At 41.1% G+C, this 288,358-nt stretch overlaps 5 protein-coding genes across 16 annotated transcripts in view; 3 read left to right on the top strand and 2 right to left on the bottom strand.

Annotated features, from left to right (window-relative positions):
• Positions 1 to 9,323, top strand: part of LOC124717211 (pyruvate carboxylase, mitochondrial) — a 371,895-nt gene extending 362,572 nt beyond the window's left edge. For all 6 annotated transcript variants that reach the window (XM_047243993.1, XM_047243997.1, XM_047243992.1 and 3 more), the window contains 2 exons: positions 3,889 to 4,178; positions 8,304 to 9,323. In XM_047243993.1, the coding sequence (XP_047099949.1) occupies positions 3,889 to 4,137 (249 nt within the window). In that variant the 3' untranslated portion in view covers positions 4,138 to 4,178; positions 8,304 to 9,323. The remainder of the gene's footprint in view (positions 1 to 3,888; positions 4,179 to 8,303) is intronic.
• Positions 9,324 to 42,677: 33,354 nt separating this feature from the next.
• LOC124717188 (WD repeat domain-containing protein 83) lies at positions 42,678 to 94,085 on the top strand. The gene is made up of 6 exons (XM_047243964.1): positions 42,678 to 42,903; positions 59,264 to 59,399; positions 66,899 to 67,046; positions 75,355 to 75,544; positions 85,943 to 86,051; positions 93,757 to 94,085. Exons 1-6 carry the CDS (start codon positions 42,795 to 42,797, stop codon positions 94,034 to 94,036), a joined length of 972 nt encoding a protein of 323 aa, XP_047099920.1. The 5' UTR covers positions 42,678 to 42,794; the 3' UTR covers positions 94,037 to 94,085.
• Positions 94,086 to 125,778: 31,693 nt separating this feature from the next.
• Positions 125,779 to 153,714, bottom strand: LOC124716934 (protein Dr1). Its single transcript, XM_047243512.1, has 4 exons — positions 153,558 to 153,714; positions 143,384 to 143,626; positions 128,490 to 128,653; positions 125,779 to 126,626 (listed from the first exon to the last, which is right to left on the bottom strand). The coding sequence occupies exons 2-4, from the start codon at positions 143,616 to 143,618 to the stop codon at positions 126,510 to 126,512; spliced, it is 516 nt and encodes a 171-aa protein (XP_047099468.1). The 5' UTR covers positions 143,619 to 143,626; positions 153,558 to 153,714; the 3' UTR covers positions 125,779 to 126,509.
• Positions 153,715 to 153,764: 50 nt separating this feature from the next.
• LOC124716933 (WD repeat-containing protein 36) lies at positions 153,765 to 264,501 on the top strand. Its single transcript, XM_047243511.1, has 13 exons — positions 153,765 to 153,895; positions 182,423 to 182,704; positions 195,227 to 195,454; positions 197,909 to 198,112; positions 207,303 to 207,527; positions 209,284 to 209,496; positions 213,141 to 213,331; positions 223,362 to 223,630; positions 232,587 to 232,864; positions 239,683 to 240,036; positions 247,831 to 247,960; positions 250,236 to 250,417; positions 260,259 to 264,501. Exons 2-13 carry the CDS (start codon positions 182,426 to 182,428, stop codon positions 260,499 to 260,501), a joined length of 2,796 nt encoding a protein of 931 aa, XP_047099467.1. The 5' UTR covers positions 153,765 to 153,895; positions 182,423 to 182,425; the 3' UTR covers positions 260,502 to 264,501.
• Positions 264,502 to 285,546: 21,045 nt separating this feature from the next.
• The window catches only part of LOC124717040, an 859,980-nt gene continuing 857,168 nt past the window's right edge, over positions 285,547 to 288,358 (bottom strand). For 6 of the 7 annotated variants that reach the window (XM_047243697.1, XM_047243698.1, XM_047243700.1 and 3 more), the window contains 2 exons: positions 288,068 to 288,281; positions 285,547 to 285,986 (listed from right to left, as the gene is read on the bottom strand). In XM_047243697.1, coding sequence (XP_047099653.1) covers positions 288,072 to 288,281 — 210 coding nt within the window. In that variant the 3' untranslated portion in view covers positions 285,547 to 285,986; positions 288,068 to 288,071. Of the gene's footprint in view, positions 285,987 to 288,067; positions 288,282 to 288,358 lie in introns of those variants that run through there. The other variant, XM_047243699.1, reaches the window with a different exon arrangement.

Here is a 288,358-nt window from a genome sequence, read left to right as displayed (position 1 = left end):
GTAAGTCAACTACCCTGGCCAGCAAGATCTCCGGATCTGTCCCCCATTGAGCATGTTTGGGACTGGATGAAGCGTCATCTCACGCGGTCTGCACGTCCAGCACGAACGCTGGTCCAACTGAGGCGCCAGGTGGAAATGGCATGGCAAGCCGTTCCACAGGACTACATCCAGCATCTCTACGATCGTCTCCATGGGAGAACAGCAGCCTGCATTGCTGCGAAAGGTGGATATACACTGTACTAGTGCCGACATTATGCATGCTCTGTTGCCTGTGTCTATGTGCCTGTGGTTCTGTCAGTGTGATCATGTGATGTATCTGACCCCAGGAATGTGTCAATTAAGTTTCCCCTTCCTGGGACAATGAATTCACGGTGTTCTTATTTCAATTTCCAGGAGTGTAGAAAAATTAGAGCTGCAGAATGATGATGCTAGAATTTTGAAAGGTTTCCAGTATAAATTTGAGTGATTACACAACAACATTTTTCAGTAGTAATATTTTCTGAATTAAAAAATTTAAAAAGGGAGATGGTTTTCTGTATGTAGAAAAGAAGTAAGGCTTCAGATGAAGTATATCAACCCTAAACAATCAGATGTTAGTGAGGTTAGATATTGAAGTGCGTGTTGATTCTCTAGTCTTAAGTGTCTAATGTTTTGTTAAATAAATGTTTCCACACACAATAATTACACTGTTGTCATCAGTCAAATGCAAATTATACTCTGAACAACTCAATTTTCAAAAATTGACCTTGTAAAAGATTTTGCTGTTTCATGAATGTATGGTTTATGTATTAGGTACAAGAAAACAAAGATGAAAAAGTAGTACTTGTGTTAGAAACAATTTCAAAGGAAGTGTAGCTATTCAATGTCACTGTGTTTCTAAATGGTTAAAAACTAAGAAACTAAAGGAGGCTAACAAAACATGCATTATCTATGTATCTTCTTCTGCCTATACATAAACAGTCTGGAAAGCTTCTAAGACTGTTGCAGGGCAGGTTGTGCTGAGAAATAAGTGTTCAGAAAATAATTTGATTCGGAGTTAGCCAATTGGGCTGTTGCGTGCGCAAAGCCAAGTGGCCTACCAGATAAAATTGATGTTAGTTGCTCTCATAGCATAAATAATAGCACACGAAACAGCTCAGCCTTTGCCTTGGGTTTGATCCTTACTACTGTCCAGTGCCAAATCACACTCTTGTTTGGTTTTAGGAAATCAATTGGAACACTTATTTCTTAGCACAACCTATCCTGCAACACCTTTACAAGCTTTTCAGACTGTTTCTGACCACTCTGTATAAAGTCCCTCAGTGAAATTTCTGTTTGTATGTTTGCGCTAATCGCAGGAACTACTATACATATTTTGATACAGTTGTCACTAATAGACTGATTCATGAGGAAGGTTTCTGTATAATTTATAAATATTTCGTGTGAAATTGGCTGTACTGTGATAAACTGGAGTCCCCCACCACTGTGAAATTGATGACATTGCAACATAGCAGTGAATACCGTACCAACTCGGAATAGCGTGAGGCCTCCGTAAATGCAGTGTCAGGCAAGTGTGAACTATCACCGTGGGAGGCTGGTGTGAACTACCGACAATTTGCTAATTGACCTGCGATGCAGGATGTATCGGATAATAATCGGGTGGACTGCACAGTTCTGGTGCTGCATTTAGGCTGACAGTGTGATGTTGTAGCTAGCAGTTCCCATCATTGCCATGAGGTGTCACTTCAAATGCTGATTAAATATGGAGCACATAGCATTTATGCCTGCTGAGGAGATTCTTGTGTGCACTGCTTAAATCGTGTTAGCTGTATGACAGTGATGACATTCAATTACCTGATGTTGTTCTGTGAATTTTAATTCTAACTCTGCAAAGTGTCCTGTAAACAAAATTGTCACTATGCTAGACGAGTAATCTGTCATAGATGCTTAGTGCTCTTCGCATGAAGCTAGGGTGGGTCACTAACATTAACATAAAATTATCATGTTGTTTTCTTACAAGCAAGATGTAAATGGTGATTTGTTTCTAGTGCTTGTAGGGAGACTCTGAACCTACCAGCTACTTATGTCCTTCTGGAGGCGCACACAACGTATGTAAAATAAATTCAGTTGTTAATATCGTTTGTACACTATGGTTGCCTATAAATTTATCTTGTAGAGCTGGTCTTGCTAGTCAGTCACAGATAATTATCTTATTTGTTGTGCTCTGATCCTCTTATCTGAAGATTTCCTGAATCAAATGGAAAAAGCGTTCATTTCTCCTTCATAGCTACATAAATCGTTCATAACCAGAATTCCTCACTTTAAACCATTTATTGTAAAAACAATGTGTGATACGGTGCACATTACAATAAGCACTAAGCTCCTTCTCCCTGTTCCATACACAAAAGAGTGAATCAATTTGGTTTCATTTTATGTCACATTTATTGCTGATATAGCATCTTCGGTTATTCCTTGGCAGACCACCATAACACCTTCAATCGTGGGCTGCACGGAAAAACATGTCCACCACAGAAGGTGGAGACGCCCATTCACCACGTGCGCCCACGGGAGGTGCAACTCCTGCATGTATTCTCACCTCTGCATAGACAGAGGCGTAGTGGCAATGTTTTGCTTCACTCTAGGGCACTTCAGTTAAAAACAAGACTCTTTCTCTCTCTATTCACATGAATATCTTCATTTCTCAAGAAACCTAACAGTGTACCTTGGTGTTTCCTGATGAAATGTCATGTTACATTACTGTGGTTTCTCCTGACAAATTATGTTTCATAACTTTGTCTGTAATTGTGTATGGTGAAATCATACACAATACAAAGCTGTTGAAGTAATAAGCTACTGAAAATGGATCAGTCAAATGAACACTAATCATACAGTTACACAAACAAAACTGTAATGCTTATCGATTTTTTTAACAAGAAATCTGTGCTATGTTGCTGCTGCTGCTGTCATTAATCAGCGAATATGTTCATCATTGTATTGCTCCCACTGGCCTTCAGCCTCTAAAAGTTCATTTGTGAATGCTTCATCTCCGTAACTCTGTGGTCGTCATGTCTGGCTGCTGTGCAAAAGATCCGGATTCAGTTTTCGGCACTGCCAGGGATTTTTGGTGGGAGGAGTGGAACAGCGTGCACTTGAGCCCAGCAATGCCAACTGAGGAGCTACTAGAGTGAAAAGTGCTGGCTCCAAGGCTTAGAAAGCCAACAATAGCCAGGAGAGCAGTACTCTGTCCACAGACTTCCCTGTACTGTATCCAAATGACCCCGTTGGCAGAGGATGACACGGTGGTTGTTCGTCCTGGCTGGCCCCTCTGAACCAGAAAGTGGAGCTTTGCTCATTCGCATTTTTCATTAAGTGGCCCTGAGATTGTACCGAACCTATGTTTTTACACTGGCTGCTTTCATATATATATATATATATATATATATATATATATATATATATATATATATATATATATATATATATATATATATATATATATATATATATATATATATATATATATAAAAATCTCTCTCTCCCTCCCCCCCCCCCTCCCCCCTCCCTCCCTTTCTCTCTCTCCTATTCACCTTTTTAACTTACACAACAAGCAGTAGACAAGACAAGCAAGCAGCACTTTGGCTTTATAAATAAATTAATCCTTCTTGTATTTACCTCTTGCTTGCATAGGGTTTCCACTAAATAATGAAATACCAAAGTAACTACATAAATGTTCCCAAACATGTTTCTGAAATGTTGGCATTTTAGGACACCTACACCACCTGAAAATAAAGAGCATTGTGCCAGTTTTTATGGAAACATTGGAAACATTTTCATTCACAATATAGAATTTGCACAAAAATGTTTTTCCATTAAAATGATTTTCAACTTACATGTGTTCTCTATGAACAGGAGCTGCACATCCATCCAAAGGCAGACAAGTCTGTGAAGGGACAGGTGGGAGCGCCCATGCCGGGCAGCGTCATAGACATTAGGGTGAAGGTCGGCGACCGTGTGGAGAAAGGTGCGGCGCTAGTGGTTCTGTCAGCCATGAAGATGGAGATGGTGGTCCAGGCACCCATATCAGGTGTCGTCAAGAAGCTGGACATCGAACCTAACATGAAGCTCGAGGGAGATGACCTCCTTATGACGATAGAGTAAGCTCGCTGCCATTGTGTGCCAAATGGACAGACCCACTACAGGTGAGAGGGACGTTTAGCCTCTGTTAATCAGAACATTTGAAAAACTGGCTGTTCGTAATTACAGTAGAGTATCATCAGGAATTGGAAACAATTGGTAATGTGGCATGTTTGCAGTTTATGCATTCATAGGAATGTGAAAGAAACACATGCTGAATTATTGATAAATGTGTACATACTTATTTTGTGTCACACATCTTACAAATAACATGGAAAAACAAGAGAACTGATTGCATATGTGAAAAGTTCTTAATTACCTGTGAATTGGGCCCATGAGCTTAGAAAAAGAAGTCAGACTTGGTTTATCTTCAGAGAAGATTATAGAATCAGCCCTAGTCCATTTGGGTACAAATTGGCTGTGTGGTGCATCCATAGTTGCTGTGATAAACTCATCTGAAGGAAGGAACTCATTCCAGGCTTTTTCTATTGTAATCTCCTTGGCAGTATCTCCCACCTTCCTGTTAAAATGTTTGAAGCTTTCAGTGATTCCCTGGGCCTTAGAGTGGAGGTTTGAAGTAATGGGGGAGGCATAAAAAAGTTAAGGTTCCCATTTTGTCTTTCAAATTAAAGGTTCAAAGGCTTACTCATTGCCGTTAACAACAAAAATCATTTCCAGAATTTCCAGATGCAAACAGATGGTTTTTGACATTGGGTCTCATTCAGCATCATACCATCTAGTAAAAATGGTAGTCTCCATCCATGAATTCTTTTCGGTTTTGCCAATGACTGTCAGTTATTTTAATCCCTTATAACATTGCATACTTGTCGATTTTGCTACGATTGGTAAAGGTACTGTGCGTACCAGTGCCAGTGGAATGTCTATATGACGTTCACAAATTTTGCTGACTGGAGTACTTTGACTGACCAATGTTTTGATTGATTGCTGTTTGGATAAATGATTACTGTATCTACAGTGGCGTTCTTGCAGAGGAAAGCTGTATGCCTGTACAGTAAATTATTTGCATTGTCACAAAGTATAAGTTTGTTTCTCGCTTATTTGAACATCACTGCTACTTTTGAGCAGAGGATGTGCACTTTTTCTTGGCTAATCATCTCCCTAGTTATCAGTCCGCAGTTGTATACTTCATTCACTAGGTATGTGTCCAGTCACAGCTGATTGGGGATGGGCTAAACTGATTACCACGTATGAATTACTTGATAAATAGGAGGAGGAAATGTGATAGCTTGGAGGTCAGTGTCCAGGAGGGTGGCATACATCAGTCTGAGGAGGACCAGGGGAAGCAAATGGGAAAAAAAAAATCTTAACCTGTGGAGGAAGAAGCGTAGGGTGCCTTGGCCCTGGGTCCAAATCTCTTACGATCCTGCTTCTCCGATTATGGGGTTTCAAATGATTTTGAAATATGTGAATACAGTTGCGGGAACTAAGTGACATTGTGGTATTTTCATTACATGTTAGAATTAGATATTGACCATTGTTACATCACAGAACAACACATTAGGGCTTGTTCTTATGGCTCTTAAGTCTTGTGGATGTTAATCTTCACTATTTTTATCCAGCTAATTAAGGTTTTTTCAAAAGTAAATGGTGATTTTTTTTTTTACATCACACCACAGCCTTAACCATATTGATGATCAGCTTTTAGTTAGCGACTTTGACAATTATATCACACAAGTCAGCAACTCAAAATTTCATAAGTGTCAACACAGACAACTAACATAATAACTGTGCCCATTAAATGCTATGTGAGACCTGAATAAATAAATGGATACATTAAACAACAGAAATTCCAGGTTGGAATATCAACAATAAAGATGACACCTTAAGTTGTAGACACGCACAACAAAAGGGCTGTTAAACATTGAGCTTTTGGCGAAAGCCTCCTTCTGAAAGCAAGGCGTCTTTGACGAGAAGCTCAATGTGCAACACTTCTTTTGTTTTGCCCAACTGCAGCTCAGTGTGTCATATCAGCGGTAGTAATGCTCTATCTTTTCTTGATGTTGCTGAATGAATGCATTGATCAACTTAGAGTTGGTACTGATTAAAGTTTGCTTCTAACTGACCAACACAAATGTTTACGTTTTGATTACTGGCTGATGACTGCGGCTTATTGTGCAATACACATAATACAGAAATCACAAAATGGTAAATATGAGGCTATTACATTTTAGATATTGAAGTAAAAAATTTGGGGGGGGGGGGGGGGGGGTGCGAAATTATCATAATTAAGCTTTATTATCAAAAGAAGTAGGTACTATTTTATAAGTTTTAATATACTCTGCAATTTCTGAAACTCGCCAGGACTTTTGTGGAAAGTTAAATTTTCTGATTTGAATATTTTATGAACTAACATTCTTTGCAGGAAAGTTGGTGGAATTTTGATAAGCCTTTTTTTTTTTTTTTTTTTTTTTTTCCCCAAGATTTGAACATTCCTAAATAAGATAATTTTGAACACACACTTTATTTGTTGCAAAGTGGAAAAAAAGGGATTTCAATTAATATATACCAGTCCTAGAATAGTTAATTACTGTCAGGATCGAATTTAGAAGACCATATGGTTTTTGTGGATCGTATATTTAGAATTTTTCATGGAAAAAAATATATATATATATATATATATATCTATGAATACTAAATTACACTGTTATCATCAGTTGTCTGAAAATGATACATTGAATAATAAAGTTTAGCTTACAGCAATTATACGTTTATAACAATATCAAGTACTTGTGGTGTATGCACTATGTTTAGAATAGAAAATTATTTAAAAGTTGGGTTGTAGTAAATTATTCTATTCCATCTTGGTGTACATTTCTTTTCTGTGTCCTGTAGATATTCTACACGTATTCTGAAACTCTGGATTTATGAATAATATACTACCTGATTTGAGGTATCTGGACACCTGTTAGTAGACATTAATATGGAATTTGCTCATCCTTCACCTTTGTGACTGCTTGAACTCTTCTGAAGGCAGTGAGGTGTCTGAATATCTGTCGATGAATTGCAGCCCTTTCTTCCCCGAGAGCTGAAACCGGAGAAGGTAGTGTGGTTGGACACTGGAGTCTGGAGTTGAGTAATCGTTCAAAGTTGTGCCAAAGGTGTGCCACTGAGTTCGCGTCAGGATTCTGGGCCAGCCAGTCCATTTCAGGAATGTTATTGTTGACAAATCAAAGCCTCACATATACTATTTTATCGTAGTAAGCGTCGTCGTGCTAATACAATCAAGCATCATTTCTGAACTGTTCCACTACTGTAAATAGTGTGTAATGTTGTAATAATGAGTTCATTTCTTTGTGCTTGTAGCAGTAAGTGGATCACACCCTAATTGTGAAAAACACCATGATACTGTAACACCTCCTCCTCTATACTTCATTGTTGATACTACATATGATTATCCACGCATTCACCACTCTCGTACCTTTCCATCAGATTGGAAATGAGTGATTTGGAGTGATGAAAAATGCTATACCCTGCGACAGTCATCCACTGTCCAGCGCTTGTCACTCCTTACATCGTGTCAAGTGTCACTTAGCACAGACTGCAGAAATATGTGGCCCGTGAAGAGCTGCCAACCATCGTACCTCATTATTTTTAACTCCGTGTGCAGTCATTGTGTTAGCTGTACTGCTAGTAACACTTTGGAACTCTCACGTGATTCCTTTCAATGATATCGTGTTAATTTTTGCAATGTTAGACAGTCCCAGTCTGTGAGTATGTGAGGGCTCCCTGATCTCGATTTAACTGTGCTCATTCCTTCACGTCGATACTTCACTATCGCATCAACGGCAGCTGACTTGGGCAGCTTTAGAAGGGTTGAAATACCCCTGATGGATTTATTACACAGCTGACATCCAATGACGAGTCCAGATTCAAACTCACCGAGCTATCCTGGCTGACCCATTCAGCTGTCACTGCTTCTCTACTGATAACACAAAACTCCCCACCTCCTTTTATGCTGGCAGCTCCACCATGTACGACATTTAGAGGTCAATTCTCCATCGAGCAAGGGTGTCCAGATACTTTTCATCAGATAGAGTATACTTTAAAAAACTGTAATTGTAAAAGCAGAGATAGTAAAGATTTTCACAATTTCCAACCCATGATCACTTGTCAAGTTATTTTCTAGTTAAATTATTCAGATTCTAATGTATACTAATTGTGTGTTTCAGGGCTTACTGACAAACATCTTAAGCTAAGACTTGCAACAGGAAACATCTGTCTGAAGACTAGAATTGCTGTCGTAGTGGTGGTGTGTCAAAAAACTTACCGTATCACAGAATGATTCCCATTTGTGGTATCTGCAGCCAGAAGACTCCTTGTAGAAACTTACTCAGACCTTAGGGCTGTTTCATTTTTAAATCCGCCGAGGTACCTCGTTAAGCAGTTTGGTCTGCAGGTCATGTAAATGTATATAACAATTCTTACGGCTATATTTGCGATGCTTCCATTGAAAGTCTTTCAAAGTTCTCTCTGTTGGTGAAAATAGCATATAGAGTTATAAGATGTTGAAATGGTTGATGTGGTTCATAGGGCTCTAGTAAAATTTTACGACTGTTAGGTGTTTATATGCGAGAGTTTGTAGCTGGTTACCATAAGTGCAAATAAATGGTGTGTATACTTGAGATAAAATGTGCTGGTAACTCTTACTGTCAAGTGTTAGTGAGTGAAACTGTAGCTGGAAGAATATGCTGCTTGACTGTGTGTGTGATAATTTTGTGGGCCTAGCATTTTTATTTTTATTTATTTTTTTATGCTGCCATGTAACTGAATAGTGACTATTTATTGTTGTGAAAAATGGGTGTAATTTTCATGTATGTTTCTTTGGTCCTTTTTGATAAATATTTTTACATATATAAGAAAAGATATATAGTATAGTATTTTTCCCCTTAAAATCTGAATTTTCATATTACAGGCTAGTGTCTGGGAAGTACAATTGTTACTGTTGTGAGTCTTACATTTTGTACTGTACCAAGCCCTTACTTCAGAAAAATATGGGGAAGTCAGAATGTCAGTGGCTGTCTCATTTTAAGTTCGTTTGTAAAGAAAAGGGACTGTCATACTATGATACTGCTGCCGTTTTTGTGTTCTCTAAAGTAATTGGTAACAATTTTTGGAAAATCTCGAGCACTCACACCGCTCCCCATATCTGTGTGTGTGTGTGTGTGTGTGTGTGTGTGTGTGTGTGTGTGTGTGTGAAAAAAAAAAAAAACCTCCACTTCATGGTACAAACTGGAAGTTACAGGAAAAACATGTGAAGTTATTTACAACAGGTAAATGGGAAAATGAATAATCATCAGAAAGATGAGCTGTAAGAAATGAACCTTTTACAGTTACAGAATGCCAAACAGCAAGTCAACAGTTTCAGAAACCAGGGCCACCACAATTTCTTCTGTTGTGAGATTGCTATAATTTTAGAAAGATGCTTCGTGTCAAATTGTAACACATCTCTGTAAACAAAAAAATTGGTTCTAATGTACCATTGGTTAATTTTGGGTTGAATGTAACTGAAGCTGTGATACATAAGTAAAAATGAATAACATTCACAAGGCTGATGAACAGATAAGTCTGTTGAAATAAATGTTGGATGATGTTACAATCTTTATCTCATTGTTATGAATTCTGAATTTTACATTTGAAATGTTACTTCATTCTTAAATTATTTTTCACTGTATATACTTCATTCATTTACTGTAACCTTCACTTTTTGAACACCTGAACTTATAAATTGTCCATTCAGAATTAATTATGGAACTGTATAGTGTTCTGTTTAAAATTTGAAAAATAAAAATAAATCTATTTATATTAAGTGTTTTTCTTCTTTTTATCATCAGCATGTTTTAAATTTGTTGCTTATGTTTTATATATTCTGCTTACCTGTAGTTTGTTGTTGCACTTAGTTTTGAAGCATTGTGAAGTCTCCTATCTAGTCAAATTGAAATGAAGTCCTCAAAACTGATGTGACACAGGGTAGATCCAGGTACATGTAGATGTTGTAGACTGGACATGAAATAAGTTTTATAGGTGGCTCCTCCCAGTATATTTGCACTATACCCTAGTTGGTGGTTCTCGTTTCACACTTCAGTCCATACAGGTAAATGAAAGTACATCATCTCCCTTTTTAGCATGTGAGTAAGGAGAATTACCTGACTGTTAAGCAGCCTCATAGGTTTAGTTAAAGTTCACAGTGTCAGAATATATATAATGACAGAAACATGACTATAACAGTGCACACAAAACAGCTCAAAATATTATCACCATAATTTACAATACTGACATGTAATTAACATTTGCAGATCTTCAGTTCTTTTAAATTGAGTATTTACTGCTTTGACAGAGATTTTAAGACCTCAAGGTATTTCATATTCCTCACACACACACACACACACACACACACACACACACACACACACACACACACACACACACTCACTGCGCTTATGACATTGAGGTGCAGAATTTCACCTGAACCGACACATTGTGAGCATCAGTCTAACCAGATTCAGACTTTCACATGAATTAATATGCTGGTCACAAATTTTTAATATGGACTGACATATTTGTTACCTGTGTATCAGTCTAATGTGATCCGACATGTAGACGTTTGCAATGTGCTTGTCGGGTACAGATTTTTTTTTTCCTTAGTGGCTGAGGTGTTACCTGAATGCTTGCAAGCCACTAGCTGACTACTTTGTGTTACGGTTGACAATTTAAAGACAAGTGTAAGAACATGTTGTGAATTCTGAAACATTATGTAGTTTTGAAATTCGGCAAGGTTAGACTATACTGTTTTGCATGGATTCCATGACCATACTATTGTTCGGTTTCTGTAAAATGTTTCAGGTTAGTAATTCACAACAGTTCATGAAACATTATTATTACCCGGTTTTTGGAATCCCATAGTTATGAGTATGACATCCATCTTGAAATAAATACTTAGATTCTAAAGTACTCTACTCAAAATCTTAGTTACTGACTGGATTAATTAATGAGAGGTGGTGTCTGATTCAGAAAAATTACAGCAATAAAATTGTTATCAAATTTCAGAATCTAGCAATCATTAAGGCAACATAGGCGACTGAAATTTGGAGGGCTGTAACTTTTAATGTGAATTATTTCACAAGTTAGTTAATTTCAGATAATTCCAAATATGTTCTTGGAAAGTTGGGAGTGCTGGCTTCCCAATGAGTGGTAACATTAACTCCTCTGCTGATTACTCACTCTGTGTTTTTCCATTATATGACATTGTCATAAATAAAATTACCTATACTTTTTAATTACTCTGCCTTTAAATAAACAAAGTGCGTCATTGTAATCAAGAAGATAAATATAAACAGAGCTGTACGTTTAAATGAGTGTTTGTAAAAACAAAAATTTCACATATTCCTGTTCATGTGGTATATGAGATGTGCACCTGTATTAGATACAGAATGAAAAAAGTGAAAAATTTAAGTCATTCACCTTGTTACATCTCACAGCTTTGAAGCTACTGCAGGACACACTTCACGTTTTCATTGTTATTAACCACAGCACATTTAGAAATTAAACTGTTTTGTTAATTTTTACTTAGCTTGCTGCAAAGATCCAGAAAACAAGAATCACTTCATTTCTTTCTAAACGACGACGATGATAAGGAGAGAATAAGAGAGATAGTGGGGGACAGAAAAGCAGCAAGGAAGTATCAGAGTACTAAATGTACACTTACGGAAATGGAATGTTTTACAGATGAACACCACCTCTGAGAACTGTCAGACTTGTCACACAACATGTTACGAATGCTTTGAGGAACACCACATGTTGTGACAAGCACATGTGCAGCGGTGCAAGGCCAGAAATAAAGGATGAAGTAATTATTGAATATGAAACCAGGTGAGAGATTTGGGACATTTTTATTATGAACAAACTGTTGCTGTATCCATAATTTGTGTATTTTTATTTCGAAGTGCCAAAAAAATTCAACTGCGAATTAAATATCAAACTAATTACAGAAAGGTAAGAAACCATATATTAATGATTCTGTAAACGCAGAACTACTAAAATCCATAAACAGATTTCAATTGCCATCATTTTGTGAGAAATTAATAATTTATTCAATACGGTGGTGGCCATTAAAAAGATTAAAGTTTAAATGGACCATCTTCTCGATCTGAAGACACACACAATACAGAAATGCCCGTTGTTCCCCAGTTGCTTGACCACCCAGCAAGTAGACACGAGAACTTTTTTCAGCCATAGGCACACTAGTTTGGGATGTTGGCCAGCTAACAAAACCCAGGACCACCACTAATCCAGCCAATTATGCAACATCATTTTGGAAGGATGACCAGTTGCTGTATTGTATTGCCTATGACCACGTCCTGGCCATAGGCACACTCCACCATGCTGCAGTAAAGTTTAAGTGTTCGTTACTCAGTGCAAAGTTTCGCTTAGATTCAACGACAGATTTGATTCTTTGGCGATCGTGAGTACTTCGCAATACAACAGGAGAATGGCAGCAATAGCTGTATGGTGAGGTTCACCAAAGTCAGCCGACTCCCCAGTTTGGCGCCTAAACCTAGTTCTTAATGTTTCATAATTTCTCTCAGAAGTGTTCTCAGGTAAGCCTGTGTAGGTACTGGTCAATTCTCTTTCTGTGTATCATTTTGTCAGTGTTTTTATGTCAGGGGAGGCTGCTCTTGGTTAAGAGTGCCTTGTTCTGTATCCTATTTCACAACATATAATCTTTTTTAATCTCATAAATCTTTTATTTATTAGTTTTGTAATTTCTACTGCCATTCCCCACTATCCATTCAAATATCAGGGGTTCCCTGCAAGTAGGGTCATTAGTCCATGCCTTCCCACAATCTGGGTTGAATATTAATGAGATCCCGATGGTCCATCGATATTTATCTCTTCCATTACCAGGGGGCAAGCTCTTGTCATTTATGCCACCAAGAATACGAATACTGTGCCACACAGTTCAGGTGAGGTACTGCAATTCCAGTATTCAAAGCCTTTGAGATATGTTGATCAAAATTTCATGCTTTTGTGAGCCAGTTTCCAGTATATATAAAAAAAAGGGGGGGGGGGGGTCAGTCCTACAGATAGTGTGAGTACTTTTACTTGATTGTTATTGGGTGTGCCTAATGTCACTGGAACTTATGAGGTGGAATTTCATGCGATGCGAGCATGCCCAGAGTATGTGCACATGCAGCTTATTGTCATCTTACTGACCTTGAGACATATCAAATCTTTGGTGTGTGGGACACGGAGGTATCATACCAATATATTGCACAGACAGTTGGCTCTAGTGCAGTGACTGAACAATGAGTAGTGATCAGATAGACTTTGTGTGACACTGTTGCAAGGAAAGTATGCACGGATCCTTCCAGAAGTACTGCACCACAAGAAGATTGTAGGATTGTTTGACTGGATCTGGTGAATAGACACATTACAACAGCTGAAATGCCAACAGAGGTTACAGGCAGTGTGTATGCCCAGTATTGTCAGGGACAGACTACTGGTAGGTGGGTTGACGTCAAGAGTTGTTTGCTGTCGATACTATGCCATAGAAAATTGAGACTTGCACAGTACAGAACCAGAGTCAGCTGCAAAGTCGATTGGTATTCAGTGACTAATCTCACTTCTGTTACTGGTGATCAGACTGATGTCACTCTGTCTATAGACAACTTTGTGAAAGGTCACAGGAAGTGGCGATTCTTGAGACCTGTACCTCCTAGAGTACTATAAATGTGGCGTGGGGCGCTACTGCATGCAGCAACAGGACTGACTTCATAATTTTGGAAGGGCAGCTGAATGCTCGCTAGTGTGGGACGAGAATGATAAAACATTGTTATTGTCGTGCAGATCCTTAACTGGACTCTCTGGTCTTCTTGTTTGTCACTTGTAGAGCATGTCTGGGATGTGATGGGAAGACATATACAAGCTGTGATAAAAAAAGTAATGGAAATTTTTGTTTTTCTTAAAGAATCTTTACTCATCAACAACATAAACTTTGTTCTCTTTGAATCCTTTCACATTTGTTTGTGCCAAAAAAGTTTCAGACACACTGGCTACAACTGCGTACGTTAATTTTTATAGTGTATCAGCTGCAACAGAAATATTTATTTTCAATGGAAACCTCATGTACACTTCTGTGAATGTTCAAACTTTTTTTTCGTACAAAAGTGCTCCCACATGTTTGGGCATTACTGTAAAAGTAAAAATATCAGCAAGTGCATGTAGCAGTGTGCAACAGTTTGAGACCACCAGAATTCATGGAAGTGGTTGTTAGTTACATCCCACAGTACAGTTTATTATTATTATTATTATTATTATTATTATTATTATTATTATTATTATTATTATATGGCCCAAACTCTTTGCCTTTGAATATGTCTGCTTGTGTCTGTATATGTGTGGATGGATATGTGTGTGTGTGAGAGTGTATACCCATCCTTTTTTCCCCCTAAGGTGAGTCTTTCCGCTCCCGGGATTGGAATGACTCCTTACCCTCTCCCTTAAAACCCACATCCTTTTGTTTTTCCCTCTCCGTCCCTCTTTCCTGACGAAGCAACCATTGGTTGCGAAAGCTTGAATTTTGTGTGTACATTTGTGTTTGTTTGTGTGTCTATCGACCTGCCAGCACTTTCTTTTGGTAAGTCACATCATCTTTGCTTTTAGATATATTATTATTATTATTATTATTATTATTATCATCATTAGACATCATGATGATCTCTCAATTGACAAAAGATTGCAGAATAGTCCCCGATCTGGATCTCCATGAGGGGACTACCAAGGGGGAGGTGACCATGAGAGAAAGACTGAATAACTAACAGTAGGATAACATTCTACAAGTCAGGTCTGGAAATGTCAGAAGTTTGAATGTGGTAGGAAAGCTAGAAAATCTGAAAAAGGAAAATGTTGGTGCAGTCTAGATCTAGTGAGGACAGTGATGTGAAATGGAATGAAGACAAGGATTTCTGGTCAGATGAGTATAGGTTAATATCAACTGCATCAGAAAATGGTATAATGGGAGTAGGATTTGTTATTAATAGGAGTGTAGTGCAGAGAGTGTGTTACTGTGAACATTTCAGTGATACACTTGTTCTCCTCAGAATCAACAGCAACAGCAATAGTTTAGGTGTACATGCTGACTCCACAAGCAGAAGATGGAGAGAGAGAGAGAGAGAGAGAGAGAGAGAGAGAGAGAGAGAGAGAGTATATAAGGATACTGAATGTGTAATTGAGTATGTAAAGGGAGACAAAAATCTAATAGTCATGGAGGACTGGCATGCAGTTGTAGAGGAAGCAGTAGAAGAAAGGGTTACTGGAGAATATGGGTGTGCTTACTGACTGACTCCATGGCACTACGGTCCTCTGAGGATCTTGGCCTCTTCAATCACGGACTTCCAGTTGCCACCACCTCACTCCCACTGCTCTCAGGTCAGCTTCCAGCCATCTCACATGTGGTTACTCTCCTCCTCCTCCTACCAGCATTATGTCCCATTATCAGCTTCTTCGGAAGCCTTACTTCTATCAACTGCAGGACACGTCCAAACCATCTTAGCCTTCTCCTTTTGAATGAGGTTACCAAATCAGGTGTTTTGTACAGAGTCCTTATTTCTTCATTAGTGCTACTTCTCCATTCCTCTCCTCCTTTTACAGGACCAAAAAGTCTTTTTCAGCACTTTTCTTTCCTAGATATTTAGCTTCTTCTCCAGAGCCTCTGTCAGTACCCATGTCTAACTGCCATACATAAAAAATGGTTTGATCATTGTTCTGTAATGTGTCAGCTTTAATTTCCTACTTAAGTTCTTACTTTTGAGCATGGAGTATAGTGCTCTGTATGATCTGTTGGCAGCCTTAATTCAGTTTACTTTATCTGCCTCCACTTTGCTTTCTGATGTTATTACTGAGCCAAGATATATATGAGCTTAGAACAAGAAATGAGATAGGAGAAAGATATAGTCTGCAATAAATTTCACCTAGTAATAGCCAATAACCTGTTCAAGAGTCACAAGAAGCAAGAGGTATACTTGGAAAAGGCTGGTAAATACAGAAAGATTTCAGTTAGATTACACCATGGTCAGGCGGAGATTCCAAAATCAGATACCAGATTGTAAGGCATTCCCAAGAGCAGATATAGGCTCAGATCATAATTTAGTAGTGATGAAGAATAGGCTGAAGTTTAAGAGACTAGTCGGGAAGAATCAATGTGCAAAGCTGCGGGATAGAGGAGTACTAAGGAATGAAGAGGTACATGTGAAGTTCACTAAGGCTGTAGATACTGAATAGGGATGTGGAAGTGGACATGGATTAATAATTGCTTGAATAATTGGAAAAATTGATTGGAAAGAATAGTTGAGAAAATATTGAAAGTAATTTATGAACCTGTGCACCATTTTGGATGAACTTGAACTGAGACCAATATCAATAGACCTTGAACATCATTACATTTGTCCGGCCCCGGTAGCTGAGTGGTCAGTGTGACGGAATGTCAATCCTAAGGTCCCGGGTTCGATTCCCAGCTGGGTCGGAGATTTTCTCCGTTCAGGGACTGGGTGTTGTTTTGTCCTAATCATCGTCATTTCATCCCCATCGACACGCAGGTTGCCGAAGTGGCGTCAAACCGAAAGACCTGCACCAGGCGAACGGTCTACCCGACGGGAGGCCTTAGCCACACAACATTTCATTTCATTTCGTCATTACATTTGAGGCCAATAAACATAATTTGCATTACATACTGCTGCTTCCAGTTCTGTGCAGTACCAAATAATCACCGCACACCATTGAAATTGTTGATTTGTCTATAAATTCTTAAACAGACGAAGCACAATAATTTTAGTAAGTAAATAAAGTTCAATAGGTGCCTGTCAAGTCTGAGTCATTACCTTAACATTAATTCCATTGTATTTAGTCTTGAGTTTGATGATGTCAGTGCAGGAACACTTTTCCAGATATGGCATTAATTATTATTGTCTGCACCCATGTGAATAAGTAATCCTTCTCTAATAACTTTTTATAATACTTTTACTGAACAGTTACAATACACATTTTTAACAATTCTGGTACGACGGATCCAAGCATACATCTGTATGCTCCCACTTCCTGAAACAAAAGGGTGAAGATATATGAATTAATAAACTGAAGAGCATATTTCTTACTTTGTTTCATACAGATATTTAATGATGTATCAAAACATTATCCTTGCCACGAAACAAGTCATTAATTTACTTTTGGCTGTGTCTTTGGTTTATAGCACATTCATTTTACATATAGCTTTCATATAAGAAAAGAAAAGAATGAGAAAATAAAATGATTCAATACAATTCCCCCCCCCCCCCCACTGTGCACTGATATCATACAGAGGTGCACAGTGGCTGAGCTTATTTCTGTTTTTGAGGTTTGATAATCCTGGCCAGTGTGGGCATAGCCTTTATTTTCAGCCACAGTGGCCTGAGGAATTTATTTCACCTCATCACTCTCACTTGCTTAGTGGGGCGACCAACAGTACTTCCAACATCCGTTGACATTGTTGAGCACAGAAAATTCATGTTACACGAAGTACTGCCACTTTTAGCTGACCATGCGCACACCCGCATATTGTTTTAACAAGCGTACACTTAATGCTTCACAGCCATGTTTTGTATGTTTTTGCACTTCGTTTTTTGAGTGTGTTTCATACAGTTGCATTACATAAAGATTCTGTAGTGTTCTTTCGACATACTGTACATATAACATAATAAAATACAAGTACAATTACAAAATATACGTACCCTATTCATTTGCTGGCATGCCATTATCATTGCTCATATAGAGCACTTGCCTGCGGAAGGCAGAGGTCCCGAGTTCAAGTCTCAGTCTGGCACACAGTTTTAATCTGCCAGGAAGTTTCATCGCTCATATACATTATAGTCTGTAACATATTCTCTCCCCTTTTCAAATATAGGGTCATTGCTTGTCATTTGGTTTTAGTACAATTTGTCAGATTTCATTTTCATTAAATTATTTGATTCCAATTATATGAGTACACATTTTACTTTCATTTGGCTATACAAGCTTCATATAACATTCATACAATAATACATTTTGTTTTCATTTATAGAATAAATTGACATACATTACATTTCAATTTACAGTAACTTCTTGTTGGAGTGTATTTATCAATTCAAAAAGAATCAAAGAAGTAAACAATAGTCACTACAATAGATAATACGTGCCACTCAGATAACTACACATGGCCTCACCTCTAGCATTCTCCAGGAAGGATCTACACACTACAGGGTTGTGGAAATTCCACAGAAATGCATTTATTTGCTCAGTTATGTCTAGGTAATAGACTTAACTGTGACCCAAGAACAAAACAGTTTGTTGTTTCTAAGCACAACTCAAATCGGATGATACCAATCGCATCAAATACTTATTCAGATTTTAAAAGTGCAGCTCAGTATTTACTTATGTTCATCGTATGAAGGATAACCATTTCATGTGCTGAGGTTTACAGAGGCGTATAATCAATACATTACAATACATTACATATAATGAACACAAAACAATGTTTACAAAAGTAACAAATGTGCATAACAATTTCAATGTAATTCAGGTGTTAGAGCTTTCATGGTTAGTGCTCACAGTAGTTAGGTTTTGACCCTGAAGGATTTTTTCTCGGGTTATCAGCCAAGTGGTGGCATCGTCTTGTCGCAACGTTTCAATGAGTTTCGTACCCATCATCTTCTGGCGAAGTGGCTTTGCGACAAGTTGACGCCACCACTCGGCTGATAACCTGAGAAGAACTCATCAGTGGAATACGCCAAGAGAGACTGTGATCGCAGGTTTTGATCCCTTGATTCTTCAGTAGTACTCAACCTTAGTTCAGCATTGTAAACTGTTCTCTTCTTCACATACTTTCACACTATCACATTCGTATGTATCATAAACGTACAACTATATTTATTTGCAGTGTGGTCCTTTCTTATGTTTATATGGAACCTAACACTCTACAAGCATATATATTTTTGCACTTTAGGACGTGCTGATGCATCGTTCCCTGGAAGAAAAAGAACTTAACCCTATTCCATTAAGTTTCGGGTGTGCAGCCGCAAGAAATCTCCTTCTTCTTCTACCATTTCGGCTGTAAAACGTTCAGCCATCTTCAGAGTGAGCCACAAGACTACCGCTCCAGTGCTTGCTTCGTCCCTTTATACTGTTGTACCGCACGACTGCGCATGCAGCCACAGATGCAAATGCGCCAGAGCCGTTGGTCGGCGGCAGAGATGTGCACAATGCGCGTGTTGTATCTATGACTCCGCAGTTGATCTTTGTTGGCATATCGATATATCATTGTGAGCTGCACTGTGACGACATCTTTGCGAGTTTATTACAGCAAGGGCAGGATTCCAGGATTTATCAAGATTGAAACCACTGTCTCTATTAATTAAGTTCGTGGTCAAGCGAATTTCAATTGCCTCCTTTACTATCGAGTCCCAAAATGACGATGTAGTTGCCAAAATTTCGATATTGTCATACAACATACTGTGACAATTATCAATACAGTGCTCTGCCACGGCTGACTTGTTAGGTTGGAAAAGTCGTGTGTACCTCTGGTGTTCTGTACATCTTTCTTGGACAGTACGAGTTGTTTGTCCGATGTAAGAAAGGCCACATTAACAGTGAATTTTGTAAACTCCAGATTTTCGGAGCAGCAAATCATCTTTGACGGAGCCCACGAGTGCAGCTGTCTTAGGTGGAGGACGAAAAATAACTTTTATTTTGTGTCTGCCGAGAATGCGTCCTATTTTTGATGAGAGGCTACCCACATATGGCAGGAAGGCCATCGATTTAAAGGTTTCTTCATCTTCTTCTGCTTTCTTTGTGGCCTCTTTCGGTTTCATTTTCAGTGCCCTCTGTATTTGTTGTGGAGAGTACCCATTGTCTTCAAACACTCTTTGTAAGTGGGAAAGTTCATCTTGCAGACTGCTTTCGTCAGAAATAATATGCGCTCTGTGAGTCAAAGTTCAGAGAACACTCATTGTCTGGGCAGGATGGTGGCAGCTATTTGCACAGAAAATACAGATCGGTGTGTGTCGGCTTCCTATACACTTCGTGTCCCAAAGTGCCATCCTCTCTGCGGCGAACCATAACATTCAAGAATGGAAAGTTCACAATGGAAATTGAAAAGGAGGGATGCCTTCCATTCTTGGATGTTCTGGTTCGCCGCAGAGAGGATGGCACTTTGGGACATGAAGTGTATAGGAAGCCGACACATACCGATCTGTATTTACGTGCAAATAGCTGCCACCATCCTGCCCAGACAATGAGTGTTCTCCGAACTTTGACTCACAGAGCGCATATTATTTCTGACGAAAGCAGTCTGCAAGATGAACTTTCCCACTTACAAAGAGTGTTTGAAGACAATGGGTACTCTCCACAACAAATACAGAGGGCACTGAAAATGAAACCGAAAGAGGCCACAAAGAAAGCAGAAGAAGATGAAGAAACCTTTAAATCGATGGCCTTCCTGCCATATGTGGGTAGCCTCTCATCAAAAATAGGACGCATTCTCGGCAGACACAAAATAAAAGTTATTTTTCGTCCTCCACCTAAGACAGCTGCACTCGTGGGCTCTGTCTAAGATGATTTGCTGCTCCAAAAATCTGGAGTTTACAAAATTCACTGTGAATGTGTCCTTTCTTACATCGGACAAACAACTCGTACTGTCCAAGAAAGATGTACAGAAGACCAGAGGTATACACGACTTTTACAACCTAACAAGTCAGCTGTGGCAGAGCACTGTATTGATAATTGTCACAGTATGGTTGTATGACAACGTCAAAATTTTGGCAACTACATCGTCATTTTGGGACTCGATAGTAAAGGAGGCAATTGAAATTCGCTTGACCACGAACTTAATTAATAGAGACAGTGGTTTCAATCTTGATAAATCCTGGAATCCGGCACTTGCTGTAATAAACTTGCAAAGACGTCGTCACAGTGCAGCTCACAATGATATATCGATATGCCAACAAAGATCAACTGCGGAGTCATAGATACAACTCGCGCATTATGCACGTCTCTGCCGCCGACCAACGGCTCTGGCGCATTTGCATCTGTGGCCGCATGCGCAGTCGCGCGGTACAACAGTATAAAGGGACGAAGCAAGCACTGGAGCGGCTCCCCCCCCCCAGTCCTTTTGTATTCCCCTCCTCTGCCTACCCCACTCCCTGTCGCATCTGCCCCCCACCCCTCTTATGGGTCCTCATCCTCCTTCAGCTCCTTTCCCGGCTCCCCCCTTCGCTTTTGCTCTCCTTTCCCCCCCTTTTTCGTTTTCCCATCTTCTGTCCAGTTTCCCCCCACCTGCTCTCGACTGTGGTGTCACATTAGCCAACTTTTTAGTGCAGTGTTCCAGTGACTATTCAGTGTTGTTTGTCTTTCTCGTGTTGCGAACAGAAACCATGCTGTCGCTCGGTGTGAATTTTATTTCCTTTGCGAACAGAATCCAGACTGTCGCCATGTTTTTTAATTGTCTATTGTTTTCCCTGTCTACTTCGTATGTATTTTTATTAGCGTCATCATCCCTGTGTTGTTGTTTTAAGTTCCACGATTTCTTTTCGCCTTGTTACTCTATAAGTCTCCGATTTTATCGCCTGTTGTTTTTATTATTTGTTCTCTTGCTCTTTGTCACAAAATCTGTCGGCTGAAGAGTGGCGTACTAAGCTGCTGCCAGCCCGCCCCCTTCGGGGGGAATTGAAATTCAATAAATGAAAAAAAAAAAAAAAAAAAAAAATGGAGCGGCAGTCTTGCAGCTCACTCTGAAGATGGCTGAACGTTTTACAGCCGAAATATTAGAAGAAGAAGGAGATTTCTTGCGGCTGCACACCCGCCAAAGCCTGAAGATTCACAACTTAACACTAATTTAAAATTAAATCTTCATAGATAAATGTATAGTGGCTCAATGGTTATTAATTCAATCTTCACGTATTCAACCATGCATTCATTCACTTCAGTGTGCAGTTATGCTATCACTAAATTTATTTAATGTCATTTGTGCTTCTCTACCTACCTTATAAATCTGCCAGATGAAGTGTATTAGAGGCATGGCGCAACCTGATTCAGTTTGCCACTTATTCTGGGCTCGCTTGTTTACCTGCAGCAAGGCTTTTCTGGTCTATCAAGTATGATTAGACCATGTGCTTTCAATATTTAAATTTGTAAATATTGCACAGATACAGGTATAATGTATATAGTAGCCTAGCTTAGGAAAATATCTCGTAGTTTAGCATTCATTTCCTGTGTATATAGTCCCTTAGCTAATCTGTGTGTGTGTGTGTGTGTGTGTGTGTGTGTGTGTGTGTGTGTGTGTGTGTGTGTGTGTTCTGTAGACAGTTGTAGGAGTTGGTAAAGACTATCTCTTAATTTTCTATGTCTGTTTATTTGATAACCTTTACAAATGCTAGTATGTGCTGTAGCTCATCAGGTTTGTTTGTTTTGGGTGCGCCAACACTTCCAGCTGTGCCTGTCTGGTGTGCACCCGCATGTGATTTTTTGACTAGCTTGCTGCCCAATGCGCATGTGCTGTGTCGCTCTGATACCACTGGTGTCGCGGTGAGTTGTGTATTGCATTGCACACCACCATGCATTTTAAGAGTTCATTTATTTAGTTACAACTGGGCTGCATGCAAGGTGAAGTGTTGTATTTAGAGTTTTGTCATCTCTAGAGACATAAAAGCAAAATTCTTCTTTGTTCCAACCACTCATCTTATTTTTTACACATTTGACAAGCAAGAAAAAATACAAACAATAATTTTCCTTAACAACTAACAACATAAATTCTGTTAAGTGACTTTCCAGCAGCCTAAATCAAATATTATTATACATACATACAGTGTAGAGGGTATACAGCCCTTCTTTCAATTTATAAACATTCTCACGTCTTTTTGTGGGTAAATGCCCTTGTCATTACCTGTGTTCATGTGTACCAATCTGTATGCTCCTGGGCAGGGAAGTTTAGTAATTATGTATGGTTCGGTGTATAGTAGTTTCCGCTTATGGTTCAGTTTTCCAATTTTTGTGTGTCGGAGATGTATTCTAAGTAATACGTTTTGTCCTATATAAAATTGTGTTGTACGTTTCAGCTTTCTCTCATAAATTCCTTACCTGTATTTAGCCCAGGTTTCAAGGTTGTTTACTGCTTGTTGTATTCTATCATCTAATGATAATTCCTGTATCAGTATCTTGGGCAAAGGTTTCTCCCACTCGTCTACTTGTTTGCTATTGAACATCAGCTCATTTGGCGTAAGTCTACTTGGTGTATGGGGAAGGTTGTTAACAACTTGTAAGAAGGGAGTGACATATTCAATCCACTTGGTATGTTTATGAGGTATACAGGTTCTTAGAAACCTATTGAATTCCTTAAACACACTTTCTGTGGGACTGCTTTGGGATGAAATTTGGATACTAAAATGTGTTTGATTTGTTTATAGTCTACAAACTCTTTCCATTTGCATCCAACAAAATATGAAGCATTATCTGTTAACATGACTTCTGGTTTTCCTATTCTTACAAAAGTCCTCTTTGATTCATCATATAATTGAACTGCCCATAATGTTTTGTACAGCATACAATTTTATGTATTTGGGAAAGTGTCTTACAAATCTACTATATATTTTACACCATCCTTACCACTGGGATAGGGTCCAGCCACAGCCAAAGGTATTTTCTAGAAGTCTTTTAGCCACAATGAGATGTAGTTCAATGTGTTTGGAGATGTTAGAATGTTTTGTCAGACAACATAGTTTCTTACCCCCTGTAGTACTCTTCATCTAAGGTAGGGGAATTAACAATATTTACCTATTTTGTCAGTGCATTTTGTAGTGGCATGATGGCCCCAAGTATTGTGTGTATACAAGATAAAATCTTCCACATATTCCTCTGGCAAACACACGAACCATTTTTCTGGTTCAGGATGGTTCCTGTGGAACAGAACACCTTCGTGAATAGTGAAAAACCTTTTTAACTTTTCATCACCGTTTTGCATAAGTTTCACTCTTACCCTACTCCAGCGTGTGTCTTCCTGCTGCACTTGCTCCATGTGTTTCCACATGGGGACATAGTACGGTCAGTGTGTGTTGTCTTCCATCAACATAGCCCTTATTTCACCTTCCCGCTCCAAAAAATCGTTAAATTCCTCTAAGCCTTGTGGTAATCAAGAAAGAGAATCAGCTATTATGTTCTGGTTTCCTTTTATGTACACCATTTTAGAGTAGAATTCTTGTAGATACATACACCACCTGGCTATCTGTTGGAGTAGCAATTTACAAGTTAACAAAAACGATAGGGACTGATGGTCACAGTATACTTTTGTGTATTTACCCCAAAGGAAATATTCAAACTTTTTAAAGGACCAAAGTATAGCCAAACCCTCCAACTCCATTACTGAATAAGAACGTTCAGCTTTGGATAAAGTGCAGCTGCTGAAGCTAATTACTTTAGGGATGAATTTTCTCTCTTCTTCTACCATTTGAAAAAGGCATGCACCCAAACCTTGAGAAGACGTGTCGAAGCATAAGCAAAAATCCTTCTTCATGTCCAGCTGAGATAAAATATTAGCATTTAATAAGGCTTGTTTGATGTTCTTGAAATCGGGTTGACATTGCTTGTCCCAAAACCAAGGTCTGTTTTTCCGGATAATATTGAACAAAGCATCACTGTTCATAAGTTGGTTAGGGATGAATTTCCTGAAAAATGAGACTAGGCTTAAGTATGCCTTTAATTGCACCTTGTTTTGAGGAATGGGACAGTTCCTAATGGCATCAAGTGTTTTAGGATCTGGCAGTATGCCTTCCGAAGATTATGTGTCCTAAAAATTTTACCTTTTCTTGTCTGAAATTAGATTTCTTGAGATTTGCTCTCACTCCATGTCCAGAAAAGCATTTCAATACTTCTTCAGTTAATCTTAAGTGTTCTACTCAAGTGGGTGTGGTGACTAAAAGGTTGTCTATGTATACTGTTACCTTACTCAAAAGTTTGGGTCCTAGTACTTTGTCCAGAGCAGAGATAAATACACCTGCACTTACATTCAATCCAAACAGTAATACTTGAAATTTTAAGCTCCTGCTCCCACATACAAAGATGATATACTTCCGACTGCCTTCATGTAGTTTAATTTGCCAATAAGAGGACTAGAGATTGATTATAGTAAGAAATTTAGCATCAGAGGACTAGAGATTGATTATAGTAAGAAATTTAGCATCATGGAATTTCATAAGCTGTTCCTCTAAATTGACTGGACGTGTTGGTACTGGTACAATGATTTTATCAATGTTAAGTGCATCAAGGACCAAGGGCACCTTGCCATCTGGCTCACTCACGGCCAAAATAGGATTATAGTAATAGGAAAATGATGGTTACATTATGCCATATTCAATCTTCCTGTTAATCTCTTTTCTTACTGCTTCCCTCTTTGCCAATGGTATAGGGTATGAAGTAGAACAAAAAGTTTCATGAGGATATACTTGTACACAAAATCCTTAATGATGCCTGGTCTTTTTTCAAATACATGTATATAAGCAAGTATCAGTTCCCTAAGTTCCATTTGCTGTTCTTGAGACAATCACTTTAATTCACTTACCTTCACATTTATTGTGTCGACGTTTACTTATTCTGTACCGACTGATCATTGTTGTATGTGTGGGATTTATGAATTGAACCTCAAAGTCTTTAGTAACTTCAGTTTTATGTCTGTCAGTACTTTCCCTGATTAGGTCAATTGCAAATAATTGGTTACTTACTGTGAAATGATATTGGCTGTTGCCTATATCAATTTGCACTTGGTATGTCCTGAATGTATCCATACTGATTAAGCAGTCAATTATTAACTTCTCTACTACCAAAAAATTGCATCATATAGAAAACTGTCCTAATTGGATGGGAATTAAAGTTTGTATTTGTATTTTGACTGCCTTTGATTTCTGACCAGTCACAGCCTGTACCTTGCAATTTTGTATTGGCAGTGTGTGTGAACGCCCACATTCTTCAGTTCTTGAAAGAATCCATGTGACATCAAATTAGTCATAGCACGTGCGTCAAGCACAATGGGTACGTTAAGATAAAATACTTTGGCTTAATAATAGCTTGTACCTTGCCCTCTGTCAAGGTTTCCTGTGTATCCTCACTACTTTGATACAGATCATCTTTCACATTGCTACCTTGATCGTATGTGATGAAGCAAGTGTCGATCAAGCTCATGCCCCCACTCTCCTCCCAGGTCACAGAACTGGGGCCTGCTGTGACTGGTTCATGTTTTCTGGCGTTGCGGTGGCATCGGTCTTTGGGTTAGGAGTAACTTCTAGTATATGGACTGTTGGTGTTTGATTTCGCCAGTTAGTATCCTGTGAGGTTCTCAACTCAAATTCTCTTTTCCTTTGCGTGTTATTCGGCATATGTGCGTTATTTTGCTGGCTGAATTCTGCTGTCTATGGATCATTTGGCTGCCTGGTATTGTTTTGTGTTTGCGAAGCTATTGGCTGATTATTGCCGTTATCTAGTGTCTGTACATATTGTACAGGCTGGTCATATGCTGCTTGTCCATTGTAATTGTTTTTGTTAAATTTTTGACCATTTCTTTTGTATTCATCCTTGAATTTACAGCTTTTGCCTTTGCCATTGCCATTGTGATTACCGTTGCTGTTACCATAGGCCTGTGGGTTTAAGTTGCCATCCGCGTTGTACTATGAATCTGTTGTTCACTTGTTGGTCCACAAATCCCTGTGCCACTCTCTGCATATTAACAGGCTTGAGTTGTATTGATTGCTCTGCATATATCAAATCTATTGAGTCCAGTACAGATACAAAGTATTCAGTATCGTGTTATGGAATAGATAATGAGTTTTTCCCTAATGTGGGCAGGTAGACAGCTCTTTGAAATTTTCAGCACATCTATGTGAGATACGGGGTTTGTCCAGTATCTTGTTTTATTCAAATATTTTTCAAAAAAGCCCCTTAAGCTCCCATGTTTGCTATTGAATGGAGCTGGGTTGAATACTTCATGTCTGAGCCTTTCTTGTATGAGCTCAGACCAATATTTATCCAGAAAGGCTCTCTCAAATTGTTCATATTAGTGGCAATGTTCCGCCATGTCCGTAGCCCATAGCAGAATGTCAACCTGTGTGAATCCAACTACAAACCTAATTTTCTGGGCTTTGGTCTTGGTACAAGGTAAAGCATTTTGAAACACTCTGATAAAGACCGCAGGGTTTGTTCTTTTCCCTTCAGAGGTAAATACCAGAAATTGCCAATCCATAAGTAATCCTTCATCTGCAGGTAATTTTGACACACACACCGCACTGTCAGTGAGGTGTGTTTATGTTCATTTGTGGCATAGCGCACGGCAACTGCACTTGCTCGACAGGTACAGCTGCTGGCAAGTGTTGTTGCATTCTGAAACCATCGTTATTTTCCTTTGACAGACTAGCCATGTACTATATTGTGGGTAACCAGTGAAAGTATCCGATTTCTCTAAAATCATGTATTATTCATTAAGATTCAATGTACAGTACAGTGACTGTAAAATATTAATAATAATGAGTTGATTTTTGCAGTGTAGAGAAGATCTTAACTCCATTTCATAAATGATCTCAGAGTGTAATAGAATAAAAGAAATGAATTACTTTCAAGATGAAATTTTGCTTATTTCGGCAATGTGTTCTACAAACAGAATGAAGTTATTAATGTTACAACACAGTATGGACTAACACTACCATTTGCACTATTAATAAATGCTTATGCTTTGCTGAAAAGCCTATATCTAATTAAACTTAGATGAAATCGTAAGCAAAGTTTGGCTTGTCCCCTCGGGGAAGAAAAAAAAAAAAAAAAAGAAGAAGAAGGAAATGCCATGAATCTATGGTGTTTACCATTTCTTGTCTGGCTCCTCTTCTGTAAACAGGAATAATTACAGCAAAAAAGTCCTGGTTTGATGGAATTACTACCCTTCTCTTTAGACAGTTTACAATATGACTATATTTCCAAAGTTACTTATTTCTGCAACAAGACAATCACTGTTTTTGAAAATAAGAATAAGTTCTCACTTGTTCTATGTGATCTAGGTAAAGCTTTTGATTTTGTTCCTTAAGAAATATTGTTTGAGAAGCCTGGAGTACATAATCTGTGATATACATAGAGTGAATGTGTGTATTATGTATGTAAGTAAGTCTGTGAACACCTCCAAAACCCTTGGATCCATTTCAACCAAATTTGGCACAGAAACGGTAGGCATCATGAATCTCAGGAGCTTATAACCTCCTAGCTCCAACAGGAGAGGAGATAGGGGCAAGAACATAATTTTCTGTCTCTTTCATATAGGCTACAATGCACGACACGCATGCTGTGTGGGAACAGTATCGACTTGCCAAATCAACCTGCTTCGCAGGGCAGCCTTCATGTCAGAGGAAAGAAATGGTTTTCTGGTCCCCAACATGTAGGCTGCACTGCTTGACAGGCGTGTTGTGGGAGTAGTATTGGCCTGCATTATTGAACTGTATTGCAGGAGTAACACATGCCACTGAACATAGCTGGGGACAGGTTGAGATGGACAGAGTAGGGGATGGATAGAGCAAGGGGGTGGAGGAAATAGGAAATGGACAGAGAGCGAGGAGGAGGGAGAGATGCATGAGGCAGGTGGAAATTGCAGAGGGTTAGTGGGCAGGTGGAAAAGGAAGAGGACAAGGCAGAGATGGAAAGAGAGAGGATAAGGAGGATGTGGTCAGAGGGAGAGGGGAGGAAGATAACAGTCAGGGATGGAGGAAATGGACAAGGACAAGGGGAGGAGGAGATGAAGAGGCAGAGAAAGGGGGAGGAGGGGATAGGAAGATAGAGTGGGAAGGATGAGGTAGACAGAGGGATAAGAGGTAGACACACAAAGGGGGAGGAGAAAGTATGTTATATATACTTGTGTTGAATGCATAAGTGGGCAATGCTGTAGGGAAAAGGCTAGTAAGTCACTAGAAGTAATAGCTTCATACTTAAGTAACAGAAAACAATATGTCTCAGTGAGAATTATAATTCTCTGATGAAAATTGTTGAGACAGGGGTACAAGAGGGATCAATTCTTGGAGCATTCTTTTACATGATTGCGGTCAGTGATTCACCACATCATTTTCCCTGAGCTATGATCTGCTATGGTAATGATACAATGATAATTGAAAATCATCAAGACAGCTCACTATTACTAGAAATGTCATTGGAGTTACTTGATGCTGCCGTGAAATGATTCTACTCTGTCAAAATTCTGTTTAACCCCTGAAAAGAACCATCATTTTCTGTTAGAACTATTGAATGATATAGAAAATAGCATGATTAAACTTCTAGGATTCCATATTGACTCCAAACTGACCCGGGGAGAACATATCAGTTATATCTGCAAAAAAAAATTCAAGGGTAACATACCAGATATGGAAACTGAGAGATTTAGTTGCTTCAGAATATATAAGACTGACTTATTCTGGACTGTTCCAGTCTCACATTTATTATGGACTGCTCACGTGGGAGCACTGTACACATATAGGTGATATATTGAAGATAAAAAAGAAAAAACTCATAGGAGAAACGTATAGGGTTGGACAAAGAGATCATTGTTGACCTATACACCAGCACAGCACAAAGGGAAAAATTAAAATGGGTATTCCAAGAGACAGACTGGTAAAAGTGAGGGAAGCACCAGCTCCTGAATAACAAGTGATTTGTATTTTGTTGTGTTATGGACAGCAGATGCACATTAGCCTTTACCGTTTTGACAGGTCCATAATAAAAATATGTTGAATTCAGAACTGTTGCTTCATTGCATCAATAAAGTAGGGTGTAATGGAAAATACTGACAAATTGGTGATCCTGAAAATAATAAATAGTACAAAGTCCTGGGATACTATACAAGGAAATATGGTGACTACACATCAAGATGACAGACGAATTCAGATGGAAATGCAGCTGGTACGTCTGCAAGATGATTTGCAGAAACAAGTATATAATTAAGCACCATGAGTGACAAAACACACCATAGATTTGGCAAACAATAGACAATAGGATGAGATAAATCTTAGTCCAAGGATGAAGCTACAATTTCTGAAATTCCTTCTGGGGGGGGGGGGGGGGGGGGGAGGAGGGGTTGAAAGGCAGTTATGGTTCATTGCGTGGGATTTAGCATTTGTGCATAACAGTAACAGTGTTGCCTTATTGCCTTAATGATCACACACAGTTTGCGATAACAGTGAAGTTTCATGCCCAGGCAGGCCCAATAGCCACAGATACTATATTGAAGTCTTCTGAAGAATGGCAGTATCTATACTTGAGAGCAGTGCTAATCAGCCAGTTGCACAAATCACTGGAACAACACATATGACATGCACTGATCCGTAGTGAATGTACTGGGGATAGAACTCCTTCAGTGGGTAGGAAATGTCTGACAGTATTACGGTGTATGTAGTTGGTGCAATTCCCTATCGCAGTGAAGATGGCTGTAGTGATGTGTGAGAACACTGGCATTAATTATTTAATCATACTAACAAACATGGTGTATTCACCAATAGACCAAGCAAGTGGATCGATGGCGATGAAGATTGCCAATGAAATTGACTCACAGGAGGCAGCTGCTATTCAGAAGAAGCAACAAATAGACATTAGTAAGTAGCTTATCTGTTTGAAAATCCAAAGAGGTGCACTGTAAGACCAGGTGTTGGTAATGAAAGTGGACAAGAGGACACCCTCCCCTGCTGGAGTGAAGAATATAGGAAGAGAATGTTTCAGAAAAATCAAGCAGGTGAGCAAAGGAAACTAGAGTGGCAACAAAATACAGTATGTTGTTATCACAGACGTGGTGAGCAGACCAAAAGGGGTACACCCATACATACCTGCACGAATAGTCTCAGTGACAGGCTGCAAAACTCTGGAAAAGTACCAAGTTAAAAAGTAGAAAGTGACATGAGTCCTGAAAAAGTCAACAATCATTCGAACAAAGTTCAACAGACAACATCAAAATTAGTCCAGTAATCAATGACGACTCACCCATATCCACAAAGAGCCAGTCAAGCCTACTTATGTTGTTGTGACAGCTGTATGTAAGATACAGAAAAGCAAGCCATTGCTACCTAGTCGACTCGGGTCAGATGTGAGCATGTTACCAGTTGACCAAGATAAGAATGCAATGACTGCCACAGCCACTCATCATAAAGCAGCCAACAGAGTATCCATAATGTCATGTGGAAATTGTGAAGTGGAAGTGGACCTGGGCTTTGGCACGAAGTGGCTAAGTACTAATTAATTGTTTGTGTATATTGGTTTATTTAGGAACTTTAGTAGTCTTCAACCGGTGTTCTTGGTGTTTTCTGGTGAAATAATTTCAGAAGAACCTTTTGGGAACTGTTTTCAGCTTCATTACTGTGCCATTAGACGTTTGATTCTCTTTCTGTATTAGTCTTTTGTTATATTCACATTTGTTGTTTATTAATACTGTTAATAATAGTAGTTACTTCCCTTGTAGAGTATGTTTGTGATTATTGTAGTCAGGTTTTTAACATCTTCTTATTGTAGTAGCGGAACTTAGAAAAAGTAAAATTTTACCATGAGTGAGAAGTGTGGGCTTTGCCGTAGGTTCATGAGTAGTGGATTGTGGTGTGAGACTTGTTCGAAGTATTTTCACTGTGGGGAATGCAGTGGGGAAGTCAGTGGGCATTCTGGTGAGATCCTCTCTTGGAACTGCAGGTTATGTAGCAAGAGTAAGTTGATAGAGGAGCAGGAGCGTAAGATCTGTGCCCTTCAGGTGCAGTTGAAAAACGCACAGGAGGAGCTATGTGCCCTTCAGGTGCAGTTGAAAAACGCACAGGAGGAGCTAGATAGGATGAGGAGGGAGAAGGGGGTTGGGGAATGGGAGCTGGCTGTTGGCAAGAGATCTGCTAGGAGAAGAAGATTTTCAGATAGTTTTACTATTGGTGTTTACAATAGATATGACCAACTGTCAGAGTCTAGTGGAGAGGAATCTCTAGTAGCTGTAGATGTAGGAAGTATGCAGCAGACCTCAGTAGTTACTGTGCCTAGAACAGTTGCAAAGTCGAAGAGCAAGAAGAAGGTTCTGCTGTTAGGTAGTTCTCATGGCAGAGGTGTAGGCCAGCAGTTGCAGGAAGTGCTGGGGAGTGAGTACCAGGTCACCAGCATGGTGAAGCCTAATGCAGGGTTGGCTCAGGTGACTGTTAACATAGGGGGGTTATGTAGGGATTTTACTAAAGAGGATCAGGTAGTGATTGTGGGTGGGGCTGGTAATAGTATTGATAGGGATGGGGAGTATAACATAGATGGTGATCTGGAAAAGATAGCCACTCAGACTGGCAACACGAATGTGCATTTCGTGGAACTGTTTCAGCATCACGATCAGCCTCAACTTAATACAGCCATCAGGCGTAATAACATGAGACTTGGGGGTGCGCTGATGACAGAAAGCATGGGTCACATTTCAGTGGTGTCGGTGGAGTCTATCAGCAGGGCAGGTTTCACTAGACATGGCCTGCACCTCAACAGGTATGGGAAGGGGAGGTTGGCAAAGCTTATAGGTGACAGCATAGGTGGGGTTGGTGGGATCACTCAGGGGAAAATTCCTGCAGTAGTGGGTGTTAGAGCAGCACCTTTTTTAGATTGAAGTCAGCTGATAGGTATTCCTGCTTAAGGGAAGTCTCTCTAACAAGGGAATCATTTTTGACAAAGCTTAGGCATCCGAGTAATGAGGGAATTAGTATATTTCATCAAAATATACAAGGTATTAGAGATAAAGTTAGTGAACTGCTTATAGATGTTGACTCTGAAATTATTGGTATATCTGAACACTTCTTAAATAAGGAGATAATTCAGAGGCTTCCTTTACCAGGATACAGGTTGGCTGGCAGCTTTTCGAGGAGCTCTTTGCGGTGTGGGGGAGTAGCCATGTATGTGAAAAACGGCATCCCATTTGAGTCAATTGATGTTTCAAAGTACTGCACTGAAAAGGTGGTTGAATGTTGTGCAGGTGTGGTTAAATTTTAACGGAGCTAAACTTCTAACTGTTGTTATTTATAGATCCCCAGACTCCGATTTCACAACATTTTTGCTAAAGCTAGAGGAGGTTCTTGGTTCACTTGATAGGAAATACAAAAAGTTAGTTATATGTGGTGACTTCAATATTAATTGTATAAGTGATTGTGCAAGGAAGAGGATGCTGGTAGACCTCTTTAATTCATATAATCTTATGCAAACCGTATTCTTTCCAACGAGAGTGCAAGGGAACAGTAGAACAACCATAGACAACATTTTTGTTCATTCCTCATTACTAGATGGGCATTCTGTTAGCAAAAAGGTGAATGGCCTTTCAGATCATGATGCACAAATTTTAACTTTAAAAGATTTTTGTGCTGCAACACGTGTTAAATATAGTCATCAGCTGTTCAGGAAAGCTGATCCAGTTGCTAAGCTGATCCAGTTGCTGTAGAGACCTTTGTAAACCTTATAAAGGAACAAGAGTGGCAAGATGTTTATAGCACTGATACAGTAGACGATAAATATAATGCTTTTCTCATGCTCTTCGAAAGTTGCTTTCCGTTAGAACGTTTAAAACAGGGTACTAGCACAAACAGGCAGCCTGGGTGGCTGACTAGAGGGATAAGAATATCTTGTAGAACAAAGTGGCAATTATATCAAAACGTTAGAAAAAGTCAAAATCTAAATGCAGCAGCCCATTACAAACAGTATTGTAAGGTGCTTAAAAATGTTATTAGGAAGGCAAAAAGTATGTGGTATGCAGATAGAATACGATAAAATTAAAACCATATGGTCAGTCGTAAAGGAAGTTGCTGGTCTGCAGAGACAGGTCGAGGATATAGAATCAGTGCGTAGTGGGAATGTCCGTGTTACTGATAAGTCGCATATATGTACAGTATTTAATAATCACTTTCTGAATATCGCAGGTGAACTAAATAGAAACCTAGTCCCAACAGGGAATCATATAGCGCTCTTAGAAAAAAGTGTTCCGTGACTGTTACCTGAAATGCTCCTCCATGATACAGACAAGAGGGAGATTGAGTTAATAATTAAATCACTAAAGACCAAGAACTCTCATGGATATGACGGGGTATCTAGCAGAATACTGAAGTATTGTTCTATGTATGTTAGCCCAGTTCTCAGCCATATCTGTAACTTTTCCTTTAGGAGTGGTCGGTTTCCTGACCGAGTAAAGTACTCAGTAGTGAAGCCACTTTACAAAAAGGGAGACATTGATAATGTTGACAATTTTAGACCTATTTCTATGCCATCGATGTTTGCTAAAGTTATCAAGAAGGTTGTATATACAAGGTTACTGGAGCATTTAAATTCACATAATTTGCTGTCAAATGTTCAGTTTGGTTTTAGAAATGGTTTAGCAACTGAAAATGCTATATTCTCTTTTCTCTGTGAGCTTTTGGACGGATTAAATAAAAGGTTGCGAACGCTAGGTGTTTTCTTTGATTTAACGAAGGCTTTTGACTGTGTTGACCACAAAATATTACTGCAGAAGTTGGACCATTATGGAGTAAGGGGAGTAGCTTACAATTGGTTCGCCTCTTACTTTAAGAACAGAAAGCAGAGGGTAATTCTCCGCAATATTGAGAGTGGTAGTGATGTTCAGTCCCAATGGGGCACTGTTAAGTGGGGCGTTCCCCAAGGGTCGGTGCTTGTGCCACTGCTGTTTCTTATTTATATAAATGATATGCCTTCTAGTATTACAGGTGATTCAAAAATATTTCTGTTTGCTGATGACACCAGCTTGATAGTGAAGAATCTTGTGTGTAATATTGAAACAGTAACAAATAATGTAGTTCATGAAATAAGTTCATGGCTTGTAGAAAATAATTTGATGCTAAATCACAGTAAGACTCAGTTTTTACAGTTTCTAACTCACAATTCAACAAGAACCGATATTTTGATCAGACAGAATAGGCATATTATAAGCGAGACGGAACAGTTCAAGTTCCTAGGCGTTCGGATAGATAGTAAGCTGTTGTGGAAAGCCCATGTCCAGGATCTTGTTCAGAAGCTAAATGCTGCTTTATTTACCATTAGAACAGTATCTGAAATAAGTGACACTTCAACACGAAAAGTAGTCTACTTCGCATATTTTCATACGCTTATGTGGTGTGGTATTATTTTTTGGGGTAATTCTTCTGATTCAAAAAGGGTATTTTTGGCTCAAAAACGGCTGTTCGAGCTATATGTGGTGTACGTTCGAGAACCTCTTGTTGACTTCTATTCAAAAATCTGTGAATTCTGACATTGCCCTCACAGTATATATTTTCTTTAATGTCGTTTGTTGTTAGCAATATTAGCCTATTCCCAAGAGTTAGCAACTTTCACTCAGTTAATACTAGGCAGAAATCAAATCTGCATGTAGAATGCACTTCCTTGACTCTTGTGCAGAAAGGAGTGCAGTATTCTGCTGCATCCATTTTCAATAAGCTACCACAAGAACTCAAAACTCTTACCAGTAGCCCAAACTCTATTAAGTCTAAACTGAAGTGTTTCCTCATGGCTCACTCCTTCTATTCTGTCGAGGAGCTCCTGGAAGAGGTAAAAAATTAAGCAAATTCCAGTGTTACATTGTTGATTTTCTTCATTTAAACTTACGACTTATCACCTGAATATGTTTTTTTTATATTTCATTTTATCTGTTTCTAATATCGTGTTATAATTTCATGTATTGACTCGTTCCATGACCATGGAGACTTCTTCTTGATTTGGTCCCACGGAACAATAAATAAATAAATAAAATAAAATAAAATAAAATAAATCAGTGTTCGCAGCCCGCAGCCGTGGTAGAACCTGTATTAGATGCAGAATTCATAAGTCAGCAACAACTAGAGATAAATCTCAGCAAGGTGCAAATTAAAATGGATGAGGAAGTCCTAAGGGGTTCTGTAGATTAAGGCGCCATGTAAAACACGTGAGATGAGATCAAAAAGTAAGGGGAATTTTTGCAGGATCTATACATCTTATTTTAGTTTTGCCTTGTTGGTACACATGTTCCTGATGCATGTGAGACGCCCCTGGCATAAAGTGACATATCTTTGGACTCGATCATATTTGATTCATCTTTGTCTATGTTCTCTTGGCGCACTGCGTTTGTACTGCCATGTTGTATTTGCTTACTTCTGTGCTAAATAAATGTGTATTAGGTGTCTTAAGTGTGTTATTACCGCACTATGACACCTAATACCCACAGTGGTGTCCCAAACATTATTGTTGTGTGTTCATGAATTATTTTGTGTTTCTTTTCATCATTAATGGACTTTGTGTACCAGTCCACATTGTCTTCGGGACAATGGATCTACCAATGTCTTTCTGTGCTAGTACCTCACACCCTATTAACTGTGCTTGCATATTTACAGGTGTACCTAATGTGCATTTGGTTAAAAGTGAACAACTACCTATGCCCAGTCATGACAACGTCCACTTAACCGTAACTGGCACAACATGGCCACCATCAAGTGCAACTATGCAGCAATGGCTGCTAAATGGAGGGTGCACTCTCCTTAGTGACATTGTGGATGATAATCGAGTGAAGGACATTGTGGTTCATCCCTCAGCTACGCAGTCTACTTCGGTTTGGTTTGATGTGCCGACTAAGTTCAAGAACTGTAATTCGGACATTCCAATGCATGGAGTCTCACATTCTTATATTCCTAACTCCGCAACGCTCCACTCGAACGCCATCTCCGTGATGCCGGTTGCCTCGACTGGTTTCCATGTCCATCACTCCATGATCACACCAAAATCGTCTTCCACCTGCTTTCGTAACAGCACCGAACATTCTGTCCACGCCAGTTACTGGATCAGACCCTCATGGCTGCACTGTGACTTCCTTTTGCCTGCTGTTGCAATGGCACTGGCTCTTACACACACACACACACACACGCCGTGATCACTATTGGGCCTGCAGTGGGGAGAAATTGTGCCATTGACTGCATCGGCTCACTTCACATCCTGTGCTGCTTGCGGCTGCCCTCCAATGCAGACCTCGTGGGATGCACCATCCACTGCTACTGTACTCCCGGTGTCGGGGCTTCCTGCCCCCTTCACACAGATCTTCATCTATCAGTGTGCTGCATTAACATGTGTTACCTGGCAGGTTTCTTAAACTGCCTGCTTTGCAAAAGTACAATCCTAAGACTTGGTTCGAATTGGTGGATCACCTACTGGATATCCATGGCATTTTGGATGACGACGCACATTTCATCCGCCTGGTGAGCCACCTCCATGCTCATCTGGACCTCATCAGTGATCTGCTCCTCTCACCACCTGCCTTGCCCAAATATTTAACGGTGAAGGCATTGCTCATCAAATGCCTTTCTCACCCGCCAGTGGAGGCTATCCACTACATTATTCATGACGAGCACCTCAACGACCTCACACATTTGCAACTTTGGTGGCACCTTCGTGCATTAATTGATGATCAAGCACTACCAGACATCGTGCTTTGGGCTTTGTGGATGGTCAAACTGCCGTCGGACCTACAACTTCACCTGCTACTCACATCGCTGACCCTCTCAAGGTTCGCCTACGCATGGCCGACCACGCGTGCGCTATCATTCATCACTGACACTGCCTGTCACGGACGACATCTCCATTGCCATCAGTTGGCATGCCTGCATCTTCGGTTCCGCGTTCTGCCGCCAGACGCCAGAGCGCTCGCCTCAGCACCTCAGCGGCCTGTCAGGAGCTGCCACCTAGCAGCCTACAGGAGGTACTGCCTGCAGCCTCCCGACAACAGCTGACCCTGCTTGAGCAGGACTCCAAGCGATCTCAAGCTCTGTGGTGCCTCTGACGTAAAGCGCGGTATCTTTGTGGACTCGATCGTCTTTGATTTATCTTTGTCTATGTTCTCTCGGCGCGCTACGTTTGTACTGCCGTGTTGTATTCTGTTACTTCTGTGCTAAATAAATGTTTATTCGACGTCTAAAGTGTGTTATTACCACTCTACGACACGTAATAGCCACATATATTTGCATTTTAAGCTGTTTTGAATATTTGGTTTATTGTTGAGAGTCGGAAAGGTTATATGTGTTTTCGACTACTTCGCGAATTTTTACTTTCGAAAAAGATGGATCAAAGAATTTACATTAAATTTTGCTTGAAAAATGGAATAAAGTACAACACTACATTCGAAGCGTTGACTGGCTTTTGGTGAAACTACTATGAGTAGGTTAACAGTTTACGAGTAGTATAACTATTTCAAAGAAGTTGAGAACGAAGACCGGCCTGGACACCGCAGCGGCACAGCACATCAATTTCTGATGACAGTGTGGAAGAAGTGAAAATAATTGTTCTGCAAAATCACCAAATTACCATTAGAGTGGCTGCCGATAATGTTAACAAACTCTTTAGTTCATGCCAACCAATTTTTTCATATGATTTGGTCTTTAAATGTGTAGCAGCGAAGTTCGTTCCGAAATAGTTGAAATACGACGAATAACGACGTCATATATATATATATATATATATATATATATATATATATATATATATATATATATATATATATATATATATACCACTCAGGACTTAGCTGATAACGATCCAGAACTTCTAAAGAAAGTTATAACGGGTGACAAAACATAAGCATACGGATATAATAACGAAACAGAGGCCCAACTGCAACTGCCTGAAGAGCCAAGACTGAAAAAATTCAATAAGTTCTATATTATCATTTTTTTCTTCAAGTGCAATATGATAGTACATCATGAGTTCATGCCTTATGATTGTACAGTCAATAAGGAATACTGTCTGGAAGTTACATGTCATTTGCATGAAGCAATCGAAAGAAAATGAACAGAACTGTAGCAAACGCACCCGCGTAAATTGTGTCACGATAATGCTCCTGCTCACACCACAGTGCTTATTCGTGATTTTTTTGGCAAAAAAAAAACCGTTATGTCATCTCAGCCACTGCAACATGGCCCTCTGTGACTTTTTCTATTTCCAAGACTGAAGAGAACCACGAAAGGACGTCGTTTTCCGACCACTGGTGAGATAAAAACAGAATTGCTGTAGTAGCTGAACACCATAACGAATAGTGAGTTCCAGAAGTGCTCCCAAGATGGAAAACGCTCTCACAGAAGTGTATTATACCTGAGAGGGATTGCTTTGAAGCAGACAAAGGTGATGTTGATGAATAAATAAAGATTCTATAAGAAAAACGGGAATTCCTGATACTTTTTGATCATTCCTCATACATACATACTGCGGTTCACTTATGCGGGAGAACATACAAGTAGGCAGCGGGTAAGTATGAAAACTGTTGCACAACACAGTCCATCATATTAACATGTCACCTGCCCATCCAGTCTTTCAGTAGCTGAGGAGACTAGCAGCTGATCGTATCCATGCAGCAAAATCAGAGTTTGAAGAGAAGCTGCAAGCAGGGAGTATACACAGTGCAGACAGCCTGTGGGCAACACCACTGCATCTGGTCAGGAAGAAAACTGGCACCTGGAGGTCCTGTGGACATTACCACGTGTTAATGACACATATTATTACAGGCTGCTATCCTGTACAGCATAAAAGGAATTTCACAAATTTACTGGTGGATGCCACAGTCTTTAGCGTGACAGGTTGTAAGAAAGCCTACAATCAGATACCACCAGCGGAAGAAGACATATCCAAGACTGTGATCGTAGCTCCATTTGGTGTTTTTGAACATTTGTGTATGCCATTCAATTTTAAGAGCGCATGACAATCATTTGTAGATGATTTGTGTATTTCGTTGATATTCTGCCATTTTTCTAGACAATGGCACTGCATGAGGAACACCTCTGAACAGTGTTTAATAGAATAAGCAAATGCAGTACAACAGTACAAGAACCAAAGTGTGGTCTGTGACAAAAGCTAGTGCCATTCCCCAGGCACCAGTTTTGGCAGTAGGGATTTGTCTGTCAAAAGGCAAGATCACATCATTAAAGACATATCACGCTCAATGGATTATCAACAATTAAAAAGATTTCTGGGAGTCGTGAGCTTTTTGCTGTTGACATCTACTGTGAGCATCAGAAATTCAAGCACCACTGACAGCAACTCTGTCAAGTAATGAAGCAATGAGCCAATGCTCTCTGCCATGGACACTGGAAATGCTATGAGCCTTCGAAATGGTAGAAGCTATCCACCAAAAAACACTTTTCTTGGTCCATCAAGTTCATGATGCACTGAAAACGTTGGTAGCCCCTTGGGTATTTTCTCTCATAAACTAATGGAGGCGTAAGCCATGTGGAGTGCATACAATAGGGAGTTATTAGTCATTTATGAAGCCATGCTACACGTTTGCCTATGCATCGAGGTCAGGCCTTTTATAATCTTTACAGACCATAAATCTATCACATTTGCCTTTACGATATTTTCCCATGACAGTTATCCCAGGTCGAGTTCATCCACCAGTTCGCCACAGGCATAAGGCACATGAAAGGGGCAGAGAATGTAGTAGCTGATTTCTTTTCACAAATCGAAGCTATCTTATGCACAGTTGATTACAAGCAATTCACCACAGCACGGACTACTGATAGTTGCAGGAATATTAACAAAGTGTATCAACAGAGCTACAGCTGAAACAGATGCAGCTATTAGGGGCTAAAAATATGATTTGGTTTGATGTTTCCAAAACCAGACTAAAGTCTGTTGTGCCAGAGAGGTTAAGCAAAGTGGTTTTCGATACTATTCATAACCTAGCCCACCCATATCATGTATAGCATGTCAGCAATTTAGAGGTGGGCAGACATGTGCACAAGCTTGTGGGAGAGTTTCCGGAGGTAACAAGCAGGTACAGTACATATAAATATTGTGGGTATACTGCATTCATCAGAAGGCTGTCGCTACATCTTTTCTGCAATACACAGATACACTCAGTGGGCAGAGGCAGACCAATCAGCGACATATGGACAGAGACAGTAGCAAGAACTAACACGTATGTCATGTCATTTGTTGCATGTTACTACAGATCAGGGGCGACTGTTTGAATCGACTCTATTCCTGGAGCTGTCCAAGTTGTGTGTGTTCCTGTGCTATCACACAACCAGCTACCACCTGGCAAATAACGGAATGATAGAGCACTGACACAGGACTCTGAAAATTGTGCTTATGTACCACAAAGACTGTTGAACATCCGTTCTGACACTAGTGTAATTGGGTCTCCACATTGCATGTAGGCTATATGTAGGAGTGTTGATGGTGGAGATGGTGTATGGTGAGACTTTATGCCTACAACCAGAGTTTTTTTTGCAGCAAGTATCGATGCTGACACAGCTGCTATATTTACTGCACTAATAAAGGCCCAGGTATCCAAGCTACACCCTTCACTGGTATCACGCCAATGGAGAACATAAGACTTTCTTAACCAGAGATCTGAAAAAGTGCTCACATGTGGTGATAAAGATGGAAGCGGTGCACCCACCATTACAAGCCCCATACTCAGGCCCATTCAAGTTTATAAAACGTGACAAACATGCAATACAGATACAATATAACATTGAAGCCACAAATTGTGTCACTAGAGTAAAGTAAGCCATCATATCTGCTGATATTGGACACCACCATAGCTAGTGTAGAAAATGAGAAAGCTGCTACTGCGATGTCGAAGTAAAACAGTGGACAGACTGGGCAAGCAACCATGGCTCTGAGAAAAAAGTCAGAAGAAATGATGAAGGCACCAACAACATATACTGGGTTGGGCTGATGGGTGTGGTACAAGTACTCGCTCATTCCGCTCTATGTAGGCTGTGTGGGAAGCACCGACTCCAAAATAATGTGTATTTGGTTGGTCTTTGGACAGCAGGCACATTAACAAATATTATTTACTCTTATAGTAAACTGAGTAGTTTTGACAGTTCCATGGTTTGTCGCTGCTGAGTTGCTGTCAGTTAGTCATGCTTAACAAAACTACATTGAATTGGGAATCTTTGCTTCACTGCTTCAGCGTAAAGTGTAGCGGAAAATACTTTCAAAAGCAACCCGTTCCCCCAGCGTCAGCTCTCTAAAAAATCTTTAACAAATTACCAGCCTCAGCATGGCCCATGTCTTGTAAATTATTATTTTGTTAAGGTATAATCTGTTGACTGAAAATCCATTTTTAATGTAAAAGAATTTTGTGAAAATATGTTAAAATTTGAAATGTGTTATAAGTTTCTGTAATTGTTATGTAATTAAGTGTATGACATTATGTATGGGAGATGAAGTCTATTCCGTTATATATATGATCAACGACAAATATGAACAATGTCCTCATGTTAGAACGTAAAACAAAAATATTTAGATAGCTTAAAAATTGTTGTCTGAAGGTGCAGTGTATTTCAAATTGAGTATTATGTATTCACATACCTGCGCTCTTACAGTTTGAAAGTCCAGAGGCGTCACAGGACTCTTGTTTCCACAAGCAACTTCAATGGCGCCACTCAACGAGCGCCATTTTAGTTGCATGTGTAATGTTCGATATAGGAAATAGAAGTGGTATATCTTCGATCTAGGAACTGTGAGTTTGTATACAAAACCTGATGTGATTGTTTACATAGTGTTGTGGCATTTTGAAGCATTTGCTACGTATTGTTATGATGTGAAGGTTACCTGTTAATAAAGCAAGTCTGTGTTGGGACGTCGTGAAGATGGATAAGACGTCAGATAAGAAAGAAGACAGTTCTGTCAAGTTGAATTATGTCTGTAGGAACATTGTCGACTGCAAACAGGGAACGGTGAGAGCTGTGCGTTTCAATGGTAATGAAAATTCCTTCTTGTATTAGTACACAACTACTGCAGTACAATTCTGAAGTACCACTAAGTGGGATCAAGTGAAGCTACAGTTCTGTAGGAGGACTTCTTGAATTTCTGGCTTTCAATGTCTTATTACGTTTGTGTGGCAATGGAGATATACTGACATTAAGGGAAATGCCCGTTCTGTGTTTTAGTACCACTTTTCGTTCACGTAATATCTACTTCTGTAAAACTCTTATGTCATTTCCGGGACTGCAAGGTAACTTTAGTAGCTGATACAGTAGGTTCTGAAGGCCTTGAATCTGAGCCTACAATATTCGAAGTAAAGACATTTACTAGAGAATCAGTTCACAAACATTAACCGTCTCTGACTAAACAGTGACCATTGATTTCCAATCGGAATACTATGGAAGATAAAAGTTATTAAAAACCTTTGATTATTTACATATTACATCACATTTTTATTGGTCCTTTTGCTCATTTGTTGTACAAGGTATACAATATGATATTGGACAAGTCATTGTGACTTACAGTACACACTTTTAAATCATACAAGAATATTTACGTTGATTTAGGGTTAATATTATCACAACTGAAGGTTCAGATTCCAGGGTGTTTTCCCCGATAGACTGAAATATGCCATTGTAAAACCATTGCATAAAAAGGGGGACACGCCGGATGTCAACAACTACCGCCCAATCTCTCTTCTGACAGCTCTATCAAAAATTTTTGAGAAAGTAATATATTCAAGAGTAGCCTCCCATATTTGTAAAAATAAAGTACTAACAAAATGTCAGTTTGGTTTTCAGAAAGGCTTTTCAACAGAAAAGCTATATACGCTTTCACTGATCAAATATTAAATGCTCTGAATAACCGGACATCACCCATTGGTATTTTTTGTGATCTCTCAAAGGCCTTTGATTGTGTAAATCATGGAATTCTTTTAGATAAGCTAAATCATTATGGTTTGAGTGCGGCAGTGTGCAAATGGTTTAATTCATACTTAACTGGAAGAATCCAGAAAGTTGAAATAAGTGGTTCATGTAATGTTAAAACAACATCTGATTTCTCAAACTGGGGGGCTATCAAGTACGGGGTCCCACAGGGTTCGGTCTTAGGTCCTTTGCTGTTCTTGATATACATGAATGGCTTACCATTCCACATTGATGAAGATGCAAAGTTAGTTCTTTTTGCTGATGATACAAGTATAGTAATAACATCCAAGAACCAAGTGATGTAATTGTAAATGATGTTTTTCTCAAAATTATTAAGTGTTTCTCAGCAAACGGACTCTCTTTAAATTTTGATAAAACACAGTATATACAGTTCCGTACAATAAATGGCACAACTCCAGTAATAAATATAGACTTTGAACAGAAGTCTGTAGCTAAGGTAGAATTTTCAAAATTTTTAGGTGTGTCCATTGATGAGAGGTTAAACTGGACGCAACATATTAATGATCTGCTGAAACGTCTAAGTTCAGCTACGTATGCTATTAGGGTTATTGCAAATTTTGATGATAAGAATCTCAGTAAATTAGCTTACTATGCCTACTTTCATTCACTGCTTTCATATGGCATCATATTCTGGGGTAATTCATCATTGAGTAGAAAAGTATTCTTTGCTCAAAAACGTGTAATCAGAATAATTTTTGGAGCCCACCCACGGTCATCCTGCAGACATCTATTTAAGGATCTAGGGATCCTCACAGTATATATATTCACTTATGAAATTGGTTGTTAATAATCCAACCCAGTTTAAAAGTAATAGCAGTGTGCATAGCTATAACACCAGGAGGAAGGATGATCTTCACTGTGCAAGGTTAAATCTGACTTTGGCGCAGAAAGGGGTAAATTATGCTGCCACAAAAGTCTTTGGTCACCTACCAAACAGCATCAAAAGCCTGACAGATAGCCAACTAACATTTAAAAATAAATTAAAAGAATTTCTAGATGACAACTCCGTCTACTCATTGGCTGAATTTTTAGATATAAATTAAGGGGAAAAAAACAACGTAAACATTAGTGTCATGCAATAGTTTGTGTAATGTAATATCTTGTACAGACATCTTTTATTAACCTGACACGTTCCACATCATTACGAAGTGTAGTATTCATGATCTATGGAACAAGTATTAATCCTGTCTAATCTAATGCATTATATTTCACCTAAGTAATTCAATGTTGTTTTTTTTTAGTATTTGGCAATAATTTTTTATATTTCAAGATATTCATCTATACTATAATAACATATTTGCAATAAATATTTATGGACAGCAGTTTAAAATTTTGAACTGTCTTTTATTTTTTTAATGTTTGTAGGTAGCTTATTGTATAGTCTGTTTCCTGTTTGCAGTGGTCCATTCTGTTTTAGTGTTGTGTGTGCATGTTGAACATGTATGGCCTGCTTTCTCCTTGTGTTATACAGGTGGTACTCTAGTTAGTTGACACAAGATTCTTGCTATTTTCTAAGATTTTCCTTACAAATATGATTACTTGTAAAATGTACAGACATGGTAGTTGAAAGATATGCAGTTTCTTGAATAAGGGCTTGCATGAACTTCTTGATGCAGTATTTTCTATGGCTCTTACAATTCTCTTTTGGCATATAAAACAACTTTTGCCAGCAGATGCATTTCCTCAAAAGATTATGCCGTATTGCGGTAAGGATTCTGCCTGGGTGCTGTAGGCTACACATCTTTTAGTGTCTCTTTCAATGTGCAATCAGAAAGAATTTTGATAGTATAGCAAATGATATTTAATTTATTTGTAATGTATTTTGTATGTTGGACCCCCCATGTTAGATCATCTTGGATCCATATCCCAAGAGATTTTGTAGAGCTTACATTTTCTAGGGTTCTAGTAAACAACTCTACATCTCGTGCTAGTGGATATTTATTTCTCTCTGTGTGTGTATGCATTGTCACTGTTTTTCTGTGTTTATTACTAAGTTGTTTCCAGAGAACCAGTCTGTAGTGTGGATGGTGCAATTTTTAATCTCATGTAGTAATTTTTCTTTGGTCCTTCCTTTTATTATCACATTTGTGCCATCTGCAAATTTTACGTAATTATGGCATGGGCTAGTTGGTTCCAAGTCATTTACAAAGAGTACAAACAGAACTGGTCCTAGAAAGGAGCCTTGTGGTACACCATACACATGATCTGCTTTTCTATGCAGTAGGATTTTATCTTGTTCCCTTCTTGGATAGTATGCTCAACTAATTTCTCTCTGTTTTGGAGATATGATTTTATCCATTCGTAGGCCGGGCCCCTAATACCTACATATTCAAGTTTCTGAAGGAATATGTTGTGATTGATAACATCGAATGCGTGAGGTCTAGAAATATGGCTGAGATATGTGCTTTATTGTCTATTGCATTTAATGCTTCATTTAGGAATGCAAAGATTGCTGTCTCAGTAGATTTAGATTTTCGGAATCCATGTTGAGAATTTGAGAAATAATTATTTTTTTCTGTGAAACTGATTAGTCTTTTATAATAGATTTTTTCAATTATTTTGGAAAACCCAAATAATGGTGAGATAGGCCTGTAGTTTGATACTTCTGTTTTTATCCCTTTCTTGAACAGGGGTTTTATTTTCGCTATCTTCAATTTTTCTGGGAACACCCCTTCTGATAGAGATTAGTTACAGATGTTGAGAATGGCTTGGCTACGAGCGGAGCACATTTCTTCAAGATATAGTCAGGGATATTGTCAGTACCAACAGAGAATTTGGGGTTCAGTTCTTTAATTATATTAAGTATTTCCTTTTCATTGGTGGCCTATAGAAAAATAGATTTGTTATTTATAGTACATCTGGATTGATTTACAGGAGTACACTGTAAATTTCGATTTAAGATCTGATCTCAAATGCTTGGGGACGTGCTACTAAATATGACCTTCGAGTGAGTGATAGCATACTACACTCCTGGAAATTGAAATAAGAACACTGTGAATTCATTGTCCCAGGAAGGGGAAACTTTATTGACACATTCCTGGGGTCAGATACATCACATGATCACACTGACAGAACCACAGGCACATAGACACAGGCAACAGAGCATACACAATGTCGGCACTGGTACAGTGTATATCCACCTTTCGCAGCAATGCAGGCTGCTATTCTCCCATGGAGACGATCGTAGAGATACTGGATGTAGTCCTGTGGAACGGCTTGCCATGCTATATCCACCTGGCGCCTCAGTTGGACCAGCGTTCGTGCTGGACGTGCAGACCGCGTGAGACGACGCTTCATCAAGTCCCAAACATGCTCAATGGGGGACAGATCCGGAGATCTTGCTGGCCAGGGTAGTTGACTTACACCTTCTAGAGCACGTTGGGTGGCACGGGATACATTCGGACGTGCATTGTCCTGTTGGAACAGCAAGTTCCCTTGCCGGTCTAGGAATGGTAGAACGATGGGTTCGATGACGGTTTGGATGTACCGTGCACTATTCAGTGTCCCCTCGACGATCACCAATGGTGTACGGCCAGTGTAGGAGATCGCTCCCCACACCATGATGCCGGGTGTTGGCCCTGTGTGCCTCGGTCGTATGCAGTCCTGATTGTGGCGCTCACCTGCACGGCGCCAAACACGCATACGACCATCATTGGCACCAAGGCAGAAGCGACTCTCATCGCTGAAGACGACACGTCTCCATTCGTCCCTCCATTCACGCCTGTCGCAACACCACTGGAGGCGGGCTGCACGATGTTGGGGCGTGAGCGGAAGACGGCCTAACGGTGTGCGGGACCGTAGCCCAGCTTCATGGAGACGGTTGCGAATGGTCCTCGCCAATACCCCAGGAGCAACAGTGTCCCTAATTTGCTGGGAAGTGGCGGTGCGGTCCCCTACGGCACTGCGTAGGACCCTACGGTCTTGGCGTGCATCCGTGCGCCGCTGCGGTCCGGTCCCAGGTCGACGGGCACGTGCACCTTCCGCCGACCACTGGCGACAACATCGATGTACTGTGGAGACCTCACGCCCCACGTGTTGAGCAATTCGGCGGTACGTTCACCCGGCCTCCCGCATGCCCACTATACGCCCTCGCTCAAAGTCCGTCAACTGCACATACGCTTCACGTCCACGCTGTCGCGGCATGCTACCAGCGTTAAAGACTGCGATGGAGCTCCGTATGCCACGGCAAACTGGCTGACACTGACGGCGGCGGTGCTCAAATGCTGCGCAGCTAGCGCCATTCGACGGCCAACACCGCGGTTCCTGGTGTGTCCGCTGTGCCGTGCGTGTGATCATTGCCTGTACAGCCCTCTCGCAGTGTCCGGAGCAAATATGGTGGGTCTGACACACCGGTGTCAATGTGTTCTTTTTTCCATTTCCAGGAGTGTATTTTTATTTATTGTTACTACAGGTATTAGATGTTATCTAAACTGGTTACAGCTACGACCATTGTTTGTTGGAGAAAGGTTTCAGATAGATCAAAGAGGGGCCTAACATGCAAAATGTATAAGCAGTAAGCTAGATATCACATTTCATAAACATAATTTTTTGCTGCACGGAAAAAAAAATACTGTCAAAAATGTGTACTTTGCTCGGACTGAATTGTTATTGCGATATGGTGTAATTCTGGGGAAAGTCATCTGCCCACAAAACCTGTTTTAGGCCTAATTTCCCAAAAGAAAATAGCAGGAGCCATGGGAAGTGCAACATCCATAAGCGCATGCAGAACTTCATATCCTTTGATTACTTTGCCTACACACCTTGCAAGTAACAGTCATTATCAGGAAAATCTTAAAAAAAATAGCTGTGATCTTTTATCAACAAACCAAACAAATCATTCTTATGACGCATGGAGATAGCAGGAAAAATATAGCAGTGTGTGTGCTGCCCCCCCCCCCCCACACACACACACACGAAACAAAATGAGCCAAATATTTAAAAGGATCAACAGGGGCACAGTAGTGTACAGTACAAATATGCAGCTAGGTTATCATAAGTGAACCATAATGTATGTGACTCTGCAGGTGTATAAAAAGATACTGCTAGTGTACATGATGCAATTGTCATTTATTTTACTGTGACAAAAAATATGAACTGTTTGCAATGACAATGATGGAATACTTTGCTGAGTTATGTGACTTTCTTCCTGTTAGATTTTGCACTGATCACAGGGCAGCAAACCAATTGCCATTTTCATATTCAACAACAAAAAATTATGTACAGACTGCCTCTGCCAACTATGTATCACCAAATGCAGAAATTAGTATGGGTACAGTAACAGCACATGTGAATGCTTGAAGAAACGTTTTTATGACACATGGAGAAAACAGGACATATTTGATCAGTACACACACAGCCTGTAAACAAAATGAGCCATTGCAATAACAAACAAGCTGACAAAAACTGCAGACCAATATCCTTGACATTTGTTTGCTGCAGAATTCTAGAACATATCGTGAGTTTCTAATATAATAAATTTCCTAGAGGCCGAAAAGCTCATGTCTACGAATCAGCACAGTTTTAGAAAGCATTGCTCCTGTGAAATCCAGCTTGCTCTTTTCTCTCGTGATATACTGCAAACTATGAATGAAGGACAACAGGCAGCGTCCATATTTCTAGATTTTCAAAAAGCATTCAACACAGTACCCCATTGCAGACTGTTAATGAAGGTACATGCATACAAATAGGCTTCCATATACTTGACTGGCTCAAAGACATCTTAAGTAATATAGTTCAGTATGTTGTCCTCAACGCCAACTGTTCATTGGAGGCAGGGTAATCAGGAGTGCCCCAGGAAAGTGTGGTAGAACTGTTCCTATTTTCTGTATTCATAAATGATTTGGCAGACAAGGTGGGCAGCAATCTGCAGTTGTTCGCTCATGATGCTGTGGTGTACAGGAAAGTGTCAAAGATAAGTGACTCTACGTTGATAACCTAGACAAAATTTCCATTTGGTTTGATGAATGCCGGGTAGAAAAATGTAATTTGATGCATATAAGTAGGAAAATCCCCTGTCTGACACAGTCATGTTATGAAGTGATATAAAATGGAATGAGGATGTGAAGATTGTGGTAGGGAAGCCAAATGTCGATTTCAGTTTATTGGGAGAATTTTAGGAAAGTATAGTTCACCTGTAAAGGAAACTGCAGATAGGACACTACTGCAACCTATTCTTCAGTACTGCTCAAGTGTTTGGGACCCACACCAGGTCGGATTGAAAGAAGACGTCGAAGCAATTCAGAGGCGATCTGCTATTTCTGTTATTGGTAGGTTCAATCAGTATGCAAGAGTTACGTGTATGCTTCGGGAGCTCAAGTGGGAATCCCTGGAGGAAAGAAGACATTTTATCTTGCAGAGCACTACTGAAAAATTTAGAGAACCAGCCTTTGAAGCTGACTTCAGAACAATCCTACTGCCAACGACATACATTTTGCATAGGGACTATGAAAGATACGAAAAATTAGGGCTCATATAGTCAATTTTCCCGTGCACTATTTGCAAGTGGAACATGAAAAGAAATGACTAATTGTGGTGCAGGGCACCTTCCATCATGCACCATACAGTGGTTTGCGGAGTATGTATGTAGATTTAGATGTACCTGACAACTTCAGAATTATGAAAGATAATTTAGAACTTAAAATAGCAGTCTATAATTACTTGTTACTGTAGTATACATGAATGTTAGAAATCACTAAGATTGACGAATTGCAGTATGTATTGTTTGAGCAGTGGTTGTAGTAAACAATGCAAGCTATCAATATATTCTTCATAGTACAATGGCATATGTTACGTAGATGGCATATGCGATGTTTTGCTTGTAAATTTCATTTGTGTGTTTACAATATATTGTTTAGGGCTTGTGGCATAGATCACGTTCCTTGCATGACCCATAAAGGCCTATTAGAGATGTTGATCCATTGCTGGGGCTATAGCTTCAACTGTGTTATGTACTAGAACCATATAGGTCTCCTGGAGATAGTGAGTTTACTGAAGATCACAGTACGGTCATCAGCACTGGATCAGTTTTTTATTTTCCTACAGTCAACATTATTTGATCAGAATGATTTGCGGTGTAGCAAAAGGTCTTGGTTAGGTTGGAAAGTGATAGTTTGACAAGCAAGTGCTATGACATTTTTTTCTTTTTTAATACCTTGTGTATTCCTTTGTTCATTCATGTCCATGATGGAAACCTCATCTGGTAGTCTCAAGTTTTTATTATAATTGTATAATAATAATAATAACCTCATACATCTAAGCAGACATATTGTGCCAGAGCGACACAAACATCCGGCAGTAGACCCGATTATTCCAGATGTCACCATGAATCCTGCATGGCTGTTCATAAATCCATAAGAGTATGAGGGGGTGGAGATCTCTTCTGAACAGCACATTGCAAGGGATCCCAGATATGCTCAGTAATGTTCATGTCTGGGGAGTGTGGTGGCCAGTGAAAGTGTAAATTCAGAAGATTGTCCCTGGAGCCACTACGTAGCAATTTCGGACTTGGGGCATCGCATTGCTCTGCTGGAATTGCCCATGCCCCACATCATTACAGAACCTCCACCACCTTGAACAGTCCTCTGCTGACATTGAGGTTCCATGGATTCATGAGGTTGTCTCCATACCCGTACACATCCACCCACTCAATACAATTTTAGACAAGACTTGTTCAACTAGGCAACATGTTTCCAGTCATCAACAGTCCAATGTTGATGTTAACAGGCCCAGGCGAGGCGTAAAGCTTTTGTGTCATGTAGTGATCCAGGGTACACAAGTGGGCCTTCAGCTCTGAAAGCCCATATGTTTCATTGAATGGTTCACACGCTGACACTTGTTGATTGCCCAACATTCAAGTCTGCAGCAATTTGTGGTAGGACTGCACTTCTGTCATGTGGGGAGATTTTCTGCAGTAGTCATTGGTCCTATTCTTTGCACGATCTTTTTCCAGCTGCAACAAAGTCAGAGATTTGATGGTTTACTGGATTCCTGATATTCACAGTACACTCGTGAAATGATCATAAAGGAAAATCTTCATTTCATTGCTACCTCGGAGATGCTCTACTCCATAGCTCATGTGCCAACTGCAACACCAAATTCAAACTCACATAAGTATTAATGACCAGTCATTGTAGCAGCAGTAAGCAATCTAACAACTGTGGCAGGCATTTGTTGTCTTACATAGGTGTTGTCAACCGCAGTGCCATATTTTGCCTGTTTACATTTCTCTGTATTTAAATACGCATGCCTATACCAGTTTCTTTAGCACTTCAGTGTATATAAATAGTCTAATAGATAATGTCAAACTCTCCACGAAGCTGTTTGCCGAGAATTTTTTCTATTAGCAAGATTACAATGCCAGAAGACTGTAGCAAAATGCAGGCAGACCTGCAGAAGATCAAGATTGTTGCAAGGAATGGCAATCAATTAAATTAATGTAACATACTGCACATAAATATGCGAAGTGACCCGATACTGTTTGATTATGCTACTGACGATAAACTTCTGGAAACGGTAACAACTGCAAAATACCTGGGAGTAACCTTCCAGTGTGACCTAAAGTAGAATGGCCACATACAACTGTACGAAAGAAAATGTCATGCTGAGGTTCATTGGAAATGTCTTATGGTAATGTAACTCATCCACAAAAGAAGTAGCTTACAAAACACTTTTTTCACCAACACTTTAAGTATTGTTCACCAATCTGTGAACCGTACCAGGTTGGATTAATAGAAGAAATAGAGAAGACTGAATGGAGAGTGGCACATTTCATCTCAGGACCATTCAGTAAGTGCAACAGCATTACAGAGGCATGCGGTGGCCCGGTGTAATGTTTTCGTGGACTTACTTGTTGAAGAATGCTGGTTCTGCTTTCTTGCAGCGCCGATGTCTTCTGCTAGCACCGGATGCTTCTCCGAAGATTTCACTCCTAGGAAGGGGAAATTTTCACTCTCTCTCTTCTTATTTAAAAAATACGCTACTCTTGGAATATCATTCAATGCACCCGAACATATTTATTTCCACTTTGTACACAAAAACAACTAAACTTTATGACGTAAACGCACACATTACCGGGCACCCAAGATCAGTTAATTACACATTTTTGAACACAATTAGTACTTAAGCTTTTATTGTGGCTGACTATCCACGTCCAGTCCACGTACTCTCAAGAGCAGTTCAACGTCTACTAAACAGTCACAACCTCGAGTCACTCCATTTGTTTTTCAACAATACAAAGCTACATTTCTCCTTGCTGCCGGCCACGGAGCTTCCGGGCCGTATGTGTTTATTCTTGGCAGGTCGCGCTGAACATTTGCCAGTGCCAATGAATTTTCTCCCTTCCAGTTTTGCCTGCACAAACAATAAATGGGTGCAGTATCCCATGCTCATCCTTACGCCCTGCTTTAAAATAATGCGTGTTCGAAACGGTTGGAACACAAGTGTCTCCAGACTTTCGTAAAATTCTGGGGGCACTACATATCCCTCCCCTTAGCTCGAACACTCGTTATTTTGCACACAACATATGTTTTAATATTTTTTTTTTGTTAACACTTATCTTGTTACTTTGTACTACATAAAAACATTAGGTACAAAAACTCTCTTCCATCTCTAGTATTTCATTAAGCTGTTGGTAATATCGTTCATAGATATAGTAGTATGATAAACTAATAGTACAACAAGTATTAGCTATTTCCAATAGATTTATCTACTCATGCTTCCAGGATTTGGCCAAAATAAATCCCTCCCCTTAGCCAGTTTCAAAGTTCAGGCGTTATTCTGAGTCGAATCTTTACTTTTTTTTCTTTTTTTTTTTAGAAGCTGTTACAATGATAACCACTGGTTTTCCGGGTCTGAAAAAAATTTGTTGTACTGGGGGTTTTCTCTTTTTTCTATCTCCTCGCGCAGGACTCGTCTTTTCTATTTAAAAAATTTTAGAATTCAAATTTACCAGGCGAAACTTTCCACTACAACCTCAGGTCACTATACCACCCTTCCCTTTGGGTTCCAATCTACGTAAGGGTTGATACTATGAAAACATCTTCTCCCTCATCCTTGGGTAAGTACGCCCCTTCCATTTATACTAAACTATGGTACAGGTCCTACAGGTCCATCCCCTTTTTGGTGCCCCTCTGGGTCTGCCTACCTGCTGCTCTTTCTCTCATTTCATCTATATCAGGTGCGCCCTCCCCATCTTCTCTAACAATGATTCATAGTCTTGCCTCTTTCGTACTCCTCTGCACACTATTTTATTTAAAATTTCCTGGTAAAATTTCTATCTACCTCTCCTTTCCTCCTCCTGAGTCCTTCAGCCTACCTGCTTAAATTCTTCGCTTGTGCTTACAGCTCACTTACATAGCCTTAATAACTAAATATGTTTCGTCCATGGTTATGACTTTATTTCTTTTCTTCGGGCTATTCGGTCTGCACTATCCTATTATTCATCAGAAACTTATTTGACTCTGGCATAATATCTATTTCTTTTTATGTCCATTCATATTACTTTGTACTACTATAGCTATGAATACAGGTGGATATACACTTCGTTCCACCAGCCGGAGTGGCCGTGCGGTTCTGGGCGCTACAGTCTGGAACCGAGCGACCGCTACGGTTGCAGGTTTGAATCCTGCCTTGGGCATGGATGTGCGTGATGTCCTTAGTTTAGTTAGGTTTAATTAGTTCTAAGTTCTAGGCGACTGATGACCTCAGAAGTTGAGTCGCATAGTGCTCAGAGCCATTTGAACCAACACTTCGTTCCCCCCTTGTTCCTTTAGATTATTTGACTCGATACCTCTGGCTTAATATCTATTTCTTTTTATCTCCATTCATATTACTTTGTACTACTATAGCTATGAACACAGGTGGATATACACTTTGTGCCCCCTTGTTCCTTTAGCTTATTTGACTCGATACCTCAGGCTTAATATCTATTACTTTGAGATATGCAACCGTCATTACTTAGCACATGTGCTAGAACCCTTCCTGAGCACTACCTCCCCCCTTATCTGTGACGGTTGTTACATCTCCCTGTGTATTACTTGTCTTCGTCTTTGTATTTAATTGTTTGGGTGTGGAAGTGTGATCGTGCGTCCTGATTCTTCGGCCTACTAAGGCTCTTAGTTGAAGATTTTTAGAAATCACGGAAAAGAGAAGGACTTCAGCGATAGAAGTATATGAATGTGGACAGAGGGAAAGATAGATTGGTACTCTTAAGAGAAGTAAGAAAGAAAATAAAAGAATTGGTTGCTAAGATCGAAGAAAGAAAGAAGACAGCCCCAAAGACAGGAAACCCTTCCCACCCCCCTTCCCCAGGATCACCACTTCACCGGTACTTAAGTGAGAAGCCGGAGGACGTATAATGTTCGGCGTCTCCTGCAGAACGGACATTCTCACCGTCGCCTTTGAAGTCCCCGAAGAAAAGATCTTAGCAACTCCCGTGGAACAGCAAATGATGAAGAACCAGTCACACTTGTTTGCGAGGGTTGTATGAAGGGCGTGGTGTGTAGGTCGTGTCTGTGCCTATGCTACCCACCCCTTTCAAAATTAGATATAAATCCTCCCCAATCACATCACACTTTACAAAAAATATAAAACATTCTATAAAAATAGAAATTATATACACTATAATCAAATAGTTATTCAGGTAGTCACTTCACTTTATATTTCATACACATGTTCAGTTTATGTCATCTAGGTATCATTCTTCCGAAACAGTACCATCATATTATATCTCCTGTTAGAATGTTACCCTGTTAGTTTTATCTCATGCTTAGAGGTTGCTGTTTATTGTGACTCCTTAAATTAGTCATAATCGGTCTCTTTTAATACTAATATGATAGGAGAGCTTAAGGGCTATAAATAGATTACAGGATAGTCGAAGATTTTAAGGGAGTTCGGTGTAGGAAAACTAATGTGGAAGCAACACCGAACCCAACTTGGGAACCGGCAGACGTCAGTCCGCCCGTCAGCATCCCTGGGGGTTTTGTACATATCGTTTTATATCCTTAACATTATACATTCCCTTTTCCTCTCCCATCACAGGATCTACTAAATATAGGGTTTTTTGGTGTACTATTGATTGAATATGATAAGGTCCTACGTATTTCAGAAAAAATTTGTGTTTCTTTTTTCGGTGTTGAACTTCGAAGGTCTGAGATCAACTTCTCTTGTGCACTTGAAGACCAATATTTTTCCTTAAACTTTCTCTGAAAATCTTCCCAGGATGTGAAGTTTTCAATGTTTACTGTGCCCCATTCTGAAGCTTCACCCTCCAAATAACCTACCGCAAATTCTGTTTCTTAGCATCCTCTCAACTTTTAGGTATGGCTTGGTTAAACCGTTTTAAAAAATGGGTGGGGTGTACCTCAGGAGCAGCGCCAGGCGGGCGTGGACTGCGAACGGAACGCTCGACACAGGACGGGCCTCAGAGAGCTGCCACAGATGGTGACCAAGTCGGGTGTGGACATCCGTGAGAGCACCAGGGAAGTGCCAAAACCCCAGGAGCAGCACTAGGCGGGTGCGGACCACGAACGGAACGCCCGACACGGGACGGGCCTCAGAGAGCTGCCACAGATGGCGACCAAGTCGGGCGCAGAGGTCTGAGGGAGCACCGGGGAAGAGACAACACCTTACAAGCAGCGCCAGGCGGGCACGGACGGCAAAGAGAGCACCCAGCGCCCTCTGGGCATAAATACTGGACAAGATCCTCCAAGACGGCAGTCTCAGGTAGCACCTGAAGAAGGCAACGAGTTACATGGACAAAATATTGTGCCAGAGTGACACAAACATCCGACAGTAGACCCGATTATTCCACATGTTAAGATCTTGCTGGGAAAGCCTGAAGAGTTACAGGATTCATGGTGTCAGTTCTCTCCAGCACTACTTCAGACACCCCCTCCAGCACTACTTCAGACATCAGTTGAGTACATGACATGTCATGTTGCGGCACTTCTGCGTGCTCGCCGGGGCCCTACACGATTTTAGGCAGGTGTACCAGTTTCTTTGGCTCTTCAGTGTAGATTTTTAACAGTAATGACCGTGGAAAATGGCCTGTATAGTTGAATGAGATAATTTCTTTTGGGGAATTTAGTTGTAGGCATGGTTTTAATTGTTTGTTGCAGATTTGGCAGTACAGGGCGTTTTATGCATGACTGTTATGAAATAAAAACGAATGTTATCTTAAATATTATGTATGAGGGGGGATCTAAAAATAACCAAACTTTCTGTAAAATATGTAGTTTATTTTAGGAAGCATCTTTTAAATCATCCTCTGCATTACCTGTCAGTGCAGTTGTGACATGGCATTTTACGTTGGCGACGTTGGCAAAATACTTTCCTTGCAGGCCCCTTTTTATCACAGGGTACTGGAAGAAGTATGAGGGCACTAAATCTGGTGAATAGGGCACTTATGTCAAGTAGTTGTCTTCATTGAGACCAAAAACTGACAAACACCTGAGAGCTTGTGTGTGTGTGTGTGTGTGTGTGTGTGTGTGTGTGTGTGAGAGAGAGAGAGAGAGAGAGAGATGTCTCAGTGCAAGCTGCATTAAGGTAAAACTGCAAATGGTAATCAAATCAGTTGTGACTCTTTAGACCTACCCATGCTATTTTGATAACTGTGGTAATTATAGAGTTGGTACATGCAAACAGAGTCCCGACCAGAGATGGGAGGGACTCTCTTTATTTGATCAAAACCAGTCGATCGGCTTGTCCAGTCTGTTTGCTTCCGTGACTGTGAATAACTGGGCTGATTGCACCGTCTCTGTACCAATAACACATCTTTCAGATGTCTGGCTTATCAACTATCAATGGTAGGTTCAGTGCCTATCATAGTTGTATTGGGGAATCAGGGTTCAATTCTGGAGAACGTGCCTGAGAAGTGGCTACTACATCCAAGACAGGCAGCAAGTGCCTAAATTACCCACTCCCGGCACAGGGAGGTAGTGATGAAAAATAACGGTATGAGACTTGTGCGAGGCCCCATAATTGAAATGAGTACACTCTAAATCCTCTGATGAGTCTCTATTGGAAGGCAAGTCAGGTGCCAGCAGCTGCAGTAATTCCAGCTCTAATATCGTGAATTTAAGTTGTTCTGGTTAAAAAACTTTTAGTTGGATTTGTGTCCCACATTGTTAGTTCATTGCCCATAGGTGTTTAACTTGCGTGTATCGTGGGACGTCCTGCCAGTGGGATGAGCCAAAGGCATGCAGTTGCCTCATGCATGCCCGTGTGCCCCGAGGCGGACCCCTTTGAAAACCTAGCACGGTGCTCTTTATTGAGTGTTGAGGTGGGCCGGAACATTTACTTTGAACAAATTAGGGTGGTTAAAGCAATGAGCCCAACTGAATACTTTGTGCATGGAATGATGAAATAGGATCTTGGTTCTATTATACTGACTTTCGGAACCCAAAGTAATGATTTATCGGGACAGGCGGGGTCATTCGTATTGCGACGCTCAGCCTTTCCAAAACCTCCAAATGAAATTGTTACTTTACTGCTTGCTTTTTGGGGATGAAATCATAGCGTATGATGCCTTTGATGTAAGAGAGAGAGAGAGAGAGATCAGCATTAATTTACATTCAGTTTCACCTGATGAGATTCTTTTGGACAAGGCAAGCATGCGACTTTTGTGGACTTGCCTGTTGTTTACTTTCTGTATTGTGACTCGTAGCCTATGACGATTTTGTTGAAACAACTAGGATCACCTTTGAATGGGTCTTACATTTCACGAAAAAGCTTAAATGCACAAATCCCTTTGACCCCCATTGGGAAGCTTGGACACGAACTTAGCTACCACTCTTTGCGTTACCAAATCAACATTCAGTATCTGCTGAATTGTGCTCCAGGATAACCCTGACAAGCCTCTAAGTTCGTTGATCATTCAGCATTGAACTACTGATGAGATTACAGATTTTGCTGAAGTGCTCTTCGATTCAAGCATTTGAATGAAAACTGGAACAGTGCTGATTTCCAATGGCGATTTCCTCCTTTTTAATTAGAAAAAGCTATTTATAGACTTGAGTTTTACTAAGAGTGCATTCTTTGTATGCTTTTTGTACCAATACAGTTTCCGCTGCGTATTTTCCGGGGAAAAAACAAAGCTTCACGATGAGACATTATTTGTGAGAGTCAGTTATTTCTTCATATTGTGAATGCACTGCAGACATACACAAAGAGCTGCCACAAAAACCACACTTGTCATCGGGTGCCATCGCTGGGCAGACTGACTCAGAAGAGGTCCTACAACAGCTCCCAAGCAGTACAACATGGTACTATGAGTAGATCATGTACAGTTTATGATTCTGGTTACTTTTGGGTCCTTCCTCATAATATTGAGCCATTATTGACAATCATGTATGCAGATTAAGTAGAAGTGCTGAATAGTTACTAAATCTTGTGTTTTGGAACTTTTTCAGTTGATGGTTCCTACTGCTTGACATGTGGTGCAGATCGTACTTTAAAACTGTGGAACCCCCACAGGTCACTACTACTGAAGACATATTTGGGACACGGAGGGGAGGTCTATGATGCAGCAGGGTCTTGTGACAACAGGTATTGCTGTGCTGTAAACGACTGCTTAAAATGTAGAAATAGGAATGTATGAGTTGTTTGACTAAGATATCTTTCAAACATCAATGATATATACAGGATGAAATTGTAGTACAGCTGAATGTGCAGTGCCAGTGACTGAAACTTTTGATGAAGAAAATTGTAGAAAAGTGCTGTGAGCTGCTACAACATCATTGATTTACTCATTAATGTAATAAAATAAGCAACAGCTTGTCAACTGGTTTAAATCCTTGTTAATTTGCTCCGTTTTTTTCCAGTGTATTTGTTACATTTTTACTTTTATTGTAATTTATGTTCAGATTAACTTTCATACTTGCTGTATTAAGGTCCTCCATTTATTGTTATTGATTTTTACCTGAACTGGGGACTAACTGTACAATGCTATCAACAAAATCAAGGTGGTTGAGCTATGTTCCATTAACCCACTTTTCTTGTTTGTTTTCCCAGTTTGAGGATCTAAAATCTTCCTCTTGAGCTCTTGAGCATAGTTTTGTCTGGCTCTTCCTGTAATACTGGTGTTCCCACTATTCTGATGATGTCAGTAATGGCTCGGTAACACTCCCTTCATCCCATTGTAATGGCATATTGTGTTACATCTCGTAGAAAGTCATCAATCCATTCACAAATCTGGTCTGTTCTGTGATCAGCAGAATCATCTGGTAGGGAGCTAGAAATGTAGATCAAGAGACTTTGCTAAAGTCTACACAAGAACATAAGCTTAAATTAAGCAATACATTCAGTATCTTATCAATTGCTGATAATACGGATAAAACAAATTAAGGAGTAAAGGCAACAATTCACCTAGTAGTTGAGGTACTGAGTCGTCCTAAACAATATTGATAACATTTCTAGCTTTCAAACAAATACCTTGTCATGTTCCTCTTCCAGCCCACTCCTCTTCATCACTGTGCACTGCACACGACTCCCAGTGGGTGCAGCCGGAGGGAACCACTGGCTCCACATTCCAGTCGCATGTGCCTGCTGTGTCTGACTCCTAGCCATTAGCCACCCTTCTGACCAACCATGTCTCTCACTCCTGCCACCTTTCTCTTCCTCACCGGTCCTCCTGCATATTGTAGTCAACTGGGACAATGTAACCGTGTATGTGTGTACTTGTAGCTCATACGCAAATGATTAGCATTTCAGGACAACCCTGCAATGTTGGTAGATATAACGCCCACTGCATGTGCACTGTCCACAGGTTCATACTTGAAAAGTCACAGAACGAGTAACAGCTGTCAGAGTGGAGGTACTGTCGGAGGTTGGTACACTCGGTATGGACAGATGTATCTATAGAGGCATGCGAGAGGTGGAGAGCGACATCAAGGAAGGTAGCTTGATGAGTTAAGAAGCACCTGGTGAAACGAATTTGGGAATAGCTGTTGGGGTTGTAGAGGAAAGAGCGAAGTTTGTTCATGCCGTGAGTCCAGGTCATGAAAATGCCATCAATGAATCTGAACCAGATGAGAGGTTTTCGGTGTAGATTGGTTAGGAAAGATTCCTCCAGATGGCCCATAAATAAATTGGCATAGCATGGTGCCATGCAAGTAATCAAGACGGTACCATGAATTTGTTTGTGGGTTTGGTCTTCTGCTCTCACCACTCCCCCTCTCAAGTCTCGCCTCTCTCTCTGTCTCGCTCCCCCTCTCCTCCTCTCCCTCCCTCCCTTCCTCTCTCTCCCCCTCCCTTTCCTCCCAATCTCTCCTGTCTTTTCAACCTCTTTCCCTTTTTCCCTTCTCTCTCACTTCCCATTCTATGTCTTCATCTTCACCTTTTTCCTCCTTCCTTCTCCCCCCCCTCCCCCCTCAGTTTTTCCCCTTGAGTCCCACCCCCTCTCCCTGCACCTCTTTTTGCTGTACCTTCTGCACTCTTTTCACCCTGTTGTGCCGCCACAGGGTCACCTGTCCAAAGACCTGCTTTTACCCTCTCCTTGCATCCTCCCCTGCCCCCTCCCCACCTCCATCCGCTAAGCCAACTGCTTTCAATAACTGAGTATCAGTAAATGGTCTTGCTGTGGTCACAGGCGTGTGCATTTGGGCTTCTGTGTGGTTGTGTATGTGAATGTGTGTGCTTTTGCTAGAAAAAGAGCAAGTGCTTGAAAGCTAGTGTGTATGCTGTTTCCTGTTACACATTTCTGTGCTCCATATATTGCTCTGCTGTAGGTGAGTGGTTGCCTTTCCTTCATTTTACATATACTTAATTGCTAGTTGTTTGTAAGACATTCATCATATGCTGTACTGTAGAAGGAGAAATGTCTACCATCCTATGTTGGAATTTGACACCGAGACTGCAGTTCATCATTTTGTAAAATTGCTGCTTGTGTTGATTGCACTGGAATCAGTGGGTTCAGAGGGACGCTATTGAACCCTATGCCAGATCTCATTGGGCCTGTGAAACTATTACCCACGAGGCTAGACATATCGTTAGATTGGCCAGGCAGGTTTGAACACCCACATCACATACCGTGGGTGAGGTAATTGGCTTGTTAGCCAAATGACAACTATCATCATGGACAGTGTGACAACCTCTGATGCACCACAGATTATCAGCATGGTAACCATTGTTCTGACTTCTCTTCTAACAACAGACGAGGTTGACATTGGTGTGGCCAACAGCACTGGCGACGGAGTGTCACCACATCATCCATGCAGACAAGTCCTGGTTCTACATTCAGCATCATGATGGACGTATCTGTGTGTGGAGGCTCCTAGGACAGAGATCAGCAAAACACAGCTTGCGAGCCACATACAGCTGTATGTCCCCGGAAGTGCGGCATCCGAACACTCGCATGCATTTCCAGTAAAATAAAATGTCAGTGCGTATCACCGAGTCGTATCTCTGCCTCATGTACTGTAACAGAATTAAATTTTTATTCATTTAGTTTTGACATTGGTAACTTTGAAATGTCATTGCTGGATTTAAAAAGCAGAGAATTATGGAAGCCATATTTGAACGTCTTTTTGCTGATATAGAAATATTGGAGAAAATCAAATGTGAACTTGGTTCACGGCACAAATGGTCTGCTTTTAAAGACCTGGAGAAGGAAGGTATATTGATTTTTAATGTGATGAGTAGTATTCGCTGCTCATATAATCAGCTGAAAAAAAAAAAAAAAAACAAGCATTTGCGTTTCCTTTCTTATACGGGTCTATATATTCATGTGAACAATCATTTTCAAGTATGAACATCTTCAAGAGTAAATAGAGAAGCCATCTTATTAGTGAGAATGCACAGTCATGCCAAAATTGAGAAGAATCATCATAATGTCCTCCTCGCCGTGTCTGGTGGCAGCGACTCTGTCAATTGTTTAGACCGTATTGTGGCGGGCTCGGATGTGGCTTGCAAAACCAAGCTTTGCTTTGAAGATCTGGTTGTACGAAGTGCAATACAGTTGCCCAGTGGAGTTATACATATAGATGTAATTATGCTTGGGCTTTGATGTGCGGAGATTTTGTTTATCATCCAGGTTCTTTAGGCGGATATGCTCGAATTGTTCCACACACTTGTGTACAGTTGAGCGCCACTCTTGATTGGTGCAGTGCAAGCTCCTCCCAACGTTTGCTCAGAGTGCCACAGGCTGTGAGGTGGCGTTTGACGGTGTCTTTATATTGCAGGTGTTGGCCACCTTGCCGCCGCTTTCCACACGAGAACTCTAAGTAGAACACCGCTTTGGTAAGTCTACTGTCGTCCATGTGTATGATATGGCCACTCCATCTCACTTGGTGTTTCATTAAGAGAGCTGCAATGCCAGGCAGTTTCACGCGACGCAGAATCTCCGTTTTTGGAACACGATCTTCCCATTTCATGTGGAGAACTGATCTCAGACAGCGAAGATGAAAGGTGTCTAGCCCCCTAATGTCAGCTTTATAACAGCACCAGGTTTCTGAGGTGTAAAGTTGGTAATATTATTGCTTTGTAGACCGCAAGAATAACATCCTATTGGAGGAGGCTGGGGCTGGGAGGTGAGGGATAGCAGGGTAGGGGTGGGTGCAGTAAAGCGCTGCTGTGGTAGCATACAGGAATGAGGTGGGGAGAGGGTGGGCAGCTAAGTGCAGTTAGGGAGGTTAGGTGGAGGACAAGGGAGGGGGGGCAGGGGGGTTACAGCAGAAAAGGAGAGAACAGGAAAAAGAATGCATAGGTGGAATAGAGGGGTGTGTGTAGTGCTGGAATGAAAACAGGGAAGAGGACAGATGGATAAATGACAATGACTAATGGAGGTCGAGGCCAGGAGGGTCACAGGAATGCAGGATGTATTGTAGGGAGAGTTCCAACCTGCACAGTTCAGAAAAACTGGTGTTGCTGGGAAAGATCCAGATGGCACTGGCTGCGAAGCAGTCATTGGAATGAAGAATGCCATGTCGGGCACCGTGCTCTATAACTGGGAGGTCCAGCTGTTTCTTGGCCACAGTTTGTTGGTGGCCTTTCATGTGGACAGGGAGCATGTTGCTTGTCATGCCCACATAGAATGCAGAATGGCGGTTGCAGTTTAGTTTATAGATCATATGACTGGTTTCACACATAACCTTGCCTTTGATGGGGTAGGTGATGCTTGTGACTGGACTATAGTACAACATCTGTTGTAGACATACCCAGGATGGAATGTAACAATATTATGAGAAGGAAAGTTGCTACTTATCATATACCAGAGACGCTGAGTCGCAGATAGACACAACAAAAAGACTCTCACAATTAAAGCTTTCGGCCATTAAGGCCTTCGTCAGCAATAGACTAATACACACACACACACACACACACACACACACACACAACTGCAGTCTCAGGCAACTGAAACCACACTGCGAGCAGCAGCACCAGTGCATGATGGGAGTGACGACTGGGTGGGGGTTAAGGAGGAGGCTGGGATGGGGAGGAGAGGGATAGTACTGTGGCTGTGGCAGACAGTGAAGTGCTGCAGGTTAGACAGAGGGCAGGGGATAGGTGGGGAGGGGGGCAAGTAGCGGAAAAGAAGTGGAATAAAAAGACTGGGTGTGCTGTCGGAATGATGCTGGAATGGGAACAGATAAGGGGCTGGTGGGTGAGAACAGTGAGTATCGAAGGTTGAGGCCAGGAGTGCTACAGAAATGTAGGATGTGTTGCAGGGAAAGTTCCCACCTGCGTAATTCAAAAAGCTGGTGTTGGTGGGAAGGATCCATATGGCACAGGCTGTGAAGCAGTCATTGAAATAAAGGGTATTGTGTTTGGCAGTGTGTTCAGCAACTGGGTGGTCCACTTGTTTCTTGGCCACAGTGGCCATTCATGCGGACAGACAGCTTGTTGGTTGTCATGCCTACATAGAATGCAGCACAGTGGTTGCAACTTAGGTTGTAGAACACGACTGGTTTCACAGATAGTCCTGCCTTTGATCAGTTAGGTGATGTTAGTGACTGGACTGGAGTAGGCGGTGGTAGGAGGATGTATGGGACAGGTGTTGAATCTAGGTCTATTACAGAGGTATGAGCCATGAGGTAAGGGATTGGGAGCAGGTGTTGTGTAAGGATGGACAAGTATATTGTGTAGGATCGGTGGACAGTGGAATACCACTGCGGGAGGGCTGAAAAGGATAGTGAGCAGGACATTTCTCGTATCAGAGCATGACGAGAGGTAGTCGAAACCCTGACAGAGAATGTAATTCAGTCCTGGGTGGTACTGAGTTACGAGGGGAATGCTCCTCTGTGGCTGGACGGTGGGACTTTGGAAGGTGGTGGGAGACTGGAAAGACAAGGCACGGGAGATTTGCTTTTGTACAACCTTGGAAGGATAATTACAGTCAGTGAAGACTTCAGTGAGACCCTCAGTATATTTTGAGAGGGACTGCTCATCACTGCAGATGACCACGGGTGGCTAGGATGTGTACAGAAGGGACTTCTTGGTGTGGAATGGGTGGCAGTTGTCAAAGTTGGGGTATTGCTGGTAGTAAGTAGGTTTGATACAGTCGGAGGTACTTATGTAGCCATTTCTGAGGCGGAGGTCAACATCTAGGAAGGTGGCTTGTTGGGTTGGGTAGGACCAGGTGACGCAAATGGGGAAGAAACTGTTGAGGTTGTGGAGGAATGCGGATAGGGTGTCCTCACCTTTGATCCAGATAGCAAAGATTTCATTAATGACTCTGATGCTGATAGTGGTCCTGAAGTGCCAGAGAGGTTACATTTTTCATCATTTCCAAGACACACTCCTGTGGGTCAAACAAGCCTGTGATCGTTCATGCTGCTCTTCTATATACACATTGAGTCTTTGCTTCTCATCCCACCTGGTAAGTGTCCCCAACCTTTGGTTCTGGGCGACTTTCCCTAAATCTGTCCCTTTTCCTAGACCTCTCTAGTTCTTCACCCCTCTTCCTTCCCCTTTAACTCATCTGTCCGAAGAAGGAGCCACTGGCACCAAAAGCTTGCCTAATTGTAACCATCTTTTATGTGTGTGTTCTCCTGCTGTTCAGTGAGTAGATTTTTTATCCATCCAATTAAATTATATATACATTCAATATCTCCCATTAGTTATTTCTTTTGAGTCCTATACACTTAAGCAATAATCAGAGATGAGCCACATGAGTGTTTTGCAGGGCGTTTCCTTTGTAGACTGTCTACATTTTCCGAGTATGCTACCAGTGTACTGAAGTTGGCTGACTGATATGCATACAAATTAGTCTGTGTAGTCATTGCATTTTATATGCCAACAGACTTACACAGTCAGGTATTTGTACGAGTAAAATGATTCCATTTGCTAGATCATTAATGTACAACATGAACAGCGGCATCTCTACTGGCTTCCCTGGGACAGGATTGAAGTTACTTCTACATCTGTAGCTGATGATTTTTGTATTGTGAGCATTAGGCCGTGGTCCAAGACAGAGAATTCTCTGCCTAACAGTTTGATTTCCAATGCTGGAGACATCAGTGGAGTCTATAATGATTCAAAAAGTAATTACAATCTCGAATAAGCTCAAGAAGCCGAACTGTTTATACATATCCAACCAAGGGTCTGTTCATGACGTCATCTTACTGCTGCCTAAGATTGCAAATCTGCGCCAACATGTGTCCTGGAGCCTGTAGGGGGAATAGTTGGTGCTGCTTGCTTTGTTTAGCATTAAGGCGAACAACTTGTCTACTTTAAATCTTTCTTCTATTCTATTAAAGCTATTTTTGTCCTTTTGAATTTAATTGGCCTCTGTTCATCCTAGTATAGTAATGGTTGTATCTAATTCTTGGTAAATCAGTAGCATCAGAGAAGTGAATTTGGTGGTTCCCTGGTCCACTGCATACTTGTCTTGGGAGCTTGCATTGTGTGATTATTTCTATTTGTGTCAATGACTCAACAATGAAGATAATTTGCTGTCCCCCTTCTCTCAGTCAATCCTAAATTCAATCACATTTTTTAATATCCCATATAATTATAATTTCATTGATAAGTGTCGGTGTGATACTGAGTCAAATGCCATTTTCATACTGTCGAAGTAGTTATTCGGAATTCCCTCGTTTTACTTGCAGTCAGCTGTGCTCTGGAGGTGGTGATCGCATCGTGGTGCTGTGGGATGTGGCAACAGGAAGGCCCCTCCGACGTCTCCGTGGACACGCAGGTCGCATCAACTGTATCCGCTTCAATGAGGAATCCAGTATCATCGTCTCTGGATCACAGGTAAGGAAATGTTGCAACTGTGGCCTGCTGATAAGCGCCTTTTCAGAGGTGCAGTGAAATTAATAATTATCAAGACATGATTAAAAAAAAAGTATAAGTTTCAGTTATTGTGGTTATTATGGGTCGTAGTGGCCGTTAACTGAAGGCAGATGCTGACAGGTGTATTACCAATATATCAGTTTAATAACTTCGACCTACCGAGTGTAGACTGGGACGTTCGTGAGTTCATTGCAGGTGGTACTTTTGAACACATTTTATGAAAGCAGTCTTGAGCAGCTAATTTGACAGCCCACACACAATGGAAACAATGTAGACTTTGTAGCTACAAATGGGCCTGACCTTATGGATAGTATCAGTACAGAGATATGGATTAATGATCAGGATCTCATCATAGTGATGATGGTGTCTAAAGTTAATATACCCATCGAGAAGTTTAGGAGAGTACTTTTGCTGGAAAGGGCAGATAAAACAGTTGTTAGCATCCCACTTAGACAATGAATGGACATTGTGTAGTTCTAATATGATGGATGTAGAGGAACTATGTGAAAAGTTTGAACTGATTGTAATCACGGTGTGAAGAAGTATGTGCTGAGTAAGTGGATTAATAATGGGAAGGACCCACTGTAGTTTAATAACAAATTTGAAGAATACTGAAGAAACGAGGATTGTTACACTCTCAGTTCAAAAGAGGGCTCCCAAATTTGCTAGTCTACAAGAAGATTCTATTCCTCATGGAACAGAACAGCTACCACCATCATACCTTAGCAAAAGATCTCACAGAGAACTTGAGGAAGTTTTGGTCCTATGTAAAATTACTTAGCGGGTCAAATCCTTCTATCCCGTCACTCATTGACTAGTCTGGTGTGGCAGTAGAAGATCACAAGAGAAAAGCATAAATTTTAAATTTGATATTGGAGAAAAAAAAAATCATTCACACAGGAGAATCATTTGAGAGTCGCACAGACTCCCACATGTTGGACATGCTAATAGACATCCCTCGCATATACTAGCAACTGAAGGAATGGGAAAAAAAAGTCAACAGGTTTGGATGGAATCCCAGTTCACTTTTACAGAGTAATTTACTGTATTGACCCCTTACTTACCTAGCATTTGTTGCAAATGTGTAGTCCAGCACAAAGTCCCAAGCATCTGGAAAAAAGTGTTGGTGACTATTGTACATAAAGAGGCTAAAAGAATGATCCCCAAAATTACAAACCAATTACCCTGAGACACAAAAACTTCTGTCCACAAATTTGCACGGGTTTAGAAAGCATCACTTTTAGGAAACTTAGCATTTCCTTTTCTCGCATGATGTCCTGCAGACCGTGGATCAAGAGTTCCAGAAAGCATTGACATGGTGTCCCACTGCAGGGTGTTAATGAAAGTGTGAGCATATGGACGACATTCTCATATACGTGAGTGGCTCAGAGGCTTCTTAAGTTGTCCTAGACAGTGAATATTCATCAGAGACAAGGGTACTGTGAGTGTGCGAGGGAAGTGTGATGGAACCTCTTTTATTCTCTATATAAAAAGAGAATGAGTGGAAGGTTATGTAAACTTGTACCGAAACAAAACAGCAAATACGAACTGCATTGTTCACTAAGCAAGCAGTAGGTGAGAGGTGAGTGAGACTGCTCAGAGTGAAAAAAAAAATAAATTAATCACCACTAGTACAGTTTAATAAGTCACAGCTGCAAAATACTAAGACGAATTCTTTACAGACGAATTGAAAAACTGGTAGAAGCTGACCTCGGGGAAGATCAGTTTGGATTCCGTTGAAATGTTGGAACACGTGAGGCAATGCTGACCCTACGACTTATCTTAGAAGAAAGATTAAGGAAAGGCAAACCTACATTTCTATCATTTGTAGACTTAGAGAAAGCTTTTGACAATGTTGACTGGAATACTCTCTTTCAAATTCTGAAGGTGGCAGGGGTAAAATACAGGGAGCGAAAGGCTATTTACAATTTGTACAGAAACCTGATGGCAGTTATAAGAGTCGAGGGACATGAAAGGGAAGCAGTGGTTGGGAAGGGAGTGAGACAGGGTTGTAGCCTCTCCCTGATGCTATTCAATCTGTATATTGAGTAAGCAGTAAAGGAAACAAAAGAAAAGTTCGTAGTAGTTATTAAAATCCATGGAGAAGAAATAAAAACTTTGAGGTTTGCCGATGACATTGTAATTCTGTCAGAGACAGCAAAGGACTTGGAAGAGCAGTTGAACGGAATGGACAGTATCTTGAAAGGAGGGTATAAGATGAACATCACCAAAAGCAAAACAAGGATAATGGAATGTAGTCTAATTAAGTCGGGTGATGCTGAGGGAATTAGATTAGGAAATGAGACACTTAAAGTAGTAAAGGAGTTTTGCTATTTGGGGAGCAAAATAACTGATGATGGTCGAAGTAGAGAGGATATAAAATGTAGACTGGCAATGGCAAGGAAAGCGTTTCTGAAGAAGAGAAATTTGTTAACATCGAGTATTGATTTAAATGTCAGGAAGTTGTTTCTGAAAGTATTTGTATGGAGTGTAGCCATGTATGGAAGTGAAACATGGACGATAAATTGTTTAGACAAGAAGAGAATAGAAGCTTTCGAAATGTGGTGCTACAGAAGAATGCTGAAGATTAGATGGGTGGATCACATAATCAATGAGGAGGTATTGAATAGAATTAGGGAGAAGAGGAGTTTGTGGCAAAACTTGACTAGAAGAAGGGATCGGTTGGTAGGACATGTTCTGAGGCATCAAGGGATCATCAATTTGGTACTGGAGGGCAGTGTGGAGGGTAAAAATCGTAGACGGAGACCAAGAGATGAATACACTAAACAGATTCAGAAGGATGCAAACAGAGATCTTGTGAGTCTCAGCTTGCTCTGTTCATCTGTGAGATCTGGAGCATTCTAGATAAAGCCGTCCAAGTTGATACTGTGTTCTTTGACTTCCGGAAGGCATTCCACACTGTTGTTTAGTAAACAAAACACAAACTTACTTTGTAGCATACCAGATTTGTGCTTGGTTTGTGGACTGGTTCCTTCTAGATAGAGCTAAAGATGTTCATGATGGAACAAAATCAACATGTGTTCAGATAATTTCAGGAGTACCCCAAGATAGTATTTTAGGGCCATTACGGTTGACAAATTACGTTGTTCATTTAATGGATAATATTAGTGACTGCATAAGACTATTTATGGATGATTTTGTTGTCTATTGGAAAATTGCAATGCCAGAAGACTGAAATGAAATGCAAGAAGACCTGCAGAGGATCAATGATTTAGGAGCTGGCAGCTGACTGGGAATGTAAATCAATATTCTGCATTGTGCATATATAGGTGAAGAAATCTGCTGTTCTATTTGCAGTAAATAATCGAAAATAGTAACTGCTAGAATACCGTTTTCAATAGAAATGCACATTCCTGACAGACACCGATAGTGGTCAAACAGGACCCAGCAGATCCAATGACATGTGCCTGCTGAGCCGAGCCTCCAACTGTGAGTGCTGGCTTGATATAGGAGGGCCTGTGGCCGCTACACAGCCCAGCCTCAGTCGCAGTCTTCAACAGTCTTCAGTTGTAGTCAATCTTCGACAGTTCACTCGTGCATTAGTAGCAGGAGCCTCACACTCCACGGCGCTATTTAGTTCGCTTCTTGTAATAACTGCACGTTATCGCTGTTTGTTCTTTTGTAAAGTTTCTTCACAATGCTTGGAGAAAGCTGTTGTTGCTGTTGTGGTCTTCAGTCCTGAGACTGGTTTGATGCAGCTCTCCATACTACTCTATCCTGTGTAAGTTCCTTCATCTCCCAGTACCTACTGCAACCTACATCCTTCTGAATCTGCTTGGTGTATTCATCTCTTGGTCTCCCTCTACGATTTTTACCCTCCACACTTCCCTCCAGTACTAAATTGGTGATCCCTTGATGCCTCAGAGTATGCCCTACCAACCGATCCCTTCTTCTAGTCAAGTTGTGCCACAAACTCCTCTTCTTCCCAATTCTATTCAATACCTCCTCATTGGTAATGTGATCTACCCATATAATCTTCAGCATTCTTCTGTAGCACCACATTTCGAATGCTTCTATTCTCTTCTTGTCTGAACTATTTATTGTCCATGTTTCACTTTCATGCATGGCTACATTCCATACAAATACTTTCAGAAATGACTTCCTGACACTTAAATCAATACTTGATGTTAACAAATTTCTCTTCTTCAGAAACGCTTTCCTTGCCATTGCCAGTCTACATTTTATATCCTCTCTACTTCGACCATCATCAGTTATTTTGCTCCCCAAATAGCAAAACTCCTTTACTACTTTAAGTGCCTCATTTCCTAATCTAATTTCCTCAGCATCACTCGACTTAATTCGACTACATTCCATTATCCTCATTTTGCTTTTGTTGATGTTCATCTTATACCCTCCTTTCAAGACACTGTCCATTCCGTTCAACTGCTCTTGCAAGTCCTTTGCTGTATCTGACAGAATTACAATGTCATTGGCGAACCTCAAAATTTTTATTTCTTCTCCATGGATTTTAATACCTACTCTGAACTTTTCTTTTGTTTCCTTTACTGCTTACTCAATATACAGATTGAATAGCATCGGGGAGAGGCTACAATCCTGTCTTACTCCCTTCCCAACCACTGCTTCCCTTTCATGTCCCTCGACTCTTATAACTGTCATCTGCTTTCAGTATAAATTGTAAATAGCCTTTCGCTCCCTGTATTTTACCCCTGCCACCTTCAGAATTTGAAAGAGAGTATTCCAGTCAACATTGTCAAAAGCTTTCTCTAAGTCTACAAATGCTAGAAATGTAGGTTTTCCTTTCCTTAATCTTTCGTCTATGATAAGTCGTAGGGTCAGTATTACCTCACGTGTTCCAACATTTCTACGAAATCCAAACTGATCTTCCCCGAGGTCAGCTTCTACCAGTTTTTCCATTCGTCTGTAAAGAATTCGTGTTAGTATTTTGCAGCTGTGACTTATTAAACTGATAGTTCATTAATTTTCACATCTGTCAACACCTGCTTTCCTTAGGATTGGAATTATTACATTCTTCTTGAAGTCTGAGGGAATTTCGCTTGTCTTATACAACTTGCTCACCAGATGGTAGAGTTTTGCCAGGACTGGCTCTCCCAAGGCTGTCAGTAGTTGTAATGGAATGTTGTCTACTCCTGGGGCCTTGTTTCAACTTAGGTCTTTCAGTGCTCTGTCAAACTCTTCACGAAGTATCATATCTCCCATTTCATCTTCATCTACATCCTCTTCCATTTCCATAATATTGTCCTCAAGAACATCGCCCATGTATAGACCCTCTATATACTCCTTCCACCTTTCTGCTTTCCCTTCTTTGCTTAGAACTGGGTTTCCATCTGAGCTCTTGATATTCATGCAAGTGGTTCTCTTTTCTCCAAAGGTCTCTTTAATTTTCCTGTAGGCAGTATGTATCATACGCCTCGTGAGATAAGCCTCTACATCCTTACATTTGTCCTCTAGCCATCCCTGCTTAGCCATTTTGCACTTCCTGTTGATCTCATTTTTGAGATGTTTGTGTTCCTTTTTGCCTGCTTCACTTACTGCATTTTTGTATTTTCTCCTATTATCAATTAAATTCAGTATCTCTTCTGTTACCCAACGATTTCTACTAGCCCTCGTCTTTTTACCTACTTGATCCTCTGCTGCTTTCACTACTTCATTCCTCAGAGCTACCCATTCTTCTTCTACTGTATTTCTTTCCCCCATTCCTGTCAATTGTTCCCTTATGCTCCCCCTGAAACTCTGTACAACCTCTGGTTCTTTCAGTTTATCCAGGTCCCATCTCCTTAAATTCCCACCTTTTTGCAGTTTCTTCAGTTTTAATCTACAGTTCATAACCAATAGATTGTGATCAGAGTCCACATCTGCCCCTGGAAATGTCTTACAATTTAAAATCTGATTCCTAAATCTCTGTCTTACCATTATATAATCTAATGGAGAAAGCTATAAGTTAAGTAAAACTTACGTTTACTCTATTTACATGTTCACTGAGCGTTTCTGCTTCTGTATGATGACAACTGCTGCACCACATTGTAGCCTACCTCTCCTTACTGTTGTGCACGAAGTCATACACAACAGTGCAGAACTGTGGTTCACCACTGAACACAATGCTGTGCCTTTTGTTTGCAGTCAAAGTCCCGGTCACGGTACCAGCTGCAGGCACTTGTGTTGTGGTGTTTACGGCACCATATACTGATAGCAAACTTTTTGTTGACCCCTCTGTGATCAGTGGAAGTCAACTGAGTGTGTTGCTCCATAATATTTTATGCTCATTGCCAACCTTAGCTATGTAACAATGTTGTGTGCTGTAACAACACATAGTAGTTGTGGATATAGTGTTGATCCGTGTGCATTGTCATGGATTGTGATTGTTAATATTGTTTGCAGAAATGAGCGAAGAGGCTGTACCTGGGGCTTATAGCGACTCGCCATAAACTTTCACATCCCTTCTGCATTAATTCTTTACCTGTTTGTTTCTCTTATATGCTGTAAGCTGGCTGTTCTGGGGTAGGAGGCAGGGCTTGTCTTGGCAGCCAATGTGCTACAAGCTTATAGCAAGCTTCTGCCCCCTCCATTCTCCGAGCAGGGGCCAAGCAAAAGTGTGCGATTAGTACACAGGATGGTAATTCCCTAATCTGGCTAATGGAGTGGGATCACACAGAATGTTGCAGGTAGCTGTTTATTTGTTCTGGAGTGGCAGGTGTAAATGGCAAGGGATTATGATGTGCTACATGCAGAATATGGCAGTCCCCTCTTGGGTGGTTGGATATGGCCAAGTACAACCTTGATGATGAGTTTACCTGCCCTCATGTTCCCAAACAATCTGACATCAGGCCAGTGCCACATCCGAGCCCCTACAAATCTAGATATTGCATGACTGTTCATATGACCCAGTGTAGACCCACAATGAGGCCCCTTTCAAACATTGTCAGGTGCCGATTACGCTGTCCCACACGAGTTCGTGCCCTTCGCAGTGATCACTCAACGTCTGACACTGTTCGCGCCCCGTATGTGCTCCACCTGCCTGGTATTAACAGTAAACACAGACAACAGTTATGCACTCTCGTGACTGTTCTATGTGCCACAGAGGATTGCATCTCTTAATCATTTACAAAGTCACCAATGGTGTGTACGTGTATGAAGTTCTATTGACACCTGTGTCTTCTGGTTGTTTCACTTTTTATTTCAGGCAGTGTATACTCAAACTGTGCAGCACTGTTTACCAAAAATGTTTGGAAGTAACATCTAGAGCACAGACAATTTTGTTTACTTCTGTTCTGTAGCACAGCCTCCTGTGACCAGATATGGTGAAGGGGTCGTTACACACTAGCCCATATGCAAAAGGTGTAGGCTCAAACCCTAGACCACTCTGATGTGAGATTCCCACAGTAAACTCTGAGATGATTCCATGATTTCCCCCCCCCCCCCCCCCCATCCTCCTGAAATGAACTATCAGGTCATCTCTAATAACACTAACGTTGAAAATGTTAAAACTTTCACTGTTGACCCTGTCAAATGTCTTTTAAATACAAAATCACATATATTGATGGGCTCAGTGGTCTTCATTGTGTTGTGAGGGACGTGTAGCTTCTAAAACAGCTGGAGGATCATGGAAATGCAGTTTCTAAATCAGCTGGTGAGTTATGTTTGTTGTATGGAATCAAGTTGCTGGAGGGCAGCAGCTGTTTGTTTGTTGACAGTCATGTCGAGAATCATAATATCAATGATTTATACAAGACTTTGTGCGTGAAGAACTGTGCCACACTTCAAATGAGTGTTTCTCATTTGAGTTTGTAAAAATGTTTGTTGAAGCAGTTGTTTACATTATTTCTGCAAAGAGTGTGTTTCAGAGGGTATAACACCAAAAAATTATACTGTGTGAAAATAGTATGTAATAATTTATAATTATGGTTTTAGGATGCTGTTTTTCAATTACTGGAAGTAGTAGATTATTAGGAGTAGCAAACTTTTACACATTTTGGAAAACATAACATTAATTAAAAATATTAAGAGAAGAAAACTAAACATCAAAGAAGCTGGAAATATGAAATCTAGGAGAAATAGTTTCAGTCTTTTATAAAGAGGTAGTAACACAGGTAAATGTTGGCTATTGATCTTAATAAAACATATTGAAAATCCACAAAAATGACCGGCACTCTAAGAAATAGAAATGTTTGCATAGCCAGAGTCATCCCTTTTTATCTTTCTGTGTCTCTCAAGACACTTCACTTAGCATTAACACAATGGTCTGATCGAGACTTGGCAATTTCCTTCACAGGACTGCACTGTGCGTTGCTGGGACATCCGTTGCCGGCAGACACGCGACGCGGAGATGGTCTTGGCTGAATCCTCAGATGCTGTGACATCACTGTTCGTCACTGACCACGAGATAGTGACAGGATCACTGGACGGAAGGGTACGGCGGTACGATGTACGAGCCGGCGAACTTGTCACAGACTGTGTTGCCCGTGAGTTGAAGGAAGAAGTGTTTAATTGGCTCTTAATATGTTGTTATGTTGTTATCAGTGCTGTATAACTCCACATTAGAAAATATGATTTCTTATGTGCTGATCTGCATCTACACGTTTCAAATGAGTGTTAAGTGCATGATGGGATGCTTCTCATTTTCTTTTTCTTCTTTAATATGAGTCAAATGCTTTGTGTCTGTCAAGAAATACTGCCTCTACATGAATGTATTCATCCATGGATTTCAGGATGTAAGAAAACCATAGTTTCACATGACCAGTGTTTTTGGAATCCATGTTGATTGGCGTGGCAGTCATTCTGTTCGAGATACCTCATTACATTTCAGTCCAGGATATAAGATTCAGGAACAGATGTATGTATTGGACAGTTGTTTTAGTGTCACTTCTGCTATCTGTATTGTAGACAAATGTGACTTGTGCTTTTTTCCAATAGCTGGACACAGTTTCTTGTTTGTGGGATCTTGTATGATATATTATGTTTTAAACAGGGGCTAATTCAGCTTCAAATTCTGTATAGAATCTTACAATTATGCCATCAGAACCTGCAGATTTATCACTCATCTTTGCAATGGTTCAAAAATTAAACTCCGGGATCTCTTTTTAAAGGAACATTTGAGCAGAGTTAAGCATTTCTGCTTTCTTTTTTTACATCTTTACACTCTTCTTTTGCTTCTATTATACGCTAGTCACTCTTTCTATAGAAATTTCTTTCTTGGGTTCATCCCATCATAAACTGCTTTACTAGGTACACATCTGTGAAGTGCACAGGCAACTTTTCTTTTAAACTTGAGCCACATTCCTTTTACAGACTTCTCTCCAGAGCTAAATGTTTTCAGTTCCTCATTCATGTATGACTCTATTGCCGCCTTGCCTAGTTTACTGAGTATGCAAATCTTTCTACTTGTTTAAGTTACCCTTTGTTCTTTGTGATTCATTGTTGCTACATCCGTCTCATGGTCAGCAATACCTGTTTCAGTGTGAATATCCCCCAAGACAACAGGTCTGTTGTTCCCATTACATCTAATATAGGGTACAGCAAAACATACTCCCTAATTTAAAGTTCAAATAAAAAAACAGATGGATCAAAACAAAGAAATTGTATTAACATGAATGATCTCTATACAGTGGAAATTTTTCATTTTTTGAACAGTATATCATTCACCTGGTGTCATCAACTATCAGTGCATTGTTGAACGCAACTTCGGAAAGACTGCATCACTGTAATAAGCATTTCTTGCCAGATAAGACCAGTTTCTTCCTGTATCACAGTTTTTCGGGCTGGCAAAAGTCCTCGGCTTTTGTGTGAACACCTCAGCCTAAAGATGCCGCCATACATAAAAATTACAGAGCTTAAGGTCCAGTGATAGTGCTGGCCAGGGGATGTCATCATGTGAAGAGATTAAGTGTCTGGTAAACATCTGTCTCAGCACTTGGAGAGAAATCTGAACTGTGTGAGCGGTGGCTCTGTACTGCTGAAGCCATACCTTGTCAATCTGCAGCTCCCTGAATCTTGCTGGGAAAAAAAGAAAGGTGTTGATCACTTGTGTATTATTGAGAGTTGACTGTCGCAGTAGCACCATCCTCTTCAAAAGACTAAGGACCAGTTATCCCAACTCTTCCAAGTTCGCACCATACAGTAATGCGGTTGTTATGTAGTGGTTTTTCTTGAAGTTCACAATGGTTCTGTCCATTCCAATAACAGAAATATTGATGATTAATGAATCCCAATAAATAGAAATATGCTGAATCACCACAAAGGACCACGGCATCTTCAGGTACATTTTCTCGGATGTTTTCGCATGACCTCACATAATTGTCATAATCATGCTCAGACAATTGTTGAACAACAACCATTTTGTTTGGATGAAACCGCAACTCCTGTTGCAAAATTTGATGCACACTTCAGCTGGATAACTGATGAGCTATAGTGTATTTTCAAGCATATCTCTCAGGAAACTGCTGAAATAAGCGCCATACTGCATTAATATTTTCTAGAGTTTGAATGCTGCATAGCCTTCCTCCCTTTTTGGGGTTCCATACCACAACCAGTAAAAAATGATCACTTACAGAATAACTTGTTTGTACATCTTTCTGTCTGCCTGATTGTTCAGAACCTCTTTTCTGAGGAACAAATAGAGGTGTTAAGTTAAAATTTATATCACATGTTAAGGTCTACGGTCCCTTTGCAATTTAAAACAAGTGAAGCTTATAAGTCAAAGCAGTCAAAAGACACTCATTTATGTACCATATCTTGATATTCACAAACTTGCTCATCACAATCTATAGGGTACTTCCTGTTGACCTAGAATCACGATATCTGCCAAGAAGTAAGGTTTCATATTACAACCAAATGAAAAAATCTGAAAACTGTTAATTTGTAAGTAAATCATATGAAGAAAAAAATTTTTTGTTACTTGCTATCACACACTATGTCTGTTGTCCATTTGTTGAGACTCCTTTTTCTCAGGAATAGGTAGACATATCAAGTTGAAATTTATGTCACATACTGAAGTCTTTGGTTTTTTGGTGGTGTAAAAATGTTATGCATCTAAATCAGTGCAATCAAAAAATATGGCTATTTATGTCACATATTTCGATTCTTGCAAACTCACTCATTAAAACCTATAGGGTACTTCCCCTTCACAAAGAATCACAAGAGTTGGTGGGAAAATAACCGTTTACCAAAAATGATTCCAGTGTGTTGCACATTCTTCATGTGTCCAAGGCATGGTTGGGAATTTGTTTCAGATTACAATTTGTACTAATTGACATCAGTTCTATGTATTCATTGTTCTGTTTAGTCCTTGTTGTTGTTGTTTTTATACTGCTGTATCAACCTATTGCTGTGGCAATGCATGTAAATAAAACTTCCCACTCCATAGATATCAGGTGTTATTAATACAGTTTCTGTATTGTGATCCATCGGTCTTTTTTATTTGAACTTTGAATGAGGGAGGATAGTGTGTCGTACCCTTTTTGTTTCCATTATAAGTGGGCTTCTGGACTATCTGTTCTATAATCCGATCAAAATTACTCTAGGACTGACATTGGAGCAGGAGCACGTGGAGGTGTGAAACAGAGTTGTCGTGTCCCGTACATAACACATGCATAATCTTACATTTTATTCAACTCGCACATACTTGCAAACTGTTCAGTTTAAAAATATAATATTGGCTTTGGTGTGTTCTGGAAATGCAGTCTGTATTTTCGTCTTAGTTTGATTTATGGAAACAAATTATTAAGATGGTATACGGACAGTCTGCAAAAATACATTTCTTGACATTGTTATTGATTTCTCTCTCTCTCTCTCTCTCTCTCTCTTTCTCTTTCTCTCTCTTTCTCTCTCTCTCTCTCTCTCTCTCTCTCTCTTTTAGAAACCTTTCTGTTGTTGAGGTTAGGTGAACACATGAGAAGAAACTCTTTGAGTACACCATATTTTCATGTGCTCCAAACTGGAGCTGTGTCTGTGTTTTCTAACTCAAGATAATGTCAGTTAAATGTGACACACAGTGGTCCACTCAAGTACTAAGTTGTCACTCACATGGTTTCATTACAAGAAATGGATTGCTAGATTTATCATTAATCTGTTATTCAGTTTTTTGATCTGCCTACTTATTTCTAACGTAAGGAAAATAAGATTTATGCATGTTTATTGCGACAAGAAAAATTATCTTAAATAGGCCAACCAGTATTGAGAGAAAGATTAAAAGCAAACAAGACACACACAAAAAAAAAAAAAAAAAAAAAAAAAAACAGTGTCTCAGTATTGCAGCAATTATATTACAATCAGTGATATTTACTTTCTTGTTAAAATATCAAAACTGGCCAAGTGAGCGACTTCAAACTTTTCCGCTCACAACTTTCTACGAACTTACTTCTGACATTTTTTAGTACTGTACAACAAATAAAATCGTGACTTCCGGAACTGTAAATGAAAAGATACACTGTCACGTGGTGCAACAGATGCTCGCACAGGACCTTAAGAAGCCTGAGACTGAAGCGTAATGCAGGTGTAAAGTATTGTGGTGATTGGGGTGAAGGCATAGCAAATACCAGTGTTTTCAGTGATTACAGGTCTTGTTGGATTGGCAGAATGCACGCCGCACCTTCTGCGTGGACCTCACCCTACTACTTCCTCCGTAGCTGTCAATCCTAACGTAATTTTGAACAGACTGTAGGTAGTTTTTAGAGAAAGTATTTAGTATTATTTCACAGTCTGTACTGCCGTGCCTACCACTCATAAAACTAGTCGTCCCAATCAACTGTTCGGTGACCTTCAATGTTTTTCTCTAAAGTTTACGGTTACACCTAGGAGTGAGTCTGGTGGTCAGTAGAAGGAACCAGTTAGAAATTTGTGCTGTTTTTTGATACTTAGTCTTGCCCAAACAATCTAGCATGCAACTTCAATTTTTATCTTGGTAGATTTGAGTTTATCCTATCCTTTCTATTTATGGTTTTACCCCAAAATTATCACTGCTGTCAGTTTCAGGTTTTAGCCAGAACACTGTAAGCTCCACTGCTTTCTAGCACTGCTTGAAATGCTGGGACTTTGTTGCGAATGCTTTGGCAGCTGATCATTGGGATTTTAATAGTATTTCCTGGGGGAGGGGGGTGGGTCATTTCTTTAATGATGAGATGCACTTCCACTTAAATCGATTAGTGAATAAACAGAACTGATTTATCTGGGACAGTAAATCATTGCACTGTTGAAGAGAAGGAAATGCATCCACACTGAGTGACAGTTTGGTGTGTCTTTCAGATGGGTGGCATCATCAGCCTTTACTTTTTGGAGATGTGGCAGGACAAGCTGTGGCAGTTACTGGAAACCAATAGTGTTTGATGATAACTGTTTGTGGACTCATTCCAGTGGGACAGATGTTCAAGAACTGTGGTTTCAGTAAGTTGGTACCACTTGTAATCTGTGCAAAATTTTATCTGAGATTATCTTAAATGATTGGTGTGTGTCAGTAAACCCCAAACATCCCCAAGTTAAAAGAGAAAATTTGACATGATGTTGGCAAAATGCAAATGAGTCTTGGCAGACACTCAAAGTGAATTTCGTGGACAGATCTCTTGTATGCCACTGCGAAGGAGGAAGTCATATGACAAATATCATTTTCTGTACCTGCAGTGGGAATGTGTAACGAACATGTTTATGTATTTTGTTAACATCTTTTGAAAAAATAAACAAGTAAAGTTCAGAATTTGATCTATCAAAATTGTTACACCTTTTGAAGGACCCTGTAGTAGCTTGATCTTAATCACAGTGATTAATCGAGAGGCTGAGGATAATTATGCATTCTAGTAAAATATGAAGCTGATGCCTGGGTCATGGTTGCGACTAGAAGCTGTAAAGCAGATGACCATTTTAGTTAGAACAGACAGCACAAGGATAGGATTTATTACAAAGCACTTCAGGTTTGTAAATCTGCAGTCCCTGCACTTATACCCCTCGTGGAATTTTATATGAATAATATGGAGTCAACTCACAGTGAGCTGTCTCATTCAGTCAGTGAATGCAAGATGGGAAAACAATTTGTACTACTTTAACCATTGTACAGAAGGGTGTACACTATTTTGTAAATATCATTTTCAATAGGCTTCCAGCAGAACTGAAAAATTTAAGTGATTAACATGAGATTTTAATATCTGAGTTGAAACACTGTCTCGTGGCACACTCTGAGTGAGATGGTTCAGTGGATTTCCTTCCCTGCTCAGAGCTTCTGATCTGTTTCTAATGACAGTGTCATTTACAGGAAGTTAAACTCTAATCTTCCTTGCGGCTCAGTCTTTTATTTTTCAGGAGTTTCTCACAGTAGTATAGAATCTTGCAGTGTAGTAAGTAGTAGTATATATGTCCTTTTTCACTTCCGTGGTTGGTAAAAGTTTATTCGGTTATACAGTGTTCAACAAAAAAAGTAAAGTGCCCCAAAGGGGAGGAGCAAACAAAATGGAATTTCACAGCTTGAGAAGCTGTGTGATGTTATTTCAGTTATAACAATATCGACTCAAATTTACAAAGGATGTGGGAGTATGGGCCCGTTTGTCATGGTGACGCAAGAGAATCTTTTGAATTGGAGTGGCACTGGACCTGTACTGCACTAAAGTAGCTATTAAGTGTGCTTATAATATGTCCTGGAACACTGTTTCATGTGCATCGATCAAAGGAATACATTGTTGTCGATTCGCTAAAGATTGCCCCATATTTACCACACGGCACCTTCTGCGATACTACTTAGGTTTGTTTAAGCAGCTGCCAGACTGCTACTTTCAAGCACTAAAAACAGCCTTTAGTGCACATGCGCTGCTGTGATGACATAAAAATCCTTGTTTGGTCATTGCACTGCTTAAACGCTTCTCGTCCCATTTCTGGTTAGAATGCTGCGCATAGTGGTGGGTAAACATCTGATTTTCTTACCTTACTATTAACAATGTAGTGTAAACGTGAAATAGCCGAATGCAGGACCTGTCATAGCTTCGAAATGACTGATAATGCGCCACGAACAAAACACGAGTCACATGAACTTTCCCTCCCCCCCCCCCCCCCTGCCTCCTCCTAACAAAGACAGCTATGTGCATGTGCAAATGTGGCACCTTGGCAGCACCAGAAAGATTTTTTTTAAGTAGATTCTGGCTGCTTGCTCTCACTGCTTATACACCAAACAGCCACACTCCAACTAGCCAGAAGCTGACAGGCGCGCTGCTTATACGCGATTTCAGCTCTGCGCATGCACATCTAGCTGTCTGCCAGTTGCTTAAACAAACTTCTAGAAAATACTCATATATTACGACCAGACTGGCATGTCTGTCTGGCTGCAAAGCTGTTACAACAGAAATATAAAGAATTTGTCTGCAATTATTTGCAAATCTCGCTCAGTAAAGTAGACTGATGTTCTTATACAAGGGGGCTTTTCCTTCCTCTTCGAGGAAAGCTTTATTGTTATCTCTCAAGAAAAATTTGCTCTGTCTCCCATAAAGCGTCTTGGCTCTGCATTTTCTTCACAATATATTTCAATTGTGTCTTTAAGGGGAATGGTCTTTGGTTCTTTTAGATGAGTTTTCATTCCATTTCTCTTCCAGACTAATTTGACATGTCTTTTCTTCCCATAATGAAATTTCATAGTTTTCCAAGAGCAGATTTATTTGTTTTTCTTCCTATGAAGAAGTTATTTTATTCATTTACATAAAGAAGTTATTTCGAAGTTCTTTGTGAAGAAGCTCATCTTCTACCACAATGAGTAAGGACAGTTTCTCCTCTTGGGCGTCTGTGTGTGTGTGTGTGTGTGTGTGTGTGTGTGTGTGTGTGTCCATCATCATTTCATCATCATCAATGTGCAAGTCACCGAACTGGCTTCAAGTAAAAAATCTCTACCAGGAAAATCCCCGCCGGTACTTCCATAAGCACTTTTCATTTGTGTTGCACCCCCCTCTACTCTGGATGTGTGCACTGATTCAGTTGGGATGGCTGTTACAAATCCATTGCGTCCTCTCTTTAGGCAAGCTGCCCTACAGCTATTGTAACTGATCCTCAATATCCTGGATACTGGCAGTGTGACGGAGTTAATATCCGAGCTGTTCCCAAACGTTCTATCGACAACAGATGTGGCAGGCTTACTGGCCACATGATTACCTCAGGATTACACAGACTGTTTGCAAAAAAAAAAAAATGTGCCATGTGTGGATGAGCATTGTCCTGTTGAAAAATGACACTACAATACTGTCTCACGAGGATGCAGGATGCCAGTGACGTACTGCTGTAGTGCCAGAGTTCCTGCAATTGCTACCACCCATGACCCAACATAGTACCTGGAACTCCCTGCACCGTGATGCCGGGAGTAGCACAGCTGCACCTCTCTAAAAAATTAGAAAAAATGGGACCTCTGCCCGGATCATTGCCGTAATCCACAGTGACAGTCATCTGGCATGGCACAGAATGGCGATTCGTTGCTGAACACAGTACAACACCATTTGTCAGCAGTACATGCTAGAACTGTTGATATTTTTAAAAATATTGGGAATCCGATATATTGATATTTAAAAAAATGTCATTATCGGCTCTTGATATATTGAAAAAAAGTATTGATTTATCGGCAGAAAAAATATTGACATACCTGCCTATAAAAATATCGGCCACATATTGGAAGTATAGTGCCAGTTTTAGAGCTGTATATTTAAATATTGATTTATATATTATATTATATAAATATTGATTTATTATTAGTTGTTCTGTAAATAAACAAGCAAACAGCCCACCTATCCCCATTAGAGCAAGAATTGAACGGAATATGATGCACAGTCACACTTGGCGATGACCACTTTGCTAACAATGGTAGCTGCATGTAAGTGGCACAATAAAAGGTGTCTGACAGATCCATCGTTCGGTTTTGTCTCATACCAGATTTGTGTGGAACACTTCAAGTTGACTTCTCTGTTTTTCCATTTCTGCAAACACCAGCGACATAGCAGCTGTAGTGTCAAAATTGCACAGTGGAGCTAAATGTTGCAGTTTCTGTCGGTAGCACTGATGACAACAGCATTTCCCCTCAGACATCTCCACCCACCGCAACGACCAACATTGTCATTTAGATTTTTGTTCATTTTCAACAACTGCTTTTGAAGAATATCGACCTGAAGAAACAGCATATATATTAAAAAAGATGCTGTGACTTACCAAACGAAAAAGCGCTGGTAGATAGACACAGTAAAAAACACACACACACACACAAATTTCAAGCTTTCGCAACCCACGGTTGCTTCATCAGGAAAGAGGGAAGGAGAGGGAAAGCTGAAAAAAATGTGGGTTTTAAGGGAAAGGGTAAGGAGTCATTCCAATCCCGGGAGCGGAAAGTCTTACCTTAGGGGGCAGGTATACACTCGCGCGCACACACACACATGTCCATCCGCACATATACAGACACAAGCGGACATATGTGTGTGTCCCTTTTTTCCCCCTAAGGTAAGTCTTTCCGCTCCCGGGATTGGAATGACTCCTTACACCCTCTCCCTTAAAACCCACATCCTTTCGTCTTTCCCTCTCCTTCCCTCTTTCCTGATGAAGCAATCATTGGTTGCGAAAGCTTGAATTTTGTGTGTGTGTTTGTGTTTGTGTTTGTTTGTGTGTCTATCAACATACCAACGCTTTCGTTTGGTAAGTTACATCATCTTTGTTTATATATAAAAACAGGAATTTCCCAGTCCAGCTTCTGCTAGTCTCCGATCAGTGATGCCGGATGACACAGAGTGTTGCAGGGAGTCCCCTACTAGTTCTTGGCTGACAGGAGCAAATGTGATGTGGTTACCATGTGCTTTGAGCACAATACAGCATTCCTCCTTTGTGTTAGTCGGATGTGTTTGACAGGAACTTTGACCCCGAGTCTCCCCAGCCTCACATTCCAGTGCAGCCTGGCATTGAGCCATTGTCATATCCGAATGCCCACAAATCTGGATATTGCACAGACAAATGGGAGGCCCAGAAACTGTCAGGTGCTGGTAGTACTGTCTCACTCGAGATCACTCAGCATCATATGCTTTTAATACCTTACCAACCCTGGTAACAACACTAAATACAAACAGCATTAATGCACTGTGATGGCTGTTCTGCCTGTCACAGAGAATCACCTGCATACCCACCAATTTGGTGTATGTGTACAAGTTATACTGATGTCCAGACATGTCTTGTGGGGGGCTTCATCTTTCGGCAGACAGTGTATTTAATAGTTACATTAAAATGAACATTCCAGAGTAAACATTTAGCAAACTATATATTATATGCAAGATAATATCTTTGTCTTTATTCTCATTTCATTTGTCTTCTTCCTTATGGAGAAGTAGACGACAAACACAAATTTCACTTCTTGACCACCATTAGTACTCATCAGACCAGATCACAGACACCATTGGAATACTGAGAGAAAGGATTCATTTAATTGTAAGAGGAGACACACAAAATAAATGATACTAAGATGACCAAACAATAAAAGATAACCAGATTGGTGCAATGTGAAATTAGTTCATTTGTATTTCTAAATTTGTCCACAGATAATCTTATCAACCTCTGTCTTGGTATTGAGGTTTTAGAATTCCCAATCTCACTAAGTGTTAAAAAAATATTTAAAGAAAAAAGATAAGATAAGAGGAAGTAAGAAAAAGAACTAAAGGGCATAACAATGATATTTGTTGTATATGCCGATGTAAATCATTTTTGTGTTTTTATTTTATTTTGATGGTCTTCTTTTTGTGCTTTTCAAATTGCTGTATCAGCTTTCTGTGAATTTTGTACTGACTTTTTTTTGTTCCTTGGAGAACTGCTACTGGTGCATATGTGCTAATGTCAAGTTTGAAAGCTTCTTTTGACTGAATCAAGTGCTCCCGTTGTTACAGAGCCGGTGACATGTGTCAGTCAAACACGGGACGGACAGTGTGTCGTGGTGAGTGGCGCAGATTCTACGATCAGGTTGCTGGACAGGGACACAGGGGAGCTTCTCGGAGAGTAAGTATTGCATCACAAGTAAATCGAATCAATTACAAAATGTAAGGTTCTGTGACTGGTAGTTTTTGTTTTCATGGAGAAATAGTTACTACTTGGTAAATGGTTGTGAACAGTTATCTTGATGGGTGATTCATACCCATGTAACAACTTTTCTGTAACTTTTTATGGATCATGAAGCAATTTGGGAATCTTGCAAAGAGCTGATTGTTAGAAATGAGAATATTTTTTTGCTGTTAGAAATTTCTACGTTTTGGTGACCTGTGGGATTGATGACATACTTACACTGTCTTATGACATCTGTGCAGCCAGAAAGAGATACAGGCAACTCTTTTTGAAACATTGTACCAGCTTCTTGAAAAGACTACAGGGTGATGATGATGATGTTGTTGTTGATGATGATGATGATGATGATGATGATGATGACATATCACAGCACAAATTGTGGCTTAAAACTGTGATTAAGAGATTCGAAATGGTAGGGAGCTTAGATCTAGAAGTGGTAAGTGCGGAAAAGAAAAAAGAAATCGAAAGCTTTTAATAATATTTATTTGTTTCAACGGCATTTTAACATCAACAAAAAACAAGTCACAGGAGATTTTATAACAGCCACTATAAAATCATGAATAATTCCAAACACGAATATGCCAACATTCACCAAATACTTTAAGCTTCTACATATGACTTTCAGGTATGGTAAAGAGTAAGAGAATCAACATTAACAAGTTCACAAGCTTCAGAAAAATAAGTTACAAAAGAGCTAAAAGCAAATGGTGCATTGATATCAGGCTGCCAACTTGAGCAAGCTCATACATCACTCGGTCCTTTTAAATCTAATGTCTGCAAATTACGCACCAGAAGATCTTACAAGGGTCTTACAACTTGAAATAAACCATACAAATTTGCATACCTCAGCACAACAATCTTGAATTTAAAAACTTACCATAGCAGTTTAAGTGGAACAGATAATAAGAAGCAATCACCAATTTTAAAACATGAGCTTTTGCACAAAAGCACATAATGGGGGGGGGGGGGGGGGGGGAAGCTTATAAATCGATAGGCATAAGACTTACACCAAATAATCAGCATTAAAATACAATTTCTGTTTGCCTTTTTGCAGTAAGCTTAAAATAGCTTGGAGTTAAAGTATTAACACTGAATGCTGATCCAGCTAGAGGTCTACGACAACTGTTATTGTCACTGCCCACAGCTAAACAACATTGTACATGAGATCCCCGACTGAATGTTGCTGATGAACAAGAGATTTCGAGAATGCGAATGGCCCTTTAGTTACACGTAGCAGAAGTATTAAACTTTTCTTGGCATGTCTGTGTGTGGCTGTAAGTAAATGCCAGCAGCAAAGTGAGAAATGTGCTGACTCCGAATATGCAAACCTGTGACCATGAAGGCAGAGGAAAACAAAAATTCTTGAACTGTCATATGCACACCATTTACTTGATATGCCAATCCCAACTGCACGTAAGCCCTGACACCAATTCTGCGACAATCGAGGCAGCCAAAATGAAAAATGTGCTGACTCCGAAGACGCAAGCCCACAGTCGTGAGGGTGGAGGGAACCAATAATTCTTCAAATGGCAGATGCACACTGTTTCCACAGCCACAAACAACATGATAAATCAGTCCTCTGTCCGTGGTGAGAGACCCCACTTTGTCTGTCAAGCAGCAGACAAACATTCAGATTCTGAAGGAGCACACACGTCAGTTAAATGAACTCTGCAAGTGACTGCTCACCTTCTCATGAAACGCCGACCGACCCATCACTTGGAAACAGAAATCAATTGTAACATGCACGTGGCTCAGGATCGTTGAAAGAAAGATCAGTGTGGCAGGCCAAGATACGAGAATATAAGACATATCATCAATGATGCCAGGATGCCATAGGTATGCTGGAATGGAGAGGATAGTTGGTAAAGAATGTATTGGAAAAGTGCACCAAATCAATCTAAAGGTGGATGGCCGTAATGTCTGGAGGCTTACTCTGATGCTGTCTTGTGTAGTTTGTACTTCAATCTTTGTAATATTGATCTTAAGACCAAATGTGGAGTCCAGCTGGGGAGTGCCTTGTCTCCACAGCTGTTAATCATTGTGATGGATGTTGTTATGAGAAAGATACGGGAGAAATAGGACCTGAATAGAAAACAATGTACTGCGTCATCCAAACAAGACACAGCCAGGGCAATAGCACTACAGACACAATGGTGCGAGCTGGTGCCAATGCCATAGGTCCACACCACTTGCCTAAGTGCCATGGCCGGTGCTGAGGATGAAGATATCGACTTGCCTCAGCCAATTGCTGGCCGAATACAATGCCCCAGTGACCGGACAACAAGAGGCAAAAGCCTACTCGGAAGATAGAAGAGCATCTTTTGCCCACTTGGTTATAGATCATTGTCCAGGGCTGACTTAGACAGGGTACGTCATATAGTGAACTCTTAAAAGTGAGCAGACAGTTTTTGTATATTGCATTTGCTATGAACTGTGAAGTTTATGTATGATTATTTGCATTTAGCCATTGAGGACCTTTTTTGTGTAAACATGCAGTATTGCAGAGTTCATTATTCGACAAATCACAAAGATAAGTAAAATTTGTGTGACTTTGTTACTAATTTGTTGGAGTGCTGTAGATCCTTCGTTCCCCTATGCTGTTACTTGACCCTGGGGCATAGCTGTGTAACAGTGGCAGAGAGAAACTGTCTTAGCAGTGCACTGCGCCAGAAGCCATTTCACGAACTCACAAACTTTGCCTACTGTAACAACAGTGCCAGCTTGGCCTTCAAAGCAGTAGTGACGAGGCCTTTACAAAACGGGTGACGAGGGTTTGCAAAACTGGTGATGAGATTTTACAAAAAAAAAAAAAAAAATGGTGTTTGCTGATGATGATCACGAGCTTACTGCAAAAACCCATTATGCAAGGATTTGGTCATTTTTGGGTTACTTATACAGTACATTCTGTAACAGAAGACGAGCATCTTTCATCTAGAGAAACCAGTTGAGTGCAATTCTCACTCTAAGAAGTTGAATAGATGTGGCAGAAATCTGTTTATTGCGTAACTGAATATTCTATATAGCAGGAATGTAAGGCAGACAAGACACTTATGTATTCCTCATTTGATTTACAATCTGTCTTGCAAATACCTTCAAGTGAAATTAGTCAGATGTAAAATCTATACATACAGTTAGTCAGATGTATAATCTGTACATACAGTTAGTCAGATGTATAATCTGTACAAACAGTTTTACTGTCTATGAATTTTCTGAGACAAATGATGCATTCTGCTATGCATGGACTGAGCTAAACTGAAAGAAGGATAGTTCAGAAATAGGCACTTGCATCATGAAGTATAGTAAAGAGATTCATCCAGATGTAAAACATCTTTTATTCTTCTTGACATATGCGGGGGTCAGGACAGGAATCAAAATATAGCTGCAGTATTCTTGTACTTGGTTATAAACTTACAATTATCCACCGGATTGTAAAGAAGTACATACATTTGGGAAAGGACATCCTTTAAATACAACACATATTGACTTACAAGATCTCCATCCTGAGATTCCTTCAATAATTGGAAAGAAAAAGAAGTGACTGATATAGTTGTGCAAAAAGTGAGGCAATCCTGAGGAATTTCATTCTTTGTGTAAGTCTGTTCCTACTTCATCTGCGACCCATGACACAATTCTGAAACTGGTATAGAAGACAGCAGCAGCAGAAATGCAGGTGTATAAAGTACAGAGGAAAAAGTAAGTATTTAGTGGTCTTACAAAACAACAAGTTATAGTGATTGCATTTATATGCTTTTATAAAGTATAAAACTACAAAATCAATTTTCCCAAAACTACTCCCTTTCTCAGGAAAATTCCAGGACAGGTTCTTTTATTTCTGAGTTTACAATACTAAAAAGGAAATGGGATCAACAAGAGCTGTGCAGGGATAGAAAAAGTTGGATGAGGGTCATCACCGGCATCTGGAGAACTGGAGCTGTGACCTGACAATGAAGAATATCATTAATGAAGACCAATAAATTTTGCCTCTAAAATATTGTACATTTATAAGCACAACAGACAAAAAAATTACTCAGCGCCAAGTGACAGCATGCTAATACCGTATAACACTTCAAAGCAGGGATGCCACATCTGGCTGAAACCATTCATTGATGATTTGATCCCACAGAGCATCAAAATTGTGCAGATGTTGATGGCTATGGTCAACCCTTTGATTGCAGTGTACCAGTGAACCTGTCATGGTGCGCTGCTCCCCTGGTGCTGAGGACATGTTTAAACATGTCCCTTAAGCACTATTGACATGTTCAGGCGTCCCTTTTTGCCAACCTCAATACTGCAGACGAGTTACTTCCATATATTTGAGAATATAAAAGTTTTGAGTATTTATCATTCAATATATGTGCCTTTTTGTGTGCTACGATTTTCACAAATCCTTGTTTTGCCATTTATGAAATTGACAGTTGTTATGACCAAATGATTCGTGATGTGCAAGGACAGAAATGGGGTGTTGAGTGTGACCACCCAGCAGATATAAAAACCAATTACTCGAGAACAAAATGAGATATGATTCTGCTCTCAGTATTGCTCAATGTATGAGCTAAAATCGACCCTACACCAAGTTTACAAAATGCGTTTTTACCTCAGCAGAGTCATTAAAATTTCATGCAAAGGTTTACTTCATTTGATGCAACGAAAAGAAATTCAGTCCTTCATTGAGCAAAGATATTAGACTGTAAGATGTGCAAAAATCAAATTTTTTCATCGAATAGTTTTCGTATAATTGGATCAGACGTATTCCATAGCAGTCAGAATGCCATCCTTTGGCAAGGTAGCAGACTTTAGTGAGCAGTACAGTGACAACAAAACAGCGCTCAGCACGGGACACAGAGAGCAGCAAAAGAGTTAATCTGCTTTTCCCAAACCATTTTTATAGGATTAGCAGGCCAGTGGAAGTGATAAAAACCCGAGTGCACGGTGCACGACAAACTGGGACCGAATGTATGTGGCTCATGAACACAGCTGTAGTCATTTTCAGAAGGGTGGGGTGTCCACAGCATAATCACGTGGACGTAGAAGAAAGGACTACAATGGGTTACTGAAACTTTTGAAATAAACTTCCTGGTTCATATGCATGGTAACCTGAATGAGAAGGCCTAAATCACATTATGAGAAACAACACCAAAGGATCACAGAATCATCCCCGACCTGAGCTACCTGCTCTGCACACTGCTCGCTAGAAGCGTATTGAACTGTCGAGGTACTTGACACCTTGTGCGACTTGAAAAGAGGTGAAGTCACAACTCATTGTACAACTCTACATGCCACCAGTTTCTGTGTTATTATGTGCATTGAATACAAACAGCTTTAAGTGCCACTGTAGCTAAGCGTCAATTGTGAACTTGTCATCCTGTACATTACAACATTTTTACAAACTAGGCATGATAGACAGTTTGAATGGATACTTTGACAAATCAGGCAGTTTCATTTGCAGTGTGGTCATGGGCACATCCAAACACAGTAGCTCTTTGATGCCATTTCGTCACGTCTCCACGTCAATCCCTCTTCCTGTGCCATTTCCATACAACCGACAGGCACGTACAAACCTCGTCACTGCCATGACTTATATAACTGGTGGAGGGTCACTAGACTGCCACGTACCAGTTGTACACCATCTACAGCACTTCAAAGAGACCAGTATATCTTTTTAACTACTTCACTGCTACAGACCTGCTCTCTGCATTCTGTGCCTGATGCAGCTTTTATTATGGCTGCTTGCCAAATGCTGCTGCCTCTGCCGAGAGATGGTGTACCGACTGCATTGGAGTACTTGATCATCTGATTTTAAAGAAATTATTAGGTAAAAAAAAATTATTATTGCACATCTTATAGTCTGGTATCTTTGCTTCATAAAGCACCAAATTTCTTTTCATTATTTCTCATAGCTAATGTGCTGCATCAAATTAGTAAACCACTACATGCATTTTTTAAAAAAAATGCAGATTTAATAATCCATTGCGTAAACGTGGCATGTGGTTGATTTAAGTTCTCACATTGTATTGAACAAATTGGAGATAAGATACCAAAATTTCATTTAAAGTTGAGAGCAGAACGGCATCTCATTTCATTTTCAAGTTATTAGGCTCTACATCTGACTGATGATTGCACGTGATGCACCTAGTTCTGTCCGTGTGGACTTGCTGGCTGCTATGAAATACTTATCATCCGATTTTAAGAAAACTACTACGGGTAAAAAATTGAATTTTGCACCTTTTACAATTTGATATCTTTGCTCAATAACGAATTGAATTTATTTTCATTATATGCCGTGGTTACTGCACTTAATCAAATCAAGTAAAATACTATGCAACATTTTTACAGAGTTTTCAGAGGTAAAAACACATTGCGTATAGTTTGCAAGTAGTTGATTTAGCTCATACATTCAGTGAATTTTTTTAAAAATTGAGGGCAGAGCAATATCTCATTTTGTTGTCAAGTTATTGGGTTTTATATCCAACCAACAGTTGTGTGTGAAACACCCATTTATGTCCTTGTGCATTGCAAATTATGTGATCATGATAATCATCCCACAGCTCCTGGGGTATTCTGTAGCAGGACGCATATACAGGGTTATGATTGAAGCGATTTCACAGCTCTACAATAACTTTATTATTTGAGATATTTTCACAATGCTTTGAAACATCCCAACCAAATGAGTCCAAGAGAGCCTTGGTGGTTAAGGCTGTGTGAGAACAGGTGTTGTCACGCAACAAGCACACTCCTCTTGTCAGCATTCCCTCATTTTGTTTTGAATGCTCCTTTTGAGGAATTTTTTTCCCCGTGGGGAGGGGAGGGGGGTGGGGGGCCTTCTACAACATCATTGTGCAGTGTTGGCCTCGCCCTGAAACAAAAATTTGACCAAACACTAGGCCGTAATTTTTCAACCCAAAATTGTCGTTTAGAATTTTTTAGCAGCTGGGGAATTGGTGGCATGCCATTGTGATGACTATATTTTGATCTAAGATGTGTAATGAGCCACCCATGTATCATCTCCAGTCACAGTAGAGCTCAGAAAATCCTCACCTTCCGATTCAGGTTGTTCAAGAGCTAGTGGATCATTTTGACCCAATTTTTCTTGTGCTGCTTTGTCAGGTGTTATGGGGCCCACCTTCCCCACAGACTCTGATAGTCTCTTATAAGAGAGTTCTGGAGTGGTGTAGAAACACTGCAGCAATTTCATCCGCTGTCAATTGATAGTCTTTGCAAACAGTTTCCTCGAATTTTTGCACCAACTCATCAGTTAAAATGGAAGGTCTTCCACTCTTCTGTTCAGCATAAACATTTGTTCTGCCTCCACTAAATTGCTTACTCCACTTAAACATACTTATTCTGTTTATGACACCTTTGCCATACACCGTTTTGATTCAAGACAAAAGTTCCTTTTGCGAGTAGGGAGTGGATCATATCACATGGCTCACACTTGTTAGGATTTCTTACCGACATGTTTCATGCAACTGGACACATCATGGTGAGTTTATATACAACAATGTTTCTGCGATGCTCATCCTGGTCAGGTGTTCCCCACTACCACTCAGTGTTGCCGACTCTCGACAAACAAAAAAATCACAGCTCACGATAGTCACGGTACACTTACGTTCTGAACATGCCCAGTATACTCATTTTGTTGCAGGTACCGTGGCCACAACGTGTCTGGCTTTACGACGGAGAGCTGTGTCGATAATACAGACCGCCACGTGCTGTCCGGGTCAGCCGACGGCCACGTGTACTGCTGGGACTTAGTGCGTGAGAAGCTGACGGAGACACTGGTGCACGGAGAGGCGAAGGGCAGTGCTAGTGTCGTGTCTTCCCTGAGCCCACACCCACTGCGGTCTGGTCTGCTGTCAGCTGCCGGAGGCTCGGTCAAGTTGTGGGGGCCAGAAGAAAGCCCAGACGATGCAGACGAGGTGTGACCCGTTGCGAGGGTTCGACACTTTTGATTAAACAGATTTCTGTTTTAAACTGATTCTGATTAATTACTACCCTGTACATAAATGTTTAATATTTAACTGAGTACCTAGCATCGGGTTTCTCAGTGTCAAAATCAGTGTTGACGGCAGCACTGTACGTGTACAAAACCAAGTTCATTAATATTAAACTCTGAGATTACCAATTAATAAAATAATTTCCACACATTAAAATACTAATGTTGATTTTGTGGAAATGACAAGAATATCCATTTATTTATTGAAAGTGTGACATATTGTGTGAGAACTGAGAACTATAATATGGCACATGGACTGCCCAGTTCTGTCCACTAGCAGTGGGGAGACTTCCGGTGTTGACTGCATTGTCCTTTTTTTTACCCCCCCCCCCTGAGCTGTGCTGCCACTGTCTGTGTGTTGTTGTGCTATTTTTGTGATTTTTTTGGAAAATGATTGAGTTAGTTAGTGGCCTATTGCTGGAGTTACCTTCTACTCAAAGTATGGAAAAGGAAGCCAGTTATCAGGAGCAGTTCTGGAAAATGGTGTTGAAAATGGTGAAGTGCTGTGATGCTGAGAAAACTGAAAAGGAACTGTTACCTCTTACAGTCGTCCCTCAGAGAGATGACTTAGACTTGCAAGAGTCTGCCTAGTGTTGCTATAATTTGTGAGTGTGCAGGATTCACCCAGATGTATCCGCAGGAATTCCTGGCAAGAAGCAGTTAATTTCAGTTGCAGTTCAATTAAAGAGTAATTTGAAACACCTCTGCATATGATCCTAATTACATTAAAATGTGTCGTCTTGTTACTGGCACAGCACTTCATATAGAAAGACAGATGTATATAATGACTAGTAATACATTTTGACGTAAAAGGTAGTGCCCACTATGCATAAATTTCCTGCCGGTTCTTCAACAGAAAATGGACTGGAAATGGAGTACCATCTCCCTTACCCAAGTGTTGGATTGAGAAAGGGTGAAAAAAGATAACTTTGTTATTGGAACATTGAACACTGGCAACCCCAGTTGTTCGTGGAAATGAAAAGCATTAGGAAGGCTGGCACAGAAATGTTTTATTTGGATGAATCCTGGATGGACAATAACCCAATGTGTGGTAAATGCTGACGAAAAGAAAGGTGTGGTTATTACTGTGTGGGGAAGCATCTACAAAAGACTAATAGATGAAAGTGTGGATTCTAAAACAGGATTCATTAGATAAGCACAGCTAAAGTTTTGTGCCAAATCTACCCTGGAAGACTACCAAGGGCAGATGAATTCTGCTCATTTTGAAAAATAGTTAGACGAACTTGTGCCTCCAAATCTTCCTCCCCTATCCATAATAATCATGAACAAAGCTCCTTATCACAACAGTCAAGCCAACAAACCACTCATGAAATATGATAGGAAACTACCAATAAGAGAAGAGAAAAATACAATATGATGAGAACACAACAAGCAAGTGCCACAAAGTAATTTATATGTCGCCATACAATTTTGTCTTAAATGCCGTAGAGCTAGTGTGAATAAAACACAACATACAAGTGAAATGTTTTCTGCAAATCTTTTGAATCCTGCAGGTGGTTGCTTTCACGTTATTACTGAGGAGGACTGCAAAGAGTGTTGCAGAAAGGCATAATAGCTCAAGAAGGAGCACTGGAGGCACGGCGATGTAATGGATGTAGCCTTATTGTCAACATTGTCACTTCAGACACTAGTGACAAGTATGAGAACACACTTATAGGCAAGAATAAAACTGTTAAGTGTACCAGAGCTTCAGAGAACTAGAGTTCTTTGTTCTAGTTTTATTTCTTTGTTCATGTTTTAAGTTAATAATGTTTTGTTAAAATGTGTGATATCCAGTAAATTTCAAAAAACAGTAAGTTGTTTTGATAGTTGTACTTCTATCTGTCACATTTATTTTGACAACTGATACATAATTTTCTTCAATTAATATCTTTCTTTAACATGTCAGTACAAATAGTGATCTCAGTTTCGATAACATGAAGTATTTAACTGATCATTACCTCTTATGTATGTTGCTACTTTTGTGGCAGCTCAAAACACAGGTTTGTGCTGACATACTGCATGCTTACGTTACGTGGCGGCAGAGCTCGTTCCCCACCTGCCACCGCAGCAGACCCTGTGTGCTCTCCCTTCATCCCTGCTCACTACATGCCAAGTACAGTTCACGAGCAGTACACAGATGTAAGCCTCCACACAGAACACTACTGTAACTGCAGGAAAAAGCCAAGTCTAATTACAGTCGTTCTCAGGCAGTATGATGGAAATAATATGTAAACATTAGGTGAGTTAAAATGTAAAGCTCGGCGCCGGGTGTGGCAGAGGGGTCATAAAGAAACAAGACCCAGGTGGATAGCCGAGGCGGAAGTCCTAACTTTCGGGCAGCTGTGAGTGGTAAGAAAGTAAACAGACTCCAAGTTATAAAGAGACAAAAGAAGCTCTGTGTAGGGACCTGTGATAAGCAGTCGATTTGGAGTATCAACAGAGAGCACTTCTGGTTAGAGAGAAAAGTCTGGAAATAGAGAGAGAAAGAAATAGGGCCCTTGGTGGAGACGGCATTACGTCATGAGGAGCCAATGAGGGGCTCAGGACACAGTGCGTGACCATATAGGGAGAGGCACTTCCATCCCTCCACCCAGCTTCTGAAGGAAAGTAATGAAATTAATGCTTAAACAATACCAAACAAGGACAAGTGCACTCGACACTACGTCATGCCAAGCACTGGCAGGGTCGAAGGTGGAAAGCTAACAAAACTCGGGAGCACGCCGCTCTGGGGCTCTTGAGGTTAGGCTCCCGGCAACGACAGTAATCAGTGTGGATAGCAGCGACTTGGGCTGAGGAACAGGCTGTAGGCAGGCAGCCGGAGATAGTCGCTGATGTGCGTTTAGGCAGTGGCCACAGGACTCTGGTGTAGGGTGCTAGTGTGGGCAGCAGTTTCACTGAAGGGCTACTATCAGGCAGTCGGAATGGTGGTAGTTAGCCGCCGTCTCTGTGAAAGACTTGGCCATTCCGTGGGTACAATCACCAACACAGTTAGGGTGATCTGTATTCTTTCTGAATTAACTGGAACTTGTGTAATGTTCAGAAGAGTTTATTTCCACCCACTTCCTAGCCTTGTACCTTCACACCAGGGATTTCAACATCTTAGCCAGATCAAAAGTATCCCTCTCACTAAGGTCAACTGGCTAAATCCCTTTCACGAACCGTGTTGCTCAATCGCCAGCAAACCCCACACTTGGGACGCAACATAAATAAAACTTTTGGTGCCAGGTGTGGGGTACCACAAAGGCACATAGACAGTTAGGAGGTACGAGTCAGTAGATTTTGCTACAGCGACTATGGCATCCTGCAAGAAGTTGTGGCGGCTTGCAACTTTCAGCGTTAGTAGCCCCACTTCGGCAGAGGCCAGAAATGTGGTCCTCACAGGTGCAGGACAGTGGCAGCAAGACACAGACGAGGCACAGGGGTGCCGAAGCAGCCAGCGGTTCAAGACCGAGGGTACGGGCCGAGCAGCGGCACTCAAGGTGAGCGACATGGTCAGCATAGCCCAGCAGAGCTGCAGCCGATGCATCGCAGCAGCGTGGTACAGCGCGGGCACAAAGACAGCGCGGAGCAGTGTGGGACAACGCGGATCAACAGACCAGACAACCCACCACAAGAGAAGTGGTACTTATAAATTTTGTATTAAGAATATTGAAGAATATTGTAGCTTTAAATTTCGAATATAGTTAAGTTGGTAAGATGCCCCAGACTAACGAAGTTCCGTCGTCCCCTAGTAGCAGTAAAATGTCAGTTAAGGAAGCATTGTGTATTGTGTCGAAAGTATTCGAAGGGAATAAAAGGGATCTCAGAGGATGTATTTAGAATGTGGATGTGGCATTTGAGCTTGTAAAGCCAGACCAACCTGAAACATTATTGAAATTTGTTAAAGCAAAGATAACTGGTGAGACTAGATTGAGATTGCAAATGCGTGAATGCACGGATACATGGCAGGAAGTGAAATGTGTTTTAGAAGAAAACTATGCGAGTAAGCATGCCATAGACTATTACACGTGCGAGATTTATCAAGTGAGACAGGGACAGAGAGAACCAATTGCGATGTGGGCAAGTCGAATTGACGAAGTACAGAGAGATTTTAGGGAGGCAGTAAGCAGAGTAACAGCTAGAGATAATTTAAAAGGTGCAATAGAACTGTTCGGCTTGCTTTGAAGAGCCCGCTTTATACAGTGTTTAAGCAGTGATAGAATCCAAACAGCGAGAAGTAGAGGTTATGAAATTATGCTGGCAGCAGCTGTGGAGTTATTCCTGCCAGAGGAAAGTGCAATACTGTCCATGAAAGAGCGGGGACTAGCCCCAAGGGCAATCTTTAACCGTGGAAAGGAAACGGTGAAGAATGCAAGAGTGATTAATGAATTGAAATGTTTCACATGCGGGTTGAGAGGTCCTTTTGCAAGTATGTGCAGAAAGAATAGGCCTGAGGGTAGAGTACGGGCAATGACGGGTAAAGAATTCACAAACTTTTTCTATGGGTGCGACAATCCGGGGCACACAGGCACAGAATATCGGGTGAGGTTAAGGGAGGTTCATCCGATAGATGTAAGAGACTTCAGGGGAAACCATAGAGAAACCGATGGAGGATTACGGGAGTGGAGATGTCCACAATGTATTTTACCAGGGAACTGTGGAGTCCCATGTACAAGGGTGAAAGACATAGCCTGCTTCAGGTGTAAGTGGCAGGGCCACTATGCTGAAGATTGTCATGAAGGGCCCTGGCATGCCTGGAGAAAAGGTAGGGTGCCAGTATCTAGTAAAACTGGCAGGGGAACTAAGAGGCGGCAGTCGGGCCTTGTTGCGATAGGTAAACCAACAGTTAGGGTAATCGACTTTGAAACAGAGAATAATGTTTTAGTATTGTATTGCATGGAGTTAAAGAGGTATTTCAAGTTATTGATAGACACAGGAGCACAGTTGTGTTTGCTCAAGAGAACAGATATCCTGATAAAAAGTGTACTTAGAATTAATGAAGCAGAAAGGCTTCGGCTAAAAGGCCAATGAAGCCATCAGTTCAATAGGCACAGTACAGATACACTTAAGTGTGGACGGTACAGAAAAAGTAGGACAGAAATTACATGTGTATGGGAGAGGACTAGATATTCCGTGCGATGGATTGATAGGCAGAAATTTCTTGACAGAGCATAGAGTCAAGCTAGATTACACAGGATTCAGAAGTAGGTGGGGAAATAGGGCCCCGAGAGGAAGGAATAATGTTATTGAAGGTGGATGGAAATGTACCACGGGGAATCGAAAGAGAGATGATTATTCCAAGGCAGGAGATTGCACAGGGGGTGCATGTACCTGAATCTTTAGCAAAAGTGTGAAAGTGTAAATGCATAGTGAGTGCATTGAACTTGTCAGAGGACAGAGTTCAGTTACGCAAAGTAAAAGGTAGCAGGGATGTCGTAGGAAAGACGGAAAGTCATGCTAGTGTGTTGCAAAGGCAATTAAGAGTGGATCACTTGAATGCTGTGCTCTAGTAGAGGTTTGCACGGAGTAAAGAGATGTATTTCATCTACCAGGTAACAAATCGTCCCATACTTCCACAGTAAAATACAGAATACCAATTGCACATGAACATGCGGGGAAGGTAGTAAATGCAAGACCGTATAGGATCCCTGAACCACAAAAGGAAGTGCTAAAGGAGCAGATAGAGCAGATGTTAAGAGATGACATAGTTGTCAAAAGTACAGATTACACACTATTCAAGTTATTATATGGAAGAAAGGTCAACATACCAGGAGTACTGCAGCAGGAAACACAACAGTAAGCTATGATTATGAATCGTATGTAAATAGGTTAAGAGCGAGAATGCAAGAAGCCCACAGAGTGGCTAGAGACTCGATTATAAGGAGTAAGAAAATCAGTAAAGGACAATAAGACATGAAGAAGAATCCAAAGTAACTCAAGGTAGGAGATAAAGTGTTACTGTATGATGAGTCGGTGAGATGTGGTAGATCCCGGAAACTAGATTCGCATTGGAGAGGTCCATTTGAAGTATTGAAAGTGGAAGGTCCTAATGTAGTAATAAAAATTAATAGAAATAAGGAAACAAAAGTACATGCCAATAGGTTGAAACCGTTCTTTTAAATTTCAGGTATGGCACTCAAGTGGAAAGTTGTGCAACTTATCATAGTGGTAGCCACATACAACATCACTGCATCAGAGTATGCAATGAACAATTTTCAAGTGACACAGTTTCCGAGCTCCTCAGGATTGTAGTATGATAATGTAGGACAAGTAGAAATATATAGTACTGCATGGAGAACTGTTACGTATGTGAATCTAGATGCAATAACAGAGGTTTCAGAAGGCGGAAAGGTATGGTAGAACAGTGGTACAAAAGTGCCGAGGGACATTAAAACAGATAAACGTAGGATTAATAGAGTGTAGGTTACTAGATCAACAAGTAACACATCATGTGGAAAAGATCACAGGTCTGCAACGATTAGTACAACAGCTGACGAAACATGAAACTAGAAGGAAGAGAGGAGTATTTAACTTCATTGGACAAGTAAGAAAGATACTGTTCGGAACATTAGACAAAGCAGGTGCAGCACACTATAAAGAAAGAATAGACACTATGGAGAGAAATTCAGAAGGGTTACTGAGTTTAACAAAGGAACAAGTGGCAGTGGTAAGGACCACATTGGCAGGAGTGAACAGGACAGTGTATACGTTAGAATCAAACGAACATGTTCTAAAAACAGGCATGCAAAGATTAGAGCGGTTCATGAGAGAATATGTGAAAGATACAGACATGGGTTTTAAACTTGTAGCGTCCTTTGCCACAGTGACAGAACAGGTATTACTATTAGCACCAGTGTTTGGCCAAATTGAGGAAGAATATGAACAAATGATAAACACTATTGTAAATCTGCAAAAGGAAATAAAGGGAATACTGCAGCCTCACATCATTAACCCAGTCCAGATTGTAAAATACTTAGTTTCCTGTTCCTTTAGCTGAATCCTCAGGTTACCTATTACTAAGAATAATTGATTTAGATGTTTTCATCTCGGGCAGCATATTAGGGTATGTAATTAACATTCCCTTGATAGGTAATAATAATTTTAACCTGTATAGAGTACTTCCATTACCTAAAGAGATCCCAGAGATGAAGGGGAGATACGTGTACATACAGCCAGGAAAAGAATTCTTACTAATAGATGAATCCAAACTGCAATACGCGAAATTTTCTGCGGACCAACTAAAATGCAAAGAACTAAGTAACAATAGGTGACTGTGCAGACAGTCATTTGCCTTGCTATCAACATTTGACCACGGAGAGTGTGAAGCCAAGTTGGTGCAACTGATGAGAGAAATTCCAGAAGATTGTGTGCAAAAAGTGGTCACACTGAATCAGAGCCTTTGGACACATCTGAATAGTAATGAATGACTATACGTAGTTCCTAAGGAAGAAGGCCTAACAGTACTATGTGGAAAGGAACCACCAAAGGACCTAATAATGAAAGGGGTAGGCAAAATAAGTTTCTACAGTAAATGTAAGGGATATGGGACCAGTGTGTTCATACAGACAGACATAGTAATTCACAGTAATGTAACAAAGAAAGACATAATACCGCAGATTAAGCTAGAATTCGATTGTTGCGTTGTAAATGAAGAAAAGCGAAATGTCTCAACGTTAACATTAGATTTACCATTGGATCATGTAGTAACGCAGTTGGACGGTTGAAACATTGCAGGAAAAAGATTGGATGATGTCCAGAGAATGGCAGAGATACAGGAGGAAGAATTGAAATATTCCTGGTATTTCACACACTATTCCGTAACCACGTATGTGTCAGTAGCAATAATTATCCTTATTGTAGTAACATGCTGTTATAAACAATGCAGATGTTGCAAAGAGTGTTTTAGAAGCATATGGAAGTATTTTGAAGATAATGATTGTTGTGGTAAAGTATGCAATAAGAAACACCATTGTGTACCGGTACCCAGAAACTAGTTTAGCTAGAAGACAAAGTAATAAAGGGGCTAAAGATGTAGTAATTTATGAAAGGTGTGGAAAAGGCCAAGAAGAGGCAGCCTTATCCAAAAACAGATGTTAAATAACAGTAAATGATAAAAGTATGTATACCAAAAGCGTAATTAAAAAAAATAAAGTAAAAGTTGTCTTATGAAATGTGTAATGTCACTGTATCAGTGTTTAATGTTCTTGTCCATGCTTAATGATGTTGCATTTGCAATGTAATTGTATGTATCATTGTTTAATGAAACTGTATTTTGATATAATTGTATGTATCAATGTTTAATAAAACTGTATTTTGATATAATTGTATGTATCTGTGTTTAGTGAAAACTGGATGTTATCCATGTATAATGTAACTTTTTTTTACCTGAGGCTTAATGGACTTGAGTTTACGAAGCGTGTAATGAAAATATAACATGTCAAGTGCTGGTGTAACAAACGAATGTAAAATCTGTAAAGCATGTAATCAAAAGGAAAATAAAAAAAGTCACAATTGACACTACTCTGAGAAGTAATGCCAATTTCCCTGGCGGGGGAGGTGTTGTAACCGCAGGAAAAAGCCAAGTCTAATTACAGGCCTTCTCAGGCAGAAATAGAAATAGTACGTAAACATTAGGTGAGTTAAAATGTAAAGCCGGACACTGGGCATGGCAGTGGGTCACAAAGAAACACAACGCTGCTGGATAGCCGAGGCAGGAGTCTAAACTGTCGGGCAGCTGCGCGTGATAAGAAAGTAAACAGCTACCAAAGTTGTAAAGAGACAAAGGAAGCTCTGTGTAGGGACCCGTGATAAGCAGTCAATTAGGAGTGGCAACAGAGAGCACTCCTGGTTACAGAGAGAAGTCTGGGAGTGGAGAGAGAAAGATAGGGAGCCCTTGGTGGGGACAGCACTATGTCATGGGGAGCCAATGAAGGGCTCAGGACACAGTGCGTGACCATATAGGGAGAGGCACCTCTATCCCTCCACCCAGCTTCTGAAGGAAAATAATGAAATCAATACTTAAACAATACCAAACAAGGAAAAGTGTACTCGACGCTACGTCATGCCAAGCACTGGTGGGGTCGAAGGGGGAAAGCTAACAAAACTCGTGAGCACGCCGATCTGGGGCTCTCGAGGTTAGGCTCCTGGTAACGACAGTAGTCAGTGTGGACAGCAGTGACTTGGGCGGAGGAACAGGCTGTAGGCAGGCATCTGGAGATAGTCGCCGATGAGTGTTTAGGCAGTGGCCGCAGGACTCTGGTGTAGGGTGCTAGTGTGGGCAGCAGTTTCACTGAAGAGCTTGTATCAGGCAGTCGGAATGGTGGTAGTTAGTCGCCGCCCTGTGAAACACTTGGCCATTCCGTAGGTGCAATTACCAATTCTTTCTGAATAAACTAGAACTTGTGTAACATTCGGAAGAGTTTATTTCCACCCGCTTCCTAGTCTTGTACCTTCACACCAGGGATTTTAACATCTTAGCCAGATCAAAAGTCTCCCTCTCACTAAGGTCAACCGGTTAAAGCTCTTTCATGAACTGTGTCGCTCAATCCCCAACAAAACCCACACTTGGGACGCGATAACACGAACACTACCCAGTTATATTCTTTTGTAGAAAACAGATCTGGGTATTTATTATTTGGTTCATATCATGGAACTACCCTGTCCCCTATAATTTTTGCAGAAACCCACTTTGATTGAGGACAGAAGCCAGTGGTTGCAGTGAAATGTAGTTGAATGTGTACACATTTGCAGTGTACACGGATCACAGGATGATACCCAGTAATAGGTCAAAACTGGTACCATTTGAGTGACCCGAGACTGAAATACACAATAAAAAATAAAAAAAGCAACTTACTAAATTGAACAGTGAAAAATCTGGATTAGAATAACATTAATATAAATTAGGGTTGATATTACTAAATGGTTAAAAACACCCGGTTCCCCATTGCAGGTTGCATCTCTGATGGCTTCCAGATGCATAAAAATTTTATTTTCAGTATGTCATATAATTATTGACCAATTAGAAATTAATTAGAACACATTCTAGATCACAAAAGCAGGCGTATTACAAGGCAACTGGTTTTGATCATCGCATGAAAATCTTTAGAACATCCATATTGCTGAATAATGGCTGTACACGGACCAATTGATTAATTGTCATTCAGCTGTTCCTACTCTGAGTACAGTCATTGCCCATCAGTATGGTTTTGAAAGTCTGAAAATGATCATGTGATGATTGAAACCAATCACCTTGTCATAAACTTTCATTTGTACTCTATGCTGTTTTATTATTAATTTCAGATATTCTGCTCTGACCACTGATTGTCTCCAGCAAAATATTATTGACTAATTTAAAAAGTTCTCATAATCTCCTCTACTCATTAAGAGGTATAATCTTACATTAAAGGTTTGACACAATAAAACAAGTATTAAAGTTGGAATCTGTGTTTGTCTTGAGACAGCATAACTTACTGCATGCAAATTATCCAGACTATATTCCTCCAGTATTTGTGAATTCCGACAAACTTTGCACACAATTTCAGACTTTTCAGAACTTGTTCCCAATGACACCCCCCCCCCCCCCCCCTGCTCCATCAGTCACAAAAGCACACACACAAACACAAATAATTAAAGGAAAATAAAGTTATATCATTTATTACATTTTCATTGTTCATGCAATATAACTTCAGCTCCAGACATGACTTTTTAATGTAATGCTTCCTTATGACTAAATCTATTTGCAAAATATTTTGCAGACAATATCTGCATACACTACTGAGTGTAGCTGCAAAATTATATCATTGTATGTCTCATAGTTCAGGAGATACAATGTTGTAAACAGTAATATGCATTCAAAATTTTTTTTCTTTAAATGGACTACATAATTATCTGGGCCATGCTCATTCAGTGTTTGATAATGAGAGAATTTATCAACAAACTACTACCTTTACACATAATTTCAAACCTCTCCTAAACTTTTTCATTAGCCAGTGTGTGAATGGTCCAAAAATAATAAAACTGACATAATTGTGGTTCTCAACAATGGGAAATCCAGGATGGAATGTAACATGTTCGGGTGTATTTTTGCAAAATTTTTTCTGATGTATTTCTATTTTATTTATGTATTTTCACTCTCCGCCATGGATCCTTGCTCCTTCCACGTGCGTCAGTATAGAAAAGTTTCCTTATCCCTAGCCAAAACCCAGTCCCACATACTGTTCCTGCATTGTTGCTTGGCTCATAGAATCCCCCCATATGGCCTTACCATCAAATTACCCATTTCTGGCTGCCACCCTTCCCCCCACACAATGACCTCCATCCTTTCAGATTCCGCCAGTTCTTAACTCTCACCAACCTAGTCCTGCATAGCCATATCAATCAGGCCGAGCTCCTTGAGATACCTCCTCTCCATCAGTAAAATTCTCCTGCTATGCAATCTAACATTCTTGGATCCCATATCACAAATTGAAATCCTCTCCCTCCGGGAACTATAGCAACATGCACAACACCACCTCAAAAAAACTCTCCACCCTGTACAACCACCTCCAAACTTTCTCCACATCCCCTCATACCTGATAAACCCTGCCTCGCAGACCAGCTGTATTTACCTCACACTCAAAAACTCCCACCCACCACCATACAGAATCCAGAACCTTTCCTCCTAAAGTCTTAGCCCCACAGAAGTATCAGTCCTTGTTAAAGACCTTCTCTCCTTTTTCCTGTCCCTACAGTGGAAACACTTCTTCCCCACCAACCCTGCTAATCAGACTCAATCAAAGACTAATGTTGAACACTGCCTGACTCAGTTCACTCCTCCATCCAATCATGATTCACTCCCACTGCCCCCAAACCACTCCTGCTAACTTCCAGAATTTCTTAACCTCGAACCTTGCCTCTCTATCATTCCCCAAATCCCTCAACATGTAAACTAACCTTACATCAGTGGAAAGAAATCCAATCCATTGCCTAAAAGCAGATCCCAGCCTTATAATTCTACGTGCCGACAAAGGCTCCGTCACTGTTTTTTGAACCGCAAGGATTACCTGGCGGAAGGACTCTGCCAGCCGTCAGATTCAGTCACCTACAAACCCTGCCACAATGACCCCATTCCAGGAATCCAGCAGGATCTCCAGTCTCTCCTCAAATCCTTAGGCCTGTCTCAGAACCTCTCCCCAGAGGCTATATATCTCCTCACCCCTACCACTCCCCACACCCCTACCTTGTACATGTTTCCTAAAGTCCATATGTCCAACCACCGAGAATGTTTCGTTTTGGCCCCCACTGAGAGAATCTCACTTTTGTAAACAAACACCTTCAGCCTATTACTTGCGACCTACCATCCTATATAAAAGATACCAACCATTTCCTCCACCAACTTACGACAGTTCCTGTTGCTTTACCACATGGTGCCCTACTTGTCACTATTGATGCCACCTTCCTTTACATTAACATCCCTAATGCCAATGGCAATACCACTATTGAACAGATTTCAAACCTACAACCTCCTCTCCAATCAGCATGATCAACTATATCCTCACCCACAATTACTTCTACTTTGAAGGCATTATCTACAAACAGATCCATGGTACAGCTATGGGCACTTACATGGCACCACCCTGTGCCATTCTGTTCCTGGGCCATGTACAGCAATCCTTCCTAAACATGCAGAATTCTAAACCCCCTCGCCTGGTTCAGATTCATTGATGACATCTTTGTATATGGATTGAGGGTGAGGACATCATATGCACATTCCTCCAGAATCCCAACACCTTCTCCCCCGTTCGCTTCACCACATACGAAAAGCAATAATACAGGGAAAAAGTGTCCTGAATGAAAATACAACACTCTGCAACAAAACACTGTTTGGAACACTTAATGAACTGTACAAAGGTGACTCCCCACAAAAAACATAACAAAAAAAACTTCTGTTTTCTTGGTTCTCTCCCCACCCCTCTTTCCATCTCTCTCTCACTCACACACACACACACATTCAAAATCAGCACCATAACATGACACCTCTCACTCAGTGTGTTGTTGTCAGAAGTGTCTGCGCAGATCACATTTCGCTACATTTTGTGTAAGTGCGTGTGAGGTGAAGTAGTGAGTGGAAATTTGCGAAAAACTGAGTGAAAGCAATGCACTAAACAGCAGCTGATTGAGACACCAACCAGGGACACGAAACAGGCCAGAAAATGTAAGTACAGAAACGTACATAACCTCTACCCTCAAAACAGCTCTCCACAAATCACAATAATTTTCTTCATGGCTAGTTTGCAGATGACATGCTGTCAAAAAAACGACAAAAACAAGTACTAAAATCGATTTATAATAATGCAATTCAGTTAGCGATGCAATTTTAAGGTGAGTGTCCAAACAAATTGCAAATATTGTATTTCTTAGGCCAACAGCAGTTAAATCATTACAAATGTGATATTGTACTTTACGGAAATAAAAATTTGACCCACGGAAGATGACACATTGGTATCGAAACATGTCTGGGTAAATGTAAAAATAAACTAATTGTGTTTGCATAAGGCTGATTTCCAAAACAACACAGTTTTTAAATTGCAAACATGGAAGAACAAAAAGAGGACCTTCAAACCTTACTAAAATGAGTGGTCCTCCCCAACTCAACAAGCCACCTTCCTAGATGTTGACCTCCACCTCAAAGATGGCTACATCAATACTTCTGACCATATCAAACCTATCAACCACCAGCAATACCTCTACATCGACAGCTGCCACCTATTCCATACCAAGAAGTCCCTTCATACAGCCTAGCCCCCAATGGCCGTTGCATCTGTAGTGACAAGTGGTCCCTCTCAAAATATACCGAGAGTCTCACTGGGGCCTTCATAGACCGTAATTACCCTCCCAACCTTGTACAAAAACAGATCTCCTATGTCGTATCCCTTCAGTCACCCAACACCTTCTAAAGTCCCACTGTTCGGCCACAGAGGGGCAGTCTCCTTGTGATTTAGTACCACCGAGGACTGGAGCAACTGAATCGCATTCTCTTCCAGAGTTTTGACTACCTCTCATCGTGCTGTGAAATGGAGAATGTCCTACCCACTACCCTTCCCACCCCTTCCACAGTGCTATTCTGCCACCCACTGAACCTACACAATATCCTTGTCCATCCCTACACAACTCCTGCTCCCAACATCTTGCCTCATGGCTCATATCCCTGTAATAGACCTAGATACAAGACCTGTCCCATACATCTTCCCACCACCACCTACTCCAGTCCGATCAGAAGCATTTCCTAACCCATCTACTCACTATACAGGGTTACCTGTGAAACCAGTCATGTGATCTATAAGCTACGCTGCAACCACTATGCTGCATTCCACATGGGTATGTCAACCAACAAGCTGTCTATCCGCATGAATGGACACTGTCAAACATTGGCCAAGAAACAGCTGGACCATCCCCTTTTGCTGAGCGCGCCACCCAACAACACAGCATTCTTCATTTCAGTGACCTCTTCACAGCCTGTGCCATCTGTCTCTTTCCCACCAACACCAGCTGTTCTGATTGCACAGGTGGGAACTCTCCCTTCAATATATCCTGTTGCATCTCCCATCATGCACTGCTGCTCACAGTATGGCCTCAGCAACCAGAGATTGCGACGTGTGTGTGTGTGTGTGTGTGTGTGTGTGTGTTTCATCTCTGATGAAGGCCTTGTTGGCCGAAAGCTCATTTTCTGACAGTCTTTTTGTCATAGCTACCTACAACAAAGCAACTCCGCTTTATGCTGAGTAGCAACTAACCTTTTCATAATTCGCGTTTTGCATCTTCAGACCAAAATGATTTCAATGCTTATTGTTAATTATTTAACACATTAACTCATTTGTAAAGTAATCAGACTTTTGAAGCTGTTTTATACATGGGCATTTGATTCTTTAAAGATTTGGAGATGGGGAGGGGTTTACTGGTAGATTGCAACTCGTAACATAGAGGAGGTATTGAGCGGCAGACAGTCGCGTTTGAAAGTCATTTAAAAGTAGACAAACTTATAGGACATAGTCATCCTCAAATTCATGCGTGCACAACTCGCATCACATACACTATGTGATCAAAAGTATTCAGACACCCCCAAAAACATACTTTTTCATATTAGGTGCATTGTGCTGTCACCTACTGCCAGGTAATCCATATCAGCAACTTCAGTAGTCATTATACATTGTGAGAGAACAGAATGGGGCACTCCTCGGAACTCATGGACTGCGAATGTGGTCAGGTGATTGGATGCCGTTTGTGTCATATGTCTGTATGCACTCCTAAATATCCCTAGGTCCATTGTTTCCGATGTGATAGTGAAGTGGAAACATGAAGGGACATGTACAACACAAAAGTGTACAGGCCGACCTTGTCTGTTGACTGACAGAGACCACCGACAGTTGAAGAGGATCGTAATGTCTAATAGGCAGACATCTAACCAGACCATCACACAGGAATTCCAAACTGCATCAGGATACACTGCAAGTACTATGACACTTAGGCGCGAGGTGAGAAAACTTGGATTTCATGGTTGAGCGGCTGCTCATAAGCCACACATCACGCCGGTAAATGCCAAATGACACCTTGATTGGTGTAAGGAGCGTAAACATTGGATGATTGAACAGTGGAGTGACGAATCATGATAGACAATGTGGCGATCTGATGGCAGGGTGTGGGTATGGCGAATGCCCGGTGAATGTCATCTGCCAGCGTGTGTAGTGCCAACAGTAAAAGTGGGAGGTGGTGGTGTTATGGTGAGGTCGTGTTATTCATGGAGGTGGCTTGCACCCCTTGTTGTTTTGCATGGCACTATCACAGCACAGGCCTATATTGAAGTTTTAAGCACCTTCTTGCTTCCCACTGTTGAAGAGCGATTTGGGGATGGGGATCCCTGTAATGGACTGGCTTATACAGAGTCCTGACCTGAATCCTATAGAACACCTTTGGGATGTTTTGGCACGCCAACTTCGTCCTGGGCCTCACCAACCAACATTGATACCTCTCCTCAGTGCAGCACTCTGTGAAGAATGGGCTGCCGTTCCCCAAGAAACCTTCCTACACCTGATTGAACATATGTGTGCGAGAGTGAAAGCTTTCATCAAGGCTGAGGGTGGGCCAACACCATATTGAATTGCAGCATTACCGATGGAGGGTGCCACGAACTTGTAAGTCATTTTCAGCCAGGTGTCCGGACACTTTTGATCACATAGTGTATATATGGCCCCTGTCATCTGTGGGCAAGGTATTGAGGCCTGGCTTAAGTGAGTAGCAACTTCTGCTCTAGTGGGTAATGGGGGTAAAGAACACGTGTGAGGTGGGGTGGGGAAGTTTCTGTACTGCTACCTGTGGTAGTGTGCAGGCACGTGGTGGGGACAGGAAGGTGACCTGCTAGCTGCATCATTGGGAGGCTGTGCTTTGGGGCAAAGGGGGAGAAGTGGCTTTGAACTGTGAATGTGCAGTGGGGTACATCGAGTGTGTGTGAGGCTGCAGTGCAAGCAGGGAAAGGGGCAGAGGGAGGCAGGGCCAGTGAGTAGCAAAGTCTGAGGCCAGGGGGCTTAAAGGAACTGAGGATATCCTGCAGGGAGTTCCCACGTGTGTAGTTCAGAAGCTGCTGTTAGTGGGAAGAATCATGGTGGCACAGGCTGTGAAGTACCTTTTGAAGTCGGGGACATTTTGCTGGAGTACATGCCAGCAACTGAGTGGTTCACACGTATCTCGGCCGCACTTTTGAAGTGGGCTTTTGTGCAGACAGACAGTGTCTTAGATGTCATGAGCCTTGTTTTCTCAGTCACTGGGTGCAGAACTTGATCATATCTTGTTTGGATAACCACTAATTTGGATAGAAAGTATTACATATCTGGCATGTTAAGGCTGGTAACTGTTTCCTATCTTTGAGGCCTCTGTGATATCATTCAATGAGGCAACTGAGGACTGCACATTGCTCATGCTGTCACAACCTATCTTGATACAGAAGGTTTTGGATTGTTGCTCCGCCAAGTACATTCTCCTGCTCTCTCAGCGATAGGAAACATTTGGTCGTGAGCTTCTGAGAGACTGACATTTGGCACCATGAACGAGCCCCTGTGGTGGTGAAATCAGGTATATAGTTGAATAGTGTACAATGACATACCTGTATTTGTCATCCAAGCGCAGTTCAACTTCAGCAGTTGGATTGGAGCCATTGTTGCTGCCAGATGTGGCAGTCCTGTGTACTAAATTTTGCATTCTGAATACCCAACTCAGCCACAAATTTAATCGTGGTCTTTCTGCTATACTGTTTGTGCATAATTAATTATTCCTTCCTAGAATAGTTTTATTACCCAACAGTGTTGTTGAGAAATCGCCAGCACATGGAATATTAGAAGCTGTTTAAGTGGAAAAAAATTTGAGAAAGGACACAGTAACATTGCGCAACAACTCTGTAATTGTGCATAGTCTTTCAACTGCAATGTAGGCTATTGCATTCAAATGCCAATCTGTTGATGAATCATTGGGTTTTCCAGCAGCAACAATGAGATAGGAGAGCCTAAGGCCAGGTGCACACATTGGGGTTAATGTTGACATCAACAGTGTTCGGCCAGTGTGTGTATCAGTGAAATAGCATTGGAACCAACATCGGTTGAATGTTGATACGACTCCATTACTAATATAAAATATAATGTAATTGAATAGATGAAAAAATCTACTGACCAAGCAGCAGCAGGAAAATGCACATATAAAGGTGTTGTGTCGGTAGCTGGGCCGACACCGTGAAGTTGATGGCTGAAAATGAATGCTAGACTAACGCTGTGGCCGATAGGGCACGCAAGGCTAAAGCAGACGGGCGTGAAATCTGGAACATGAAAACTTATAAATGAATAAGAAGAAAAGTATGTAGATGCTTCTTACTTATCTTTTTAATAGTCCTTGGAATACATCTCTCTTGAATACTCGTAAGCTATAGGCACTGATACAAATGGCGCCTTGCTAGTTCGTAGCCATTAACTTAGCTGATGGCTATTCTGTCTCTCGGCTAATGAGAGAGAAAGGCTTCGTACATCTGGTCGGTATCTAGGTTCTCGTACAACTGGGCGATAGCTAGGTTCGCGTACAACTGGGCGATAGCTAGGTTCGCGTACAACTGGTCGATAGCTAGGTTCGCGTACAACTGGGGTCGAGTCCTCTCTCGTATCACGAGACCTGCCTTGGTGGTGGCGCTAGGTCTGCGATCACAGTGGCGACACGCGGGTCCGACATGTACTACATGGACCGCGGCCGATTTAAGCTACCACCTAGCAAGTGTGGTGTCTGGCAGTGACACCACATTCCTCCCCCGCAAATCGGCGAACGGTCGTGAGATAAGGCTTCCGCCCGCCGTGGGGAGGACCACATGTTGACGTATGCGATGAGGTGGGGAGCCTAACAACAGGCGAGGCTGTGCCACCCGCACCCGGCCATTCGGTCCGAGGGGAGCTAGGAAACGCCTGCAAAACTAGTCCAGGGTGCACGTCAACATGCGGTGTAGGCGCCCGTAAAGAGACAGGAGTGACCGAAGGATCAATCTCCATTGCGTCGGGGTAGCCGACGCGCGATGACGTCATGTGGTCCGGAGCGGGCGGGAGTTCCATGGCGGAGGACAGCTGGTCACGGGAAGCGATCGGCGGCGCGTGACCCTGGGAGGCGCTTGGCGGCTGCAACGAAGCGTCGAATGCGGGCGGCGCCGGCGGGAGAACAAGCGGCGGCGGCGGCGGCGGCGGCGGCGGCGGCGGCTGCTGCTGCTGCTGCGGCGGCGGCGGCGCGCCGCCATGGGGCAAAATGGAAGGCATCGTTGGTAACACCTGGGGATGAGGCGAGCCAGTAGATGGGTCCCCAGGGCGCTGACCGGACGGCACCGTCGCTGAAAGCAGACGGGGAGCGGCAGAACCCGAGCGACGACAGAGGCGCAGCTGATTGAGATGCCAACGCACCTCACCAGAGGCCCCCAAAACCAAATACATCGCGCGGCCGAGGCAGCGAAGAATGCGCCCTGCGAGCCAACGCCGTGAACCGCGATAGTTGCGATAAAATACAACGCTGCCTGGAGCAAAAGCAGGAGTCTGCCGCTGCACAGGAACCTGATGCGGCGGATGCAGCAAAGACATCAAGGTGCGATGAGGACGACCGTGGAGCAACTCAGCCGGCGAGCGACCATCTCGGGGCTGAGAGCGATACGAAGACAAAAAGAGCAACAATGCGTCCTCCCGAGAATGCGACTCTTTCAATTTCAACATCTGTGACTTGAAAGTCCGGACCAATCGTTCAGCGGCACCGTTGGACTGAGGCGAAAACGGCGCGGATGTCAGATGTTGAATACCATTGGCCTGGCAGAATGACTGAAATTCTGCGGACATGAATTGTGGGCCATTGTCGGAAACAATAGTCTGCGGAAGACCTTCAATGCAAAAGATAGCAGACAACGCTTGGATGGTGGCGGAGGACGTCGTGGAAGACATCCGGACAACAAAAGGAAAATTACTGAAGGCGTCGACCAGAACCAACCACCGAGCATTCCAGAATGGACCAGCAAAATCAATGTGCAAGCGTTGCCAAGGGGAAGTGGCTTTTGGCCATGCAAAGACTTTCCGCGGCGGTGCGGATTGTTGTTCGGCACACGCCGGGCACGAAGAACACATATTCGTAATCGCAGCATCGATTCCGAACCAAGTACAGTGCTGACGAGCAAGTTGTTTCGTTCGCACTATACCCCAATGTCCTTGGTGAAGAAGCCGTAAAACAGAGGACTGTAACGAACGTGGGACCACGACTCTGGACTGATCATTATCAGAACGCAACAACAAAACACCACGTCGAACAAAAAGTCTCTCCTTGTGAGCAAAAAATCGGCGAACCAACGGATCCTCGATCCGAGACTTTGACAAAGGCCATTGCGTAGCAACAAAACGTAAAACAGTAGCAAGGACGGGGTCAGCAGCTGTGGCTGTAGCGACACGACGAAAATCAATCGGAAACGATTCGACCACTTCATCGGTTTCCGAATCAATGAACATGCAAGCAAGTTCGGAAGAATCGAATGCTTTATCCTCAGCAACAGGCAAACGGGACAACGCATCGGCGTTTCCGTGCTTAGCAGTGGACCGATACAAGATATCGTAGCGGTACTGCGAGAGGAAAATAGACCAGCGAATGAATTTCTGCGCTGTACGTGGAGGTACAGGCTTGGTCGGATGAAAAAGCGATGTCAAAGGTTTGTGGTCTGTGATGATGGTAAAGTGACGACCATACAAGAAATCATGGAACTTAGTAACACCAAACACGAGAGCCAAAGCTTCTTTCTCTATCTGTGAATAATTTCTTTGCGCAGACGAGAGCAATTTGGACGCAAAGGCAATAGGGCGATCATGGGAGCCAACTTTGTGCGCAAGCACAGCACCGATCCCGAAATCCGATGCATCTACCATCAACAAAAGGGGTTTCTGGGGATCGAATGGCGTAAGGCAAGTATTAGAAAGCAACGCCGATTTCAACTGGCGAAAGGCGCGTTCGCATTCCGTCGTCCAGACGAACGGAACACCTTTACGGCGTAAGCGATGAAGCGGAGCTGAAATGGAAGAGGCATTGCGCACATATTTATTGTAATAATTAATTTTACCCAACACACTCTGTAGCTGTTTCACATTTTGAGGGGAAGGCAATTCTTGTATGGCACGGAGGTGCTCTGGACTCTGATGTATGCCTTGGGCATTAATGACATGTCCCAGGTATGGTAAGTCACGAGCAAAAAACACACATTTGTCCTTCCTCAAGCGAAGACCATTTTGCCGCAAGACCTGAAATAATGTTCGTAAGTTCGCAAGATGATCTTCTTCCGTCTGTCCGGAGATCACTATATCGTCCAGATAGTGTGCTGCAGTAGGGACCGACGCACAAATAGTTTGTAAATATTGCTGAAACAAGGCAGGGGCGGATGCACACCCGAATGGCAGTCTGTTGAAGCGGTACAATCCAAGATGCGTGTTAACCACCAATACGCGCTGGGATTCGTCGTCCACCGGTATTTGCAAGTACGCATCGGCTAGGTCCAACTTTGAAAAATATTTTCCCGGGCACAGTTTAGCAAAAAGATCTTCTGGGCGGGGCAAAGGAAAAGTAGCAGTCACTAGCTGTGGATTCACTGTGGCCTTGAAGTCCACGCAAAGTCTCAATTTTCCGGAAGGTTTTGGCAAAATTACTAAGGGTGAGGCCCAGAGAGAAGCTTGCACACGTTCAATTACACCCTGTGATTCGAGATCGTGTAACGTTCTTGCGACCTCATCACGCAATGCGTGGGGAACATTGCGCGCCCTGAAAAATTTCGGTTGCGCATTGACCTTCAGTTCTAAATGTGCTTCATAGTTTTTAGCGCAACCTAAGCCCGGTGCAAAAATGTCTGCAAATTCGTCACACAGCCGAGAAACTCTGTCTGTAGGCACAGTCTGATTCACTGATAGGACCTGATTTACAATAGACATGTTAAACAACTTAAATAAATCTAGACCAAATAAGTTCACTGCAGAAGAAGAACGAAGAACGTAAAACGACACAAGTTTTGTTTGTCCCTTGTATGTTGCAAGAAGGCTGCACTGTCCTAACACAGGAATTTTCTGTCCGGAATATGTAGTTAGCTTAACATTTGCGGCACGCAACGGAGGTTTGCCCAGTTGTTTGTACGTGTCGTGATTGAGCAATGAAACTGCAGCTCCGGTATCGAGCTGGAATGGTATCACTTTGCCTTCAAAGTCTAAGTCCACAAAAAGTTTAGTGTCCTGCTGACGACAAGAGCGACTGTTGTGTGCAATTGGAACAGACACTGGTACAGAATCACTTGCTAATTGACGTGATTTCCGGCGACGTCGACGCACAGTTTTTGTGGGACGAACACAGTTACTGTTAGAGAAAGTGTCACTGGACGAAGTGGAATTAACGACATGAATGTCCATAGGCGAAGGTCCACGAGCCTGAGTGTCCTGGGTTCGATTCCGGCGCGAAGCAGAGGGCCTGGAATGATTGTGATTGTCTGATCTGAGCTTTTTCTGGCAAACACTTTGAACATGTCCTTTCTTATTGCAGAAAAAGCAAATAGCTTGGCGTGACGGGCAATGTTCACGCGAATGTCTAGTAGCACACCGCGGGCATGACTTCACTGCATTTGTGGGCTGGCGCGGCACACCTGGCTTAGCACGCGGCGGTCGCTGTGTCGACGTGCGCAAGGCCCGGTTACCGGGCCGCGCAGCGCGTCCAGCGGGCCGGTTAATGTTACACACGGCTGGCGAAGTTTCAAAAGATTCCTGAGCACAGTCAAGTGTGTCCTGTCTATCCAATATGTCTATCACTTGTTGAAGGGAGGGATTAACTAGTTTCAAAATTTGCTCCCGTATGCGAACATCAGAAACGTTCTGTGCAATTGCATCACGCACCATTGTATCTGAATAAGAAAGACCACAGTCACATTCAAAGGCACAGTCCCTAGTAAGTCCTTGCAATGTTGCTACCCACTCCCTATTAGTTTGACCGGCCGTACGTTTTGTACGAAAGAACGTATACCGTTTTGCAACCACATTAACTGTTTCTTTAAAATAGGCATCTAATGCAGACAAAATTTCCTCGTATGACAGAGTTGCTACGTCTCGTCGGGGAAACAATTTCACTATCACACGGTATGTGGACACACCGACACAAGACAGCAAAAACGGCTGCCGCTCTTTACCTTGAATTCTGTAGGCTGCTAGATGAAAGTTGAACTGGCGAGACCACTCTTGCCACGTCTCATCGGCTGCCACGTATGGTCGAAAGGGAGGTGCAACAGCGTTTAGTGGCAGCGGTAGCGAAGAAGCGGCGGCGGCCGCATCGGTTTGAATGGTACGTTGACCCTGGACGAGCTGTCCAAGGGCATCCAGTAACGCCTGCGTCTGCTGATTCTGCAAGCGATAAAATTCGGACAGTACATCTGGAGAATGTGGCGAAGCCATGACACAATTAAATGTAAGCAATCAGAACACTTTAAAACGTCGTCAATGTTGCAAACGAATTAATACAAACTCTTTTGCTCGTCGCCAATAAATGTTGTGTCGGTAGCTGGGCCGACACCGTGAAGTTGATGGCTGAAAATGAATGCTAGACTAACGCTGTGGCCGATAGGGCACGCAAGGCTAAAGCAGACGGGCGTGAAATCTGGAACATGAAAACCTATAAATGAATAAGAAGAAAAGTATGTAGATGCTTCTTACTTATCTTTTTAATAGTCCTTGGAATACATCTCTCTTGAATACTCGTAAGCTATAGGCACTGATACAAATGGCGCCTTGCTAGTTCGTAGCCATTAACTTAGCTGATGGCTATTCTGTCTCTCGGCTAATGAGAGAGAAAGGCTTCGTACATCTGGTCGGTATCTAGGTTCTCGTACAACTGGGCGATAGCTAGGTTCGCGTACAACTGGGCGATAGCTAGGTTCGCGTACAACTGGTCGATAGCTAGGTTCGCGTACAACTGGGGTCGAGTCCTCTCTCGTATCACGAGACCTGCCTTGGTGGTGGCGCTAGGTCTGCGATCACAGTGGCGACACACGGGTCCGACATGTACTACATGGACCGCGGCCGATTTAAGCTACCACCTAGCAAGTGTGGTGTCTGGCAGTGACACCACAAAAGGTATTGAAATCTGCATGCTTTCAGAGCCAGTGGCTCCTTCTGGCAGAAGGGTTGAAGGGGGAAAATGAGAGGTTAAGGTCTTATTCCTTCTAATTCTTTTCCTTCACCCCTCCTTCTTCCTCTTCAACACTGCTGCCAAAAGGGAGCCACTGGCTCCGAAAGCTTACAAATTTCAGTATCTTTACACATGTTCTCCCGCCGTCACTTCATGAGTAGATTTTTTATCTGTCCAATTACGTTACATTTTCAAAAACTGATTATTTTCATTAATATATTAGCTCATTGCTTGTCGGTATTTCGGCCAAATATCAAAGGACGTTGGGCCACTATTGATGCATGGACTGCACATTAGTGCCAACATTGTTTGTTTTCTGTCTTTGCCCTTTTGAAACTGAGCTTGCTTGTTTGTTTGTTGAATCATTCATCATTGACTTATTTATTTCCAAGTTGAGTTTTTCGAAATATCTCAGGAACAGAGGAGCAATATTACCCATGGTCAAAACCGTAAATGCAACATTTGCGATCTGTGCATTAGACATTTTTACAGTCCCTGTATATGAATTTAACTGAACGTTGGCTCCAATATGTGGGCACTCACCCACAAATATCGACCAAAGTTGGCATCAGCATTGATACCAAAGCATGGACAAAGGAAGGTAATGCAGACTGGGTATAACTTACATCTCGTAGGGTTACATGAATTATTTGTTGATTGCTGTATCACAAGTTGTCTTCTATGACGATATTTGTCCAAAGCTATATTTCTTCAGTATCATCCAATAACAGCCATTGAACTAGTGGAAAACTGCTGATTCGGAAAATTAAGTGTCTCCAAAAAACCAGCTAGAAATGGTCCAGTCGCTGATTTGTATTCGTTCTACTTCAGTTGCCTTTCACAGTCTAATGAAGGGCACAGTGAAATAAATTAAGGGCTACTGGTACAGGCAGTAGTCTAAGCAAGCTGAAATTCGCAACTCACCAACAATGACACAGGATGACTCATAATTTTCATGTGACTGTTGTGAATATAGTGCCCAACATAATAAGTATTTTAGAACCTTGCGCTGTAGCACATAGCAGTATACCTGTCCTTATCCCACTCCACTGTTGGTAGAAGTTAATGTGGTTATACACTGCTCCAAAAAAATTTAATCTCACAAAGGGAGAGGAAGAAAAGAAACGGGTCAAGAGGATATGTGATGTTATTTCATTGATTAAAATATTGGCTCAAATTTACAAAGGACTTGACACTATGAACCCACTTAGAGGGTGACAATTATTGAATGTTATGAAAAAAAAATGTAAATTAAATACAATCTACGGTGTGCACACACTTGATTCAGCATGTAAACGTCACTTTACAGATATTTGGATTTAGGTTATGACATATTTGATATGCTTGCCATCATTAGCGACGATGCACATACGAATAGTGAAATTCTTCATGATCCGCTGAAGTGTCAGAACATTGATGCAGTCGATGACCTCCTGAATGGCTGTTTTCAGCTCGGCAATGGTTTTTGGGCTATTGCTGTACACCTTGTCTTTAATATAGCCCCACAAAAGGAGTTGCATGTGTTCAGATCTGGAGAATATGACAACCAATCGAGGCTGATGGTTCAAATGGCTCTGAGCACTATGGGACTTAACATCTGAGGTCATCAATCCCGCTGAGGCCGATGCCGATGGCCTCTGGGTACCCCAGAGCCAGAATGTGCTCCCCAAAGTGCTACTCCACACACACTCCTACATTGATGGGGTCAAGCACCATCTTGTATGAACCACATCTTGTCGAAGCCAGGGTCACTTTGGATAATGGAGATGAAATCCTCTTCCAAAACTTCCACATACCACTCAGTAGTCACTTTGCTATCAAGGGATATTGCACCAATCATTCTGTGACTGGACACTGCACACCACACAGTCACCCATTGAAGGTGAAGAGACTTCTCAATCATGAAATGCGGATTCTCAGTCCCCCGAATGCGCCAATTTTGCTTATTGATGAATCCATCCAAATGAAAGTGGGCTTCATTGCTTAATCAAACCTTATCCACATCAAACTCCTGTTAGTTACTTCTGTGGCCAATACTGTTGGTGAAACACAACTGCTGTTGCATAGCCCTGGAGCTTAACAGCCGATGGGTTTGAATATTGTATGGAAAGAGAATCAGATCTTCAACAATAATTTGTCGCAGTGTCTCCTGGTTGATTCCCACCTGTTATGCAGCTCATCTGATCAATTTCCTGGGACTGGTTTGAAACACAGCACCTGTCTTCTCAATGTTTCCATGCGTTTTCACCCCTTTTTGACAAATGCTATTGCCAACACAAGTCATCATGAACACTGCCCGTTCTCTCAAACTTGTGATCAAATTCTTCATTGTTAGCACACTTGGACAAGCTTTCTTCAGCTTGAATTTTCTTTAAGCTGCAGTTGGCCTTTTAGGTGCGTGCATAATAGGCCTCTACAAGTGCTATAGGCTCATGCCTGCTGTACTGTGACATTTTAACATGCAAATGGCTGACAACAACAAGGCACGTGCGCAAGCTAATTCCCATCATGCTGTGCAGTTTGAATGTCATAATGCAAACCATTCAGAAGTTATGATGATTTTATTTCATATAGCTGAATAATTGTCACCCTGTAGCAGTATGATGTTGCACCCAGTCCTGGATGTGTGCACATATTTGGTTGGGAAAGATGTGTTAAAGCCATCATATCCTCTCCTGAAGTAAGGTAGCCCACAACAGTCATAACCAGTCCTCGATATCCTGGATACTAGCACAGGGATGGAGTTGACATCCGAGTTGATCACCCACGTGTTCTATCAGGGTCAGATCTGAGGATCATGCTGACCACAGGAATACCTCAGCATCACGCAGGCAGTTCACAGAAGCGCATTCCATATGTGAATGAGCATTGTACTGTCACTAGATGGCACCACGATACTGTCACACGAGAGGCAACATGCAAGTTTGCAGGAAGTACGTGAGGTACCATTGTGCCATCAGAACTCCCTCGATCACTACCGGGCACAACCTGATACTTGATGGCTTTCTACACCGTGACGCCAGGGGTAAAACCATCATCCCTCTCCGAAACATTGGAAGGATGGGACCCTTCCGCTGGTTTCCACTGGTCATGGCACCTTTCCAAATGCGTCCGTTTGTGTTGTGTTAGCAACAGCCTACATATAGGATAATACGTCCCTAGACCGGCTCTTGCTAGTTTCTTACCAGTTGTGCAGGACAACACAGAATGTTGCAGGGAGTCCATTACTTTTTTTCATATGGCAGACAGAGGTGCGAATGCTTCACAGTGCAATCTGTGCACTATATGGCAATTGTCCCTCGTGATCAGATGCAGTTGTCTGGATCCTTGACAAGGTGTACGCCTGCTCTCACGTTTCCGTGCAGTGTGACATCGGGCCACTTTTACATCCACATCTCCACAAGTCTGGATATTGCACGATTTGACCAGCCAGCCAAATAGAGATTCACAGTAATGGCCCTTCAGAATTATCTCAGGTGCTGATAATGCTGGGTCAAACGAGTATACCGCATCTCCGTGTCCTTCACAGTAACCACTCGACATCCAATGCAGTTTATGTCCCTTATACACCCTGCCATGCTTCATAACAACACCAAACATGAATGACACTAAAGCGGTCAGGCGATCATTCTAGTTGTTACAGGGCATTGCAGTTATCATTTACATACCTGCTGATGTACGTGCACAAAGTTACATTGATGTCCGACTGTGTCTTCTCAATTCATTACTTTTTTTGTCAGCCAGAGTATCTGTTCCTTTAAGTATTAGACTACACATTGAATGGTTCAGAGTCTGATCCTCAGTTGGTCCAAAGAATTTATTTTATTACTTATCACATCTTTCACCTCTAGCAATGATTTGTTAATATAAGAAACCCCAGGTAGGAATATCAACAGTGTCAGAAAAGACAGATTGCTACCAGCAAAAGAGAAATGTACACGATACATACACCCAAGGAAGCACACCCCATGCACACACAACCGCCAACTATGGTCAGAATACATGTCCGAAGGAGCATTGCATCACAATCTAGAGCACAGGCACTGCAATACTATATTTATCTGCTGACACAGGGCAAGCAACTTTGAAGTAAAATGTCTCCCCTGTATGCGATTATACATAGTGGATGTACAACTGTAGGTTGTAGACACACTGTTGACGACATATAGATGTTTGGGTCGGGTTGTGAGTCGTGCTCAGGCAGCCAAACAGTAAGGTGCACAATAAGTGGGAAATCCACATTCGAGTCCCAGTCGGGCCCAAATTTTCATTGTCATATTTCCATTAGACACTCAATGGTAATTCATATTCGCAACTGTGAATACATTTCACATATAAAACTAAATATTCAAAACTGATGAAAATGAAAACATACATCAGGAACATGTGTACCAACACTAAAAAAAAACATTCAAAATTGGATGTATAAAGCCCACAAAATTTAAAAATTCCCATTACTCGGACCTCGTATAGACAGTTGTTTTTCGCTCACTTCATTTGTGAGTGGAATGGGAAAGGAAATGATGGGTGATGGTGCAAGAGGGCAACTGTCATGCACCATTCAGTGGCTTGCAGAGTATATATGTAGATGTACACAGCATGCTGCTGATGGAAGATGATATCTAATGTGCCACTACAGTCAACGATGAGTAGGTCAAGCCTCAGTGATCACCTAACCTCAAACCTCCAGATTTTTCTGTCTGGGGTCGCCTCACAAGTAAAGTGTACAGTACTGCCACTGGTACAATTGAAGAACTGGAGCAACAATTTCTGCAGCCAAGTTGAGCTTTCAGAGAAGATTCGGGGGTGTTTGAATGAATTCGTAACTCACTGCAGAGACAAGTGCATTTTGCATCCAAATGTGAGGACTACACACAGAGCACATTAGCATGTAGAAGTGTACAGTATATTCTAACTTGCTGAACTTGTACTATTCTTTGTGTTAAGGTTGGCCAATGATGAAATTTGAGTCTATTTAGATGGGGACATAAATGAAAAGTTTAAATTTCAAATAATTTGTACTAGACAGGACAGTGTTTCATACTGAAACCAGGAGCAGCTTGTACCCACACTTTCATAAGTATATCCCAGATGGCTTGTTTGGGGATCCACGCTTAATGGAAGGTTTTTGCTTCAATTATCCCACACTGTGACTCATTTCAGTTTTCCCTAAAATTGTGATGCACTTGGTAAATGTGGTGACTGATGTTAGTAATCGTCTTCTCAAATAAATGATGACTTTTCTCTACCATTCAATACTTAATTTTTGATAACTCTATACCATTCCCTCAAGTGATGCACTTGGTAAATGTGGTGACTGATGTTAGCAATCGTCTTCTCAAATAAATGATGACTTTTCTCTACCATTCAATACTTAAATTTGATAACTCTATACCATTCCCTCAAGTCTGAGGATACCATTATTCACAAACTACGCAGGCATCTGCTAAGTAACACCAATTTTTCCTAATACCTATGTAAAGTGAGAGTATCAAGAATAAAGTTTGCACAGCATGATGCAGTGCACAATAAGTTTACACCTTGTCATTTGTTCTGTTTTCAGACACGTGCGTACAATTATATACTTCCAATATGCAATTTTTCCTTTTTAAAAAAGCATTCAGATTTCAAAATATCTGTTATGTGGAAACTAAGTCAGAGCTCTCCTCTTTTATTCTTGTAAACAATTGTTATTGTATTTATTCTCTACATTAGATACATGGATTACCTCTTGTGCTCTATCTGGACTTTTGCCATTTAACAGAACAGGCACAACATATTTGGGGGGAGAGGAGGGGCGGAGGGAGGGGGGGGTGAGAGAGGGGGAGGGGGAGAGAGAGAGAGAGAGAGAGAGAGAGAGAGAGAGAGAGAGAGAGAGTGGTGTATGTTTGGCACTCCCATATAGTAGAGATGCTGAGTTACAGATAGGCACAACAACAAGACTGTCACAATATAGGCTTTCAGCCAACAAGGTCATAGTCGAAAATAGAGTGGCAACTCAGTGTGGGGTAAGGAGGAGGCTGGGGCGGGGAGGAAGAGGTACAGCAATGTAGGGGTGGGGAACAGGGAAGTGCTGTAGGGGAGCGCGCAAGGACTAGGTGCTGAAAGGGTAGGGACTAGGTGCAGTTCGGGGGTTAGACAGGGGAAGAGAAGAGGTGTGTGGGGAGGGAAGACTAGCGGAATAGGAGAGAAGTAAAAAGACTGGGTGCATTGGTGGGATGATTGCTGTGTAGTGCTGGAATGGGAACAGGGATGGGCAAGAAAAATGACTGACGAGGGTTGAGACCAGAAGGGTTACGAGGTTATATTGCAGGGAGCGTTCCGCCCTGTGCAGTTCAGAAAAGCTGGTGTTGGTGGGAAGGATCCTATGGCACATGCTGTGAAGCAGACATTGAAATGAAGAACGTCATGTTGGGTAGTGTGCTCAGCTACAGGGTGATCCACTTGTTTCTTGTCCACAGTTTGTCAGTGGCCATTCATGCGGGCAGACAGCTTGGTGGTTGTCGTGCCCACATAGAATGCAGCACAGTGGTTGCAGCTTAGCTTGTGGTTCACATGACTGGTTTCATAGGTAGCCCTGCCTTAGATGGGATAGGTGCTGCTTGTGACCAGACTGGAGTAGGTGGTGGTGGGAGGATGTACGGGACAGAGCTTGCATCTAGGTCTATTACAGGGGTATGAGCCATGAGGTACGGGATTTGGAGCAGGGGTTGTGTAAGGATAGACGAGTATATTGTGTAGGTTCGGTAGATGGCGGAATACCACCGTGGGAGGGACATTCAGGGGACAATGAGAGGTAGTCGAAACCCTGGCAGAGAATATAATTCAGTTACTACAGCCCTGGGCAGTACTGAGTTATGAGGGGAATGCTCCTCTGTGGCCGGACGATGAGACTTTTGGAGGTTGTGAGGACTAGAAAGATAAGGCACGGGAGATTTGTTTTTGTACAAGGTTGGGAGGATAATTATGGTCTGTGAAGGCTTCAGTGAGACGATCAGTACATTTCGAGAGGAACCGTTCATCACTGCAGGTGTGACAAGCACAGGTGGCTAAGCTGTACGGAAGGGAGTTTTGGTATGGTGTGGAGGTATTGCATGGGGTTAGTAGGTTTGATGCAGTCAGGGGTACTTATGTAGCCTATGCTTGAGGTGGTGGCCAACATGTAGGAAGGTGGAGGATTCTGGGTGTTTAGGAAGGATTCCTCTAGATCACCCAGGAATAGGTTGCTGCCTTGCGGGTGCCATAGCCGTACCCCACATTTCTTTGTTGGTAATGCCTTCGAAGGAGAAGTAATTGTGGGTGAGGATATAGTTGGTCATGGTAACTAGGAAGGAGGTTGTTGGTTCCAGGTAATACGCCGAAGGTGTCGGTGTACAATAGCAGAGATTCTCTCAATGGAGGCACAAACCGGCCACAATGGGGCATCCTGGGTGGTTTGGTTTATGGACTTTAGAAAGCACGTAGAAGGTACGAATGTGGCGAGTGGTAGGGGTGAGCAGAGAGATGGACTCTGGGGAGAGGTACTAAGTTTTGACAAAATTTAAGGATACTCCATTTGATTTTGAACCACCTTTCACTGTTTTAAAATTCTTTATTAGCTGATTTTTTTTTAGTAAGACTACTGATATTTTTTATTCCTAAACCTCTATCTCAAAAATGGCAAAATTTATATTTTCTGACAGTGCAAGTGGAATGTCATTTATGTATACCAGTAACAACAGACAACCCAAAAAATTGAATCCTACAATATACTAATCCGATTGTCTCAAATTTCGAGTGCCTGTTATTATGTGATCAATTTGGAAGTGATTTCTTTCTGGAGACTTGAAAGTGTGCGACACAAAAGGGATGAAAACACATGGTCAGCTAAGTGGTGTCAAAAATATTACATCATAGCACTTTGAGATGTAAATGAGAGCCCTCACTTATTATCTCTTATACAAGGAAGGACAGTAATAAAAGAGCTGTATATTACTTTCATCGTAGCTTTATTCATCATATGAGCATATTCAGTAATCAAAAATATACCAATAAACCTGAGAGCTGTGGCACATAGAAAAATTGTATCTTGAGCAATTGTAAGCATACAGTGATGATATGTCACTGTAGCAAAAAAATATTATAGGAATCACTCATATTACAAATTTAAGCAAGAAATATAGACACTGCTCTTGAACTGATACCAGGCAGTATCAGATAACAAAATTTGTAATATATGGAGGAATGGCTCAGTACTTTGAAATGTTTTTCCTCTTTGGAGAATTATCTTTGTTTTTTAATTAACAGTACAGTGACCTGTGGCAGTTAACCACCACAATATTAATGCTTGTTGTATGCACTTAAAGGTAAAATCCTTTTTGCTGGCACTAAGGCACAGCAAGAGAGGGAAAATTACTCATTCTAGCAAACAAATGCAGAGCAAGACAGGAATCTCTTCACTGGAAGTATGGTGTAGGCTGAGGTATAAGGACAGCAAAAAACACTGCAAAACACAAATTCATAAGAAGCCCAGTTTTACAATTTACAGCAGGGCGTAAGCAATTAATATATAACAGGCTCGTCAAGCTTAACATTTTTATTGTTAATTGCAGAGATATACTATTCATTCCACTTCCCAGTTACATTAGATACGGTTGTACTTCTTCCAAACGATGCGAGCCGGCAGCCCGGTAACTGTTACAGATAGTATCAACGGTGTGCTCTCAGTAGTCCTCATCCAGATCATCATCCTGTTGCTGCTGTTGCATTGTCGCCAATTGCACAGCAGCTTGGAAATGTTGCCATTGTGCCTGTTCGGCTGCTACCTGTTCTTCACGTGCCTGTCAAAGGAAAGTTAGACTATTACTAAAGGACAAACAGAGTTAAGCATTTTCTGCAAAAATGGTTATTGTTTGGGTTAACAGACTCTTAGAACACACACTGGGCAGCTTCAAATAGCATAAATTTATTCATTCACTCACCCACAAATTTCCGTAATTAGGGGTACTCCATTCCCAAAGGCATTTTATAATTACTGCCAGCCTCCCGGAGAGGAATCTGTGCAGTCCTCCTGACTGCACCTAAGTGACATCGTTGTTCGAAGTGTCTGCACATTATGTATCTGAGGCAGGATGTGGGAACCAGACCAATTTTTAAAATGCCAAAAGCCTAATCCATACTGACCAGCACACTTGCCCCTTTCCTTAATTCTTACAAGCTGAGCACAGTTACACACTATGTGCCTGCATGCCGATGCAGCTCTCTTTCTCTGACAATACTCTTCAAACACTATTACTGAGACAACATTTACTCAGAGTATGTTTGCGCAATTGCACATTTCACATGAACTAATGACACTACAATTTTGATGCTTTTTTAAAAAAATAAATGTTTAATGTGAAACGCTTTTTTTTACACTCATCTCCTTTGAATAGGACGACTCACTTATTGTGACACTTTAAGAAAAAATTATGTATATGGAATTTAGTTTGCAGAGTCCGCTAGTGTTGAAGCCCAGTTGCATGTGACAAAAGCTGTAAAGGGTAAAAGTGCACTTCTGGTGTTCATGGCTGATGTTGGCAACAACTCACTTGTTAAACAATAGACAATGAATATAAAAACTCTTGAGTCAGTTGTCAGGAGACAGACAGAATGCTCAGTCATAATTTCCTATGGCTCATAAGTAAAGTTAACTAGTCTTTTGTTCTATCTAGTTAGAGTTTAACCACATTTTTGGAATTTACATCAAAATCAAAAATAATATAGAAAAACACAAATGTGCATCTCTGACTATACTACATGTCAATCTATTACAGCAATCTTATTTTTGTATGGAGATTGAGATTCATAAGCTTTGCCAACTTGCAAGCAAATTAGCACATTCAAACCTTCCCTAGGCCTTGGCTTACGCTAGAGATAAGTTTCAGCTCACCTATTCTCCTTCCACTCACATTTGTTGCCACATTCCAGTCTAATTCTCAGGCTTTGCTACTAACCATTGTGTCAGGACATCTATCTTTTACGAGTCACCAAAGAAATATGAAAATTAGTAGCCAATCTTAAAACTTATAATAACCACATCACTGAAAGTTATTCTGGAGCTCTCCATATCGAAAACGAATATAATCAATTCCCATCTTCTTAAAAAAACGTAATTCTCACTGGGTATCATATTTATCACCAGATTGGCCATGACCAACATCGACAAATTACCAACATCAGCATGCAGTGCAAGGGCCTTTGACACCATCAGTGCACTGTAGCCACTGTGAAATTTTTACAAATTGGTATTTCTTTATACTGCTCATAACATAGCAGAAATTTGCTGCCCAATAACACTTATCAATAGTGTCAATAGGCTTTTCACTAACTACACTTTTGTTCTTTCTGTTCATCTTCTTCCTCCTCCTCCTCCTCCTCCTCCAGGGTGCATAGTTTAATCCCACCCTGCTCACTATCATGCCACTATTGACTTTTCAAAATTAATATTTTTCTTTGGACAGTCCATCACCTTAACTGTCAGTCCTCTCTCCTTCTCACTATCTATAAATTTAACAACACTTGCAGAAAGCAGTGGTGGCTGCTGACAAAAACATCACTTTTCAAGTTCTGAATACTGGGAACTACTCTGAACTGAAAAGTGGCTTATCAGCTTCTTTAAGAGACTGAAAATTTACTAATGAAAAGTTCAGATATTTTCTTACCTTTGCAAAAAGTTCCTGCTGTTGCCGCAACAGTTCCTCCTCCGGTATGCCGAGGTGCTCCAGGCGAGTGCTCTGACGCCGCCTCTTAGCTGCAACAGCCTTGCAGTCTTTCAGAACCTCCTCCGCTTCTGCCCTGTAGTCGCCAAACCCCAGTCGATCCAGTGCTGAAAATGGTCGAAGTGCAAAACTATGAAGTCACGTATGGCAAGCTTTGTACTCACCAACTAAATTGTCCAATATTTCTATAGGCGTTTTTCTCCACTATTTGGTTACCATGAGAAGTAGAAGGGTATTGCAGAAGAAGATAAACTGCATATAGAAATTTGTTGATTTCGCCCTTTCTGAAGTTTAAGTCTAACAATAAATCAAACATTAACTGCAGGCACAAAGCTAGATTCCATTTTCCTCATTTACAAAAGACGTCCAATGCTGTACTGCTTCTACATTCTTGTATGGAGTGTGGGAAGAATGACTGACTGACTGCCTCTGTGTATGTGTAGTAATTATTCTAATCTTATCTTCACAGTCCCTATGTGATCGATATGCAGGGGGTTGTACTGTATTCCTAGAATCATTATTTAAAGCTGGTTCTTGAAACTTTGTTAATAGACTTTCTCAGGATAGTTCATGTCTACATCTGTCTTCAGGAGTCTGCAGTTCCTCCAGTATCTCTGTGCACTCTCCCATGGATTAAACAAACCTGTGACTATACAAGCTGCTCTTCTCTATATACGTCCAAAACCCTGTAGTCCTAGACCTGGAACCGCGCGCTGCAGAAGTTGAGTCCCCGCCAGACGTCATGGACATCAAAGACCCCTAGAGGTCTCTGCACCATTGCACTGTAAGCTGTGGTGGCGCGCGCATCCTGGCCCGCATTTAGTGTGAGGGCGCCACAGTGGAACAAGTGGTTCCAGCGGCCAATAGCGGCAGCCCCGATAGAGTATTTAAGGGCCTGCCTCTCGCTCAGCCAGCGTGTCTAATCGTTGCGTCAGTCTTCACACATCATCTCGACAACTGACAGCACGTTTATAGTTCTCTGCTTTCATTACTAGTCGACGTCTTGGATTCGTTTGGTTGTCTCTGTCACTCCATTGCTTCTTGCGTGTTGTTGTCGTACGGTCTCTCTCCATCGTTGTTTTGTGGCCGTCCTTTCCATTCGTTTGTTCGCAGGCCGCTCTCCGTTTGGTCCCGCCACGTTTTCTCAGCCACCCCGCGACCGGAACGGTAGCGGTTACAACACTATCTGGTATGGGTCCCCCTCACTTGAGTAGTATTCTAGAACCGGTTGCACGAGTGACTTGCAAGCAGTCTCTAGTCTTCTTTCCAGATTGATTGCATTCTACCAATAAACTGAAGTCTACCACCTGCTTTACCCACAACTAAATCTATGTGATCATTCCATTTCATATCCCTACAAAGTGTCACACCCAAGTATTTGTACGAGTTGGTCAATTCCAGCAGTGACTCAGTGATATTACAGTCACATTGGTTTTTCATCTTGTGAAGTGCACATTTTGCATTTTTGAACATCCAAAGGAAGTTGCCAATCTTTGCACCACTTCGAAATTTTATCAAGATCTGACTGAATACTTATGCAGCTTCTTTCAGTTATTACTTAATTATGAATAACTGCACCATCTGCAGAAAGCCTGATTTTATTGTTAATATTCTCTGGAAGATCATTAATGTACAACATGAACAGCAAGGGTTCCAACACACTTCCCTAAGGCACACCCACAGTTACTTCTAGATGTGACGATGACTCTCCATCCAAGATAACATGCTGCATCCTCCCTGCCAAAAAGTCCTCAATCCAGTCACAAATTACAGTTGAGATTCCATATGATCATACTCACAATAAGTGAAGATGTGGTACTGAGTCAAATGCTTTTCAGAACTCAAGAAATATTGTACCTACGTGAGTGCCTTGATCCAAAGCTTTCAGTATGTGATGTGAAGAAAGTGCAAGTTAGGTTTCACATAATCGATGTTTTTGATTGGCATTGAGCAGGTAGTTCTGTTCAAGATAACTCGTTATGTTTGAGCTCAGAATATGTTCTAAGAATCTACAACAAATCAATGTCAAGGATCTTTGACAGCAGTTTTGTGGATCACTTCTTCTACTCTTCTTGTAGGGCAGTGTGACCTCTGCCTTTTTCCAATAACTGGGCACAGGCTTTTGTTTGAGGAATTGACAATAGATTATAGCTACAAGAAGGGCTAACTCATCCGGAAATTCTGTATAGAACCTGACAGATTCCATATGACCCTGGAGTTTTGCTCAATTTTAATGATTTCAGCTGTTTCTCAACACCACTGACGCTAATACTTATGTTATTCATCTCTTCAGTGGTACAAGGATTAAATTGGGGCAATTCTCCTGAAGAAACACTTAAAAATGGAGTTACCAATTTCAGCTTTTGCTTTGCTACCCTCCATTCCCATCTCATACACTTGGGACTGTACACTAACTTTGGTGCCACTAACAGCCTTCACATACGACCAGAGTTTCTTTGGGTTCTGTGAAACATAACTTGACAATATTCTGCTATGGTAGACATTGAAGGCATCACACATTGCTCTCTTGACAGCCAAATGCTTTTCATTCAGGATTTCTCTATCTATAGCCCTACACTTTGTTTTACACCTATTAAGCAATAATCTCTGTTTGTTTATAAGATTTTTTACAGTGACTGTATACCATGGAGGTTTCTTCCCATTATGAAATGTTCTACTGGATACATATCTATGCAGTGTGTGGTCAACTATTCTTTTAAATTTGAGCCCTACATGCTCCTGCCTTTTGCTGAAAGTTTCGAGTTCCTCATAGAGCTACCAGTTTGGATGTGGACATTCTGAAAGAGGTCAGGTCTATTTGCTGCCATTAGATCCAATACCTTTCCACCATGAGTGGGGTTCCTAAACTATCTGTACTAGGTACTTTTCAGAGATGGTATTTGGTAAAGTTTCGAAGGGTGTCTTATCACACTCACTTCTAACTAAACTGTAATTTTCCCAGTTAATTGTTGGACGATTAAAGTCTCCACTGATGATTACAGTATCACTCATTTTGTGCTCACCCTTGATACGAAGTCTTGCCCAAACAATCTCACACAACTTCAATTTCTACCACGATGGATCTGAGTTTTTTGTCTACTGAAACAAATACATCACCTCCAGTTCCCATTTGGCTGTCCTTTCGCCTCTTTTCCTCAAAAATCTCACTGCTATCAATTTCAGGTTTCAACCAGGTTTCTGTACCTAGTATTATGTGAGCTTCACTGCTTCTCACGAACACTTCAAACTCTGACATTTTGTTGTGAATGCTATGGCAATACCATTATTGTTTTAATAGTTGCATCTTTGAAAGGGATTTCTTTCGATCTTACACTGATACTTACGGGTTTGCTACAGCTATCATTATGTGGATTGGATGGATAGTCGCTCAATCTAAAAAAACGTTGTGTGTACCCCACGCACAGTCAGGGGTTGGGTTGTTTGGGGGAAGAGACCAAACAGCGAGCTCATCGGTCTCGTCGGATTAGGGAAGGAAGTCGGCTGTGCCTACGCACAGTCAGCTACCTGAGTTGCAGCCTCTGATGTGTAGTGCACAACTGACCCATTTAGGGGGACTCTACAGTTCTCAAACCTATGGTGCAAGTCCAGGAGGTCGAGTCTAGCTTGTCACAGAACTTTTGAAGTCTCTGATTGAGTCCTTCCACTCAACTCAGAACCAAAGAGCCACAATCAGTTCTGGGGACAATGATGCAAACTGTGAACTTCATTGAAACTCCATGTGGAAAGCTGGTATTCTCAACTTTCTCTGCCAGTTGCTGGAATGATCCAAGAATGACCTCAGAGCCCAGATGATGGGCATCATTTGGGTCAACGTGTACTACAATATGCAGTTGGTTGCATCTTGTTCCCTCAAGGGCTGCTGGAATAGCCTCTTTAACATGTTGAATGAGACCCCCAAGCATACACACTGAGTGCACCTGGTGTCCTTTCCTGTCCCTGGCTGCCATTTTCCACCATTATCCATATGTTTGAACTGCCAAATGATGAATAACTCCTACAAGTTTGTGTTTGCCTCCTCCTGACACTGGACAAAACAGGTTAAGCGAGTTTCACTGCCTCAGCTTCAGTTTCAGGGAAAGACATTGTTGGCAGCTGACAGAGATTTGAAGATACAGAGTATCTTTGCAAATATGCAATTGGCTCGAGGAATATTTGAAGGAATCCAGTACGTTATATTGGGTGGCACCATTTTCCATAGACCTTTTTAAGTTCACAGTAACACATTTGTTACTGACAGCCACTCATATCTTTGCAGACAAGCTGTATGCTGAAAAACAACATAAAAATATGCAAGAAATGTAAAGTAAACTAGGATAAAACAGTAATCACATCTTCTTTTAAAGATTTAATTAATGATGTTGATTTTCACATTTCAGAAGAAATAAATCCTCTAAAGACAGCAGTATATAATTGAAATTAGCTTGGGGAATTAAATAAACACAAGTGATTGCATCAAAGTTGACACACAATCCCATATTGTTTCACTCAGACAGAGTAATAAGGCCTCTAACATACTCACTATACATAAAGAATTTATCAGATAGAATCCGCAGCAGCATCCGATTCTGTGATATCACCCAACAATCGCGGTGCCACACCTTGGTCAGCACATTAGTGATGAGTCACTGCAATCTGCAATAACGAAGGGTGGAGGCCACAGACAACAGGCCCCTCTCACAGCACAGCAGCACTTTCACATTGATGTTAGTAAAGAGTCGAGCATGGAAGCACTTTGCCCAATTCATGACCTCAGCTGAAGTAGTCAACATCATCAAGTAGAACTAAAGAGTTACTAAAGTCTCAGATAGACATGTACTTTTGTAAATTTTGAACTCTGTACTTCAAGATCAGTTTGTTAACTAGTGCATCAAGTGATGCATGAATAGTCGATGACAGTTGTAAATTATCAAGCACTTCAGTGGCAAGAGATTGTATCAAGTTAAGTAATTCTTTTTATTCATTCATGTAATAAAGTGAACTAATATTGCATATGTTCAATCTCCCAGAGCAATCAAAGAACCACAGTTATGACCGGACAATTGTAGTTTCATATAATCACAAAAAGATCATTCGCTGACAGTGCAATTGTGTACAGAAAGTGTTATCATTGGATGATAAAATTTCCATTTGGTGAAAGAATGTAAAGCACTCCATACAGCTGTCTTTAAATATAGTTCTACACTGATGTGACAAAAGTCACATATCTCCTAATATTGTGTCGGACTTCCTTTTGCCGAGTGTCGTGTAACTTGACATGACAAGGGCTCAAGTCGTGGGAAGTCCCCTGCAGAAATATTGAGCCGTGCTGCCTTTATAGCTGACCATAATTGTGAAAGTGTTGCCAGTGCAGGAGTTTCTGCACAAACTGACTGCTTGAATCTGTCCTATAAATGTCTGATGGGTTTCATGTTGGGCAATCTGGATGGCCAAATCATTCACTCAAATTGTCCAGAATGCAAACTGTGGCTCAGTGACATGGTACGCTGTCATCCATTTGTCGTCCATAAGAATTCCGTTGTTGTTTGGGAACATGAAGTACACGAATGGTGCAACTGGTTCCCAAGTAGCCAAACCTTTTCCAGTCAATGATTGTTTCAGCTGGACCAGAAGACCCAGTCCATTCCATGTAAACACAGCCCACACCACTATGGAACCACCGCCACAACCTTACACAGTGCCTTGTTGACAATTTGGGTCCGTAGCTTCGTGGGGTCTGTGCTACACTAACCCTACCGTCAGCTCTTACCGACTGAAATTAAGGCTCATTCGACCTGGCTGGTTTTCCAGTCATCTAGGGTACAACCAATAAGGCCACGAGACTAGGAAAGGCACTGCAAGTGATGTCGTGCTGCTATCAAAGGCACTTGCATCAGTTGTCTGCTGCTGTAGTCCATTAATGTCAAATTTCACTGTACTGTCCTAACGGATACGTTAGTTGTACCACCCACCACTTCTTTATGCAGTTACTTCACAGTGTGTTGATTGTCTGTCAGCACTGACAATCAACAAAAATGCTACTCCTTTGAATTGTTAAATAAAGGCCATTGGCCACTGCATTATCCACAGTGAGACGTAACACCAGAAATTTGGTATTCTTGGCATACTTCTGACGCTGTTGATCTGAGAATATTTAATTCCCTAACAATTTCTGAAATGTGCTAGCTCCAACAACCATTCTGCATCCAACGTCTGTTAATTCCTGTCATGGGGCCATAATCATGATTGACACTTTTTCACATGAATCACCTGAGTACAAATGACAGCTCTGTCAATACACTGCCCTTTTATACCTCGTGTACGCGACACTACTGCCATCTGTGTACCTATCCCCTGACTTCTGTCACCTCAGGGTATGCAACATAATGCCCAAAACAAAGAAAAAGAACCATACAGTATTAGTGGTGAAAATCTTGAGCAGGTCACATTGTATAAGTATTTAGGCGTAATGCTAAAAAGCAACGTGAAATGAGAAGACCACGTAAAATCACTATTGGGATGGCAAATGGGAAACAAATTTTGACAAAATGGTTTTGGAAAAGTAAAGGAAATGTCCTACAAGACATTAGAGCAGCTAGTTCTAGAGTTTTGATCCTGTGTTTGGGAGTCCTTATCAAGTAGGCATGACAACAGACATCACGCAAATTCAAAGAAACAAGGACTGTACCAGACTTGCATAGTCTGCATGGAAGTTCAAGATTAATGCTCAGCAAATTTAAATGAGCAACTGTGGAAGAAAGATAAGCAACTTCCACAAAACAGTGCGAGGTAAATTTAGAGAACCAATATTTGAAGGAGACTGAGCAAGCATATGCTGCCACCACCGTGTCTCTTGTGTAGGGATGATGAGAATAAGAGAAGTTGGGGCATGTACAGAGAAATATCAACAATAATTTTCCTCTCATTCAGTTTGCAAATGCAACAAGACAGAAAAATCAGTAATACTGACATGATGTACTTTCCACCATGCGCAGTACAGTGGGTTGTGAAATATATGACCTATGTAGATGTGACTTGCTACTGTTACTGAGGATTAATTTGCCTGAAATTGAAGTAAACTATTTGGGTTTGTGCAGTAAAGATGACCCCAATCCAAAAGTTGGAGTGAACACTAATGTATTTTGCCAGTCATGGTCCTGTTTGAGGTAGTATTCCCCTGCCTTCATTACTTCTGCAGCAGATTATGCAATCAGTTATGAGGGGAAATGTAGTTTAACTCAGGATTTTGCACAAACACAGAGCACTGCCACAAATGGAAGATGTGGGAATGTCAGAAAAAGATCCTAAAACCAACCAAGGAGCAAATCCCAAACTTCTCGATTTGTATTCTGGCACTTCTGCATCAAGCCTATTGGTAAATACTGCTGTTTGATACCAAAATATTATGGCCATAGCTGCCAAAAATATGTAAGGGGATATACATAATGCAGAAAAGGGAACTCAATATGTAAAATACAAGGTATACATCAGTTCATACAAATTGTATACACACAAAAAATTCATTCCTTGTCTTCCAATATCTTTGAAAGAGGACCAGATAAATATCTGAAAATGACACACTTAATAGACCTTTATGATATCAAATTGCAGCATAAATTTCAACTGAGATCCAATTGGAAGTTATAAAAAAAAAAATAATAAAAAATAAATTTACAAATACAAGTAAAAAACACACTTCTTTAAATCTGAAATATCTGGCCTAATGGAATAAAGTATATCAATTATAATTTAAAAATATGAAAAAAAATCATGAAATTAGAGTATCAAGTGCTTATTTGTTGAAACAATCCTCTTAGAAGGTTTCAGCAGGCTAGCAGACAGCACCTGCGAGTCTGTATAGGCTCGCAGACAAGCCTGTACAAGTCTTGTGTTGTCCTCCCCCTTCCACCAATCTGTTCACTCTGACTCAGTTAACAATGAGCTCTTTAAGTGTGCAGTTTAACAACTGAGTCTCAGTGTTCTATTGGTGCTCTTATTAATCAAACTTGGCATAAATGTGTATGGACTGTTTCCCAAAGACATTACAGTGAAGGAAGTTTTATTTATTTTTTATTTATGAGTTCGCTCAGAGAGGTTAACTCAACTTGCAAGTATCATAAAATTAAGTACTTAAAGAAAATTTATCACCTGTTTGATCAGTCTTGCTTGGGCTCTTAAGAAACATAAGAAGCCTATGACAAAAGGTCTGAGAGGAATAACATTTCATCATTATTCTAAGATATTTGACATTAACAAAGAAAGGGATCATGATAATCCAGATAAAGAAACTATAAAAAAAAGTGGATTTAGCTTGTGAAATCCTATCTTTCTAGTAAAATGAGAAAACCAAGAGAAGAAGAAAAAAAAAAAGACTTTTTGCACTGAATGCAAAAACTGAGAAAGTCGTAACTAAAAAGTTGGAAGTTTCATTTCAAAACAAAAGTTGCACTAGACCAGATTGAAGTTCTAATAATTCTCTGGCCGAGTATGATGGTTTGATAGACAAGCTAAAAACTAAGTGCTGTATCTGAAACGAAGAATTTAATGTTAAGATTATCAGTTTACTACCAAATTCTTGGAGTCAAGCAAAAGTTAATGGTGAATTTAATGTGCCAGAACGTTTGGTTCAATTAACAGGGCAGTTAGTAAAAGAACAGGGAATTTTACTTGCATTACAAAAGAAAAATGTATTTAATTTCTTAGATGAAAACACAATTGAAAAAGTTATTAGGTTTTATGAAGATAACAACAACAGTTGTTCGATGTCTGCCAAAGAAGACTGTTTCCGTGAAAGAAAATGGTACTAAGGTTCAGAAGACAAAAAAAGGTTAATACTGCATAATTTAAATGAACTATTTACTGAATTCAAAAAAGAAAATCCTGGCATTAAAATTTGAACATGAAAATGTTGCGAGTTGAGACCGAAATGGTGTATTGTGGCAGGGGCGTCTGGCATCCATAATGTTTGCATTTGTTTATATCACCAGGATGCGAAGTTGTTGATAGATGGGGCCAATCTTAGAGTTGACTATAAACACCTTTTGGAAAGTCTGGTTTTCAATACTGACAATTACAATTGTATGATTATTGGAAAATGTCAAGACAGTTTAGGCAAACAAGCTGCACTCAACATGTTGGAAGAATGAGAAGACAATGATTCAATGCCTAATGACACAGAATACAAACATCGGATGACTCAAGAATAATGGAAGTGGTGACAATTACAAAATCAGAAGAAGAGTTTTTTTTTAAGTGTTGATAGCTAACCTCCAAAACCTAAAATTTATCATTTTATTTCCAAAGGTCATGGTAAATTTCTAGGGGGGTGGGGAATATGAATCTTGGCAGTTGATGAATGCTTAGGTCTAGCTGAATTTTCTGAAAAACTACTCCTTTGTTGTTCAAGATGAAGTACAAGGGCACCACTTGGTAAACAAACAGGCCACAGTTTATCCATTTGTGTTCTATTACAAAAATGATCACACACACACATCATGGTGCACAATGTGGCGATCCGATGGCAGGGTGCGGGTATGGTGAATGCCCGGTGAACATCATCTGCCAGTGTGTGTAGTGCCAACAGTAAAATATGGTGCGGTGGTATTACAGTGTGGTCATGTGTTTCATGGAGGGGGCTTGCACCCCTTGTTTTGCATGGCACTATCACAGCACAGGCCTACTTTAATGATTTAAGCACCTTCTTGCTTCCCACTGTCGAAGAGCAATTCGGAGATGGTGATTGCATCTTTCAACATGATTGAGCACCTGTTCATAATGCACGGCCTGGGGCGGAGTGGTTACATGATAAGAACATCCCTGTAATGGACTGGTCTGCACAGATTCCTGACCTGAATCCTACAGAACACCTTTGGGATGTTTCTGAACACCGACTTCATGCCAGATCTCACCGACCGACATCAACACCACTCCTCAGTGCAGCACTCATTGAAGAATGAGCTGCCATTCCCCAAGGAATCTTCCAGCACCAGATTGAATGTGTGCCTGTGAGAGTGGAAGCTGTAATCAAAGCTAAGTGTGAGCCAACACCATACTGAATTCCAGCATTATCGATGGAGGGTGTCATGAACTTGTACATCATTTTCAGCCAGGTGTCCTGATACTTTTGATCACATAGTGTATGTTTAAATTTTGGAACCAATGCACTATATCCATTAGTCCACATACTGTATATATTAAGAAATGTATTTGTTACTCATATTGGTAATTTTTTTTGTAACTTCCGATTGAATCTAAAAATTGAAATTTATACTGAAGTTTGAAATCAAAGGTCTATTAAGTGTGTAATTTTCAGATTTTTATCTGGTCCCCTAACGAAGATACTGCAGGCCAAAGTACAAAAAATTTAAAAAATATTCTTTTTAAAAAAATAGAGTATCTTTTTTTAAGTGTAAGCTTCTCACCACTGATACTCTATAACTGTGTTATAACAAGTAATTATACTGTGTAGTGTAATAGCACAAAAAATATTTAGGCTAAGAATTTACTCTTTATTTGTAAAAACACTGTTCAAAAACAGTTGTTTTTTAATTTGTGACCAATAACTTTTACCCATTAAAAATATTAATGAATACATTCACTAGGTGGTAATGGTTTTCATATATTGTTCAATGTGTACTGAACGAAATACTTCTAGTTTGAAAGGTCTGGGGCAACCATTACCAAGTAATTTAAAAAACCGCAGATGCTTGTAAATGCTAAAGCACCCTAGCAGCTTAAAACAAAAATGGCTGCCGTTTCTAAATTTTTTTTTTAAAAATATTTTTGTGTCTACTGAGTATGAGGAATGCACCCAGTAAATATCAATTTTTCTGAGATAGTCAAGCAACCAGTGCTGGATCACTTGGTACGGATTGCTCCACACACGTAAAAATACACAATACCATTCTAGTTTTCAAAACGTAATGGAGCTTCAGTGAGTGAAGTTAGGGAAGATTAGAAAGGAAGAGTAGGTCATTATAGCCACAGAATGACAGCACAATACAGGTTTTGCACTGTCTTCACAGACAGTTTAGATTAAACTTTAAATACTATATAGTTTTCGCAACCCCCCCTGAATATCTCTTAAACACTAAAGCAAAATGCAGTATAACTCCACTTTTACAATCCCCTTAACTAATGTTTTCCTGCCGTTTACAAGATTTTCTTTATTGCTCCCAACAAATATGCTATGTCCACAATGTTAACTCGCACCCAATTTTGCATCAACAATTTATGGAAAATATTCATGGAGAAAAAACTGTTGTAAAACGATGCTCGCATGATGTTGACCATCAAGCAGTGATTACAAACATTGCATTGTTACGTTTCTTGGCACCAGGTGCTCTACACAGCATATTTGAACCTGTAAATGGGTAAAAGTGAACAATTTGTGCCACATTGCCAAGCTCTACTCAGCCTGGTGGCTGATTGGAGTAATTACGTTTCAACTAAAGATATCACGAGCAATCACAACTATTTCCAAAACTGTCCCTACTTTGTATGCTTAGTTTTATGATTGTTTTAATAGTCATGACACCTCTGTTGAACCATATTTAACATATTTCATCATTTGGCCACTTCTAGCACTAGTTAACACTTTCACTCTCTTTCCATTGCTTAAATGTTTTAGGTTTATTAGCAGTTATTTGTCATGGCTGGACAGACTGAGTCAATTTTACAATGGCATAACCACACTGAAATTAATAAAAAATGGAATTTCACCTACGATACTGAAGTGCGCACTATAGAACATATTTAAGGACTAGATTACAATATACATTACAATAATAACATAATCATGTAGTAAAGCAGCAGTTCTCATTGGCAGCAAGTTGCAGTTCAGGTAGACACTGTTCTATCACCAGACAAGCATTTGTCTATATTGTACAAAGATTTTTCTTTTAGTGTGCACAAAATTTTACTCCTAAATTGTTTGATTGGAAATGGCTGATTATCCTTAGGTAGAGCATTACATAATTTTAGGGACACCATTAGCAATTTGTTGGCGAAGAGTTCTCGGGCTTCCAGCTGGGTGGCGGGGTCTTCCAACTGCGACGTTTCAACGAGTGACATACTCATCATGTTCTGGCAAAGTGCCGAGACTTTGCGGATTCCGGTCTTTTTATACCTGCGGTGTGCCCCCCACCATCTGGCCGCGGGAGGCTGGGTCCAGAGGAGCCAGCGGGCGGGGTGCTCCCGGCTCGGCACAGCACCCTGGTGTTTTCGAAATCAATTGGGATAGCGTCATTAAAGAATCAATAGAAATACGGGTCCACGAGAATCTTGTGAACAGGGACGAAGGCTATCAACTGAGCGCGGCCTGAAATCCAGCATTAGCCGCAATACGCCAGGAATGCACCAAGAACCGTCCAGCTCACGAGACGCGATCAGAATGCTCTGACGGAGACACGAACGGCGCACCCGCTTCCCCCTCCACCCCGTCCGCCAGCTCCTCTGGACACGAACGGCACACCCGCTTCCCCCTCCACCCCGCCCGCCGGCTCCTCTGGACCAGGTGGTGGGGGGCACACCGCAGGTATAAAGAGACCGGCATCCGCAAAGTCTCGGCACTTCGCCAGAAGGTGATGAGTATGTCACTCGTCGAAACGTCGCAGTTTGAAGACACCGCCACCCGGCTGGAAGCCCGAGAACACTTCGCCAGCTGTATACGGCGGGAAAGCATACTTTCACATTAGCAATTTGTTTTGCATCTTAGTTAAACATCATCTTGGTCCGTCTATACTGTCTTTATAGTGAGTTCTGTGTAGATAAACTTCATTTCTATTTCTGTAAGTTTTATGATCTGTCTTTGTATGAACAAGGCAGTTGAAAATATATTGGCTGAAAAACAGCCAGAACTCTTAATATGGAAAAAACTGATTTGCAATGGTCAGTATTTTTGCTCGAGGTAATGATCCTCATAGCTTTTTAAAAAACCCACACTCTTACAGCCTGCAGAATGGGCCCACAGTAACAGCCTGTAGCTGATGTGACTGTGGAACATTGCATAGTATACTGTTAATAGCTACTGGCGTGGTATAACACTTTTTAGTTTCCTCAAGAGGTATGGGACTTGTTAGAGTTTGGAACATACATGTTTAGTGTGCTGTTGCCAGGTTAACTTCGTATCAATGAAAAAACCCAGAAGCTTAACAGCTGCTATGTGACCCAGTGCTCCAGTAACACTTAGGATGCATATAATCCTCCGCGTTTTGTCTTCATTAATTTTCATTTTGTTCATGATGAACCTGACTTTGGCTTCACCAAATAGGACTCCTACTTGATGAACGGCTTGAAGTACATTTTCCCCCTCTTGAGAACAAAGTTGTGTCATGTGCAAACTGCAAGGTGTGCCCCTTGGAGCCTACGTCATTAATGAAAATTAAGAACAGGGCCTATTACCGATCCCTATGGCACACCATGTTTTAACTTCTTTTCACCTGATTCGGCTTCTTACACTGATACAATCTGTCGTCTGTTATTTAGGAAGGGAGTTTGTAGAACAGCTTCCCCAATACCATTTGATTTCAGCTTCCTGAGCAGGGCCTTACGTGGGATCCAATCAAATGCCTTACTAAGGTCACAGAGCACCAGTGTTATAGACCCCCTGTCTTCAAAACCCTGACATATATCTAACTAAGTCAAATTCTGATGTTGTTGTTAACTTGCGCTTCCGAAAAATGTTATTTCTTTCAAAATAAGTTAACAGGTGATCTTTCATTATGGACTCCTTCACCATATATACTATAAATATAGGCCTGTATCTTGACACTTCATGTAGATTACCTTCTTTATTAACTAGTATTGCGTGTGCTCCTTTCAAGAAGCCTGAAAATTCCCTGGCATGTAGGCATTTATTTATTATTACTGACAGTGGTTGACCAATCTCGCAGACTATGGTTTTTAAAATGGTACAGGACATACCATAAGTAAGCATAGGACATACCGTAAATATCAGGGCTCCCTGAGTGTTTTTGGTCTTCTATCATTTTTATTGTGTTTTTGGATACACACTCTTCCACACTACCATCCTGCATTTATTTTTAAATTTCACAGCAATTGCTGAATCTGTTCCAAAGTCAGGAATTTCACCTATTGTGCTTTCTTCTATGTCTATAAAATATTCATTAAATTCATCTGGACTGCATGAATTTTCTTCTTGCTCTATGTTAATTAATCAGATACCATGCTGCCTTGCAAGGATTGTGAGCTCCAATAAATCTGGTGCCAATTACATATTTTTTCATGCTCAGCAAAATGTGTTACGAGAATTTATTTCTGTTGTCAAGTGCAGTATTTACGCAAACAAAAAACATAAGTGATAGTTTCCGTGTGGGCAGTTTTCTATATAAATGAGGCAGCACAGTACCTGATAACCTCAAAAGTACTACAGTGCAAGAGACACAGAACAACACATACTCCAACACCACACAGAATACTTATGTCAATATATGCACTTGACAACAAGAAAAACTTCTCGAAATATGTCGTGCTTATAAAAACACGAAAAAATACATAAACGGTGCAGTGTTTAATTTTTTAAATAATGAATGGTAGCTGTAGGCTTTCCAAAAACAGAGATTATGGACTATGAAACTGAGTCAAATGTTTCTACTTCCCAGACAGTTATCAGTTCAGCAAGTCCCTGCTAAGTATTTTGATGCCTATTATGTACACCTATCACACACAGTGCGTGAAAAAGGGTATCCTATACATAACTTTTATAGCTTAAAATGTTATTTCCCACATTTTACACTTTTTTTAAAGTATTTTGAGAGGTATAAAAGGGGGTTTCCACTGTAGCTTGCTAAGCAAATGTCTTGTGATGTTAGCAATCTCACCTTGTAACACGTGCTCAGCATTGATGGTCTTCTTTTGTCGCTGATTACATATTTCGTTTGCTTCAGATGACAACAGGTGTATAAACTCACGGCAGCAATGTAAGATCAGTTCCCGGACCTCGTTTGCCACACGGACATTGGGCAGTATTTCCTTGATGATTTTATTGACGGATGCTCGAGGCAAGGTCAGCTCATCATCCTCTGCCGAACCGAGTACTGATCCACAGGAGGCCATTTGTCACACTGAAACAGGGTTAAAGATACTTAGTCACACCTTTGTGACATCTCCGTTAACAAAACAAACAGTTAGTGTTAAATAACTCATGAAATTACACAACAAAGCAGATATAAAGGGTGTTTCATAATCAATGTCATAAATGCACTCAGCCGAAAGTACACAATTCTAGAGGAAAAAAGTCTGTAAACATGAGTTCTAAAATGCATACCATCAGAACTACGAGCACCTTCTTTCAGAAGAAGAGACATGTTTCACAGTAGTGAATATGAAGATGTGTTCACAGTTATTAAGGTATGCATTTTAGAGCTCATGTTTACTATGACTCTCTTGCTTCCAGTATCTTGTGTTTTCAACTGTATGCATTTACTCCATTAATTATGATACACACTGTTTTCGTAATGTAAAACTGTGAATAGAATGCTATGAGACCACAAAATCCTCTAGACAGGACATGCTGACTGCACAATGTATGTGTTCTGCACTGCAAAAACCACACGATGGGAGCATATTGTATATGGAATTAATGTGTTACTAAATGAGTGCACGAAATGCAATGAAATAATTTATCTATTTCCCACCCTTTTTTAAAATTTGAGTTGTGTACCATTTAAGTAACAGATCCATATATATTTTTTCTTATTTTAGTATTCCTATGTGTTTCAATTTATGAAGTATTACATGTTACTTATCATACAAGTTTGTAGGTGAGCCACTAATAATCTGCCCGATGGTATCTTTGTGATACAGAAAAGATCCTATCTTTGATGCAGTCTAATGGCAGAACCATCTTCACTGTTGCTTTTAGTAAGTGTGAGCAACAATTCTTACTTGGACGTACCGAGTCACTTTTGGCATTTTTCAAAATTGTTTATATAGTCTACACTTAACTATCAAACTGTTGCACAGAACAAGGTGAGTAGCACACAAAATGCAGAATGCTGAACTACCTTCTATGTACTTGCAAAGAATGTCTGTCCAGTACAAACACGCCTAAAGCACGAATGACGTTACTGTCTGGTTCTGGGAACACTCAACATCTAGGTTATTAGCTCCCATAAATCAATGACAAGTGAGGTTGGAAAATAACATAAGCCTTCATTTAAATTCATTAAAACAACACTAACAGTCATGCTACAAAATAATTTTCAACTGTGATTTTTATCCAACAACAAGACACAGGTCTCAAATACTTAGGCTGGTTGACCACTAATAAAAGTAAAACTGGAGGAGCCAGCAACTGTAGAAAGTATTAAAAGCCTATAGATTCATGTGTAGTGTATCAAACAAACACATACACTAACTCAGACAGCATCACCAAAAAATACAGGGTTCTTGATTAATGAAAGGTAAATATTTTAAAAGTAAAGTAAAAGTGTACTGAATGATTATAGTTTAAATAATGTTGGACTGAGAGTGTAAACATATGAGTAGCGATCAAGAATCTAAGAACTTACGATTTTCCAATGCATAGCATCAAGAATACTGAAACGAATTCTTTACAGACGAATGGAAAAACCTGTAGAAGCCAACTTTGGGCAAGATCAGTTTGGATTTCGTAGAAATGTTGGAACATGTGAGGAAATAGTGACCCTACGACTTATCTTATAAGATAGATTAAGGAAAGACAAACCTACGTTTCTAGCATTTGTAGAATCGGAGAAAGCTTTTGACGATGTTGACAGGAATATTCTCTTTCAAATTCTGAAGGTGGCAGGGGCCAAATACAGGGAGTGAAAACCTATTTACAATTTGTACAGAAAACAGATGGCAGTTACAAGAGTCGAAGGGCATGAAAGGGAAGCGGTGGTTGGGAAGGGAGCGAGACAGGGTTGTAGCCTATCCCTGATGTTATTCAATCTGTATATTGAACAAGTAGTGAAGGAAACAAACAAAAAAAATTGGAGTAGGGATTAAAATCCATGGAGAAGAAATAAAAACTTTGAAGTTTGCCGATGACACTGTAATTCTGTCAGAGACAGCGAAAGACCTGGAAGAGCAGTTGGACAGAATGGACAGTGTCTTGAGAGGAGGATATAAGATGAATATCTCAAATGTAAAACGAGGATAATGGAATATAGTCGAATTAAATCAGGTGATGCGGAGGGAATTAGATTACGAAATTAGTAGTAGATGAGTTTTGCTATTTAGGGAGCAAAATAACTGATGATTGTCAAAGTAGAGAGGATATAAAATGCAGACTGGCAATTGCAAGAAAAGTGTTTCTGAAGAAGAGAAATTTATTGACATCGAGCATAGATTTAAGTGTCAGGAAGTCTTTTCTGAAAGTAGTTGTACGGACTGTAGAAAGTAAAACATGGATGATAAATAGTTTGGACAAGAAGAGAATAGAAACTTCTGAAATTTGGTGCTACAAAAGAATGCTCAAGATTGGATGGGTGGATCACATAACTAATGAGGAGGTACTGAACAGAACCGGGGAGAAGAGGAATTTGTGGCACAACTTAGACTAGAAGAGGGGATCGGTTGGTAGGACATGTTCTGAGGCATCAAGAGATCACCAAGTTAGTATTGGAGGGAAGCATGGAGGGTACAAATTGTAGAGGGATACCAAGATATGTATTTGTTTGTTTTGTTTTAGGGCACAAAAAAATGGGGTCATACGTGCCCAAGTCAAAACTAAAGAAGATGAGCACAGATAGGAGTTAAACAACTAAACGTCAGTCCCAATGGACAGAATAGGAGACAGCTAAAAACAGGCACACGGGAAAAAAAAAACAATACAGAAATGGAGGTCCAAAACTAAAAATTAAATGGCCTTTGCCATATAGCTTCAGCAGATAAAAAGTGAAACGCGGTCGACAGCTTGCGCGTCATTCGCTAAAACAGCTGATAAATCAGATGGCAAACCCAAGCTGGAACATAAAAAAAGGGGCGTTGCAGCAGGAAGTGGCAGACAGTAAAAAGTTGGGTGCAATGTGTAAAAAGTGGTGGGGTAGCACCACTTAGCAAATGACAATGGGTAAAAAGGCAGTGCTCAATATGCAGCTGAGTTAAAATAATCTCCTCCCAGTGGGAGGACCGAGAGGAGGTTGTCAAAGGTGCTGGGAGCTGCTTAATAAGCCGAAGCTTGTTCCAGTGAAAGGAGGACCACTGGAGATGCCAAAGGGACACTACCACTTGACAGACGGCAATGCAGAGATCATCAGAGGGAACACAGGTACTTGTGGGGTTAAGGTACGAGGATGGCAGCAACATCAGCAGACACTGGCTCCATGAAGAGTGAGCAAGTGACAGTTTTCCTGGACCCGCTGCACTAAGGGATGAGCAGTGTACAGCGCACATAGACTTTGGAGGGCACTAAATGAGTCTGAGCAGAGGACACAATTGGAAAGGCTGTGTCGCCAGATGTATTCTGTGGAATCATCACAGAAGGCGGCATAGGATGGGTGGCCATGCATGGCAGACAAACGGCATGCATACCTGCTTTGGAGAAAGTCACAGCAGTAGGACAGTGGTAGTTCAGCAGCTTCAGCATACAGATTCTCAACCAGGCTGGTGTAAAAGGCGCCTGCGGCCGAACAGATGCCATGATGGTGCATAGTGTTGGGCAGTTTAAGAGGGATGGGTGCATAGATGCGTAAACAAAGCACCCATAGCCTAGTTTCGAACAGACAAGGGATCAGTACAAATGAAGGAGAGTGGTTCAATTGGCACCCCAGGAAGTACCATTGAGGACACATAGGAGATTGAGGGATCACAAACAGCAGGCTGTCAGGTAAGACACATGGGAGGACCAAGAGAGCTTCCTATCAAGCATGAGCCCCAGAAATTTCGTGGCTTCAACGAACGGAAGGGCAACAGACCCAAGATGTAGAGATGGTGGGAGAAACCATTTGTGCTGCCAGAAATTGATAAAGATGGTTTTGTCAGGGGAAAAGCAAAAGCCATTGTCGATGCTCCAGGAGTAAAGATGATCAAGACAGCGCTGAAGATGCCACTCAGGTCTATGAGACAGGTCTGTGGAGAACTGTAATAGATGTCAAAATAGTCTACAAAAAGAGAGCCAGAGACACCTAGTGGGAGACAGGCAATTATAGGGTTAATAGCGATAGCAAAGAGGACGATGATCAGCACGGAACCCTGAGGCACACCATTTTCCTAGATAAAGGTGTCTGACAAGGCAAAAACTACACGTGCCGTGGAAACTCGGTCTTTTAAAACTGCCCAAAGAAAACAGGGCAGGCACCCACGGAAGCACCATGTGTAAAGAGTACAGAGGATACCAATTCTCCAGCAGGTGTCTTAGGCCGTCTCCAAACCGAAAAACACAGCCCCAGTCTGGGATTTCTGCAGAAAACCATTCACGACATGGGTGGACAAAGTAACAAGATGGTCAACAGCAGAATGCTACACTCTAAATCCGCACTGTGCATTCATCAGTAAATTGCGAGACTCAAGCCACCACACCAGCTGGGCATGAATCGTATGTTCTGTCACCTTGCAAACGCAACTGGTAAGAAAGGTGGGGCGGTAGCTAGAAGGAAGATTTTTGTCCTTACCGGGCTTAGGTATGGGTATGATGTTAAGCAGAAAGTGCTTGCTCGCAAGAGAAAGGTGCTGCAACATCTGAATGAGGATGGTGTCTGGTCCTGGGGTGGAGGATCGGGATGAACTGAGAGCATGATCTAGCTCCCTCATAGTAAAAAGGGCACTGTAGCACTCACAATTCGGAGAAGAGAGGGGTAACGCCCTCGCCTCCTCCACTCGTTTGGTGGAGGAAGGTAGGGTAATTGTGGGAAGAGCTCAAAACTTCCGCAAAATGGCAGCCCAAGGTGTTGGAGACAGCAATAGGGTCCATGATGACATCATCAGTGACTGTCAGGCTGGAAATTGGGGAATGAATCTTGGTTCCAGAGAGCTGTCGGAGGTTGGCAAACACGACAGAGCAATGCGTGGAACTGTTAAACAAACTAGTGAATGAAATCCAGCTAGCTCTTTAGCTATACTGAAGAATGCGACAACACTTTGCACGCATCTGTTTATAATGAATGTGGTTTGCCAGTGTAGGGTGGTGGATAAAAACATGGAGAGCACGTCTACGTGCGTGAATTGTGTCACAACATGCCTCAGTCCACTAAGGGACCGGGACATAACGTGGCAGAGAGGAAGTGCGAGGAATGGAACATTCTGCAGCAGTAAGGTTAATGTTTTGTGAGATATTCAACCTGGTCATCACAACTGGGGAAATCTTTTTCTTCGAAGGTTGCAGGGGAGGAGTAAAGCTGCCAGTCAGCACCAGAAAGCTGCCATTTTGTGTATGCAGATGGGCTAGGGGGTCAGCAAACGGATAGCACACGGGAAATGGTCGCTCGAGTAGGTATCAGAAAGAATGAGCCACTCAAGACGGTGGGCAAGCTGGGCAGTGCAGAAGGATCGGTCCAAATGGGAAGAGGTGTGTGAGGAGTCAGAAAAGGAAGTGGGTGCTCCAGTGTTAAGGCAGAAGAGATTAAGGTGGTTAAGAAGGTCAGCCAGGAGGGCACCTCTGTGACAGGTTCTGGGAGAGCCCCAAAGGGGATGATGTGCATTAAAGTCATCGAGTAACAAAAAGGGGGAGGTAGCTGCCCAGTTAGTTGAAGGAAGTCTGCCAGGTGACAGCAAATGAGAGGGACATATATAGTACAGAGGGAAAAAGTCAGGTGGGGAAGGAAAGAAAAGGCAAACTGCCACAGCTTGACGATTGGTAGTCAGCGAGATGGGTTAACTATGCATGTCAACCTGTACGAGCAGCATAACACCTCCATGAGAGGAAATGCCAACCCCAGGGGAAAGGTCAAAACAAATCAGTAAGAAATGTGAAAGCTCAAAACGGTAATGAGGGTGCAATTTCGTTTCCTGAAGGCAGAGTACAAGGGGATGCTGTGATGTTAAAAGCAGCCGTAATTCCTCTTAGTGGGACCAAAGGCCACAAACATTTCATTGGAGGAGAATCATGATGAAGATACGTGGGTATCACCTTGGCGGCTGGCAGGTGACAGCTGGGTAAGAGACACTAAAGCATCAGCTTGCTTGGGCGGTCGGTCTGTAGAGTCAAATGCCGAAAACGGTTGTTGGTGCGCAGCGGTGACACGGAGGCTGGCCGAGCAAAGGTATCATGTGCCAACACCATCGAAGAGGATCGTTGAGGTGGCGAAGAAAAAGACCGTTTGCCTTTGGAGGACTTTTTCGAGCCTTTCTGGGTGTTGTTTGGCTGCATGGACAGAGGATGTCTTCATAGGAGTACTCCTTCTGTACTTTCCGACCAACCGGTTGTGTAGCTGGTGGTTTCGCCCCTTGAGGGGAGTGATCGACGGCTTGTTGCACAGCTGGACGGTGGGACGGCAATGCTACCTTGACACTGGGCAGCTTCATGGCCTCAGAGCTGAATTGGAGGTTGCAAGTCTGCGTGGCTATGTCCTTCATGGATCAAGGGGTAACAAGAACAGAACTGTAGGCACCAGACGCAAGAACACGGGGTTTGTGACTACCCACTAACTTGGGAGCAACTGAATAAGGCACATTTTCCTTTACCCAGATCTGTTAAACAGCCCTGAGAGGAGGCAGCATGGCTGCCATTACAGTTGATACAGTGGGGAGGAGGAGAAGGACAATTGCGAGGAGGAGGAGGAGGACAATCGCCCTCATGCACATCTCTACCACAGGTGACAAGTGGCTGGGTGTCAACAAGACGTTCTAGTGTGGTTAAAACAATTACACTGGAAGCAGCGCAGCGGGTTTGAAATGTATGGCCGGACGCTGATAATTTCATAGCCTGCTTTGAGCTTGGACACAAGCACCACTCTGTCATAGGTGAAAAAGGAGAGTGTAGGTGGGCAATAAGGAGGAATGTACCTTTATCATTACACGGTGAATCATTAGCCTCGTTGGGTTTACATTTTGTAGAAGTTGAGTGGGAAGATGATTGACTCATCGCAGAGGAAATCCCCCACGATTGCCAGTGTCTCTGATTGCACACTCCTTACAACTGGAGGCCCCCTTCATAAGAGGGCGCACCCGCCTTAGGTTATTTGTCACACCTCAGGTCACACATCCTGAACACCTGACGGAGGGGCCAACCGGCAATTTGGAAAGGTTACAGCTTAGACAATCACCCCTCCCTGGGCCTGGCCTGTACCAGGGGGTATGCGCGAACCCTACCTGTCCGACATGGGGCTGGGAATTACACGTTACCCAATCAGCTGTTACGTGTCAGGCATGTGGGCCAGCCTTCAGGAGCCCACAGGGAGGAAGAAGAAAGAAAAGAGGATCCTCAAACGCTGAAGCACAGGAACAAGAGGAGAAGGGAAACAAAGAAAGGAAAAGGGAGTGAAAAACAAAGGTGAGATTGTTCGCACATCAGCAACAGAATGCAGAACATTCCCAAGAATACCCCAGACATATTCCCCAAAGAAGGGGAAAAAGAATAGCAAGAGGATAGACACGCAGCACAGAAGGGAAAAATTGCTGCGAAGAATGGGGCTCCATGGTAGCCAAGTACGAACCCCCCCTAAGAGTGGCGAGTCAAAGGGGGAGGGGGACCAAGAGATGAATACACAAAGCAGATTCAAAACGATGCTGTGTGCTGCAGTTACTTGGAGATGAAGAAGCTTGCACAGAATAGAGTAGCATGCAGAGCTGATCAAACCAGTCTCTGGACTGAAAACCACAACATAACAGCGTCAAGCGTAAGAGGACGAGAGAGAAGGGGGGGTGGTGATGATGCTGTGTTTGTGGGGCGTCAACAGTGCCCATACGAAGTCCCAATTTTTACACAGTCCAATCCAGCCACTGTCACAAATGATGATGATGGTGGTGAGAGGATGAGGACAACACAAACACCCAGCGCCTGGGCAGAGAAAATCCAAACCTGGCCTGGAACCGAACCCAGAATCCCATGATCCAGAGGCACCAACGCTAGCCACTAGACCATGAGCTGAAGGCGAGGGAAAGGTGGGGGGGGGGGGGGGGGGAGGATGGGTATCAAACATCTAACAAAAACTGTTACTCTTTTGAATCTTGCTATTAGTGTGTCATCCACACAGTAGAGAGTGACAACATACTGCCAAATTATGTAAAAGTTAACAACTCATAACCAAACTGTCATCTTCAATACACAATACACAAAAGATCAGACAGTGACCACAACCAAGGTTCTGGGGCGGGGGTCCAATATGTAACTTTGGCTCCAAATTACATTCTGCTTGTGTACGCAGTAAATAGTGACAAGAGATAATATTATATCAATAATTATCAAAGCAGACAATGATCTCACAAAAATATTTATTTTAATGATTGCAAAAGTTAATCCTTTTACTGTTAACAAATGTTTATAATGTAAGATAACAATTCAAACACTTATCTCTTGAGCAGAAAGTAAGTATGACTGCTGCTAATGAAAAACTAAGCACAGATTTCATGTAAAGATTTTAAAATCAAACACATTAGATGAAGGGCCTCTTTAACAAATATGTCTTGGAGAAATATCTACTACAGAAAAACTTTTGAGCAAAGTAGTTAATAACACTACCTTCAAATACAGAAACAAATTCATATCTTACAGTTAAACTGATGGATTCTGACAGAGTTATTTCAGCAGGAGCAATACAAATAACCGAGTTACACAAAACTGAATTCAGTGTGTCCAAAGTCTGGTTTCAGGGTTCTCGGGTGTGCTTAAATGATGGATAACAAATTTGGAAGAACTGATGGCAAAAAGAGGGAATTTATGGCGAAAATATCATTGAAATTTATAATTTGTACCAGAAGGCAACCATTTCTTTCAGAATCTATGATTTAACTGATTTGGTAACATAATACCAGATAAGAAAGAAGATTTGGTTCAGCATCCTATTGACAACAAGGTAATCACAGGCTACAAATTCAGACTGAACAAAGATGGCAAAGGAAATCAACACTATCTTTTTCCGACATCACAATTCAGTCATTTGCCTTTAATAATACAGAGAACTCATAGAAAACACAAATCCCTATGGATGATTGAAGATTTCAATGTGGCTCCATCCTAACAACATTGCCAGCTCACTTTATTAAATCCTGGTATTTGAAGAGTTTTGGAAAACTATTCATCTCTTCAAGATACACAAGAAAAAGAAAACCGATTGTGGAAAAAAAAAAGGGCTAGTAAACAGAGTGGAATGAAGGGGGTGAGAGGCATTTGAAGTTCAAATTTTTTTTTCTCAATCTGATTGATGAAATACAAAAGCGATTATTCTTAATGCACAAAGTACATTTGTACCTCATTTAAGAAGCGACTGTAAAAACAGTTCATCTCATCTCAATGCTGCGGTATTTCAGGCTCATTCCATATAATTGCACTGTAGAACTGTTGGCGCTATGATAAGCAAACAACTCTTGATCTGATTTTTAATTGGAAAACCGTGGTTCTCTGGTAGCTGAAACAGACGGCAATAGCACACACACACACACACACACACACACACACACACACTCTCACTCACTCACTCTTCTCTTAAACGCCCAGGATAATTTCCTATATGAACAGCAAATAATCTACGGGCTACTCCTGTTACCTGGTCTCGTGAAATTACTTGTACTAGCTGTTTGCTATAGAGATGGTGTAAAATATTGACTCATGTCGTAAATACCAAAACTTATTTATCTGCCTAACTGTCAAGCAAATAAAGAAAAAAGTACAACAACACAACATCGAGAATCACATTTAACTTATGCATGTTAAAATCGTTGTGAGTGTTAAAAACATGGGTCGTGTACCATCCACTTCTTGTAAGTACGCACAAAAAGTTGAGAACTCAAACAAAATAAATAAATCGCAGAAAGAAAATTTTTTAGGAAACCCTTTGAGCAACACTGCTGACATAAGAGAGAAAGTATTATAAATGTCCAATAAAAGCTTCGTTTATATGTCTGAAACAGTAAATATTTGTAAGAAAACATTACCTGTTGTTCCACTCTTCTCTAATATTACGTCACAAACACTAACACACTAACGTCTAACAGCTTGATTTGCTACAGTCTTTTATTTAAAATGTGTTAACTATCTATGATCATAGTGCTTTAATGTTGCGCATTGAGCTTCGGCCAAAGAGAACACTATGCACTGTACCAAAGATACGATGTATTTTGCGTTTACTTTCTGCTGCTTCAACACGTGCGTTTTGTTTATGGTGCTGTTGTAAAAGTTGTGAACGCGTTAGAAGTTTTTTTTTTCGTAGAGAAAATGCAACAGACTGAATCCCAGATGAAAGAGCCGAGGTAAAAGAAGCACGACAAACCTGGTAAGATTTTTGGAAGAAAAGATTTGTAAACTATTTCATTCGGTTGTCAATCGTAAATATCATGCCTTGTCACATTTTTGTTGCAAGCGTAATGCAAATAACTTCACATGTGTAGTATATCCACCGACCTGTGTCATTCTTCGTGCATTTGCTTCCAGTACCAAGAAAACTAGAGCTCATTTCACATTTGGACACATACATCATACCAGATCTGAAATTTAGCGTGCTGTGTTTGTTTCTTGTACTATCGTATACAACTAACAGCTGCCAGGTATTCTTGCGATTGATATGACCAAATAAAAACCACTCCGATAACAGTCATAACCTCACGGTGCGCTTTATTAATTTCTGTTACCAGCCTTGATGTAACGAGGCAGTAATGAGTTCAGTGCCCTAGTGGCGTCTAAAGGCTTGCAGTTTGCCCTTAAGGCGACTTCTGTTAACTTTTCCATGCGATGGTTCCCAAGGGACTAACACACGAGATGAAATAACCATATTTTCCTAGTGAAGAGCCAAACTGAATTTCTATGAACGATAAATGTATAAATGGTTTATTTCTCCATAATAACTTTTACAGTCGTGGACATAGTTTGTTTATAAACATATGAAAATTAATAAGAGTTTAAAAATAAAGACAAATTTTACACAACAACATTAAAAATCTTTGAATGTGTATATGCATTTAGCAATTATAAGTTGCTTTAATTTTGTCTTAAATATGTTTCCGTTTAACAGTTTTCTATTATTTGGAAGTCAGTTACAAAAATGTCTTCTGGCAGAAAATGTACTACAATCTGTTGCTTGTTTATTGCTAAATTTTATGTGGTAATCCTCTCTTGTTCTTGTATTATAATTATGGATTTTACAATCGATGATACTATGCTCCATATTTTCTTTTATAAGCAGTATAGTCCTGGGAACATACAGTGAACACACTGAACTAGCAGATTATATGTAATGAACTATTCTCTACAGGACTGACATTTACTAGTATATATATTATCCTAATTGATCTTTTCTGGGCTTTGAAAGCCCTATCCAAGTAGACCATTGGTGCCCCACCCTAAATCTCGATACCATTTAGTAGGTAGGAATGTATGATTCCAAAATAGATTTGTCTCAAGACAGGTGGTGCTATTATGCTAGAAACACGTTTTACTGGGTAGGTGTACAGGAGATGTTTTTACACATATAGCTGATTTGCTCCTTCCTTGTAAGATGTTCATCTACTATAATACCCAGGATTTTATGTTTATCAATTGTTTCAACTGATAACTCTGGCTGAGTATCCACTTGTCTTGATTTAAAATTTAGCAGAAACTCCATCAGAATTGTCTTGTCCTTATTTAGTGCCAGTTTGTTTTTGGTGAGATATTCTATGATGAGCCTAATGTTCTCTGTATTATTTTGCACTGCCAACTGATTTGTAGAGCCCCAGCTTGTGAAGGAGGTATTGTTGGCATAATTTACAAGGTTTGAATTTTGTGTAATTGATATATCATTGATGTACTATACAATAAACAAAAAAGGACCAATGGTGCTTCTTTGGGGGACTCAACAGTTAACAATCTTATAAGATGATTTTACTGTTTGTGTATGTCCCCCATTTGTATGGTACAGCTTAACACACTGTCTCCTGTTAGCAAGGTAGATCTTAACAAATCTAATGCCACACCTCTGGCTCCATAAATTTCTAATTTATATAGAAGAATGCAATGATTGACAGAGTCAAAGGCCTTGGATAGGTCTAATTAGGTGCCAATAACTTTGTTTTCATCATCAAGTTCATCCAATACAGTTTGAAAAAAAATGTAGCTACAGCTGTTATCGTAGACCTGCCCTTCCTGAGAGCTTTTTAATGTACTTGCAGAAAAAATGATTCAAGTTGATCAAGGAGTAGCCTTTCCAACAACCTACTAAGTTCTGATGTTGATGAAATAGGCCCATTATTTTGTATATCTCTACTTAGTTGTGGCTCTATTAATTCATTACTGCAATCTCTCAGAAATTTGGCTCAAATGTCATCCCAGCCTCTCGATGTATTTGCTTTTAAGTTGCGAATGGTTTTCAGGATTGCCATTTCTCTAACATACCTCAGGAAGAATGAGTTATTTATCATTTGTGGTGGGTCAGTCACATTGTCCCTATGGGTATTACTAAATTGGTCTATGAATCTCTCACATGCTTCCTTCGGGTCACTCAGAAATTTTTCATTGCCTCTTCTTATTATGTTATTGCACACTGCAGTGTCGCTGCCCCAGATTTCCTTTTTATTATACTCCATGCTGTTTTGCTAACATTGCTGGATTGCCTCACTGCTCACCACTGTGGTCGAGCGGTTCTAGGTACTTCAGTCTGGAACCACACGGCTGCTATGGTCGCAGGTTTGAATCCTGCCTCGGGCATAGATGTGTGTGATGTCCTTAGGTTAGTTAGGTTTAAGTAGTTCTAAGTCTAGGGGACTGATGACATCAGGTATTAAGTCCCATAGTGCTTAGAGCCATTTGAACCATTTTTTGCCTCTGTTCTGCATACATTTGTGCTTTTAATGTCTTAAGACCTTGTAGGTTTCTGTACAGGGTTTGCATTTAAATTAGAAGTACTGCAGTTTGGTGTCTCTAAAAAGAATGTGTAGTCCTTCATATCTTCCTTTAATTTTAAAACACAGGGGCAAGTTTAAGATTCTTGAAACTGTCAGTTTTCCTTAGTTTTTTTCACCACCGGGCACACTTTATTAAGACAATGGCTTTATGTTGTATAAAATTTGTCCCACTTTTCGTTAATATCTTCTGTTTCATGTAGGCCTAACTGATGCCAGTTTATGTAGGCCAGGGTTTCCTTTAACGTATGATAGTCTAGCTTTCTTTTATACACTGAAGCACTAAAGAAACTGGTACAGACATGTGTATTCAAATACAGAGATATGTGAACAGGCAGACTGCGGCATTGTGGTTGGCAGGTTATCAAGATTTAAGTAAGTATGAAATTTGGTGTTATAGTCAGCGCATGAGCGATGGGACACAGCATCTCCGAGGTAGCGCCAAAGTGTGGATTTTTCCTGTTCATTTCACAAATATACCATGAATGTCAGGAATTCGGTAAAACATCAAATCTCCACCACCGCTGTGGCCGGAAAAATATTCTGCAAGAATGGGACAAATGACAACTGAAGAGAATCGTTCAGTGTGACAGAAGTTCAACTGTTTCACAAATTGCTGCACATTTCTGTGCTGGGCCATCTACAAGTGTCAGTGTATGAACCATTCAATGAAACACCATCGATATGGGCTTTAGGAGTCTAAGACCCACTCGTGTCTCTTTGATTACTGCACGACATAAAGCTTTATGGCTCGCCTAGCCCTTCAGCACCAACATTGGACTGTTGACAACTGGAAACATGCTGCCTTGTCAGACAAAGTTCGTTCCAGTTTGTATCGAGCAGATAAACGTGTATGGGTCTGGAGACAACCATGGACCCTGCATGTCAGCAGGGGACTGTTCAAGGTGGTGGAGGCTCTGAAATGGTGTGGGGTGTGTACTGTTGGAATGTTATGGGACCCCTGATACATCTAGATATGACTCTGTCAGGTGACACTTATGTAAGCATCCTGTCTGATCACCTGCATCCATTCACATCCATTGTGCATTCCAACAGACTTGGGCAATTCCAGCAGGACAATGTGACAACCCACACATCCAGAATTGCTATAGACTGGCTCCAGGAACACTCTTCTGGATTTAAACACTTCTGCTGGCCACCAAACTCCCCAGACATGAGCAGTATTGAACATATCTAAGATGTCTTGCAACATGCTGTTCAGAAGAGATCTCCACCCCCTCATACTCTTAGGAATTTATGGACGGCCCTGTAGGATTCATGGTGTCACTTCCCTCCAGCACTACTTCAGACGTTAGTCAAGTGCATGCCGCATCATGTTACGGCACTTCTGTGTGCTCACAGGGGCCCTACACGATATTAGGCAGGTGTACCATTTTTGTTAGCTCTTCAGTATAGGTAAATAGGTCCTATGAGATACTGTTTCTTTGTCTGTATGAAGCACTAGGACTAATGCATTGTGATCTGAAATGTGGCTCTCAACAATTCTAACTACAGTGTCTTCCTTGCTTAAGTTTGTAATAACATGGTCAATACATGTTTGAGAGTCACCTGTTATTCTTTTTGGTGTCGAATTCACATGTGTATAGTTATAGGACTGTAACATATCAGTGTTTCTAAGATAATTTATACTATTAGTTGAGGAGTCAATGTTCACACAACCTACTGGTATAGTCTGTTTTTTATGAGAAGAATTTATCAACAAGTTCGTCTAAATGACAAAAGAATTCTTCTATATTACATATTACTGTTAGGGGATCTGTAGAGGCTAGCTATTATTAAACTGCTATTTCTGAGCTTTATTCTTATTGCAGCTATTTCAAAAACCATCTCACATCCAAATTTATCTTCCTAGTCTATTTTTTTGCGCTAGACATTATATAAATACCAATGCCACCACATTTATATTGTTTCCTACAATACATACTGACAGTTTTATAATTACTTGAATTAATGCTACACATTTCTTTAGTTTTGCACCCTAGTTATTTCACAAAATAATTATGAGAGCTACTACCACTTAGAAATTTGCCATTTTTTCAATTTTATTGGTAATATGTTGGACATTTTGTGATATTATTTTGAATTTACTCTCATTTATGATGATGTCAAGTACTTTGGCTTCACGTATGCATAGTGAAGAAGTTTCTGTAGAACTACTTTCACTTTTGAATGAACTGTTTTTGTATATAAGACTTTTCAGTTCGATCCTTTCTTTCATTATTTGAATTAATTTTTCACACAAATAATGTTTACAGCATAATCAAGTGCAATCCGTGGTTTGTCGCACTGGACTCGCATTCGAGAGGATGATGGTTCAATCCCTCATCCGGCCATCTGATTTAGGTTTTCCGTGATTTCCCTAAATTGCTTCAGGATGGTTCCCTTGAAAGGGCACGGCCGACTTCCTTTCTTAATCTGAAGAGAGCAATGACCTCGCTGTTTGGTCTCCTCCACCAAATCAACCCAATCCCCAACCCCGTGGTTTGTGTTCTGACCTCCATCCATCTTTCCTATGTCTAGAATTGAACAGTTTCCATAGCTTGAACATAGTGCCTTAATTCCAATATGTGTTCTTCTAATTTCCTTGTTTATGCATGAGTTATAGGTCAGATTGTGCCGATGCGGGACAGTAGGGACAATCATGTTTTTCTGCTTATTTTCTTCAAGAATATTCCTCAGAGCTTCAATGCAGATATCACCTTCATTACTTCCCACATCATTCACACCACTTATGCAAACTATGTACCCGTGGTCTAGGGGTAGGGGTAGTGTCTTTGATTCATAATCAAAATGTCTTCGGTCCCGGGTTCTATCCCCGCCACTGCCTAAATTTTGATAAATAATCAGCATTGGTGGCCGAAGACTTCCGGCATAAGAAGTCAGCCTCATTCTGCCAACGGCCTTGTCAAAGAGGGCGGAGGAGCGTATAGAGGTTCAGGGCACTCTCTTGTCCTAGGGGTGGGAAATTGCCCCTAAAGGCAGAAGAATCAGCAATGATCAACAACATGAGGATGCAGAAGGCAATGGAAACCACTGCATTAAAGACACGTAACGTGTACCCGCAGGACATGTGGCCTGTAACTGAAGAAGTGTCATGATGATCTCTCCATTGGCAAAAGATTCCGGAATAGTCCCCATTCGGATCTCCGGGAGGGGACTGCCAAGGGGGGAGGTTAGCATGAGAAAAAGATTGAATAATCAACGAAAGGATAACGTTCTACGAGTCGGGGCGTGGAATGTCAGAAGCTTGAACGAGGTAGGGAAACTAGAAAATCTGAAAAGGGAAATGCAAAGGCTCAATCTAGATATAGTAGGGGTTAGTGAAGTGAAGTGGAAGGAAGACAAGGATTTCTGGTCAGATGAGTATCGGGTAATATCAACAGCAGCAGAAAATGGTATAACAGGTGTAGGATTCGTTATGAATGGGAAGGTAGGGCAGAAGGTGTGTTACTGTGAACAGTTCAGTGACCGGGTGGTTCTAATCAGAATCGACAGCAGACCAACACCGACAACGATAGTTCAGGTATACATGCCGACGTCGCAAGCTGAAGATGAACAGATAGAGAAAGTGTATGAGGATATTGAAAGGGTAATGCAGTATGTGAAGGGGGGACAAAAATCTAATAGTCATGGGCGACTGGAATGCAGTTGTAGGGGAAGGAGTAGAAGAAAAGGTTACAGGAGAATATGGGCTTGGGTCAAGGAATGAAAGAGGAGAAAGACTAATTGAGTTCTGTAACAAGTTTCAGCTAGTAATAGCGAATACCCTGTTCAAGAATCACAAGAGGAGGAGGTATACTTGGAAAAGGCCGGGAGATACGGGAAGATTTCAATTAGATTACATCATGGTCAGACAGAGATTCCGAAATCAGATACTGGATTGTAAGGCGTACCCAGGAGCAGATATAGACTCAGATCACAATATAGTAGTGATGAAGAATAGGCTGAAGTTCAAGACATTAGTCAGGAAGAATCAATACGCAAAGAAGTGGGATACGGAAGTACTAAGGAATGACGAGATACGTTTGAAGTTCTCTAACGCTATAGATACAGCAATAAGGAATAGCGCAGTAGGCAGTACAGTTGAAGAGGAATGGACATCTCTAAAAAGGGCCATCACAGAAGTTGGGAAGGAAAACTTAGGTACAAATTGGTAGCTGCGAAGAAACCATGGGTAACAGAAGAAATACTTCAGTTGATTGATGAAAGGAGGAAGTACAAACATGTTCCGGGAAAATCAGCAATACAGAAATACAAGTCGCTGAGGAATGAAATAAATAGGAAGTGCAGGGAAGCTAAGACGGAATGGCTGCAGGAAAAATGTGAAGACATCGAAAAAGATATGATTGTCGGAAGGACAGACTCAGCATACAGGAAAGTCAAAACAACCTTTGGTGACATAAAAAGCAACGGTGGTAACATTAAGAGTGCAACGGGAATTCCACTGTTAAATGCAGAGGAGAGAGCAGATAGGTGGAAAGAATACATTGAAAGCCTCTATGAGGGTGAAGATTTGTCTGGTGTGATAGAAGAAGAAACAGGAGTCGATTTAGAAGAGATAGTGGATCCAGTATTAGAATCGGAATTTAAAAGAGCTTTGGAGGACTTACGGTCAAATAAGGCAGAAGGGATAGATAACATTCCATCGGAATTTCTAAAATCATTGGGGGAAGTGGCAACAAAACGACTATTCACGTTGGTGTGTAGAATATATGAGTCTGGTGATATACCACCTGACTTTCGGAAAAGCATTATCCGCACAATTCCGAAGACGGCAAGAGCTGACAAGTGCGAGAATTATCGCACAATCAGCTTAACAGCTCATGCATCGAAGCTGCTTAATATACAGAAGAATGGAAAAGAAAATTGAGAATGCGCTAGGTGACGATCAGTTTGGCTTTAGGAAAAGTAAAGGGATGAGAGAGGCAATTCTGACGTTACGGCTAATAATGGAAGCAAGGCTAAAGAAAAATCAAGACACTTTCATAGGATTTGTCGACATGGAAAAAGCATTCAACAATATAAAATTGTGCTAGCTGTTCGAGATTCTGAAAAAAGTAGGGGTAAGCTATAGGGAGAGATGGGTCATATACAATATGTACAACAACCAAGAGGGAATAATAAGAGTGGACGATCAAGAACGAAGTGCTCGTATTAAGAAGGGTGTAAGACAAGGCTGTAGCCTGTCGCCCCTACTCTTCAATCTGTACATCGAGGAAGCAGTGATGGAAATAAAAGGAAGGTTCAGGAGTGGAATTAAAATACAAGGTGAAAGGATATCAATGATACAATTCGCTGATGACATTGCTATCCTGAGTGAAAGTGAAGAAGAATTAAATGATCTGCTGAACGGAATGAACAGTCTAATGAGTACACAGTATGGTTTGAGAGTAAATCGGAGAAAGACGAAGGTAATGAGAAGTAGAATGAGAACAGCGAGAAACTTAACATCAGGATTGATAAGTCAATGAAGTTAAGGAATTCTGCTACCTAGGCAGTAAAATAACCAATGATGGACGGAGCAAGGAGGACATCAAAAGCAGACTCGCTATGGCAAAAAAGGCATTTCTGGCCAAGAGAAGTCTACTAATATCAAATACTGGCCTTAATTTGAGGAAGGAATTTCTGAGGATGTACGTCTGGAGTACAGCATTGTATGGTAGTGAAACATGGACTGTGGGAAAACCGGAACAGAAGAGAATCGAAGCATTTGAGATGTGGTGCTATAGACGAATGTTGAAAATTAGGTGGACTGATAAGGTAAGGAATGAGGAGGTTCTACGCAGAATCGGAGAGGAAAGAAATATGTGGAAAACACTGATAAGGAGAAGGGTCTGGATGATAGGACATCTGCTAAGACATGAGGGAATGACTTCCATGGTACTAGAGGGAGCTGTAGAGGGCAAAAACTGTAGAGGAAGACAGAGATTGGAATACATCAAGCAAATAAATGAGGACGTAAGTTGCAAGTGCTACTCTGAGATGAAGAGGTTGGCACAGGAAAGGAATTCGTGGCGGGCCGCATCAAACCAGTCTGTAGACTGATGACAAAAACAACACGCAAACTATACAATCACTGCTATGCAGCATTTTACCCTTAAAGTCGGTATCTTGTATGATGCTTTTTGTTTTCGTTCCAGGTTTCACAGCTCTGCTCACTTGTAGATGTTTGTTTGGGTTATTTAGGATTTCAGCTAGATTTCTTATACATCTACATCCATGCTTTGCAAGCCACCTGACGTGGTGTGGTGGGGGGTACCTTGAGTACCTCTATCAGTTCTCCCTTCTGTTCCAGTCTCGTATTGTTCGTGGAAAGAAAGATTGTCGGTATGCCTCTGGGTGGGCTCTAATCTCTGATTTTTTCCTCATGGTCTCTTCGCGAGATATATGTACGGGACAGCAATATACTGCTTGACTCCTCGGTGAAGGCGTGTTCTCGAAACTTCAACAAAAGCCCGTACCGAGCTACTGAGCGTCTCTCTTGCAGAGTCTTTCACTGTAGTTTATATATCATCTCCGCTATGCTTTCACGATTACTAAATGATCCTGTAACAAAGTGCTCTGCTCTCCTTTGGATCTTCTCTATCTCTTCTATCAACCCTATCTGGTGCAGATCCCACACCGGTGAGCAGTATTCAAGCAGTGGGTGAACAAGTGTACTGTAACCTACTTCCTTTGTTTTCGGATTGCATTTCCTTAGGATTCTTCCAATGAATCTCAGTCTGGCATCTGCTTTACCGATGATTAATTTTATATGGCCATTCCATTTTAAATCACTCCTAATGCCTACTCCCAGATAATTTATGGAATTAACTGCTTCCAGTTGCTGACTTGCTATATTGTAGCTAAATGATATGGGATCTTTCTTTCTGTGTATTCACAGTCCATTAAACTTGTCTACATTGAGATTCTGTTGCCATTCCCTGCACCATGCGTCAATTCATTGCAGATCCTCCAGCATTTCAGTACAATTTTCCATTGTTACAACCTCTCGATTTATTACAGCATCATCTGCAAAAAGCCTCAGTGAACTTCTGATGTTATCCACAAGGTCATTTATATATACTGTAAATAGCAACGGTCCTACGACACTCCCCTGCGGCTCACCTGAAATCACTCTTACTTCGGAAGACTTCTCTCCATTGAGGATGACATGCTGCGTTCTGTTATCTAGGAACTCTTCAGTCCAATCACACAATTGGTCTGATAGCCCTTATGCTCTTACTTTGTTCATTAAACGTCTGTGGGGAACAGTATCAAACGCCTTGCGGAAGTCAAGAAACATGACATCTACCTGGGAACCCATGTCTATGGCCCTCTGAGTCTCATGGATGAATAGCCCGAGGTGGGTTTCACATGATAGTCTTTTTCGAAAACCATGCTGATTCCTGCAGAAAAATCATTATACCCAAACATAATACGTGTTCCAAAATTCTACAACTGATCGATGTTAGAGATAAGGTCTATAGTTCCACACATCTGTTCGATGTCCCTTCTTGAAAACGGGGATGACTTGTGCCCTTTTCCAATCTTTTGAAACGCTATGCTCTTCTAGAGACCTACGGTACACCGCTGCAAGAAGGGGGGCAAGTTCTTTCACGTACTCTGTGTAAAATCAAACTGGTATCCCATCAGGTCCAGCGACCTTTCCTCCTTTAAGCGATTTTGTTTTTCTATCCCTCTCTCAGCTATTTCGATATCTACCATTTTGTCATCTGTGCGACAATCTAGAGAAGGAACTACAGTGCAGTCTTCCTCTGTGAAGCAGCTTTGGAAAAAGACATTTAGTATTTCGGCCTTTAGTCCATCATCCTCTGTTTCAGTCTAGGGGTCAAATAAGACCTAAAATCGACTATGACAACACGGAATGAGTTTCGAAAAAAATAAAAAAAAAGAAGGAAAAAAAATCAGTTTAGCTGCATCAGGACTTGCTTAGGAGCTATTTGTTCCATGCCAACAAATGCTATTTTAGCGGAAGTCGCAGAAATGCCAATGCTTTCAAGAAACAGCAGCATATTCATCTTTTTTTTTTTTTTTTTTTTTGGTCTTTTTTACTCCAAAAAAGCATTTTTCTGCAGGTTCACTTCTTTTCCCTACTTTATCAGGGCATGTCATTTACGTGAAAAGAACTTGAGGGGTCAGTAAATTTTTGATAGTTTACTTATGTGAAATTGAAATAATACAAAACTGTTTAAGTTTACACCTGAGACTGGATTTTGTGTGTACAAAAATTTTGCATGTGCTTCAGTACAACAACAACAACAACAACAACAACAACAACAACATGAAGCTCCCAGATCTATTGTGATGATAACGAAGACACTTCATAGGACGCTTCTCCATGCTAGGTCGCTTTATAAACTACATTTTCACCTCACACCATATTTTACGTATACAAGTAGGTAACTTTGAATCTCTGTAGCTCAGTATTAGATGAAGATATCAAGAAAATTTTCACAATTGTTTGACATTGGGACCGTAGAAAAACAGGGTTAGTCAAAATTGTGTTAACACTCAAATGGCGGAAACAGTTTATTAACTTTACATACTTCCATAGAGAAAATACATCGAATGTGGTAAATGATGTGCTGAAAGTGCTAAACACCTGTGAACTCAACCTGTTCGCCATCACATTCAGCACATAAAAACCAATGATTAACAGCAGCATTTAAAGCCTGTACACACATTTCACTTGGAATGGATGATATCACATCCCATGTATGGTCCTTTAGGTCATTGGTGTCATGAACTTCCGTACTGTACGCACGCTCCATAACCAGAAATCACACGGTATTAAATCAGAGATTGTGGAGGCCAACACAGTAGTCCATTACAACCAATCCGTTGATCTAGGAATGTCGCATGAGATAGTCTCTAACAGTACTCCGCTTTGCCCTTCCAGAGGACACCGCCTAATAGTAGGCACCTTCAGTGCCAGGTGGGAGAGTTTGCATGCTTCGTTGATGTCGAGAGTTGTGCCAGCAATAGTGTAGCTGTGGCAGGGTCACCCAAGCCGGATTGGTCTTGGCTGAGGAGCCAGACGAAGTGTGTCCCACAACATAGGGCAGGGAGGGCTCAAGAGGCATAGTGAAGCCAGCTTCCCAAGAGGAGTAAACCTATGTAAACCTATTATAAATCCTGGTCCTCCTGACTGGGGGTTGGGCATGGACTATTAACCTCATACTGGAGAGAGAGAGAGAGAGAGAGAGAGAGAGAGAGAGAGAGAGAGAGAGAGAGAGAGTGAGAGTGTGTGTGTGTGTATTACGGAAATTCAACAGAAGCCTCAGAAACTGGATGGAAAACATGTATCATGACCCTGGCAAAGGAAAGGGATAAAGGATCTGGCAGTAGCACATCTTGGAATGTGAGGACAATGCTTCAGCCTGGAAAAATGGAAGAAATAGCCAATGCAATTTTAAAATTTAAGTATGATGTCTTAGGTCTACAGGAAATAAGATTGCAAGGAAATGAGCTGGTAGATAAACCTGTGTACTCATTGGTATATAGTGGACCAGAAGAAAGAACAGGCCAATTCGGAAAATAGGGTTTATAATAACAAGAGGATTAGAATTTGAACCTGTAAATAAAAGGATGTGCAGACTCAAGCTGAGAGGTAAATTTAGGAATGTACCAACAGTAAATGCTTATGCAACAACAGAGGAAGAAGAGAATAGAATAAAAGAACAGTTCTATGAAAACTTGGAAAAAGTATGCTATGCAATACCTAAGTATGACGTAATGCTAGTAATAGGAAATTTTAATGCAAAAATAGGGAGGCATGAACATCAGTATGGAGTTTCTGGAAAATATTCACTACACGAAGAAAGCGATGAGAATGGAGAATAATGTGATTATTAAAAGTACCTACTTCCCATATAAAAGGATCAATCTGAGTACTTGGAAGTATGCAGTCAAATGGAGTAGTCAATCAGATTGACCATGTTAGAAATTGCACGCCGCTCCATCTCAGTTACAGATGTATGGGGCAGCAGAGGACCAAACTGTGACTTAGACCACTTTGTGATAAAATTAGTCTTGCGAGAGAAATTGCCATTAACAAATGAAAGAGGAAAAGAACAGGGCAAGAATAAAGGTGCTACAGAGAGAAACTAGAAATAATGTGGAACAGTGTAAAGAATTAAGGAGAAGAGGTAACAGACTGTGCAAGAGAAAGAAAAGAAAGTGGACTGAGAAAAAATTTGAACTACAAGAGTTAAAGGAACAGAGTGAAATAAGAAAGTTCTGTAATGCTGTTAGCAAAATAAAGAGCAGATCCCAGCCGGAAATAATGGCATGCTCCAGAAAAGATAGGAAAATGATAAGGGAGGAAGAATAGATACTGGGAAGATGTGCAGAGTATTTCAAAGGTACACTAAATACCAACCTAGAAGACGAAGAGACAGCTCCACAGGAGGAAAGAATGGAACTGGAAGTAGACAATGATGCCAGTGAGGCAAGAAAGCCAACACTACAAGACGTCTCCCAGGCTGTCCACAAGACAAAAAACAATTGAGCCCCTGGGGAAAAGAGCATAATCCCTGAATTAATAAAAACTAGTGGAGAGGCTGTAATAAATGAACTGCACACATCAATATCGGATAGATGGAAGATGGAAACTAGGCCAGATAATTGTAAAACTGGAATAATAATCCCCACTTATAAAAAAGAGGATAGAACAGCATGCAAAAACTATGGAGGTATTACACTCCTAAGCATAACTTAAAAGATCTTCACAAGTATATCAAACGAAAGGAAGTGCACAGAAGACATACTAGGGGATTATCAGTGTGACTTTCGACCAGACAGAGGAACAACTGATCAAATACTTGTGATAAGACAAATGATGAAAAAGTTCTATGAATATGATATACATCTGCATTTCCTATTCATTGACTTCAAACAAACGTTTGACAGCATAAACTATATAGAGTATTGAAAGAAGTTGGCATATATGCTAAACCAAGAAAATAATCAGAATGACAATGACCGATACAAGAGCAAAAGTAAAGGTCTGTAGCAGAACAAGTGAAAGGTTTGACTTTAATAAAGGCTTGAACTGAGGTGATAATCTCTCCACTGCCATATTCAGTATAGCCCTGAATAGTATAGTAAATAAAATCAACAAAAGAAGCACCATATTTATGAAAACTGTCCAGATATGTGCATTCGCTGACGACATTGCCGTAGTAGGAATAAATATCCGTGCACTCCAAGAAACAAATTGGACAGTGGAAACAGAAGCATTAAAATTGGCCTCATAGTAAATGAAAACAAAACAAAACAAAATATATGGTAATGTCACAATATGAGGCCAGAAGAAGACCTAAACATCAGTGGGAAATTCTTCAAGGGAGTGTCCTCTCTTGGCTTCTTGGGAGCTCTATGAACAAATGATAACAGCATTGTAAAGGCTATAAGAGAAAGAATACAAGCAGGAAACAGGGCTTACTTTGCAAATGTGCAGCTTTTCAGAAATAGTCTTGTTACAAGACAAACAAAACTACTGAAGTATAACTCGCTAGTGTGCATGGTTATCATGTATGGTCAGAGGTATGGACAATGACAGAACGTGATACAAATGCACTAAGAACATTCAAGCAGAAAAGGGAGGAAGAATGCTGGAGAATACACTACAGTGCCAAATTACAAGTATTAATATGAGGTAGGCACATTGTAAAATTTGTGAAATCACAGTGAATACAATAGCTAGGACATGTGGAGAGAATGGTAGAGGATAGAATTCCAAACAAAATGATGAAGGGTGCAATCCATTCAGCTAGGTAAAGAGGGAGACCTAGAAGAAGATGAATTGACAATATAATAGTGGATCTCACCATTACGGGAGTCCGAGGGTGGAAAAGAGTGACAGACAACTGAGAAATGCCGAGGAAAATCGTTGAAGGAGCCAAGGCTCACCAATGGCTGCAGTGCTACTGAAGAAGAAGAAGAAGAAGAAGAAGAAGGAAGAAGAAAAGTACACCCTTTTTCCCTCGGTGGAATGATGAGTGCCGTGCAGTCCTTCAGGTCAGTCACACAGCTCTGCAATGGTTTAAGAGCCGACTTAACAGCGGAAAACCTCACAGCGTTTCAATTAGCGAGGGAAAAGGCTACACGAGGCATCATCAAGGACAGCAAGAAAAGGTCATGGTAAATGTTCCTGGACTCTGTCAACCATGCCGCATGTTGTACTGCAGCATAGGAAGCCATCAGAAGGATTTACAGCAAAGGTGGTCGGTTACCTATAGCAGCGTTGTTGGCTCAACTCCTGGAGACATAGCACAGACAATGCAGAGCAGTTTTGAGCTAACTGCTGCCACTGCCAGCCAGGATCCAGCATTCCATCGTTACTGTGCCAACATGGAAAGGGGTGAGTTGGACTTCAGATATCTAACAATTCAGAATGCCATAACTGCCCATTCTCCATGTGGGAGCTGGATTCGGAACTGTCTGCAGCTCGTGATACTGCACTCGGGCATGACCAAATCCAAAACCGCATGCTTCGAAATTTGTCAGCATCAAAGGAAATTTTCCTGGAATGTTTTAATCTTATATGACAGTTTGGCAACTTTCCTAACTCAGTTCTGATACCTCTCCTCAAAACAGGAAACGACTGCACACATCCAAGTGTGTTGCCTTAACGAGCCGTATAGGAAAGACCTTGGAGTGAATGGTTAACTGTCATGTGGGTTAGATATTAGAGACCAGGCAGCTCCTAATTTGCTCTCAGTATGGATTCAGGAGATTTTGCTCCACTGTTGACAACCTGGCTTTGCTAGACACAACTATTCAGCAGGTTTTTTTTATGCAAACAGCATTGTTTAGGTGTATTTTGTGATGTCAATAAGGCATGCAATACTACTTGGAGACGCCTTGTTCTAGGGCAGTCCACCAATGGCACTTCCGTGTCCATCTCTCCATGTTTATTCGGTCCTTTTTATCAAAGCGCTTTTTTCGGTTCCGAGTTGGTGACATACTGTCGAATAGTTTTGAGTAGGAGAACAGTGTTAGTGAGAGCAGAGTTTTTGAGAGCAGAGTTTTAAATGTTACCCTCGTTGCCATTGCCGTAAAGAGTATCACATCTACTGTAAGGAGTCCTGTATGTGCTCCTTATTTGTGGACAATTTTGCAGTTTTCTGTTCTTCCTCCAGTATTGCAACAGTAACTAGTCAGTTCCAACTTACTTTGCAGAGGCTGGAGGAGTTGGCTGTGCAAGGACTGCTCTTACGTTTTCTGCAGAAAAGTGTGTTTGTGTTCATTTTAACATTCTCATTGTATTTTTAGTTTACCTGACTTGAATATGTGGAGCACTGTCCTCCCTTTTAAAGACTCTGCTCAGTTTTTGGGCCTCATATTTGATACCGAGCTATCGTGGTTGCCACACCTGAAGGCCTGACAGCACGGTCCCAGAAGGCATTAAACATTTTGAAGTGTCTTGGGAAGTGAGCAGTGGGGCTCATCTGCTCCAGTTTTATAGGGCTTTTGTTTGATTGCACCTGGACTACGAGTGCGCGGTGTACGGATCACCGAGGCATTCATACCTGAAAATTATGAGGTGCTTACAGGACCAGCCCCAAACTCAGTGTTTGTGCCAAGGCTGGTGAATCGCCACTTACCGCACGGCGGCAGCTCCTCACGTGGTGCGCTAGCCGTGTCTGCTCCTCACTATTCCCAGTTCCCCAGCACACCAGTTGCTCGCCCAGCTACGGAATGCCTTTTTATGAATCATCCACAGGCAACGAGATCGTTTGGGATCCGTGCAAAATATGTGCTGGAGTCCCTTGGTGTGGGGCATGTACAGGTTCAAAGCCATGGTTTTAACCAACTGCCATCCTGGTTACTTCAGAAGCCCAGAGTAATTTTGGATTTAGTGCAGTACAAGAGAGATTGCCCTCTTGCTTTTGTTTTTACTGTTATATTTTCTGGCATTTTAAATGAACACCACAACTATGTAGCTGTCTTCCTGGATGGGTCAAAACAGGGGTACTCCATTCGTTGCTCTGTTGTTCCCCCATACTGTTTCCTCAGGACCTGCTTGCCTCCTGAGTTCACTGTATTTGATTCCAAACTATCTGCAATCTCGAGGACTCTGGAGCAGGTGAGATGTGCCACACATGATAAATTTTTCGTTGTTCTGACTCCCTCAGTGCCCTTCAGTCTCCTGTACAATGCTTGTACCAAGTTGATAAAGTAGTTTAGGTTACCCAGGGTGCCTTCCTCTGGCTACAATGGCTGGGGAAGGAGGTGTCCTTGTGCTGGGTGCCAGAACGCACGGGTATTGCGGGGAACGAAAGGGCGGATGTAGCAGCCGAGGAGGCATGTAGCGACCCTGACTATTTCAGTATGCCTTCCCTCTGCATGCAATCACCTCAGTCCTGAGGTACAGAGTCATGTGTCAATGGAATGACAAGTGGCTGGAAGTGGCAGACAGTAAGCTCCGTCTTGTATAGCCCACAACGCAGCTGTGGCGTGCTTCCACCCACCTGTGTCACGGGACAGGTCCTCCTTAATCGTTTCCGCGTAGGCCACTGCGCTACGATGCCTAGTTTCTTGCTCCCTCCAATGTGTAGCACAGGTACTACGCATCACATTTTATTTGACTGTGTTTTGTTTTCCGACCAGCAGACCGCAGTGCATTTTGACAGATCTGCCCTTTAATGTTCCAACGAATGTAGTTTGAGTTTTAAAGTTTTGTAAATTGTCCAGTATTTTTCCTGACATTTTAGGGAGAGGGCTTTAATGTGTTAATAGGGTTAATGGCTCACCCATGTTTTTGTAATTGGTCAGCCAGTTACATTTCCATGTTCCTTTCTTTTAGCTCCTTTGACATTTCACTTGTGTTTTAATCCCATATGTAGCTACTTTTACTCTTTTTCTGTTGTTTTAGTGCATGTGAGATAGTGACTGTGTGGTCAATTGGAGTGCATGAGATTTTTATCCAGATTCGTTTGTTTTGATGAGTGTAAGAGGACTGATAACCTCTCTGTTAGTGCCTATAAGTTCCACCCCTCCCCCACCCTCCCACCGCCCCCATACATTCTCTCTCTCTCTCTCTCTCTCTCTCTCTCTCTCTCTCTCTCTCTCTCTCTCCCCCCCCCCCCCTCTCTCTATCTCTCTCTCTCTCTCTCTCTCTCTCTCTCTCTCTCTCTCTAACAGTACAGGCCCATGCAGTGGAGTGTCATCTTGTTGGAAATACCCTGCATGGCGGATTTCTAGTGGTGTTCATCGATGGTGTACTGCTGCAACATTTTAAGTAGATGTCAGAAATTACTTTTCGTGTATCAAAAAAGTGGAGTCAAATTACTCCAGCAATGGTCACAGCGCACCAAACATTCAATTTAGGAGAGTCACGTTCATGCTTCCTAGTGACTCGTGGCCCAGAAAATCGTGTTATATCGGTTCACAAAACTACTTGTGTGAAAAGTGGCTGCATTGCTGAATGTCATTACATTCAGAATATCTTGCTACATATTCTTCATTTTGGCTAAAACCTGATAGTACTCCACCTGCTTATGTTTCTGCACCAATGTTAAAGCTTGGGCAACCTGGATGTGGTATGGTCTCATCCCAAGGTTGTATTTCAATGTATGTTACACTATTTCTTGAGGAATTCTTGTTTCTGGAGTGCATGCTAAACTTCATTTCAAAGGACTCTGCAACACGGCTTCCTGCGCAAGAGCAATATTTTGTTCACATGTGTCTGATCTTGGGGATCCTGCATTGCCTCAATAGTTGTTAGCTACCGATCGGCTATCCACAAACTTCTTGTAGATGCAGTACACTGTTAAACGGCTTGGTGGCTCACATGCAAATTGCTGTCTATACTTTACACGGACAAGAGTTGGGGAACCATACATTTCCATCATGCTTGCTCCAGTGTCAATCGTTCAGCCATTGTGTCTACTACAAACAGAAGAGATTGAAGCTGTTACAATGATCAACTGTGCAACAACCAAAAATACAATACAGTACATGTTACAATACATTTCAATAAATTATTTCTGCTCTCTATGTGTTATGTCCATTTCAATGTTAACATAATTTTGACTAACCCTGTACATCGTCAGTATTACAGCCATTTGCTGTACATAGCCATCTTTGAATCCATGGCTTATTTTTGGTATGCAGAAACCATGTGTTTCAGCTTTTCTCAGGAATTGCCCATGAACTACCAAGGCACCCCCCTCAGATTTAGTTATAAGTTGGCACAGTGGATAGGCCTTGAAAAACTGAACACAGATCAATCGAGAAAACAAGAAGAAGTTGTGTGGAACTATGAAAAAAATTAGCAAAATATACAAACTGAGTGTCCATGCTCAAGATAGGCAACATCAAGGAAGAAGGTGTGAGCTCAGGAGCGCCGTGGTCCTGTGGTTAGCGTTAGCAGCTGCGGAACAAGAAGTCCTTGGTTCAACTCTTCCCTCGATTGAAAAGTTTAAACTTTTATTTTCAGATAATTATCAAAGTTCAGGCACTTACACATAATCAACTTCGCTCTCCAAAATTCCTGGACATGTTCAGATTTGCTTGGACATATGCAGGATTTGACAGTCTACACACGGAAAAATTTGAAAACGTTAAAAACATATGTTTTGACAGAGCACAGGGAAAACTGTGTGACTGTGAAACTTTTGCATTCATTTGTTGCAGTTTATGTGACAAACTCTTATGTTTTCATCACTTTTTTGGGAGTGATCATCACATCCACAAGAAAACCTAAATCGGGCAAGGTAGAAGAATCTTTTTACCCATTCGCCAAGTGTACAAGTTAGGTGGGTCGGCAACATATTCCTGTCATGTGACGCACATACCGTCACCAGTATCGTATAGAATATATCAGACGTATTTTCCTGTGGAGGAATCGGTTGACCTATGAACTTGTGATCAAATGTTTTCGGTTCCCATTGGAGAGGCACGTCCTTTCGTCTACTAATCGCACGGTTTTGCGGTGCGGTCACAAAACACAGACACTAAACTTATTACAGTGAACAGAGACGTCAGTGAACGAATGTACAGATCATAACTTTGCGAAAATAAAGAAAAAAAACTTTTCACTCGAGGGGAGACTTGAACCAAGTACCTCTCGAAACGCAAATGCTCACGCTAACCACGGGACCACGGTGCTCCTGAGCTCAGACTCTCCATGATGTTGCCTATCATGCGCATGGACTACTCAGTTTGTATATTTTGCTTATTTTTTCATAGTTCCACACAACTTCTTCCTGTTTTCTTGATTGATCTGTGTTCAGTTTTTCAAGGCCTATCCACTGTGCGAATTTATAACTAAATCTGAGAGGGGCATGATGGGGAGGTTCCCTTGTAAGTGGTGCCTCCATAAGCCCATTAAAGCCCCTTAAAGTACACCATTGACAACAGCTAAAGCAAAAAGAACTAACAGATTTGTTATTTGCATTAGCTGGAGGATGTGTGACATTATAACTTTGACCCAGTAATGTGGTATAGCTACTATAAAACAATCATTTCTGTTGGGTATACAAATGCTTCCTAGCCCAAGGGCTATCCTACCTTTCTATCACCAATAGAAACCGAGAGATGAGACTAAAAAAAAAAAAAAAAAAAAATCCCCTTTTTATGCACGGTATATTGGAACATGTTTTGTAGTGGATGTTGCTGCATGCTTGTACGTAAATAATAAACATAGTTGGTCACTGAAGTAATCTGGTGATACAAATCAGTGGAGATACTTGCTTTCATTTCACTTGTTTTCGTCTCTCACATAAGCGCACAAAAGTGCACAAACATTTTACATTCAAACGATACTTTTCAAATTCATTTGCATATGCAGCTAGCTTATTACGTTACCAGTAATCTACATCACAAATAATATAAAACAAACAAATAATATCCAGGACTGGACTTCTCTCTCTAACTGTAATTCTCCAAACAATGGCCGTTAACTTTTCATCCATGTGTAGTGAACAAAGATGTGAACACAAAATGACTCTAGAGTTATTCTAAACGCTCTGGAAATGGCACCACATATCAGAGGTGCCAGTAGCTTCCTGTAGAACCTGCACCTACAATCGCTCGCCCTCAAGAACAGTTAACCTTTCATTTATTAAGGTCTCTTTGATATGATATAAATTCATGGCACATGGCAATAATGGGTTAATTGTGTGCTGCCAGAGACAATAGCATAGACTAAATACCTAGGTTTAAGGTGGCAAAGTGATACTAAATGGGCAGAGTATGTAAGTTCTGTTATAGGGGAGGCAAATGGTTGACTTTGGTTTGTTGGGAGAATTCTAGGACAGTACTGATCATCTATAAAGGAGACCTCATTCAGAAAATTTGTGCATCCATTCTTGAATACTGCTTCAATATTTGGGATCCCAGCCAGGACAGATTAAAGGAAGTCATCAAAGCAGTTTAGTATGTTCAGTCAACATATGAATAATGTGGAAAAGCTCCGTGAACTCAAGTGGAAATCCCAGGAGGAACGGAGATGTTCTTTTTGCAAACACACTATTGAGAATCTTTAGAGAGCCAGTATTTGTACAGACTGTAGAACAGTCCTGCTGACTCCAACTTACATCTCATGTAAGGCCCACAAAGACAATGTAAGAGTTATCAGGAGCCATACACAAGCACATAGGTAACTGTTTTTAACCCTTGTTCCATTGGAGAACGAAGCAGGAAAGGGACTGACTAGGGGTAGTACAAGATACCCTGTGCCACATATCATATGGTCCTGCAAACTGTTGTTGTTGTTGGTGGTGGTGGTGGTGGTGGTGGTGATGATGATGTGGATGTGACATGTGCCTGAGGTCTAGGGGAGGTGAGTGGTGACAGTTTGATTCCTAGTTGGTCGAGTGGTATCGATGCTAGTATGTGCATCGCTAATGCGGAACTTGTTTATTTTACAGGAATTTGGCATGTGTACTCCAGCTTAAGTCTTGTCCACGTTCAGTCCAAGAATTTTGACATGTCAACTTCTTCCTTAGGTAGTGTTATGCCGTATTTTAATACTATATATTTTGAGTGTTCAGTTTTGAAATGTACCACGTGAGTCTTTGCAATATTCAGCATCAATCCATTTATCACACTGTCCCAGGCTTTTACAATCACTTGAATTACAAGCAAGCAAAACTGACAGTTACCTGCCACTGCAGATGCTGACTTGTGTAGTATGTCTCAAAATCAAAGAATTCAGCCTGCGTATTATGTTTGTGCTCACAAAACTCTAAAAGAAGTTGGTTGATTGACAGGAAATTTTGACATGACACTGCATTCAAATATGCGTGTTTTTATATACCTAATTTGTGAATATGTGCAACATATAAATATATGTGTAATATATAAAGGGGAATCATCATTACCAAAACTATTGAAAAGTTCTTTACCAATTTACTCCAAATTTTTGTGTATGATAATCTAATGAGCATTCCGGAGGATGTAGGCTATATATTTTAATTCAAGTAATATATAGGGGATTGCCCTGTTGCCATTCGTTGGTTGACATACAGTGCTATGTTTATTGGTTCATACATACAAACATCCCTCGCCCCGTCACTGCCCGAATCCAATATGAACATGTGTCAAATAGTTCTTGCTGTTTGTCTCCATCTCACGTCGTAGGCAATCACACGTTAGCTACGCTTTGGACCACACACGTCACTTGCGATTTAATCATACAGTAAGCATGGCGGCACAGTATTCATTTGAAGAACAATGAGATATGATTTTTGTTTATGGACTAGCATATGGTAATGCACATAGAGCAAATCATTTGCGGTCACGCGTTGTTCAGAGCATCCAGCAACAGGGCAATCCCGTGGCCAGTCGGAGTGCATGGCACCAAGTTTCCGTGGTTTAAAAATGGTGTGTTGTCAACCTACACGACATCAGTAATTTTTGTTCCTACTGGCATCAGCTATCCAGGATTAAAATTTCATGACACAATTTTTCTCCACCCTGTATAATTAAATATTTAGTATATAAAGGGGAAATATTGTTACCAAAAATCTCGAAACGTTATTGAGAAGCCTTCATTCTATGGTTATTGACAAAGTTACTAAAATTTTGCGCCATACTCTAATGAACATTTGGATGGACATAGGCTGTATATTTTTAATGTATATAACATGTAACTAATATTTAAGAGAGAATTGTTAACAAAAATCTCAAAAAGTACTCAATCGATTAACTTCAAATTTTTTCACCATACTGTAATAAACATTGGGACACACATAGGCTACATATTTTTAATTATGTAGTATATAAATATGTATAAAATATGTAATAGTGGAGCATTGTCAGCAAACAAGAAAGTTGTATTTATAGCTTATTTGCTTATGATTAGAATACTATGATAGAATCTGAATTTGCAGTAACAGTAAATAAGAATCAAGGTCAGAGAAAAGGGGGAGGAGGAAATGGATGGAGAGGTGGGGGGAAATGAACACAGAGAGGGGAAGGGATTAGATGGACAGAGAGAGGGGTCAGGAGACATAGAGAGAGACGGAGGAGAATATGAGAGGGGGGAGGGAAGGGAGATGGTGATGGACACAGAGGGGGGAAAGGAGGAAGAGGTGGACAGTGACAGGGGAGAAGGAGATCATGATGCGTATCCACTTCCCATACATACTAGCAATTTTTCATTAACCAGACTGAGCCACAGCAATGCATAGCTGGATACAGAGTAGTTTATTATAACTTGTTACAGCTTAAGTGAAAAAGTACAGTTTATTGCAAAATTCTGAAGTTTAGACCTACAGGTTGCAATGACTTTCACGTTTCTCTCTGTAGGGCCATGTTACACAGTAAAACATCATGGATCCTGCTTCAGCGAAAGCTGGAAAGCAGATGTTGCATCATTCGGCTGGCCACAGGCATATGAGAAAGGGTTAAATATTAAAGGATTGTATGATAACTTTGTAGGTGCATGTCGAAATCTGGTGGTCAAACATACTGTATTACAAAAAATGTGAGAGTTAGCTGGATTGTCACTAATCTTAATTCAAAGTAGTAGCCTTAAGACTTGGGAAATATGTTGCTTGCCTCACTGTTTCACTTTGGCTGCAGTCACAGTAGCACCGAAACAATTGCCAGACACCATTGCCAGGTTCCACCTGATAACATTGGCTGACAGCTTTGTCACAGTGCACTTGATCTTTCGTCAGTTTTTCACTAGTAAAAGAATGGCGAACATATGGGAATGAGCTATATCTAGCCCTAGAACAGTGTCTATGCTCATGTCATGTAATTTGCGTAAATAACAAATTGCTAACTTACATATGCAATGATGGCGAATGATAGTGACCTAGATGGGTCCTATAGGAGTTACATCAGGTGAATTTGGTCACTAAGACATTAACATGAATTCGCTATAATGCTCCTCAGACCACTGCAGCACAGTTCTGGCTCTAAGACACAGACATTATACTGCTGAAAGATGACATTGCCTTCAGTGAAGACATCAAGCACAAAGGGATGCCGGTGGCTCGCAGCTGTCAGCGTGTCTTCAATTTACCATCACAGGTCCCATGCAAGTGCAATAGAATGTCTCCCATGGCATAATACTGCTCCCACCAGCCTGCGTCCATGGTGATCGGCGTGTTTTGAGCCACTGTTCGCCTCAATGATGGCATTTATGGAGACGACCATCAACCTAGTGTAGCAAAAATGTTATTCGCCCAAACAGCCAACATGTTTCCATTGATTGATGCTCGAATCTTGATTGTCCCGTGCCCACTGCAGTTTTTATTGACAATGTTAACATGTGAACATATGGGGGTAGCTTGCTGTGGGGCTCAATGTTAAACCATGTACGATGAACGGTGTGCTCTGAAACACCTGTGCGTCTGCCAGCAGTTCACTCATTCGGCAGAGCTGCCACAGATTGCCATTTATCCTACTTTACAGCACTGACAAGCCTCTGTACTCCATGTTCTGTGATGAGTCGTGGACCTCCAACCTGGTGGTAGTTTCACTGTCCCTCTATTTCTTTCCATAGATGCTCATGACAGTAGCACATGAACATTCAAACAGTTTCTCCATTTCTGAAATTCTTGTTCACAGTGTCTGCATAATAATTATCTGCCCTTTGCCAAAGTTGCTTATCTAAGTGGACTTCTCCATTTGCAATCCATATCTTCACTAGAGTGATTCCCTGCCCGTTTCTGCTCTGCTTACATACACTACTGGCCATTAAAATTGCTACACCAAGAAGAAATGCAGGTGATAAACAGGTATTCATTGGAAAAATATATTGTACTAGAACTGACATGTGATTACATTTTACGCAATTTGGGTGCATAGATCCTGAGAAATCAGTACCCAGAACAACCACCTCTGGCCGTAATAACGGCCTTGATACACCTGGGCATTGAGTCAAACAGAGCTTGGATGGCGTGTACAGGTACAGCTGCCCATGCAGCTTCAACACAACACCATAGTTCATCAAGAGTAGTGACTGGCATATTGTGATGAGCCAGTTGCTCAGCCACCATTGACCAGACGTTTTCAGTTGGTGAGAGATCTGGAGAATGTGCTGGCCAGGGCAGCAGTCGAACATTTTCTGTGTCCACAAAGGCCCATTCAGGACCTGCAACATGCAGTCATGCATTATCCTGCAGAAATGTAGGGTTTCGCAGGGATCTAATGAAGGGTAGAGCCACGGATCATAACACATCTGGAATGTAACATCCACTGTTCAAAGTGCCGTCAATGCGAATAAGAGGTGACCAAGACGTGTAACCAATGGCACCCCATACCATCATGCTGGGTGATATACCATTATGGGGATGATGAATACACAATTCCAATGTGTGTTCACCGTGATGTCGCCAAACACGGATGCGACCATCATGATGCTGTAAACAGAACCTGGATTCATCCGAAAAAATGACATTTTGCCATTTGTGCACCCAGGTTCGTCATTGGCTACACCATCGCAGGCGCTCCTGTCTGTGATGCAGCGTCAAGGGTAACCATAGCCATGGTCTCCGAGTTGATAGTCCATGCTGCTGCAAACATCGTCGAACTGTTTGTGCAGATGGTTGTTGTCTTGCAAATGTCCCCATCTGTTGACTCAGGGATCGAGACGTGGCTGCACCATCCGTTACAGCCGTGCAAATAAGATGCCTCTCATCTCAACTGCTAGTGATACGAGGCCGTTGGGATCCAGCACGGCGTTCCGTATTACCCTCCTGAACCCACCAATTCCATATTCTGCTAACAGTCATTGGATCTCGACCAACGCGAGCAGCAATGTCGCGATACGATAAACCAGAGTCGCGATAGGCTACAATCCAACCTTTATCAAAGTCAGAAACGTGATGGTACGCATTTCTCCTCATTACACAATGCATCACAACAACATTTCACCAGGCAACGCCGGTCAACTGTTGTTTGTGTATGAGAAATCGCTTGGAAACTTTCCTCATGTCAGCACGTTGTAGGTGTTGCTACTGGTGCCAACCTTGTATGAATGCTCTGAAAAGCTAATTATTTGCATATCACAGCATCATCTTCCTGTCGGTTAAATTTCGCGTCTGTAGCACGTCATCTTCGTGGTGTAGCAATTTTAAGGGCCAGTAGTGTACTTTTGTTACTGCGTCATGTGCCTGCAGTGCCACCAGGCAGTATCCAGTGTTGTGGTGGGCAGTGGCCATAACATTTTGGTTTATCAGTGTGCATGTTAATTAAAATATATTTGATGTATTTTATATTTAAATGACTTAGGTACTTGAACTGAATGAAAGAAAGATGAAAAAAATAGTGACTGAAACGGGATTCAAATCATCAGTTACGTCTCAAGTGCTACTGATTCCCCACCCCTATCTTCAAGTATTTCATCCTCCATCAGCCAGGAATCGAACCCAGGTCCCCTTTATGGTGGATGACCAATTTTACCTCACAGTCAAGCTGCCTGTCAAAAAATAGATCTGACTTTGGGATATTAAAGATGCCCAGAAAAATTCAAAGTTGATTTTATTTAGAGTTGCATTGAACATCTTTGGAATTTTCATATCTGGGTTCTGAACTTTACATGTCATAAATATAAAAAATTAAAAAATCCGATACTGTGTGGACTTTTCGTGAGATTGCTCATGTGCTGGCGCACTGATTTGAAAAGATCGGTGATCTGTGGCCGCAGTCAGTCATTGGTGAAATCCACTGATGTTGGTCCCACTGTAACTGCAGCCTTAGTGACCTACATCAATAGGTACCAGGTTATAAAAACAAATGAAAATGATTTGCAGGCAAGCTTTGTTGACAATCTGAAGAAACCAATCTCATGCAGTATATATGTAATAATGCATAGCAACCATAGGTGAACATATCATGTAACAAAAAACTCTTTTGCTGCCATATCATATATTAAAGTCCCCTAAAGAAGTGCAATTATGACTAATATTGATCCATGCTGAACTCGCGTATTAGTAAGAGATGCAGCCTTCATGGATGGCAATGTAGGCACTGAACTCTGGCATCCAGTCAATTGCACAGATAGCAAGTATTGTCCTACGATATGTTATTCCACACCTGCTAGACCTGTACACATGCTTCTGTAATGATTGTTGGTAGGCGAGTCACTTTTCGTCCCATCACATCCCACATGTGCTCGATTAGAGACAATTCCAGAGATCGGGTTGGCCAGGGAATTTGCTGCACGTCTTACAGAGCACATTGAGTTTCACAGACAGTGTGTTCCTATTGGAACAGCACATCACCTTTGTGTTGCAAGAATGGCAAAAGAACAAGTCTAACAAACATTTTACGTGTGTTGAGCACTGTTAGTGTTCCTTCCAGAAACAGCAAAGGTGAATGGGGGTTGTAGCTTATCGCGCCCCAGACCTTAAGTGTCTCTTGGACGAATGCACTTTATGAGACAGTGCTCACCAAGTCTATATCGTATGTGCAAATGACTATCTCTTGCGTGCAGGCAGAATCTGCTGTCATTTCTGAAGACCCCAGCGTACGATTCTGTTTTCCAAGGGATCCTCTGACAGTACCAGTTGAGCTGTGCACGTCAATGCTGTGGTGTGAGTGGAAGCTGGGCTAGAGTTATGCGTGCCCGTAGTCCCACTAATAATAACCGGTTCCCGACAGTTCGTGTTGGCGTGTCTGGGCTAACAAGACCTCTTATCTGTGCTATGATAGCTGTACATTCTGCCACAGCCACCTTTACAGTATGATGATCCAGGGAGGCATTTATGTTACGTGAAAGTCCAGAACCTCCTCTACAAGTGTGAGGATGTTCATGTGACCACTGATGCCAGCGTCATTGCACAACTGATGCAGCATGTCCAACTTGTGTGGCAGTTCTACAGAATGACCATCCTACTCAGAAGGCCACAGTTTGACCCCTTCAAACTCACTGTTGACTGTAGGAAACACAAGTGCATCTCCATGGAATGATTGCCTGCTTGCTTCACATGTTTGCAACACACAGACTATTCTGCTCTGAGCATTCCCTGTTAAAGGGTAGACACAGATGGTGCTCTGGTTGCTATGCTGCTACACTATCTGTTGGTGGATGATGTTAAATTCGTTACCTGTACATCTACTGTCTTCCTGGCGGCATATGCCATCATCAGATCAGAATTGACATCATCATTTCTGTTGTACTAATTTTTTGATGTACTAATTGTTTTCCCCGGCAGTGTATATTCTTCAAAGGTTCAAAGATATACACGGTTTCAGGTTGATGAGAGATTATTGCTGGTGCCTTAAAAATATTGCTGGTGCTTTAAAAATACTTTACAAGTGTTCAAATATAACCCTAAATTGAATTATTTGTTTCAGTTCAAAATTTCTGATCATTAATGCTCCCTAGAAAAGTATGGACAGTGTGGCTGCAGGGTTCCTTACAGTGTGGGGCCGTGTGCCACACGGATAAACCACCTCTGTGCTATACACTCTACATAATGACCCGTTTTCAGGAAATGGTATCCACTACTGCAACAGTGACACAGACGCGCAGGGCAGGCAGCCGGATCTTCGCTCCTGCCCGTGCCCTGGGGCTGGTCAGCAACCACGTGCCACACGCGCTGAGGTACATACGCTCCCGCAAGGAGCACCTGGTCGTGACGTGTATCGGGAAGGCGTTCCACACGTATGGGCTGTCCCACCTTGCCCTGCTCAGCACCAGCCCGCAGCATGCAGAGGACATATCCTGCCTTGCGGCTGACACCTACCACGTCTACACTGCGGCCGGCTCACAGGTAGGAAAACTGGATATTGGCTCCAGTTGATGTTCACGCCTTTATGGACTTATTGATTTAATATTAAAAAGCAAAACATTTCCTAATGTTCTGCAAAACTGCATGTATTTGGTCACGAACTAGCATTTGACTTCTTAGGCCATCTTAATGTGGCTAATGAATGTTGCAAACAGAAAGGGACATTGCTCATTGCTGGCCCAATTACGCTTGGCACCACCTCCATTGTTTGGGAAGGATGAAGGGAAATACTCATCTACTGGTTCAAGGATGTATGAGGATATCATGGACTAGTTGCCAAGGAACTTTGGTTCATTGAAATAATGTGTACCGATTAATCATTTACGAAGTGTCATATTGTTTCTTCATGTGCTAGCGCTGTTTACTTCAATTTGTGTGTAGCTTAGAGTGAAACATGGCATTTTAACCATTGTTTTGCTAGTTGCACATTATTGGAAGCAGAAAGGTCTTTTACTCTGTATCAGAATTGGAAAGTTTAGTGGTAATATGGGCATTTAAAAAGTTTGAATATTTTTTGTGGGGCAAAAGTACCAACGTACACTGTGACCATCAGTCACTGTAATTTCTTTTAACATGCTAACTATTGCACCGTAGATTAGCTATGTGGTGCCTATATTTACAGGAATTCAATTTTGAAATCATTTATATTAAAGGAAGTCAGAATGCTATTGCAGATGCCCTGTCTAGGCTAGGCTACCACAAGGTTAAGAGGAATTTGGTGAATTAACAGAGCAAGATGCAGAACTCAGAATGCAAGGTACAACACAACAGTCTGATTACCATAAGTTTTGTAAGCTAATGAAAATTATACAACAGCAAGATCACAGATGGAGTAAAGTCATGAAAAACCTTAAGCAAGGTGTAGGTGGATAGGTAAGTAAATGGTATTAGGAGTACAAGGACATTTTGTTTCATAGGCAACATTAAAAATCTGATCGATATCGTGTGTGTATTCCTGAAGATTAAATCGACAAATTTATGAGACACATTCATGAAGTATGGGGACATTATGGAGTAGACAAATATACTGAAAAAATTGCAACACTTTGGAAAATAACAAATTTGAGAAGATGAGTCTTACAGGTATTAAGAAAGTGTGCAATATGTCAAAAATCAAAACAGTCCAATGTGTCAAAATATACGAGTACTGAGCTACAACCAATATTCACAAAAAAAACCCTCTAGATATTGTATTCCTGGACATAGCTGGTCCATATCCAAGAAGTAAAGGAGGAGCAAGATATGTAGTAGCACTATACAATATTTTCTTGAAACATATCAAAATGTATGCCATTAAAAATGCAACAGCCACAAATATCAGAAAGAGAATTGAGGTAGACTAGGTAGAGTAGGTAAACCAAAGGGACTACTAACTGACAATGCTTCATACTTTGTTGGGCAAAAGTGGAAACAATTTATGACCTCACAGGGCATAAAGCACATATTAGTAAGCCTTTTTCACCCAGAAGCAAGCCCCATTGAACAAGTCTTTAAAGTATTTAACCAGCTTATTAGGACGTACACCCGTGACAAACACACCCGATTGGTAGAATACGCAACTCCTTTCATGCAAGTTGTCAATAACTTTCCACATTCTTCAACAGGTTTCACACCTAATGAATTGATGTTCCGACAAATCAATGAGTGGGAGTTGCCCATACCAAAGGGACCCATTGCAGAAATGACACTATAAGACAAAATTTTGACGGACAACGAGTACTCTTACAGATGCTAAATTGACAAAAATTGGCAAACTAAATAAAGGATACTAAATTGACAAAAATTGGAAAACAGAATGACGAAGCATGGTAACATTTATTTTTTATCGCAATATAATTGTACATAGTGCACATAATTCAAAGTGTAACTTTTCTTCCGGAGTATATTTTAAGATAAAGTAATGTGTATAGACATAAGTAATTCTTTTGATCTGTATACATAGGCATAAAATTAACAGCAATGAGAATTAATACACTGCTTCATGCAAAGCAAAAGTATAAACAAAATTAGCTTATGGCTCAGCTGTCGCGTGCTCAACAATACTCGTTGATGGCAGGAGAGGAGACATTGACCTGTGCGCATGCGCGACAGGCTGGCAGAAAGTGCAGCCAAAATAGGAATGCAATATGTACCTAACTTAAATACAAAATAATCGGAAGTACTACACAAATACATCTACTGTCTAAGAACTAAGGAACCTATTGATATACGTACACAGAGATTTAATTAAATACTAAGCTATATACAACATAGCCTGAGGCTTAACTACGACCATTTGTTGTTTTCCGGTGTCGTAGTGTGACTTAGTTCAATACCTGGAGAAATTTCAGTGAGTTGCACTGTGTGTGTACGTCGCCAATTTGTGTTCCTGTGCAGTTATTTTGCTGTCCAAAGGTCAGCTGCGGTACAGCATAAGGCATGGCATTGTTGCCGCGCGTCGGCCACTGTTGCGGCTGACTGTTTCTATTCATATTCGGCATAGGGCCTTGTGATAGTGAATTTGCTTGCTTTTGGAAATTTCTTTTAAATCGTTTGTTTTTTTCCATTCCAGTTACCATACTCATTACCTTTGGGTATGTAATTTTGCTGTCGTGTGTACCAACCTTGATGTGTATTTTAATCATGTTTGCCTGACTGATTTACATAACTATATTGCTGTTGTGCCTGATTTTCTGTTGCTCTGTTGGGTACAGATTAAGTGGATAGAATCGAGCACTGACAGAAAATGTTCAGTGTTGTGCGCGGGTGTTGTGACTAATTTTTCTGTAATGTGAGATGGTAAACGACTTTTCAAAATTTTTGACACGTCTGCCTGTGATATTGGTTTCGTCCAGTAGTGCGTCTTGTTCAGGTATTTTTCAAAGTATCCACGTAGACTACCGTATTTGCCATTGAATGGTGGAGGGTTGAAAACTTCGCGTCTGAGTCTTTCTTGCACTGCTCAGACCAGTATTTGTTGAGGAAAGCTCGTTCAAATTGGATATAAGTGCTCCAACGTTCGGCCAATTCAGTTGGCCATAAAAGCACATCAGCTTGCATATACAGGGCTATTACAAATGATTGAAGCGATTTCATAAATTCACTGCAGCTCCATTCATTGACATATGGTCACGACACACTACAGATACGTAGAAAAACTCATAAAGTTTTGTTCGGCTGAAGCCGCACTTCAGGTTTCTGCCGCCAGAGCGCTTGAGAGCGCAGTGAGACAAAATGGCGACAGGAGCCGAGAAAGCGTATGTCGTGCTTGAAATGCACTCACATCAGTCAGCCATAACAGTGCAACGACACTTCAGGACGAAGTTCTACAAAGATCCACCAACTGCTAACTCCATTCGGCGCTGGTATGCGCAGTTTAAAGCTTCTGGATGACTCTGTAAGGGGAAATCAGCGGGTCGGCCTGCAGTGAGCGAAGAAACGGTTGAACGCGTGCGGGCAAGTTTCACGCGTAGCCTGCGCAAGTCGACGAATAAAGCAAGCAGGGAGCTAAACGCACCACAGCCGACGGTTTGGAAAATCTTACGGAAAAGGCTAAAGCAGAAGCCTTACCGTTTACAATTGCTACAAGCCCTGACACCCGATGACAAAGTCAAACGCTTTGAATTTTCGGCGCGGTTGCAACAGCTCTTGGAAGAGGATGCGTTCAGTGTGAAACTTGTTTTCAGTGATGAAGCAACATTTTTTGTTAATGGTGAAGAGAACAGACACAATGTGCGAAACTGGGCGGTAGAGAATCCTCACGCATTTGTGCAGCAAATTCGCAATTCACCAAAAGTTAACGTGTTTTGTGCAATCTCACGGTTTAAAGTTTACGGCCCCTTTTTCTTCTGCGAAAAAAAACATTACAGGACACGTGTATCTGGACATGCTGGAAAATTGGCTCATGCCACAACTGGAGACCGACAGCACCGACTTCATCTTTCAACAGGATGGTGCTCCACCGCACTTCCATCATGATGTTCCGCATTTCTTAAACAGGAGATTGGAAAACCGATGGATCGGTCCTGGTGGAGATCATGATCAGCAATTCATGTCATGGCCTCCACGCTCTCCCAACTTAACCCCATGCGATTTCTTTCTGTGGGGTTATGTGAAAGATTCAGTGTTTAAACCTCCTCTACCAAGAAACGTGCCAGAACTGCGAGCTCGCATCAACGATGCTTTCGAACTCATTGATGGGGACATGCTGCGCCGAGTGTGGGAGGAACTTGATTATCGACTTGATGTCTGCCGAATCACTAAAGGGGCACATATCGAACATTTGTGAATGCCTAAAAAAACTTTTTGAGTTTTTGTATGTGTGTGCAAAGCATTATGAAAATATCTCAAATAATAAAGTTATTGTAGAGCTGTGAAATCGCTTCAATCATTTGTAATAACCCTGTATTGCACGACAAATATGATTTTCTGTGCTTCCATCCAGTTGCGTTGTAATACATGACGAAAAGTAGTGATAAATAATATGGGATTCATTCTTTTACCTTCAGTAGTGAATGTAGGAAACTGTTGCTGTCTCAGCAAACCTTGGTATGCAAAAATAGTCGACAGACTCGCATTTATGTTGTTATTGTAGTTACCTGTAATTCTGGCTGGTAATTGTTCAGGTGTTGGGAGTTGTGGATATGTTTACATTTTGCAATCTACAACTGTCACTGGCACCTGCTGTGGGACACGTGACAATTTGTGAATAGATACCAACAGGTTGGGGTATGTTCACTGTAGCCTGTGTATTATTTACATGCTGTTTAGAGATCTGGTAATATTTTCTTCTAAAAGATTGTGGATCCTATTTTCCACGGCTTGTAGGATAATGTTTACCTTGTTCACGATATCTTCTTTCTCTCCTTCTTAGTGCATGCTGAGTCAACTTCTAATGTTGCTACCCTTAATGTAGCTCTTCTACAGCAAGAGGTGCACCTTCACAGTCATTATTAGTTTGTTAATGACAATGGTTACCTTTTTCATGTCAAAACCAACTGGTTTTGTGTGGCTTTCAATGTCTGTGTTTGTGATTTTCTTTATTTGTTGTTCTACTCAGTCGTGGCTACTACAAACAGCATAGTGAACGCATTATTGTGGCCAAGATAGATACGAAGCCCACACCTACTACAGTAGTACAAGTTTATATGCCAACTAGCTCTGTAGATGACGAAGAAATTGATGAAATGTATGAGGAAATAAAAGAAATTATTCAGATTGTGAAGGGAGACGAAAATTTAATAGTCATGGGTGACTGGAATTCGAGTGTAGGAAAAGGGAGAGAAGGAAACATAGTAGGTGAATATGGATTGGGGGACAGAAATGAAAGAGGAAGCCGCCTGGTAGAATTTTGCACAGAGCACAACATAATCATAACTAACACTTGGTTTAAGAATCATGAAAGAAGGTTGTATACATGGAAGAACCCTGGAGATACTAAAAGGTATCAGATAGACTATATAATGGTAAGACAGAGATTTAGGAACCAGGTTTTAAATTGTAAGACATTTCCAGGGGCAGATGTGGACTCTGACCACAATCTATTGGTTATGACCTGTAGATTAAAACTGAAGAAACTGCAAAAAGGTGGGAATTTAAGGAGATGGGACCTGGATAAACTGAAAGAACCAGAGATTGTACAGAGATTCAGGGAGAGCATAAGGGAGCAATTGACAGGAATGGGGGAAATAAATACAGTAGAAGAAGAATGGGTAGCTTTGAGGGATGAAGTAGTGAAGGCAGCAGAGGATCAAGTAGGTAAAAAGACGAGGGCTAGTAGAAATCCTTGGGTAACAGAAGAAATATTGAATTTAATTGATGAAAGGAGAAAATATAAAAATGCAGTAAGTGAAACAGGCAAAAAGGAATACAAACGTCTCAAAAATGAGATCGACAGGAAGTGCAAAATGGCTAAGCAGGGATGGCTAGAGGACAAATGTACGGATGTAGAGGCCTATCTCACTAGGGGTAAGATAGACACCGCCTACAGGAAAATTAAAGAGACCTTTGGAGATAAGAGAACGACTTGTATGAATATCAAGAGCTCAGATGGAAACCAAGTTCTAAGCAAAGAAGGGAAAGCAGAAAGGTGGAAGGAGTATATAGAGGGTCTATACAAGGGCGATGTACTTGAGGACAATATTATGGAAATGGAAGAGGATGTAGATGAAGATGAAATGGGAGATATGATACTGCGTGAAGAGTTTGACAGAGCACTGAAAGACCTGAGTCGAAACAAGGCCCCCGGAGTAGACAATATTCCATTGGAACTACTGACGGCTGTGGGAGAGCCAGTCCTGACAAAACTCTACCATCTGGTGAGCAAGATGTATGAGACAGGCGAAATACCCTCAGACTTCAAGAAGAATATAATAATTCCAATCCCAAAGAAAGCAGGTGTTGACAGATGTGAAAATTACCGAACTATCAGCTTAATAAGTCACAGCTGCAAAATACTAACACGAATTCTTTACAGACGAATGGAAAAACTAGTAGAAGCCAACCTCGGGGAAGATCAGTTTGGATTCCGTAGAAACACTGGAACACGTGAGGCAATACTGACCTTACGACTTATCTTAGAAGAAAGATTAAGGAAAGGCAAACCTACGTTTCTAGCATTTGTAGACTTAGAGAAAGCTTTTGACAATGTTGACTGGAATACTCTCTTTCAAATTCTAAAGGTGGCAGGGGTAAAATACAGGGAGCGAAAGGCTATTTACAATTTGTACAGAAACCAGATGGCAGTTATAAGAGTCGAGGGACATGAAAGGGAAGCAGTGGTTGGGAAGGGAGTAAGACAGGGTTGTAGCCTCTCCCCGATGTTGTTCGATCTGTATATTGAGCAAGCAGTAACGGAAACAAAAGAAAAATTCGGAGTAGGTATTAAAATTCAGGGAGAAGAAATAAAAACTTTGAGGTTCACCGATGACATTGTAATTCTGTCAGAGACAGCAAAGGACTTGGAAGAGCAGTTGAATGGAATGGACAGTGTCTTGAAAGGAGGGTATAAGATGAACATCAACAAAAGCAAAACAAGGATAATGGAATGTAGTCTAATTAAGTCGGGTGATGCTGAGGGAATTAGATTAGGAAATGAGGCACTTAAAGTAGTAAAGGAGTTTTGCTATTTGGGGAGCAAAATAACTGATGATGGTCGAAGTAGAGAGGATATAAAATGTAGGCTGGCAATGGCAAGGAAAGCGTTTCTGAAGAAGAGAAATTTGTTAACATCCAGTATTGATTTAAGTGTCAGGAAGTCATTTCTGAAAGTATTTGTATGGAGTGTAGCCGTGTATGGAAGTGAAACATGGACGATAAATAGTTTGGACAAGAAGAGAATAGAAGCTTTCGAAATGTGGTGCACAGAAGAATGCTGAAGATTAGATGGGTAGATCACATAACTAATGAGGAGGTATTGAATAGGATTGGGGAGAAGAGAAGTTTGTGGCACAACTTGACCAGAAGAAGGGATTGGTTGGTAGGACATGTTCTGAGGCATCAAGGGATCACCAATTTAGTATTGGAGGGCAACGTGGAGGGTAAAAATCGTAGAGGGAGACCAAGAGATGAATACACTAAGCAGATTCAGAAGGATGTAGGTTGCAGTAGGTACTGGGAGATGAAAAAGCTTGCACAGGATAGAGTAGCATGGAGAGCTGCATCAAACCAGTCTCAGGACTGAAGACCACAACAACAACTCAGTCGTGATGGTCATTAAAAGAATCTACCTTCTGTTTTACCTGCATAATATTACTATTAACTTCAGAAATTACTTCATGCTTTACTTGTGTTTTCATATCATTCAATTTTTATCAATTTCAGTGCGATAATTTTTGACTAAGTCATCGAATTTTTGTGAGACCATGTCTTGCAAATCCTTGAATATTTGTTTTTGTTCTTGCTTCATTGCATTTAGATCTTGCGTAACAATGTTTTGTTGCTGTTTTACCATGTTCATATCTTATGTGACTGTTCAGATTCTGTGTCAAACATTCATGAGTGGTATGTCGCTCTGGGAGGTGTGTGACATTGTCTCGTCAGTTGTAAACATTGTGTCTTCAAGGTTATTCTGATGTGGAGTGTCGCTGTCATTTTTCACTCCTGCGACACTCATCTCTGATCTGCATAAACCTTCTGCAGTAGGCATGCATGGCGCATGAACTTCAATTGTTCGATCTTGCAATACCTACACCATCTTGGCTGAGTGCGTTTCCGCTATCGCTATCAACAATGGAGAAATTTCAGTGAGTTGCACTGTGTGTGTACGTCGCCAATTTGTGTTCCTGTGCAGTTATTTTGCTGTCCAAATGTCAGCTGCGGTACAGCATAAGGCATGGCATTGTTGCCGCGCGTCGGCCACTGTTGCGGCCATGTTATATGAATATGCAAAATATAGAAATTTCACAAAAATGTTAAAATTTCATACGCTAATTATTACATTTGATAATCATCTATTATAATGTGCAAACTATTGTGTCACAATTCGTTATGTTTTACTGACAATGTGTATCACACTGAAAAATTCCTGTAAATTTTTCGCCAATAAAATTCAAGGAAGGGAATAATAGGAAAAGGTTTTTATCTACATCAAAAGAGGCACTACAAAGCGTAACCATGCAAGCAACTTGCATAGCCATCCTACCTTTGTTGTGTTGAACAAAACAGCTTACTTTGGAAAATTTTTACATAACCTGCGTCCAGTTCTTATTCCTTTCAAAAATTTTCTCCTCAATTTTGCCTTTTTGCGTTACTTGCTCCCCGTCATGATTCATGCAAACAGAAAATACAGGCAATTGTTTTTTTATAATTCATAATGATGACATAGAAATTTCTTACTATAACAATAGTTAACAAACACTACGCACGACCGATGTCCTGAAGTCCTTTCACACGGGTTGACAGTTGTAATGTTAAATAAATAAATACCGAAAATGATTGCATTACTAAAATGTCTGTGCTTATCTTAATTTTTCTTGGCGATTGGACTTTGCTGACCTTTTAGTTGAAGCTGCCGGCAGCAGACTCCGGGAACACCGACGCTTTTCGTAATCATGAAAATCCTCTTCCTATAGTATTCATCTTCACTTACTTCAATAAATAAAATGCTTGATATTGTTTTCTAACATCATATTATTCAGGCACACATCTGATACATCAAGATTGCAATACTTCATATCTAAAGTCGCACATCTTCATCGTCCTTCTACATACGAGAGTCTTAGTGTGTGTGTGTGTGTGTGTGTGTGTGTGTGTGTGTGTGCGTGTGTGTGTTTGTGTGTCTAGAACAAAAAACTGCACAAAAAGTCTCTTCATTTGTCTGTGCCTAACCGCGCATTGATAATTAACAACTTTGCTAATGCTTCTCTTCAATAGAGGTTTCATTTTGGTTTTATTCTTAAATAAATATTAACTTGGTAGCATCCTGGGGGTCTTTAATCATGTATTTATACAACTTACACAGATATTATTGGTACAGAAGATGCAAAAATGTTACAGAGTGTTTGCAGAGGAAAATGTTGCACTTTGTCACGTGCGAATAATTAAATTAGCCAAAAAGGCTAACATTCATAACAGACTGTAAGTGTTCACATTCTGCATCATGTTATGAATGTTCTTCTATTAAAAGATGATCAGCAAAGTTTCGATCTTTCTTCCGCAATCTCCAGCTTCTCTCAAGTTCAGGTAGTTATTGGTATTATAAAATGCAGGTCTGTAGTCTTGAGACTTTAATTTTTTTCAAGTTTGTCTGAAATGTTGCCGATATATGGGATTGTGCACCAGGCTTTGTAACTACTGCTAAATTTCTGTAGCCCATTGTACAAAATGGTTTAATCTTATGCACATTCTGTTTTCGTAGTACGTTGTCAATCTTGCTCAATCCAGCCATTGCAGGAAGTGATACGTTTGATGACCTGCTGTTCCGTTCGAAAGGCTGACACAGATAATGGAAAAGATATGAGGCAATGTGACATCGTGTGGGAAGTTGCCTATTTGTGGCCGTATGGTTGCTTTGGGATTACCGTATCTGTATCTATGTTTTTTCATTAATTGATAAATAAGTGTCTTGTTGTGTTAATATCTATATGCCCAGGATTGTGTAAGAAGCTGAAAGCTAACGCATGACCAAATAAACATAATTTTGCAGAACATTAAGAAGTTTTTTCTGTCTTAATATAATGATCATGTTCTGCCCAGCAGCGACGTAGAATTCAGTTAACTTATGTATTTGTTTGTTTTTTTTTTATTTATTATTCACAATAACAGCGTATTATCGGAAAAGTTAACAAAGGCCATACAACTTGCATTATTGTGGATAGCAAAAAAATGTATATAGGAATTATTCTTGGTACTTTAAACATTATGAAAAATAAAAATATTAATACTACAAAAACGCTAATATTACTACTACTTTCTACCACTATAAAATTATTATGAACCCCATAACCAATTACCCACCTACTAATACTGCTGTTGGTACTATAGATTTTGTTTTGCTTAGATTCATTTATTGGTGCGGTTGTTTCCACTACTTGATCTGCCCTCATACAACCACAGTCAATAGCCATATTCTGCTGGATTCCTTGGACATAAGTCAGAACATCAGCAGCATTTCTGTTGTAACAAGTAATTCCACATTTCACTATAACATCTTAAGAACCATAGTTCTGTGATCATTTATACCAACACTATTGAAAGTCTAAAAACTATTTCATTCACTAGTTGCCGACTTCAGTTACCTTCTCTCATTTTGCAAAGTATATTGTCTTGTGAGGGTGGCAGCATGCTGACATGTGGTTGGATGCCTTGTGAAGTTGTTGTTGGCCTTCATGGATAATGCACAGTCACAAGGGAGAAACGAATGACTTCTTTCGGGAACACTGTGAGTAATTGTTTTAAAAATCTTCCAGTCTGTCAATGGAAGGCATATCCTTACTACAGCATTATTTTTATTTTGATCAGATGTTATGTCTGAGAACAGGTGTACTTCTCTAACATTCTTCATTACATAGTTTTCAGTGTAGTGGTACAGGAATGAAGAGATCTCATTTGCTTCCTTTTTCGCTTCACCTTCATGATACAAGTATATCATGGAACGCCTGGACCTTATATCATAAATGCAGAAACAATTAACCCACAGCTGACGTAAATAGAATGTTTCCTACACTGGGACGTTTGGTAGAGGCAAGTTTTGCAGTCAAAAGCTAGTCCAACGATGTCATTCCTGCCCATACGTTCTTGCTCATTTGTTCTAATGAATTGATAAAATGTCCTGCTGCACCACTTGTGAATATCCAACTCAAGTTGTGCAGCTCTTTTACTACTGTCAGAGGTATGTGGACCTTTCAACTTAGCGGGAAGTTTCTTACATTTGCCACATACATCAATTTGGGTACGACCAATAGGAAAATTGTAATTTTCTCGAAAATGGAAGTAGTGTTCCATATTTACCTCTGGATGATTCGTAAGGAACATATCATGCATAGTTTTTGGATCCAAGGGTGCATCTAGGTATTTCATTTCCTTCCCAGCCTAGTGAGATTCTTTGAGTGGGAAAGATGTGATGTGGGTATCTGTCAAATTTATTACATTTTCCAAAATTTTTGTTGTGCTTCGATTTGGCCCTGCATGGATTTGGCCCATGCGTGTCCTTTGGAATTTGACCTTGAATTAGTAACTGGCAAATAAGCACATTTCTGTGATATTCCATGAAGACTGAGAAAAGCAAATTTGCAGACATGAATTCTTCTACCATAGACAGTGGCATGGTAAACAAAGGAATGTTGTTTCTTGATGCTGTCAATGTCACTGACAACTTTTCTTGGCCTTCTTATCGAAATTTCACCTGCCACAATTAACCCTTCTAGATAAATATCCTGACTATTTTTTTCCATGTTTAAAAAGTTTGAAAGTATCTTAATGTGATCATTCTCACTGATACGTTAGAAACATTCCATTCGGCATCCGGAATTTATCAAACAATTGCAAAGCCTGTAGTGCATACTATGGAATTTATATTACAATAAACTTGTTGAATGGATAAATGTCAGTACTTGATTCTTTTCCTCTAATGCTCACTTTCATTTCACTTTCATTTGGGAGACATTTTGAAAGATGCCATTCAATAACCTACAACAACAGTCAACAATAACCATGACACATCACAAAGTTGGCACCAAGTTTATGTTCTGTTATGCTTTCTGTATCTGTGTTGGCATAACGTGCGTCTTGGTCTGTTTAATACATTTATGTAAAAAAAGTGACTTAGTTCCTTTCTCGACCAATTGATTCAAATACAGATCAGTTTTGATCACAAGGATTCATTAAAAATTAATAATGAAGCATCCAAATGGTAACTGGTTTTGATTTTATCAGAAATCGTTTTCAGACCACGTCCCATCAGATGGTGAAAGAGACAATGCCTAGAGCATTGGTAAGTGTTGGAGGACACCACCGGTGAAAATTTTCATTATTTTATTTTTGTTTGTTTTTATGTCATCACTTCAGACATAATTATTTGTGTTGCAGATATTTGCGTGGCGGCGTGGTGCAGAACTCCAACATACCTATGGGCAGCCCGGTGGCCCAGATGTGAAGCTTTTGCTGCCATTTGGTCCGCACCTGGTCGCGGTGGACAGCAGAGGAGTGTTGCGTGTGTGGGACATTAAGGCTGAGGATGTCTACACGGAGCTCAGCTTCGAATGCAGTTTGTTCGAGCCCTCTGCACTGGTGCACCCGAGCACGTACCTCAACAAGGTTTGATGGGTGTTTCCTTCTTATGGCATGTCGATAATGTTACTATTAGTATAAAATGCTATTTTGACATGTTATCATGTCTTAGATGTGATGATGTGTGTTCTTGTGAATAGCTGTGTGAGGGGACAGCTAAGCTATCTGTGCATTTCACTCACTATGTTATCAATCTACTTCAGCTTCATCTGTTTTACAATTGGTTGCTTACTCATTCATTTTGGTATTCTTATCGAGTCCTACATTTTATGAAATGTTTTGAAAATGCTAATGAGATCTTCCTTTAGCTTTCTTTCTAGAATGTTTACAAGGAACTGGTTGTGTCTTTTTGTGTGACCTATCCACTTGTCTCATCCTTGTTGTATTCCTTAATATTCTTTCATTATCAGGTCTTCAAGAGCCATCCTGGTTAGTTGTTGTATCAGTCTCCTTTATACCAAACTGGCATCTACAGCACCTCAAAAGCTTCAAGAGATTTCATTTCTTTGTGAGGCCTGACATAGTTTGTGGCACTTAAATCTGTAATAGCTTCCAGTAAAGTGTTTGTCTTGGTCACAGTTGGATAACTGGTTTCAGTTGTGAAACAACTATCTTTAGATTGGTTTTTATTGTTCTGGTCTCCTGAGGGACGACGACTTTGATGCTGTCCGTGCTAGTTATGATGTGTGAGCTCTTGATCTCTGCACAACTACCACAGCTTACATACCTCTGAACCTGCTTACTGTGTTCAAGCCTTTGTCTCCCTGTACAGTTTTGACCCCCACACTTCCCTCCGGTACTGAAATGATGATTCCTTGATGTCTCAGTGTGTGTCACAGGCTGGCCAGGGTGGCCGAGTAGTTCTAGGCGCTACAGTCTGGAACCGTGCGAGCGCTACGGTCGCAGGTTTGAATCCTGCCTCGGGCATGGATTTGTGTGATGTCCGTAGGTTAGTTAGGTTTAAGTAGTTCTAAGTTCTAGGGGACTGATAACCTCAGTAGTTAAGTCCCATAGTGTTCAGAGCCATTTAAACCATTTTGTGTGTCACATCAAGAAGTTCCTTCTTTTAGTTAAGTCGAGACACAAAAGTCTTTTCTTACCAGTTCTATTCAGTGCTTCTCATTGGTTACATGATCTACCTGTCTAACCCTCAGCATTGTTTCGTAGCACCACATGTCGAAAGCTTCTAATCTCTTCTTTTCTGACTGCTTATTGTCCACATTTCACTTCCATACAAGGCTATACTACAGACAGATACCTTCAGAAAAGACATCCTAACATTTAAGCCTATATTTGATATTTACAGATTTCTCTTTTTCAGGAATGTTTTTCTTATTTTACCAGTTTGCATTTTGTATTCCTCCCTTCTTTCCCTTCTGTGCAGATAGTAAAACTCGTCTACTGTGTTTAATGCCACATTACATAATTTCCTCAGCATCACATGGTTTATTTCGAGTTCTCTCCATTACCCTTGTTTTACTTTTGTTGATGTTCGTCTTATAACCTCTTTTCAAGGGATTATCCATTCCATTCTTCTGCTCTTTGAAGTCGTTTTGTGTGTCTGACAGAATTACAGTGTCATCAGAAAACATCCAAGGTCTTTATTTCATCTCTATCAGCTGTAATTCCATTTACTAATTTCTCCTTAGTTTCATTTACTACTAGGCCAATATACAGGTAGGATAACATCAAGGATAAGCTAGAGCCTTATATCATTTTGAATAGTTCCCCTACTCAACAAAGTGGAGACACACGGTTACAATATAAGTGCAGTAGAAGTTAAGTATAGCAAGTCTTCCATTTAAAATATACAGAAAAATTCGAATAACAAAATGCAGCATTTTTAAAATCCTAATAGCAAAAAACACACTGTTAGAAAATTACATGAGAAGCCAGTCTTGTACAGATGTTTATTACATAATGTAATAACTCTACTAGAAAGTGTACAGAAACTAGAATGACCCAAGTCTTGTCTTAATAATTAAGTGTAAATTCAGAACTGCTTCTCTGTTGCCTTTGTCCTTCCTGAAGCCAAACTGTCTGTCAGCTGACATCATCTGTATGTTATCCAGCCTCTTGGCTCATGAGCTGACAAGCTGATTGTACAGATGTTTACGTTACATCTAAATCCCAAGTAGTATCTCTCTCTCTCTCTCTCTCTCTCTCTCTCTCTCTCTCTCTCTCTCTCTCTCTCTCTCTGTGATCTAGATTTGTATGAAAATTTGCTTTAGTAGGTCATTTATTCAAATTACTGGTTTCGAGTAACTGTGTTGCCATCTTTGGATCTGGAAAAGTAGTGCACAAGATCTGAAGATGGCAACGTAGTTGAAGAAATGCTCTGCTAAAGTGATTTAGGCATTCTGAAATTTGTTACTTCTGTTTTCACTCCCCATATTTTAATGATTATGGAAGATGTAGTCTGCTCCTTTTACCTCCTTTTACACGTTATTTGATGTAATTTTATTTCTGTTTGTTTTGCAGATACTTCTGGGGAGCAGACAGGGACAGATGCAGCTGTGGAACATTCACAAAGGTGCACTGATACACACATTCAAAGGCTGGAGGTCCCCAGTGACTGTGCTCGCCCAATCTCCAGCTGTCGACGTGGTGGCTGTCGGCTTGGAAGACGGCCGAATCGTCCTGCACAATCTGCGCTTTGATGAAAGCATTGCCACACTTGTGCAGGTAATTTGCTCTCACATGGGCATATATGTGGAAGGGATATTCACAAAGTTCTTGCATTGATGAAGGAAAAATATTATTCGGGATATCAGTTTTGTAAATTATTTATTCCACAGTTCTCCTCTTTTCATAATGGCTTTCTCCAGACCATCCTATTTCAGTCCTACTTTTTCTTTTCCTTGTACCTGAGTTTTAACATTAGCCCAGTATTTCCACATTCATTTCCTATGCTGCATGAAAGGAAAGCAGTGCTTGAGAAGGACGTGAGACAGGATTGTAGCATATCCCCAGTACATAGAAAAATTTGGCAGAGGAATTTAAGTTGAGGAAGAGGAAATAACTTTGAGATCTGACGATGACGTTGTAATTCTGTCACAGGCAGCAAAGGACCTAGAAGAGCAGTTGAATGGAATGGGCTGTATCTTGAGAGGATATAAGATGAACATCAAGTAAAATAAAACAAGTATAATGGAGTGTAGATGAATTAAATCAAGTGATGCTGAGGAAATTAGACCAGGAAATGAGACACTTAAAGTAGTAGATTTTTGCTATTTGGGCGGCGAAATGACTGATGGTGGCTGAAGGAGAGGGAATATAAAATGTAGACCGTCAATGGCAAGAAAAGAATTTCTGAAGAAAAGAAATCTGTTAACATTGAATATAAATTTGTAAGGAATTCTTTTCTGAAGGCATTTGTCTGGAGTGTACCCATATATGGAAGTGAAACATGGACAATAAACAGTTCAGGAGGAGGAGGAGATTAGTGTTTAACGTCCCGTCGACAACGAGGTCATTAGAGACGGAGCGCAAGCTCGGGTTAGGGAAGGACGGGGAAGGAAATCGGCCGTGCACTTTCAAAGGATCCATTCCAACATTTGCCTGAAAGGATTTAGGAAAATCACGGAAAACCTAAATCAGGATGGCCGGAGATGGGATTGAACCGTCGTCCTCCCGAATGCGAGTCCAGTGTGCTAACCACTGCGCCACCTCGCTCGGTAAACAGTTCAAACAAGAAGAGAGTAGCTTTTGAAATCTGATACTGCAGAATAAGCTAAAGATTAGATGCATAGATTGTTAACTAGTGAGGAGGTACTGAATAGCACTGGGGAAACAAGAAATTTGTGGCACAACTTGACAAAAGAAGGTGTTGGTTGATAGGATGCATTCTGAGACATCAAGGAATCATCAATTTAGTATTGGAGGGAAGTGATGGGGTGGGGTAAAAATCAAAGAGGGAGAGCAAGAGATGAATACAGTAAGCAGATTGCATTAGTTATACGAGATGAAGGTAGAGTAGCATGGAGAGCTGCATCAAACGAGTCTTCAGACTGAAGACCACCACCGCCACCTCCACCACCCAACAACAACAACAACAACTACTACTACTACTACTACTACTACAATTCATTCAACACTTCGGCCAATGTTTTGCCAGTTTTTAGTGTTTGCTTTTCTAGAAAGCTGAGGTGCTGCTGGAGCTTATTCTTGAGCAAAATCCATTTATGGGTATCCTTCAGTGTTATCCTCACTTCTTTCAGGTCTTTTTCTGCCTTACTGAACTACACCTCCTTCATTTCCTTATTCACAAAGCAGAAAATCCAGATGCTCAGCCTTTTAGAACTCATATGGGTAATGTAGCCAAAGAAAACAATTCTCCTCCTATGACTGGATGAATGGTGTCTGTGATCTTACGTAGATGTGGATAGAGTTTGTGGTTGTATTGTCTCCCGCATTCACCTGGCTTGTTTAAAACTACACGAAAGTACTGATTTCAGTGATTACCAGGCCGACATAAAGCAGCTCATCGAGTATTTTTCAAACAAGGTTCTCAGTGCTTACCATTTTGGCAATGGAAGTGAAATTGTTCGGCACTCCTTTCTTGGTTTCACATGTTGATTTGCCATTGTCACTCCAGTTAGAAGTTATTGACTGGCAAAATTCAACTTGCTGAATGACTGATTCTACAACACATTCAATTTGTCATGGTGATATCATTTAATACAGCAAAAAATATTTCGAAAGCTGCACAAAAAGTGACACACAGATCATTTGCATGTTTGGATCTACATAATCTTGTGAGCAACTTTTCTCAACAATGAAAAAATAAAGACAAAGTAACAATCTTTTTTTCAGAATGCTACTCGACATTAATACCGCAAACACTTTGATGCCTGATATATCCGCCATTGCTCTGAAAAGAAAATGTTAAATTTCAGAAGCTCTGTAAACATATTCACTTTCTTTTAAAATAGTCGTTTCTATTTCCATAACTTCATATTTGCCCTAGGTAGCACGTTGCTACATCGTAGCAGCTAAGAATGTGAGGTTCGCAGTCGTGAAAGACTAGGGAGGCAGATTAAAAGACTCGCTGTACCACCTGCTGTCCATTGTGATTCTTCATGAGCAACAATGATCTGTAGAGCAGGGAGCGCAACACAGAGCTCATGAGTTAAAACAGCATGGGCTAGATAGTCAACTTCAGAATTTACAGCCCCGAGAAATCTGGGAAAATGCAGGAATTTTTTCAGCCAGGAAAAACCTGAGAATTTTTTAGAATGCCAGAAATTTGTCATTGTTTTAGTTTTCAGCTAAATTTTTGTAATTTTGACTGATCAGAACTGAAACTTTAACAAAGAATTTTACTGTGGCCCACTACTGCAGAATAATACTGCAGCAACAAAACATAAACAAGATAATAACACCAAAAGAAAGCTTTAATTGCAAAGGAAATAAGCTGTTTACAAAAAGAAAACACAATACACACACGAGTGTCTGCAGACAGCAAAATGTGTCAAAGGCTCTAGGATGGATACTGCAATACTTTGTAACAGCAAACTAATTTCGACAAGCTTGACGTAACAACTGTTTACATTTCTAACAAGTTGTTGGAAAATATTGTGAATGGTGGTTTGAGAAATATTACTTCAAAGCAAACTTTGTTTTATGCCCTGTGAATTTGTTACGTTTGAGAATGTGTGAGAACTTTTTCAGTCGTGGAGCGTTTGACTCTTGTTCAAAACTTCGGGCTTTGAGGACCAGCCTCTTTAAAAAAATTCAGGCTCAGAACACCAGCCGTTTATACTATTAATTAAAATTTGTGTCTGATATATCTTAAAGGGTAACATACACTAAGAAAAAAGAAATATTATATGTGGAAGCTTAGCTTTTCTTGTAGCTACACTGCATGTACTCTATTTTAAACCATTAATTTTTCCAATTTGTAGGGTTGCCCTACTCAACAGTGATGTTGCTATTGGCTGACTACATCACGTGTCCTATGCTCTGAATGTTTGCTGTCATTGACTGGCAAAATCGCTTGACATGACCTGCGATTGGCTGACAAAAGCGCATCACAGTTTTGATTTTTCTGCTTCAGAATCTACCACGCTGTATTTCATGGAATTCGTCTCCTGCAGTGTGGCAAAGTTCTACGTTGGTGTATGAAACCTTTACCATTCAAAGGATTGATAAGTTTTACAGCTCCACAAAAGTATATTGTCACTTAACGGGGAAAACAGCATTTTCACCCAGGAAAAAGCATATTTTTAACCAAGAAAAATTCGGGAATTTTCTTTTTTCTTGTCCAGTTAGTGTTTCTACATTCAAGCCTGAGTCCGTTTTCAAAACCTTTGTCACCCATTCTTTTTGGCCAGTTGCGAATCACTTTCTCAAGTACACAATTGATAAGTAGAGGAGGAAGTCCGTATCCTTCCCTGGCTGTTGATGTGATTTCAAAAGCATCTGAAATCTCTCCCATAAACATCAATTGGAGGTGGCATTAGTAAGAATCTTCCAGTAGCTTGGGATTTAAAACAATTTTCACACTCAGGTTGCCACGTAGTCATTCTGTATTTAGTTTCATAATTGAAAAAAGCCTTTCACAAGTATGTGTTGATCGAAAAATGTTTTTCAGCCTCATTATGGAGATGTGGAAACTATTCCCGAGGACATGGTCAGTTTTATTATTAAAAAAAAAAACTTTTAAATGGGAATTACATTACATACCAATGAGTTCGTTCTCCACATGCACAGGGACGCTTTCAACTGAAATGGCAAATTGTCTTGGAAACAGCTCGAAACAGATGTGTTATTGGCAGTGTCCTCAGAATGTTTAGAAAACTATCCTTGTAATTCTTTCAACACCAGAATAAATTCTTCGAATTACTCATTTTCTTTAGTGTCAGTGAGCTTAGGAAAATAGATAGTGAATTTGTCTTTTCCGCAACACAATTTTCTCTTTAAATAGATCCCCATCAAATCAGAAATAATTTGTTTCTCCTTGCAGTGTTGTACTGTGGGCAGTGTGCATTCAAGTCTGCTTAGAATGCCTGGTTTGCAGTCTGTTCTGTATGTTCTGATTTTCGTTCCTGCTTTCCTTTTTCCTTCATAAATTCAGCAGTAGTGGGTTTTAAATGAAAAAAATGTTCACTGATCCACCTTGACTTACATTACATACACTGCATCTGTAATGTCATGGTGCAGTTTTAATTGGGCACAGAAAAGCGATGAAACAAGATAGAAGTGTGAAACATGATGAAAATGAAAGAGAAACTCTCCAAGCATGCATGTCAGTTCAGTGCAGTTTGATGTGGCTTCCATTTGTTGTGCTGCACACATCTAAATGGTAGTCTAGTCCCCCCCACATACACCTGTTGTAACAGTGTGAATGTGTCTCTCATTCTCTTTTAAATGATGATTAATGCGGTTGATATGTTCACTGTACACACGTTGCTTCACGTAGCCCCAAAAGGAAAAGTCTAATGGTGTAAGGTCTGGGAATTCTGGTGGTCATGACCTAAGACCTCCCAATCCTATCCACCACTGGGGAAAGTTTTATTCAAAAACTTGAGAATATCATTGATACATGTTATGTACGACTTCGTGGACTACAGAGTGGTTCGGCAACTGTCATCGTAGGAAAGCTGTCTGCAATCAGAAACGATTAGTGAACAAGTTAATACAATGAACAGAAGGTTTGTATAACTTATATTTTTCCAAGCGTATGGAGACTCATTACAGATAGTGCAGCAAGACTTAGAATCCAGCTGGTACAATAGCAACTAGGATGAGGCTCGCTTTACCGAGCACAGACGACGGTATCGTACCGATGGGGCCCCGAGTGCAAGTTGGCTGAGCAGCTGCTGCCAGCCATTATGTATTGCTGGGCCAGAAGGTGCTCATAGTCCAGAGCCACTGAAGGCGTGGCTCAGTGGGTCCGCCATATCCCGCGCGACCGCTATTGGCATCGAATGGAAACTTGCCATTCCATTATTGACCCTGAAATGCTGTGAGGTGCTATCAGTACATGATACTGCAGTGTAGTGTTGAGGAGTGCAGTTGTGTTGAAGAGGACACCTTCTGGAAATTGTGGCTCTGCGTACCACATACAATTGCAACATATTGAGGTAGTTGTTTGATGTCTCAGTCTATTCTACAAAGAAAAATGAGGCTATAACTAAATTGTGCATCAGGGCACGTCACACTTTCACCTTAGGGATGCTGCGTTTGTACTCTATGTAGTCACGAGGATTTTCAGGAGCCCTTATTCTGACATTACAACTATTGACGTGACCACAGACGTGGAATTTTGCCTCGTCACTAAACACGACCTCCTTCATAAATCGTCTATCACAGTCGATCTCGATGAGCGTATCTGTAACAAACTCGGGTTGTTTGGGTCTATCAATCAGTTTGATAGTGTTCAATAACTGCAATTTGTAACTCAAAAATTGGAGGTGTTCCCTTAAAACTTTATGAACTGTAGTCTGTTTCAGGCCTAATTCTCAATTGCACGCCAATTGTTGAGGACTCCTCAGTTAGCTATCCTGTATAGCTTCTACAGCCCCCCTCTTATCGAAGACCTACGAGATAGGGTTTTGTCCAAGAAACTACCGGCATCCTTTAACTGCTTATCCCACCAATTGATGTTATTTGTATGTGGTTGTTGTTCATTGCACACATGACAATTAGAATTTAGCAAGCCATAGAACACACTGAACTTTCCTTTGTACCATCCACATCTTTTCTGAGATGCCCTGATCTGCTATTGCCACATGGTTCATTGTGTTGTGTCATCATCTATGTGTGCACACCTGTGAACATCATAGTACAGAAATTCTTTGTGATAGTGCCCTGTGTAAAGCAAGATTCAACCTTCTATTTTGTTTCTGTTAGCAACAATGAGCATTCGTAAATGCACCGTAACTTTGCGGATGCACTGTATTTTGCAGAAATATGTTAAGTCTCCACATGCTCCAGTCAATGCATTGAAACCTGTTGCAGCTGACAGTATAATAATGCATGTGACTTCAAAAAATGCACTATTTGTACTGTCAGTTTCATTACATACACCATACCATTGTCCGTGCTGCAGATTTAGCACAAAGTGCATCAAGATGCATAGAACAATGAATCTCATACAAATTGTCTGTCGATCATTGTAATTTTTGGTTCTTTCGTCGTCAGCTAAATCTTTATATTCTTTCTGCATGGTGTTGTAATGTTGTTCCATGGTAAATCTGCAGCAATCGTTGATTATTCAACTGCAAGATAGATATTGCGAATTCTCATCCTTCTCTTCTGTCATTCCTACTCGTTTATAAAGGTTTGATGGCTAGAATCCATGTTTTTGTGCAAACAGCTGCTGGACCTGTGAACTTCCTGTATACCAAAAAAAAATAGCAAGTGATAAACATCATTGACACCACAGTTTTGTCAAACTGAAGAAAGTCATGACAACTGAAAAGTGTTGCACCGCACTGCTACCGAATACTTCTGGTAAGGACTGAGCAAAGCGAAGACCACATGGGTGCAGCACATTGTGCACATGGTGGAGTTCTGCATGCCTTGGCCAAACCTGCTGTAAAGAGAAGTAGTAATGGTTGGGCTGTGAGGTAGGTGTGGATCCAAGAAAGGAGGAAGGGGAGGGGATATGAACCACCCCCCTCTCCCCTCCTCCAAGGAACATTTTACTTTTACTATACGTGTTTATATTTTTACATAGAACAATTTCAGAGTTTCTCAGCTGATTTTTGTAAAACAAAGTAGTGTGGATGTTTACACTAAAAATGGTTGGGAATTCTAGAAATTTAGAAGCTATATTTAATACTGGATACTTTTCAGTGACTTGACAATGATCTAGACTACATGGGTGTGCTTGCAGCTCAACCGGTAATAGAAAACATTCAGTCAGGTGACCATATCTCCTGCCAACAACTGATCTGACACAGTAAGTCTACGGATAGAACCAGCAGACCACGAAAAGTTGTTTGAAGCAAGACAGAAAGGGAAAAATACTTAGTTCCCCAAATGGTTGTGGAACCAAATAGAAGAAACAGCGTTCTTATTTACACAGTCAGGTAGCCATAGTCTGGAGACATTTGGTTGCAGTTATAGAGCTAATCTAATGCTGTTAATTATGAGTCCACAGTTTCATTTCCTATTACATAAATTGTGACATTATATACTGTCTGTCCAGTCACATTAATGTGACCACCTGTCAAAAGCCTGAATAACCACCTTAAGCAGTGCGAACCATTGTGAGGCATGCAGGAAGAGTGTCAGTGAGGTTCTGGAAGGCACCAACAGTGATGTGGAGTCATACTGAATCCGATGCCATGGTCGGTGGCACTAGGTTTTTCAGTTGAGGATACATGCTGCGAAGAGCCCGATCAGTTGGGTTTGAAATCAGGGAGTTTGGTGGCCAGGTTGAGGATCCGTGTTGCTAACACCCCAATTGATTGGATTTAAATCCAGTGAGTATGGTGGCCAGGGGAGTATGGTAAACTCATCCTGATGCTCTTCAAACTACACACATACATTGTGAGCTGTGTGACACCGCGTTAGCCTGGTAATAGATGCCATGGTGCTGTGCAGAAACAAACTGCGCTTAGGGGTGGACGTGGTCCCCAGGACAGGTGCATACTTGTGTTGATCTGTTGTATCTTGCAGAACAACAGTGTCACCCATTGGACAGGTATGTATGGTGTGAAATGCCTGAAAGCAAACATCCTGCAACAATCATTAGAAGAGTCCAGACTGGAGTAGGGAGTGTAATGTTCTGGGGAATGTGTTCGTGGCATTCCCTGCATAATCTTGTCATTGTGGAAGGTACAGTGGATCAACGCAAGTATGCATCTGTCCTCGAGACCACGTCCACCGCTACATGCAGTTTGATTTTCCTCGGCACAATGGCACCTACCAGATGGACAGTGCAACACATCACACAGCTCACATTGCACGTGCGTGGTTTGAAGAGCACTGCGATGAGTTAATCCTATTCCCCTGGCCACCAAACCACCTGGATGTAAACCCAGTCAAGAATCTGTGGGGCCGCGCGGTTTGAGGCGTCGTGTCATGAACTGCGTGGCCCCTCTCGCTGGAGGTTTGAGTCCTCCCACGGGCATGGGTGTGTGTGTGTGTGTGTGTGTGTGTGTGTGTGTGTGTGTGTTGTTCTCAGCATAAGTTAGTTTAAGTAGTGTGTAAGTCAAGGGACCGATTACCTAAGCAGTTTGGACCATTAGGGGAAAAAAAGAAAAAAGAAAGAAAGAATCTGTGGGACCACCTCGATCGGGCTGTTGGTGCCGAGGATCCTCAACTGAGAAACCTAGTGCAATTGGCCACGGCACTGGAGTTGACATGGCTCTATGGCCCTGTTAATAGCCTCCAGAATCTCACTGAATCTCTTCCTGCACGTCTCATGGCTTTCATACTGCAAAAGGTCATTGTAGAGGCTTTTGACTGGTGGTCACATTAATGTGAGTGGAGAGTGTATATTTTACTGTTATTATTATTAAAATCCTAAGCATTTGTTGAATGTTTAAACTTTGAGTGCCATAAAGTTATACTTGGAGGGAGGGGAGGGGGGGAGGGGGGTGGCGAACAGAAAGAAAGCTAGAAAGTGTGACACTCTCCAGAACTCATCTCTGAGGGGGTTGGGGGTGGGGGTGGGCGGGGAGGGGTGGAACCATACATTACTTTCACCTGGAACATGGCTGTACCTAGTCACATGGTCAAGGTAGTTCCTACAAATGTTTAGTCTAAGTTTTCCTTTCTTGAGTAATACAGATTTCACAAATTTAACACAGAAATACGTAAACAAGCATGGAAATTAATTTATTGTATTAAATTTTGAGAAAAGTGCCCAGAGAGATTTGTCTCGCTACAGTGACTATTTTTTTTCCTCTGCACAAAGGACTGGGGGCCCGTCACGGCAGTGGCCTTCCGCACCGACTCGAGCCCGGCGGCGCGTCCACTGATGCTGAGTGCGGCGCCCTCGGGCCACGTGGTGCTGTGGGACCTGGACAAGCGACGTGCCTGCGGTCAGCTGACGAGTGGGCACGCGGGCGCGGTGGTTGGCATGAGCTGCCTGCCGGGGGAGCCCGTGCTCGTCACCAACTCTGTGGACAACTCGCTCAAGGTGAGGCTGCGGCCGACCACAGCCCGCGAGTTCACGGGTGTGTGAGAACTCACTGCGGGTGCCTGTAAAATGGAAAGAGTCTGTAATGGGTGGCTGATCAGTTGACTGTGATGTTGTGCAAGTAAGAAGGTGGCTGTGTGATGTGTTCTACATGGAGAGAGGTGGAGACATTTCTCAACATTGCCAGTGTACCCTTTGGTTCTATTTCGAGCCAAATGCTCCAGGCATCACCTGCAGTGGTAACTATCAGTGCACAGTGAGTGACACATTGTGTCAATGTTTCTGCTTCTGAAACTCCCTGGAAAAATTTATAGGCTCGAAAAACTATCGCTGACTCTTCTTAATGTAATACTTATTGCATTTGCTTTATGCCACCCATAGTCAATACTAGACTGCCCTACCTTCAGCATATATAATATGATATGAAAATCAACACCAAATGCTCTACGCCCGCACCAAAGCGCACAATACACACAGTAGCAGCAGAGTTGGTCGAAACATCATGTGGTACACTGTTATTTAACTGCACCTTGGTATTTCTCATCACTCCAAGGGGTCACTGCCGTAAGTGCACACCACTGTATTTGCTGACACCAACGCACATGCATGCACGCGTGTGCGTGCCCAATCCCAACTACAAGCACATGCATTCTCTCTCTCTCTCTCTCTCTCTCTCTCTCTCTTTTACACACACGCGCGCGCACACACACACACACACACACACACACACACACACACACACACACACACACACACACACACACCTACTTTATCTGTTGATAATGTTGTTGTGTAATTGCAAATCTGATGACTGTGCTGTGCTACTACTCTTTTGTAACAACCGTATTTACTCGAATCTGAGCCGCACTGAAATCTAAGCTGCACATGATAAATGAGACTCGAAATCAAAGAAAAAATATTTCTAGAATCTAAGCCGCACCTGAAATTTGAGACTCGTAATTCAAGGGAAAGAAAAGTTTTAGATCACACCTCCATATCGAAACAAAGTTGGTCCATTGTAACACGAGACACAATTTAGGTCGAATGGATGAAGATACAGCTACAGTAGTTTGGTTCGAGTCATAAGCTTAGCAGTTAAGCTTTACCAGGTAGCCATTGCTATGTGTCAGGCACTCCGTCCGTATTTCTATGAGTACCTTGCTCCTCGCCCCCAAGTGACTTTCATCTCTTTCTGGTAGGAAAATGTTTCCCCAATGATGCTAAGAAGCAGACTGAAGTGACTTTGTGGCTCCAGACATTGGTGACGGGTTCCTGTGACATGAGTATACATTTGATGATGCATCATTACAATAAATGCTGCAGCAATGGTGGTGACTATGTAGAGAAGTAGCCAGTGAATCTATGTAAATATTCCAATAAATATTTCTTAGTGATGTTTTCGTTCTCTTTATCAGTCATTCGAACTTACTTTCTGGTTGCACCTTGTAATACAACACACAAAATTCCTTTTACTTTTTGGGTACTTCCCCTTCCTCAAGTAATGGTACATACAGCTGATTGTGCTGTGAACTCATCAGAGGGCATTCACTTCACACAGTTGATACACAACATTGTTAATTTGTAAGCTCATATGATATTTCATCATTTTGAGTGCCCAAAAAGTATAATGACTTTGTCATTTTTGCTTTCCTCTACTTCCATTCAAGTAACTTTAATTGAGAGCCATTGCAGGAATGTACATATTTGTCTAACACAGTAATTTCACGTGCAAATTTTCCATTTTTTCATTTCACAGGTGTGGCTGATGTCTGATGGTGATTCTGGAGAGCCTCCGAGATTGTTGCGCATGCGTGAGGGTCATTCGGGGACTCCAAACTGTGTTCGTTTCCATGGAACTGTTGACTCACGTAACTTGGTCACAGCAGGAAGCGATTCGACGTTACGAATCTTTTCTACAATCAATGAGACATTTAACAAGAGTCTCGGCCGAGCATCGTATAATCGTAAGGTGAATGTTCACTTATATTTGAGGTTTGCTCTTGGTCATCAGTCTGAAGACTGAACTTCTTTATGTCTTAGGATGTGTCACCAATCCCTTGTTTAGTCAAATTAAACCATAAATTCCCTCTCTCCCTGATTCAGTTTGGTAACTGCTCATTAGTAATGTGATGTACCCATCTAATCTTCAGTATTCTTGTGCAACAAAACATTTGACTTTCGAAATCTGGCTTAGTTTTGAAGATGCTCAATGACTTTCAAGATATAATAAGTAAGTGGTTCACTGATGTGAAGGAATGGATCATACTAAGAGCAGCAGTCAAAAGAAAACGAAATAACTGCCACAATGGGGTGATGGAATGGTTCCATTCAAAAGTAATCACCACATGCATTAAGACGTTTGTCCTTCTAGGAGACAACAATCAGGTCCTGTTTTGTAGAACGTGGTCGGCTGCTGACAGGTTCACAACCTCATCCACTCTTGCAATCCCTTGTCCGACTGAAACTGATGTCCACGGGTGTCTTCCTTCAGGTCACCAAAGATGTGAAAATCAGATGGCGAAAGAGTCGGGCTGTATGGAGGATGTTGCAGTGTATCACTATCAAATTGCATTCCTGGGCGTTCTGACTTTATGGTGCAGCACAGTTTCTGCAAAGTGTCTTCGTAGCGCTGAGCATTGATTGTGTTCCCACTCTTAAGGAACTCATTAGCAGAGAGACCATGCAGTCAAAGAAGGATGACATCATGACCTTACCAGAACTTGTGTGATCTTTGGATTTCTTTGGTGGGAGAGATGTGGGAAGTTTCCACTGTTGACTTTTCCATCAGCCCTTGGGCTGTTGAAATGCTGTCAGACAGAATTCACTTGTTGCACAATAATGCCTGCCACCATACTGCGAATCAGATAAAGGCTGCACTCCAACAATTTTGTTGGGAAACACTGCAGCCTAGATCCTTCACCATGTGGTTTTCACCCTTTTGGTGACCGAAGGAAAGACGTGCGTGGATGTTGGTTTGAGTCGGATAAGGAAGTGTAAGAGAGGGTACAGTTGTGGATCTATCAATGGTGAGCTGTGTTCTACAAAACTCATCTCCTAGTGGGATAAATATCTTAATGCATGTGGTGATTACTTGTGGATGGTACCATTCCCTGATGCCACTGTCGCATGTATTCAGTTTTCATTTGGCTGCCTCATAAAGATAACTCTGACAACTCTCATGATTAAGCTTCTGAATGGGTACAAATTACTGCTGGGATTTTGCTGAGGCTGTTTATCGTCTCTTATATCTTGCATGCTAGGTGCAATAGTTTTGTGACGGCTGAGGCTTCCTAAGATAATTCTGAGGTACTGTCATCTACTTCATGTGCCTTGTTTCGCTTTAAGGAATGCCTTGAATCTGTACATTAATATTTTATAAAATGAGAGATTCACAATGATGAAAAATTGTGTGTACACTGACTGGCACAAAAAAACGCAACACTCAATAAATGATGTGTAATCATTCTGTAATTATCTATTTAATCAAAGTGAAGCACTTCAACCATTTTTCTGAGATGGGGTATGTTTTTGGTATTGCTTTGCAAGCCAATAATTGAGTGTTGATTGTTTATTACTCTAGCCTGAATTGTTGTTTCCTCATCACTGAATGTGAGCGAATAATATTTTCCCTCTCTTGTAGTGCTTATTGTTGTACCCTGAATTGTTCCCCTTTCAGTCACCTGTGTTTGTAGGCTCTTCCTGTGATTGTTGTAATCAGCTTTCTGAAATAAGTATGCTGTATAGGTGTGAACAAGTTACAAAAGCTGTTGTTTTGGTGGAAAATGGCCGCACCATGCATTGCACTGCAGAAGTGTTGAGGACTACACCTTCACGATTTCTAGAACCATACAAAGGTAGAGGGAAATTGGAAGCTTTGCAAGGAGACCAGGAACAGGCCCGAGAAGAGAAACATTGGAGAAAGATGACCACTTCTTACAATGTCAAGTTCTCAGATCATATAACTAATGAGGAGGTATTGAATAGGATTGGGGAGAAGAGAAGTTTGTGGCACAACTTGACTAGAAGAAGGGATCAGTTGGTAGGACATGTTCTGAGGCATCAAGGGATCACCAATTTAGTACTGGAGGGCAGCGTGGAGGGTAAAAATCGTAGAGGGAGACCAAGAGATGAATACACTAAACAGATTCAGAAGGATGTAGGTTGCAGTAGGTACTGGGAGATGAAAAAGCTTGCACAGGATAGAGTAGCATGGAGAGCTGCATCAAACCAGCCTCAGGACTGAAGACCACAACAACAACATTTTGCCTTATCGCTCTGTCCTACAGTCTCCATACTGAAGCTGGTGCAGTGGTTATGAATGTGCTCTCTCTCTCTCTCTCTCTCTCTCTCTCTCTCTCTCTCTCTCTCTCTCTCTCTCTCTCTCTCTCTCTCCCCCCCTTCTCTCTCTCTCCTTCCCCCCCTTCATATTTGTCTCCCCTCATCCCCGTTATATCCTTTCATCCTGGGGATCAAGTGCCCTGCCCTTCCTCCCTAACCTTCCCCTCTCCTCTCACTGAGGAAGACTCTAACAGTACCAAAAGTGAGGAATAGTTTTTTTAATTGCTGTTAAGTTTGTCTTACCAGTGCTTGTAGTGGTTCTTTTTACATTATGTATTTTGGCTTTTATTTGTTACGTGAAGTTAGAGTTAGTATTATTCTGCCTGCTTCACAACTGGAAAATTATTTACGTCAGTGGCTCAGTTGTGGTACTTCTCGCAGTTAGTTTGCCCGACACACTGTTTTCATATTAAGAGACACCACCAACACACAGTATACCAGATATACCACTGCTTAATTAATTATTTGTTTTACTTTTGTGAAATTATAATGCTGAGGAGATTCTCGCAATTTCCGTTAAGTGGAGATCAAAAAAATTTACTGAAGTCACTTTACTTAAATATGATTCAATAGTGACAATTTTAAGTAATATTTGATTATATTTAGTCTAAATATTACGTGAAACTTACAGGTTTTCATGCCTCGTCACAAAATGGCTTCTTACACTACCAAGAAACGAAAGGGAAGTGTGCGATCTTTTTTCTAAGGAACAGAGATAACAATAACAATTGTAGATCATACTAGTTGATTACATAGCCTTTGTGAATTTTCTGCGATAATATTTATTTTGTTAAGACGTCAGTTTTGTTAAATTTGTGAAATTCTTCAATATTATTTTTTCACGTTATGTGGTGTACCACCACATGCTACTGGAACTTCACCCACTGAATTTAATTACTGACCAGCCATTTTGTCTCCTTATAGTTTCACAAACATAAAGGAAATTCGTTTTAAAAATTTTAGGTGGCTAAAGCTTCAAACTGGTTTGAACTTTCAAAAAGAATGATGTAAACACCATTTTTAGTTAGTTAAATTGTGTGAAAGTAGAAGCAAAGGCACATTGCAGATTAAACAAGTCCTTTCCTAAGTTAAACAATAAACATTAATTAAATTTAATGTTTACACATATTGTTTTAAAAAGAAATGTGAATATTACAGTCTAACTATATGAATATGCAGTGAAATTAAAAACTAGCTAGTATTTTAATTATGTCTTAGAAACGTAAAGTAGTTTTATATTATTCATTTGTATCAGAATACTGATTAATATTGCAGGCATCTAAAAAACGGAAAGGAGGCATTGCTGAAGATCCACTGATTATGCCCCCCATCACTAGTTTTGCGTCTGAAACCACGCGTGAAAAGGAGTGGGACGGAATTGCAGCTGTGCACCTCGGAGTGCCCTTTGTCACTACCTGGTCGTATGACAAACTGAGAATGGGAGACCACAAGCTAATGCATGAAAGGTTTGTCAGAATGCTTCTTGTCTTCAATAGATACTATTCCCACCATAAATATGTATAAATGAAGTGGCTGTTTTTATGTCTACTGAAACCTGTGAGGAGCAGATATGAAGCAACCATAAATATTTTTATGACAATGTGCTGGGTTGTAATGTCAGTACTAGTTGTGAGCAACCCATTGTTATAAATATTAATTTTTATTATTTAGACATCCCTAGCGCATTATCTTAGTTTAAAGACTTTCCTGTTACTTTTCAATATAGTCTCTTTTTTTGCACACATTTTCCTCACAGGTCTTTAAATCTGTAAAATCCCTTGTGGTAGACATCCATTCCAGCTCCCAGTAAACATCAATGTGCCACTTAATGGATCTCTCAGTGTTGGTATCACAACTATTGTTTCACATACCGTATTTATTCGAATCTAAGCCGCACTTTTTTTCTGGCTTTTGTAATCCAGAAAACTGCCTGCGGCTTAGAATCTAGTGCAAAGCAAGCAGAAGTTCTGAAAAATGTTGGTAGGTGCCGCCACAACTAACTTCTGTCGTCGAATATATGTAGCGCTACACAGACATGCTTTGTAGGCACAAAGATAAATACTGGCGCAAATACCTCTGCGTCAGTAAATAAATTTTTAAAAAAAGGTGGAAGAAGAGCTTTTTTTTCTCCACCCCGAGTTTCGACCACTGCATTTTCATACATTATCCAACGAAGTAAATACAAATTCCGTATTGTTCATCTTCGAATGTAGCAGAATTTCAATGTACTACAAAAATCCGACTGGCAAGACTGTTTGGGATGTTTGTCAATATGGCCAACTCTATGTTCTGAATTTTTTCCTATCTGTGAGAAGAGATGGTTGCTAATAGGAATCTGATGAAATGTGAATCACATGCAGTATTCTCTTCACCATAACAATAATACGAATATAAACATTTTGCCATGTATTCTTACGTGTGTGCTGCTATCTCATTTAAATACTGTCTGCCTAATAAACTACGAAACTTAGAGTGAGACAACAGCAAACGCGGAAGAATATACGTATCGTGTCATGTTTATATTCGTATTATTCTTATGCCTAATAGTGATACAGTCAGAAATGAAGCACGACAACTGACTAGATTTTTAAATCTAAGATGACTCTAATTTCTGTGCAGAATTTGATGTACTGAAGAAGTGGCTGCAAAGATTTTCAAACGGAGAAAAATTTTCGCCTAACTCTCGTTCAGAACATGTTCTATCAACGCAGTCTATTATTTGGTTCTTGTTGTTTATCAAAGAAAGCAGCAGTGTAAGTAACAACAAGTAGTAGTCTCTTGCCATTGTTTCGCTAATGAGATGATTCCTCTCTCTTTTTTTTTAATTGTAAGTGGGGTAGCGCGCACAAAAGCAAGCCATGCCGCCAGCGGCGACAGGGCGTAAACACGCACTATCAGAATGCGACAAACAATGCATGACACAGTACAGTAATGCAATGCAACACAGTACAGTAATGCAATGCAGTGACGTAAGCACCTATAACAAAGAGAATGGCACTTATCAGATCAAAGCAAAATAAGCAATAGATTCAAACCAGACGAAGCAAGTGAAAAAGGAAGGTTACCCATATAAATACAGACGGAGCGCCAGACACATAGCAATGGCTACCTGGTGAAGCTTAACTGCTAAGATTACGACTTGAACCAAACTACTGTAGCTGTATCGTCATTCATTCGACCTAAATTGTGTCTCATATTACAATGGACCAACTTTGTTTCGATTTGGAGGTGCAGCCTAAAATTTTCCCTCCCTTTGAATGTAGAGTCTCCAATTTCAGGTGCGGCTTAGATTCGGGAAATTTTTTGTTTTCCTTTATTTCGAGTCTCATTTTTCAGGTGCGGCTTAGATTCGAGTGCAGCCTAGATTCGAGTAAATACAGTAATTGAAAAGATGGTAGTTGAAGAATGACAAGTGGGGACTTTAACTAGTATGTGGAAAACTTTTCCACCCAAAAGTCCCAATTGTCAGCACAGTGGCAACCAGAGTGAGTCGATACATTATCACACTGCAGAAAAATCTTCTTCCAAAGGCACTTATTTGTAATGCACGACAGAACTTCGTAAGTGTCTGGAAGTAGCAGACAGGATCTATGATCTGTTTAGGTTCAAAAAAATCAACCAGAATGCAATTGTTTGCCCATGACTCTCTCAGCCAATCACACTGTTCTTGCTTTCTATCTTAATGGGAAATCCAGATTGTGCCAATCTGGCAATTTATCTAGGGTTCATAGTGATCAAACCAGATTTCATCACCTGTCACAGTTAACAAGAAAAATTCATCTGCGCTTTTAAAGTTCTGAAGAAGGCGTTAGGTGATGACTATACTCAGAACTTCGTAGTCTTTGTGTGTGTGGGGTCCAATGGGTACAAATATTTTGATAACCCAAGCTTTGAATCATTTGCTACACTGCACTGCTCCCTATTGCAAATTTTGTTGCAATTTCATTCACAGTAACACATCTGTTTTCCCTATGAACTTGTAAACTCTCTTTGCTGCATACCGTGGGTGCACTTTAAGAACAAAAGCTGCAAGGCTCATCTCCTCATGTGGATGCATCTTTGTTTTTTAAGTGTTTTATCTGTCTCCTAACACCCCTGCCACCCACACACACACATATCAGTATGCACTATAAAGACAGATGAATTTCGGCAGCAGGATGCAATAAACGTGAGCTCAGGTATAATTAAAAATATTGGACATACACTGTAGGCCATTAAGATTGCAACAGCAGCAAGGGTGGCAAATAATGAAATTATACTTATTGTGCATGGACAGTAACATAGGAAGACTCAAACAATGGAAAAATGGAAAATCCAGGATGGAATAATGACAGTATTATTAAAGGAATAAATTGCTAGAGAAGATAGTGAGTGCATGCGCAACAACCCCCCCCCCCCCCCCCCCGCCCCCCCTTACGTGTATGCGAGAGGAGTACTTTAGGAGGAGGCCTTTGGCCAAAACCTCAAATTTATAGTTGTCTGTCTATTTTACCTGTTGCGACTCAACATCTCCTCATCTCTTACGTGTGGCGAATAGCAGTCAATCCGTTTCATAATATTGTCAAAATAGGAAGACTACATAATTACGAGGGGCATTCAAAAAAGTAATGCAACACATTTTTGTCTGAAAGCAGGTTGGTTTTACTCAGGATTCCGCTAAACCATTTTATTCCCCAATCTTTTAACTAAAAAAACACTAGTTTTCAGCATAATCTCCATTGAATGTGATGCCCTTACGCCACCTTATTGCGAGGGTCTGTGTGCTCTCGTGATACCACTCTACTGGTGAGTGTCAGAGCCAACATCTTGCTGCATCAATAACCACCCCATTGTCCACGTACTTTCACAATCAGTCTTGTTATGTGCAGGCAATTTTGTACAGGTGGTCCTTCGTTGCTCTCTATGGTCTTCTGTTAGGCGGAAAGGAGCCCAGTCGGCACACCACCTTTGACTACTCCAACTGATGAAAGAGTGTGTTAGCACTACCAACGGAGACATCAAGTTGTGTAGTGAGGTATTTGATTGTGTGAAGTGTCAGTCACCTCGAATTTGTGTGTTTGCATGTTCCAACATTGCAGGAGTCACAGCAGTGTGCAGCCGGCCGGCTCATGGGAGATCTGACAGGTTTATGTGGCATTGTTGTGATGATGTCAGATGCCTTGCCCAACAACTCGCTGTGCTTTTTTCCACTGCCAGGTCTGCATAGACATTCTGCAGGTGCCTATAAATACTCTATGTGATCAGATGTATCCGGACACCTGGCTGAAAATGACTTAAAAGTTTGTGGCACCCTCCATCAGTAATGCTGGAATTCAATATGAGTGCCCCACCCTTAGCCATGCTGACTGCTTCTATTCTCGTAAGCATGTGTTCAATCAGGTGCTGGAAGGTTTCTTGGGTAATAGCAGCCATTCTTCACTGAGTGCTGCACTAAAAAGAGGTATCGATGTCGGTCAGTGAGGCCTGGCATGAAGTCGGCATTCCAAAACAACCCAAAGGTGTTTTGTAGGGTTCAGGTCAGGACTCTGTGCAGGCCAGTCCATTACAGGGGTGTTATTGTCATATAACCACTGCGCCACAGGCTGTGCATTATGAACAGGTCTTTGATCATGTTGAAAGATGCAATGGCATCCCCGAATTGCTCTTCAACAATGGGAAGCAAGGAGGTGTTTAAAACATCAAACTTGGCCTGCGCTGTGATAGTACCACACCAAACAACAAGGAGTGCAAGGTCCCTCCATGTAAAATATGACCACACCGTAACACCACCGCCTCCGAATTTTACTGTTATCACTACACATGATGTCAGATGACATTCACTGGACCTTCGCCATACCCACACCATGCCATCGGATCGCCACATTGTGTACCATGATTCGTCACTCCACACAACAGTTTTTCCACTGTTCAGTCATGCAATGTTTGCACTCTTTACACCAAGCGAGGCATAGTTTGGAATTTACCGGCGTGGTGTGTGGCTTATGAACTGCCACTCGACCATGAAATCCAAGTTTTCTCACCTCCTGCCTAACTGTCATAGTACTTGCAGTGGATCCTGATGCGGTTTGAAATTTCTGTGTGATGGTCTGGATAGATGTCTGCCCATTGCACATTACGACCCTCTTCAACTGTCGGCAGTCGCTGTCAGTCAACAGATGAGGTCACCCTGTTCGCTTTTTTGTTGTACATGTCCCTTCACATTCCCACTTCACTACCTTATTGGAGACAGTGGACCAAGGGATGTTTAGGAGTGTGGAAATCTCATGTACAGATGTATGACACAGGTGACACCCAATCACCTGACCACATTCGAAGTCCGTGAGTTCCGCAAAGCACCCCATTCTGCTCTCTCAAGATGTCTAATGACTTCTGAGGTCGCTGATGTGGAGTACCTGGCGGTAGGTGCAGCATAATGAACCTAATATGAAAAACCTATCTTTTTGGGGGTGCCTGGATACTTTTGATCACATAGTGTATCTGTGGTGCTCTGCTTTTCTTCGAAAGCACCACCATTACAGACAGTATTTGAAGGCTGTGTATACAACTGCCACCTATTAGAACTTCATGGAACCATTGAGGGTGAAGCGGGGATATTCCATGCTGTCCCACAACAAATTCCACATTTTTCCAACTGAAATTGGCAGGGTTGGGGGGTGTTGCGTTACTTACTGAATGCCCCTCTTAAATTTGTGGAAATTTATGGGTATGGAACACATGAAATAAAGTAAACAGAACTGCCACCTCTCGTAGCAACACAGGCTCCATTGTAGCTGGCCATTGGTTCTAACTGAGCTTGGAAGAAAGATAAGAATGTGTCGTTCTGTGCTGCTTCATTTGTGTGCCAGATTATAGAGGCTGGCAAATGGTGGCATGCCAGTCTCTTGGCAACTTGCAACCAGATGCTCTCAGTGGATGAGCGGTCTGGAGAAACTGATGGCAGGGGCAATAGTTGAACACCTTCTGTGTAGAGGTAGGTCAAGGCTTCATGTGTAACATGCAGTGTTGCATTAACATGTTGAAAGATAATATAGAATAAACCTCAGGAATATGGCACAGCCACTGTCCTTAAAATCTCAGAAATATAATAGCTGATGTCCATATTACTGACGGTGTGAAATAGAGGTGATGGTGTTGTAACTCAATGGCTCCACATACAGTCACACCAACTACTGGGCCGATATGCCAATGATGAGCACAAATCTGGCAACATTTCTTCTCCCTAGAGTCTCCTCACATGTGTGTCCTTTGTGATGCTATATGCAGAATTTGAATTCAGCTGAAAAGGTGGCGTGGTGCTCTTACGGTGCCCAGTCTTATCAGATGCATTGTTTTGGCGTTTCTCTCTCTGTCACAGTGTCGAGGAAAGCAGCGACAACGGTCACGTCAGGTACAGTGAATGGGGAAGTGGGCTTGCTTTCAGCAAGGCCAGGATCCACATGGCTAGTACATTAAGTCTGGAGCATCACACAAATTGAACTGGAGAAGTCGGCCGTGGCTGAACATTGCCTAGAAAATGGGCATAAAATACTATTTGAGAAGGCAAGAGATGTGGCTCAAATACCATCATACTGGTATTCTTTTACCAATGAAAGGGCTGCCATTAGAATAAACAACAGCAATTTTAATGGAGACTGGGAGAACACACTTAGTAGGACATGGGAGCTCGCTTTGGGTATTGACCGAAAGGTAAGACGTAGGCTCGACACTCGTAGGAACATGGGAGCACCAGTTTCAAATGTGGCACCAGCCCCTCGCATTATCTGATGTCACTCGGTCTCCCGGCAGGATGGAGCTTCTAGGAGCTGGTTGACTTACCTTCCATGCATGTGTCATTGTGGTAGATTTCAGTCACAGCCATTACATCCATGTAAACGAAACAATATGCCAGCCCCAGTGTGATTTTACCTCCTCATGACGGCCGCGGAGACAGCTATCAAAATTGCAAATGTTGTAATACAAGTGATTTGTCATGTAAATTGAGTAGATTTTATTGAAAATGTAAAGACTCCAAGGACACATACACTGCTTATTGTTACAACAGTTTGGGCACCCTTTATTGTGACCTGTGTGTTTAATTTGATCTAAATATGTTATCATATACCCCTACAATGAACTACCTGTCACATCACTTGTCAGTAAAGTGGCTGTATCCTAGTGAGTGTTGCATGTATTTCTGTCAGAAATTAATATTTCTCTCTCTCTCTCTCTCTCTCTCTCTCTCTCTCTCTCTATATATATATATATATATATATATATATATATATATATATATATATATATATATATATATATAAAAACAAAGATGAGGTGACTTACCGAACAAAAGCGCTGGCAGGTCGATAGACACACAAACAAACACAAACATACAAGATTCAAGCTTTCGCAACAAACTGTTGCCTCATCAGGAAAGAGGGAAGGAGAGGGGATTGGAATGACTCCTTACCCCCTCTCCTTCCCTCTTTCCTGATGAGGCAACAGTATGTTTGTGTTTGTTTGTGTGTCTATCGACCTGCCAGCGCTTTTGTTCGGTAAGTCACCTCATCTTTGTTTTTATATATAATTTTTCCCACGTGGAATGTTTCCTTCCATTATATATATATATATATATATATATTTTCTTCATATAAAATTTTTGAGCTATAATGACTTCCAACCAATCATTTATTGAAACAGTGTTACAGTGATTTTTGCTAATCTATGAAAGTAACTTGGTGCAAATATGTGAATAGGAGAAAGGGAGAGATGGTAGCCTTGTGTTGTGACCATATGTAAAAGTCAATTCTGCAATTTTATTATCATAGAGAAATAGAAGATAGTATTCCAATAGCGATTTGTTCCAATACTTACATAAATAGCAAAAATCAATAACATTATTCCTATAAAAATGTTTCCATGTTTCATCTTTATATTGTCCTTCACTTCCTGCTTATGTTTCCACAACCATATTTTCTCAATCTTCAAAACTCCTCTGTCACTTCTTTTCCCCATTCTGTCAAGAATGGAAAGATTAGTGCTTGTATCTAATGTAGGGTGTCGATTTTCCTGAAGAGTCGTACTAAATGTGGAGATGGTGTTTCCACATTTGTTTCTGCATTCCTTGTATCTTATAGTATATTTATATTCTATTTGTCCAATGTGGAACGTATCGCAGTCGCCCCATCTACTTTGTATATTTTGAAGTTTGCCTGTTCTGTGCATTATCTCCATTCCTAGTTTATTCTCTGTGCAGAAGCTAATTTTTACATCTGTAGATAAAAGCACTAATTTTCCAGTTGTTCATAGAGGTGAAAAAGGATGCTGCATAAGCATCTTGGAGGAAACAGAAACCTACACGCATTTGGCAAAAATACAAATAACATTATAAATGAACGAATAGAACTCAGAAATAAAAAGATATATTGAGAACTTTGATACAATTCTTATTGCTGAAAAAGAATTCAGAACAAAAGACGATAAATTTTACGTGCAATATAAATAGATTTTCATTAAATAAAAGTTTCAAAGCAGACTATATCTCCGATATGTATGTCGATATGATCTTCACACTCCGTCAGATTCCGGAAAAATGCTGCGAGGAGAAGGCCCCATTGTTATGGCTTTTATTGACCTAAATAAGACGTTTGACGATCAGCAGGAAGATAGTGTGTCACCCAAAACTCTTGAACATGGTTGGAACTTTTCATGATGCTGTGATATGTGGAGGAAGCATGTTGTATAATTTTCTTGTGCAAAGAGGAGTTTGTCTACACTATATGCTGGCCACCACCCTGTGTATTATATTCTTCTCATTACTTTCCAAAGTTGCTTTTGACAAAACAAACCTGAGCATCCATCTACATACCAGGGTTGCCAAGAAACTTTACAGCACTGCATTTTTCAGATCCAAGCACTGTAGTGAGGACTTATTTGTAAGTTACCTTTTATTCGCTGATGATACAGTGTTCATAGCACATACTCAAGACGGCCTTCAAAGGCTTGTGGACAAATTTGCCTCTGCATACAAGCTCTTCTCCATGTCTGTGAAGGTAAAGAAGACTGTGGTTATGGCACAAGGAGACACAGCTGCGCATGCCATAAGATTAGATGGCTCCTTGTTGAATGTATTCGACAAATTCTGTTATCTTGGTTCACTAGTGTCAGATCTTTCTACAGACAATAAAGTAAATGCAAGAACTAGCAAAGTGACAAAAACTTTCCGGATGCTCCACACAAGAGCATTTGAAAAAAAAAAAATCTTATAGTGACCACAAAAATGCACATCTATCAAGCATGCATGCTGAGCACCCTCTTGTACAGCACTGAGACCTTGACATCGTATGTCAGATAATAATGTAAGTTCAACATCTTGCATCTGCAGTGCCTACAAAACATTCTGGGCATAACACGGAGGGACCAGGTGCCAAATGAGACAGTCCTGAATGCTGCGGATTTTTCGAGTATAACTGCCACACTCGAGGAATGTTGCCTGTGGTGGACACTTACATTGTATGGACCACTCCTGTCTGCCCTGACACTCATTGCTAAGTGAGACAGCATATGCTAGGTCCCCAGGAAGACCTGCTATGTGCTTAAAAGATTGTGCCAAGCAGGGTATGAATGCACGTAGCATTGGCTGTGACAAATGGGGGGAGCTTCCTAAAGACCACAGTAGATGGAAACTCATCAAAGATCGCAACAAGTTCCGAATGGCGCTTGGCTCAACAACTTAGTTGCAAAACAAGTGTATAGACAAGTGCCTCTGACAAACCCATCTTTTGGCGTGGTATACACTTGCCCAAACTGTGGGCGCCAAGTGGGCTCTCGCATTATACTCCTGAGTAACTGATGAAAGAGTGATGCTACCTTGATTTTTGTTAGGGAATATAGATCATTGATTGATTTAGGTGAGCCATTTTAAAAATGTGTGCCTATATAAAGGCACCCTTGATATACTATCATTACAATGCATTTCATACAGTTTGTAGTTGCCGAACAGCAACAGAAGAAATTATCGTGCAACTGAGGTGGTATGTGAGAACCAGCTAGGTATTTACCTTAGTGGATGTAGAAAACTTCCTAAAAACATATCCTGGCTGGCTGGCACACCAACTCCCTACATTAAACCAGGAGGCTGGTTTGATGTGTGGCTGCCACACCTCCCTGAGTCCCTGAAGTTACAATCCTGGCAGATAGTAAGGTGTAGAACCCTTCCGAAGTCACATTCTTGCACTATCAATGTCGGAGTGGAAATGTTTTCTTTTCCAAAACTGATTCAAACCCATACTAATTAAATAAATTTTAAAGGCAAATATTTTGACAAACAGTATAATGATTTGTACCAAAAAAGTGTATTTATCCATTATTGGTTATGTAAAAAACTTAACAGTCAACCTTTGTGTTACTTGACAAGTTTGTTTTGTTAGCTCAGTTAGTTAATAATTTTTATACTGGTAGTCAGTTATGTAATCTTACTCATAGACAAATAGGTATGCAAATCTGTTTACAATTGTGTTCCAGGTTTAACAATTTTAAGGGTGACCGATCTCTCTCTAATTCCTATGCGACGTGCGTGTGCATCACTCGCTGTGGCAACTTTGCAGTGGTCGGGATGAGTTCTGGCCACGTGGATCGTTTCAACACCCAGTCGGGTATCCACAGGGACACGTATGGAACCCCTACTGCTCACACGGGTGCCGTGAGGGGCGTCGCTACTGACACTCTCAACCAGGTTACAGTCACTGTGGGTGCAGATAGCATGCTTCGATTTTGGCGGTTTAAGTGTAAAGGTGTGGTCTCATAATGTAAAATCCATACTAAAGTCGTAAGTTAAAAAATTACTTGATTGTGTGTTAACCTTATTTTAGAATTTTATTTCTACAGTAACTTTGTTTACTTCTATCTGTTGCAATAAATTGCTAGCACTCCTGAAGAGGTTAAGATTGCACTATCCATCAGTGTTGGCAGACCTTAAATATTACCCACATGCTTGACTTCATACTCCCAAATATCGCATTATTAGAACCCTAAAAATGTGTTTATTTTTACACTTGCTAATATGAAATTCTATGAAGATTTATCATATGCTTCTGTCACGTGGGAGGAAAGTACGGATGACAGCAGCTGTAGATGATGTAAACATGCTGATGGTGAAATCCTGCAAATTTCCACACACTAATGAGTTTTGGTACCATCTTTTTAGAAAATTTGACATACACAGAGCATATTTTCAAAATGCAGAAATGTGTTTTAAGAATGAAGTTTGCTATTTGAAACTGAATGTTCAGTCTTTTAATAACTTGGTGTCATGACAACTGTTTCACAGTATATACTCACTTATTACTGTCCTATGTCATTTCTAGTATTTATTTTTTTCTGAAAATATGGTACAAAGCGTGAATATAATACCAGGGGTAGGGACAATATTCACATAAACTTCTTGGTTTTACTGTTATTACAACAGTGAGTCGGATAAAAGGATACACATTGAAGAAACCACCAGAACAAGTTAAATGCCTTGTTAGTAATGTAGTGAAGTTAGAGAAGAAGCAATTTTCTGTTGACAACCCCCTTTATTGGTTTGTATATTCTCAGACATCCATGAAACTACATTCCACTTATTAACAGTATTACAAAAAAGATGGATTGCTACTTACCATAAGGAAGACATGCTAAGTTGCAGCCAGACACAGTGAAAAAACTGTTACACATTTAACTGTCGGTCAAAGCCTTCTTCAGAATAGAAAATGCACACACATCCACACAAGCAAGCATACCTCATGCACACACGACCACTATCTCCGGCAGCTCGGACCTTAATGCATCTGTGGCATTAAACAAAAGTAGCGATCTGTAAAGGGACAGGGTAGGGGGAAAATACGAGGGCTTACTGAAGAGTAATGCCTCCAATTTTTTTTTGTGAAAACTCTTAAAGCTTTTTAAACAAAAGAAACATTATTAACATTCAAAATCTGTATTCTTTGTGGCGGTATGTAACGTCATTACGTCTGTGAGTGGATAACAGCGTACTGAAATAAAGTTTTGAATATGAAGTGTTCGTTCCCACATGGAGCACCCTCTCGTTGCGCTGCAACATCTACAGCAATCTGATCCATTGCTTTCACTGTCATCGAATTCCCCCCATCCGATTTTCATCCATTTCCAAAACTTAACAAACATGTTTGAGAACTTCACTTTATTAGTGATGAAACGGTGCAAGCAGAGGTAAGGTTGTTGTTCTGTCAACAAAGTTAAACATCGTGAAGTGATGGTATCAACAAAGTGGTCTCCTATTGAGAGAAACATGTTAGTCACCAGGGTGACTATGTTGAGAAATAAATATGTGGGCATCAGGAGTGATGTAGGATGTTAATAAAGTTCATTTTATATAAAAATATCTAAGAGTTTTTACATAAAAATTTGGAGGCAGTACTTTTTAACATACCCTCATACAAACAAAGGAAAACCTAGGATGGAATGAGAACAATATGAGTTAGAATATGTTTGCTACTCACCATCTAGAGGAGGCACCAGTGGTCGATAAGTGGGCAAGTACACTTAAATGGGTTGAGTATTGGATTTCAGAAGAGATGTGGGGTGGGGAATTATAGCAGGGTAGGAGCAGGGTGTTGGGGTATGCTGAGCATGGGTTTGTTTATAAGTTGAGGCAGGGAAAGGACAGTGCAAGTAAGCATGAGGGGAGGATTGGGGGAGGCATGTGGGAGTGGGTGAGGCATGTGGGGATACTGACTAGCAAAGGATGAGGTCAGATGGCTTACAGTAGCAAAGGATATGTTGGAGGGTCAGTTTCTACCTGCACTATTCAGAAAAGGTGCTGTTGATGGCAAGAAGCCTGATGGCAATGTTTGTGACAGGACTGGAGTAGGCAGTATTGAGGCTATGTATGTGCAGGTCCTGCACCTGGGTCTGTATGATGAGGCAATGTGTTGAGGGTAGGGGTGGAATGAGGATGGACGAGACTGCTGTATAGGTTGGCGGTGGGGGGGAGGGGGGAAAAGGCGATAGATGGGGATCAGTGGACTGCCACTGTGAGAGGGGTGGGGAGGATATTACTCATTTCATGCCATGGTGAGCGATAGTTGCAGCTGTTGCGGAGAAAATTATTCAGTTGCTCCAGTCCTATGTGGAACTAAGTCACAATGGGGGCATTCTTTTGCGGGTAGTCAGTGGGCATGGGAGATCTGTTTCTGGACAAGGTGTGGAGGATAAATTCAGTTTGTGAAGGTTACTGTAAAATATGTCAGTTACACTAATGTAATGTTACCGTATTTACTCGAATCTAAGCTGCACTTTTTTTCCGGTTTTTGTAATCCAAAAAACCGCCTGCGGCTTAGAATCGAGTGCAAAGTAAGCGGAAGTTCTAAAAAATATTGGTCGGTGCCGCCACAAGCGACTTCTGCCGTCGAATATAGGTAGCGCTGCATAGGCATGCATTGCAGGCACAAAGATAAATACTAGCGCCAAAACCTCCGCGTCAGTAAATAAATTAAAAAAATAAGGGTGGAAGACGAGCCTTCTTCTCCGCCCCGAGTTTCGACTGTAGTGTCGGTAGCTGGACCGACACCGTGATGTGGAGTGCTGAAAAGTAATGCTAGACTAAATCTGTAGCCGATAGTGCACGCACGGCAATAAGCATACGGGCGTGAAGTCTGGAACATAAAAACTTATGAATGAATAAGAAGAAAAGTATGTAGATGCTTTTTACTTAACTTTTAATAATTCCTTGGAATACATCTCTCTTGATTACTCGTAAGCTATAGGCACTGATACAAATGGCTCCTTGCTAGTTCGTAGCCATTAACTTAGCTGATGGCTATTATGTCTCTCGGCTAATGAGAGAGAAAGGCTTCGTACAACTGGACGATAGCTAGGTTCGCGTACAACTGGGCGGTAGCTTGGTTCTCGTACAACTGGGGTCGAGTCCACTCTCGTATCACGAGACCTGCCTTGGTGGTGGCGCTAGGTCTGCGATCACAGTGGCGACACGCGGGTCCGACATGTACTACATGGACCGCGGCCGATTTAAACTACCACCTAGCAAGTGTGGTGTCTGGCGGTGACACCACATTCCTCCCCCGCAAATCGGCGAATGGTCGTGTAATAAGGCTTCCGCCCGCCGTGGGGAGGACCACATGTTGACGTATGCGATGAGGTGGGGAGCCTAACAACAGGCGAGGCTGTGCCACCCGCACCCGGCCATCCGGTCCGAGGGGAGCTAGGAAACGCCTGCAAAACTAGTCCAGGGTGCACGTCAACATGCGGTGTATGCGCCCGTAAAGAGACATGAGGGGCCGAAGTGTCGACCTCCATTGCGTCGGGGTAGCCGACGCGCGATGACGTCATGTGGTCCGGAGCGGGCGGGCGGTCCATGGCGGAGGACAGCTGGTCACGGGAAGCGATCGGCGGCGCGTGACCCTGGGAGGCGCCTGGCGGCTGCAACGAAGCGTCGAATGCGGTCGGCGGCGGCGGCGGCTGCTGCAGCTGCTGCTGCTGCGGCGGCGGCGGCGCGTCGCCATGGGGCAAAATGGAAGGCATCGTCGGTAACACCTGGGGATGAGGCGAGCCAGTAGATGGGTCCCCAGGGCGCTGACCGGACGGCACCGTCGCTGAAAGCAGACGGGGAGCGGCAGAACCCGAGCGACGACAGAGGCGCAGCTGATTGAGATGCCGACGCACCTCACCAGAGGCCCCCAAAACCAAATACATCGCGCGGCCGAGGCAGCGAAGAATGCGCCCTGCGAGCCAACGCCGTGAACCTCGATAGTTGCGATAAAATACAACGTCGCCTGGAGCAAAAGCAGGAGTCTGCCGCTGCACAGGAACCTGATGCGGCGGATGCAGCAAAGACATCAAGGTGCGATGAGGACGACCGTGGAGCAACTCAGCCGGCGAGCGACCATCTCGGGGCTGAGAGCGATACGAAGACAAAAAGAGCAACAATGCGTCCTCCCGAGAATGCGACTCTTTCAATTTCAACATCTGTGACTTGAAAGTCCGGACCAATCGTTCAGCGGCACCGTTGGACTGAGGCGAAAACGGCGCGGAAGTCAGATGTCGAATACCATTGGCCTGGCAGAATGACTGAAATTCTGCGGACATGAATTGTGGGCCATTGTCGGAAACAATAGTCTGCGGAAGACCTTCAATGCAAAAGATAGCAGACAACGCTTGGATGGTGGCGGAGGACGTCGTGGAAGACATCCGGACAACAAAAGGAAAATTACTGAAGGCGTCGACCAGAACCAACCATCGAGCATTCCAGAATGGACCAGCAAAATCAATGTGCAAGCGTTGCCAAGGGGAAGTGGCTTTTGGCCACGCAAAGACTTTCCGCGGCGGTGCGGACTGTTGTTCGGCACACGCCGGGCACGAAGAACACATATTCGTAATCGCAGCATCGATTCCGAACCAAGTACAGTGCTGACGAGCAAGTTGTTTCGTCCGCACTATACCCCAATGTCCTTGGTGAAGAAGCCGTAAAACAGAGGACTGTAACGAACGTGGGACCACGACTCTGGACTGATCATTATCAGAACGCAACAACAAAACACCACGTCGAACAAAAAGTCTCTCCTTGTGAGCAAAAAATCGGCGAACCAACGGATCCTCGATCCGAGACTTTGACAAAGGCCATTGCGTAGCAACAAAACGTAAAACAGTAGCAAGGACAGGGTCAGCAGCTGTGGCTGTAGCGACACGACGAAAATCAATCGGAAACGATTCGACCACTTCATCGGTTTCCGAATCAATGAACATGCAAGCAAGTTCGGAAGAATCGAATGCTTTATCCTCAGCAACAGGCAAACGGGACAACGCATCGGCGTTTCCGTGCTTAGCAGTGGACCGATACAAGATATCGTAGCGGTACTGCGAGAGGAAAATAGACCAGCGAATGAATTTCTGCGCTGTACGTGGAGGTACAGGCTTGGTCGGATGAAAAAGCGATGTCAAAGGTTTGTGGTCTGTGATTGAGCAATGAAACTGCAGCTCCGGTATCGAGCTGGAATGGTATCACTTTGCCTTCAAAGTCTAAGTCCACAAAAAGTTTATTGTCCTGCTGACGACAAGAGCGACTGTTTTGTGCAATTGGAACAGACACTGGTACAGAATCACTTGCTATTTGACGTGATTTCCGGCGACGTCGACACACAGGTTTTGTGGGACGATCACAGTTACTGTTAGAGAAAGTGTCACTGGACGAAGTGGAATTAACGACATGAATGTCCATAGGCGAAGGTCCACGAGCCTGAGTGTCCTTGGTTCGATTCCGGCGCGAAGCAAAGGGCCTGGAACGATTGTGATTGTCTGATCTGAGCTTTTTCTGGCAAACACTTTGAACATGTCCGTTCTTATTGCAGAAAAAGCAAATAGCTTGGCGTGACGGGCAATGTTCACGCGAATGTCTAGTAGCACACCGCGGGCATGATTTCACTGCATTTGTGGGGTGGCGCGGCACACCTGGCTTAGCACGCGGCGGTCGCTGTCTCGCCGTGCGCGAGGCCCGGTTACCGGGCCGCGCAGCGCGTCCAGCGGGCCGGTTAATGTTACACACGGCTGGCGAAGTTTCAAAAGATTCCTGAGCACAGTCCAGTGTGTCCTGTCTATCCAATATGTCTATCACTTGTTGAAGGGAGGGATTAACTAGTTTCAAAATTTGCTCCCGTATGCGAACATCAGAAACGTTCTGTGCAATTGCATCACGCACCATTGTATCTGAATAAGAAAGACCACAGTCACAATCAAAGGCACAGTCCCTAGTAAGTCCTTGCAATGTTGCTACCCACTCCCTATTAGTTTGACCGGCCGCACGTTTTGTACGAAAAAACGTATACCGTTTTGCAACCACATTAACTGTTTCTTTGAAATAGGCATCTAATGCAGACAAAATTTCCTCGTAGGACAGAGTTGCTACGTCGCGCCGGGGAAACAATTTCACTATCACACGGTATGTGGACACACCGACACAAGAAAGCAAAAACGGCTGCCGCTCATTACCTTGAATTCTGTAGGCAGCAAGGTGGAAGGCGAACTGACGAGACCACTCTTGCCAGGTCTCGTGGTTCGGGTCGTAGTGCCTAAAAGGCGGTGCAACGGCCGGTTGTGGCTGCGGTAGCGGTGAAGCGGCTGCGGCCGCATCGGTGTGCAGCGCACGTTGACCCTGGACGAGCTGTCCAAGGGCATCCAGTAACGCCTGCGTCTGCTGATTCTGCAAGCGATAAAATTCGGACAGTACATCTGGAGAATGTGGCGAAGCCATGACACAAATAAATGTAAGCAATCAGAAATAAATGTAAGCAATCAGAAAAAGGTCCTTTTCCCTCGTCGCCAATAATTGTAGTGTCGGTAGCTGGACCGACACCGTGATGTGGAGTGCTGAAAAGTAATGCTAGACTAAATCTGTAGCCGATAGTGCACGCACGGCAATAAGCATACGGGCGTGAAGTCTGGAACATAAAAACTTATGAATGAATAAGAAGAAAAGTATGTAGATGCTTTTTACTTAACTTTTAATAATTCCTTGGAATACATCTCTCTTGATTACTCGTAAGCTATAGGCACTGATACAAATGGCTCCTTGCTAGTTCGTAGCCATTAACTTAGCTGATGGCTATTATGTCTCTCGGCTAATGAGAGAGAAAGGCTTCGTACAACTGGACGATAGCTAGGTTCGCGTACAACTGGGCGGTAGCTTGGTTCTCGTACAACTGGGGTCGAGTCCACTCTCGTATCACGAGACCTGCCTTGGTGGTGGCGCTAGGTCTGCGATCACAGTGGCGACACGCGGGTCCGACATGTACTACATGGACCGCGGCCGATTTAAACTACCACCTAGCAAGTGTGGTGTCTGGCGGTGACACCACATCGACCACTGCATTTTATACATTATGCAACAAAGTAAATACAAATTCCATATTGTTCAGCATTTCAATGTACTACGAAAATCCGACTGGCAAAACTGTTTGGGATGTTTGTCAATATGGCCAACCCCACGTTCTGAATTTTTTCCTACCTGTGAGAAGAGATGGTTGCTAATAGGAATTTTTATGAATTGTGAATCACATACAGTATTCTCTTCGCCATAAGAATAATACGAATATAAACATTTTGCCATGTATTCTTTCATGTTTGCTGCTATCTTATTTAAATCCTGCCTGCCTAATAAACTATGAAACTAAGGTGAGACAACAGCAAACGCGAAAGCATATACATATCATGTCATGTTTATGTTCATATTATTCTTATGCCTAATAGTGATACAGTCAGAAATGAAGCACAGCAATTGATTAGATTCTTAAATCTAAGATGACTCTTAATTTCTGTGCAGAATGTAATGTACTGAAGAGGCGTCTGCTAAGATTTTCAAACGAAGAAAAATTTTCGCTAAACTCTCGTTCAGAACGTCTTCTATCAAAAGCAGTCTATTATTTGGTTCTTGTGGATCATTATCAAAGAAAGCAGCAGTGTAAGTAACAACAGATGCAGTCTCTTGCCGTTGTTGTGCTAATGAAATGATTCCTCTCTTTTTTTATTGTAAGTGGCGGTAGCGCACACGAAAACAAGTCATGCTGCGAGCGGGGACAGGCCGTATACACTCATATTAGAATGCGACAAACAATTCATGACACAGTACAGTAATGTATTTTCAGCTTAGAGTGACGTAAACACCTATAACAAAGAGAACGGCACTTACCAGATCAAAGCAAAACAAGCAATCAATTCAAACCAGACGTGAAAAAGGAAAGGTACCCGTATAAATACGGACGGAGTGCGTGACGCATAGCAATGGCTACCCAGTAAAGCTTAACTGCTAAGCTTACGACTCAAACCTACTGTAGCTGTATCGTCATTCATTCGACCTAAATTGTGTCTCATATTACAGTGGACCAACTTTGTTTGGATTTGTAGGTGCGGCCTAAAACTTTTCTCTCCCCTTGAATTTCAAGTCTCAAATTTTAGGTGCGGCTTAGATCCGGGAAATTTTTTTTTTTTTTTTTTTTTTCTTGTTTTCGAGTCTCATTTTTCAGGTGCGGCTTAGATTCGAGTGCGGCTTAGATTCGAGTAAATACGGTAGTTCTCCAGTATAACACATTAAAGGAAGTTATATATGGTAATTTATTTTAGTGTGTTATATATGCTGGTACAGTGACAAAAACCACTTAATGGCCAATAGACTTTATATCTGGTACAGTGGTGCCCAGACCTACAGCGGTTGTTTGAAACTCTTTATTAGGACGAAGCATGATGATGGAGTGGTTAGCACACTGGATTCACATTTGGGAAGACAGTGGTTCAAGTGTGTGTCAGGCCATTCAGATTTAGATTTTCTGAGATTTCCATAAATTTCTCTGTGCAAATACTGGGAGCGTTCCTTAGAAAGGGCACAGCCAATTTCCTTACCCATCCTTGAAGCAATTTGAGCTTGTGCTCCCTCTCCTGTGACCTCAAAGGATGTTAAATCCTACTCTTCCTGCCTACCTTTGTATTAGGAATGCTGTCTCATTGCTTTTCCATTCCAGTAATGTGTTGAACATAACATACTTCAATCATAACAATTTTTATCGTGCTATAGTTTGATAATGCTCACAGAGGCATAGTTAATTTCTAAATACTGAAATAAAGTGTTTATTTGAAAACAAAAGAAAAGTGTACACAGGAAAATAACTTCCTTTAAGAAATTTTCTGGTCTCCGAGGGATTTTACTGAAGATGAATGTGTTGCTATCAGGTACAAAGCCACTGTCGAAAGTGGACCTGGACGAGCGGCCACTGTTCCTGCGGACACATCACGAGTCGTCTCTGGTTGCCATTGCCCTGGAAGACTTTTCAGTGTCAGTGGCAGACACAGAGAGTCGCTCAGTGGTGCGGAAGCTGGCTGGACACCCTGGTGCGCAGATCACAGACGCGACTTTCAGTCCCGACTCGCGGTGGCTGGTTACTGCTGGCACAGACTGCCGTATCCGCACGTGGGACCTTCCTTCGGGAAAACTTGTTGATTCATTTCAGGTAAGGATATGTGTGTCTTATGCACTGCACAAAATCTGGACTCCAAATTAAAAATAATATATGAAGAAAATTAATAAATGTGAGACATGCTTTTTAAATAAATATCATTTTTGTGTCAGACAAGGGCAGGTACTTTTTAAAACAATTTTATTATTAGAAAAAGTTTATAAATTCCTCTAGTTTTTAACATAATTTCTACAAAAGAATAAAGAACGGACTTCTGAATTACAGTCTCTTAAAAATCTGTTGTGTCATTTCACTGTCTTTTCCTTTTTTGATTTTTCTGCAATATGAATCTCTCATGTTTTGCCCCTCAGTGTCAATTCAGCTTAAAAATCTGACACCTTATTTACTGAGCTTTACGAGAATACATAGGGGAAACAAGTAGTTTGTTTTCTGTATGAATTTCATAAAGAACACATCGTGAAACTTAAGGAAAGTCACTAGATAACACAGCAACTTTCTGCAGCAAGTGATTAGCGGAGACAGATGGTCATCCACTTAAGATTTCATCATGAATATTAGTACAGCTGCCTTGAAATGTTCTAACCCATTTTCTTATCATTCTATCGTCCTTTGTGTATTTTTTTGCATAAACTTCATTGGTGTACCAGTAAGAAGCTATGTACAACAACAATTGCACATACATCTGTGGGCATTGTTGAGGTTCTGCAGCAACATGATCCACCCTGTATGAGCTTGGGCAAGTTAACCAGGTACTGACCAAATTACTGCTGACGTAGGTGGTGTTCACATTGATGCTGTGTGAGTTTCTGCTATTGGCTAGGGGGAGACACAAGGCGTGGCCGACACATTAACAGGAAGAGAAAAGATGGACTAGTGGAACCAATAATTGAAAATATAAGGGAGCCACTCTCACCAGTGGCAAAATTCCTTTGATTACAGGTATGAGATAAGTCTTTTTAAATTTTAGGTGAAACTTCTCATTGAGACACAATGTTTTAAAAGAGATCCAGATAAATAAAGGGTCCCACACAAAAGAAAATTGTTTGAATATCCTTAGCATTATGCACCAATATATAGACGACTAAAGGACAAAGTTAGTGAACACCTTATCCGTTTATATGATACAGAATATGAAAAGGAAGTTGATGTCTTATCTCTATCTGAGATCCATGTGTAAGGACCAATCAGAAAGTTCCTGTTTAGGGGCGTTGCTGCAGCATATATGCAGTGTAACATGACTCTGATGCAGGCAATGTAGGTACAGTATAACCCCACTTTTATGTTCTTGGAATTAATGTACTGTATCTCCAGCTGATGCCAAGCTCTATTTGGCTTGGTGCCTGATGGGAGTAGCTAGGTTTGTTCGAATAAAGGTTCCACAAGCAAGCACAACAATTTACAAACTGTCTCTACTGCACATATGCAGTTGTTGTGATGGTCGTGACACCTTTGTCAAACTATATTTAGCGTGTGTCATCCTTCTGCCACTTGAAGCACTAGTTGACACTTTCACTCACATTCCATCGCTGAAATGTTTTTGGTTTAAACACAGTGCAAATTATGTATTTTTTCATGGTGAGCAAAATGTGTTTCAAGAATTTATTCTCACTATCAAGTGCAGTATTCACATATGTATTTTTTTTTGTGATGTTACGCAAACAATGTGAGTGATAGTTTGTGTATGTGTGGTTTTCTGCATAACTGAGGAAGTAAAGAACCTGATAACCTAAAAAAGGTGATTACTGTGCAAGAGAGATGCAGAACAAAACAAATGAAAACACCACCCAAAATACTTATGTAAATATTTGCACTTCACAACCTGAAAAAATTGTGGAAAACTGTCACGCTAAGTGTGAAAAAAATTTGTAACTGGTGCAATGTTCCATTGTTTAAATAATGAATGACAGCTTCAGGCTTTCCAGAAATGTCAATTATGATGTATGAAATTGAGTCACACGCTTCTACTTTCAAGACAGTTATCAATACCAGTTGCATCAACAGTTTTTATTAGTTAGTAAACCATTATTAGGTGGTAAACAAGTCCCTGACAAGTATTTTGATGCCTATTATCTACATATATCATACTCCAAGTGGGAAAATGCCGTATACGAACAGTGACACGTATGCAAGGGATTATTTGGCATTCGTGTCATTCTGATGTGCTTGCGGTAAATGTGAAAACGTGAACTATGGTGATCTTCTGAGCAAGTGTGTCGAAACAGGACCAAGGTGCTGTCATTCTTTTCTTGACCACCGAAGGACAAACACTAGTAGACATCGATTGGAGAATGAAGAATCTGTATGGCGCAGCATGTCTGTCGAAAACTACTGTTGTGGACAAGGGGTGCTGCTGTTTCATAACAACGCACACCTCATATTTCAAATGTAACGCAGAAGTTACATCAACTCAAGTGGGAGACACTCAAGTTCCCACCCTGTGGTCTTGGTCTACTACAACATTTTGGTTACAATTCATAATATTGTAATGGAAAACTTTCATAATTTTCTGTGGCATATTTATGTATGACACATAGATCCACTTTATAATAAGATTAGACAGATGGTTGTATTCTGTCATGGCTATAGTTGTTCTACACTGTGCCGACATGTGCATATTTCTCATTTAAACCATTATATGACTTGGGGTACTCCTTTTAGCATGATGTCATGTTTTCGTGCTATAGACATAGTGTTTACGCCTTGTATTCACAGATAAGACTGTTCTTTCAAAGATGTATTTACAAATATATTCACAAACAACACATTTCTTCCAAAGATGTATGAATAAGTCTCAGTTCTGCATCTTTTGGATTCTGCAACATGGACTTTCAACCTATGCTGTTCATCTTTGGCCACCAGTCAGCCAATAACTTTCATAGTATATTTTCAGACCATGCTCACTTCACATGTAAGTACTGTATTGATGTTTATTCTGTGGCTGGTTTTTCTATGGCTGAAAGACGTGTTTGCTACCTGTCTGCCATACATTTTGGTGATTTTGCACTTATCTACATTCTGGGACTTCCAGCTCAGTGGACCTTGATGATGACTTCACTTAACAAATTCTAATTGTATCCACCATGTAAGTAGTATTTCTTTGATAAATTTTAATCTGATGTTGGCATGGCATACTTATGTTAAATTTTGATCCTTCTCACTTTCTATGCATGTGTAAAAAAAATTTTCATTGTTGTGCTTTATAATGGCTTAAAGTCAAAATCGTGATAGTAATATAAAGTAACAATACCAGAGAAGGAAAGTTGCTACTCACCATATAGCGGAGATTCTGAGTTGCGATAGGCAAAACAAAAAGATTCACACAATTATAGCTTTCAGCCATTAAGGCCTTTGTCAGCAATAGACGCGCGCACACACACACACACACACACACACACACACACACACAAATGCAAACACAACTTGCACACACATCTGCAGTCTCAGAGAGCTGTAACTACACTGCGAGCAGCAGCACCAGTGCATGGTGGGTGTGGCGATTGGGTGGGGGTAAGGAGGAGGCTGGGTCAGGGAGGGGGAGGGACAGTATGGTGGGAGTGGCGGACAGTGAAGTGTTGCACACTTCTCTGGTATTGTTATATTCCATCCTGGATTTTCCATTGTTTAATATAAAGTAAAGCTGTGAGGACGGGGCGTGAGTCGTGCTTGGGTAGCTCAATTGGTAGAGCACTTGCCCGCGAAAGGCAAAGGTCCCGAGTTCGAGTCTCGGTCCGGCACACAGTTTTAATCTGCCAGGAAGTTTCATATCAGCGCACACTCCGTGGTAGAGTGAAAATTTCATTCTAGAAACGTCCCCCAGGCTGTGGCTAAGCCATGTCTCCGCAATATCCTTTCTTTCAGGAGTGCTAGTTCTGCATGGTTCGCAGGAGAGCTTCTGTAAAGTTTGGAAGGTAGGAGACGAGGTACTGGTAGAAGTAAAGCTGTGAGAACTGGGCGCGAGTCGTGCTTGGGTAGCTCATTTGGTAGAGCACTTGCCCGCGAGAGGCAAAGGTCCAGAGTTCGAGTCTCGGTCCGGCACACAGTTTTAATGTGCCAGGAAGTTTCATATCAGTGCACACTCTGCGGTAGAGTGAAAATTTCATTCTAGAAACATCCCCCAGGCTGTGGCTAAGCCATGTCTCCGCAATATCCTTTCTTTCAGGAGTGCCAGTTCTGCATGATTCGCAGGAGAGCTTCTGTAAAGTTTGGAAGGTAGGAGAGGAGGTACTGGTAGATGTAAAGCTGTGATGACGGGGCGTGAGTCGTGCTTGGGTATCTCAGTTGGTAGAGCACTTGCCCGCGAAAGGCAAAGGTCCCGAGTTCGATTCTCGGTCCGGCACACAGTTTTAATGTGCCAGGAAGTTTCATATCAGTGCACGCTCCACTGTAGAGTGAAAATTTCATTCAAGTTTGTACAGTTAAATGGTGGAAATATCATTCAGACATTATTACATGACTGTGGCCCAAAAATATGAAAAGATTACTACATTCATATCTTCTGCATGTAGGAAATAAATCACTGGGCATATTTCACACTCAATGGGATGTTTAGTTTAGTGAGAAATGGTAAATAAGCATGAGCAAAGGTAAATGTGAACAAATGCTTCTATTATGCTGTTCATGGGTAGCCAATACATGCAAGTTTGCAGGTTCCCGAAGTGCACATCAGGAGAGAGAGAGAGAGAGAGAGAGAGAGAGAGAGAGAGAGAGAGAGAGAAGTACACTACTCTCTCGCTAATCCGGCCCTCAGTAGTCCGGCCTCTTAGTAATCGAGTGCACATCCAAAAACACACGCACAATGAATTATCGTGCGCAACAATGCTTAGTTAAACGATGCTTTATATACTGTATTTGAAATTGTAGCTTTCTTTACAGTTCGGATTCATGTCTTCTAAAAGGAAACACGTTATGCTATATCTCAAGCAGAAACTCGAAATTTTAGATAAGTTAAATCGCAGTTCTTCACAGAAAGCCATTGTTGCTAAGTTCAATGCTGTATGCAAGACATCAAAAGGAAAGATGATGTTATTCGACAGTAATCAACCCAAATGGGTAATAAGTTGGGAAATTGGAAGGTTATGTGAAAGAGTGAGAATGAACAACTGGATGTAGATGTTTATAGGTGGTTCATACAACAACGCAGTAAAGGAATTCCAGTCAGTGGCCCAATTATAAAGGAAAAAGCAGCTGCATTTAACAGCAACTTGGCGGTAGTAACTTGTTTGCAGCTAGTGAAGGATGGCTATCAAACTGGAAAAAAAGACATGGCATTCGGCAGCTGATAGTCACCGAGGAAAGTCGCTCAGCGAGCGATAAGGACACTGATAAGTTTGTAAGCAAGATACGGATGATAATAGAGGAAGTGCTGATGCCTTGTATAATGCTGATGAAACAGGACCCTTTTTACAAGATGCTTCCTTCAAAAACATTAGCTGCCAAGAACGAGAAGGGAGCTCATGGTTACAAGCAACAGAAACAGCGCATAACATTAATGGCTTCTTGTAATGCAAATTTTGGAGTAATAAACTACCACTTATGGTGACTGGAAAATCCCAACATCCACGTTTTCAACACGCTGACATTAATACTCAACCAGTGCAGTATTGTGCTGAGAAGAAAGCGTGGATGGACAGACAAATATTCTCTCGGTGGTTCCGTGAAAGTTTGTACCAGCTGCGAGAAAAGAGCTAAAGAAGAAAAAGTTTCCACTGAAAGCTATTCTTATAATTGACAATGCTCCCACTCATCCATCAGATGTTTCTCTGAAGTCCGATGGTATACAAGCACTCTTTCTCCCACCCAATGTGGCAGCCCTAATTCAGCCCATGGACCAGGGAATTTTGGTGTCAATTAAACATTATCATCACCATTCACTTCTCGTCTCCTTGCTGCACGAAAGTGAAAATGACTCTATGAAGACTATGCTGAAGGCATGGAAAGCAATTAACATACATGATGTTATTTTCCAGACAGCTGAAGAATTGGGATAAAGTGGAGAGTGCTACCATAATGAAGAGCTGGAGAAAGTTGTGGCCATCCATTGATGCAGAATTGGATCCAGTAGTGAGTGACAGCGATGAGCCAGTCAATTCGGAATTATCAATTGCAGTACTTTGTACACTGATATATTCCACAACCTTCCAGAAGGAGAAGAAATTGATGATGAAGATGTTACTAAATGGCTGAATGAGGGGAAACTGTGGTACGGACCAAACGTCTAACAGATGAAGAAATAATCAAAAGCATGCAAGAAAGTAATGATGAAAGTGATGAAAAAGAGGAAACAGGAGGAGAGAGCATGAAGATTTCTCACACTGCTGAAGCTGCCGACATCTTCCTGGAGTACATTATGCAACAATCAGATACGTGCAGTACCGATGTAATGCTTGTAAAGCGGTTGCATGATAAAGCATGCCACCATCGCATATCATCATTGCGACAGTTAAAAATTAGGTACATGTTTCATAGTGAGTGATATGACTGTATAATTATGTACAGTATATTGTACACTCAAGGACTAAGTTTTCTTTGAAAATTAATGTATTTTTGGATTTAGTAAAGTATATGTTTTAAAATTGTATCCTTTGGTTTAATAAAGTACAGTACACTATATCCCCTGTGTTTTCAAAATAAATAAAAAACAAAATAAATGAATAAAATAAATTTCAGACACTCAATAATCCAGCACTTCCACTAATCCGACATCCGTATGTGCTAAGAATGGCCGAATTAGCGAGAGTCTAGTGTATAGAGTAATAGGGTATTGTCTTGCACACAATTAAAGTATGTCATCATTTGTGTTTAATATACTTGTAAGAAAAGTACAAATGTGTGTTCATTGCTTTTCTTTCCAGACCGATTCAGCGTGCACATCTATCAGCTTCTCAGCTGTCGGCGATCTGCTGGCGACGACACACGTGGACTACATGGGTGTGTTCCTGTGGGCGAACAGAGCCCTCTTTAAGCACATCGCACTGCATCCTCTCGATCCACTGGAGGACAGTGAGGCAGAGGCACTCATCTCATTGCCAGTTTCTGCCCCAGATGAAGGTGCAAATATCGGTGCTGAAGATCTCGATGCACCTGACGGAGATGAGGATGGAGAAGACACGGAGAGGCCGCAGTCTCCAGATCAGATATCAGAGGGCTTGGCCACTCTGTCTGGGGTCGCAGCTGTGCGCTGGCAGAATTTGCTTATGCTTGATGTGGTATGTGTCTTGCAAAGTTGTTGTTTTGTTGTTGTTGTTCTCCTCTTCCATTTGAAGACTGGTTTCATGCAGCCTCCACAATAGTAATGTTTCTGTATCTCCGCATAGCTACTGCAATCTACAAAGGCTGATCAATGAAGTCTGAGACTGTTCCTCCCCCCCCCCCCCCCCCCCACACACACACACACATGTTTTTTACTCCATTTATATGTTTACATGACCTTTTTAGAAGTACTGCCTTCCGACTTGAATGCACTTTTTAAAGCGTCTCTGCCAGTCCTGGAACATATGGCCCACGCACCATTGTGAGGTTCTTGAGAATCGACTAACTTTCCCTGAGCACTGCTTCAGAATTCTCAAATTGAATGCCCCAAAGCTTTGGTTTTAGTGACTAGAATAAGAAAAAATCACAGGGTACAAGATCAGGGTTATAAAGCATATGCGGTATTAAAATGAGCCAGAAACTGCAAGACTTGATTCACTATGTGAGGCCATAGATTGTCATGATGAAATTGCCACCCGGTGTGAGAAAGTTCTAGTTGTTTCCTTGCAGTGTGCTTCCTCAGTTTAGCCAATACTAACATGTGTGGTGGAACAGTAGTGTGAGGGGAACTGCGTGCTGATAAATCATTCCACGCCAATCAAAAAATGTGATCACTATCACTTTCCCTGCAACTTTTACCATTTTTGGTGTTGGAGAACCGGGCGATTTCCACACTGTGGTGGCTTGTTTTCCGTGAGGATTGAAATGATGTAGTCATTACTAACCATCGGTGATAATCGATTCCAGAAATACCTCTCCTCCACCAGCAAAGAGATGGAGGCTGTCACGGCTCATCTCCATTTGCACATCCTTTTGTTCGGGACTCAACAGATATGGCACCCTACAGGCACAAACACAGGGCACATGGAGATGATCACATATAATTGTAGACACTGCCATATGAAATTCTCAACACTTCACAGAGGCTACGTAGTGTTATCTGCCATTCCTCACAGACAATCACAGCAGCTGTGTTGATGTTGACTTTAGTGATAGTACGATCCAAAACACCAGGCCGACGTTGCTTTATACAGACAAATTGACCTTCTTTGAAGTTCGTAAACTACCCAAACACTGTTGCACGGGTAGTGCAGCTTTACTGTATGTTTGTTGCAGCTTTTTGTAAGTGTCAGTGGCTGTACGGTTTAAATGAACACAGTTGTACTGCTCCTCGTGCGGCACTGCCATTGTTTGGTGTGCGAAATGCAAAGAGCATCTTAAAAAAAAAAAAGACATTGCTACCAACCTACCGATATGAGAGTGCTGCCGCCTATGTGCATTACACGTAAAAACCTCCTCTTTTCAAATATTCGTGGCACAGATAAGTAACCATCACGGACGCTACAGGAAGAAATCTGTCTCAGTCTTTGTTGATCAGATCTCTTACATCCATTTGGACCTGTTTACTGTATTTAAGCCTTGGTACCACTTCACACCACTACTTCTACCCTCACCTTTCTCTCCATCACCTAATTGACTATTTTATGACGCCTGAGGCTGTGTCCTATGAAGTGAACCCTTTTTTTACTCGAGTTGTAGTATACATTTCTTTTCTCCCAAATTGATTCAGTGCCATCTTGTTAGCTGCCCAATCTGCCCAAGTAATTTTCAACATTCTCCTGTAGTACCACTTCACTTCTTCCCCAAATTCTTCATTGTCCATATTTTGTTCCCATACAAGGCTACATATCAGACAAGTTCCTTCAATTCACAGTTGCTACCTGTCAGTACTTCTAAGTACCATCTCTTTTGATCCTTGTTTATTCCTGTTACACACACACACACACACATTTCCCACATCCCAGACTGGCGGGTACATTTAAGTATATATTTATCGTGGAAACACTTCACTGCCTTCTACGTCTTATTTGCTAGTCAAAGTGTTAGTTTGCTTAACAGTTGGTGACAGCTGAAGGTTTGCTTTGTAGAGACTGTTTTTCTTTTATTTACTGTCACACAGTTGTTAGCAATTTTTGTATTTACTAGCAAAGGTATAATGAAGGTTAGGTCCTCTTTTCTTCTCGTGCAGCTCTTTTGTTAAAGCTGTGCTTTTTATGTACGAAATAAGCAGAAAACCACGTGGTACTGTAGAGTACCTTCTGGCCGTACGTGCATTTTTTGTTTATTGCCACACAGGTGTGGTTTGTCACCTGTGTTAATATTTTTTGCTGTATTTTACTAGCTTTGTCAACCTAGATGCAGATGACTTTTTATCTTAGCACAGTTGTCATTATCGTAAGTGTTACATCACAGAGAAGTACCACTTTTTGCGCATTGGTAATACTAACAGATGATAGAATTGTTGGAGCTCATCTAAAAGATTTGCCAGATGATGATGATGATGATGATGATGATGATGATGATATGGAAGTAGGGAATGATGCAGACAATAATACTGATTCAAATGATGCTAATAATCTTGCAGATATAGATTTGGACAAGGTTTTTGAAAAAGTTTTAGGTTTTGATGCAATTTTTGGAGAAGTTTTAATAGAATGTGTACCAATGGAATTTGAAATCAGTTTACCTGAAACTGTAGAGCAGTCTGAAAAACAAGGGATGACTGACTGCTTACATGAAAACCATCTCAAAAGTAGAAAGATGTCTGATACTAAAACTGATGGAAGGTGAAGGAAATAAAGATAACTCAGTTATTTTCTTCAACGGGAAAAACTCTGTCAGACATTACGGTGCAATGAAATCTGTACAACATGGGTTACAGACTGTGTTGTATTGCAGACCTGAAAGGCTACATTCTGGCCTTTGATTTTTATCAAGGGGGAAGTGAAGCTTTGGAGAGAGAATTTGAAAATTGTGTGTGTGGGTAGTTTTAGGTTATTCAAAGAAATGTTGGGGAAAAAACAGGAGACAAGATTTTTATAACTTTTGTACTTTTTCCTGCCTGGAGGGCAAAAGTAGAGAAAATTTTGGATTTGTGCCATAGTGAGGAGTAAAAGGGAAAGTTTACCATCAGCCTTTTACCTTCTAAGGAAATGAAATGATGTTACTTTCATTGTAGGATCTCATTCTGTGGAATTGGGATTCTTTGTTGAAAGACAACAAAGTTGGGTCTCAAGCTTCCAGTTATCATGGGACAGAAATAATATTTGTCTTCAGAAAGCAGGAGAAAGCCATTAATGTCAACATTCAGTGCTTTTCTGTAATAAAGGACTACTGTTGTAATAAGGAATTTTTGAACCATGCTGGCTGTCTTAGATCTGCTTATGGGCTGGAAAGAAGATCCAAAAGTGTTTCTTAGTCCTTTAGTACTCTACTGTGAGCTGTGCAGAAAGATTTCACTTCTGGAGTTGGGGAGAAATGTTGCTCAGTGACCAACTAGACAGATGAATGCAAAGCATATCAGTCCAAAAGCTGCAAGGTAAGTTTTGAGAGAAAGCAAAATACATGAAACAAAAGGAAGAAATTAGTTCCACAGGATGTAAAATTAGGAAAGAAAGGCATTAATTTGGCCATTTTAGCTATCAACTAAAGAAGACGTGATGTATGCCCTAAAAGAAAGGGCAAACTCAAAATGTTTATTTTGCGCAGTATTTCTCTGCTGCAATGAAAATATTTTTTTTTTTTTGCGAAACTCCATCTACTACTTCTGTAATTACCTTCCTAATGTTCATTGATTTGTAGCTGTTGTGTATTCTAACACATTTGGGTCTGTTACTTTTTATAAAAGTGCTGTACTGAGAACTGTTGCTCGGCAAGCCACTGGAAGGCCAGACGGTACTCAAAAGTACCACCCTTGTGAAATGCTAAAAATTAAAAAAATTGCTGTTGTTTTGTTGCTATTTACTGTTGTTATCCATGAAAAAATGGAAATTTATATGTATTTGATAGTTCAGACAACAAAGGTTTAAGACTTTCTACCTCACCATCTTATTCTTAATGTTGACAAATTTCTCTTTCTCAGAAACATTTATTGTTATTGCCAGCCTGTATTTTATATCCTTTCTGCTTTGGACATAATTTCACAGTCTAAATAACAAAAATTTCCTAGTAGTTTGTGTCAACACTATTGTAAACTGTCGAAAACGTAGTCCATAATTTACACACATCTTACTTCAGTTGCTTGCTTGTAATTTTCCTCAATTCTTAAGCACCTATTCCTGTCTTTTCTACAATTGAATTACATTTTATTTAACTGGAGGAAATAAAGCTGTGACAACTGATCGTGAATCATGTGTGGATAGCTTGTTGTGTAAGAGCATTGCCCGAAAGTGGCTAACGTTCTGTGTTTAACGAAGTTTCAGATCAGAGCATACTCCACTGCAGAATGAAAATTCATTCTCAAAACTTTGTTCCGTACACCTTTTCCAACGCCAGTTCCTCCTCATCTGCGTCTTTCAGTAATTAAAGTGTGCACTCGAGGTTACGGTGATCGGACAAGTGAAAGAAGTCTATTACAACAGATATGGAGGCAGATGTTAAATTGAACTGTTTGCCTAAACCAAACTGAATGGGAAAATATATTTGATGATTGTTCTGCAATTATAAATGCCACTCAAATTAAACAGTTTTTTATTTCACTTTTAGGAAGTAAACTGTCCCTCATCAGTCTCTCTCTGTCCCACATCACTAGTCCAGCTTAGACATCCAAGTCAGTTTCCTAACTATTTCATATTTCACAGCATGAGTTGTCCGTGATTCTTTCAGTATTCAACTTACAAAGAAATTAGTTTGCCAAGTGCTACTAATGGTTGCCATAATGTATCACTCAATACCCATAACTCACAAGTGCTGAAAACTCGGGATTCTGCACACTTCTGCTTTACAAAGTTATTTCCCATGAACATCCAACCACGAGTATGACTCAAATACTACTTCTTATCACTTTCAAACTCATTATATTTCAAATTAAACTTCTATTTGCCCTTGTGGGCCTAATCTCGTCTGTCACCCTGACTGCCAACTATTGACTGGCTCACCCCGTTGTCTCAAAAGTGCACACAATCTGCCTGGGACTCCCCAACTGCTGGCATGAAACTAAGGTGTCCAAAATATTGAAGCATGCCAGAAATATTGCAGCCCCCAGAAATGAGCTATCAATGTCACTGTTTAGTGAGGGTATTGTTGGGATGTTGTAACTTGGTGTTCAGTTTAACCTAACCCAGACCTGCGGTAGGAGGAAGAGAGCTCCCTAGCATTGTTCTTTAGAAGGTAGCAGTATATGCTCGCTAGTAAATATCCATAATACATCCACATCGTCATATGGTGACACTTGAATACAAATGTGGCAACGCTATGTAAAGCAATAAATATAATTTATTTTTGCCATATATGCATTGGTAGTACTCAACTTGTGTGGTAGCTTCATGCATTCCACTTTACCTGACACAACTGATAAGAACTGACTATCTAAAATGTTATACAGACTTTGCTGTCTGTGGCAGTGTATAATCAAGTCAAAATGACTGTATGTATGAGGACCATTTAATAACTAATGCAACATATTTTTTTCTTAAAGCAGGTTGATTTTATTCAGGATTCCAGTACACCATATTGTTCTGCACTGTTTTGGCTACAAAACCCTATTTTCAACATAATCTCCATTTAATGTGATTACCTTACACTGACATACTGGGACGGCCTGCCTGCTCGCACAGTACCACTATCGGTTGACATCGGAGCTGACGACTTGTCACATCAATAATCTGCGCATCATCCGTGTACTGCTCCCCCGCAGAGTGCATCTCTCATTGGGATGAACAGATGGAAGTCAGAAGGAGCAAGATCTGAGCTGTAGAGTGGATGAAGAAGAACAGTCCAATGAAGTTTTGTGAGCTCCTTTCCGATGTGCAGACTTGTATGAGGCCTTGTGTTGTCACAGAGAAGTTCATTTGCATTTTTGTGGTGAAGAATGTGCTAAAGTCGTTTCTTCAATTTCCTGAGAGTAGTGCAGTGCACGTAGTGCACTTCGGAGTTGATCATTGCACTGTGAGGGAAGACATCAAACAGAATAACCCCTTCAGAGTCCTGGGAGACCAACGCCATGACTTTACTGGCAGAGGGTGCGGCTTTGAACTTTTTCTTCAGAGGAGTGGTGGTGTGGTGCCAGTCCACACAATGCCATTTTGTTTCTGGTTGGAAGTGGTGAAATCGTGTTTCATCACCTGTGATGGCATTGGACAAAACATTGTCACAATCAGCCTCGTAATGTGCAGTCAATTCCGTGCAGGTGAGTGCACATTGTTCCTTATGGTCTCCTGTCAGGCAACGAGAAATCCAGTGGGCACACACCTTTGAGTACCCCAGCTGGTAGATGAGTGTGTCAGCACTACCACCAGATGTGCAGTTGAGCAGCGAGGTTCTTTGATTATGATCCACAGGTCGCCTTGAACATGTGTGATCGCATGTTCCGACATAGCAGGAGTCACGGGTGGCCGGCATGCAGGAGATTGGACAGGTTTGCGTGACATTGTTGCTGTGATGACAGACGCCTTACTCGATGACTCGCCTTGCTCCTTTTCACTGCCAGTTCTCCGCAGACATTCGGCAAGTGCCTATCATGCAGTGTTCTGACTTTCCGCCGAAACAAACTCAGTGACAGCACTCTGGAATGCACCTCCATTGTAGACATCATTTTGAAGGCTACGTATAGTGTTGCTGCCTGTCGGAACTTCGCGAAACTGTAGGGTCTAAAATGAGAATATTCTACAATGTCCCACAACAGATTCTACATTTTTTTCAACTGATTTTAGCTGAGGAAAAAAAAGGTATTGCGTTGCTTATTAAATTCCCCTCATAATTGGTCTTGGCATCTAATTCTCCCACTGTCACTTTGTAAATTGTGGCTGTTACATTGGTAACTGATTATGTCTGTCAGTGGCTGTGTCTGGTGCAGGCAATGTCTGCATGAACTTAGATGGGCTGCAGAGACCTGTAGAATCTGCAGAACTATCCAGAACTGCTGAACTCGTGGAACTGTTGGTCGTACAAAAGCGGCCGAGTGTTGACGATGCGTCTCGTTACATCCACATCTGACAGAAAGATCTCGATTTGTGCTGTACTGTGAAGATGTGAAGTAGTCCTGATTGTCAGTGCTCTATGAGGCAGATGAAATCACTGTCGAAGAATGGCTGTGACAAGTTGACGGACTCGTTGTGGAAGTAGAATTTAGTTCTGTAATGTGAGTGGCATCTGAAGGCTGCTGATCGGAACTGGAAGACATATGTGGCATGTATTGTGTGTGAATGGTAGTGTCCTTTCTTGGTATGCTGTGTATCAACTGACTGTGTGGACAGCTGTATCAGTTACAGTTCCCTTACAACTTCCATTATGATTTTGAGATGCTGGGAGGTTTCGAGCACGGGTTAATGCTGATCACCATCGACAATTTTTCAAATACCTTCAATATTCTTCGTTCTGGTGGCTTAGTGCCCCCTCCCCCCTCCCCTCTTTCTCAAATTCCTTACATCAGTGATTCACATACTGTGACTAAACAGTTCTGTCGTGGAATTGCAGGAGTAAACAATTACTAATTACAGAGGTGAAAATATTATCCTTCACGAGAAACTTTATTATACTGTGCTGTGCAGTTGCAGAGTGTCTCTCTGTCATTTAAGGCAGCAGGTGCTGAAGAGGCACCCAATCCAGAACCCCTCCCTGTGTCATCATAGAATCTTGAATATTATATTGGAGCCATCTTTTTATTTATTTGTTTCATTTCCATATGTGTTTAATGCAAGTTGTAAATACATTTGTAAAGCAAGTTGTAATATTGATTCTGTGTTTGTTTGTAGATCCGCAAACGAAATAAACCAAGGGAGCCACCAAAAACTGTAAAGTCAGCTCCATTCTTCTTGCCAACTGTCCCGTCATTGAGTGGTGAAGTCCAGTTTGATGTGGAATCAGAGAAGCAAACTGAAAAAGGTATGTTTTAGTTAATAGTTGAGTAATTCTCTGTCAGTAGCATCCCCTGCATGTTTATTTATACAGGACCAGCTCTACATACACTGACAGAAATGGAAACTGTTACAACATTAGCTGTAAGGCTTGAATTTTATCAAACTTTGTCTTAGATGTTCAGAACATACATATTACTTAGCCATACCAGAGAAGTTGTCCAGCCATCGATGCTTAGTGCCATCTGTGCGTAATGGGGATAGGTCACTAGTTGTTTACCAATACTGACCATTTAGCAGTGAATATTGTTTTATTTATATTTACATATGTATCTAAAAACAAAGATGATGTAACTTACCAAACGAAAGCGTTGGCATGTTGATAGACACACAAACAAACACAAACACACACACAAAATTCAAGCTTTCACAACCAATGGTTGCTTCATCAAGAAAGAGGGAAGGAGAGGGAAAGACGAAAGGATGTGGGTTTTAAGGTAGAGGGTAAGGAGTCACTCCAATCCCGGGAGCGGAAAGACTTACCTTAGGGGGAAAAAAGGACAGGTATACACTCGCACGAGCACGCGCACAAACAAACACACACACACACACACACACACACACACACACACACACACACACACACACATCCATCCGCACATACTTCACCTCAATAAAGTGAAACACGTCTCATGAAAAAAATCACGTATTTTTGTAGTTGCAACGACAAAACAGAAATACTCTAGAGAATAATAGCTTTGATGTATGAAAAAACTCCAGATATGGTTTTTGTTGTTGGAATTGTGTTACATGTTTCAGCTATACACTTTCTTTGATCTGCTAGTATAAATGTAGGTGGAATCGCTACCAGAATTTAAATATATAGGAATATTCAGCCGGAATTATTTAAGAAGAAGTAGTCACATGAGCTTAGTTGAAATGAACATAATTACTAAACAGAGTATTACTCCAAGAATGCCATAAAAGATGATCTTCCCAAAACCTTTGACTGAACAATTCTAGGATATTGTTCAGCATTGTGGGACTCTTTCGTTGGTAGGTTAATGGAAAAGATAGAAAAAATTCAAAGAAGAACTGTATGATTATTTTGGGTTTGTTTAATCAGCTCTGGAGTGCCATAAACATTTTCACAATATTCAAACTTTCCACCTCTGTAGCTGAGCTGTGAGCAGAGAACTTGGATTCTATTATCAGTACTGTCAGGAATCTTTCCTTGGAGAAGGACTTTTTCATTTCCTAATATCTTATGGTATCATATTGATAGGTAATTCATCATTGAGAAAAAAGTGTTTCTTGCACAGAAGAATGTGAAAACAACATTAACATTCATAGATATATTTCTAGTAGTAGAGGAGTGATTTACAGTATCCATTGTTAGTGTGGCACAGAAAGCACTGTGATGTTCATATAAATAATTAACTTAGAACACAAATTGAAGTTTTATCTGCTTTCCTACTCAATAGGATAATTGATGTAGATTTAGTAGTATCCTGTAATGGAATAATATAAGTGGTCAGCATGTTGCCACATTTCCCATTGAGAAACTGTACTAAAATTGTAAAACTGACTTGTTCCATATTATAGTGAGAGACTGCATTTACGATCCATGGGACATGCCAATATCTAATTCCCACTTTACTTTTAGCCTCAAAGCGTACACTCAGTACTACTGTGTACTTCTCTGGCAGTGTTAGTGATAAACAGCTGTATGGCTAGGTTTACAGGTGATGTGATTGCCGTCACTGCAGAAACAGTTCGGCGCAGCATCCTTGTGCTGCTCGTGCATTGCATTGAGTCAACTCATACACGAAGTGCATACTGTCAACTCTTCATCAGTAAAACTATCCGTACAGCTGTGTGTCACTGTTGATGACAACCAACACTGCCAGCAAACAAACCTGAACCGGGCAGTACTGAATGCAAACTCGAGGGCATAAAATTAAGGTGGCATTACTGTCATCAACAGCAAGTACTGTGGGTGAATGGAGCAAGTTTGTTTGCATACAAGGTACACAGTGAATGCCATTGACATTTTTGCTGTTGTGTGGGTATTTTCAGTGCTCTACAGGTACAGATACAACTGAATGTAACAGAACAAATGAATTGGAGTTACTCTGTAATGAACCATCTCGAGACACCACATCCATTGTACCACAATATCGCTAAACGACCTCTGAAATTTTGTCGCTTGAGTTCAGGTTTGCCCTCTATACCTTTTAGTTTTTGTTTGAATTTTTGACACCAAAATATTTTGCATACAGTAGTGCAAAATAAATTTTCAGGCAAAGAGCTCGACAGCAGTCGTGCCCTGGTACCGTCCAGCCTGACGGTGTTTGGCAAACTGCTGAGGGACGCTGGGGAGGAGGGGGCGGATCCGACACCCGCCCTGGAGAAGCTGCGCCAGCTCGGCCCGGCCGCCCTCGAGGTGGAAGTGCTGTCCCTCGCGCCTGAGGGTGGTGGATCGGTATGTATGCCAGCCGGTTCTCTCTCCTGTTCTCTGAACATGTGTCCTACCATCCTGCTCCTCTTCCTTTTATCAGTTCACTTAATTTTCAGTATCCTTCTATAAGACCACTTCTGAAATGCTTAAAGTCTCTCCTTTTGTGGTTTTCCCACTGTCAGTGGTTCACATTGAAAGTTTACTGACCTTTTAATCTGTTTCTTCAAAAGTCTTAGTCGTCTTTTAAAATGCAGTTGTTGGTTGCTGGTTGCTTTCTGTGAACTTTAAATTATCAGGGTGTGTACACCACAGGACAACTGGGAAATCGAGGAAAAACCCAGGAATTTTTTCATCCGGGAGAAAACTGGGAAAAACCCGGAAATTATTCGGAATTCTGGGAATTTTTCATGGTTTTAATTTTCAGTTAAATTTTTTAAATTTTGACTGGGAAGAACTGATAGTCTAACAAAGAATATTGCTGTATCCCATCACTGCAGAATAATACTGCAGCAATAAAACAAACGAGAGAAAAATACGAAAATAAAACTTTAGTTGCAAAGAAATTGTGCCATTTACAACAACAAAACACCACGTGCACGCAAGTGTCTGCCAATGGCAAAATGTGTCAAAGGCCTTAGGATGAAGACTATGATATACTTCATAACAAGAAACTGCTTCCAATGAGCATGACATCACAACTGTTTACATTAGGTCCGTTCCAGCAGTTGTCAGCGGGCGAAGTTCAGTTGCATATGAGCAATACCTTCTCCCGCTTCTCTGGCTACTTGAAGCGACATGCTAACCAGAAAAGTCTTTTGTGGCTTGCCCAAGCTGCCAGATTCGCACATGCACAGAGCAGTCTGAATTGTACTGGGGAGGGGGTAGTCTCCAGGGAGGGGATAGTCTCCATGTGACCTATGTTTATGTTAGTGATTTTGCTGTTTCCTCTTCGTGTATAGCTCCCACATCAAATGGGAACATAAACGATTTCTGTGACCGGGGGCACTCAAATGAGTTAAAATACATTCACATAATTATGATAGGCTGTTTTCTGTTATTCTACACAGAGTACGCGAAAGAACTTGCCCCCCTTCTAACAGCCGTGTACCGCAAGTCTCTAGAGGAACGGAGGGTTCCAAACGATTGGAAAAGAGCGCAAATAGTCCCAGTCTTCAAGAAGGGTCGTTGAGCAGATGCGCAAAACTATAGACCTATATCTCTTACGTCGATCTCTTGTAGAATTTTAGAACATGTTTTTTGCTCGCGTATCATGTCATTTCTGGAAACCCAGAATCTACTATGTAGGAATCAACATGGATTCTGGAAACAGCGATCGTGTGAGACCCAACTCGCCTTATTTGTTCATGAGACCCAGAAAATATTAGATACAGGCTCCCAGGTAGATGCTATTTTTCTTGACTTCCGGAAGGCGTTCGATACAGTTCCGCACTGTCGCCTGATAAACAAAGTAAGAGCCTACGGAATATCAGACCAGCTGTGTGGCTGGATTGAAGAGTTTTTAGCAAACAGAACACAGCATGTTGTTATCAATGGAGAGACGTCTACAGACGTTAAAGTAACCTCTGGCGTGCCACAGGGGAGTGTTATGGGACCATTGCTTTTCACAATATATGTAAATGACGTAGTAGATAGTGTCGGAAGTTCCATGCGGCTTTTCGCGGATGATGCTGTAGTATACAGAGAAGTTGCAGCATTAGAAAATTGTAGCGAAATGCAGGAAGATCTGCAGCGGATAGGCACTTGGTGCAGGGAGTGGCAACTGACCCTTAACATAGACAAATGTAATGTATTGCGAATACATAGAAAGAAGGATCCTTTATTGTATGATTATATGATAGCGGAACAAACACTGGTAGCAGTTACTTCTGTAAAATATCTGGGAGTATGCGTGCGGAACGATTTGAAGTGGAATGATCATATAAAATTAATTGTTGGTAAGGCGGGTACCAGGTTGAGATTCATTGGGAGAGTGCTTAGAAAATGTAGTCCATCAACAAAGGAGGTGGCTTACAAAACACTCGTTCGACCTATACTTGAGTATTGCTCATCAGTGTGGGATCCGTACCAGATCGGTCTGACGGAGGAGATAGAGGAGATCCAAAGAAGAGCGGCGCGTTTCGTCACAGGGTTATTTGGTAACCGTGATAGCGTTACGGAGATGTTTAATAAACTCAAGTGGCAGACTCTGCAAGAGAGGCGCTCTGCATCGCGGTGTAGCTTGCTCGCCAGGTTTCGAAAGGGTGCGTTTCTGGATGAGGTATCGAATATATTGCTTCCCCCTACTTATACCTCCCGAGGAGATCACTAATGTAAAATTAGAGAGATTAGAGCACGCACGGAGGCTTTCAGACAGTCGTTTTTCCCGCGAACCATACGCGACTGGAACAGGAAAGGGAGGTAATGACAGTGGCACGTAAAGTGCCCTCCGCCACACACCGTTGGGTGGCTTGCGGAGTATCAATGTAGATGTAGATGTAGATGTATTTCATTTCCACGTTTTTGGCAGTCAAGCAATAATCACCTGGCTGAACAATGAAGTTATTTTTGTCAGTTTGCTAAAGAAGGTTGGCTTTTATTGATCTTTTCCACTGAGGCAGTCAATTTATTTGAAATGAAGCATTTCATTACACAGTATAGGCCAGTTCCTCCTGTTGGCTAAATTTCAAGTGCACGTTTTCATCTTCTGGCACATATGGCATTTTGCCATAATACAAAACCATACACAGGATAGTACAGTATTGGTACTCCAAGAAAATTTGCATCCCGAAAACCACACTGAAAAGCATAATATCAGGTTGGGGCCTAGTTCATTGTGGATCTTGACATACGAATGTACACTTCAAGCTGACTTATACAATTTAGTATGGTTTATGAATTTCCTATGCTCTTGGAGTATCCTCTGATGTCCTGTTTCTTTTATGACTTAATATATCTTAATGCTTTATACATAGGAACATAAGGGCTTCCTCCACTGTAGTACCTGTGCAAGTGCAGTAATGCCTGTTTTCTGGCACTCTCTATCAGTTGCTGAAACGAACCTGTTTCTTAGAGGTCTCGGGAAAATATTGTGAATGGTGGTTTGAAAAGCATTACTTTCAAAGTAAATGTCCTTTTATGTTATGTATGAGAATATGCAATGAATTTCTTAAATCACAGAGTGTTTGACTCTCGTTTACAACTTAACATTTTGAGGAGCAGCTACTTAGAAGAATTTTGAGCCCAGTAGACCAGACATTCATGTCATTATTTTAAATTTTACTGGCACATTTGTGTGATGTATCTTACAGTGTAACACACACACACACACACACACACACACACACACACACACACACACACAAAAAAAAAAAAAAAAGACCAATATTACATGTGAAAGTCTAGCTTCTCTTGTAGCTTATTAATCTTCAAGATTTATATTATAAGTGAAAGCTTAGCTTTTCTTTTAGTTATACTACATATATTAATTTAAACCATTAACTTTCCCTATTTCTGTGTTCACACTTCTTACCAGTCATGTTGTTATTGGCTGACTGCATCACGTGTCCTATCCTCTGAATATCTGCTGTCATCAGCTGGCGAGATCATGTGACATGAACTATGATTGGCTTACAAAAAGGCATCATAGTCTCAGTTTAAATACTTTGGAAACCAATGTCTTTGTTTGGTGGAATTTGAATTTACATGTTTGTAATTACAAAAATATGCAGCATTTTGTAAAACGAAAATATACAGAGCATGCAGCTTTACTGTATGGTTAAATGATGATGGCGTCCTCTTGGGTAAAATATTGCGGAGGTAAAATAGTCCCCCATTCGGATCTCCAGGCGGGGACTACTCAGGAGGACATCGTTATCAGGAGAAAGAAAACTGCCGTTCTACGGATCGGAGTGTGGAATGTCATATCCCTTAATCGGGCAGGTGGGTTAGAAAATTTAAAAAGGGAAATGGATAGGTTAAAGTTCGATATAGTAGGAATTAGTGACGTTTGGTGGCAGGAGGAACAACACTTTTGGTCAAGTGAATACAGCATTATAAATACAAAATCAAATAGGGGTAATGCAGGAGTAGGTTTAATAATGAATTAAAAAAATAGGAGTGTGGGTAAGCTACCACAAATAGCATAGTAAACGCATTATTGTGGCCAAGATAGACACGAAGCCCATGCCTGCTACAGTAGTTCAAGTAATGGGTGACTGGAATTCGAGAGTAGGAAAAGGGAGAGAAGGAAACATAGTAGGTGAATATGGATTGGGAGTAAGAAATGAAAGAGGAAGCCATCTGGTAGAATTTTGCACAGAGCATAACTTAATCATAGCTAACACTTGGTTCAAGAATCATGAAAGAAGGTTGTATACATGGAAGAATCCTGGAGAAACTAAAAGGTATCAGATAGATTATATAATGGTAAGACAGAGATTTAGGAACCAGGTTTTAAATTGTAAGACATTTCCAGGGGCAGATGTGGACTCTGACCACAATCTATTGGTTATGACCTGTAGATTAAAACTGAAGAAACTGCAAAAAGGTGGGAATTTAAGGAGATGGGACCTGGATAAACTAAAAGAACCAGAGGTTGTACAGAGATTCAGGGAGAGCATAAGGGAGCAATTGACAGGAATGGGGGAAATAAATACAGTAGAAGAAGAATGGGTAGCTTTGAGGGATGAAGTAGTGAAGGCAGCAGAGGATCAAGTAGGTAAAAAGACGAGGGCTAGTAGAAATCCTTGGGAAAGAGAAGATATATTGAATTCAATTGATGAAGGGAGAAAATATAAAACTGCAGTAAATGAAGCAGGCAAAAAGGAATACAAACATCTCAAAAATGAGATCGACAGGAAGTGCAAAATGGCTAAGCAGGAATGGGTAGAGGATGAATGTAAGGATGTAGAGGCTTATCTCACTAGGTGTAAGATAGATACTACCTACAGGAAAATTAAAGGACCTTTGGAGAAAAGAGAACCACTTGTATGAATATCAAGAGCTCAGATGGAACCCAGTTCTAAGCAAAGAAGGGAAAGCAGAAAGGTGGAAGGAGTATATAGAGGGTCTATACAAGGGCGATGTACTTGATGACAATATTATTGAAATGGAAGATGATGTAGAGGAAGATGAAATGGGGATACGATACTGCGTGAAGAGTTTGACAGAGCACTGAAAGACCTGAGTCGAAACAAGGTCCCGGGAGTAGACAACATTCCATTAGAACTACTGACAGCCTTGGGAGAGCCAGTCCTAACAAAACTCTACCATCTGGTGAGCAAGATGTATGAGACAGGTGAAATACCCTCAGACTTCAAGAAGAATACAATAATTGCAATCCCAAAGAAAGCAGGTGTTGACAGATGTGGAAATTACCGAACTATCAGTTTAATAAGTCACAGCTACAAAATACTAATGCGAATTCTTTACAGACGAATGGAAAAACTGGTAGAAGCCGACCTCGGGGAGGATCAGTTTGGATTCCGTAGAAACGTTGGAACACGTGAGGCAATACTAACCTTACGACTTATCTTAGAAGAAAGATTAAGGAAAGGCAAACCTACATTTCTACCATTTGTAGACTTAGAGAAAGCTTTTGACAATGTTGACTGGAATACTCTCTTTCAAATTCTAAAGGTGGCAGGGGTAAAATACAGGGAGTGAAAGGCTATTTACAATTTGTACAGAAACCAGATGGCAGTTATACGAGTTGAGGGGCACGAAAGGGAAGCAGTGGTTGGGAAGGGAGTGGGACAGGGTTCTAGCCTATCCCCGATATTATTCAACCTGTATATTGAGCAAGCAGTAAAGGAAACAAAAGAAAAATTTGGAGTAGGTATTAAAATCCATGGAGAAGAAATAAAAACTTTGAAGTTTGCCGATGACATTGTAATACTGCCAGAGACAGCAAAGGACATGAAAGAGCAGTTGAAAGGAATGGACGGTGTCTTGAAAGGAGGTTATAAGATGAATATCAACAAAAGCAAAACGAGGATAATGGAATGTAGTCGAATTAAGTCGGGTGATGCTGAGGGAAATAGATTAGGAAATGAGACACTCAAAGTAGTAAAAGAGTTTTGCTATTTGGGGAGAAAAATAACTGATGATGGTCGAAGTAGAGAAGATATAAAATGTAGACTGGCAATGGCAAGAAAAGCATTTCTGAAGAAGAGAAATTTGTTAACATCGAGTATAGATTTAAGTGTCAGGAAGTAGTTTCTGAAAGTATTTGTATGAAGTGTAGCCATGTATGGAAGTGAAACATGGACGATAAATAGTTTGGACAAGAAGAGAATAGAAGCTTTCAAAATGTGGTACTACAGAAGAATGCTAATGATTAGATGGGTAGATCACATAACTAATGAGGAAGTATTGAATAGAATTGGGGAGAAGAGGAGTTTGTGGCACAACTTGACTAGAAGAAGAGACCGGTTGGTAGGACATGTTCTGAGGCATCAAGGGATCACAAATTTAGCATTGGAGGGCAGCGTGGAGGGTAAAAATTGTAGAGGGAGACCAAGAGATGAATACACTAAGCAGATTCAGAAGGATGTAGGTTGCGGTAGGTACTGGGAGATGAAGAAGCTCGCACAGGATAGGGTAGGGTGGAGAGCTGCATCAAACCAGTCTCAGGACTGAAGACCACAACAACAACAACAACAGTGCATGTTTTTTTCCCTAAAGTCGCAGTGGTAAGTTCTACGTGGCTGATGTATAAAATGTTAACCATTCAAAGGCTTGATAAGTTTTACAGCTCTGTGGGGAAGTGTACTGTCACTTAACACAAAAAAGTGCATTTTCACCTGGGAACAAGTGTATGTTTTTAACTGGGAAATCCAGGAAAAATCCGGGATTTTTTTTTTCCCTTTGTCAACGTATACACTCTAATAATGTTTCGAAACACCATCAAAGTAGATATTAAAGTTTTTTACATTTACTTTCAATCTGCCCCAACAGTTGTACATGTGAGTACACAGCTTCCAGAATTTTGGGAGTCATACCAGTTCTGTATTGAATCTGCCCGATGGTTTAACGGCCCAGGCTGGTGTGCCGGCCAACCTGGATGTGGTTTTTAGGCAGTTTCCCACAACTGATTAGGTGAATACTGAGTTGGTACCCATGTCCCACCTCAGTTACACGATTTACAAACATTTCAAACCCATTCTCCCACTTCCACATGGGATAACTTAAGGCCCAGACGGAAGAGGCACATATATATATCTCCCGAGAGGGAGGGAAGAGGGTGGGGATGAGAAGGGCATTTGGTTGCCCTCTACCCCTCTAACACTGCCAAATTCAGACTTGAATGCCTATTCTGTGAAGATAAGGGGTAACGCCAGGAAAAAGGAAGAAGAAAGATGAACATTTATTTTCACTGTCTGCACAATGATTGTTAGCTTTTATATAATAAACTTACACTTACAGTAACACAGACTAGTAAACTCATAATGTCTACAATGAGTCTAAGTTACATGAACAAGTGGCATTATTGCTTGTTCCATACTCCCATAAGTGTTCAGTTAAAACCTCACGCGAGTGATTGAATGTGACTATAACTCTGCAGCGACTGACTGTCTAAATCTTACTCTGTGACAGTACCATCAGCAGTGACTTTAAGCAGTAGATTATGCTTAATGCTGACTGACATGGAACTTTGTACACTACAATGAAGGCTAAAAATAGACTGAAATAGACTGACTGTATACATCTAACCATAAAGTATTGGAACAGGCTGACTTTGTTTTTGCGTGCAGCCCCTCTTTAAAGACCAACAAGAAGCAAGAAATAGTGAAAGCCTACAGATTCAAAAGAAAATCAAATAGGTACATCATTGGCCACTCTTTCTACAAATTATTTGAATATCTAGACTGAGTGATTACAAAGGTCTGTTATCTATCTACATGGCAAATAGCACTGTTTGTTACAGTGCTGTGTGACATGTAATGATGCACGATGAACAGGACTCAGTATTTATAAATGTAGGTAACTATTTGTAATTAAGTAAATACCAGGCTACTAATAGAAGATAAACAGCAACTACAGCTGAGACAGCACTTTTTTCTTCACCATATGGGGCCATTTCTTTCAGTTTCTTGTCAAAGTTTTGTGACTGTTTTTCCTTTTTTCTAAAAAATGTTTGAGTATTGCAACCTTCACATCTGATAAATTGTTGCAATAACTTGTTTAGTTAATAGGACCAGGTACACCATCTATCAAGTAGATTAACCACTAGTGAACCATTGTTTTGATTGTTGCTTCCTTTTCGGGAATTATTAATGACTACCGATTTCATCAACATTGGAAACTTAATGTGAGTGACCCTTGTTGAAATGTCACACCGTTTTGAAGACTCGTTCGACGGGAAACTTGAGATTTTTACAATGATATTCCCAATTGTTTAAATGTCATATATTTATTTTTAAAACCTAATTATTTTCAGTTGTTGAAACAGATGCTGTCAGTATGTATGTATGCATGCGAACTCCACATATAATTCAAATTACTTTTTTCTGTGCAGTGAATACTTTTTGCTTAATTGATGAGTTAACCCAGCGTATTATCCTGCATTACTGCAGTGAATGATAATGTGTGAAACATGTTAACTTGGTGATAACCTATCTCTCTAAAGATGCCAATTATTTGTTTGACAAAGGTAGCTGAACATAAATATTTTACCAGGTTTACTACATGGCTTTTTTCCAATTTAGATTTTCATCACACCCAAGAACTTTGTACTCTGTTTCTTATTTTTTTGTTGGTACGTTCATAGTACATGGGTAGTTTTGACTGTGCAAAACTAGGTCAGCTGTGTTTTTTCAAAGTTGAAAGCTAATCCATTTGTACAAAACTGGTTCATAATTTTAACGAAAACATAATTTACTTTGGATGCATCTTTGGTGAACTTGACAATAAAGCTTGCATTTTTTCAAAAGGGACTAATTTTACCTTCTGATTGAAATAAAATGATGGACCATTAACACAGAGCAGGAACAGCAATCGGCCCGTATGTGAACCCTGTGGAAAGTCCATTGTGGTTTCTCCTCATGTAGCTGTTATGATGTCTTTGTTTTTATTACTCACAAATCCAATTGTAACTTCCTGCATCTTATAAAACTGTTCAGGCTTTTGTGGCCATTTCTTGATGTATTGCATGTTGACTTTCATCATGGCCAACATTTGTTTAATGATTTTTTTGACATTTTGTCACTTTGAATGACTGGCATTATCAAATATTCACCTCGTGTTGCCACGCGAGACTGACCACACAATAAAATTCTCTGGCATGCAGGCTCTCACTATGAAGAAGAATTACCATGCCTGCTTGTTCAGGGAAGCTACGGAAATTCATTAGCATGACAATAGTTTTAACAAGAAAGAAAGAAGCCTCAAGGCAAACAGATCCTAGATTCCTGTGCTGCAATGGTGTCGGTGCAACAAGTAGAACTCTGGTCGCGGCCTCGATACCAGCCTGCCACCAGCAATGAAAGATTCCTGCATCCTGTTTCTTAAGTATGAACTAAACCAATTGTGTGCAGAACAGGTATCCCATGAAAGCTGCATTTTTATAATAGACTAACCGCCCCAGTAAATAGCTTTTGATAAGTCACAGAAGATCCCAACTGGTGGCTTTTTGTCATGTATTTCATGACGGTGTAAAGAGCTTCCTCAGTAGAGCAACCCTTTTGAAATCTGAACTGTGATTAACTAAGTATCCCACTACTACTCATCTATCCTGTGTCATTTTCCTTCCAAGACAGCAGAGTCCTCTATTTCAGCATTGACAGGACACTATTAATTAACTGTCCTCTTCTGAAGTAAGCACCAGCTGGTAAAAATTATTAAATTTTTGAGTTATTTGTTACAGATTTCCCTCATGGCGACATTTATAAAGCTCCTGACTGATGCCATGAGGAACGGCAAGGACTTTGAGTTGGCGCAGGCGCACTTCGCGCTCTTCCTGAAGCACCACGGTGACCGCACAGCGTCCGAGCCGCGGCTGCGCGCCCTGTTGCCTACTGTGGCGGAGGTGCAGGCGGCGGGCTGGCAGCGGCTGCAGGACCGCCTGATGGCGTGCCTCGCCATTGTCTCCTTCTTCAGGACTTCATAGGCTGTGTGGGAGCTGTGTGCTGGACTTAAGACTGTGCACGCGAAGAGCTAGAGACTGTGTTTAAAGAGGTGTGCCTTCAGAAACACTCTTCACTGTGCCTTCAGTTGGATTGTACTGGTGTGTAACAGTTCGTAACAAGTTGTGATGATATGGACCCCAGTTGGACCATTGTGTTTGTTTTGAATACCGTATTTGGTATTTAACTGAATATTGCCTAATGCTTGGTCGCATTATAAGTGGCAGGGATGTAGGTAGGGGGAGCGGGTCAGAAGAGGGACATTACTAAACTTCTCTGCTTTTACTACTGAAAGCTGATTTGTATTTATATTGAACTCCAGGTAGGAACGTCAGCAACATAGGAAAAGAAAGATCGCTACTTACTGTGAAGAAGACATGATAAGTTGCAGACAGGCCCAATTAAAAGACACTCACATATAGCTTTTGGCCACAGCCTTTGTCAATTAAAGACACACACACACACACACACACACACACACACACACAGGGAGAGAGAGAGAGAGAGAGAGAGAGAGAGAGAGAGAGAGAGAGAGAAGCAAGCATACCTCACACATGACCACCAACTCCAGCATTCCTTCCCGAGGTGATGGAATTGGTGGTCATGCACGTGTGAGATGTGCTTGCTTATGTGTTTGAATGCTGCACATGTGTGTCTCTTCTACTGACAAATGCTGTGGCCGAAAGCTATATGTGAGTGTCTTTTAATTGTGCCTGTCTCCAACTTGACGCGTCTTCTTTATGGTAAGTAGCACTACTTTGTCTTTTCCTATATTGTTGTATTTGTACCGATATGACACAGTTCATAACAAGTTGTGATGTTCAGTATAACTGGATTGTTGAGTTGGATTTCAAGTGTTTGGCATTTAAAGTAATACTGGCAATTGCTCAGGTTTCCTTGTATCTGACAAGGAGGATGGGAGAGGAGGGGGCGGGGATTTGTAGAAGAGGAAGGAAGTTTGCTTAACTTCTCTGGTATCTCTGCTGAAAGCTGACGCTGTATCTGTAGCCATTTGTAAATGACATTCTGTGAATGGGGCACATGTTGTGCAATGACACAGCTTACAAATTAAACTTGAGTGACGGAGGGAGATCTTTTGAAGAAGCTCAACCTTTTAAAATAGAGAAATGATATTTGAAAGTCCTGAGTGGAATACCAACAATGGAAAAAATTAGTGTGGCCACTTACATATAGTTGTGACATTAAACAGGAACAAAAACAAAACTGAAAATGTTGCTGAACTTTCATACATTATTCTCATCAGGGCTAACAACAACAGTGAAAATACACACATACACTCGTAGAGAGAGAGAGAGAGAGAGAGAGAGAGAGAGAGAGAGAGAGAGAGAGAGAGAATGGGTGGGGGGTAGATGCACACAGTCGATTGTTCTGGCTGACTACATTGTCAAGTTCTCAAGCACTGAAGCTCTAATGGGACAGAATATCACCTGACAGAAGGGAACTGAAGACCAATCCCTGGTGGCAGCATTGTCGTATTTATGACCAAGAAAGAGGGAAGGAGGCTGTAATGGCATAAATTCCTGGTATTCTTATAAGTGGAACACTATATATCTATATACCCATGCCACGCATACCTCAACACTTACCTTCACTTTTGTTTGCAAAAGTTCTGTCAGACTGTCACTGTGACAACATTTGTTCATAGTGTAATGTGAATGAGCACATGTGTTGTCTCAATAAACCATGGACCTCTTTATTTCTGATGCTTCATTTTTTCATGAACATCTAACATAGTACTGTTATGCCTTTTTTGAAACTGTGTAGTTTTTGTGCATGATGACTCATTTATTCTGGCAGTAAACTAAATCTCACTGACAGAACACTTCTTTGTATTTCCTTTCTATCCTTGCTCTGTGAGATAAAAGCTGTGAAGATATTGCAAAGTTAGTATTTCATTTTGTTATTTGCTGAAATTGGTGCATAATAACACAGTTTTACACATCTTCTTCTTATTATTGTCTTTTTGCACTATGGAGTTGGCATTGTTTTTCATGGGTTGAGGCAGTGTTAGCAACAATTGGTACCTGGATGACCTTCCTGATGCCACCACTCCCCCATCTGTCCGCACCTGTTGTAAGTTCCACTTGCAAGTGCGAGGATGTTTTACAATTGTTTGCATAGCCTGTATCTGGGGCAGGACACGGGTACCACCCCATTATTTGTTGGATGTGGCAAACTGCCTAAAAACAACATCCAGGCTGGCTCACTCTCCAGCTCTCGTCGTCAGTCCACGAGGGGCATCTAGTCCGGAGAAGGCTTGCCTCCCTGAGTCTCGGGAGCAGCATTTTAGCACACTGGGCAATGCATGTGATTTAACACAGTTATACTCATCATTTGTGTGATATTTATTGTGTGCACTCTCTCTCTTCTTTCTTCAGGCAGATTACAGAATGACAATTGCTTAACCTTGTGTCGTCCTACCATAACTCACCATCTAATGTATCAACATTGATATTTTGCTTGCCAGTTTCATTACCTTTTCCATGTTCACAGTTACTTCTTCTCATTGCTTATAAATTAGTTTTGTTAACACTAAGCTGTCTTGGATGCCTGCAGAAGCATCTTCCCTTGTAAACATATATAAGAAAACAAAGCCTGTTGACTGCTGAAGACTTCAACTCTCTGGAGGCGTTCACATTTGCTTGTGGCATTATTTATATTCCTTTAAACTATATCACTGAGTAGTAGTACTGTGCTTTGTACCTATTCTATGGTTTGTGTGTTGAACGAGTTAGCTCAGTTCACTTTGTGCGAAGAAAGATTATCTCGGTGCAAGTATTACAGTCCTTTGTCTCGTTACTAATATGTTGTTTTCAGTGCATGACTAGGTTGGACAATCCAATTCTTGTTTGCAGTTACATGAATCTTTCTTTCTTCTCTTCCAGATGCTAGAGAAAAGGAGGTATGTTAATCTGCATTTCATACTGTACTGACATTTTGTCTTTTGGCCTGTACTTGGATACCCAGTGCTGTTCAGCAATAATGAACTTGCAGCAGTACCAGTGATACAACTGAATTGCAGTAGCAGTTTTACTGCAGTGTGTAGTCTTCATTACTTGCTGGGCTGTTTGCTTGATTTAAATTCTAAAAATTACCAACCTGTGCATTGTAGGTAATGGTGTAGCTATTTTGGTTGATAAATAAAGTATACTGTCTCACTGTCGAGGCAATGGTTATGAAGTCATTCCATCGTGACAGAAGTATTTTTTCCCATTTATTTGTGTGTTCAATACTTGTGACTATCAAAAGATTTTGGAGTTCACTGATGATGAGCTGGTGGTTTTGCCCATATCAAAAGAATGAGAGGATTAAATGCTGGCAGTGGTAGTTGGTAGTGACAAGAGGGGAAATGAATGTGAATAAACTAATGAGATTTGAAGATGCATACATAAACTTTCTTCCATGCTTTTTTCATTATGGCTGTAGTTGCAAACTTGCCATAATAATTGCATTGTGCAAGATGTGTTCTTTACCCAACAGTTAATTATGTTTTGGATGGGTTCTCAAAAGGGGTGAATATCAGATGTCTGTCATCCTTATGTATTTATTTTTCTGCAACAAATTTTCTTGATATTGAAGGGCCATTAAATTCATTATGCACGACAAGAGTAATTTTTAATTTCTAGTCAATAAGGAATTCGTTCGTATAGATTTTTCTTTCCGAATTATTTTAAGTGATGGTGTAGAATGATGTGCTTCACGTGGTCTACCCTCCCCCCCCCCCCCCCCCCCCCTTTCCCAACACACACATTCATGCTCATGCTCACCAAACACACACACACACATTCTTTAAGAGGATACTACAATTCATGCTTGCTAATGAATGGAACTGGAACTGGTGCACTGTTGCAGAACTATCAGGCAGTGGAAGTATTTAATATTTTATGCGAGTGATGTCTTCCATCTTGTGGTGTATTTTGTACACCGTTGTATCTGTAAATAAAATTTATATATAAAAACAAATTTTGTTAATATTTATCGTGTGATCATTTCTTCATGAAATTACAGGCTGTGAAGTGGTTTCACAAAGTATATGTCACCGTTACAGTCTGCTTTCATTATCCTGAAACTCAATTAAATTCCTTGACACATAAAGAGCAGTGTTACAGGTAATGAGATGGATTAATACAAGTTTGTACAATGCACAAAAATCAGGTGAGACAAAGGAAGAATATAAAAGACTAATATTTTAGGAATATGTGTCATCTTGAATTTGCTGTAACTAGAAACATCTACTTACACCAGAAGATGCAGTATATGTGTGGGTATATATAATCAAGAATAATGGAGAAATACACACTAAGAAAAAGTAGAAGCAAAAGACACACCAAGAAGGAATTATCCATATGGGATGGAAATCTGTAGATGTGATTACATGCCCAGGCAAATAAATGATTATAATAGCAGAAAAAATGGATGATTTGTTCAAGAGAAAGAGCTTCACAAATTGAGCAAGTCAATAATGTGTTGGTCCACCTCTGGTGGCTCGTGTGGCTTTGATTGATTGAGTTGTTTACTGTCCTCCTGTTGGATATCATGCCAAGTTTGTTCCAAATGTTGCCTTAGATTGTCAATCCTGAGGTGGTGGGAGAGCCCTGCCCATAATGCTCCAAACGTTTTCAGTTGGGGAGAGATCTGGAAACCTGGCTGGCCAAGGTAGGCTTTGGCAAGCACGAAGACAAGCAGTAGAAACTCCTGCTGTGTGCAGGCGGGCGGGCATTGCCTTGCTGAAATGTAAACCTAGCATGACTTGCCATGAAAGGCAACAAAACAGGGCAAAGAATACCATTTTGCCATAAGGGTGCCATGGACGACAACCAAAGGGGTCTTGCTATGAAATGTAATGGCATCCCAGACCTTCACTGCTGGTTGTTGGGCTGTGTGGCAGGCAATAGTCAGGCTGGTATCCAACCGCTGTCCAGGGCACCGCTGGACATGTCATCGGGGCTCAGTTCGATGTGGAACTCATCACTGAAAACAATTCTTCTTCAGTCTGTGAGATTCCAGGTCTCTCTGACCAATCTAGACATGTCTGGAGATACCCCAAACACCAGTAGAATACCAAACTGACTGTCATCTGCCATACAACCCTTTGGCAATGTAATTCACCAATTGGACAGAACTCGGCATGATATCCCTCAGGAGGACATCCAACAGTTGTATCAATCAATACCTTGCCGAATAACTGCTTACATATGGGCCAGAGGTGGACCAGTGTGTTATTGATTTGCTGAATTTGTGAAGCTCTTTCTCTTTAATAAATTGTCCAACTTTTCTGAAACTGTAATCGTTTGTTTATCTTCAGTATACCCATTGTGGATGACAAACTGTGACTGTGATTTAAACTGGTGTTTATTTGGTAATAAATATCCAACCTGTCGCTTTTTTATGATTTATTCAACCATGAACATGTTTTCGAGCCACTGCAGGCTCATCTTCAGATGGAGGTGTTACAGAAACATTATCTTGTGGACCAAGTATAGCTAGATGCAGTGCTGGTGTTGATTGCACTGCCTTGTGGTATTCACATAAGATTGCTTCTTATAACGTGCATTATTATGCTGTGTACACAAATAAACACAGTATGTAACTACACTTGGTTTTACAGTGGCTCACAGGTAAAACCAAGTGTAGCTACATATTATGTTTATTTGTGTACATAGTGTAATAATGTATGTTATAAGAAGCAGTCTGATGTGAATACCACAAGGCAGTGTACCCAATACCAGCACTGCATCTAGCTACACTTGGTCCACAAGATAATGTTTTTGTAACACCTCCATCTGAAGATGAGCCAGCAGTGGCTCGAAAACATGTTCATGGTTGAATAAATCGTAAAAAAGCAACTAGTTGCATATTTATTACCAAATAAATGCCAATTTGTTTATCTGTACATGTACATCACAACTACCGATTTCTTCCCCATTCAGATCCTTTATGGTGTGCCGTCCCTCTTTTTCAAGTGTATATTTGATGTGACTATAACAAGTCTTGCTGCACATATGACATTAGCATTCTTGTTTGGATGAACAGTTTCTGTATTGGAATTACACAGTATACTGCTTTGTATCATCAACAAAAGCAAAATGAGGATAATGGAATGTAGTCGAATTAAATCAGGTGATGCTGCAGGAATCAGATTAGTAATGAGACACTTAAAGTAGTAAATGAGTTTTGCTATTTTGGGAGCAAAATAACTGATGGTGGTCGAAGTAGAGGGGATATAAAATGCAGACTGGTAATGGCAAGGAAAGCATTTCTGAAGAAGAGAAATTTGTTAACAACAAGTATAGATTTAAGTGTCAGGAAGTCGTTTCTGAAAGTATTTGTATGGAGTGTAGCCATGTATGGAAGTGAAATGTGCACGATAAATAGTTTAGACAGGAAGAGAATAGAAGCTTTTGAAATGTGGTGCTACAGAAGAATGCTGAAGATTAGATGGGTAGATCACATAACTAATGAGGAGATATTGAACAGAATTGGAGAGAAGAGAAATTTGTGGCACAACTTGACTGGAAGACGGGATCGGTTGGTAGGGCATATTCTGAGACATCGAGTATTGGAGGGCAGCGTGGAGGGTAAAAATCGTAGAGGGAGGCCAAGAGATAAATACACTAAGCAGATTCAGAAGGATGTAGGTTGCAGTAGGTACTGGGAGATGAAGAAGCTTGCACAGGATAGAGTAGCATGGAGAGCTGCATCAAACCAATCTCAGTACTGAAGACCACAAGAACAACGACTGCTTTTTATTTTGCAAGTCACAAAAAGACAATAGAACCCATTCCCTTAAATTTTGTCCTTTGCCTTGTTTGAACTTCATTGTAATGTGGTTCTCATGGTTTGTGATGGTGCATAGTGCCAATTATTTATCTCTTGTAATTTATATGTAATGCAGATGATACTGCTGTGGTCACAGGGATGAAGGAAGAAGGTCCTCTGTACAATGAAAAGGATTTTCGGTAATAAGTGTGGTATGAGAATAAATACGCGAAAGACTGAAGTGATGCTATTCCATTCATTAACCACTGAGCAGCCAAGCTGTGTGCACGTGGCAGGAGTGTCTTCACCCTCTGATGCATAGAAAGCAAAATTGCCATTGATTAGGTCTGTTACAGATGACAGGTGAGAGAACCCATACTAGCTAGGTGCTAGGTGGATAGTATAGGGAATTGTGAGAGTGCAGGGACTCAGCCCTGGAAGGCCAACTGACAGGAGATCGGCCCCCGTGGGGTTTACACCCGCACTCTTCAAGGCAAAGGCTGATAGTAGGGAAAAGGCAGCTCTTGTGAGTAGGTCTGAGCCAAACCCACAATGGTACGAAGTGTCGAGATGGCACATCGTGAACGGATAGAGAAGTTCCTAGAGCAACACGACACCTTCATGGCGGCCAACTGCAATGTGGAGATGGCTGAAATCGAGACGAACGAAGGTGTAACACACCTGACTGACGAGTAGTACAGTCAGTACTACCACTCATTCGAACCAGAAACAAGTGGAGACGAAGAAATGGAACAGAGTGATGAGGAAGGAGAATTCTCCCACCGAGGAAAACCATCGAAAGAAAAAATTCAGGTGACGACAGTGCGCCAATCAATCAGTTCAAGATTCACACAGAAAACCGATTCTAACCACTCAACGTAGCTGTATGACAGACTGATGCAGCTGGTACAGCTGAGACATCACACCAACCTAACACACTGACCAACTTGCCACAAACAACAACAAGAAAACCAAGGATTGCGCCGAGCACAATACAATACGCAGGCTACAACTTGACACTAAACGCTGCGTTAAAAAAGCACAAGGACGGCCCAATCGAGGCAATCCATATAGGAAAAACTATAAAGTACCACTTTGAGTTGATCAGAGATGGGACTGCCTAGACTACTTCAGGCACCACAATGTAAACAATATCACACACCAACCACAGAATGAGCATCAACTTAAGGTGGTCATAAAAGGCCTTCGTGAAACAATGACGGAGGACAAAGTGGAGGAAGACATCAGACTGCTGAACTTCCAGCCTCAAGGAGTAGACCAGCATGAAAAGAGGACAATGAAACAAATATCTACACCACACGCATGTATTCTGCGCCACTCTAGAGAAGAAACCAGAAAATGAGGCAGTCTACCACGTCAGTTATATTCTCGACACGGAGGTGCCTGTCGAGTTGTACGAGACCAAAGACGGCCCACTACAGTGCAAGAAATGCCAAAGTTTTTTCCACACTCTAAACTATTGTGAAATGCCAGCCAGGTGTGAGTGATGTGGAGGCGACCCCAGAGCGAGGGACTGCAAGTGACCAATAAATGCCACCCCCAGCTGTGTTAACTGCAACCAGGATGACCATCCAACATCATTTAGAGGGTATGAAGAATTTCAAAAGACTGTCAGGGCACACCACCCACACACAAAAGTCCCAAATGACAGCACCAACAGCCAGAACAGCCCAACCAGAAATCAAGAAGGACCATAATGCCCACACCAACAAAAGCATGCCGAAAGGGAAGAAGAACCTGTGCCACCCTCCGGCAAAACGACTCCATGACCTCCAAAAGCTAATCACGACAAGCAAGAAATACCAAACGACAAAACAGTGGACTGTCAGCCGTCTCAGACATTTCCAGTCCAATCAAAAACATGGGGAACACTTCCAGTGGACCGACGTCATTTGCATCGTCTCCTCAACTATCCACAACTGCATCAGACCTCACATCCAAAATCGTAGCAATATCGGAGGAGTGACAAATTTCTTTGTGCACCTCCCTTGGAAATTAGGCCCACAAGAAGAACAATCCTCCTATTTAGCAACTGTGACACAGAAGGATTGAAGAATGAAAAGGGCATCATCAACGAATTTGTGGGAAACTTCAAAATAGACATACTATTCTTGGCAGAAATCCACTACTCCCCATTGAGACATTCAACTTACGAAACATGGTACGCCATCGTACAGACTGTACCAACCAACAGGGACGATGATCGGCCATCTTCCGACAGTCACACGTCATGCACAACCCTGAAGCGACAGATGACATCCCTGAAAGCCACAGCAGTAATGCAAAGTCATCCTGGTAGTAGCATACCTCAGCCCAAGAGTGTACAAATTTTTGACAACCATGAAAGTGTATTAACACTTTGCCGTTCGCACGTCTCGTACAAATTTATTGGGTTGGTGCCGGCATCGCTAAGTCGGATTACTTGGCTTGTCATCGACCACTTGTCACCTTTCTGTTGATGACAAGCTTGAAACACATTCACTTTTGCACACTTTAATTTTCCGGAAATCCTCTATTTTGCCGTATTGTTCCACAAACTTGAATTTTTTTTCCAAGTAACTTCTCTGCAAGTTCTACACTGTTATAATAATTATCCATGCAGAGGTGATGCCACATTCCATCAGAAGGTCTCAGTAGTTCAGTCACTGTTTTTGCTAAAGGCTGTCCAGCGCCGGAATATATCTTGAATGAGGAAATGTATCCCGTACTCGAATCACACAGCATCTGAATGAGTATGCCGTATTTTGCAATTTTCAATGGATTGTGAACTTTAAAATTTAACTGTCCATGCCATAGTATCATTCCTTCACCAATTGAGATGTTCTGACTTAGATTAAATGTTTCTTTAAACTTTTTGGAAAAATAATCAATTACGAATTGCACTTTGACAAGCCGGTCGGCACTATCCAGTTTATTGTTGCTGTTGTAAAAATGTAAAAATGATTATATTCATCTGAATCGGTTGCAGGACATCGTTTTGCAAAACATCGGTGCATCTGTCAACGGATTCGTTGACCAATAATCATTGATCCTAGTTTTTCTTACAATTCCCATAAGGATAGCGACCCCAAACCACTTTCTAAGTTCGCATCCTGTAACGTCATAAATTTGGCATTTTTTCAATTCAGTATCCTTCTATTGCAATTTTTACTCTAGCACTTTTTGGTTTCGTTACTAATATATTCAAATAGATCGTTCCCAATAAATAATTGCACAATATCCTCGGTGCTCTGTGTATCTGGGGAATATGTTTGGACCCAGGATCCTTCAAATTTATTATTGGTCCTCGGTAAATCAAAGTCTGACCACTGTGCACTGTCTTCTTTGTCTGATTCAGCCGAATCAGTTGGCAATCATAGCGTTTTCCGAATTCTTCTTGGATGTACTGGGTGGCCCAAAAAGGATGGTCGGATTTGAACTGCGTAGTACCATTGAAAGGTGAGGAGGGGGGACCACCCAGTTTGCCACGAGATGGCGCAGTGGACGGTCGAGCATCGTGTTTTTGCTGTGGAACAGTTTTTCAGAAATGATGAATCGTTTATTACTGTGCAACGATTGTTTCGACAACGTTTTGGTGTAGCGCGTGATGGACCCATTCCAGATCGCAGATCCATATCACGTTGGGTGACTGCATTCCGGACAACAGGGTCTGTCAAAAGTGGTAAATCTACAGGGCGTACACGTACGGCAGTTACTCCACAGAACATTGATGATGTTAGAGCGTCAGTGCTGCAAAGCCCGCGTCGTTCCACTAGGCGTCGTGCTCAAACTTTAGGCCTCAGCCGTAGTTCGTTGCAGCGTATTTTAAGCCGTGAGTTACAGTTTCACCCATACAAAATTATGATCACGCAAAAGCTGTATGATCGTGATTTTGAGCAGCGAAGACAATTTTGTGAATCAATGTTTGACATTTTGTACTCTAATAATGATGTTGTGCTTCTTATGTCAGATGAAGCCCATTTCCATTTAGACGGCTATGTCAATAAACAAAACTGCAGGTATTGGGCAGCAGATAATCCCAGAGAATTGCACCAAAAGCCTCTTCATAGTGCTAAGGTAACAGTCTGGTGTGGAATTTCAAGATTGGGGATTGTTGGTCCTTATTTTTTTGAGGAGAACAACGCTACAGTCACAGTGAACTCGAAACGTTACGTTAACATGCTACGTAGCTTTTTGGTGCCGAAACTGCGAGAGTTACATGTAAATCGAGATCGAATTTGGTTTCAACAGGACGGGGCCACGGCCCACACAGCCAATGAGTCCATGTGTGTTTTAAGGCGGAAGTTCCCCCACCACATCATCTCGCGTTTTGGAGATGTCCACTGGCCCGCGAGATCATCTGACCTCTCAGCCTGTGATTTTTTTCTTTGGGGATACCTAAAGTCAAAAGTCTACGTACAGAAGCCCCGAAACTTAATTGATCTGAAGGAGGCAATCAGTGCGGAAATTATGGCAATTCAAGAAGAAACAGTAGTGAAAGTGATGGAAAATTTCGAGGAAAGACTTGTGGAATGCATCACCGAGGAAGGACACCATCTTCCGGAAGTCATTTTCCGTACATGATTTTTTGTGGTTAGTTCTTGTAATTGGGTGCTTGGGAGCATTTAGTTACGTAATTGAATAAAATTAATTTGTAAAACTGATGGAGTTATAGTTATTTAAAATGTGACCATCCTTTTTGGGCCACCCTGTATTTCACTATCTTCCTAAGATTCTGCTTCACTTTCATTTTTTTGATATCCAATGTCTTCTTCCCAATCGGCCAAGTCGACCGGAATGTCAGACAAGATGTCCGCGCATTCATCGTAAATAATCCTGTTGTCTCTTTCATCCGCCGTGATGAAAGGGCCCAAGTACTTATAAAAACAAAACACTTGCTGACGTGCGTAACTTATTGTTACCTAAACAAAACACCACAGAATGCACTGGCCACTACACAGTACTATGCTCACAACAACACTGTGGTGTCACCGGCCACTGCATGATACTATGCAGTCGACACCACTGTGGTGTTGCCAGCCGTTGACCGCTATTTCGTGCACGACACCACTGTGGTGACGCCGACATAGTGTTAATTGGTGGAGACCTTTGTGCAAAGGATGCAACACGGAATTCATGTCGAAACAACGCTTGAGGACATGACCTGGAAGGTCGCCTACGTGTAGTAATCGTGACCCCCACAAGATATACATATCCTAGTCAATCACTGACACTAACAGGGTGCACTAGACATTTTCATAACAAAAAACCTGGACTAGGACCTTTAACTGAGAACACTCGATGAATTAACTTCCGATCACCTCCTGATAGTTGGATATATAGGCAACCCGATCGAGCCACCACGACTGTGCCACACCGCAACTGTCGATGGGGGTAATCGAAAGGTGGCTTAACGACGATTTCCACCTGACCGTAGACCTCAGCTCTCACCATCAAATTGAGAAAACCATAGGATCATTGACGGACAATACAAAAACTGCCCACAGACGTGCGTCCACCGAGGTGACATATCGAGACTCCAATTTCTACACACTTCCACCGCTTAACCAGGACCTCAGGTTCTTAAAAAAAAAATAGAGCAAGACACAAATGTCTTCAAACTTGCAACCCACCGCAGATGTCTTCAAACTTACAACCCACGAGACGAAAGACAAGTGAACAGAGTGATCAAGGAAATCCACTGCCGAGTCGAGGAATGGGAAGTGGAAGTACAGGAGGACCGAGGACCAGCTCGGAAATAAAGAGGATTGGAAACTGATTAAAGACATCAGAGGGTCCAAACAAAGAAAATTAGCACTCGTACAAAACAACACACTTGTCTTTGATGCACTATGACAGGGAGAACTGTTCGCAACAACGTACGAGCAGCAGAACAAGATAGAGAACGAGGACCACCCTCTAGCAGGCACCGCTGAATTTGAACGTCGAGTTACAGCCACAACCCGACACCTAAGGGAAACACCACAAATGACAGACCCGAACCAGTGGAAGTCAAAAGGACTATAAACAGATTGGGAACCAACTCTGCACCCGACCCTGACCCAGTAACAAATTTTCAGTTCCAACGCTTACCATAAAAACCCTTGATTCTCCTTGCCAGAATCTTCAATGCCTGCCTCCTGCAACATTACTTCCCAGAACATGGCAGATCTGCAAAATTGTCCCAGTGCTGAAAAAAGGAAAGTACCTCAAGAAACCAGGAAACCACAGACCCATAAGTCTCCCCCCCCGCTATGTCGAAAGTGTTGGAGTGAGTGCTGCTTCCTCGCATCAGGCTACCAGTACTTGACGGAAACGCAATCAGAAGGGAACAGTGCACCTACCAGGAGACGCTTTCTGCTGAACTGCAGGTGTTAGGAATCACAGGTATGTAACAAACGTGAACTACTCCCCATACACCGCAGCAGCCCTACTTGACATAGAAAAGGCAAACAACAAAGTGTGGTGGACAACCTTATAATCAGACTCCAGGAAGACATGGAAATACCAGACTGCTACATGGAGATAGTGGACAGTTACCTAAAAGACAGGAGATGCTTCGTTGAGATAGATGGGAAACAGTCCGAAATCAAGACACTGGCTGGAGGAGTACCTAAGGGCTCTGTCCTCTCGTCAGCACTATTGACCGTGTACATAAAAAACATCCCAAGAAGCGGAAATGCCATTCTTGCACAATTTGCCAATGACACGGCACTACTGACCAGTCGTTGAAGGCTGAACACAACAATAGGAAGGCTACAGGAGCAAGTAATCTGGGCCGGACTCAACAAAGTAAAAATCAATGGTGAAAGAACAGACGCAATTATGTTCACCAACAGCAGCCAACCTTCCACAACTCCATTGAAATCCACAGCAGACATGTAAACTGGACTAACAATGTGAAATGCCTAGGGGTCACAATCGACAGGAAAATGCTCTTCAAAACCCACAAAGAAGACAGAAACCTACGGTTATCACGAGACATTTACGTCACATATTTGCTACTAGCAAGCAAAGAGATTTACCGTCTCACCAAACTCTATATATACAAGGCCATCACACAACCCATGATAATGCATGGATGTTCATAATGGGGAATCACGAGCAAATCAAACAAAAGACCACTGCAAGTACTACAAAACCAGTGTCTAAAACTTGTTCTAAATGCACCACGATGGACAAGCACAGACCTCATCCATGTAGAACTCGAAATGCCCATTGTGGAAAGCCGAATCACTGACACGACAGAGACGAGTTTTCGACAAGGTAGGCATACTCACAACCAACTACAAGAATTGGCAACAGTTGAACCAGCACCCTGGCACAAAGTTAATGAGTTCCCACAGCAATATTAAGGGATGAGTAAATCGTGCTGAACAAAAACATCGACAACATGAGAACACTCTTGATGATACCAGAAGTGAGTGCCTGAAGGACCTAAATTAGTGCACAAAAGCTCTCAAACGCTTACATCGGTGCCAAATTTATGTAGCTAAATGGTATCCCCAGTAAAAAAGCAATCTCCGCAGGAGGTAGAGCCCAACCGTCCCACAACACAAAAATGTATGCATTATTGAAGAACAATATGAACCTCTATGAATAAACATTGGAAGAGAGGAGTTTGAAGTGGTAGAGGAACTTATCTACCTGGTAAGCAGGATCACAATTGATGGTAGAAGCCAGAATGAAAGTGTGAGCAGAATACAGCAGGCCAAAATTGCATTTAATTTGAGAAACAACTTATCAGCAAGAATTTCTGTCTGGAAATAAGGAAACGGGGCATATATTATTTGTTTGGGGTGTGGCCCTACACAGGTTTGAAACATGGACAGTAGGAAAATGAAAGAAAAGATGCATAGAAGCCCTGGAGGTTTGGAGCTATGATGAAGACCAGTTGGAGAGACAGAGTTACCAACGAAAAGGTGCTGAGAAGAGTTCAGGAAACCAGATCTCTGGAGAGACTTCCACAAAAGAAGAGACAAACTCATAAAACACATTTTAAGACACAATAACGTTATTGGAACAATAGCAGAAGGTGGTATTGAGGGAAGGAAATGCTGGCGACAACCAAGGATGTCACAAATGCAAAATTATGAATGATACGAGATGCACTACATAGGCAAACAGAAGAGAGGAATGGTGTACTGCTGCAAACCAACCTCATGGTTGAAGACTAAAAAAGAAGAATTTCTCTTTGGTGAAGCATACCCAGACATTTGATTTTCTTCACTTTATTCTACCTGTTGCATTCCAGCCAAAAGCGCAGTATCCAGAGTGTCATCTGGATGTTTTGGTGTGTCTCCTTTCACATCTAGATTGCCTCATCTTTCAGTGTCTACATTTGAAACCACCTCTGCTTGTCCTCCTTTAATCGTGTGGCAAACATGGGACTATGGTAGATGATATGCGTGGCAACATTCTATGTTCTGACTAAGAAGGCAGATTTCACATATCTGTTGAATATTTCAGTTTACTTGTTTCTAAAGCCAGTTCTTCCATATTTCATGAAGATAGGCAATAGGCACAGAAACCAACATTCTACTCCAGCTATTGTAGTTTGGTCTTGATATGTTTAAGTTATATGGTAGCAGGGAAACAACATTAGAAAGTAAACTTCCCCTTCTCACTTCACGTATCTCTTACACCTTGTACAAGATTTTTCGTAACTCGCAAGGGGACGTTATGGACTGACCCTCTTAGATTTTCTTAATACTTATTGCCTTATTGGATATGAAAGTTATACCCAGTCTTCAGTTTCCTAAGGCATTATAGTGCAGTTCTTAAACACAAAAATTAACTTTTAAGATTTCAGAGCGCTATTAAGTACAACATACTTCGAGCTTTTTTGACACACCTGCTGCAGAATGTGTAGATTGTAAGTCTGGTAACTGTCAAATCATGGGCTCGATTCTTGGTAGTAGCAATTTTTTAAAATTTTAATTATTTATTTGTTCATTTATTTTTGTTTGAATTTGATGTTTTCAAATGGAAATGTTAGTACAGTTCAATATTTGTTAACTATTTCGTCATCATAATATTCAACGATTAGGCCTTTTGGCCTGTTCCACCTCAGAATTGTTCACACCATGTCTTTAAGGAATGCTCAACATTGCTCCCAGTTCAGTCTGTATTTTTCAGCTATATTTCTAATGGGTTCTACATTTAGTTATTGTCTAATATTGGTGTTTCTTTTATCGTCCAATACTGAATATCCTGCTACAAAGCAGAGGAAATTTACCTCTGATGACTCAGTTTCTAATAATTGATTTGATATTAGAGTACAACATTCGCCACCATATATGTAACAGCAGAGGGAAGGCCATTACTTTGTATGGTTTAATTAAAGTTTCTTTCAAAATGTTACATTTTAATGTACTTTGTATGGTTCTACAGAAATGTCTGAATCTGTCAAAATTTAGCTCTTGCATCATCTGACTTTGGAAATTTAAAATTGTACTCTAGATATTTACATTCTGCTACTTCAAACAATGGAAATGTAACAGTATTGCCGGCCAGAGTGGCCGAGCGGTTCTAGGCGCTACAGTCTGGAACCGCATGACCGCTACAGTCGCAGGTTCAAATCCTGCCTCAGGCATGTATGTATGTGATGTCCTTAGGTTAGTTAGGTTTAAGTAGTTCTAAGTTCTAGGGGACTGATGACCTCAGAAGTTAAGTCGCATAGTGCTCAGAGCCATTTGAACCATTTTTGGTAACAGTATTATGAAAAGGAAAGTTGCTACTCGCCGTATGGTGGAGATGCTGAGTCGCAGATAGGCACAACAAAAAGACTGTCACAAATAAAGCTTTTGGCCATTAAGGCCTTTGTTAATGACACACACACACACACACACACACACACACACACACACACAAATGCCAACGCAAATACAACTCACACACACTGCTGCAGTTTCAGGTGACTGAAACCCCACTTCGAGCAGCAGAAACAGTGCATGATGGGAGTGGCGACTGTTTAGGGGTAAGGAGGAGGATGGGGCAAGGAGGGGGAGGGATAGTATGGTGGGGTGGCGGACCGTGAAGTGCTGCAGGTTTGACGGAGGGCAGGTGAGAGGTGGGGAGGGGGAGGGGAAGCAGCAGAAGAGGAGAGAGGTAAAAAGACTGGGTGTGATGATGGAATGATGGCTGTGTAGTGCTGGGATGGGAACAGGGGCTGCGTGGTTTAGGACAGTGACCAACGAAGGTTGAGGCCAGGAGGGTTACGGGAACGTAGGATGTATTGAGGGGAAATTTCCCACCTGCGCAATTCAGAAATGCTGGTGTTCGTGGGAAGGATCCATATGGCACAGGCTGTGAAGCAGTCATTGAAATCAAGGATGTCATGTTTAGCAGCGTGTTCAGCCAAACGGTGGTTCCACTCGTTTCTTGGCCACAATTTGTCAGTGGCCATTCATGTGGACACGCAGTTTGTTGGTTGTCAAGCCCACATAGAATGCAGCACAGTGGTTGCATGCCAGCTTGTAGATCATATGACTGGTTTCGCAGGTAGCCCTGCCTTTGATGGGATAGGTTATGCTTGTGACCAGACGAGTAGGTGGTGGTGGGAGGATGTATGGGACAGGTCTTGCATCTAGGTCTGTTACACGGGAATGAGCCATGAGGTAAGGGGTTGGGAGCAGGGTTTGTGTAAGGATTGTTGTTGTTGTGGTCTTCAGTCCTGAGACTGGTTTGATGCAGCTCTCCATGCTACCCTATCCTGTGCAAGCTTCTTCATCTCCCAGTACCTACTGCAACCTACATCCTTCTGAATCTGCTTAGTGTATTCGTCTCTTGGTCTCCCTTTACAATTTTTACCCTCCCCCCTGTACTCCAGTACTAAATTGGTGATCCATTGATGCCTCAGAACATGTCCTACCAACCGATCCCTTCTTCTAGTCAAGTTGTGCCACAAACTCCTCTTCTCCCCAATTCTATTCAATACCTCCTCATTAGTTATGTGATCTACCCATCTAATTTTCAGCATTCTTCTGTAGCACCACATTTCGAAAGCTTCTATTCTCTTCTTGTCCAAACTATTTATCGTCCATGTTTCACTTCCATACATGGCTACACTCCATACAAATACTTTCAGAAACTACTTCCTGACACTTAAATCTATACTCGATGCTAACAAATTTATCTTCTTCAGAAACACTTTCCTTGCCATTTCCAGTCTACATTTTATATCCTCTCTACTTCGACCATCATCAGTTATTTTTCTCCCCAAATAGCAAAACTCCTTTACTACTTGAAGTGTCTCATTTCCTAATCTAATTCCCTCAGCATCACCCGACTTAATTCAACTACATTCCATTATCCTCGTTTTTCTTTTGTTGATGTTCATCTTATATCCTCCTTTCAAGACACTGTCCATTCTGTTCAACTGCTCTTCCAGGTCGTTTGCTGTCTCTGACAGAATTACAATGTCATCGGCGAACCTCAAAATTTTTATTTCTTCTCCATGGATTTTAATACCTACTCCAAATTTTTCTTTTGTTTCCTTTACTGCTTGCTCAATATACAGATTGAATATAATCGGGGAGAGGTTACTACCCTGTCTCACTCCCTTCCCAACCACTGCTTCCCTTTCATGTCCCTCGACTCTTATAACTGCCATCTGGTTTCTGTACAAATTGTAAATAGCCTTTCGCTCCCTGTATTTTACCCCTGCCACCTTTAGAATTTGAAAGAGAGTATTCCAGTCAAAATTGTCAAAAGCTTTCTCTAAGTTCACAAATGCTAGAAATGTAGGTTTGCATTTCCTTAATCTATTTTCTAAGATAAGTCGTAGGGTCAGTATTGCCTCACATGTTCCAACATTTCTGCGGAATCCAAACTGATCTTCGCCGAGGTCGGCTTCTACCAGTTTTTCCATTTGTCTGTAAAGAATTCGCGTTAGTATTTTGCAGCTGTGTCTTATTAGACTGATAGTTCGCTAATTTTCACATCTGTCAACACCTGCTTTCTTTGGGATTGGAATTATTATATTCTTCTTGAAGTCTGAGGTATTTCGCCTGTCTCATACGTCTTGCTCACCAGATGGTAGAGTTTTGTCAGCACTGGCTCTCCCAAGGCCATCAGTAGTTCCAATGGAATGTTGTCTACTCCCGGGGGCTTGTTTTGATTCATGCCTTTCAGTGCTCTGTCATACTCCTCACACAGTATCGTATCTCCCATTTCATCTTCATCTACATCCTCTTCCATTTCCATAATATTGTCCTCAAGTACATCGCCCTTGTATAGACCCTCTATATACTCCTTCCACCTTTCTGCTTTCCCTCCTTTGCTTAGAACTGGGTTTCCATCTGAGCTCTTAATATTCACACAAGTGGCTCTCTTTTCTCCAAAGGTCTCTTTAATTTTCCTGTAGGCAGTATCTATCTTACCCCTAGTGAGATAAGCCTCTACATCCTTACATTTATCCTCTAGCCATCCCTGCTTAGCCATTTTGCACTTCCTGTCGATCTCATTTTTGAGACGTTTGTATTCCCTTTTGCCTGCTTCATTTACTGCGTTTTTATATTTTCTCCTTTCATCAATTAAATTCAATATTTCTTCTGTTACCCAAGGATTTCTACTAGCCCTAGTCTTTTTACCTACTTGATCCTCTGCTGCCTTCACTACTTCATCCCTCAAAGCTACCCATTCTTCTTCTACTGTATTTATTTCCCCCATTCCTGTCAATTGCTCCCTTATGCTCTCCCTGAATCTCTGTACAACCTCTGGTTCTTTTAGTTTATCCAGGTCCCATCTCCTTAAATTCCCACCTTTTTGCATTTTCTTCAGTTTTAATCTACAGTTCATAACCAATAGATTGTGGTCAGAGTCCACATCTGTCCCTGGAAATGTCTTACAATTTAAAACCTGGTTCCTAAATCTCTGTCTTACCATTATATAATCTATCTGATACCTTTTAGTATCTCCAGGATTCTTCCATGTATACAACCTTCTTTTATGATTCTTGAATCAAGTGTTAGCTATGATTAAGTTATGCTCTGTGCAGAATTCTACCAGACGGCTTCCTCTTTCATTTCTGTCCCCCAATCCATATTCACCCACTATGTTTCCTACTGTCCCTTTTCCTACTCTCGAATTCCAGTCACCCATGACTATTAAATTTTCGTCTCCCTTCACTACCTGAATAATTTCTTTTATCTCATCATACATTTCGTCAATTTCTTCATCATCTGCAGAGCTAATTGGCATATAAACTTGTACTACTGTAGTAGGCATGGGCTTCGTGTCTATCTTGGCCACAATAATGCATTCACTATGCTGTTGGTAGTAGCTTACCTGCACTCCTATTTTTTTATTCATTATTAAACCTACTCCTGCATTATCCCTATTTCATTTTGTATTTATAACCCTGTGTTCACCTGACCAAAAGTCTTGTTCTTCCTGCCACCGAACTTCACTAATTCCCACTATATCTAACTTCAACCTATCCATTTCCCTTTTTAAATTTTCTAACCTACCTGCCCAATTAAGGGATCTGACATTCCACGCTCCGATCCGTAGAATGCCAGTTTTCTTTCTCCTGATAACGACGTCCTCCTGAGTAGTCCCCGCCCGGAGATCTGAATGGGGGACTATTTTACCTCCGGAATATTTTACCCAAGAGGACGCCACCATCATTTAACCATACAGTTAAGCTGCATGCCCTCGGGAAAAATTACGGCTGTAGTTTCCCCTTGCTTTCAGCCGTTCGCAGTACCAGCACAGCAAGGCCGTTTTGGTTAGTGTTGCAAGGCCAGATCAGTCAATCATCCAGACTGTTGCCCCTGCAACTACTGAAAAGGCTGCTGCCCCTCTTCAGGAACCACACGTTTGTCTGGCCTCTCAACAGATACCCCTCCGTTGTAGTTGCACCTACGGTACGGCCATCGGTATCGCTGAGGCACGCAAGCCTCCCCACCAACGGCTTTGGAATCTATAGGGCATTGGGAAATGTAGTGTTCAATAGTGGTAAGGCTGTGGGTATTAGTAATGTTAGTGTAATGGGAGGTGGCATCAATAGTGATGAGCAGGGCACCGTGTGGTAAAGGGACAGGAACTGTCGGTGGAGGAAATGGTTGGTATCTTTTATATAGGAGGATAGGTTCCGGGTAATAGGTTGATGGTGTTGGTCTACAAGAGCAGAGATTCTCTCAGTGGGGGCACAGTGGGGTGTCCTGAGTGATTAGATTTATGGACTTTAGTCCATAAACAAGTCCTGCGTGATTGAATTTGGGAGTGGGGCAAAAGGTGAGGCATTTGGAAAGGATTGATATTTCTGTGGAGCTAAGGCTTCTGGAGGAAAGGTTCATGACTGTGTTATGCATATGATTGGGTTCTGGATTCTGTGTGGTGGTGAGAGGGAGTTTAGGAAGTTGGGGTAAGTGTAGTAGATCTGCGAGACAAGTTTTGTCAGCTAAGAGGGGAGGCTTGGAGATTGTTGTAGAGGTGGTGGACAGTGGTACTCCAAGGCAGGAATAGGAAGTGAGCAAGATGTAGAGCTTTTTGAGGTGGTCTTGTGCATGTTGCTCAAGTTCCTGCAGGGCAAGAGTTTCAGTGTGTGTTGTGGGTTCCAGAAAATTTGGGATTGCATAGCAGGAGAATTTTGTGGATGAAGAGAAGGTACTGCAAGGAGGTTTGAGCTTGACTGACATGGTTTTGCAGGACACGTTGGTGAGTGCTAAGGGATGGCTGAATCTGAACAGGTGGAGGTCATTGTGGAAGGAGGGGTGGCAGCCAGAGATGGGTAATTTGATGGTAAGGCCATTGGATGGGATTCTATGAGCCAAGCAACAACACAGGAACAGTACGTGGGACTGGGGTATGGCTAGGGATAAAGAAATTTTTCTATATTGAGGCAGATGGAAGAAGCAACAATCCATGGTGGTGAGAAAGATGCGAAAAATTATGTAAGTAACGTAAAACTATTTCTGAAAAATTTCACCAAAGTACACCAAAATACATGTGCAAATTCACGAAAAGGATGAAATGGATGCAAAAGGGGGAAACATGACGAAATGTGAAGGAGTCAACTGTAGCGAAAGGCGAAAACTCACAACTCACTAAAATAGGTGAGAAGTCACAAGGAGCAAAGTAAAGAATAAATAATAAAAAATATATATTACTGTGGGAGGAGGTCTGAGGTTGGATAAGTGTGAAGGAGGGGAACAGCAGACGGAGTTAGTGGGTGCGAGAAGGGACAGAATGGAGAAGGAGTGGAGTGGAGGAGGGGGGTTTGTATGATGAGATACAAGGTCAAATGGCACTGGAAAGGTGCAGGAAATACGGGAGATTGATGCAGGGAAAGTGATCTATTTGAAAGTATAGGATTAAATATATCCATTCTCTTACTACTATAATTTTTTTTACTTTTGGCTCTTATGGGTTCCAGTCCCAGAAATGTCATGATTTTAGTTTTATCTGTCAGTATTCTTTTTCAAACAAAAAGTTTCTTTTTACTTTTTTTAGTTTTAACAGTCACATGAAAATAAATTAAAATTTCTTAAAGAAATGCAAAATGCCTCATTGTTAAATGAAAATCGTTCAGTCTCTCTCAATAGGAAATTATTTTATTTTCTATTTGATGTTTCACATTCTCGCTTCAAATTTTAATCTATTATGTATACTTTATTTTTAGTTACTAATTGCTTAAAATATAATTTAAAAAATGTATTCAGTATTTTTCAATTAACAGTAGCCTTGAAAATAAATATTGAATTCAAATACAATAAAAAAATGTTTCTATTACTTAGAAAAAAACCAATGGCTTTTTAATTACAAAACTTACACCACAATTGTGTCGTGCTGCTTACTGAAGTTGTTGTGTGGTCGCTGACCCTTAAATCATTTTTAAGTGTGAAGAAATTGGAAGAGGGCTAGTATGTGATAAGGTCCCCTTATTAGTATAGCACTAATGCAAATAGGATGGCCATACTAGACTCTGTTAGTATCTTTATGATTTTCAACATACATGCAGTACATTACATTAAATAATTTTGTTGGGGATGACACATTTATTTAACCATTAACATTAAACCTCATACAGGATTCATATGCTTTTTTGTAGAACATATCTTCATGTCATACATGACCCGCAGTGCACATACTGATATTTTTACATGTGAAGCTATCTCACACACACACACACACACACACACACACACACACCTACTTCTATCTGGCAATGCCTGGTCATTTTGTTTGATAGTTCTCCTCATAAATTATCACTCTGACAACATATATTCACATTGTAATGTTCATGAATTGACATTTTGTCTGAATAACCCACTGGCCTCTATTCTTAAAAATGTAATTCACTCATGACTCATTTATTCTACCACAATTTTAAAACAAATCTCTGTAAACAGAACAATTTATCTCAGAGTTTTCCTGTTAGTCTTGTAATCCTGTTCTGAATGACGGAACTTTTGCATTTTTCACAAAGTTGATTTTTCTTTGTTTTGTTCATAAGATCACAGAAATTTCTGCATAAAAACTAGGAACCTAAAAAATTCGCATTTTTGATAAATATGAATTCTGCTTCAAAATGCAATAATGCAGAAATTCCTAATGAATGTTATATCAGCAACTTGTATCCACATGAACTACTTTGTGAGAGATTGTTTGAAATAGCTTTATTCCATGCGCCTAAGTATCAAAAATGTAACTAATTATCCATTTCTAGTATTGCACATGATCAGGCGAAGCCCAATTTGCAAAGATAATGTGTGTAAGAACACATTTGCAAAATAAACAGTGCAAGATTGCAATGGCGTATCAATGCACGTGATGCTCTAGTGCTACACCATTTGTGGATGGTTGAATGGTCTGTATATGAAACACACTGTGTAATGCAATGTAGGATTCATCCATAGGAACTAGCACTGCCCGTTACAGTTCAAAAGTTGGTACAGTGTGCTCACTTTTATATAGTGTGTGTTTTGAACTGTGGTTGCATCAAATACTGGTAGAAGCCAGACGAGAACTACCCCATTTATGGCACTGCCAATCTCAGCAGTAGCCATTACCAAATTATTTGTGCTGTATGTTGCTCTTTTGTTTTCTTTTCTTATTTTGAAATCAGTGCAGAAACTAATCTCGGTCCATCACAGAGTTCGATTACAATGCCTTGCAACACCAGAAGGGATTAGAGATCTCTATGACTGTGTGTCAGGTCTAGTTCATCAGAAACACACAACACTCCTCTGCCCTCTGGTGGTTGTAATTCTACTTTTTTACGCTGAGAGCTGTATACCAATTTAGTGTGTCCACACTCTGCACTATAGAAACAGGAAAACCAAAACCTGTCAACGCAATGTGACCAAGCCAGAAGGCTCCTCCTAATCTGCGAATAGTTATTTTAGGTTCTGTTTCTGAGTAACTTGTCAGCTCTGTCTGTGGTGTTGTCAAGCATGGGTCACATGGCCATGAGTGCCCATGAAAGATCAAAATCAGTGTTCAGACTTTGTAATGATTAAAGTGGATACAAAAAGAAACATGTCAGAAACACCTTCAATCAGAGAAGCACTGTGTTCACATACGGGAAAATGCTGCTGCTTCTCAGCAGAAACAATCATTTGTTGAAAGTTAAAATAGAGCAAAAAATAAAAAAATAAATAAATAAATCGGAAGACAAGGGGGGGAAAAACGGGGGGGGGGGGGGAGGCTTTGTCTTCAGTATGTGAATTTTGCCGAAAATAGATGATAAATTTTCCCTTTGCTGCGTCTGCATTGGAGCAGGTGCTTGCATTCCACTCTGCTCACCATCATGTCACTTGTCTCATAATTTACACCAACAAGTTCCCGAGTTTTGTTTGCATGTTTCATTCCCTTTTCAATCACACTGTTGCTGCTTTCTCCTTCTCAATATCAATAAATTTTATTAAGATAACAGCAAGATGTCGTCAAATACCGGAAAAGCATTTTCTGCTGTCAATTTCTGTGCGTGCATTGTGAGGTAATAATGTGCATTGCTTTGACCTAAAACATGGTGATATGTAATCGTATTATGATGTTAGCGAGGTATACAGCTTGCTTTGTCAAATGATACTTGACTTTCTTTCTTCTGCAGGATGAATGATGGAGAATTTGAAAGTGCACACTTTTCTTTGCAGAATAATTGTGCTATACCCTATATTTTCTGCTTACCTGGAGTATGTGAATGAAGTGGGATGAGACCAAATAAATCAAACACTTTAAAATATCAATTAAGATTTTTATATTACAGTGCAGAAATATATTACATATATTTTTGATTGTATAAGACAGTTGGCAGTTCCAGACACTAATAAATACTAGTATATTACACACAAAAGTTTTTAAAAAAGGTTAAAGTTACATTGTGAAAAAAGAAAATTCTTTGGTCAGATACTTCAACTTTCACTTCTTTTGGATATGACAGTATCAAAAATTCTTATAAAACAATTTTATTGTGTTTTTATAAGAATTTATTTTAAGAAATGGAAATTCATGCACTGAGGCTTTGATGCTGATTGGTTATGTGCAGTTGCATGAATGTTGTGAAGCCTCTTCACAAAGTAGTGAACACTTACAAATATCTTTGATAAATGCAGAATAGTTCTTGCAAAGAGCACATTTCACATGTGTAATGTTTATAGGCGCGCACACACATTTACTACGGATGACAACTTATGATGATGTGGCTTCAGCACGTTACTGGCAGGGTGCAGAATTCCGAACTGAAAAGGAAAAGATAGTGTGAGGCACTACATGCAGAGAAACTTACTACATACATTGTTACTGATTATTGTGCAGTACTTGAGATAAGGACATGGCAACTTTGCAATTGTATGTAATCATAAAGTTATTGTGATGTCTCACGTCTTATTTAAGTTTGGAATTTTGCCAGTGACCAATTTGAAGGTCAGGTTCAGCTGCAGGTGTTTATGTGCCACCCTGCTCATCAAATGTACTTCTAGTAATTTATCAATGTCAAAGTTTTACATTACCCAACTAGTTACTCTTACTGAACTAAGGACAAAAGCTATGCCTGACACACACTAATGGATTCAGGTGGGATGTCTGTCCATTTACCAATGTCAGTTGCATTGAACCTTTAAAAACTCTGGTAAAGATGTGATGTATGTTGTTAAATGATGGCACCAGAACCAGCTTTGGAAGTCATCATCTTAAATTTATGCGTAATTACAGAATTTGCAACTGTATTTTGTATTAAACATCTACTTCGAAACAATCCAAACTTTCTTTCAAAAGTTGTCACTAGTGACGAAAGTAGTCTCTCTGGCTATGGTCTTGAAACTAAGCAACAACCTTCACAATGGAAGAGCCATTCTTCAGCCCAAAAGCTAATGGTTGAGGTGGTTTATAAAAAAGGTTCTAAACCATTGGTTTAAGATGTTTGAGAGAGTGGAGTACAAATGAGCGGATATTCCGCCTAGACAATGGATGACTGCATGTGGCCTACATTATTCAGAAATCTTTTTGTGAAAAGATGATGACAGTTGTCCCTCCTCCCCCTACATCTGCATCTACTTAGATACTCCACAAGCCACTGTATAGTGCATGGCTGAGGGTACCCTGCGTCACTTTCTTTCCTTTCCTTTTCTGTTCTGTTCCACTCGCAAATAGAGGGAGGAAAAAATGATTGCCTGTATACCTCTGTACAAGCCCTAATCTCTCTAATCTTATCTTCACAGTTCTTAAGCGAAATGTACATTGGCGGCAGTTGAATCATTCTGGCATCAGCCTCAATAGAATATCACCTTTCCTCTAGTGATGCCCATTTGAGTTCCAGAAGCATTCCCACGATACTTGCTTCTTATTCGAACCTACCGGTAATAAATCTAGCAACCCGCCCCTGAATTGTTCCAATATCTTCCTTTAATCATACCTGGCATGTATCCCAAACATTCTAACAGCACTCGGCAATGGGTTGCAGTAGTGTCTTCTATGTGGTCCCTTTTACACATGAACCACATTTTCCTAAAATACCATCACAAGTCGACAATTTACCTTCCCTACTGCGATCCTTACATAATCATTCCATTTCATATTGCTTTACAATGTTATACCTACAAATTTAATTGACATGACTATCAAGCAGCACACTACTAACACTGTACTTGCAAATTATGGATTTGGTTTTTCTACTTGTCAGCATTAACTTACATTTTTTCTAGATTTAGAACTAGCTGTCATTCGTCACACAGACTAGAGATTTTGTCTAAGTCATCTTGTATCCTCCTACAGTCACTCAGTGATACATTCCTGTACACCATAGCATCATCAGCAAACAGCTGCAGACTGCTGCTTACACTACCTGCCAAATCAGTCGTGTGTATAGAAAATAACAATGGTCCTATCACACTTCCCTGGGGCACTCCTGATGATGTACACTTGTCTCAGGTGAACACTCGTGCTGTCGAGGACAACATACTGGGTTCTGTTACTTCGAGCCTTGTACTCACCAGACTTAGCTCTGTGTGACTTCATCATTTTCCCCAATATGAAAATAAGGTTGAAAGGGATGAGGATTTGGTATTGTGGAGGAGTTTGAAGCACAATCTTGGAGGGTACTAGACAGTCCAACAAGAAAGGCTTTCAGAACGCATTCAAAAATTGGCAGAAATGTTAAGACCAATGTATTCATTCTCGAGAGGACTACTTTGAAGGCGATGGTGCTGAATAAGATATAGGTGAGGCATAATAATTTTAAATAATACGTTACGGGACTTTTGGATACCAACTCATAAACATGTTAATGCCAGTGTACAAAGTGTAAGGCACTCGTGTTACTTACCCCGTCAGACGACATAAACCTTGTCATGGCGGGAGGACGGAGTTGCCGCGGTCTGTGCCGCTGTCGGTGCCGGTGCGGGTGGGAAGTTCTGCGCCTCTTGGAGGATGCGAATGCGCGGGCCCAGCGGCACGCCCATCCGCTGCAGGCGCTCCTCTGTCAGGTACGGCAGTTCAACCATCCCAACCCTCTCGTTTTCAAACACGTTCGCATATTTCTGCAACAGCAGGCAGCGCTTTGTTGATGTCAAGGAAAAGCAGCATGGAATACAGGTGTCTGGATATGAGAGAGAGA

The sequence above is a fragment of the Schistocerca piceifrons genome, chromosome 9 (genome assembly GCF_021461385.2).
Source record: "Schistocerca piceifrons isolate TAMUIC-IGC-003096 chromosome 9, iqSchPice1.1, whole genome shotgun sequence".
NCBI lineage: Eukaryota > Metazoa > Arthropoda > Insecta > Orthoptera > Acrididae > Schistocerca > Schistocerca piceifrons.
This window is presented reverse-complemented; position numbering and strand designations above follow the sequence as displayed.

What these genes read in the sequence shown, in the direction of transcription:
- LOC124717188 (XM_047243964.1), top strand. Translation starts at nt 42,795, where the DNA reads ATGGATAAGACGTCAGATAAGAAAGAAGACAGTTCTGTCAAGTTGAAT. An exon ending in TCATCGTCTCTGGATCACAG is followed by an intron (nt 67,047 to 75,354) that starts GTAAGGAAATGT and finishes TTTCCTTCACAG; the next exon opens with GACTGCACTGTGCGTTGCTG. An exon ending in ACAGGGGAGCTTCTCGGAGA is followed by an intron (nt 86,052 to 93,756) that starts GTAAGTATTGCA and finishes ATTTTGTTGCAG; the next exon opens with GTACCGTGGCCACAACGTGT.
- LOC124716934 (XM_047243512.1), bottom strand. Translation starts at nt 143,618, where the DNA reads ATGGCCTCCTGTGGATCAGTACTCGGTTCGGCAGAGGATGATGAGCTG. An exon ending in TGCTGAGCACGTGTTACAAG is followed by an intron (nt 128,654 to 143,383) that starts GTGAGATTGCTA and finishes GACCATTTTCAG; the next exon opens with CACTGGATCGACTGGGGTTT. An exon ending in AGCAGGAACTTTTTGCAAAG is followed by an intron (nt 126,627 to 128,489) that starts GTAAGAAAATAT and finishes TTCCTTTGACAG; the next exon opens with GCACGTGAAGAACAGGTAGC.
- LOC124716933 (XM_047243511.1), top strand. Translation starts at nt 182,426, where the DNA reads ATGGTATCCACTACTGCAACAGTGACACAGACGCGCAGGGCAGGCAGC. An exon ending in GAGCATCGTATAATCGTAAG is followed by an intron (nt 209,497 to 213,140) that starts GTGAATGTTCAC and finishes TTAATATTGCAG; the next exon opens with GCATCTAAAAAACGGAAAGG. An exon ending in ATTTGCTTATGCTTGATGTG is followed by an intron (nt 240,037 to 247,830) that starts GTATGTGTCTTG and finishes GTTTGTTTGTAG; the next exon opens with ATCCGCAAACGAAATAAACC.